General features: G+C 41.8%; 2 protein-coding genes and 1 pseudogene across 7 annotated transcripts; 2 read left to right on the top strand and 1 right to left on the bottom strand.

Annotated features, from left to right (window-relative positions):
• Positions 1-77672: 77672 nt before the first annotated feature.
• On the top strand, positions 77673-77875 carry LOC123393607 (annotated as a pseudogene).
• A 9200-nt stretch (positions 77876-87075) lies between these two features.
• GOLM1 (golgi membrane protein 1) lies at positions 87076-145397 on the top strand. 3 transcript variants are annotated; one of them, XM_004774110.3, is made up of 10 exons: positions 87076-87292; positions 98379-98526; positions 100351-100530; positions 119053-119107; positions 121812-121914; positions 129365-129494; positions 134398-134557; positions 135169-135441; positions 136979-137092; positions 143104-145397. In XM_004774110.3, the coding sequence occupies exons 2-10, from the start codon at positions 98398-98400 to the stop codon at positions 143178-143180; spliced, it is 1221 nt and encodes a 406-aa protein (XP_004774167.2). In that variant the 5' UTR covers positions 87076-87292; positions 98379-98397; the 3' UTR covers positions 143181-145397. The 3 variants fall into 3 exon arrangements, with proteins under 3 accessions (XP_004774167.2, XP_044942021.1, XP_012902077.1); XM_045086086.1 differs by lacking the exon at positions 87076-87292 and adding an exon at positions 87595-87751; XM_013046623.2 differs by lacking the exon at positions 87076-87292 and having other exon boundaries at positions 134398-134548.
• Positions 145398-146582: 1185 nt separating this feature from the next.
• NAA35 (N-alpha-acetyltransferase 35, NatC auxiliary subunit) lies at positions 146583-246307 on the bottom strand. Of its 4 annotated transcripts, none has more exons than XM_004774105.3 (23): positions 246178-246306; positions 245175-245303; positions 232297-232330; positions 228753-228867; positions 227717-227791; positions 226975-227142; positions 210643-210709; positions 210521-210564; positions 209293-209343; positions 208572-208655; positions 207531-207645; positions 182207-182385; positions 177555-177614; positions 172672-172778; positions 164770-164836; positions 163078-163176; positions 162320-162498; positions 152951-153087; positions 152020-152087; positions 150773-150913; positions 150256-150378; positions 147627-147707; positions 146583-146969 (listed from the first exon to the last, which is right to left on the bottom strand). In XM_004774105.3, exons 1-23 carry the CDS (start codon positions 246293-246295, stop codon positions 146910-146912), a joined length of 2301 nt encoding a protein of 766 aa, XP_004774162.1. In that variant the 5' UTR covers positions 246296-246306; the 3' UTR covers positions 146583-146909. The 4 variants fall into 4 exon arrangements, with proteins under 4 accessions (XP_004774162.1, XP_004774163.1, XP_004774164.1 ...); XM_004774106.3 differs by having other exon boundaries at positions 246174-246278; XM_004774107.3 differs by lacking the exon at positions 246178-246306 and adding an exon at positions 246042-246169.
• Between the last annotated feature and the right edge of the window lie 18614 nt (positions 246308-264921).

The raw sequence follows: 264921 nt of genomic DNA, 5'->3' as shown, positions 1-264921 counted from the left end.
CAGCGGCTTAACCCACTGAGCCACCCAGGCGCCCCTTTTAAAAAAATTTTTTAAAAGAGGGGTGCTTAGGTGCCACATTCAGTTAAGCATCTGCCTTTGGCTCAGGTCATGATCTCAGGGTCCTGGGATGGAGCCCTGTGTTGGGCTCCCTGCTCAGCGGGGAGTCTGCTTCCCTTCTCCTCTTGTTCATGCTCTCTGTGTCTCTCAAATAAATAAATAAAATCTTAAAATAAAATAAAATAATAAAAAAATTTCTAAAAAAAGAAAAGAAAAGAAAATTTGCTTACATTTAAGTCGTTAATCTATAGTTTCTTTCTTTGGCACTATTTTTTAAAGTCAGATTTTGCCTGTGTGCCTGGGTGGCTCAGTTGATGAAATGACTGCCTTCAACTCAGGTCATGATCCTGGAATCCTGGGACTGAGTCCCACATCAGGCTCCCTGCTCGGCAGGGAGGCTGTTTCTCCCTTTTACCCTCCCCCACTCATGCTCTCTCTCTGTCTGTCTCTTTCATTCTCTCTCTCAAATAAATAAAATCTTCAAAAAAAAAATCAAGTTTTGCCTTCAGCATAGCGGATATCTTCAGCAGGTGAAACTGTCTAGAAATGGGCATGAGGGGAGTTTCTAGGGTGCTCAGAGTATTCTGTTTTTTCTTTTTTTTCCTTTCTTTTCCCTTGTATTCTGTTTTTTCATGTGTGTGCCCAAGTGTGCTAAGCATGCAGAAACTCCCCCAGCTATGTTCTCACAACTATGAAGTTTTCTTCATGCATCTTATAGGTCTTTTTACTTTTTAAGTTTTAAAGTTGTGTGACCTTCATAAAATGAATAGGGATTTCATCTTATGTGGGAAACTATAGCTACTTAAATATTGGAAATATTTATTCTTTAAAATCTAGCTAGAACTCAGCTATAAAACCATTTAGTCCTGACCTCTTTCTTCCCATTTTTGCTGTGAAAATATTTAAACCATCATAATAAATAAAATTGTGTAATGAACCTACACATACTCATCACTTAATTCAATACTTACTAAGATTTTCCCAAGCTTAGTTCATCTATTCCTTTTGTTATTGGGTCTGCTGTGTCAGCTGCAGTATTTTATTTATTTATTTTAAGATTTTGTTTGTTTGTTTATTTCACAGACAGAGATCACAAGTAGGCAGAGAGGCAGGCAGAGAGAGAGAGAATAGGAAGCAGGCTCCCCGCTGAGCAGAGAGACCAATGCAGGGCTCGATTCCAAGACCCTGGGATCATGACCTGAGCTGAAGGCAGAGGCTTTAACCCACTGAGCCACCCAGGCACCCTGGCTGCAGTATTTAAAAAAAAAAAAATTTTTTTTAAGTCATCTCTACACCCAATGTGGGGCTTGGACTTACAGCCCTGAGATCAAGAGTCTCAACCTCTACCAACTGAGCCAGCCAGGCACCCCTGCTGAAGTATTTTATTTCTTAAAGAGATTTATTTATTTATGGGGGGTGGGGAGGGTAGAGAGGGCCAGAGGGAGAGAGAATCCTGAAGCAGACTCCCTGCTGAGTGCGGAGCCTGATGCAGGGCTGGATCGTGACCATGGGATCCTGACCTGAGCCGAAATCAATAGTCGGCTACTTTACTGACTGAACCACCCAGGCGCCCCCTTGCTGAAACATTTTTAAAGCAATTTCTTGGGCTTCCTATCTAAGATACCATCTTTATATGCTTTCGTGCACATCTCAGAAAAAATATGGACATTTTCTTTCATAACCATGAAGTCATCATTATATCAAGAAAAGTCAACAGCTATTCCTCAGTACCATTTGTTTTTCCATATTCAAAATCCCCTTATTGTCTCAAAACCTACCTTTGTCTAGCAGGATCCAAGCAAAGTCTAAAGACTGCATTTGGTTGTTCGGTCTCATAAGGTTCTTTTAAGCTAGGGCAATTCTTCCTTTGTTTCGTTTTGGTTTTTGGTTTTTCTGTTTTTTTCCATGCAGTTGACTCACCAAGGACCTAGGTCTACTGGCCTGTAGACTTTCACACAAACTAGATTGTATCCTCATGGTCATTTAACTTCTTCCACTATCCATATTTCTTGCAAATTGGATGTTTTCTAAAAGCTTGATTATCTTTCAGGGAATACTTTGTTAGGTGATGCTGTGTCCTTCAGATGGCATCACAACAGAAGGTGAATAGTAATCTGGTTGTTGCTTTTTTAGTGATTATGGGATTGAGTCATGGATTCAGGTGGTGACCCATCAACATCTCATTTAATGGCTTCCAGCACTGAGGATGATGGTCGGCATCCTCCTCGAGGCTCCTGGTGATCTCCACCTCCTGGTAGTCACACCCTGTCTACAGCCCTCCCTTGAGTCTAGGCAGGACTCATGACTTGCTTCTATGAATAGAATGTAGCAGAGATGCTGGGATGCCACTTCTAGATTAAGTTATAAAACAACTGGATTCTGTCTTGTAAGTCACAAAAATGTGGGTTGTATCTTGGATTCCCTCTCTTGCCCTCCCTTGCTAGCTCTTAGGGAAGCCAGCTACCATCTTCTGATCTTCCCTGTGGAGAGGTCCATGGGCAAGTCACCGCTGTATCTCTGGCCAACAGCCAGCTGAGCATAGGGGACCCGCCGCCCATAGCCACATGAGTGAGCCTGGGAACAGACCCTTCCCCTGTCAAGACTAGAGATGCCTGTGGCCCAGCTGACCACCTGCAACCTAATGGGTGACTCAGAGCCAGGGGCATCCGATTAAGCCTGACAGGGATCCCTGACCCCCAGAATTGTTTTAGGCTGCTACATGTTGGGCTGATCTGTTATACAGCCATAACTAACTAACACAGAGATCTTTGCTTGGATTAATTATTTTCGTTGTATTCATTGAGGATTTTCTAATTCTGTTGTTAATTTCACATTTATTAATCAGGAATCCTTTGTAAAGAAAGCCTTTTCTTCATCAAGTAGGGTTGTTGAACAACACTGAAATATACAAAAATTTTTGTATATTATGTATTATTTGTATATATACAAACATTTGTCTGTACAAACAAGGAGGTTTCCTTCTATAGTTTCCAATTTTCAGATTAAGGTGTCAATGTTCTAGTTACTTTCAAGGGTCACCAAAAAAGTGTTTCTCTCTCTCTTTTTAAATAACACTGTGAACTTACTGATGTTTGTTTTGTCTTTAATAAGCTTTTTATTTATTTCTTTTAATTTAAAAGATTTTATTTATTTACTTATTTATCTTACAGGGAGAGAGAGCATAAGCAGGAGGAGAAGCACGGAAAGGGAGAAGGAGACGCTCCGTAGATCAGGGAGCCCAACATGGGGCTTTGATCCCAGGAGTCAGAGATCATGACGACCAATCGGCAGGCGGCCGATTAACTGACTGAGCCACCCAGCTGCCCCTTTAATAAGCTTTTTAAAAAATTAGATCACACAGAAAATGCAAGTTTGGTAATTACAGCACACTGAACATACCCATGGAAGCAGCCCAGGTTATGAAACAGAACACACCTACAGCCTCTCTCCTAATCATAACTCCATCCCTGCCCTCCAGAGGTGACCAGCATGTATCTTGGGTTCATTTTATCTATTTTTGCACTGTTTTATACACATGTAAGCACACATTTGAACAGGTATAGATTGTGTGTGCACATGTATAGAATGTGCAGATTCTCTTGTATCTAGCTGCTTTCAACATTATGTTTGTAAGAGGCTTGTCTGATCTATGTGCAGTTCACAGTCCTTTTCATTGCTGCTCAGTATTCAATTGCATGAATATGGCCCGATTTATTTATCCAGCCTGTTATGCATGAACATTTGGGTTATTTGCAGCTTAAGGTTATCACAAACAAGGCCTTGCAATGCCATTGGCCATTAAGCAAGGTTTGTTTGCTAGAGAAGACCCCCAGGACCTAAGGTCTGGATGTACAAGTCTCCAATTTATTGCAGGAAAAGGATCTATTATGGCAAAGCATTAAAGTAAGGATGTGCATCACAGATGACAGCAAGAGGTCCAGAGAGACCAGACCCAGGCCCAAATTGTCCTTCCCTTGTAAGGACCATACTGAACACACTCATTTTCTCCATTCAGGAACATTCAGGAATGTGTGCATGGAAGTCTTTAGAATTAGGGAGTATGAATTGGAGTCTTTGTTTTTTATGTTTTGTTGGTCAAGTAGGCGTATTCCTGCTCCATAAACAGCAACTGATAGTCTCATGGAAACAGGTGAGAATTGTTAATATCACTCTTATCAATAGCCATGTTGAGAAGGTGGTACAAACCACCCCCAAACGACTTAGACCTCTGATTACAAAGCCACACTACAAATCAGTAGGTTTCATGCCTTGGCCGGAGGTCACTGTGATGTGGGACCTTTAGCAAAAGAGCTCGGGCTAATTGTAGGTCTGCTGGAGTTAACCTGCACAGCCCCGTTGCTATGAAGTCATGTTCCTGTCTTCTGATACACATGCGCACACTTCTCTCGGGTGGAATTGCTAGATTCCAGAGTCTGAAGATATTCAGCGTTAGCAAACAATGTAAAACATTTTTCCAGAATTGGTGCTACCAAGTTCCAACACTACCAGCGGAGTATATGGAGTCTCGCTGCTTTCTAAGACTGTACTGTTGACCCTTTAAATTTGAGTTGTTCTAGTAGGTTTAGTGATACTTTATTATATTTTTATTACACTATTCCTGCTTACTTGTGAGGTAAGACCTTTTTCATATGCTTACTGACCAGATTTTGTGACTATGTTGCCCTTTTTTTTCCCTGATTGTCAGAAATCTTCATTCTGATATGAATTCTTTTGTATTTGTATTTCAGATACCTTCTCCAATTCCCTGCATTGCCTTTTAATTTTCTTAATAGTGTCTTTAAAAAAAAAGATTTTATTTATTTATTTGATAGAGATCACAAATAGGCAGAGAGGCAGTCAGGGAGAGAGGAGGAAGCAGGCTCCCTGCCAAGCAGAGAGCCCAATGGGGGGCTCGATCCCAGGACCCTGGGATCATGACCTGAGCCAAAGGCAGAGGCTTTAACCCACTGAGCCACCCAGGCACCCCTTAGTAGTGTCTTCTGACAAATTCCTAATTCTAATGGAGTCTAGTTTATCAATCTCTTCCTTTGTGGCTAAAGCTTTGAGGGTTCTGTTTAGGAATTCTTTACTTATGCCAAGATTGTGAAGCTCTCTACTTATGCTGTCAGATCTTTATTGTTTATATTTCATATGTAGATCTACAATCCACCTGGACTGATTTTCTTACAAGGTAAGGAAAGAGGGCAAGATTCATTGTTTCTCCATTTGGGTATCTAAAACATTTCTGGGATGTAGCTCAAAGATGTGCTTATAGGGGAAATTATAGACCTCAATGCATATGTTAGAAAAGAAGAAAAGCCAAAACTCAATTATTTAGCATTCATCTTCAGAATTTAGAAAAAGAAAATGATTTCCAATTTCCAGTGTGATATCATCTTTGAATTCTTTGAGATTATTTGAAAGTACATTGTGTTTAAATAACTAGAAGTATATTTCTTAGTTGCTAAATATATGAATATTTTCCATTATCCTTTTACTATTGACTTCTAGCTTAATTCCACTGTAGTCAGAGAAAATATTTTGTGTGACTTCTGTGCTATGAAATGTGCCTTAGGGGCCAGCATATAGTTAATTTTGGTAAATGTTTTGTGCTTACTTGAAAAGAATTTTTATTCATTTTATATATTAATTTATATTTATATGCCCCAATAATTGGGCATAGATTTTTATTTATATCAGTTATGTCAAATTTGTTAGTCATGTCATTCAAGTGTTCAGTAGATCTACTGATTTTTGTTTGTCAGTCACTGAGAGAAAGCGTGTATTAACACCTGCCACTGTGATTCAAAGGGGCTTTGCCTTTATTTTCAGTTTGATTAATTTTTTGCTTCCTCTATAAGACTGTTATTCAAGGCGTGTAATTAAAAAATGTATCTTCTGGCTGAACAAAACTTTTATGATTAAGAGGGAGACATCTTCTTTCCTTATAATAATGATGCTTATTTTTTTTTAAGATTTTATTTATTTATTTGAAAGAGAGCGAGAGAGAGAGAGAGAGAGAACATAGCAGAAGGGAGGAGCAGAGGGAGAGGGAGAAGCAGGCTCCCCTCTGATCAGGGAGCCTGATGCCAGGACTCTGTGATCATGACCTGAATCAAAGGCAGATGCTTAACTGAGCCACCCAGCTGCCCCAATATACCAGCTTTCTATTAATGTCTAGATGATAGATCTTTTCCTACTTAACCTTTTTTATTCTCATACCTAGGTCTCCTATAAGCGACATACCACTGGAATGATTTTATCCAGACTGACAATCTTTGGCTTTCCATTGAAGTATTTATTCCATTCCATTAAATTCACATTGAATTTAATCATTTAGTGTACCAATATCTAGCATCTTACTATTTGCTCTCTATTTTTCCTACCGGGACTACATTACTCTTTCTTGATTTTTTTATCTACTTTTGGGTGATCGAGTACTTTTATTATTCCCCCCATTTGCTTTTTAATTATACATTATCTTCCTATACTTGTAGTGGATACCCTAAATATTATAGCAAAATCCTCAACTTTTTAAAAACCAATGTGTGTTAGTTGTTTCACTGCATTTCAATCATACTCATCCCCATTCCAATGTTTGTACTATCGTTTTCATGTATTTTAATTCTGTATAGAAAGACCCACCTCCTAACATTTTTATTATTCAGAGAAGGAGTACAAATGGAGGTTCATAACAGTATATCTGAGTAGGTTATAAATCAAGCTATCAAGGGCTATTTAGAGTCCTTCCATGCTGGAAAATCATGACCTGGGAGAGCCAGCCACTGGTTTTTGCTCCAGTCATCCTTCCGCTCATCCCACCCAATTTTGTAAGACAGGCAAAAGAGTCAAGCAGACTCTTTGCCAAAGATAACAAAAGAAAATACATCAGACATTATGAGAATTTGCTAAAATTTGGTTACTACTGCAGGCCTTGTGGTCAGATAACCTGGACTGAAATCCTGGCTCTTTGACCCAAAGCAAGCCACTTAAGTTCTCTGTATCTCAATATTTTCATCTGTGAAGTAATTCAAGGCTCTTCTGAGGCTTAAATGGTTAAATGTATATCAAATGCTTAGAGGGGCGCCTGGGTGGCTCAGTGGGTTAAGCCTCTACCTTCGGCTCAGGTCATGATCTCAGGGTCCTGGGATCGAGCCCCGCATTGGGCTCTCTGTTCAGCAGGGAGCCTGCTTCCCCTCTCTCTCTGCCTGCCTCTCTGCCTAATTGTGATCTCTCTCTCCTTGTCAAATAAATAAAATCTTAAAAAAATAATAAATGTATATCAAATGCTTAGAATCTGACTCATGGTGAACACAAGAAATATGAGCTTTGCTTTAGTGTATACCTTCACTCCATTACCATTACTAGTATTAACAATAGTACTAGTAGTAGTTGTACTGAGAGATTTCCTCTTGGTTTTGGCTTCTGTAATATTTGAGACCAAATTTCAGGATGACATATAGGCATTGTGCCAGATTAGTTTTCCTGGATTTACCATTATTGCTGGATTTATTTTCATCAATACTTTTCCTAGTTCCCTAGGCTATTGGGTTTTTTTCTATTCTGTGTCATATGATTTAGGATTGTGTTTGGTTACAAGTAAGAGAATGCCCAGATGCCAGGACCTGAAATTCACCAAGTTCGGTTCATTGCATCCACCAAGTTGTGCAGAGATCTGCAGAACTGGGAGGTCCTGTAGGTCCATGACACCATCTTCAGTCTTTCAGACTCCTGCCTTTCTCTTATCTCAATTCTTATGTGTGGTTTTCTCCAAACGGTTTCAAAACAGCTACTACACCCAGGGGCATTGCATTAATGTTTCAAGAAGGAAGAATGGGGAAGAATGAAAAGCCATCTTTGACAAGCCTCTGTTTTTATTCTGGAGGGGAAGCTCTTTCCATCAGAATTCTAGATACACACTATTAAGAGAACCATGTAACATGACCACCCCTCGATGAAAGGGACTCTGGGGAAGACTTTTCAGTGGATACAAAGCAACCCCAAACAAAATTGTAGTTAGGGAAGAAATGGGGATGGATGGTAACAGGGTAGGGACTGGGCAATGCCAACAATGGGGGTATAAGTGAACATCCACAGAATCCTCGTCCTCTGGCCCCTTCCCACTCGGTGACCCCGTCTTACGTGTAGCGCCCCTTCAACCCCATCATCCAGCCACACTGACTTCTTTGGGTTCTTTCAACTACTAAGTTTGTTCTTGCCTTGGGACATTGGCGTTGAGCTCTCTCCAAGGGTTGTGTCCCTTTGGATCTCACATGGCTGCCTCCTCCTCATCTGTCATAGCCCAGATTCTAACTCTTTGCCTCAGAGAGCACTCCCTGGCCAGCTAGTCCAAACAGGCCATCCCATCTGTCTCTCACACACAACCTTAGTTTAAGTCTTTTTTTTTTTTTTTTAAAGATGATTTTGTTTTTTATTTGAGAAAGAGAGCACAAGCAAGGTGAAGGGCAGAGGGAGATGCACACTCTCAGCTTAGCAGGAATTCTGATGCGGGGCTCGATCCCACAGCTCTGGGATCATGACCTGAGCCGAAAGTAGACGCTCAACTGACTGAGCCATGCAGGCATTTTAATTCCTTGCTTAGTATTTAGATGATTGTATAATCCTACAACTATATCATTATTTAAATTATATATGACTTTTTACTATCTCATTATTTAAATTAAATAGGATTTTTTTCCCTTATTCACTAATATTGGTCATTCTTTCCCACTAGGAACCCTGTCCTTCTGTTTGTTGTATTTCCAGTGCCTAGAACATTTCTTGACGTTTAATAAGTATTCATGGTTATTTGTAGAGTGAATGAATAAATGAATAAAATAATCCCAGTTATCTACTGACTGAATGAGAACATCTCTATGGAACTCGACCTCTTCTCTTCCCTATGCAACTCATTGTCTCACCTCATAATCATTTCCCCAGAAATTCGTCAGAGAAGATAGCATTTCTGCAGCTTTTGGAGTGCTCCAGGCAGCTCCAAATATGGCTGCCAACCCCATAGTGGCCGATACCATGACGCATATGCCACATTATTTTCCAAAGTAAAAATTTTAGAATCAATTTCTGAATAATCTGTAGGTTGCACTATTGAAAATAAAGCCCATGAACTCGATCCCATTCAGGCAGGGAATAGATGAGTTTTCTTGGCTCTAGATCTTAAAGATACAATCACCTCTCTCCCCAGGCTCTCAGTTATATCGTCCTTGCTGCCACTTGAACTTTTCCCACTTGTAATAAATTGCCTCCAAATTTAATGCATCATAAAATCGAGAGCCTGTTGTGCCAATTTGGTTTCTAATTTCCCTGTAATTTGTATCTGTTTCTAGAATGGTAATAAAATCAACGTAAATCATATTTTAAAAAATAAGATTAGGGCCTGCAGAGAAACACACAGTGTTTCATTAAAAGAGTAGGTAACATAATCAGGATTCTGAAATCAACAAAATATAATCATCTGCAAAATTTCTGTGGGAAAATTAATGTTTAAATGATACAATCATATGAGGAAAATAAGCACAATAATTCTGAATTAATATAGCTCTCTATTAAGAAATGATTATTAAGGGGGAAATGGGCCACTTAAAAAGGAGGTGCTGTGGTCTCTTACCAGGTCCAGAAACAAAACCAATAATCCAATTACTGTCAAGTCTGAAAATAGAAATAGACATGGTGATCTTGAGAAAGGGAATTATTTTTCACATCATTAGAGGCATAGAGAGATATAAACCAGATCTTTTGATGACATTGGGATATACACGAATAGAAGGAAGAAAAGAACACAAACAAAACCTAGTGCACTGAACTAAGCCTTGGACTTTTGAAACACAGAACTTACCTTGTACTTTGGGGTTTAGATTTAGGACATAATATTTATTTAGATGTCCCCTTCCCACTGCAAATAATACCTAAGCATGCACTTACTGATTGATTGTTTTATGGATTTTACTTTTAAGTAATCTCTCCACCCAACTTGGGGCTTGAACTCACAACCCCAAGTCCAAGAGTCACAGGCTCTGGGGTGCCTGGGTGGCTCAGTGGGTTAAGCCTCTGCCTTCGGCTCAAGTCATGATCTCAGGGTCCTGGGATCGAGCCCCGAGCCCTGAGTCTGGCTCTCTGCTCAGCAGGGAACCTGCTTCCCTTTCTCTCTCTGCCTGCTTCTCTGCCTATTTGTGATCTCTCTGTCGGATAAATAAATAAAATCTTAAAAAAAAAAAAAAAAGTCACAGGCTCCACTGACTGAGCCAGTCAGGTGCTCCCACCCCAACATAGGGCTTGAACTTACGACCCTGAAATCTTGACCTGAGCAAAAATCTAGAGTTGGATGCTTAACCAACTGAGGCATCCAGGTGCCCCATCATGCCCTTTTTGATGTGTTCTTGTGGTCTCTGAGCTGTAGAGATGATGATTATTTGTTCAGAGTTTTACCATTTATAAAGCACAATCTCAATTTCTTATCTCACTTAAGATGTGGTATTCAGACAGCTTTGTTATTTATTCAAACAAGTACATCAAGAGATGAACACATATTTTATTCACTTTTATTTCCCACTCGCTGTAACTAAGAGAACATCACCACTAAATTACTCTCCCCAGAGGGAAAAAAAATCTACACAGGTTCAATTTTTGACTTCGACAAGCCGAGAAGCAGCTGATGGTTTCACATTACAAAGGAATGTATAAGTTTACAATATCAAATATTCCATGAAAGTAAAAAAAGTCTCTTTTCATTAAAAAAAATATATTTATCCTGAGGTGCCTGGGTGGCTCAGTCATTGAACGTCTGCCTTCAGCTGGGGTCATGTGCTCTCTTTCTCTCTCTCTCAAATAAATGAGTAAACTCTTTAAAAAAATAAGAATATGGAAGATCTCCATGAACTGATACTCTGTGATTTCTCGGAGATACTGTCAATCGAAAGGAGCAAAGTGCAAAAGATCGCGTGTGGTATGTGCGCGACCTTCTGTTTGAGGAAGAAAATAAGGCAACAATGCGGATGGGCTTATCCTGAAAAAGGAAACGTAAGGAATTAACCCGGAAACTGTGAAGCAGATTGATTGCCTTCGAGAGGTAGGAGGTGCAGGATTGGAGGGGTAGGGAAGAGAGTGACCTTACTGTATAAAAGGGCATACAACTCTGACTTTGGGAAACAGGTAAGTAACCATGTGAGCACAAAGGACGAACTGCTCGGAGTCATTATCTGACCTCCCGCTGAGCACAGCCTCTGACTGTGATGTTTGATGGGCGACTAGAATTTGAACTTAGACCTGCCAAATCCAGCTTGTGGTCCTGACTCTTCAGGACTGGAAAGGAGCCTATGGAGGTGGCCCAGCCCCCCTCACTTAACAGGTGAGAAACCAAAGGCCAGCAGGGTGAGCGACGTGGAGGGTCAACACAGGCACTGCTGCCTTCGAGGTCTGGCACGTGAGTTTTTTTCCTTTTTTTTTTTTTTTTGGTGAGTTTTTTTTCCTGAAAGCATGTTGCCTCTAGCCTGAACCGAAACAAATGTGCTTCATGGAGCTTGATACATTTTAACTTGTTATAGTTTTTTTTTCTTTTTTAAAAGATTTTATTTATTTATTTGACAGAAAGAGACACAGCGAGAGAGGGAACACAAGCAGAGGGAGAGGGGGAGGGAGAAGCAGGCTTCCCGCTGAGCAGGGAGCCCGATGTGGTCTTGATTCCAGGACCCCGGGACCATGACCCAAGCTGAAGGCAGATGCTTAATGATTGAGCCACCCAGGTGCCCCAACTTATTACATTTTTCAATCTCTTATTCATCAATAACTGATGGAACATTTTTGTTCTGCTTTTTTACTTCCCCTCCTTCCTTTTTCTCTTTCATCCTCATGATCACTTTGACCCGAAAGGATTTTTGACTGATATTCTACTACTATAAGAGAGGCATTCTAGGGGTGCTTGAGTGGCTCAGTTGGTTAAGTGTCTGCCTTTGGCTCAGGTCATGACCCTGGAGTTCTGGAATCAAGTCCCACATTGGGCTCCCTGTTCAGCAGGGAGTCTCTTTCTCCCTCTGACCCTGCCCCCTCTCATGCTCTCTCTCTCTCTCTCCCTCTCTCACACTGTCTCTCTCTCAAATAAATAAAATCTTAAAAAAAAAAAAAAAAGGTGCACATGTGACAGGATCCCTGCCCTTAGTGCGGGATAGCTGGTCACAAACAGGTACAGCCCAGTGTAAATTCCATCACTGAAATTCTTTTGGTTTGGATAGATTGTGAGCAGCTTTCCAGAGGCAGAGGTTAAGCCTCATCTCAAAAAAGTAAATGGGAGCTTTTCAAGTTATTTGGGGCCCCAGGAAGGAAGCTGTCTCCAGCAGAGGCACAGCAGGTATGACAGAACAGAGATGATAAACTTTAGTCCTTGTGTTGATGTTCTCTATGCTCTTTAGACTTAAAAAAAAAAAAAAAAAACCTCTTAATCTTAATCAGTTCATCAGTTTCAATACCACATGTCATATTCTAGTAACTGCTCATGCTTTTTATTGTGGCCCTTTCAAAAAAGAGTCATTGATTTGGCTCCTCCTATGTTGAATCCCCTGCTACAGGGTTTTAAATACTCAGTTCACGCCGTGGTAACCCGCACTCCCCCTCACTCCACAAAGCAGCATCGATCAGCACATGCTGGGCCCCCAGCTAAGTGCTGCTGCAGAACCAGAGACGAGAACACGGGGGATACAAGGGGGCTGGGAATGAGAGAGATACCATCACTCCGCCACTAGGAAAGCCTCTAAGGAGACTAATTTCAGCCGTTACTGTATTGGTTTAACTATTGCCAATTCCTTGAAGGCAGGAATGAGATCTGACAGTCCCTGGAAGTCACTCTTGACTCTCCACCTCACACATGCCCCATATCTATCCATTTTACCCCATGCGTGCTTTTTAAATCCATCCATTTCTCTCCAACTTTATCAGCACCTGCATACTGTAAGCGTCCGCTATCTGCCCTGCGGAGGGGCCAACTGGTCTCCTTGCATCGTTGCTCATCCCTCTGTAATCCTCTCTGATCTGTTGTCCACATGGCAGCCAGAGTAATCTTTGCAAAATGGAAACCTAATCATGTTCAGCTCTCACATTTGCTAGAAATCCCTCAATGCCTTCCAGCTGTTCTTGGTATAAAGACGTGGTCTGTCTCGTCGCCTCCCCAGTGGGAGCAGAGACCCTGAGTCAAGCCTTTAGGACCCTGTGTCTCTGTTCTCAGCAGAAAGGTGGGGAAGGGCAACGATGTCACCTGATGCCTCAAATGCTTAGTCGGCCCCAAATTCATTCATTCAATTGGCATCAAGATCTTTCCATACTGGCATATAGCTATTTATTTTTCCTTAATGACCACATGATAATTCATTGCATTCATGTTTCATAATTTATTTAAGCAGTCCCAGTCCCTCTTAAGATGTGTTCAAGGGGCACCTGGGTGGTTCAGTGAGTTAAGCCTCTGCCTTCGGCTCAGGTCATGATCTCAAGGTCCTGGGATTGAGTCCTGCATTGGGCTCTCTGCTCAGTGGGGAGCCTGCCCCCCCACCCCCGCCTGCCACTCTGTCTACTTGTGATCTCTCTGTGTCAAATAAATAAATAAAATATTTTTTAAAAAAATGTGTCCAAGACTATACAGGTACACACTGTTTTATGTATATCTCTGGTTACTATTCTCTTTCAAAATTATTTTTAGCTCTTCCTACAATATTCTTCCTCTTCCTGTATCTTCCATATAAAATGTTGAATCAGTTTTTGAAGCTCCCTAAAAAATGCTCTTGGAATTTTGCTCAGAACTGAAAAAAAATTATATATATATATATATATATATATATATATATGATATGTAAAGAATGAATGATGAGGGTATGGAACATGATTACATGATTCTCCACAGTCTGGCACAAATGATTCTATGTGCGTAATAATTTTGTGCAAGAAGCCAAAAAAGAAATAGCAAATTAGAAGCATAATTCAAAAAGATAAGAAAAGGGAGCACCTGGGTGGCTCAGTTGGTTGAGCATCAGACTCTTGGTTTTAGCTCAGGTCATGACCTCAGGGTGGTGAGATTGAGTCCCACTTTGGGCTCCATGCTCAGCACAGAGTCTGTCTGAGAGTCTCTCTCTCTCTCTCTCTTTTTCCCTTTGCCCCTCCCCCTGCTCTCACTTTCTCTCTCTCCCTCAAAATAAATAACATCTTAAAAAAAAAAAGAAAATATAGTTTTATTGAAATGGGATCCCATTCAAATAGTTATTAAAAAGCTATTTACTGAGCAGCTCCTATGGGATGGGCACTGCCCCATAAGCAGAGACATAGACAACGTCTCTTTATTCTGATGTGTGGACATAGCAATGAATGTATAAACATGCGCAAAGATTGCGGATGGTGAGGGGCGCTAGTTAAGGGCATGAAGACAAGAGATGGGAACTGGGCAGTGCTTGTCGTTGGGTGACCAAGGAGGTTCGCCCTGGGAAGACACATTCAAACTGAGCTCTTAATGACAAGGACCCAGTTCTGCAAAAACTCAAGGGGAGAGCATTTCGGGTACAGCAAATGGCCGGTTCGAAAGGCCCAGGGCAGGCATGAGATGGCCGAGGGGGAGTACGGTGAAGGGGAAGTCAGTCAGGAAGCAGACAAGTACACTACCATCTCACTTATGTGTGGAACTGAGAAATGAACAAACAACAACAAAAACCAAGCTCAGACTGGAAGAACAGCGTGGTGGTTGCCAGAGGTGGTGGGGAGGGGGAGGGGAACAGGTGCAGGGAGTCAGAAGGCCCCAACTCCCAGCGATAAAATAAGGAAGTCTGGGGATGTAATGTTCCCCACGGTGACTAAGGTTAACAATACTGTATTCCGGGGCGCCTGGCTGGCTCAGTCGGTAGAGTATGTAACTCTCCATCTCAGGGTCATGAGTTCAAGCCCCATGCTGGCCATGGAGGCTACTTCAAGATAAATAAATAAATAATTATTTGTTGTTATAAGTCCTAGAGTTTGGGGGTGGGTTGTTATGCAACATTGTTGCCTCTGTGAACCCTTCTAGGCCTCCTGCCCATCCACACACATTAACACTCCCTCCTCTGAACCACTTTCTCATCTCCCACACAGATACGCGCACACACTTAGCCACCGGTTGTAGGTTTTGTTTTTGTTTTTGTTTTTTTTTACGATTTTATTTATTAGACTGACAGAGATCACAAGTAGGCAGAGAGGCAGGCAGAGAGAGGGGGGGAAGCAGGCTCCCTGCTGAGCAGAGAGTCCGATGTGGGGCTCGATCCCAGGACCCTCAGATCATGACCTGAACTGAAGGCAGAGACTTTAACCCACTGAGCCACCCAGGCGCCCCTGGTTGTAGATAGTTTTTAAATATTTTTACTGTTTTATTTGAGAGAGACAGACATCACCCACGTGAATGGGGAGAGGGGCAGGGAGAGGGAGAGAGAATCTCAAGAAGACGAAACTTTCCTTGAACTAAAACGAATCCAAAAATGCTCCTTGAATGTTGCACTACATGGAAGCATCCTCTTCTGAACTCTTGGCCCTCTCCCTTTCTGCCCAAGAACAGGACATATAATTTCCCCTTGCAACAGTATCCCCTGTTCTGTTCTTCTGTACCAGCAAGAGGAGATGACTCTTGTCACTGGAAACAGCACTGACTTGAGCCTGTGTAACAAATCTTACTAAACAGCTTTCTCTTCAATTAGTTTCTCCATATATTTAGCCTGGCACCATTGACCACTCTGAGAAGCCAAAATCTTCTTCATCTTGTCAGGTCAGCTCGATTTATTGACCTTTGTTAAAATGCTATAAAATCCCCCAGGCCTCACACCTTTGAGGGTTTTCACTTGTTTTCTCTCAGGCTCCCCCATGTGCGTCCGAAATAAATCTTTTCTCCTGTTGATCTAGCTTTGTCAGTTTAATCTGCAGGGCCCATAATTGAACTAAGAGTATAGAAGAAAAGAGGGTTTTTTTGGTTTTTTTTTCCCCCCCTTCCTTACAGAATCCAATACACCTTTAAGGAAAATCTTCCAAAACTCACTGCTGAATCTGTTACCATAACTGATACAATTTGGTGGTGATCATTAATTTCACACTGTTATCTTATAACTTCTCTAACCCATAATTCACAAGTGCCTGGAATAACTCAATCATACAAGGAGTCAGGAAATGTGTGAAAAAGCAAAACTCATGAGTTTATTAGCAGCAGGTCAATTCTGACTGAATAATAACTAAAAGGAAAAATTTGTGTTCATTGAGGTTTTGAATTTAGCCTTATATCTAGGTAGCAAGTGCTTTCCCCCACTATATTTGTGGGGGAAGGGGAGTCCACATAAAATAAGGACAGAGGAGAGAGGACCACCGCCCCACCCCATGCAAGGAAATGCTATTTTTATTCAAACCAGTGGTAAATGGAAAGCATCTGTTTTCAAACTTCAGCATCAGCATCACCTGGAGGGCTTGTTAAAACACAATTTGCTGGCCCACTGCCAGAGTTCCTGATCCAGTAGTTCTGGGGGGAGGGCCTGAGGCTCTGCACTTCTAACCAGGCTCTGAGGCCGTTCCTGCTGCGGGCGCCTTCCGGGGACCACACTTCGAGAATTGCTGGTATAGAAGAAAGGATTCTGTGAGGATAAAGTAGCCTTCCCACGGAGCTCCATGGCTAGGTCATGGACACCTCTCACAGGTTCCTTCTGGCTCTCCCCTACTAGAAGACTCTGGTCTTTTTGGTCCACCAATGGCTGCCATCCTGAGCAGGGTGCAGAAAGGAACACTACAAGCCAAATCCTCAAAAGCAAGGACCACCCCTTGCGATCGTTCAAGTTCTCCTGAAAGCAAAGCCTGAAGCGAAGACTTGGGAGCAGTGGCTTATCTGGAGGCGATCCCAGGCTGCAGGAGTGAGGGCACAGGGAAGGCGGGTACTTCAATGTCACAGTGTACTATTCCTGTCCTTCAAGTCTCCTGGAACCTCTAGGAAGCTGAACGCCTTCCAGAATTGCCTACCAGAGTGATGGGCATTATCCACCTGCTAGACCCATTGTTTGAGGGCTGGCTCAGGATCTTAACACTCTTGCACTGCCAAGCCAAGCCAGCTCGTGTGGCCCATGAGAGGTTCCTGGGGCAGAAGGCAGGTGATTGAGTGGTGACCCTGGTGAGCCTGAGCCTGAGCCAGAGCCGGGACAGGCACTCGGGAAGTCAGAAGTGGACCTACAGGGCACAAAGAAAACGCCAGCGATGTCTGCCACCTGGCTGCGGGCTCAGGTGTGCGAGTCGGCTGGGAAGACCCGGATGCAGTCAGGTCCGGCTCCTGGTAAGTCATTAAAAAAAGCTCTAGTTGCGCGCCTGTGTTGGTAACAGCCCCGGGCGTAAAAGCAAGCCCTCTGAAATGCAGAGAATAGTTGCCAGAGGGAAAATGGGTGACGGGATGGGTGACCTAGTTGAAGGGGATTAAGAGGTACAAATTTCGGCTTATAAAATAAGTCACGGAAATGAAAAGTACAAGACAGGAAGTGGTATTGTACTAACGTCGCATGGTGACGACAGTTAGTGGGATGAGCATTGCGAAATGTAAAGAATTAGCGAGTCCCTGTGTTGCACGCCTGAAACTAATATAATGTTGTATGTCAATTATACTTTCACTGAACACTGAAAATTATGAATTTAGAATATTACATAATTGCTTATTTGTTTTATTCTGTATTATTCACATGGGAAAGTCCCAGGATGGCCATGCCAACTATAATTTCTATAGTTTTAAAATATTTGTCGCAGTTTTCCCATAATTGCTTTAATCCGCTCTCCTTTGACTCTGCAAGATGTCTGCGTGATGTACAAGTGTGGGAGAAGAAAGCCCACAGGGAGAAGCTTTGAGCAGGGAGTGCGGGGGGGGGGGGGGGTGGTTCCGTGCTTCTCTCCTCTCTGGATGGGCTGTCCCCAGCAGCCTTCCTGTGTGTGTCCTGGGAGTTGGCCCTGTAAGAGGGAGCAAATAGGTTCAGTGAGCCCCCCAGATGGGTCTCCCTCCTGCCCTGTGTCCTCTGCTCCTCTCTGGTCTCCTGGGATAAGCCTGGGGTATGTAAACCTTTGCCTCGGGCTCTGCTTTTTGGGAAATCCAAGCTACAATTTTCATCAAAGAAGATGGGCATTCTAAAAAGCTCCATTTTACACTGCCATTTACCCAGGAGTCTAAGTATGGCCAAACCTTACACTGTCAATCAGATAACTATAAATAATCTCATTAACTTAACGGGTATTGCTTTTGTGATGAAAGAAATTGAGTACATTTTCATGTTTATTGGCTATGTTTATATCTTTTCTGCTTTTTCCTCCCAAATTTATTTAAATTCTAGTTAGTTAACATAGAGTGTAATAATGATTTGGGGAGTAGAATTGGTTCCATACATATTTTAGGATTGTTTGTTCCAGTTCTGTGAAGAATGCTGGTGGTGTTTTGGTAGGGATTGCATTAAATTGTAGACTGCGCTGGGTAGTATAGACGTTTTAACAATGTCTGTTTTTCCAATTCATGAACGGGGAGTTTTTTCCCATTTCCCGTGTCCTCTTCAATTTCATGAGAATTCTATAGTTTCGAGTGTAGATCTTTTAACTCTTTGGTTAGGTTTATTCCTAGGTATCTTACTGTTTGGGGTGCAATTGTAAATGGGATCAATTCCTTGATTTAATTTTCTGCTGCTTCATTACTGGTGGATAGCAATGGGACAGATTCTGCATATTGATTTTTATATCCTTCAGCTTTGCTGAATTCATGTATTCTAGCAATTTTTTTGTGGAGTCTTTTGGGTTTTCTACATAGAGTATCATGTGATCTGCAAATACAGAGTTTGACTTCCTTGCTGATATGAATGTATTTTCTTTCTTTTGCTTTGATTGTTGAGGCTAAGACTTCCAGTACTATGTTAAATAGCAATGGTGAGAGTGGACATCCCAGACAAAGCTCTGTTTTTCCCCATTGAGGATGATATTAACTGTGGGTCTTTTGCATATGGCTTAGACAGAGATCACAAGAAGGCAGAGAGACCGAGAGAAGAGGAAGCAGGCTCCCTGCTGAGCAGAGAGCCCGATGCGGGGCTCGATCCCAGAACCCTGAGATCATGACCTGAGCTGAAGGCAGAGGCTTAACCCACTGAGCCACCCAGGTGCCCCGTTGAGGGTTTTTTATCAAGAAAGTGTGCTATATTTTGTCAAATGCTTTTTTTTTTTTTTTTTGGCATCTATTGAGAGGATCCTATGTTTCTTATCCTTTCTTTTATTAATGTGGTGTATCACATTGATTGGTCTGAGGATATTGAACAACCCCTGCTTTTCTGGTCTTTTTGATGTGATGCGGGCCAGGAGCAAATGGTCAAGAAACAATTCTTGACATATTTTTGAGACCAAAAGATGTTCTTATTAAAGCATGGGAGCAGGACCTGTGCGCAGAAAATGGTACGCTGGGATTGTGAGAAGCAATTGATTATATACTTCCAAGTTGGGGGGGGAAAGAGATAAAAGAATTCCCCAAAAGGATTTTCCTGTGTTAAAGAAGACTACAGGAGGTCTGGCTATTAACTGTCAAGCTAAGGTGGCTTTTTGCCCCTCGAAAGCATTGACATTAAGGCAGTCATGAACTCCTTGTGGGTCCTCACGGTCTGCCTGTCTCAAGTGTTTGTCAACGGGCTGCAAGTTGTAAGAAGATTTAATTTATCTGCATTTCTTTTGCCTTTGTGCTCCTCATTTTGCCCAATTTCCTATGGGAGAATTCCCCCATTCTTAATGATTTACGAGCACTGCACTAAGCTTATTAGGCTACTGACTGTCATGTGTGTTGCAAATATATTTTCTCAGCTTGCATTTTGTCCTCAACTCTGTAGAGAATTTTAGTTGTCACTTGTTAAACTTTTTTTTTCTTTTAAAGATTTTATTTATTTGACAGAAAGAGATCACAAGTAGGCAGAGAGGCAGGCAGAGAGAGAAGGGAAAGCAGGCTCTCCGCAGAGCAGAGAGCCCAATGCTGGGCTCTATCCCAGGACCCTGAGATCAAGACCCGAGCCAAAGGCAGAGGCCCAACCCACCCAGGTGCCCCACTTGTTAAACTTCTTAATTGGCTTAATAGCATCTTCCTATTCAAGATTAGAACAGTATCTTTCTAGGGGCGCCTGGGTGGCTCAGTGGGTTAAGCCCACATCGGGCTCTCTGCTCAGCAGGGAGCCTGCTTCTTCCTCTCTCTCTGCCTGCCTCTCTGCCTACTTGTGATCTCTGCCTGTCAAATAAATAAATAAAATCTTTAAAAAAAAAAAAGAACAGTATCTTTCTGTATTTACTGTTATTCCTTTTTTGGTTTTAGTTTTTATTCTTGAGTCACTGCTATATCTCGGTATCATTTTGATATGAAGTATTCTATAATTTCATTTAATGAGAGACCTAAAGTCCAAAATCTGCCTCAAGGTAAAACATAGTTCTGGGTATAAATGAATTTCTGACCTATAATAGCAGCAAAATTTAAAAGATCAGGGATCCTTTACCCAGAAATTTATTCTAAAGTAACATCATTTTTTTTTTAAAGGATTTTGTTTATTTGACAGAGAGACAATGAGAAAAAGAATACAAGCAGGGGGAGCGGGAGTGGGAGAGGGAGAAGCAGGTTTCCCACAGGGGAGGGAGCCTGATGCGTGCCTTTGATCCCAGAACTCTAGGATCATGACCTGAGCTGAAGGCACACCCTTAAGGACTAAGTCACCCAGGCACCCCTAAAGAAACATTTTTTTTTTAAAGTGAGGGACGCCTGGGTGGCTCAGTTGGTTAAGCAGCTGCCTTCAGCTCAGGTCCTGATCCCAGCGTCCTGGGATCGAGTCCCACATCGGGCTCCTTGCTCCGCAGGGAGCCTGCTTCTCCCTCTGACTCTGCCTGCCACTCTGTCTGCCTGTGCTCGCTCTCGCTCTCTCTCTCTCTGACAAATAAATAAATAAAATCTTTATTAAAAAAAGAAAAGTAAAAATAAAAAGTGAAAAGTTACATACATGAAGATTTTTACATACATTTTGTTTATAAAATTAAAAATGAAAACAAACCATGTATAATAATAATAATTGTGTTAGGGGCACCTGGGTGGCTCAGTCAGTTAGGTGTCCAACTCTGGATTTCAACCTAAATTGTGGTCTCAAGGCCGTGAAGCTCTGTGCTAGGTATGGAGACTGCTTAAGATTCTCTTTCCCTCTCCACTCCCCTTACTTGGTACATGTGTGCTTGCTCTCTCTAAAAAAAAAAAAAAAGTAGTAATTGCATTATTTTAACTTGAAATATCTTTCGTCTAAAATTATAACTGTCAAAACTATATAAAAACATGAAAATAGGGGCGCCTGGGTGGGTCAGTGGGTTAAGGCTTCTGCCTTCGGCTCAGGTCGTGATCCCAGGGTCCTGGGATTGAGCCCCACATCGGGCTCTCTGCTTGGCAGGGGGCCTGCATCCCTTTCCACCTGACTGCCTACTTGTGATCTCTGTCAAATCAATAAATACAATCTTAAAAAAAACATGAAAATACACATAAATTATTATAAGGAAAATACAATATTGGATTTCTGCAATGATTACATTACATAAAAAAATGAAAATGGACAGTTTTTTCCCCTGAGAGTCTGAGTTTTTTCCTGGTTTTGCTCTGCATTACTGTTAGAGTATTTGATACTTTTTAAAAAGCCCCATGATGTGTATACTTACATGATCATAAATATCTGTAAACCATAATGGATAAACGGGGGAAATGGAGAAAAGGATACAAAGCAGCCACAGTGAGACCTTGGCTTAGGGAAACAAGCACAGGGGCGCCTGGATGGTTCAGTCTTAAACGTCTGCCTTCAGCTCAGGTCATGATCCCGGGGTCCTGGGACTGAGCGCTGCGTCAGGCTCCTTGTTCAGCCGGAAGCCTGCTTCTCCCTCTCCCACTCCCCCTGCTTGTATACCCTCTCTCGCTGTGTCTCTCTGTCAAATACATAAATAAAATCCTTAAAAAAAGAAAGAAAGAAAAGAAATAACAAATAAGATAGTAAGACTATTTCAAGGCAAATGAAGGCATATTGATTTTAAGAAAAGGGAAAAATACAAAATATTTTAAATCTCATAAATGTAGAATCCAATTAACAACCAATTAAGTTGTTGTCTTTCTTATCCAATTTGGGGAAAAAAAAGGACCATAGAGATGGAGGAAGAATATTACAGAGTTTATGTTGTCCTTAATGGGGAAACTTAGTAGCCAAGGCATCTACCGGTGTTAAAAGATCATTAACTCTAAGGGCACCCGGGTGGTTCAGTCAGTTAAGCATTGACTCTTGATTTCAGCTGAGGTTATGATCTCAGGGGCCTGGGATTGAGCCCCACGTGGGGCTCTGTGCCGGGTGTGGGGTCTGCTTGGGATTTTCTCTCTCTCTGCCCCTTTCCCCAAACTCCCCCAAGCACACTCTCTAAGAAAAAAGATCATAGCTCTCTCTTTGCCCAAGTCAAGCCAACACATTCCTTTATACTTTCCAAAAGAAACAAAATGAGTGTTTGGTGTGGTTTTTAATAGACTTTGTTTTTTAAAGCAGTTTTTTATGTTTATGGAAAAACTGAGCGGAACATACAGAGCATTCCCACCCTCCTCCCCTCTCCCCGTCCCCTATTATTAGCATCCTGTGTAGCGAGCGACATTTGTTACAGCTGATGAGCCGCTACAGCTACATTTGGGTTCACTTGGTGTTGTAGAGTCTGTGGGTTTTATGTAATGACCTCGATCCGCCATTAAAGTATCCTACAGAATATTTTCACTGCTCTAAAAATTCTCCCTCCCTCCCTCCCTCCCTCCAAGCCCCTAGCAACCACTGATCTCTCACGGTCTCCATAGTTTCATCTTCTCCAGAATGTCATGGAGTTAGACTCACGCAGTATGTAGCCCTGCCTGGCTTCTTTCACTTAGCAATGTGCATCTGCATTTCCTCCATGTTGCGTCCTGGCTTGGTAGCGCATTTCTTTTTATCTTTGAATAATATTCTATTCCGTAAATCTAGCTGTAACACAGCTGGTTTATCCGTCCCCGCCATGGAAGGAAGATTTGGGTTTTTAATCACAAGTTCAGCTTTAATTGGCCTTTTCTTTTTAAGATTTATTTATTTTAAAGAGGGAGAGCAGTGAAGAAGGGCGAGACAGAGAGAATGAGCGAGAATGTCAAACACACCCTCGACCTCTGCTGAGTAGGAAGCCCTACTTGGAGCTCTTCCTCACACCCCTGAGATCAAGACCTGAGCCAAAATCGAAAGTCGGTCGGTCGCACAACTGACTGAGCCATTTATTTTTAATTAGCTTTAAGTGGCTAATGAAAAACTTCCAGATATGCTCATTCAGTGAAAATGTGGATTGAGGGTAAAGCCAAGCAGCATCGGAATGGATGAAAGGTTGAAAGCAGCCTTCTAACCTTGAAATTCATATTTTGGCTTAAAAAAATAAACTTCTCATCCCCTTATTTTTTCTTGCTTTGTTATACTTTGAAAATGATCAGGGGTGGGAGCCTGGGTGGCTCAGTGGGTTAAGCCGCTGCCTTCGGCTCAGGTCATGATCTCAGGGTCCTGGGATCGAGTCCCACATCGGGCTCTCTGCTCAGCAGGGAGCCTGCTTCCCTCTCTCTCTCTCTCTCTGCCTGCCTCTCTGCCTACTTGTGATCTCTCTCTGTTACATAAATAAATAAAATCTTTAAAAAAATAAAAATAAAAATAAAAATGATCAGGGGCACCTAGGTGGCTCATTCATGAAGTGTCTGCCTTTGGCTCAGATCCTGATCCTGGGGTCCTGGGATCAAGCCCCACATCAGGTTCCTTGCTCAGCAGGAAGTCTGCTTCTCCCTCTACCCCTGCTTGTGTGCTTGTGTTATCTCACTCAAATAAATAAAATCTTAAAAGAAATGAAAAGAAAATGATCAAGTACCTGAATATGTTGAATATATTTTCTGTGTGAAGAAGCACCCAATCCATTCTAATATTTATAATTCAACGAATATATTATTAAAAAAAAAACTAGAAAACGCAGGTTGCCAAAAATAAAATGGCAATGACTGTACTTCTATTCATTATCCTGAGATAATCACCATTTGTATGTCTGCATGACCTTTCAGATTTTTCTATATACTTGTATACATCTGTGTATCATGTAAAATTTATTGAAATGGATATAAAGTTGGCTCTCATCATTCTCTGGAGTTAAGTTCTTTAAAGCCGCCCACAAACAGTGCATTAGAGAATATTTAACCATTGCTCCTAGAGGAAATACAGGCTTGGATTCCTATGAACCTCTGACTACAACATTTTCATCAACTGATGGGTACCTGATCTTGTTTTATATATGTTTGTGTGTAAAGACCACTTATTTAATTGGTTCACTAACCTTGAACTCCTGGCTGACAGCCTACAGCTCTGCCTGAACAAAACTTATCTAACACACATATTTTCTCCCTAAGACATACGAGACCATTCCTGTACTTAGGAGTGACACTACTTCAGCCATTTATACAGTGAAATCATCAACAAAGAACACGAAAATGAAAAACATGGTACCAAGTAGACTGCAAAAAGAACTTGTTTCCAGGATGAGTTGAAACAAGAAGGCAGAGTAACGGGGTGCCTGGGTGGCTCAGTGGGTTAAGCCTCTGTCTTTGGCTCGGGTCATGATCTCAGGGTCCTGGGATCAAGCCCCACATCAGGCTCCTTGCTCAGGGGGAGCCTGCTTCCTCCTCTCTCTCTGCCTACTTGTGATCTCTGTCTGTCAAATAAATAAATACAATCTTAAAAAAAAAAAAAAAAGGAGCAAGACAGAGTAATGCCTTGTCTGACCTCAGCTGGGGGCCTGCACACCAGGAAGGAACCTCCTGTTTTTGGCATGTCTGCAAATGGCTGTGAAATCACCATGAGGATTGATTTGGGGATTGAGAGTAAATTTGAGCAAGTAGGCAGATTCACAGATACAGAATCTGCAAGTCAGGAGGATTGACTGTACGTGTGCTGAGTTGATCATGCTGTTCTATAGCTGGCACTTTCTTCTTCTCTCTTCTTTTTTCTTCTCCTCCTCCTCTTCCTCCTCCTTCTTCTTCTTCTTCTTCTTCTTCTTCTTCTTCTTCTTCTCTCTCTCTCTCTCTTTTTTAAAGTTTTATTTATCTGAGAGAGAGTGCACACATGTGTGAGCCCAGGAGAGGGGCAGAGGGAAAGAATCTCAAGCAGACTCCCCACTGAGCACAGAGCCCAATGTGGGGCTCAGTCCCATGACCCTGAGATCATGACTTGAGGCAAAATCAAGAGTGGATGCTTAACCCACTGAGCCAACCAGGCGCCCCACAGCTGGCACTTTCTTCTTGATATGTGATCTTCCACGTCACCAAGCGGACTTCTACATGGTCGTTTGCAATGGGTTACTAAATATTTTACTGTGTGAATACAGAACACTGACTTCCACAATCTGATTCATTTCCTGTGGCTGCTGCAACGGATTCCTGTAAGCTCCGTAACTTGAAACCACAGAAATTTATTGTCTCGTAGTTCTGGGGGCCAGAAGTCCAAAATCCAGATCACTGGGCTAAACTCACAGTATTGGTGGGTCATGCTCCCTCCTGGGACTCTAGGGGAGAAGCCGCTCCTTGTGTCTTCCAGCTCCTGGGGGCTGCTGGCATTCCTCGGCTTGTGATCACATCATCCTTGTCTTCAAAGCTGGGATCTTCGGATCTCTCCCTGCTCCGTCTTGATGTACTCTCCTTCTCCGTGTGTCCGATCTCTCTTCCCTTTCTCTGAGAAGGATACCAGTGATTGTTTTTAGGGCCCACACTGATAATGCAGGACCCCAGTGGAACAGAGATAGTATGCAAATTGCATTTGCCTGCCAGCCTAGAGACGGCTTTTAGCAAGAAGGGAGCTGGGGCAAGGGTGGCTTCTGGGGCCTCCTCCTAGGAGGTCCGCTCAAGTTGGTGGTTGCGAGGGGCACCTGGGTGGCTCAGTGGGTTAAGCCTCTGCCTTCGGCTCGGGTCATGATCTCAGGGTGCTGGGATTGAGCCCCACATCAGGATCTCTGCTCAGCAGGGAACCTGCTTCCCCCCTCCCCTTGCCTGCCTGTGATCTCTGTCAAATAAATAAATAAAATCTTAAAAAAAAAAAAAAAAGATGGTGGTTGCAAGGGTCAAAAGGTCTGGGGCAAGCTCTCCTGCCTCAAAAGAAGCCCCAGGCCAGAGGTTTCAACCTCTTATATTTCCAGCAAAGCTTGGAAACTTAACACAATTAGTTTATATGCTTGTAAATATTAATGGAGCCATGTCGCCTTGTTGTAACACCCACTTCTGAGTTCACGTTCTTGCTGTGCCACCAGGGCCATATTTCAGTCTTAGTCATAGATCATATAATAAGATACTACTGCCACATAATGAGCTTATCATCATTTTGTGCAAGCATTTATTTCTGTATGCAAGGCCTAAGGTAGGGACCAGAGTGCAGGAAGCCTGGTCAAGACCAGCCGCTCTCCTGGCATTTCAGGGCAGGGGCTGGGGCTTCAGAGACAAGGTCCTGGGATGGTAGGAATGGGATATGGAAGAGTCGTCGCTGTGGGGCAGGATGGGAGATTATAGTCTATATTATGACACATCTTATAGCTATCAAATATATAATAAAATATAATAAATAGCATATCATTAATATTATAAAGATATAATTCATAGACTGACAGGGTTCAGGACACGCTGCACCAAAATCTGACACTTTGGCATATTAAGTATCTCAACGTGAAGGAATCTGAGAAACAGCAGGTTCAAGAAGGGTTTTGTGACCTTCCCCTGAGGCAGATCATAAGACCGTCATGTGAGAAGTGCCTTCTCTAGACCTGGAGGAAAGGAGCATCCTTCTCTCCAAGATGAAGGACAAGAATGAACAAGGATTTTTCCAAAGAAGACCTGTGCATAGCCAAGAGATACCTGAAAAAATGCTCAACATCAAGAGAAGAAATAACAAGTGTTGGTGAGGATGTGGAGAAAAGAGGACCCTTGTGAGCTGTTGGCGGGAGTGTAAATTGGTGTAATCAGTGGGGAAAACAGTAGGGTGCTTCCTCAAAAAACTAAAAATAGAAATGCCACTTGATCCAGTAATCCCATTACTGGGTCTTCCTCTGAAGAAAAGGAAAACTCGAATTCAAAAAGATGTATGCACCCCTATGTTTATGTGACGTGATTAAAATGATTTTGTAAGAGTTTATTTTTTACTTTTTTATCGAGAGAGAGAATGCAAGCGGGGAAAGGAAGAGGGACAAGAACACGGAGCACGGAACGTAACATGGCGTTTGAGCTGACAGCCTGAGCTGAACTCAAGAGTCAGACACTTAACTCTGACACTGACTGAGCCTCCCAGGCGCCCCTGCAGCATTATTTACAATAGCCAAGATATGGAAGCAGCTCAAGTGTCTGTCAGTAGATGAATGGATGAAGAAGCTAATATACCATGGTATATTAGTCAACCATAAAAAAGAATGAAGTCTTGCCCCCGTGACAACAGGAATAGACCTAGAGAGTATTACACTGAATGAAATAAGTCAGAGACAAATACCATATGACATCATGTACATGTGCAATCAAAAAAAAAAATCTGAAACAAACAGATTCATAAATACAGAGAACGAGCTAGTGGTTGTCAAAGGGTAGGTGAGTGGGAGGACCAGCAAGATAGTTGAAGGGGATTAAGAGGTAAAAACTCCCAGTTCTTAAATAAGTAAATCATGGGAATGAAAAGTGCAGCATAGGGGCGCCTGGGTGGCTCAGTGGGTTGAGCCTCTGCCTTTAGCTCGGGTCCTGATCTTGGGGTTCTGGGATCGAACCCCACATCAGGCTCTTTGCTCAGCGGGGAGCCTGCTTCTTCCTCTCTCTCTGCCTGCTGCTCTTCCTACTTGTGATCTCTCTATCAAATAAATAAAATCTTTAAAAAAAAAGTGCAGCATAGGGAATATATATACTCAATAATATTGTAGTAACATTGTATGGTGATCAATGGTAACTATGCATATAGAGGAGAACACAGCATAATGTATAGAATTGTTATGTTGTATGCTTGGAACTAACACAACAATATCTACTATCTTCAACAACAATTTTTTTTTTTAACTTACCTAGTCTCTTCTTTTTCCATAAGGCCCTGAGTTACCCCCCCGTAACTGGGACACTATTTAGGTTTCTAACTACATCTGTATACCCCGCATTGCTATTCTTTGATCCCAAACATTTTTGCCTTTGGGGCAGGTTTCTTGATTTTATTTTTATTTTTGAGACTTTATTTCTATTTTTTTAGGGAGGGAGTGTGCAAGAATGATGTGGAGGGGCAGAGCAAGAGATAGAATCTTAACCAGGCTCCAGGTTCAGTGTGGAGCCCAACGCAGGGCTCGATATCATGACTCTGAGAACGTGACATGAGCTGAAATCAAGAGTCGGACATTTAACCAACTGAGCCACCCAGGTGCTCCAAGATTTCATTTTTGTGTAATCTCTATATCCAATGTGTGGCTCCAACTTACAGCCCTGAGATCAAGAGTCCCACGTGCTGCTGACAGAGGCAGCCAGGCTCCCTACATTTCTTGTTCTTAGAGTGACGATATACGTCTCAGTATGAGATGAATATGTTGTGTATGTCCTCTACTGGTGTGTGTGTGTGTATATATATCTCACCCATAGCATGTGTATACATGTGTGTCTCACCTTCTAGTTCCTTCACTAGTTCATAAAAGAATAACCGTTTAATACCAAAAAAGTCAGAAGAATCATCTCCGGGGGGTAAAAAAAAAAAGTGTCAGGGTGCCTGGGTTAAAGCCTCTGCCTTCAGCTCAGGTCATGATCCCGGGGTCCTGGGATCAAGCCCCGCATTGGGCTCTCTGCTCGGCAGGGAGCCTGCTTCCCTCTCTCTCTTGGCCTGCCTCTTTGCTTATTGTGATCTCTCTCTCTCTCTGTCAAAGAAATAAGTAAATTCTTAAAAAAAAGAAAAAAGAAAGAAAGAAAGAGTGTCTGTTTAACTCCATGAAAACCCAACACTATTTGTCCCATTTTGCAGCTGACTGGTAACTGATCTATCATGGACAGGCTCTGAACCTGCATTGTTCTTTGAGGATCTCTGCTTTTCATTATGGAGGATATTGGATCTGATTTCACCATAGGCAGGGACCACATGACAAGTAACAGAAGGGTCTATAATAAAGATCTAAAATAAAACATTTTGGGGAATTTGTGGAGAGAAATTCTTTTTGAAGATAAGTCATTCATTCATCCATTTACTGAATAACGATGAACAGAAAACCTATCTAGGTCAACATCTATATTCCTTGGTGGGATCACCGAGAAGAAAAAGGGAGACTTTTTTACCCTTGAGGAGCTCACATTCTCACGATTAACAATACAGTCTGATAACATGGACACAGGTTTTAGTTTAGGATTTTAGGGGTGTCTGACTTAGCTTGTGGAAGAGGGAGCTCTAAGGGGACATAACATCTGAATTCTAAAGGTAGGTAGGCAACGTGGAAGAGAGGGTGAAAGGGAGACGAGCCATCCGTAGAGCACAGGCAGCCGGAAGGAAGAACATGTGCCTTAGAGGCAGGAATATTGATCCCTACTGGGAACTCACAAATACCTTCTAACACGTGTTCACACTGGTAAGATTTTGAACAATTTGTTCATCAATAAAAACGAAAGAGAGCTGTGGGTGTTTTCCTTGCTGCTCTACCTTCATATTTTTATTCAATTGCAAGTGTATATATAATTAGCTTTCAAAAACCAGGATTTGTCTCCCACAGTCCAGGCATAATGTGCAAAATGATTTGTCTTTGGTATCAAACCACTTTTCTCCCAAACACAAAACATGCTAAACTGAATGAGCTCACACAAAAGGGTCTTGAGGAAATGGGGAATTTTTTTTTTCAGTGTTTGTTTTACAAATGGTGAAGGTTACTTCTCCAAGCCAAACACTTTAAATTAGTTTTTCAGAATCTTCTCCCAAGGCACGTAGTACATCTTCAAATAAAGCTTTCTTCCAGAAAAAAACCACATGCAACAAAATTGCATATTCATATTCAAGTGAGTCTTGCAGCACAGCAGGAAGTCAGACAAATGTTCATCTAAATAATCATAGACCTCTTACCAAAGGCAGAGGACGTCATGGTTTCAAGGCAAACCTGATCAGGCATCTGTAGTACCAATTTGTCTTTACCCAGTAAATGCAAGGAAGTCCTCAAGTGAGCATTTGTGGTTGTTTTTTTGTTTTGTTTTGTTTTGTTTTTTGGAAAGCTATTGGGACGTCTGGGTGGCTCAGTCGGTTAAGCATCTGACTCTTGATTTCAGCTCAGGTCGTGATCTTAGGGTCCTGAGATTGAGCCCCAAGTTGGGCTCTGTGCTCAGTGGGGAGTCTGCTGGAGATTCTCTCTCCCCTTCCCTGTGCCCCTCCCCGCACTGTGTGCGCTTGCTCTCTCAATCTCTCTCTCTCTCTCTCAAATAAATAAATAAATCTTAAAAAAATTTTTTTTGAAAACTATTAATTTTCAGAAAAGTTTTGAGAATATCTGTTTGGACTCCGTCTCGTCTCTCCTGTGTGAATATGTTTACAGTATTCACAAGCCCACTCCAGGTCTGGGAAGATGCATGCACTTGGCTGCTTCTTTATCAAGCCAAAGCCTGGCCCATAGCCTTGACCTGGGTCCTAGGAGTGACACTTCCCACATGAGCCCAGGTGGTCTAGAATCAAGGCAGAATCAACGTGTTAATAGGGATCGTTTGGGAGTAAATGACAGAAACCCATCTGAACTATCTCAGACACTGAGAGGATTTATGGAAAGATTTCCTCACCAGTCCCTTGGACATCTGAGGGGAGGGACCTGACAGGACTGGCCACACACGAATACAGCCTGTTCAAAAGGACAATGTGACCATTTATTTTCTTTTTTAAAAAATTTTTTATTTTATATTTTTAAAGATTTTATTTATTTGACAGAGACATCGCTAGAGAGGGAACACAGGCAGAGGGAGTGGGAGAGGGAGAAGCAGGCTTCCGGCCGAGCAGGGAGCCTGATGCCGGACTTGATCCTAGGACCCTGGGATCAAGACATGAGCCAAAGCCAGACACTTAACGACTGAGCCACCCAGGCACCCCCAAAGCTGACTTTTTTAAATGACAGCTTTACTACATTTGATTCACATAGTATAGAATCATTTTAAAAGCGACAATACATTTGTTTTTAGTATGTTGACAGAATAATGAAGCCATGACTGCTGTCTGCTTTTAGAACATCTCATCACTCCAGATATAACCGATACCCATGATTAATGACTCCTCATCACTCCTCAACCTCTTAGCCCCTGGCAGTTGCGAATCTACTTTCTGAATGTCTCTCTAGATTTGCCTATTCTGGTTGCTTCATTTAAATGAAAGCCTACATGATGTGGTTTTTCTTATAACTGGGTTATTTCACTTAGCATGTTTTCTTTCTTTTTTTTTTTTTAATTTCATTTTTAAAAAAAGATTTTATTTATTTATTTGACAGAGATCACAAGTAGGCAGAGAGGCAGGGAGAGAGAGAGAAGAGGAAACAGGCTCCCTGCTGAGCAGAGAGCCTGATGCAGGGCTCGATCCCAGGACCCTGAGATGATGACCTGAACCGAAGGCAGAAGCTTTAACCCACTGAGCCACCCAGGTGCCCCAAACACTTCATTTTTTTTAAGTGCCCAACATAGGACTCAAACTCACAATGCTGAGATCAAGAGTCACATGTTCTAGCCACTGAGCCAGCCAGGTGTCCCTCAATTAGAATGTTTTCAAGGTTCATCCATGTTGTAGCATATTTCTTTTTGTGGCTGAAGAATATTGCCTTGTGTGGATATGCCATATTTTGTTGATCCATTCATCAGATGGGCATTTGACTTGTTTCCACTTTTTGGCTATGACGAATAAGGCTGCTATGAACATTTGTGTACAAGTTTCTGTGTGAATATGTCCCAATCTCTCTTGTATACATACCTAGAATGTGTTGCAGGATCATATGGTAACTCCATGTTTAATTTTTTGAGAGATTTCTAGACTTTTCCGAAGTGGCTGCACCATGTGACATTCTCACCAACAGTGTATGAGGGTGTTTCTTGGTCCATATCCTTGTTAATACTTATTGTCTATCCCTTTTATTTTAGCTATCCGTCCCATTGTAGCTTTGATTTGCATTTCCCTAGAAATTAGAGATTTTGGTCATCTTTTCTTGTGTTTGTTAGCTATGTGTACATGTTCCTTGGGGAAATATCTATTCATATCTTTTGTCCATTTTTTATTATGTTATTTGACCATTTTTGAGTTGTAAAATTTCTTTATGTATCCTAGAGACAAGTCCATTATCATATGTGTATGATTTGTAAATATCTTCTTCTGTTCCATAGTTTTTTTAATTTTCTTGGTGGTATGCTTTGAAACACAAGAAGATTTTTTCAAATTTTTAGGAAGTCCAGTCTATTTTTTCACTTACTGTTTTCTTTTGGTGTCATATCTAAGAAACCATTACCTATTCCAAGGCCATGAAGACTTATTCCTGTTTTCTTGTGTCTGACAGTTTTCGCTCTTTTATGTAATTCTGTGTGTATGGTGTAGGGTAGGGATCCAACTTCATTCTTTTCCATTGAAGGTGCAGTTGTCTCAGTACTATTTGTTGAAAAAACTATTCTTTCCCACTGAATTGTCTTGACACTCTTGTAGAAAATCAGCTAAAAGTTTCCACTTTTTTTTTCCCCCTTAAGATGAGCTCTCTCTGTCTCTCTGCCTCTTCATGATTTCACATGTCACATACCATGGGACCGCCTGGACCTGAATCTGCCTGACCCTTCAGTGGAAAGGTCCATTATTCTCTAATTCCCTGTTTCTCTCCAGTTGTAGAAAGCGAAAATCTTATTGGCTCAGCCCACTCTAGGGGCTGACTTCTTTTTGGTCAGATACCTGCTATTTTCCAACCAGCTGTAGCTAGAGTGGAGGTCTGGGGCAGGACAGGTAGCCCACATCTAGGGTGACCAACTCATCCTGGACTACCTGAAGCTTTTCTGGTTTTAACACCAAAAGTCTCATTTTCCCCAAACCTTCTCAGTTCTGGGCAAACCAAAATGGTTTTGGCTTTCTCCTCAGCAACACTGTGTGTATGTAGGGTTGCGTGAGTTATTCATTAGAAGGACAGTGTGCACACTCAGCACAATGTTTTGACTCTCAGAGTGAATCAGATTGGTTAAGTGCATTCATAAAATGCAGTCATCGGGGCGCCTGGGAGGAGTCAGCTAAATGGCTGCCTTCAGCTCAGGTCATGATCCCACAGTCCTGGGATGGAGTCCTGAGGGGAGCCTGCTTCTCCTTCTGTGTGCCACTCCCCTTGCTTTTGCTCTCTCCCTCTCTCTCCAACGAATAAATAAATAAAATCTTAAAAAAAAGAGGGGGTGCCTGGGTGGCTCAGTGGCCTTCCGCTCAGGTCATGATCCTCAGGGTCCTGGAATTGAGCCCTACATAGGGCTCTCTGCTCAGTGGGAAGCCTGCTTCTTCCTCTCTTTCTGCCTGCCTCTCTGCCTACTTGTGATCTCTCTCTGTCACAAAAAAAAAAAAAAAAAAAAAAAAAAAAAAAAAAAAAAGTGCAGTCCTAGAAGCATTCTCCATCCTTGTTGGGCACTGTGTTCTCAGGGCCACAATATGAGACAATTCTTCGACATGGCCCTTGGGGAGACAACAAACAGGAAGAAAAGCTGTGTACAAAAGCTCTAAATCTAGGGATGGAAATCTGGTGGCCCACAGGCCAAACTCTGTTATCTCACTTAGCCAACAGACTGTTCTCTAAAATTTGTGTCTGCATGCTGCTCAGGCTTCCAGAGCCCTCTTCCCTGTTACTGTCCACGTGTCCCTCTACATGCAAAGGTCAGCTGCCTGATCCTGGTGTTTGAGTTTATAACTCCCGGCCTAAAGAACACCATTTATACTATTCCCCGTCTTCTGGTGAGAGAAAGAAAATGGTTAAGTGTTCAGGAGTTGAGAAATACTATTTCCAGCTATAAAAATGATCACTTGGGTGTTGAAAACATTCGGTTAATTTAAGTGTATCACATGATTCATTGGTTAATAGTACTTCATGGACATCACCAAAACTCCAAGGGGAATCCTAAGGACAGGTTCAAATTGGCATAGGGGAAGCAACCAGAAAATTCATAAGTCTGTGAAGATTTGGGCATCTCTGGAAGCAATCCCTAAGGTAAGGATCTGAGTGGGAACAGTTCAATGGGAGAAGATTCCAGGCAACCCTATTGAGAGTGGGAACCTGACTGGGGCCAGAAAGCCAATAAAAGGCACATCAGTGAGAAATCTGTGAGAGAGAGGAGACCAGAGCCTTAGAGAGGATATTTTTTATATAAAACATATATAATTTTTATATAAAAATATTTGATATATATAAAATACCCCTCAGAGGGGTATTTTTTTCACCCATGTCTGTCAGTCATGACAGACAGGTTTGAGGGTTGCACCTTGGGGGCATGAAATCCCTGACTCTTCCAGCCTGCCCCAAAGAAAGGCCTGAAGGGAGCAGAACAGACAAGGCCCCTGGCAGTCGAAATTCAGGCTACATCTGCTGGCCTGGTACCTGCTGAGGTCATGGGAGCAGGTAGACTGTCACACACACACACACACACAGTCTGTCACCGTAGTACCCGTGTGTCACGGGAACATCATAGTCTGTCCTGAAAGGCAGGTGGTTTGGAATAGTAGATCTTGTCAGTCAGCATTCTTGGCTGTGAGCTGGAGCTGCGCCAGCTGAGAGAAGCAGAAAAGAAACCCATCACTGAGTATTGTGCAGCTCAGGGACTCCTGGGAGGGCCAGCATGGGATGTCCCGCTCAGGACTCCACTGGCCTGCACAGAGCTGCCCCAGGGCACTGCCCCTCACCTGCGTCCTGTTGCTGGGCAGACACACAACATGATTGGTGTCCCCCACGTAAATTAGGCTAGTGACCATAGAGTCACAAAGCTTTGGATGATGGATCCAGAATATTTTGTGAATCAACAGATACAAAGAGAAAGGATTTCTACGTACATGTTCCTCTGGAGGATGCAAGTTAAACCGGTTTTTCCAGAGGAATATGGAAAGTTAAAACACAAACAAACAAAACACACACACCAGGAAATCCTCCTTCTCTCTCCAAAAAAAAAAAAAAAAAATTTGACCACAATTAACATTTAGACATAGTGTGTTTCTTTGGTCCTTTAAAAAAAAAAAGTGTTGTGATCACACTGTATACACGATCTCATATTCCGCTTTTTTGGTATTGTAAACATTTCACCACTTCACTAGAACTTTGTAAACATCATTTTCTGACTTCATAGCATTCTGTTGTGTGTGTGGCCGTTTATGGATAACATGTGTAGTTATTCCCAGAATGGGCTATTCAGATGGTCTCTCGTTTTCATTGCTCTTATGAGCATAAGTCCTTGTCTTTGTTTCTAAGTGTGATGGAGTTTTAGAAGGCAAGTACTAATCACAGGGTGTGAATGCCTTCCCTTTTCTTGACCCCTAGTCTACAGGACCGTTTGCAAAGACAGGAGGGGAACCAGCTTTAACAATCTTTGTACTATCTGCCCTCTCTCTCTGTATGAATGACTCTCGCCAGCAGAGAGGGACAGCAGTGAGCACAGTATAGAGAAATCAACCTTCAGGAAGGAGAGGCTTTCTGCAAAACTGTCCTGAGGTGCTTCCTGGCCTGGATTTATGATGAAGTGGTTTGTCATCTGCGGAGGCACTCTGCAAGTGTACATGAGAGATTTTTGACGAGCTTGTAGTTTGGAAAGAGAGCAGAGACACTCATCCTGATTCTGAGTAAATGATGACACATTTCATGGTAAAAATGGTGGCAGGCAACACGTGATACTCTATTTCTTAATTGGGGTGAAGAAATGGATGGGTTACTATCTGTAAAAATGCACATCCTGGGGCACCTGGCTGGCTCAGTGGGGTAAGCCTCTGCCTTAAGTCCAGGTCATGATCCCAGGGTCCTGGGAATTGAGTCCCACATCAGACTCTCTGCTCAGCAAGGAGCCTGCTTCTTCTTCTCTCTCTCTCTCTCTCTCTGTCTACTGGTGATCTCTGTCTGTCAAATAAACAAATAAAAAATCTTAAAAAAGCACATCCTAAACATCAACACATAGGGCAGAGCGTCGCAAAAGTTAGTGTCTCCATCAGAGTCACAGGAAGGGCTGGTGGAACCATGGGACTTTGAGCTGCATTTCCAATTATTCACTGATGTAGTTGGTTCTGGGGACCACACTTTGGGGCTTTGTTAAATCTGGTGTAAAGAACAATGAAGAAAGGAATCGTACATACCTTCAAATAACATATCTTGAGGAAAGGAAATCTCTGGGCTCATTTCATGTTCGACCATGAATGATGGTTACTTGTGATGGAAGTGCTGTGGCAGACGCCCAGGGCTCCCCCGGGTCTCCTTCGACAAAATAAGGGGGAGAAGCAAGGGGGCTAAGGAGGAGCAAGCCTGTGTTTGGGAGCTCTGGGCTCTACAGGCTCCTTGTGTGAGAAAACTTTTTTATCTTTTCTTTTCCAATTATTTTTTATTATGGTAAAAAATGCATAATATAAAACTTACCATCTTAACTATGTCTCTTTTTTAAGATTCTATTTATTTATCTGAGAGAGAGCACAAGCAGGGGGAGAAGCAGGGGGAGAAGGAGAAGCAGGCACCCCACTGAGCTGAGAGCCTGAGATCATGACCTGAACTGAAGGCAGAGGCTTACCTGACTGAGCCACCCAGGATCCTCCCCGTCATAACCCTTTCTAAGTGTACAGTCCAGTAAGTGCTAAATAAGTTCACATTGTTCTTTTTTTTTTTTTTTAAAGATTTATTTATTTATTTGGCAGAGAGAGAGAGAGAGATCACAAGTAGGCAGAGAGGCAGGCAGAGAGAGAGGAAGGGAAGCAGTCTCCCTGCTGAGCAGAGAGCCCGATGTGGGACTCGATCCCAGGACGCTGAGATCATGACCTGAGCCGAAGGCAGCGGCTCAACCCACTGAGCCACCCAGACGCCCCAAGTTCACGTTGTTCTACAATCAATCTCTACAACATTTCCATCTTGCGAAATGGAAGATCTGTACCCATTGAACAACAGCACCCTCCCAGCCCCGACAACCACCATTCTACTGTCTGTCTCTATGAATTTGCTTACTCTAATACCTCATATAAGTAAAATCAGACACAATTTGTCCTCTGGTAGCTCATTTCACTTAGCATAGTGTCCGCAGGTTTCATCTGTATTGTATTGTAACATGTGACACAACTTCCTTCCTTTTTAGGCTGAAGAATATTCCATTGTCTGTGTGTGCTGTTTTGTTTATCCATCCATCAGCTGAGGGATACTTGGGTTGTTACCACTTTTTTTTATTATTATTAAAGAATAGTTGACATACAGTGTCGTATTGGTTTCAAATGTACAACACAGTGATTCAACAGTTCTATCCATTTCTCAGTGCTTACTGGGATAATTGCAGTCACCATCTGTCATCGTACAATGTTATAACAATATTATTGACTATATTCCCTATGCTGTACTTTTCATCCCTGAGGTTTATTTATATTATAACTGGAAGTTTGTACCTCTTAACCCCCTTTCCCTATTTTATCTACCGCTACCTCTTCCTCCCCTCTGACAACCACCAGTTTGCTCTCTGTATTTATGAGCCTGTTTCTCTTTTGTTTATTCATTTGTTGTGTATTTTAGATTCCACATATAAGTGAAATCATATGGTCATTTTCTTTTTCTGTCTGAATTATTTCACTTAGCCTAACAACCTCTAGGTCTATTTGTATTTCACAAATGGCAAGAGTTCATTCTTGTTTGTGGCTAAGTAATATTCCACTGTGTATTTGTACCACGTCTTCTTTCTCCATTGATCTACTGATGGACATTCAGGTTGCTTCCATATCTTGGCTGTTTTTTAAAAGATTCTGTTTATTTGAGTAGGGGGGATGAGCATAGGGGAGGGCAGAGGGAGAAGGGACTCAGACTCCCTGCTGAGTGAGGACCCCCCCCCGCCCACAATGTGGAACTTGATCCCAGCACCCTGGGATCATGACCTGAGCCACACAGGGGCCCAGATTTTGACTATTGTAAATAATGTTGCAATAAGCAGGAATGCATATGTCTTTTCAAATTAGTGTTTTTGTTTTCTTTGGGTAAATAGCCAATGGTGGAATTGCCGGACAATATGGTATTTCCTTTTTAATTTTTTGAGGAACCTCCATACTGTTTTCCACAGAGGTTGCACCAACTTATAGTCCTACCAAGGGTGCAGGAGAATTCCTTTTTCTCCACATCTTCACTGACATTGTTATTTCTTGTCTTTTTTATAATAACCATTCTGTGGTTATAACCAGATGTGAAGTTAGTTCTCATAACCATTTTGATTTGCTTTTCCCCGATGATTAATTATGTTGAGCATTTTTTCATGTGTCTCTTGGCCATTTGTATGTCTTCTTGGAAAAATTCTGTTCAGACACTCTGCCTGTTTTTAAGCAGTTTTTTTTTTTTTTTTTGGTGTTGAGTTGCATAAGTTCTTTATATATTTTAGATATTAACCCTTTATTAAATATATCATTTGCAAATATTTTCTCCCATTCAGTAAGTTGCCTTTTCATTTTGTTGATGGTATCCTACGGTGTGCAAAAGATTTTTATTTTGGTTTAGTGTTAATTGTTTGTTTTTGCTTTTGTTCTCCTTGACTGAGGGGACATATTTATAAAAATGTTGCAATGGCGAATATCTAGGAAATCACTGTGCATGTTTTGTTTTACAAGGTTTATACTTTCAGGTCTCACATTTAAGTCTTTAATCTATCTTCATTTTATTTTTGTGTATGGTGTAAGAACGTGGTCCAGTTTCATTCTTCGGCAGATGGCCGTCTAGTTTTCCCACATCATTTATTGAAAGGACTGTCTTTTCCCCATTGTACATTCTTGACTCCTTTGTTGGAGATTAATTAACCGTAGAAGTGTGGGTTTATTTCCAGCCTCTCTGTCCTGTTCGTGACATATTTGTCTATTGTTGTACCAGTACCACACTGTCTTCATAGTTCATCTTGAAATCTGGGATTCTGATTCCACCAGCTTTGCCCTTTCTCAAGATTACTTTGACTCTTGTAGGTCTTTTGTGGTTCCATGCAATTTTAGGGTTTTTTGTTTTAGTTCTATTGGTATTTTTTTCTTTAAAGATTTTATTTATTTTATTTGACAGACAGCGATCACAAGTAGGCAGGGAGGCAGGCAGAGAGAGAGAGAGGAGGAAGCAGGCTCCCTGCTGAGAAGAGAGCCCGATGCGGGACTCGATCCCAGGACCCTGAGATCATGACCCGAGCCGAAGGCAGCGGCCCAACCCACTGAGCCACCCAGGCGCCCCAGCTATTGGTATTTTGATAGGGATTGTATGGCATCTATAGACTGTTTTGAGTAGTGTGACATTTTAACGATACTAACCCTTGCAATCCTTGAGTACATCTTCTCATTTGTTTGTGTTGTCTTCAGTTGCTTTCATCAGTGTTTTACAGTTTTCAGAGTACATGTCTTTTACCTCCTTGACTAAATTTATAATAAATTTATTATTTATTTATATAAATATTTTATATAAATATCATTTATATAAATGTATTATTTATGATAAATATATTCTTTTTGGTGAAATTGAAGTGAGATTGGTTTCTTAGTTTCTTTTTCTGCTACTTTGTTATTAATATGGAAATAGAATAAGTTGCTGTATCTGGCAAATTTACTGAACTCATTTACTAGATCTAATAGCTTTTAAGCAGATTCCTTAGGTTTCTCTGTGTACAGTGTCCTGTCATCTACAAACATTGGTAGTTTTACTTCTCCTTTACCGGTTTGGATGTTTTACTTTTATTATTATTATTTTTTTGTCTGGTTGTTGCAGCTAGCATATCTGGTACTATGTTGAATAAAAATGGCGAGAGTGGACATTCTTGTCTTCTTCTTGATCTTAGAGGAAAAGTTCTCATTTTGTACTGATTGAGTATGCTGTTAACAGTGGGCTTTTCATATATGGCCTTTATTATGTAGAAGTATATTCCCTCTAAACCTACTTTGTTGAGAGTTTTTATCATGAACAGATGGTGCATTTTGTCAAATACTTTTTCTGTATCTATTGAGGTGATAATATTGTTTTTATCCTTCCTCTTGTTAATGTGATGATTGATTGATCATTGATTGATTTGTGAATTTTTTTTAAGATTTTATTTATTTATTTGTCAGACAGAGATTACAAGTAGGCAGAGACTCAGGCAGAGAGAGAGAGAGGAGGAAGCGGGCTCCCTGCTGAGCAGAGCGCTCAATGTGGGGCTCAATCCCAGGACCCTGAGATCACGACCTGAGCCCAAGGCAGAGGATTAAACCATTGAGTCACCCAGGCACCCTAATTTGTGAATATTGAGCTACCCTTACATCCTGGGGATAAATCCCACTTGGTCATGGTGAATGATCCCTTAATGTATTGCTAAATGTGGTTTGCTAGTATTTTGTTGGGGATTTCTGCATCTATATGCATCAGGGATGTTGGCCTGTAGTTTTCTGTTCATTGTGATATCTTTGTCTGGTTTTGGTATCACAGTAATACTAACCTTGTAGTATGTTGTACAATGAATTCAAAAGTTTTCCCTCCTCTTCTGTTGTTTGGAATAGTTTGATAAGAATAGGAATTAACTCTCTGATCTTCTCTTAGACTTTTGTTTGTTGGGAGTTTTTTTTTTTTTTAATTACTAATTACTAGTAATCAGTAACCATTACTAGTAATCGGTCTGTTCAAATTTTCTATTTCTCCCTGATTCTGTTTTGGAAGATTGTATGTTCCTAGGAAATTATCCATTTCTTCTAGATTGTCCAGTTTGTTGGTAGGTAGCTTTTCATGGCATTCTCCTCGAATTCTTTGTATTTCTGTGGCGTCCTTTGTTATTTCTCTATTGTCATTTCTGATTTTATTTATTTAGGTCTTCTCTCTTTTTTCTTGAGGAGTTTGGTTAAAAGTTTACCAATTTTGTTTATCTTAAACAGATCTTACTTTCTTTGGTCTTATGAGGGTTTTTTTTTTTTCTGTTTTCATTTCACTTATTTCTGCTCTAATCTTTATTATTTCCTTTGTTCTACTAACTTTGGGTTTTGTTTGTTCTTCTACTTACTTCAGATGTAAGGTTAGATTGTTCATTTAAGACTCTTTTTATTATTTCTTAGGTATTGCTATAAACTTCTCAGTTAGAACTGCTTTTGCTGCATCCCAAAGATTTAGGACTATTGTGTTTCATTTTCATTTGTTTCTGTGTATTTTTTAATTTCCTCCTTGATTTCTCCATTGATCCATTGGTTGCTAGGTAGCATGTTGTTTAGCCTCCACGAATTTGTGGGCTTTTTTTTCCAGGCATTTTTCTTGTAATTGGTTTAGTTTCATATTGTGGTGAAAATAGATACTTGATATGATTTCAACCTGATATGATTTCAACCTTTAAAAAATTCATTGAGACTTGTTGGGGCACCTGGGTGGTTCAGTTGTTGGGTGTTTGCCTTTGGCTCAGGTCATGATCCTGGGGTCCTGGGATCGAGCCCCACATCGGGCTCCCTGCTCAGTGGGGAGCCTGCTTCTCCTCCCATAATCCCCCTCTTTGTGTTCCCTCTCTCGCTGCCTCTCTCTGTCAAATAAATAAATAAAATCTTTAAAAAAATTCACTGATACCTGTTCTGTCCTGGAGAATGTTTCACGTGCACTTGAAAAGCGTGTGTAGTCTGCTGTTTGGGGATGGAATGTTTCTGTATCTCAGGTTCCTGTGCTCAAATGTGTTGTTGCTCAAAGGCACTGTTTCCTTATTGACTTTCTTTCTGGATAATCTGTTTCTGTAAGTGGAATATTAAAGTCCCTTTTATTATTGTATTGCTATCTGTTTCTCTTTTTATGTCTGTTAATATTTGTTTTACTTATTTAGATACTCCTGTGTTGGGTGCGTTGACATTCACAATAGCTATACAGTCTTGTTGGATTTATTCCTTTATCATTATGTACTGTAGGGTCCTTCTTTGTCTCTTGCTGTAGTCTATGTTTTAAAGCCTATTTTGTCTGATCTAAGTATTACTACCCTGGCTCTTTTTCTTCGTCTTCCTTTTGCATGAATATCTTTTGGCATCCCTTCGACTGTTTCAGTCTTATGTGTCTTTAGGTCTGAATTGAGTCTCTTGTAGGCAGCATATATACGGGTCTAGTCTTAGTCATCCTATGTCTTTTGATTGGAGCATTTAGATAATTTATATTTAAAATAATTATTTTGTTGAAGATTTTATTTATTTATTTGAGAGAGAGAGAGAGAGAGCATGAGAGGGGAGAAGATCAGAGGGAGAAGCAGACTCCCCAAGGAGCCGGGAGCCCGATGCAGGACTTGATCCCGGGTCTCTGGGATCATGACCTGAGCTGAAGGCAGTCGCTTAAGCAACTGAGCCACCCAGGCGCCCCTAAAATATTTATTGATAGGTATATGCTTATTGTCATTTGTTAATTATTTTCTGGTTGTTTTTGTAGTTCTTCTCTGTTCCTTTCTTCTTCTCTTGCTCTTGTCCCTTGTGGTTTGATGGCCTTCTTTAATGTTGTGCTTAAATGTCTCTTTATTTTCTGTGTATCTATTATAGGGTTTTGATCTGTGGTTACCTTTGAGTTAAATATAACATTCTATGTGTATAGCAGTTTCTATTAAGTTGATGGTCACTTAAATTTGAACACATTCTAAAAACACTACATTTTTACCTTCCCACTCCATATTTATATACATGATGCCATATTTCACATTTTTAAAATGTTGTGTATCCTCTAATTTTTATAGATATAATTGATTTTATTATTTTTGTGTCTTAACATCCACACTGACTTTATAAGTGAGTAATTTATTACCTTTATTACATGTTTGCTTTTACTTGTAAAATTTTTTTCCTGTCATCATTTTCTTACTTCTAGTTATGGTCTCTTCTTTCTATTTAAAGAGTCTCCTTTAACATTTCTTGTAAGGCCAGTTTAGTCATAACAGTTTAGTCATAACAAACTCTTTTAATTTATTTGACGAGAGAGAGAGCACAAGCAGGGGAAGCAGCAGGCAGAGGGAGAGGGAGAAGCAGGCTCCCTAAGGAGCAGGGAACCTGACGCTAGGCTCAATCCCAGGACCCTGGGATCACGACATAAGCTGAAGGCAGCTGCTCAACCAGCTGAGCCACCCAGGCGCTTCCACGGTGAACTTCTTAATTTTTGTTTGTCTTGGAAACTCTTTATCTCTCCTTCAATTCTGAATGATAGCATTGCTGAGTAGAGTATTCTTGCCTGTAGGTTTTTTCTTTTCAACAATTTGAATATATCATGCCACGTTTTTCTTGCCTGCAATGTTTCTGCTAAAAAATAAGCCGGAAGCCTTATTGGGTTTTCCCTGTATGTAACTGTTTTCTCTTCTCTTGCTGCTTTAATATTTTCTTTTTAGCATCAGTTTGCCATTTTAATTATTATGGATCTCCTTGGGTTGATCTTATTAGGGACTATCTGTGCTTCCTGGACCTGCATGTCTATTTCCTTCCCAAGATCAGGGAAGTTTTCTGCTATTATTTCTTCAAATAAGTTTTTTGCACCTTTCTTCTCCTTCTGGGATCCCTGTAATGTGATTATTATTATGCTTGATGATGTTGATGTTGTAGAATTCGATTAACCTATTCTCTCTCTCTGTCTTTTTAATTCTTTTTTCTTTTTGCTATTCAGCTTGGTTACGTTCCATTACCCTGCTTCCAGATGGCTGATCTGTTCTTCTGTATCCTTTAGACTGCTCCTGATTCCCTCTAGCTTATTCCTTATTTCACATATTATATTCTTTAGCTCTGATTGGTTCTTTTTAAAAATTTTCTCTTTGTTAAGTTGTCACTGAATTCATCTACTCTTTTCTTAAAACCTGTGAGTTTATCTATGACTATTACTTTGAACCCTTCTTTATTCATTCCTGTGTCTTTTGATTGGAAAATTTAGGCCACTTATAACTGAAGTAATTATTGATAGATATGTACTCATTGCCATTTGTTATTTATCTTCTGGATCTTTCTGTAGTTCTTCTATCCCTCTCTTCTTCTCTTGCTCTCTTTCTTTGTGATGGATGAGTTTCCACAGTGTTATGTTTGGCTTTCATTCTCTTTATTTTTTGTTTCTCTGTCATAGGTTGGGGATTTGTATTTACTATGAGGTACATATAAAACATCCTTAGTAAATAGCTGTTGATATTAATTTGATGATCATTTAAGTCCAAACACATTCTTTAAAAAAAGCCAAGAAAACAAGAAGAAAAAAACTTTCTCTTTTGCTTTCTATTTCTTTCTTTTATTCCCTTCTCCATGTTTCCCACGTATGTTCTCACATTTTACATCTTTTGTTAGTCTGGGAAACTCTTTATTTCTCCTCCAATTCTGAACACCTACAAATAGCTGTGGAAGGTCTGTTCTGTCAGTCTTTGGGTCATTTCCAAATTCGGGTGCATGGATATAGTTACTATCTCTGTGTGTCCATGAGACAAGGGGAGCTCAGGATCTTATACTCTGCCAAATGTCCTTGCTTATAGATTGCTTCTTCAGCATTATTAAGAACAGTGATTCTCAGGGTGGAAGGAAAGGGAACAGCTGTAAAATAGAAGAGGTTAAGTAAAGCTCTTTTGTCTTAAATTTGAATTGGAAATATCAGTTGAAAATGTGATATACTCTTTTTTTTTTTTTAATTTTATTTATTTGACAGAGAGAGAGAGCCAGAGAGCACAAGCAGAGTGAATGGCTGAGGGAGAGGGAGAGCAGGCTCACCACTGAGTAGGAAGGCCAATTTGGGGCTTGATCCTAGGACCCTGGGATCATGACCTGAGCTGAAGGCAGATGCTTAACTGACTGAGCCACCCAGGCATCCCAATATACTTTTTATAAAAGAAAGTAAACCACTTTTTTTCTATGTCTTTCCACTGGAAAAGCTTTGAAAAAACAACAACAACAACAACAACAACCCTGGCAATCCCAGTTTCAGTGAGCACCTCTAGCAGGTAAACTATTCTTCAAACCATTTAACCATTAAAAGGAACCAGAGCTCCTTGGGGAAATCACTTATTCCAGGTTTGAGACTGGAAATGTATAGGATAAGCCTGGATTCCTTATCATAGTAGAAATCAAGGAAGTTATCAAAGCTACTGGAGTCATAACAAAAGACCATTAGTCAACTTGACGGACTCCCATTGACAAAAGATGACTTAATTTGACCTCTAGGACAGGATCTCCTCTAGTCACAAACAGACCCTGAAAACTGAGTGGTCTCTCAATTCTACTTCAGTAAAAATCACCTATCACTCCTGCACCATGTTGAATATGGTATTATCTAGAATACCAAGTTTGGATCTTCTTTAGGCTCTAGCTGGGGAAGGAGTAGCCAAAAATGTTTCAGATTTCCACAAACCTATTTGATTTTTCTACTCCCCGCCTATTTAACCTCACCCAGTTTTCTCCCACTTATACCCCAACACACAGACACACAACCTACTGCCCCCTTCTCTCATCTAAAAGGCCTCCCCATTCTTGTGAGAACAGCTTTCCCATGAATCCTCTCTGTACCCTTTCAGTGTTTACAGTCAAACTCAGTGCTCTGAATCAAACAAATTTTGGCTCTTGCTATGTGTCAACGGATGGTTTTTGAACTTTAGAAAGATATTTTATGAGGTGTCTGGGTGGCTTAGTCAGTTAAGCATCTGACTCTTAATCTCAGCTCAGGTCTTGACCAGGATCATGAGTTGAAACCCTGCCTGGAGACTACTTTATTTTTTTTTTTAAGATTTTATTTCTTTATTTGTCAGAGAGAGAGAGAGAGCATGCACAGGCAGGCAGAGGCAGAGAGAGAAGCAGGCTCCCCACTGAGCAAGGAGCCCAATATGGGACTCAATCCCAGGACCCTAGGATCATGACCTGAGCCACTCAGGCGTCCCTGGAGACTACTTTAAAAGAAACAAACAAACAAACAAACAAACAGCATTTTCTCTCTCAGCCAAGACTTTCAACAACTGTTGAATGTATGGGAAACCAGAGGGTAACCTAAGACTTAAGAGTCTGAGGAGAACACAGGGTTTATGTCTTCAAACCTGATACCCAATCTCAGTATCACTAGAAGTGGACTAACTAGACATTGTGTGTCCCAGATAGAATTAATATAAAATGTGCAGCACAACCTAGGAAACAATTCTTACCGAAAATGTTGAGCCTGAATCTAATTGAGATTTTAAATATAAGTATCAGTTGAGAGAAAATAAAAGAGCGGAATAAAAGTTAAATAACACCATGAGAGAACAAGCAGATAAATTACAAGACATTCTATAAGACAAAGCATGCGTAAAATAAGGAGGTGTAGGTGCTGTAGATATAAAACCAAATAGAACACTTGGAACTTACTTGGATCTTGACTCAGGCAAACTTATTATAGAGATAGATTTTTATACATCCCTGATTTTTTTAATGCAATCAGAAAATTTTGACTATAGAATAGTTATTATCTGATTTTTAAAAAAATTTTTTAGAAATAGTTTATATATTCATTTGAGAGAGACTGTGTGAGACAGAGAGCACAAGCAAGGGTTGGGGGTAGAGGGAGAAGCAGACTCCCTTCCAAACAGGGAACCCAACACAGGACTCAATCCCAGGACCCTGGGATCATGACCTGAGCTGAAGGCAGAGTCTTAACCAAGTGAGCCACCCAGGTACCCTTTTAAAAGATTTTTTTTAAGTCATCTCTACATCCAACTTGGGGCTCAAACTCACAACCCCAAGATCGAGTCACATGTTCCACCAACTGAGCCAGCCAGGCACCCCTAGAATACATACTATCTGAAACCAAGGATTCATCATTTCTTTTGTTAGAAGTGATAATGACATTGTGCTTTTAATAGAAAAATGTTCTTATATTCTAGAACTACATATTGAAGTACGTAGGAGCAAAATGACATGCTATCATGGACTTGCTTTAAAATAGTTTTTCAGGGGCGCCTGGGTGGCTCAGTGGGTTAAAACCTTTGCCTTCGGCTCGGGTCATGATCCCAGAGTCCTGGGAACAAGCCCCACGTCGGCTCTCTGTTCAGCAGGGAGACTGCTTCCCTTCCCCTCTCTCTGCCTGCCTCTCTGTCTACTTGTAATCTCTGTCTGTCAAGTAAATAAATAAAATCTTTAAAAAAAAATAGTTTTTCAAATTCACTCTAGAATAACCAACCTGAGAAAATGCCCAGGATGGATTAAGTTGCAAAATGCAAGTTGCAAATCAAAATGCATAACATAATTATATTTTACCAATATAAATAATTATGATCAGATGATATTGAAATAGGTACAGAAAGGACAATGTAGGGGTGTCTGGCTCATTCATTCTGTAGGGCATGCAACTCTTGATCTTAGGGCTGTGAGTTTGAGTCCCACATTGGTTGTAAAAATTATATTTTTTAAAATTCTTTATTTTAAAAAAAGAAATGACATTGTACATGTGGGTAAAATTTAGGAATAAAATTAACAAAATGTAAATAATGGCTACCTTGGGGAAGATGTTACTTTGGAAAAATGGAACTATGAAGTATATCTTTTTTTTATGAGCTCAAAGACTGACTTTTTAAAAAAATTATTTTTATTAACATATAATATATTGGGGTGCCTGGGTGGCTCAGTAGATTAAGCTTCCGCCTTCAGCCCAGATCATGATCTCAGGGTCCTGAGATAGAGCCCCACATCGGGCTCTCTGCTCGGCAGGGAGCTTTCTTCCCCTCTCTCTCTGCCTGCCTCTCTGCCTACTTGTGATCTATCTGTGAAATAAATACATAAAATCTTTATATATATATATAATGTATTATTTGTTTCAGGGATACAGGTCTGTGGATCATCAGGCTTGCACACGTCACAGCACTCACCCTCCCCAATGTCCATCACGCAGCCACCCTACCCCTACCCTCCCACCCCCCAGCAACCCTCAGTTTGTTTTGTGATTGAGTCTCTTATGGTTTGTCTCCCTCCCAATCCCATCTTGTTTCATTTTTTCCTTCCCTACCCCCCACAAGCCCCTGCCCCTGCCTCTCAAATACCTGGTATAAGAGAGATCACATAATTGTCTTTCTCTGATTGACTTATTTCACTAAGCATGATACCCTCTGGTTCCATCCATGTCATTGCAAATGGCAAGATTTCATTTCTTTTGATGGCTGCATAGTATGAAGTATATCTTTTTATATTTGTTTTAAGTTTTGCTAGAATAGGTAATATTTACATTTTGTTGTTTTGGGGTTTTGTGAAATAAAAAATTAAAAAGCTCAAAATCACAAACTTCAAATTTAAACCTGTCATGCTAATTGAACACATAGAAAAATGCATAGAGAATATCTGGAAGGGTCCAAATCCAGAGATAGTGGTGATGACCTCTGAGAACTGGCATTTGGGGGAGTGGACAAGACAACTAGAATTTCAACCTGCAGACCACAGTACTGATTGAAACTTTTATTTATTTTTTATTTTTTAAGATCTTACTTATTTATTTAACAGAAAGAGAGAGGGAAAGCCCAAGCAGGGAAGCAGCAGGCAAGGGGAGAGCCAGGCTCCTGGCTGAGCAGGGAGCCCTAGGCGGCGGGGCTCGATCCAAGGACCCTGGGATCGTGACCTGAGCCAAAGGCAGACATTTAACCCACTGAACCACCCAGGCACCCCTGATTGAACCTTTTATAATAAGCATCAGGTGAATTCACCATTGAACTAAAAGGGACTAACGTGAGGGCACCTGGGTGTCTCAGTCTGTTATGCATCAGGTTATGATGCCACAGGGTCCTGCAATCAAGCCCCGCAATGGTCTCCCCCTTCATAAAGGAGTCTGTTTGTCCCTCTTCCTCTGCCCCTCTGCTCATTCTCTCTCTCTTCTAATAAATAAAGTCTTTAAAAAGAAAAAAGCAGATAAAGTTAATGCACAAACTCAGAGCCTGGAAAAAAACAACTAAACCAAAAATCTTTTTATATACAACCGATCAGCTTCTTAAGAAACCTTATTTTATCAAACATTTGTTTAAAAAAGAAGAAGAAGAAACACTAAAATGCCAGCAACTGAACAAAACAAACACAAATATGATCGTGATCAGCTTTGGGCTTAAAATCCTGAATTCGAACCCCAGCTTTGTCACTACAGATGGAGGTGTTCATTTATCTCCTGCTGTGTGCGGCCAGATGTGCTCTGCTGTGGTATTTAATAAAGCTAGAAGTTAAAGTGATAAGACCCTTGATTGTGGTTCATTACAGCACAGATGGCATGCACCTTTGAGACAAATGTCCCCAGGACCTCTGCTTGCCATTTCTGCCTTGGTCACAACGCTAGCCAGTGACGGTCTCCCTGCCTCTGAAGCCACGTGCGGGGACCACGTGGCCATCTGGACAGACGTCTTGCGGGGCACCGACAGTGAGAGCTTTTGAAAAGACGCCCTAGAGGCTTCCGCAGGAGCAGCACTGGTGCCTTTATCACAGCTGCTGGGTGTTGCCTTTTCCTCAACCCCCTCTTCTCCTCCACCCAGCTGAGGGAGAGAGGGAGAGAGGTTTTCTGCTCAAGCCCTCCCTGCTATGGGCGGGAAGCACTTGTCGCCATTGCAGTTTGTCCCTGTCTGAGATCGCAGTCCGTTTTGCCAGAGCACTCCTTCCTCAGTGCTCTTCTTGATTCTTGCTCATGAGCCTCCCCATCTTACTATGATGGGTTTCACCAGTTATTGGTCTTGGTCGCTTTCCTCTGCGTTCAAACACAAAAGTCTTCTTGTTGTCTCGTGACTTTATTTCTCTTGGGTTGTTGAGCTTTCTCCTTATCTTTGTTTGATTGTTTCTTTGTTTTTTCTTTGTTTTTGTTTTTTTTTTTTAAGATTTTCTTTGTTTATTAGAGAGAGAGAGAGAGAGCATGAGAGGGTGAAAGTTCAGAGAGAGAAGCAGACTCCCCGCAGAGCTGGAACCCGGATGCGGGATGCGATCCTGGGACTCCAGGATCATGACCTGAGCGGAAGGCAGTGATTTAATCAACTGAGCCACCCAGGTGCCCTGTCCCTGGTGGCTGTAGAAGCATGCTTACAGTGGACATCCATATATTTGAGGCTAGAAATTGTAACATACTACTATGTGTAGGCACAGATTGATAGAGGCTGGCATTTATTTTGAGGGGAAAATTTCCATCCATTCATGGACGGATCACATTCATGATCCTCCTTTTTTTTAATGCCAATGTAAATAATCAAAGTTCCTACCCAAAAGCAGATGCTTCAGATTGAGACATTAACCATTTAATGTAATTGATACTGCTTTTTTTGGAGAGAGACAGAAAGAGAACAAGTGATGAAGGGAGGGAGAGAACCCCAAGCAAGCCCATCCTGGGCTCCATCCCACGACCTTGCGCCAACTCAAGAGGCTGACATTTAAGCAACTGAGCCACCGAGGGACTGCCCCCTTTATTTAAGTAGGCTCCACCCCCAGTATGGAACCCTGCACAGGACTTAAACTAACAACCCTGAGATCCAGATCTGAGCTGAGATTGAATAGAGCACTTAGCTGACTGAGCCACCCAGGTGCCCTTGTATAGCTTTTTAAAGGCAGTCCTTGCTAGGGGCAGAGTATGGCTCTGCAGAAGTTCTCAGAACGTTAAGTTATTTGGAGGGTGGCCTTGGAGGTAGGAGAAAGAAGGGGGCTTCCTTGGAAGAAGAGAAGAAGCCTACCCAGCATGGCAGCAGCAGGAAGTGGGGAGAAGACTGACCCCTGTGATGGGACGTGTCCAGTGGCTTTCCGGAGCTGAGATACCGGCTATCAAGCATGGAGTTTTGTTTTTCTATTTTTAGTTTGTGACTGGACTTGGTATGACCGACAATCTTGTATACTTGGTGCCTTGTGGAAAAAAGAGGAACCAGGCCTATGCCCATACTTTGGGATGACGTGATCTCACAGGATAAATAAGGATTAAAGTCACTGGCAAGTGATAGAAATCTGAAGGTTCAAGCAAGATCGAAATAGTTTTCTCTCTCAAGTCAAACAAATCCAAAGATAGCTTGTTCAGGACAGAGAGGGGGTGCCAGGACCAGCAGGAACCTGCGGTTCTCTTACTCTGTTGCTCTACCAACTTGAAGTGACTGCCCAACTGCTGGCCACCACGGTCACATGCCAGCTCCCAGGTAGGGGGAAGGAGGGGAAGAAAGCCGCCCCTTGCCCCCAAGACACCTCATCAAGTTCCATGTGACGCTTCTCCTCATCTTACTGACCAGAGCACACTTACGTAGGGAGGCTGGGAAACGTAGCTTGTATTTTCGGTGCTCGTGGATTCAGAGAGAAACCAGAAGTTCTGTTAGTGCTGAAGGAGGGCAGAGGGACATCAGCATGGGGTTGGCACAACAGTGCCCCCCTCTCCCAAACATGGTCATGTCCTAATCTCCTCGAAACCTGGGAATGTCACCTGACATGGCGAGTAGGACTTCACAGATGTCCTGAAGGATCCTGAGACAATGAGATTATCCTGGCTTATCTGGCTGTGCCCCGTGTCACCCTTTGAATCCTTAAAAGCAGAGACTTTCCTGGCTATTGTCAGAGGGAGCTGTGACTGCAGGAGCCGGAACAGAGACACCAACACTGCTGGCTTTGAAGACAGAGGGGCCATGAGCCAAGGAATATGGGGAGGGGGGTGAACGCTAGAAGCTGGAAGAGGCAAAGGACCAGATTTCCTAAAGAGCTTCCCGAAGAGGTACGACCCTGCTGACACCTGAGGTGAAACTCACATCAGACTTCTGAAACCTACAGCCTGTAAGCAAATAAATGTATTTGGTTTTAAGCCACTAAATTCGTACTGCTTGGTTACAGCAGTAATAGGAAACAAAAGGCACACAACCCGAAGTCTACGCTGCCACCACGTAGACCTTAAAGTGGCCCAGACACGGCTAGAAGTGAGGGACATGGAGCAGCATGTGGCTGGCACCAACCGAGGGACTCACACGGACTCGCGCTCACCCAGGGTCCTTAGCGGCAGTCCCTGGGGACGGGGCTGGGACTCCTGCGGTCAGGCCAGGGGAGGCTGACGCTGCTATTAAATATTAAAGGAGTGGATGATTTCCCCTTCTTGGATGATCCGCTAATTACATTATCCGCTCTCAACCCTCACGAACTCTGCATTCCTGGGAAGAGAACCATGGAGGGGAACAGACTTCCCCTATCTGGACAGGGTGGTGTTGCAGGAAGTTAGGATCAAAAGGCCCAGACTTCGTCCCCCATCAGGTGGCATTCACCCACTGAGGGCCTTGAGGGTGTCGGTGACGTCTGGACACATGACTCATCATTCCTGCCTTACAAATTGAAGATGACCTGGGGAACATTGTGCGTGTTTGCCTGTATTGCCAGACTTTGAAACACCTGCCGTGTGCTCTAGAAAGCGGTGAAGCAGGCAGATGCAGACCTGACACCCCCCGAGCTCATGGTGGACCAGGACAGCAAAGCACTGCACGGGTGATGACTCTCAGGAGGGAGGGGCGCCAGGACAGGTCTGCGCTCACGAGTTCACATTGTGATCCAGTCACTTAGCAGTTGGGCAACTTCCCCTCCGACTGTCTGGTTGCAGAAAACAAGGTCAAGGGGCTTGCTAGGACTGAATGAGTTCACACATATACAAAGCCCTTAGAACAATGCCGAGCACATAGTAAGCACCTGTGCATATTAGCTACACTGGAATTGTGACTAGCCTTGTGACCTGGACCCCAGACCTCATTTCCCTATTTAATAATCTTATACTCCTCCCAGTGGCCATTGATTCAGACGAGAGAATAAATGCAAAAGACGCTCATAGTCTATTAAAGCACATTACAAAGTATACAATACTTTATGGGTTTAGTTATTTTTTTATGATTTTATTTATTTGAGAGAGAGAGAATGAGCTTGAGTGAGGGGGGCAGAGGGAGAAGCAGACTCCCCACTGAGTAGGGAGCCTGAGGCAGGGCTCGATCTGCCAACCCTGAGGTCATGACCTGAGCCAAAATCCAGAGTCAGACACTTAACAGAATGAGCCGGCCAGGTGCTCTGGCATTTTGCTAAACCTTATGTACATACTGATTACCGGTGTGCAAATATGTCCGTTTTGTGTGAAGGGCAAAGGCTGCGTGTAATTCCTAATTCTCAGAGCACTTCTCTCCAAAGCGGCCCTGTGCCTGGAGATATCAAATAAAACAAGACTCTGTACTAAGAAAGTGGTCCCTGTTCTTGTGACAGCTACTCAGTGGGTAACAAAACAAACATAAAAGCTAGACAACACATACATCTTACCACCGGAAAAGCGAGTCCCAGAGCAGACACAGCGCTCTGCTCCCAGCTAGATCTATAGACACGCACAGCATTGATTCAAAATGATTGCAGAAGAGACTTGGACAGTCACCCTGCCTCACTTAGAGGTTGAAGTAGCTTTAGGGTCCCGACTGCAGCGAGGGGCTGACCCAGGTCCTACTGAGGGGCCACGGGCATGGTGACAGCCAGACCAGGAGGCCAAGGGCCACTCCAGGATCCCTGCGCAATCAGGCCAGTCGTGGCCACATGAGGATAGCTAGCGTTCTTCGTGAATGAACAGCTGTCCCTTTGCTCTGCCCAGAGAAATACTGCCTGTGTCTGGGGACCCAGCTGGCTTCTTGCAAAGACGCTCAGGGCCAAAGAGGGGGCTCCGAGGAAGAAGGGCCCTCCCCTTCTTTGTAGATGTCGACTGAGCTCTACTCTAGAAAATGCTTGACACAAGCCTGTTTCTCCCTCCCCACCCCCAGCCCAAACATGGCTCCATTGTGAAAACGACCACGAATAAACCATGACTGGCTTCTTGCCCACGGGCGGCTGCACAAACCCTTTCTAAAGGGATTGGTGAGAAAATTCCAGAAGACAAACACTCTGCCAGTGAACCCGAATACTGAGGGGTGTTATCACCGACCTTAGAGCAGCCTTTCGAGCGTGGAGAGATTTACCCAAAGCTGCCACCTTCTCTCTTATTGCAGGTCTGCTTATTCCTGGGGAGCTGCTCCGGCTCATTCTGCAAAGTTGAAGCTGGCTCGATGCCAACGCTGTGCTGTGCTCCCTTTGTATCTGCTTTCTGCAGAGCGGAGCCCTACTTTGCGGTGGGAGGTGCAACCTTGGAGACGACAGTCCTTATCCTCAATAAACTCCATAAATCTCTTGGACTCACCAATGACAAATCAGATGAGGTGGAACAGAAGTGGATAAAACCAGCGGAGAGCAGGGCCGCAGGAGTGAGTCAGGGTGATCCCCAACTTCAGAGCTGAGTCAGTGCAGCACGAATCATTTAAATGCGTGGCTTTAAAGCAGGAGGACTTAAAGCAGGAGGAGCAAGGCTCCGTATGTGTGGAGAGGGAATGATCTCAGGACCCATGTACACTGACCAAAGTAAGGAATGGAACAGTGTGTACCTGTGATGCATTTCCCTGGATGGAGACGGGAAGGTGGGGGAAGAGGACGTGAATATGCAGAGAAGAAACCCAGAAGCATTCGCAAGAGACTGGCAACACAGATTTCCCTTTAAGGACAGAATCTCTGAGAAAGAGATGGGGGGGGGGGTGGGACTTACTTTTCACGACATGTTGAATTTGTTCTAGTATGAATACATTAGCTTTTGATAGCTTTTGAATTTAATTTAAAATAAATTCTGAGGCACCTGGGTGTCTCTTGATTTTGGCTCAGGTCATGATCTCAGGGTCATGGGATCTAGTTAGGCTCTGCGCTTCGCACAGCGACTGCTTCAGGATTCTCTCTCTTCCTCTTCCTCTGCCCCTCTGAACCCCCACGCACTTTCTAAAATAAATAAATAAAATATTTTAAAAAGTAAAATAACCTCTAAGATAACTATACGTAGCATTCTTTATCTGAGGTAAAGAGAAGCAACATGGTGTGGGTGTGGGTGTGAATTCAATGCAATCCCCATCCAGATCTTAGCATGCTTTTTTGTGGAAAAGCTGATTCTAAAATTCAAATGAAAATGCAAAGACTTAGAAGAGCCAAAACAAGTCTGGAAATGAACAAAGTTGCAGAGCTTACACTACTTGATTTCAAGAACCATAGTAAAGCTACGCCATTTAAAACACCATGGTATTGGCCTAATGGTAGACAAGAGCTCAATGAACAGAATAGAGGGCGTCTACATAGAAAACTGGAAGGATATGCAAGAAACTAATGACAGTGGGGTGCCTGGGTGGCTCAGTGGGTTAAAGAAATTAATGACAGGGACTATCCACTTTCAGGCTGGAAGCTGGTTGGAGGAAGAGGAGGGGGCACTTTTCATTGTATCCATATTCAACACGTGAATTGTGAATGTATTACCTATTTAAAAACGAAATTTAATAATATATATGCCACTTCTTAAAGTACAGTTTATGCTAATTTTCCAGTTGGGAGGAAAATTATTAGGAAGTATTTCATACCTTCCATTTGGTGGACAAAAAAGAAAGAGAAATCAAATTGTCCATCAGATCAATTAAAAAAAAAAAAGGGTTTGGGGCGCCTGGGTAGCTCAGTGGGTTAAGCCGCTGCCTTCAGCTCAGGTCATGATCTCAGGGTCCTGGGATCGAGTCCCGCATCGGGCTCTCTGCTCAGCAGGGAGCCTGCTTCCTCCTCTCTCTCTCTGCCTGCCTCTCTGCCTGCTTGTGATTTCTCTCTGTCAAATCAATAAATTAAAAAATCTTTAAAAAAAAAAAAAGGTTTGGATCCTGGGGCTCTTGGACTTTCCAAAGACAGTAGGTTATGTCTGAGACAATTAGGAAAGTTTGCCCTGAGAAAGGCATTCAATGTTTTTCTTGATCACATCCAGTCCCAAAGTCAAGAAACTTAATCAAGAGAAAGGCCGGATTTCTGGTTCCTTCCTCCATATGAGGTTGCAGTCAACAAGATCTTTTTTTTAATCTTCCTTTTTTTTTAAAGATTTTTTCTTTTTCTTTTTTTAAAGTAATCTCTATGCCCAACATGGGTCTTGAACTAATGACCCTGAGATCGAGTCATATGCTTTACAAACTGAGCGAGCCAGGGACCCATGTCTTCCTTCCTTTTCTTTTCAAAAGCAGCTTTATTGAGGATAAAACAGATTCATTGATAAATAATAAACTATATAAATTTAAAGTGTTTAAGCTGATCTTTGACATATGTATTGAGAACTGTGAAAGTCTCAGCACGAAATACTCCACGCAATCTGTGCTCCTCCTCTCCATGCTGAGACCCTAGCACAGAGCACAGCAGCCCAAGGCATGTCCCTGGAATGACTGAGCCCCTGTGGGGGGAAGCTCAGGCTGTCAAAAGAATTTACTGTTTGTTCCAGCCAAGACCTGATAAGCCCCTGACCTCCCTTTCCTTAGAGCATTTACTTTCGAAAACTTGCAATTGTAAATCCTTTCTCCTGTCCTTTTGAAATCTATATATGTTTTTTACAACTCAAGAATGTCTTTTTTACGAATGTGGGAGGGTTTCCTTTGAAATGTGACCACCAGAAAGGATGTGGCCCTCCATCTCCCAGTCTCTGTGGGAGGCAAGGAGCCTGACGTGGATAAGCACCAGTTAGCAGACAGGGGTGGTCTCCATCACACCCTGAACGTCCTTCAGTGCTCTCCTTTTGCTCACCCCACTGACTAAAAGGCCTCCTGCCTTTTGCTTCTGGGGAGCTGAGCTTAGGTGATACTGAGGTCCTTCCCCCATTGCAATCACACTAATAAACATCAGTCCTGTGGCCTTTAACTAGTGTCTGGCTTTGTTTCTCATTGACAGTATATATCAACGAAATGATCTCCTGATCAAGGTAGAGAATGTATCCAACCCCTTCAGAAGTATCCTTGGACTCCACGGAAAGCCCCTGTCCTGACCACCCCACCCACTTCCCATCCTAGGCAACCACTCCTGTGCTTTCTGCCTGTTTAGATTAGTTTGCCTTTTCCGGGGCACCTGAGTGGCTCAGTGGGTTAAAGCCTCTGCCTTCGGCTTGGGTCATGGTCCCAGGGTCCTGAGGTCGAGCCCCACATTGGGCTCAGCTCTCTGCTTCCTCTTCTCTCTCTGCCTGCCTCTCTGCCTACTTGTGATTTCTGTCAAATAAATAAAATCTTTTAAAAAAATAGATAAGTTTGCCTTTTCTAGAATTTTATATATATGAAATCATTCAATATTCTTTTTTTGTCTGGCTTCCCTGCTTAGAATTATTTTGAAATTCATCCATATTGTGTGTGTCAATCGTTCATTCCTTTTTATTGTTGAATAATATTCTGTATATATATCACATTTTTAACATTTTAAAAAAGATTTTATTTGACAAAGAGAGAGAAATCACAAGTAGGCAGAGAGGCAGGCAGAGAGAGAGAGAGAGAGGAGGAAGCAGGCTCCCTGCCGAGCAGAGAGCCCGATGTGGGACTTGATCTTGGGACCTCGAAATCATGACCCGAGCCGAGGGCAGAGGCTCAACCCACTGAGCCACCCAGATGCCCCTATATCACATTTTTAAAATCCATTTACCCGCTGATGGGAGGAGTTTTCCCATTTTGGATATTACAAATGAAGTTGTTATGAACATGTGTGTACAAGTCTTTGAATGGATGAGTATTTCCTTTTCTTTTGATTAAGTGTCTAAGAGTAGAGGGGCGCCTGGCTAGCTCAGTTGGAGAAGCATGTGACTCTTGGTCTCAGGGTCATGAGTTTGAGCCCTACAGTGTGTGTAGAGATTACTTAAATAAAGAAACATTAAAAAAATAAGTAAATAAGTATGTAGGAGTGGAATGACTGGATCACACGGTAGGTGTATGTTTAACCTTCGAAGAAATTGCCAAATTCTTGGTCCTGTCAGTTTTGTTGTTGTCTTATTCATTTGTTTTTTTTTTTTTTTTTTTTTGTGAGTCCCTCAGATTTTCTAGTAAAATGATCTGATAGATGCTCATAGGTGCAAAAAAATATAGTTTACTTGTTCTTTTCCAGTCTCTTATACCTTTTATTTATTTGGGGGGACCAGTTGTACCCCAGTACAGTCTTAAATAAAAGTGGTGAGAGAAAAACATTCCTGTCTTGTTCCCCATATGAGGGAGAAAGTATTTAGTCTTTCACCATGATGTCAGACACAGGGTTTTTTTGTAGCTGCCCTTTATCAAATTGATGATGTCCCTTTTTATTATTATTGGTTGCAGAAAGCTTTTAATCAGGAATAAATGTCAGATTGTGTCAAATACTTTTTCTCCATCTATGGAGATCAGCATATGATTGGTTTGTTTGCTTTTGGTCTTTGAGTTAATATAGCAAATTACAATAATTGATTTTCAAATGTTAAACCAACTCTGCATTCCTGGGCTAAACCCCTTCGGTCATGTTGTATTATCTCTTTCATATATTGTTGGATTCAGTTTGCTAAAATTATGTTAGAATTTTTGTATTCAGGGTCACCTGGGTGGTTCAGTCGGTTAAGCATCTGCCTTTGGCTCAGGTCACAATCTCCGGTTCCTGGGATGGAGCCCTGTGTTTCTTGGGCTCCCTGCTCAGTGGGGAGTCTGCTTCTCCCTCTCCCTCTGAAAACCCCCACCCACTGTCTCTCTCTCAGTCTGCTCTCTCACTCTGTCTCAAGTAAATAAAGTAAAATAAAATAAAATAAAATAATTCTTGCATCCACAATCATGATGGATATTGGTGTGTAGAGATTTTCTTGTGATAGTTTTGACTAATGTCAGTATGAGGATAACACATGCTTTTTAAAATGAGTTGGGGATGCCTCTTATTCAATATTTTGGGGAGAATTTGTGTAGAATTTTTTTTTTAAAGATTATATTCATTTGTTTGAGAGAAAGAGAAAACATGAGACAGGAGGTCAAAGGGAGAAGCAGACTCCCCGCAGAGCTGGGAGCCTGATGGGACTCCATCCCAGGACTCTGGGATCATGACCTAAGCTGAAGACAGTTGCTTAACCAACTGTACCACCCAGGTGCCCTTGTATAGAATTGTTATTTCTTCTTCCTTAAATGTTTTTTCTCCTTCCTTAAATGCTTTTTCAAATTCACCTGTAAAATCCCTGGGCCTTTTGTCTTAGTGCATTCAGGCTGCTGTAACAAAATAATATAGATTGGGGGTGGCTTGTTTACAACTTTATTTCCCACAGTTTTGGAGGCTGGAAGTCTGAGGTCAGGAAGCTTCCATGGCTGGGTTCTGGTTAGACTGCTCTTCCGGATTGCAGAAGTGGAAGGGAGAAAGGAACTTTCAAGGGCCATTTCTATAAAGACACAAATCCCATCCATGAGGACACTTAACTCCTGACATAATCACCTTCCAAAAGTCCCATGTCCTAATACCATCACTTGGGGGAGGGGTTACATTTCAAAATGAGTTTTGGAGTGATATATTCTGTAAGGGCCTATTCAGCCAGAGCGGCCCCACCCCGGTTGAACAGCCATTTTGTTGTTTATGCAGTAAAACCTAAATTGACCCTGCCCCCCCTCCAAGGGGAACTTACTTAAAAGCAGGTCCAGGAAACCAGTCCCAGGTAACAAAGCCCAAATACAAGGGTGGGTCAGGTCAGGTGGAGACATCCAATCAGTAAAGCATGCATACTGTCTCCCTAGCTACCAAGCAGTGTGGGCCCCACCTTTTGGGTGCCTTTTGGGCGCCAATTCTGACTAAGGTGATAGGCTAGTTCAAATAGCTACTATGGGGTGAATTATAATTAAATTGTCCACCCGTGTGGGGCCTAGCATGACTGTACAGCTTCCCTGTGTGTTACAATCTCATTGGCCACCTGTGTGTGGCCAGGCCCAACCACATGGCCTTTGCTCTATAATAGTTAGTCTGTGAGGCAGGGAGGGGTTGCCCTCTCTGTAAGAGGCGCAGCCCCGAACGGTCGGTTTGATTCTCGATGCTTGGTGTGAAATAAAGCTTTGCTTGACCTTTGCTTTGTATCAGTCTCGCTCCTTTAATCACGAACCCATTATTGGGGGACCCAACAATTCAGACCCTAGAAGCTTGGAGTTTTCTTTAAGGGATGGTTTAAAATTACTAATTCAATTTCTTTAATAAATACAGGGCTACTTATGGTTTCTCTTTAGTGTGCAAGGGTGGTTTATGTCGTTAAAAGATCTGTCCACGCCATCTAAATGGTTGAGTTTGTTGGAATTAAGTTGTTTATATAATATTCTCTTATTATTTTTTCAGTTTATATAACCATCACTACCCTCATTCTTTTTTTTAAAAGAAGATTTAATAATTTGTTTATTTTAGAGAGAGAAAGAGAAAGAGGGAGCATGCGTAAGTAGGGAGAGAAGCAGAAGGAGAGAGAGAGAGGGAGAATCTTCAAGCAGACTCCCTGCTGAGAATGGAGCCCAATGCAGGGCTCAGTGCCATGACCCTGAGGTCATGACCTGACCTGAAACCAAGAGTTAAACAAAAAAAATTTTAAAAAGGAAGAAAGAAAGAAGAAAAGAAGGAAGAGTTGGACACTTAACCAACTGAGTCACCCAGGTACCCCTCCCTCATTCTTGATATTAATAATTTGTATCTTCTCTTTTTCTCTTAATCAATCTGGCTAAAGGTTTATCAGTTTTGTTGGTCTTCTCAAAGATCAAGATTTTGTTTGCATTTTGTTTTTGTATCATTGATTTCCCCTTTGATATTTATTTCTTCTGCTTCCTTTAGGTTTAAATTGCTCTCTTTTTTCCAAGTTTCTAAAGGTGGAGCCTGAGAGCTTTCTTTGTTCTCTTTTTTAAAAAGATTTTATTTATTTTTTTGAGAGAGACAGAGATAGCGAGAACACAAGTGGGGAAGGGGCAGAAGGAGAGCGAGAAGCCGTCTCCCCGCCGAGCAGGGAGCCCAACAGAAGCGCAATTGGGGCTTGATCCTAGCACCCAGGGGATCATGACCTGAGGCAGACACTTAACTGACTGAACTACTCCGCCACCCTTGAGAGCTTTCTTCTTTTGAGACCCTCCTGTTTTTTTAATATAGGCCTTTAGTACTACAAATTTTCCCCTTTGGAGCCTCTCACAAATTCCGACACGTTTTCACTTTTATTTGTTTCAAAATACTTTCTAATTTTCTGTTTGATTTCTTGTTTAGCTGGATTATTTAAAAGTGTCTTAGGGGCACCTGGGTGGCTCAGTTGTTAAGCGTCTCATCTGCCTTTGGCTCAGGTCATAATCCCAGACTCCTGGGATCGAGCCCACCGGTGGGCTCCTTGCTCAGCGGAAGCCTGCTTCTCCTTCTGCTCTACTTCTTCCCCTCCTGGTGCTCTTTCTCTCTTTCTCTCCAATAAATAAATAAAATCTTGTGAAAAAAAGAAGTATACTAGCTAACAAATCTGTTACAGATTTCTAATGTGATTCCTTTGTGGTCTGAGAACATAGTGTGTATGACTTGAATCTTTTTAAGTTCATTGAGACTTGTTTCATGGTGCGGGATATGGTCTGTTTTGGTAAATGCTCTGGGTGCACTTGAGAAAGTGTGTCTGCTCTTTTTTGGGTGGTTGTTCTTTCAGGCCAGAGAGTAAATCCATTTCCTGTTTCCCTATCTTGGCTTAAAGCAGAATCTGGGGCGGAGCTACCCACTGGAGGCAAAGTCTTGGAAGAGCTGAACAGCTCAGTTTGGCGCTTGGTCAAAAGGTAACTTGGCCAGTGATAACACCAAGATCAGAAATTGATCCAAAATTGAACATGCACAGCTGACAGGCTCCTCCAGGCCCTGGGGCCAGGGCTCTGGTCAATGACACAGAGGAGTGTGGGGGAGGGGCAGTCCCCAGTCAACCACCTCAAATAAACAGCTTGAGAGGAAAACAGCAGGTTCCTTGTGCAAATACAGGTCAAGACAAATCCCCAGTTGGAGAAATCCGAAAGACAGTATAGATGATATTAGGGAAATTACTGTTAATTTGATTAGGTCTTTGAGTAATAACTACGTAAAACAATATGGATTTTTTTGTCCATATGCATACTAAAGTAGAGCGAATTAGGAACTGCAATATATTTTGGCTTTGTTTTAGTTTTTGTTTTTGTTTTTGTTTTTTTAATAGGCTATATACCCTACCTGGGTCTTGAACTCTAATCCCCAAGATCAAGAGAACATGTGACAGACCATCACTTATTTTTAAATACTTAAACAAAAGACAAAGGTGGGGCTGTTGTGGGGAAGGCAGAAGGTGGTTGGGTTATGGACATTGGGGAGGGTATGTGCTATGGTGAGTGCTGGGAAGTGTGTAAACCTGGTGATTCACAGACCTGTACCCCTGGGGATAGTAATACATTGTATGTTAAAAAAAATTAAAAAATTAAAAAAAAAAAACCAACTCTGAAATCAAAAAAAAAGAGACAAAGCTTCTATTTCCTTTTTTTTTAATTGAGACTAAGTTAGTGTGCATCCACTGAGCACAGGAAGACTCAGCACCCCAGGGGGCTTTGGTGCTGGATGGAGGAAAGAAAGCTCACACTCCTCCTTGTAGGGACATGCCCCAGGAAAACCACTTAAAAAGAAAATTGAACAAAAATCAAAATAGCTGTATTAATGTTTCAGTGAAGCTCAATTTTATTTTTTTCTTAAGATTTTATTTATTTATTTGAGAGAGAAAAAAGGAAAAAAAAAACACCAGAGCACAAGCAGGGGGAGAGGCAGAGGGAGTGGGAGAAGTAGACTCCACTCAGCAGGGAGCCAGATGCAGAACTCCATCCCAGGACCCTGGAATCATAACCTGAGCAGAAAGCAGATGCTTAACTGACTGAGCCAGGCGGACACCCCAGAAAGATCCCTTTTTAAAGTAACTGTTTTCCTCTCTTCCTCAAAGTTCCCCTTTTCCCTTCTTAGCCTTTTGTTTCCGGAACCCAGCACCAACCTAAGGACAGGAAAATGAGGCTAGCGGCAAGTACAGAGGTCCTGTGGGAACCAGCTAGATCCTGAATTTCTCTATAACTACCTCCTCCACCCACGGCCCCCCAGCCTCCTCGTCCAGGAGGGTTTGCAGATTTTTGAATCCTAGAGCCTGCTGCAGCCTCCACTGGGCAAAGCAATAAAGCTATTGTTTTTCATCCCAAAGGGTCTATTTTAGCTCCGAAGCATCCAGGTTGGTTTTCGGAGTTCCCATGCAGCACTTCCCCTTCCGTCCCAGAGGCCAGAGCTTAGCCTCAACAGGTGGACTGTCCTACCGGGGCGGGTGGGGAAACGGAGAATGGATTCAGGGTGGTCTCATGCCCCACGGAAACTCAAAGTTCCTGCTACTGCAAAGAAGGGACCAGATAGCAGGAGACAATAACCAGTCCCTGGTGACATAGGAAAGACATGAGGGTTCGAAGCCAGCGGCCAAGGAAGAATTCTTGAGACCTCTTCAGTGCAAAAAGGTGGTTTTATGAAAGCATGGGGACAAAACCAGTGGGCAGAAGGAACCCCACCGGGGTCATGAAGAGTGGCCCGTTATATACTACCAAGTTGGGAGGGGGTTAGGGATAGTGTAAGCTTTCCACGGGTTTTGGAAGCAAAGTTCCTAGGATCCTGAGGGGACCAGCTATTTTGAGGAAAGATCTTTTATTACTGTGAAGTGGAAACTCAGTCATGAGACCCTTCAGATGTATATCAGTGGGTCAGATGCTTGGGGAGTGATTGCCAACACCTATCTTGTATCTTGGCGAGGGTGGCGGGGGGGGGGTATTAGAGTTAAAGGAAATTTCCAAAGGAATTTTTACATGTTAAAGTAGGCTTACAGGATCCTGGGGTAGAGTGGGGTTTGGACTAGGATTGCCTTTTGGGCTTAACAAAGTGTCAACATCAAGGCAGTTGAGTCCCTAGAGGGATGTCACTCTGCCTGTTTCAAGAACTTGCCAGTGGGCTATAGGCAGTAAGGAAATTTAATAATTTTTCTTATGCCTTTGTTTCCCACATCACCTGGCACCTGTGAAACCAACTACCGGCACAAATCCTTGAAAGAATGTATTGCTGTGGGATTGAAGACTTGACTCCAACAGGATACTGGAATTCAGCTGGGAATTCCACGGAAATTAAACCCTTATTTCCCAGGGTTACTGTGAAAAGAACATGTGCCCTTTTGGATTCAGAACTATTCAGACCTGTAACACAGTGTGCGAATGAACGAATCACCAGGGGGTCTTGTCGAAATGCAGATTGCAATTCCTAATCCGTTCATACCCCAGGGTTTCTGCCAAGCTCCTAAGTGAGACCAAGGCTGCTGGTCTGCAGCTCATACTTTGCATAGTAAGGTACAGTACTCTGTAAGAGGTTGAATAGTGTTCACCAAAAAGATGCGTTCAAGTCCCAACCCTCAGCACTTGTATATGCAACCTTATTGGGAAATAGGGTCTCTGCAGAGATAATTAAGACATCAGTGAGGTCTATGCCAGATTAGTGTGGGCCCTGAATCTAACCGCTGGTGTCCTTATAGAAGAGAGGACACAGGGATCTACACAGGGAAGGAGGCCATGCAGATATGGAGGCAGATACTGGGGTGGTGCCAAGCTTGCCAGTATGAACCGGAAGCTGCAAGGGGCAAGGAAAAATCCTCCCTGGAGCCTTCCGAGGGGAGCATGGCCCTGCCTGTACCTTGAATTCAGACTTCTAGCCTCCAGAACTGCGAGAAAATACATTTCTGTTTTAAGCTGTGCATTTCATGGCAATTTGTAATGGCAGTCCTAGGAAGCCAACGTGCACCCTTGATCTGGTCTGAGCTGGAAGACTCAGGCAGATCAGGCAGAAGCCTGATCAGTATTGGGTCACCTTTCATTTCCCTCATTCTCAAGGCAGCATCTCAAAGTATAGAGCAATGACTTAGGATCGTCATTGAAAACCCAGACTCTGGGCGCCGCTCTACTCCCGGAATCAATATTCTTCAACACTGGGCCGGACACTAGCTTGATCAGGGTGACAGAGTCTGTATTTGGTGTTCTGCTGGGGGGTAGGCTCACCAGATTCAGGTGCTGTGGAGTGGATTCAAGGCCAAGACGCTGGGGCTGCCTGTCCACTTAAGGTCTGCCCTAAAATCCCACGGTCAAGACCTCAATCCTTTAGCTAAAGGGATAAGGGACTAAGAAGCAGATGCCTTGGGGGCACCTGGCTGTCTCGCTTGGTAGAGCATGTGACTCTTGATCTCAGAATAGTGAGTTTGAGCCCCATGTTGGGTGTAGAAATTACTTTAAAAAAAAAAAAGGAAAAGAAGAAGAAAAAAGAAGCAGCAGCAGCAGCTACCATTGAAATTAAGCCAGATGCTTTTAATCTCTTTCCAGAGAAATGCTTTCTTGCATCTATCCAAATTCCTCCATCTCTTGAACCACTTCATGCAAATACAACTCAACAGGTCTCCTCCTAAGAGATAAGCAGCCATACTTCGCTTGGACACCAGTCGATGTTGGAACCTCATTGGTGAGAATGTCCAGTGGAATCCAGGAACAGTCATTTAGACTTGAGTCTGCAAAGGGCAGCGGTGGGTAGGTCAAAAGACGGCCATGCGGCTCACTGGCTGTATGTCTTTAAGCCGCCCGAACCTGTTTCCTCTTCTGTGCAATGCGGACAGTGAGACCTGCCCCTCCTAGCGGACAGGGGCTTTTGTGTCCCCACAGAGCTGTAGGGAGTAGAATTTGGTCCTTGAGAGGGAAGCAGGCAGGAAGACAGGACGCAGGGCTGGGCTGAGAGAAACAGCCTACTTCTCTGTGGGCTCATAGCCTGCTCTGTGGTGGTATGTTGGAAACTATGATTAATTAACTGAGACTGACTTGGTTGGCACTTTTTAATTTTTTTTTAAGATTTTATTTATTTATTTGACAGACAGAGATCACAAGTATGCAGAGAGGCAGACAGAGAGGCAGGCGGGGGTGGGGGTGGGGAAGCAGGCTCCCTGCTGAGCAGAGAACCTGATGGGGAACTCGATCCCAGGACCCTGAGATCATGACCTGAGCCGAAGGCAGAGGCTTTAACCCACTGAGCCACCCAGGCGCCCCTATTTACTTATTTAAGTAAACTCTGCACCCATCATGGGGTTCGAACTCACAACCCTGAGATCAAGAGTCATAAGTTCTTCTGACTAAGCCAGGCACCCTGGTTGCCTATTCTTTTTAATCATTTGCTTGGGGGTGACTCTCTGGTTCTGTATAAAATTACTTTAAGATTTCAGAATAATCAGCCTCTCTATTTAAATGTTTTTTGAAAGACCTAGAGAGGGTCTTTCGAAAAATATTTAAAAACGCAATTTTCCTCTCCTGGCCTTCTCCTTTAACCCCCATCATCTACTGAATTTTGAGGGACTTTGAAAACAATGTAGCAGATGCCTTACGGGCCCTGGGGAAACATAAGTTCAAATAAGTCTTTAAAAAGGCTGGGTTCTGTGTCTGCAAAGGCCCATGGAGAGGCAGGCATGTGGGTGAGCTTTTCTCCACTCACAGCTGTGAACCCGTCGGACCAGCCAGAGCCACCTCCGACAGCCGCCTTCCCAGGTTTGGAGGACCCAGGTGCAGGGACAGGAGCCAGAGCACCCCCGGAGCACCCCACTCCTGCCTCCACAGCTCTGGAGAGCGACTCCCACAGGAGACCCCAAGCCAGCAGGTGACTTGTACAGGGAAAGCTGCCACCAGGGCAGGCAGAGCATGACCCTCTGCAGGGAGAGCCTGAGCCTATACCGAGAACCCTGGGGGCAAGGTAAGGAGGTGGTGGAGATCCTCTGCAGGTCCCCTGGAGAGAAGGGTGACGGGCACCCATGTCTGGACAAACAGTGAGCAGCACCCCCCCAGCCCGCAGGTGCACATGTCACCAAGCAGGGCTCGTCCTCAGACTCACCCGGGGAAATGCTGGCCTGGGCTTTCACAGACGTGTTTTTTTTTTTTTTTAAAGATTTTATTTATTTATTTGACAGAGAGAGAGATCACAGCAGGTAGAGAGGCAGGCAGAGAGAGAGAGAGGGAAGCAGGCTCCCTGCTGAGCAGAGACCCCGATGCGGGACTCGATCCCAGGACCCTGAGATCATGACCTGAGCCGAAGGCAGTGGCTTAACCCACTGAGCCACCCAGGCGCCCCTCACAGACGTGTTTTGAGGAGTGTTCAGCACAGCAGTGGTGGAGAGAGCCGGGAATGGAACAAGGCTAATGCCGGGGGAGATGGGTGATCCACGGGGCTAGTCCTCGTGCTAGAATGCCCCGTAGCTACTGTGGCCCGGGGCACAGGATCTGGGAAGCCCCCCCCCCCCAGACCCCCTCCTGTCACCCTGCTCCTGGGCACATTCAGAATTGTTTGAAGAGGAAGTGGAGAGGATCCTGGATGACAGCAGCTTCAAGGAGAAGGAAGGTCAGCACCAGGAGGACGGTCGGACGTGCCCCGAGCCACCAGCCACAGCCTGGATGTGATGCCCTCAGACCTCATCCCAAGTGATGGCTTCTGATGTACAGACCCGGCTTCTGATGTACAGACCCGGCTTCTGTGGTTTCACGCCCTCTCTCCCTACCTCCTTTATCCACTTCCTCATTCATCCCTGCCTTCCCCCTTCCCCCACACCCCTCCCTCCCTCGTTCCCTTCCGCCACCTCCCCCCAACCCCCTGCTGTGTAGTGAGCACTGGGGCTTCATCCTAGAGCGCGCCCCAGCCCACATGGTCCCTGCCCACATGACACTCACGTCACTGTGGGAGGTGACGGGGGCAGTCCTCAGGGCTCCCCGTGGTGATGAGCCCCAGGAATCTGCTCCTGAAACCAGAGGCCAGTTGCACAACGAGAAAAATGGAGAGACCCGTGCTTAGCACATCCTCTAGAAAATCTAGTCCTGAAAAGTGATGACGAAAAGTAAGCATATCCTCGACCTCATGCGGCGGGAGTTCTGGGGGCGTGTACGCCCTGATTCCTGGAACCAACCAAGGGTAAATCAGCCAGTGTCGACTGGGGGCTTGTGACGCAACTTTCCTGACCAAATGACAGCATTTCAGCCAGCAACTGCAGGGCCCCCGAGTTTTCCCAAGGGCTTCTGTGATCCTCTGACTCTTCCATCAGCCTCCTTGGGAAGCTCTGGCCTGTCGTCTTCCTTGTCTCCTGACTCTTCTGGGACTCTTCAGGGGCCTCCCCCGATCAGGGCCACCCTCGCCAGGACCCCCCACCCAACCCCATACCCCCGTACCCCGTGGCTGGCACCCACATCCCGCACTGGGCCCTGCGAGCCCCATGCTGTGTGCAAGGCCTGTGTGCTCCCTCTGGGGTCACTTTGCCTCTCCCCTTGCAGTGGCCTCCCTCTTCCTGCCCTGGCTGTCCTCTGATGAGTGTGTGAGGCTGGCCTCTGCTGGTGTCATAGGCACAGAAGCAAGAGTCTAAAAGGTCCAGATGACCTGCTCCCAGTTTCAGAGTGTGGGGCCTTAGCTGAGGATGGTTCCCAAGCAAGGACTCCTGCCCAGGGCGCCTGAGGGAGGACATGGCACAGTGAGCCCACAGGAGGAGAGACATTTGATTGTCTGGCCCACGCAGTCACATTGTTGACATTTTAAAGATCTCAGGGCTTTGATTCAAAAATGATAGGATGCTGAGGACCCCAGACAGCTTTCTGGAAACATGTCTCTGCTTTGCAGCCCTCCCTCCCACCGGCTCTGCTCAGAATCTCTCCACAGACCCACCACCTTGGGTCCTCAGAGGGCCCAGATGACAGGCCTTCGAAAGGCGATTCAGGCGTGGCAGCAGGACACACTGAGGATGACAACCAGTCCCCCTCCCAGAAAGTGAGGGTACCACAGGACAAGCGGTGGGAAAGCAGTCAGATCAGGGTTCTGGTAAGACACCAGAGGCACAGGATCTACTGAGGTCAGGTAGAGACAGTGAGAATCTCTAGAGATTTTACCTGGGGGCACCTCCTGTCCCCCTAAGCCCTCAGTGTGATGGCTCTCCTGGGGAGCAGGGGGTGGGGGACACGCCTGGGAGACCACTGACAGAGGGCGTCAACTTGATCTGTGCACAGGTCAGGAAACCTCAGCCACATCCTCAAGGATTTCGGGAAACAGTAGCCATTCAGGGGCAGCTGGAGCCACAGACCAGCACACTCACCAGAAATGGAAGAAGGAGAACCAGTCCTTCATTTCAGTCATTTCTAAGTTACTGGTTTGTTCCTATGGTTCGTATACTTTGCATTCTGGGAAATTGGTGCCCGTCTAAGGTCTTGAAAATGTTCTCCTCATGTTCTGTGCTGGAGAGGTTCTTGAAAAATTTCTCATTTATATGTAAAAATTTAAGTGATACAGCCACTCTGGGAAATGTATGAGCTTCCCCAAAACACTAAAAATAGATCTCCTGTATGATCCCACCACTGGGCAGACATTTGCAGGAAATGAAGTCTGCATTCTCTCACGCATCCTTCATGAGGAGGGACCCAGCACTTAGCTGCAGGGCACCTGCATGGGAAGTGTAGGCAGCCCTCCCCTTAAAGCAGGTGCCTCCCTGGACAAGGGGCTGCCCCAGGGCGGGGAGGTCTCCACAGCAGTGCATTCAATGTCCTGGATACTAGGAGGAGACGGAGTACAGCACCAGGCCAGTGAATGTCAGGACATGCTACCCCAAATACGACACCTTGGCGAATTAAATATAGAAGCTGAAAGAACTTTCTTATAGAGCAGAAGCAGGAAGGTCCCTCTGACCCCCAGCCGTCAGCCCTTCTTCTCTGAAGTAGGTCAGAATACTCCTGTGTAGAATTTTCTCTCCCTGGACCATGGAGAGGACATTCGCATCATGAGAGTCAAAGAATTTAGGGCCACCAAGGCCGTATGAACAAACCTGGTTAAATTAACCCTTATCTTCCTAGTTCTTTAAGGTTTACCAGCCCTAGCCCAAAGCTCTGTGTCTGTCAATTCACGTTTATTGCTCCTTTGTCTAAAAGGTAGGAGAGCTGTCTGCTCTTGTTGCTTCTGCTGGTCTCCATGGTCTTGTGAGGCTCCCACAGCAAAAATCAATACACTTTGCCTGCTTTCCCCCTGTTCTTCTGTCTGTTAATTTCCAGACCCAGACAAGGACCTTAAGAGGTTGAGGAAAACTTTTTCCTCTCCTGCAGCACTGGGTGAGGGGAGTAGGGGGAGTCAGGAAAACCCACCCCATCTTCCTGGCCTTGGTTAAACCTCTGCTGGGAAGCAGTACAAGGATGTGCACGGCTTGGGAAGCCAACAAGAGGGAGGTAGAACATGTAGGAGCTACTTGACCCCAGCCAGGAGACATGGCTCCAGTGACAAGTCCAGGCTGTGATGATGAACATTATAATGGAAGCATCCTGAATATCAGACTTTCCCCAAGCCAGGCCTCATGATTGCTGCTCATGGCAGTTGCAACTGTTGGCTTAGTGCCTTTTCTGAACTAACTTTGTAAATTCTGTGTTCTTTGCTGTGTGTGGTCACTAGATTCCTGTGCTATTAACTCGGTGGTCAGCCAGTGGCTGGGCAGAGAGGTCACCTGTGTGTCCGAGTTATAGGCTACAGATTGGAGATCCCCACCCCCTCCTCCTCAGGTTCAAATAATCTGCTGCAGAAAACAGAACTCAGAGAAACTTGTTACTAGATCACCAGTTCGTTGAAAGGACAGAACGCAGGCCCAGGCAGATGGAACTGATGAGCAGGGCAAGGTGTGTAGGAGTGGCTCAGAGCTTCCTCGCTCTCTGAGCGTGCTTAACAATGTAAGCTGTGTGTCTGTTACACCACTGTTGTGTAAGTGAGTCGGGGGGACCCTAGAGCGGGGATCTGGTATCTTAGTTCTTACTCTGATGCTCTGCCCCTTGTTTGATGACTGAGCTCACAGTAGGCACTCGGTGAATGCTTGCTGAGACACAGTGCAGGCTGATGAGGGCACAAGTACAAACCTGCCTGTGGGCACCAAGGGATCCCAACGGGATGTGCATCCAGACAGAGCCAGTGCCCACATCTCACAAATACCAGCCCAGAAATAGCCATTCAGGGGCGCCTGGGTGGCTCAGTGGGCTAAGCCTCTGCCTTTGGCTCAGGTCATGATCTCAGGGTCCTGGGATCGAGTTCCGCATCAGGCTCTCTGCTCAGCAGGGAGCCTGCCTCCTCCTTCTCTCTCTCTCTGCCTGCCTCTCTGCTTACTTGTGATCTCTTTCTCTGTCAAAAAAATGAATAAAACATTAAAAAAAGAAGAAGAAGAAAGAAAGAAAAAAGAAAAGAAATAGCCATTTAAAACCAAGGCAGGAACTGGAAATAACCCAGAGGGCTCTGTGACTCTTAAGACCTTGCTAGCGGCCACGGCCAAGGCCTCTGGCAGTCAGGGCACTGGGAGTCTGAGAGGTGGCTCAGTGCCCCTGAGACCCTGAAGCCCCAGGGCCACAGCGCGGCACAAGGACCAGGAGCGAAAACCCGGCCAGGCCCATTCTGGCTCCATGGCTGCTCCAGGACCATCCTCAGCCCCACCAGGCAGTGTCTGTTTAGAAACAGGGAGAAAACCTCTTCCTTCAGTTGTTCTTTTTAAAAATGGTTGTTCAGCATTGACAGAGAAAAACACCTGACAGAAAACTGCTTTTGGCAGATCATTCTCTCTCCTTCTGGAAGACCCCACCTTTTGGCATATTTTGAAAAGAACACCAGGCTACCAAGTGGGTCCAGCCTTGTGTTAGAAAGCAGAGCCTCACTTGAATCAGGTCTTCGGACCACCAGGAAGCCTTGGTCAGAAAGGCTCCCATGGGGGTCCCTGAACTTGGAGCACCTTCAGAACAGGAACTGCGTCCAGTAGAGCAAAATGGCTCCCGCTTGGGCTTCTGTAGCCTGACCCACCAGCAGGTTTCCAGCTCCCACCGCCTCTACCCGCACTTGCTCTGACTGGAGCAAGTCACTTAACTTCCAAGCCTCAAGACTCACCTGTGAAATGAGAACAGAAGTTGTGTTTATTTCATATATTTCAGGGAGTCCTTTCAGAGAGTGAGAATTCGACACGGTGTATGATAGATGGTGACCTCTGGTGATGGCTGGCTTTTGTCATGGATGTCTGTGTTAGTATTTAATCAGGCTTCGAGGTCTGCGTTCTTTTTGAACTTAGCTGTTTTGCTGGTTTTGTTTTGTTTTTTAATTTTTGTTTTTAAGATTTTAATTTTTTTTAAGATTTTGTTTATTTATTTGACAGAGATCACAAGTAGGCAGAGAGGCAGGCAGGTGGGGTGGGAAGGTGGGGTAGCAGGCTCCCTGCTGAGCAGAAGGCCCGATGTGGGGCTCGATCCCAGGACCCTGGGATCATGACCAGGGCTGAAGGCAGAGGCTTAACCCACTGAGACACCCAGGTGCCCCTAATTTTTTAAGTAATTTCTACAGCCAGCGTGGGGCTTGACCTCACACCCACGATCAAGCGTCACATGCTGCACAGACTGAGCCGGCCAGGTGGGCTCCGTGTTTCAGGGTACCGTGAAGGAGTGTGTCTATTTCATTCTGCATGGCCACAACCATTTTTGGAAAGGTGCTTACAAGTAACGAAACAGGCTTTACGTTACAAATATGTTATGAGCCACTATTATTGTTTTTTCAGAACAGCAAAATTGAAAAGAAGGTACAGAGATTTCCCATACACTTCCTCCACCCCCCATCCTTGCACATGCAAAGCCTCCCCCACCCCTTTAGTATCCCTCATCAGTGTGACACGTTTCCTAAAACTGACAAGCATACACTGATACACCACCAAAAGCCCACAGTGTACCCTAAGGTTCGCTCTAGCTGTTGCGTATTGTACAGCTTTGGTAGAAATGTGTAATGAACTCGATCGTTTGTTACAGAGTACTTCTACTGCCCTAGAAGTCCTCTGTGATCCACCATTCATCCGGCTCCCACCCTAACGCCGGGCAACCACTGGTATTTTTAAACCACCTTACCCATAGCCTGGCCTTTTCCAGAATGTCATATAGTTGGAATCAGACAGTACGCAGCCTTTTCAGACTGGCATCTTTCAGTTACTAAGCAAGTATGCATTTAAAGTTCCCCCGTGTCTTTTCATGGCTCGGTAGCTCATTGCTTTTTAGTCCTGAATAAAATCCCATTGTCTGGGGGGGGAACCAAGGTTTATTTACCCGTTCACCCACTGAAGGACATCTTGGTTGCAAGTTCCGAGTTTGGGCAGTTATGAACATAGTTTCTAGAAACATCCATGTGCAAGTTTTTGCGTGAAGCTGGGTTTCCAGTGTCTGAGCAAATACCAAGGAGCACAACGGCTGGATCGTATGGGAAGGGTGTATTTCGTTTTGTCAGAAACTGCTCAGCTATCTTCCAGAGCGAGCGGAGGAGGCTGCATTCCCAGAAGCAATGAATGGGAGTTCTCACGGCTCCCCGTCGTCAGCAGCGTTTGGTGTTGTCCACGCTCTGAATGATTTTTCTTTAACTCTAGTCCTGGGAATCTTAGGCAATTCCAAAGCCCCCCTGCGGCAAACCCCTCCATCTTTCTCTCCTTTCCCTTCTTTGCTGTATGTGCTTCCTTCTGTCCCCTTTCCAGCTGATCCCTCCATGTGTGAAGGGTGCTCTATTCTGGTACATGAAAAGAAAAAAAATATGTATTTTAAATGATCAAGTGTTTTAGTGCCTTGATACATATATTTCTGTCTCCGGAGGGTTTGCTTAAGAATGCACATCTGTGTGAGGGAGAAGAACTTGTAAGCACAAAGTGCTGCTGGTAAGCGTCAGGCATCTGGGACAGTTAGCTTGTTGCCTGGAGGCCATTGGGGGCAGGACAAGTTACACCCAAGCCTCCAGATGACCTCTGCCCCTCTGCCACCGCCCCACCCCGGTCCTTCCCCCATGGGTTTAAGCGGGCTTCGCTGCTGTATCTCCTCCATCATTAATTCAAATTCTCACTCCTCTCTGATTCTTTCCAGATTTCACACTGTGGCCCTGATTTACCCTTTCTTTTATGAAGTTTCCTCTTTTCCTGGCCAGCTCGGAAAGCTTCCCTGGCTCATTACCATAGCAATAGGAGCTTGGTGCTGAAATCAGCCCCAGAGAATGGGGGAGGGGAGCGTGGGTGCCCACACACGGGTTCTGGGGCCACATCCACTCCGAGCCCGCAGAGGGAACAACTCTGTGTTTCCCAGCTCAGAGACATTAAAATAAGGAAATATTACTTCCTGGGCAAAGGACTGCATTACCTCCAGACCTCCTCCCCTGCCCTGTGTGTGATAGGAGTGAGTTTTTCTCTAACCTGATCCACAGAAAAATCTCCAGATGGTTCTGTCTGATCCCACCAGACACAGGAGTGATCCAATATCGAGGCGGGGGCCTCTTTTTCCACAACGCACCACCCCTCTAGGGGCCTAGGTCCTCTTTATATCTCATGAGGCCCACAATGGGCTATGGAAAGAGGCAGAAGTGGGTTGTTTGGGACTGAGCTTAGCTGGGTTCCTGACGAAAGCACAGTCCCTCTGGGCAATGCATGGGGGCTTCTGGCTGCAGAGGAATGTGACCCTCACCCATCTGTCCGAGAAGAAAACTGGGTCAAGACAGGTCTGTGACCCAGTACAGCACTCACTCAGATGGAGAGCAGGTAGCTGGAGGCCTGGAAAATACCCCCAGAGGCCTCCTGGGTGTCAGGAAGAGGCTAATGACCTCTGAGTTAAATCTACTCTCCATTTCTCCCTCACACTGGGGCTTTGGAAATTCAAAGAGCAACTGAAACTTTTTTGTTTGTTTGTTTTTCTGGTTTTCCTGTGCCTTAGGCCATGAACACAGAGTGCCTAGATCAAGAGCCTAGGGACTTTTCAGAATAAAACTTTTACATGAAGAAAAATAAAGAAACCAATCATACTGAAATACAGTTGTCAATATTTTAAAAAACAAATGTGTAATATATGTGTAATATGTGTAGTTGGTTAATACATTAATCAGATCAAGCACCTTGATTTCAAAGTGTGGATGTATACACATGTTATTTGATGCAAATATGTGTTATGAAAATATTTGCATGTTCTATTGGTTACAAAATCATGGGCACTGTGAGTACTGTAATGTTTTTAAGATTTCTCAATTTTAGGGCATCTGGGTGGCTCAGTGGGTTAAGGCTCTGCCTTTGGCTCAGGTCGTGATCTCAGGATCCTGGGATCAAATCCCGAGTAGGGCTCTCTGCTCAGCGGGAGGCCTGCTTCCCTCTCTCTCTCTCTCTCTCTCTCTCTGCCTGCCTCTCTGCCTACTTTTGATCGCTCTCTGTCAAATAAATAAATAAAATCTTAAAAAAAAAAAAAGATTTCTCAATTTTAATCTCTAAAATATTGATTGTGAAACCCACATGATCAAAAACTCTTTGGGGTCATCAGTCACTTTTAAGTATGTTTACTTAAAAACTTGCAGTCCGAGAACCAAAAATTTGACAATCAAAGATCAGGGATGGCAGGGTAGACAGGAGATAAATAAATAAATAAATAAATAAATGCTGGAAACAGGAAAAAAAAATACGTTAAGACAAACCATAAGAGACTCTTAATCTCACAATACAATTTGAGGGTTGCTAGGGAGAGGGGGTTAGGGATAGGGTGGCTGGGTGATGGACATTGGGGAGGGTATGTGCTATGGTAAGTGCTGTGAATTGTGTAAGCCTGATGATTCACAGACCTGTACCCCTGGGGCAAATAATACATTTTATAATAATAAAAATTTTTTAAAAAAGAAAAAACCTATGTTAGCTAAGAATATGTTAGCTAAGAATCAAAAACATTTAAAAAGAAGATGTTGGACTTGATGATCCCTAAAGTCCCAACGTTAGGATTCTCTGACATGGGGGCTAAAACTCTCTGCAGGCCTCGGTCAGTGCTTCCTCTTCCCCTACTGAATCAGGCTTGGACCACTGAAACCCAGCTTGAGCAAAATACTAGGGCTTCACTTGTCATTGATGTTGGTAATCTGTCCTCCCAGGAAGGGCAAGGACTGCTAGCTGTCACTAAAGAGTTCTCTTCCTGTCTTTTTTAGGAACAGGACTCACAGTTTTAAGCTGGACACATGGCAAACCAGAGTATGAGCCTCTGCTTCCCGGCTACCTGACAGCTGGGGGTAGACAGGCGCCTAAGTTCTGGCCAAGGAATGTAATCGGGAATGTCATATGCAACTTCTAAGAGAGGCGTCCTTAAAGCGAGGGAGTAAGCTTTCTTTTCCTCTGGTCATCTGGGTGGAGTGTGGAAGGGACAGCTGCAGCAGAAACACCCATCTTGGGCCCTATGAACTGGGGTCACATCTGGGACCAGTGGAGGCTGAGTCTCTGCTGACTCTGCTGACATGCCCCTTCCGCCCGACTGTCTACTCGAAGGCTTACTTTGTGAGAGATCAGAACTTTGTGAGGCTAAGTCACTATCATTTAGGGGTTTTTGTTTGTTTGTTTGTTTTTGTTTAATCAATGGCAGCTGACCCTCATCTTAAAATTATATGCAAAGCAAAGCTCCCTCTCGGGTTTGAAGTTCATGTCCCATAGAGTGGGAGCAGCCTACAAGGAAAAAGATCTTTCCAGGCCTTCTGCCTGGTGAATATCCTTGTACTTCCCCCTGGATCTTTAGATTTCTTTGTTGAGACCAGTGCTTGTCAATTGCAGAGTGGCCTGGGCACCACTAGTGGAATTGGGGGTGCAAGCATGTTTTGTTTTGCGGGATACTTAAAATTTTTTTAAAGGTTTTATTTATTTGACAGAGAGACAGCCAGAGAAGGAACCAAGCAGGCAAGTGGGAAAGGGAGAAGCAGGCTCCCCACTGAGCAGGGAGTCCAACTCGGGAACTCCATCCCAGGACCCTGGGATCAGGACCTGAGCCAAAGGCAGACTCCCAATGACTGAGCCACCCAGGTGCCCCTGTTTTGCAGGATACTTAAATAAAGGTCAAGAGTAGACCGCTCCCCCACCCCTGTGAGTCATTCTTCAAGAGAGGAAGTCTCTTCTAGACAGCAATCTTGCATTATATTTCTCAAATTTACCAAGAGACTAGAACTGAATTATTTCAACCACTAAAAAGTGATAATCACATAACCTGGTAAAGGTGCTGATTATTACTACAATGGCTATCATGTTACAATATGTGAAAGAATTAATGTGTTGTACACCTTTAACTATACCATGCTACATGTCAAATAATTTCAATTTACATTTCCAAGTGCTCCCTGGGATCACCATAGCCTCAGCTGAGAATCGCTGCTCCAGACTCAGGAGCCTGACCCTCTTGCCGGCTCGCTTCAATTCTCTCTCCAGCCACCTGGCGGGCTGAGCCGGTAGAGCACACAACTCCTGATCTCAGGTTTGTGAGTTCAAGCCCCACACTGGGTGTAGATATTATTAAAAAAAAAAAAAAATCTTGTGGGGTGCTGGGTGGTTCAGTTGATTGAGTGGTGTCCAACTCTTGATTTTGGCTCAGGTTATGATCTGAGGGTTGTGAGATCGAGCCCCCATGGGGCTGTGCACTCTCAGGGGGGAAGTCTGGTTGAGATTCTCTCCCTCTGCACTCCCCTCCCCCGGCACATGAGACCATGCATATTTTCTCTCTCTCAAATAAATAAATCTTTAAAAATAAAAAATGAAATCTTTTTTTTTTTTCTAAAGTCCATAGCTTTGCGCAGAGGCAGTATCGTGGCCAATGAGGTTTATCCGAGGCGCAATTAATTGTTAATTGAAAACTTTTCCTAAAGTCTATTCTCAGGACTAACACCAGGTATGACCCATCCACTACCCATAGGAGTGTGACGTCACTGTGTCACTCTAGGTGGACACAGAGGTTTGTCCCTGGGGTTGTTGGAAGATCTTGTTGGGTGTGGGGAACTTGCCAGACTTTGCAAGATAATAAGTCAGTGGGAACATAAACTAGGAGAGGGAGCCAGATGCGTGTGCCCTAACCCACAGCACTTAATACACCCTTGTATGAAAAAAGAGAATACACATCAAAACAAAGGACCGAAGTTACTGAACAGCAATTGACATTTCAAACTGTGTTTTCAAGAAAGAGCCTCTTTTTTCCAACATCATTGGAAAATCAGCTCTAGTGGAAAAGTCATGAGCCAGGGAACTGAAGTTTCTAAGTATTCAAGTATTCTTAATATTGCTGCCAAGTTAAACTGTGAATCAGTCATTCTACAGTCCTGAGTGTTGAGGTCAAAGCACTAACCTCTTTTAGAAGCCTTTTCTGAGGAGGCTGAGGGGACATATTTTGAGAACAAAAGAGATGCAAATGTCTGTAAAGCAGATAGACTACCTCTTCTAGAACAACTTCCTCTTAGCACAAAACAGAGACACATGACCTGGGCTGGGTATGACGGTGTATATACAGAACCTCATGTCGTCAGCTCGGCCCCCAGATTCAGGAGACCCTCAGCTTGGCCCTTTCCCTCCCTCTGCTCAAGGAAGCTGACAGGCATCTCACAGCCCTCTCCCCTGCCTCTCCAACTGGTTCCTTCCCAATCCTTTGTTGCTGGACTGTTCCCTAATGAGTATGTTCCACAACCAGAGACAACTGTGAATGAAGTTCAGTAAGGGCATCAGTGTTAAAGGCAGTTGTGGGTCTCATAACACACAAAGGCACCTTTCTTTTTTTACTGCTTCGCTCACTGGTGGGAGGCCTTGAATTATTTCCTTCTCAACCTCAGAACACATTAATGTTCACAACACCAGGAGGACATAACCACACACTTTTAAAACCCCAGTTAATATAGGACATTGAAGATTGTTATCGGAATGTCTAAAATTAGAAACATCTACTTTAGAAGGATTATTCTTACCATGCTTTGTACTATAACCTGGCTTTTCAAAGGTTTCAAGTGATCAATAAAAAACTTTTTCCGACATAAGATTGTCTTAGCAAAAGACAGAACCCAAAATACCAGGATTCCTAGTTAAATTTGAATTTCAGATAAATAACAATTTTTAAAAATTATCTGACCCATGCAATATTTGAAACATACTTACACTGAAAAACTTCTTTATTGTTTACCTGAAGCTCACATGTGACTGACAACCCTATACCAATAACAAAAGTACTGAGTCCGAATCTGCTGGGCTGCTTGTGACAGAAATCCAGTGCCCGCTGGCTTGAGTAAAATGGTCAAGTCATTGGCCAATATCACTGAAAATCCGGGATAAAGCTGGTTTCAGATACAGCTGGATCCAGAAGATCAAATGACACCATCAACATTGGTGTTTGCCCGTCAGATACAGCTGGATCCAGAAGATCAAATGACACCATCAACATTGGTGTTTGCCCGTCTTTCTCAGCCTATCAGGCCAGTGTATCCACTTTGTGATCTTAAGCAGCTCTAGGGTTATATTGTCCCAGGACGGGCTGTCTTAGTGGGAAAAAAAGAGCTTCTATTTCCCAGTGGCTGAAGAGAATATGTCCTCGGGAGTCTCACTGCATGCAGTGGGTCACGTGACTATCTGTGACCCAGTCACTGTAGACTCCAGGATTGTATTAGTCTCCTGCGGCTACCAGGACAGATCGCCAAAGCTGGGCAGTTACAGCAGCTGCAGTTCTATTCTCCTGTGGGAGTGGGACTAGGGCTGGGCTCACTCCAAAGGCTCTAGGAGACAAACTATTTCCTACCCCTTCCAGCTTCTGGTGACTCCCGGCCTTCCTCTAGGCCTTCCTTGACTTGTGACCCTGTCACTCCAGGCTCTGCTTCTGTGATCACAGGGCTTCTTTCCCTCTCTGTCTACAACCCTCTCTGTTTTTCCCTCACAAGGACACCCACCTGGGTCATCCAGGACAAGTGCCTCAAGATCTTTAGTTTAATCACATTTTTGCCCTATGAGGGCAGGTTCAGGGATTAGGACCTGGAAATACCTTTTTGGGGTCACTCTTCAGCTCACTTCAGACATTGAGGATCGGAAAGTCAGTGAGGGGTGACTTGAAAACACAGTGGTGCCGGTAACTGAATAAGGGAAAAAGGCATTCTGAAAAGCGAGTGTAGCAAGATGTCTGTGATGAGGACCATCTATTCTGTTCCCTTCCATTGATTACAACTATTTAGTATTTGGAAAGCGTCTCCACTGTGCCCCCCACAGGAGCTCCAGTCCAGTCTGAGTTATGTATCCGTGCAAGTGTTGGGGAGGATACTGAGCTTCCCATTCCTTTGGGAACTTTACAGTCTTTACTTTGTGGGGCAGAATGTGGTGGGTGCTAGGGTTGGCTTTGATGACTGGGGCTTTTGAGCTGAATTGCAAGAAAGGGGAGGGAAAGGGGAGATTTCAGGCAGAATAGCAGAGCAAAGCCAGACTCTGGGAAGCACAGAGTAGTGGCCTGACATGATTTGAGGAAACCTGGACAGAGAGACAGCTATGATTCTGAATTGGCAAGAAAAAACCACTAACAGTTTTTGGAGAGAGGGGTGATGTGACCTGACTGGTATTTGGGGAAGAATATGATGCTGTATGGAATTTTGTTTAGTCTGAGGTTTCCTCCTGAACCCTGGGCAACAGGGCTGCGCTTCTATCTTACCCTCCCACCTACAGTGGTTCCCCAGTCCCGACTAATCCCCTTGTTCTGTGTCATGTTTTTTCCTGTCATCATGCTGAAGTAGTTCTCCTTCATGTTTCTGTCTTTATAAAAATATCCATGCTTATGGTTCCCACAGCACACATGGCTTCCTTGGTGTCGAGGTTCTGCAGTGAAGGGCAGCCAGGGGCAACCAAGAGCAGAAGGTGATTTCTGGAAAGTTCTGGAGGACAGATTTTCACCAACTTCTACTGGAACCACAGCCAGTAGAAATTTCTCAGCCATTTAAGAACCATAGCTATGCTCTCTCCAGTGAGATCTTGGTCTCCTTCTTCTTGGGTAGGTGGGTAGATGGAGAGCTCTTACTTGGATACTTGGATGATCTATCTCAGCCCTAAGGGTGTATTGGCTGCCTCATATATCCACCATTCCTACATTGTTTAGAGTTCTCTTTGCATCTTACCAGCCAAACCCTCGTTAGTCCAATACCCTGCTTCAATTATGATTTTTTAAAAAAATATTAAACATCCCCTCTTCAAATTACTGTGTTTTCTCTCTCCTGATTGGACCCACACTGATACACCATCCTTCTAGATCTGGGCTCTCCAATATGGTAGCCATTAACCACGTGTGGCTTTTGAGCACCTGAAATGTGGCTGGTGCCAAGGAAGAACTGAAATTTTTTTAAAGATTTTATTTTAAAGAGAGACACAGACAGAGCAAGCATGAATGGGGGAAGGGACAGAGGGAGAGAATCTCAAGGAGACTCCATGCTGAGCATAAGCTCTGTGTAAACCTCGATCTCATGACCCTGAGATCATGACCTGAGTGGAAACCAAGAGTCAGCTACTTAACTGGCTGAGCCACCAGGCGCCCCAAGAAATGGATTTTTAATTTAATTTAAATAAAAAAAAAAAAAAACTGGAGCAGTGTAAATTTTTCCATTAAATACTTAACTATCTGTAAAATGTCTCATCAACGTTTTATGAATTACATGTCTATGTAATTGATAATACATGTAAATGATAATACATTGTAATAATTGATAATACATGTAAATTGATAATTGATAATACATGTAATTGATAATACATGTAAATGATAATACATTGGATATAGTGGGTTATATAAGGTGTTGTTAAATTATTTTCACTTGTTTTTTTTTCTTATTTTTTTAATGCAGCTACTAGAAAATTTAAAATTATAAATGTTACGGGGTGCCTGATTAGTTCAGTTAGAAGGGCATGCAACTCTTGATCTTGGGATCATGAGTTCGAACCCCACATTTGGTATAGACATTACATAAGTTAAAAAAAATAAAAATAATAAAATTATATATGTGCCTTATTCCATTTCTATAGGATAGCCCCTGTTCTATATCCACTTTCTATATAGTCTCTCCTGATTTTCCTAAATAGATATGATTTCCCCTCCTCCTTGCCCTTTGAATTTTGGATATTTGTGGGGGACATTTGCTAGTTTTTTTTGCCTGCCAGCATTCTATCTCTTTTTATAGACATCTCAGTCTCCTTCCTTGGGGAGATTGGCGTGTAGCCTTGGTGTAGCCTTGATGAGAATTAGTAGCCCCAGCCCGCAGCAGAAACCAGATGAGTTGTCCCTGTTAGCCTGGGCGGATAGGCTCAGAATCAATTCCTCCAACTAGAAGCCCCCTCTGGGCTCTATGTATCTTGAGCAAGTGTTACAAGGACATGAGGTCAGTTGGGAGTCCTATTTCTTAAAGATAGAGGAATGCGACATGCAGACTACACACGCTTTCTGCTGTGTCACTTTTGCAGTGACTTCTGCTCCCTAGCTTTCTGCAGCATCCGCGTTTTCCAAGTTGATTGAAAAACAATCAATATGATTTCACTGATTCTCACCATTGATTCTGTGACACCCTGGCCTTTATCCAGTTAATTCCCCTTTTCCTTACGATTGATGGAGGCTGTTCCTGTTGTTTGCAACCAAGAGCTCTAATTGATATTGCACTGATGTTCTACTGTTACGTTTAGTTCCAGCAAATTCTAGGCTACTGGCAAAGCCTAAGAATTAAGGGGTAGATAAAAGAGTTGGGCTTTGGGAATGCACAGAATCCACCCTACAGAATTATATGCTGAGAAAGATGGGTGCTATCATTGAGATAAGTGCATTTTGATATATTTTTTAAGATTTTATTTATTTATTTGACAGACAGAGATCACAAGTAGGCAGAGAGGCAGGCAGAGAGAGGAAGGGAAGCAGGCTCCCTGTGGAGCAGAGAGCCCTATGCGGGGCTCGATCCCTCCCTGGGATCATGACCGGAGCTGAAGGCAGAGGCTTTAACCCACTGAGCCACCCAGGCACCCCATTTCAATATTTTTCAGTCCTCAAATCATCACTTTGTTCATTCCAGGAACAGAGTGCAATGGACTGGCTAAGTTTAGGCGTCTCTGGTAGGCAGAATAATGCCCGACCCCAACAAAGATGTCCATGTGTTCATCCTAGGAGTCTGTTAATGTGACCTTACAAAAGGGATCTTTACAGATGTGATTAAGTTAAGGGCCTTGAGGTGGAAAGATTACCTTGCATTATTTGGGTGAGACCAGTATAATCAACCACAAGGATTCTAAGAAGTGAGGAAAACTTTCTAACTGGATCTGACAGATGTGACTGTGGAAGCAGGATTAGAAAGACGTTACTAACTATAAAATTGCTAGTTTTGAAGGTGGAGGGAGGGGGTCACAAACCCAGGAAAGCAGGGAGAATTTAGCAGCTGGAAAAGGCAAGAAAGGGATTTCTCTAGAGTCTCCAGAGAGGAATGCAGCCCTGCTGACGCCTTGGTGAAAGTTTTGACCTACAGAGCTTTAAGATACTAAATTTGTGTTGGTTTAAGTTGAATAATTTGTTAGAGCAGCAAACAGGAAACTTCTATAAGGCCCATCCCTTGAGCTGGAGAGAACATTGCTTTGACAATCTACCAAGGCTGTATCCCTTGGAGATGGGAGGAGATTCCTGTATGAAAACAGTGTGTTACTAGCAAGTGAGGGAAAGGATGCTACACTTGACCTTAGACAAAAGGCCGAGAAGTGATGGGAAAGGATGTTGAACAGACAAAACACAGATGCCCACTCCAACCGGCCACCACAGCCCCTCGCATGTCAGTGAATCAGAATCTGCCCAGCCGAATTTTTAGGGCTGGCGATTGATTAAATATTTTGGGTGAGAGGCCTTGAAGAAATCAAAGAGAACTTTATAGAATGCAAATCCTATATGTATACCCACTTCTTTTCAATGCCAAATTTCAGGGTGCCTGGGTGGCTCAGTCAGTTGAGTCACTGACTATTGGTGTCAGCTCAGGTCATGATCTCAGAGTCTTAGGATGGAGCCCCGCATTGGGCTCTGTGCTCAGCAGGGTGTCTGCTTGAGATTCTCTCTCTCTCTCTCTCTGCTTCTCCCCCCAGCCCAAGCACTCTTTTTCTAAAATAAATAAATAAGTCTTTTTTTTTAAATGCCAAATTTCATCTAAGGAGTCTCATGAAACTTGAAAAGGACTCCTTCCCCCTCAGCAAAGATGTATTGATTCAAACAACTGCCCTAACATCTAGACATGTGGGCTTGTTCCATAAATGTTTAAGAATCATGGGATGGGAAATTGCACTGCTAGGTATATTTACTCCAAAGATACAAATGTAGTGATCCAAAGGGGCACCTGCACCCCAATGTTCATAGCAGCAATGTCCACAATAGCCAAACTGTGGAAAGAGCCAAGGTGTCCTCCAACAGATGAATGGATAAAGAAGATATGGTTCATATATATAATGGAATATTACTCAGCCATCAGAAAAGGATGAATACTTGACATTTACATCAACGTGGATGGAACGAGGGGGGCTGTTATGCTGAGTGAAATAAGTCAATCAGAGAAAGACAATTATCATATGGCTTCACTCATATGCGGAAAATAAGAAACAGCGCAGAGGATCATAGGGGAAGGGAGGAAAAACTGAATGGGAAGTCATCAGAGAGGGAGAAAAACTATGAGAGACTCTCATCTGAGGGATGATGGAGGGGAAGGGGGTGGGGGACGGGGTCACTGGGTGATGGGCATTAGGAGGGAAAGTGATGTGATGAGCACTGGGTGTTATATGCAATGGATAAATTATTGAACACTACATTTGAAACTATGTACTTTATGTTTGTTAAATGAATTTAAATTAAAAAAAAAAAAAAAGAATTAAGGGCTAGGGGCTCCTGGGTGGTTCAGTCGGTTAAGCATCCAACTCTTGATACTCAGGTCAAGACTCGGGTCTTGACCTCAGGGTCATGAGTTCAAGCCCCACTGCAGTCTTTACACTGGGTGTGGAGCCTACTTGAAAAGGAAAAAAAAAGAATCACAGGTTCAACTATGGTAAACAGTATGGAAGAGCCTCAAAAATTAAAAAATTTTTTTTTAATTTTTTAATTCCACTCCTGGGTATTTATTCAAAAGAAACAAAAACATTAACTCGAAAAGATATATACACCCCCAAATACACAGCAACATTATAATAGCCAAGACATGGAAACAACTTTAAGTGTCCATCAATGGATGTATGAATAGTCATGTGGTATGTGTGCATATTTACGCATACACACACACAGTGGAATATTATTCAGCCATAAAAAGAAAATCCTACCATTTATGACAACACAGATAGGCCTTGAGGGCATTATGCTAAGTGAAATAAATCAGACAAAGACAAGTACTGTATGATTTCACTTATATATGGAGTCTTAAAAAAAAGAAATCTTAGGGAAAGAAGATCAGATTTGTGGTCACCAGAGATGGTTGGATGAGGAGGAGGGAATCGGAGAAGTGTCAAAAGGTACAAATTTGCAGTTATAAGATAAATAGGTACCAAGGGTTGTGACGTACAACGTGATGCCTAGTGCTACCACGGCTGTATGATTTATAGAAAGTGGTTAGCAGAGTAAATCATAAGAGTTCTCATCACAAGAAATTTTTTCTTCCTTTTTTTCTTCTTTTTAAACAATTGTACTATAGTCCATATATACAATGGAGTATTGTGCCTCCATCAGAAAGGATGAATACCCAACTTCTGTATCAACATGGATGGGACTGGAGGGGATTATGTTGACTGACATAAGTCAAGCAGAGAGAGTCAATTATCATATGGTTTCACTTACTTGTGGAGCATAAGGAATAACACAGAGGACATTGGGAGATGGGGAGGACATTGGGAGGGGGAGATGAACCAAGAGAGGCTGTGGACTCTGAGAAAAAAACTGAAGGTTTTGGAAGGGAGGGGCTGGGGGGTTGGGTGAGCCTGGTGGCGGGTATTAAGGAAGGCACGGATTGCATGGAGCACTGCATGTGATGCATAAACAATTAGTTTTGGAACACTGAAAAGAAAATGGAAAACAAAAACAACACAATTGTCCTATAGTTAGCTGAACCTACTGTGGTAATCATTTTATGATATCTATAAATCAAACCATCATGCTGGACACTTTAAACTTACACAGAGAGGTAGGTCAATTATTTTTAATAAAACTAGGGAAAAAGTCACTAGCTTAGTCACACGATGGAATCTTGCTTAGAGGCAAATGTGGTGCAAGTTATGGCCCACCAGCCTAAGAAGGCAGACCAAAACTAGGGAAGCCAGAAGGAGCAATTTACTGTACCTATCCAAAAATCCTGATTGTAGTCACTTACAGTTAGTAGAAGATTAGAAAGGAGTGATACAACTCATCCGAAAAGACAAGGCGGATGTCCAATGCACCCCCTGGCTTTTGCAGTCTCGGTCCAGCAGGACAATTGTCTAACATCAGATCACAAAAATATCATTTTGGGCTATAGACTATTACTCTATTACTTAAATTCAGTTAGGAGGTTTTTGGTTCATAAAGGATCCTTTTTCTGAATTTGAGACTATGCTCAAGTGGTAGTAAGGAATCTTGTTGGTCTTTTCAAGGTGAGTCTTTGTTCTGGTTGAAAACCATTTTGGCTGCGAGCATTCCCTTAAGAGTTTGTGTATTTACTTGTGTTGTTTGTTGCTGCAGTTGTTTTGTGTGTTCTCTGTGTGTGTGTGTGTGAGAGAGAGAGAGAGAGAGAGATCTGGGAATGGTGACAGGAAGAGGTTCCTTCTCCAGAAGTCAGAGCTAGGTGGGCTCGAAAAGCTATAAACCTGGAATTTATTCTTAGTGCTGACCATATAATTATCTGGCAAGCTTTATAGCAAACAAAACTACCCATGTTTGTACTCAGTACTCTGGAGGTGGGACCCTGGCATCCAAATACTCTAAAAGCATATATATATATATATAATTTTTTAACATCTGGCCAGTTCTGTCAGGGTTAAGAACCAGTGTTTTAGAATTTTCTAGAATGGGTATCCAGCAGATCATTTGTTTCCTGGCATCCTCTCAGGGAGGCGTGGCCTAGCGGGGCTTCAGGAGCAAACGTGCGCTCTGAGCGCTGTTTAAAATTCAGACTCCTGGGCTTCGTCCTCAGAGAGTACTAGATCACACTCGCGCCGCGTCCGAGAATCTTCATCTTACCCACAAGGAGTCCGGAGGGCCACAGGCCGAAAAATTAAAGCTTGAGGGATAACAGTCTTGGGGAGACCAGGAACTGGGACAGATTGGTGGAAGATAAAAGACAAATCTGTGGGGCTAGACCTCCTAAACTCCTGCTATTCCTTGGCCCCTTTTCCTCTGGGTGGTTTGGGCCGGGACCACTGAAGGAGACGCGAGTGTGGCGAGGTGGGTGGCGCTGGATAGAGTCGGCCCTACATTCCAGAAAATTCCCTCGGCCGGGTTGGGGGTGAGGTGAGAGGTCGGTCCTCCAGGTCCCTTCGCTCCGCGCCGCCGCTTCCCATCCTTGCACGTCCTTAGGCTTCGGAGCCGCGTGGGGCGGGGGTGGGGACGCCGGTCGCGGAGGGGGCGCGACACCGGCGTCCGGGCTGGGGCGCGCGCACCGTGGGGCCGGCGTCCGGGCGCGCCCCCGGCCTCGCCGCCCCGCGCTCGCGGCACCGCCTCCTCCCCACGCCGCCGGCGCGGTCCGGGGGCGGGGACTCGCCGCTGCGGAGGCCGGAGACGCGGCGGCGCGGGGCGCACGGCGCGGAGCGGGCGAGGGCGCGAGTCCGGCGGCGGCGGGAGAGCAGCGGGCGTTCCTGGAGCCGGGCGGGCAGCGCTGAGGGGCCGCCGGAGCCGCGGCAGGAGGTGAGTGCGCGGCTCCCGGGCCGCCCTGGCCGCCTTCCCTCTCCCCGTCCTTCCCGGCCCGGAGCCCGCGCCCTGGCCGCAGCCGGGTCACCGGAACCCGCGCCGGGCCGGAGCTTTCGCGCCGGGGCTGCCGCCGCCGCCCCCAGGCCCCCGGCCGCCGCGAGGGGCTGTGCGAGGGCTCTCTGCCCCGGCGGAGGCCGGCCTGGGGCGTGCGGGGCCTTTCTTTTTTGTTCTCCGCTGTGTCACGCGCGTCGGCATCCGAAGTCGGAAGCGTGCAGCCCGAAGTCGCACTAGTGCTGGTCCCGCGGGCGTGACGGGCGCCGGGGGAGAGCGCGTGGCCGCCGCGCGCCCTCACCTCCGCGTCCTGGCGCTCGGGCGCCCACGTTGGCAGCGGTCGCGTCCCGGCAGGTGACCGCGAGCTGGGCGCCGGGTCCCTGGGTCACGAGCCGCCGCAGCATCCGGAGCCGGTCGCGGGGATGCTCCAGGTTCCGTCCTTCGTGTGTTTCCCACCCATGACTGTGTGGGGGCATCCATAGAACTTCTGCTCTGCTGTAAAAAGTCTGACTTTATATACCGTTTCTGGTTCACACCGTGTTTGATGTTTAAAATGATTTTTTCTTTTTTAGGTAAAGTAAGAAAATACCTACTTTGATGGATGTTCTTTTTAGCGGAATTTAAGTACCGTTGTATTTGGAATGCGGTGATGTTGCTGGTCATTTTCAAATCTCCGTTTTCCAAATTTGCCTAACCAAACTTGTGTGGCTTTTGTGGGTCTGAGATTTTCTTTGTCTGGTTTGGGGTCTCCAAGGCCCCAAGCTCGAAATTCCGTAAATGTTGAGGGACATTCCTAGGGACATTCCTAGGGACAGGATTATTAAGATGTCCCACAGTCTGATGAAATATTTAACAGCTTTCGAGTGACTCTGTTTGGCTTACAGCCATCAGATTGACTCAAATTTAGGCAGTTTTAGTATTTCTGAAATTTTTGGAGCGTGAGACCGGGGAGCAGTGGAGTCTCTAGGCTGACTGGTTTTTGTGGGTCTCCTAGGGCATTCTGGCCTCTCCTGCTTGTGTTATAGAAGATTAAGGTAAGCTCATGCACGGGAAGAATAATTTTATTTGTGAATAGAAAGCAGGAATTTAGTAAGATTTCTGTCCCTGGACCAGAACTCAATTTTTAAGGTATCGGTGGTCAAAAATACATTGAATTCTGAAGATGTTTAAAGAAAACTATCAGCTCTTCCAAATGTATTTTGTTCTCCTGTGGAGAGGTTATCACATTTTCTCCCCCATCAGTTTTGTTCAAAAATGAAGGACCGAGAATGAGAGGAAGGAGTAGTTGGAAGTGTGGGGGCGGGGGTGGTGGTGGTGGTGGTGGTAATGGTAATAGATATGGATGACATTGCTGCTGGAGCAAAGGATGCCGTCTCCTTTCTAATTGCTGGCCATGGGCCCAGTTATTGATGGGGGATGAAAATATTTTGTATTTATGTTATTTTTTGAGGGGTGGGGCGGAAACAGAAGGGGGGATGGTTGACGGTGCCTGGCCTAGGGGTTTGTGTGGCCACCTTCCCCCCAGCAGGGAGGAAACTGCTGACCTTATTGAAAATCCTGTGAGTGTGCAGACAGGCTTTCTGCGTCTGAAGCGCAAAGGGTAGAAAGGGCAGAGCCTGGGGAAGCACAGCCCCTGGCTGGTACCTTAGTGAAGGGGAGCTTGAAGGTGGCCTGGCCTCCAGAGAAGGCCAGCCCCAGGAAAGGGAGGGCAGGAGGCCCAGATTAGGGATGGGAGGCCCCATTCCCTGGCTTTAATGTGGTTGTATTGTTTCATTACCTTTTTAACGACCTAAGGTGAGAAGTAACATCCCTCACTGGGATAATGAAAAAAGAAACACTTCTTTTTTGGTTGTTGTTTAAAAAAAAAAAGCTAAAACTTAGTTTTTTGTTTCGGTTTGGTTTTGTGTGTGTATGTGCGTGTGCGTGCGTGTGTGTGCGTGCCCACAAAAGTAGGAAGAATGGTCTTGATATGTTTTGTCTCACCTTTGAAAAGTGTGAGTGGTATTTTCATTTGCCTGCTTCCCGCTTCCTCTAGCAAAACACATTCTTAGATTGTGGTCATTTTCTTTTCTAGACTTTTCCAGTTACTGATGACATTACATGAGAAAACTTGGCTTGAAGTTTCAGAAATGCTTACCAGGTTCCCAGGGAGTCTACTTTGTTTCACACAGTAATTTCCTACACTTCCAGAAAAAAAAAAAAAAAAAAAAAGATCATGCCTTCTCTGATTGTGATAATATTTTGCTCTTATTTTTATAAGAACTTTAATAGAACTTCTCCTAGCTAATATTTTAAAGATTAATTAATGCCTGACAGGAGGAAAAGATATGTAAGAGTACTATATAATCTGATCATGTTGATACAGACGGTAGTTTGCTGTGGTTTCCAAAGTTTTTTGATCTTTATCATTACTTGAAAAAAGAAAAACTTGGGGTGCCTGGGTGGCTCAGTCATTAAGCATCTGCCTTAGGCTCAAGTCACGATCCTGATCCTGGGGTCCTGGGATCAGCCCCTTATCAGGCTTTCTGCTCAGCAGGGAGCCTGCTTCTCCTCACACTCCTGCTTGTGTTTCCTCTCTCACCATCTCTCTGTCAGATGGCTCAGTGGGTTAAGCCGCTGCCTTTGGCTCAGGTCATGATCTCAGGGTCCTGGGATCAAGTCCCGCATCGGGCTCTCTGCTCAGCAGGGAGCCTGCTTCCTCCTCTCTCTCTCTCTGCCTGCCTCTCTGCCTACTTGTGATGTCTCTCTGTCAAATAAATAAATAATCTTAAAAATAAATAATAAGAAATAAAAAGCAAAAACTTAAAATTAATTCAGTGTTACATATCAATCATCTCAATTAAACAAATGGTTAGCCCTGGCCTGTATGTTGCAAATTTATCAATTAGGTGCATGTCCTGTTGTTACGGTCTCCTATCTCAAGGCCCAGGATACCCTCAGGGCTGGATTAGTGACAGTGGGGGTAGACCCCTCTTTCATATACTCCTTGAATTTTAAGTGTTTTTGGCCTGTTTCTTGTCAGATTTGATTGTATCACCATAGGTTTTACTTTGTGACGTGGCTAACGTGGAACTGCGTGAGAAACCTGTGCCTTTCCAGCGGGGGGTTTGTGTTTGCCCATGCTTACATTTATCAGAGGAAATTCAGTTCATGCCTTTTATAAGAATGGTAAAGCTTCGTAGTCTCTGTAAGGTTTAGTGTAGTTAGAATTTTTCCGCCCACCGCACTGTGCTCAGTGCCGAACCGAGTCAGAGGAGTTCCTCAGGCCCCTCAGAGGGTGGTGACTTGTTGACCTTCAACAGAGAGACTTAAAATGCAGAGTCAGTTTCTACTCTCATGACCACTGTTAGTATTTATTTTATGGTAGTATAATAGAATTAGCAAAATGTAATGTAGCATAAAATAATTAATATAATTAGTATATGTATGTACTTGCAAGTTATTTTTATCTGATAGTTAAATTACGGAAATGTAGTTGCTCTCACACTTTTGGATACAAATTAATGTTAACTCTAGGATTTTCTTCCCTCACCTTATGGAGCATCTTTGCCCTCCGGGAGGCTGTGCCCTGCTGGCGGACTCAGTTCTTACAGTCTGACAGCCGCAGACAAGGTGTAAATGAAGAGTCGTCCTGTCCTAATAAAACTTAATTTATGGACGTCCAAATTTTAACTTCATGTGCTGCTCACATATGAACTATTCTTTCGATTTTTTTTTTCAACCCTTAAAAACTGAAAACTTGGGGTGCCCGGGTGGCTCAGTTGTTAAATGTCTGCCTTTGACTCAGGTCATGATCCCAGGGTGTTGGGATGGAGCCCCTTATCGGGCTCCCTGCTCTCAGCGGGAAGCCTGCTTCTCCCTCTCCCACTCTCCCAGCTTCTGTTCCCTCTCTTGCTGTATCTCTCTCTGTCAAATAAATAAATAAAATCTTTAAAAACAAAACAAACTGAGAACTAGGCTTATGGGCAGTGTACAGAAACAGGTGGCTGGCAGGATTCCGCCTTTGGGCTGCAGTTGGGCAACTCTTGAACTGGAGAAAAATTCGGGAGTTCCTGCCAAGATGTAGTCTTGGCATCCACATGGGAGGTGGCCTTTCTTCAGAAAATTTCAAGTGTTGGAAAAAACAGGATAAAATTTGGTTACTCTTGGGGCGCCTGGGTGGCTCGGTCGGTTAAGTGGCTGCCTTCGGCTCAGGTCATGATTCCGGGGTCCTGGGATCGAGCCCCATGTTAGGCTCCCTGCTCAGTGGAGAGCCTGTTTGTCTCTCTCCCTCTGCCTGACGCTCTGCCTACTTGTGCGCGCTTTCTCTGTCAGATAAATAAAATCTTTAAAAACAAAAAAAGAATTTGGTTCCTCTCATTCATTTTCACTTGTCCATCTCGCACTTTGGTATTTCCACTGCATAATACTAAACGTGCACATGAATTTTTAAAAACTATTTATTTGAAAGGTCGGGGAAGGGGAGAGTGGGTTAGGGAGAGAGCAGGCCTGAGTAGGGGTGGAGGGGTGGGGGAGGGGCAGAGGGAGAAGGACAAGCAGACTCCCTGCTGAGCACGAATCCCAGTCTGGGACTCAATCCTGGGACCCCGGGATCATGACCTGATCCGAAGGCAGAGGCCAAACTGACTGAGCCACTCAGGGACCCTGTCATGCACATGAACTTTAAAAGTTTTTTCTTCAAAAAACGGACATATGCTAGTCTTAGGTTACAACGTAACGATTCAGGATTGGCGTGTGTTGCAAAATGTTGAGAACAATAAATCTAGTTAACCTCTGTCACCACAGTTACAACATTTTTTCCTTACTGTGAGAACTTGTAAGATGTACTCTTTTTCGCAACTTTGAGATACACAGTACAGTGTTATTAACAGCGATCACCATGTTGTTGAAGTTTTTTCATTTATAAACTATCAGACTCCAGAGTTGGGGAAACATGATATTTATAATTGGGGATTAGGGTAGTGAGAGATTTTCTGCACTTCCTTGTAAGCTTTTAGAGCAATTGAAGGAGAATGCTGTGGACCTGGTCATTCAACCCTCATGGTTTAGAGCAGGAGTTGATAAACTTCTCTAAGGGACCAGATAATTAGTATTTTGACCCGCAGAGTCCGAATAATAACCCCACGAGTAGCTTTGGATCAGCTCTTCTGCGTAGCCAGAAAACAGCTGTGGCTGTGTTTACAGAACAGGCCTCTGAGGGCCTGTGGGCCTGGTATGCTGACCCCTGGCGTGGGGACATTCTTGGGGCATGGCAGAGTATTTTTAAACCCTCAGAAAAATGTTGGTGACCGAATCCTTCACCTGTGCGGAACAGGGCGTTCTCAGGCCTGTTTGCTCGCTGCTGAGGGGCTTGTGGACTTCCTGCTCAGACTCTCCAAGGTCCAGGTGAGGCCGTTTCCTCAGAGAAGGAAGGAAGGTGCGACTCTTCGGCTAGAGCAGCTGTATTGTTTCTGCAGGGGTCACGTTGTTATAACACGCTGCTCTGATTCGATTGCTCTCATGTACAGTATTTGCTTGTGTGACTAAAGACCTACCAGGCCGTAGAGCATGTGACTCTTGATCTTAGGGTTGTAAGTTCGAGCCCCACGCTGTGTGTAGAAATTACTTAAAAATAAATTATTGGGGCCCCCGGTTGGCTCCATTGGTTGTGCTCTTGATTTCAGCTCAGGTCATGGTCTCAGGGTCACGAGATTGAGCCCCACATCAGGTTCTGCACTGAGTGTAGAATCTGGTTAAAATTCTGTCTCTCCAGGGCGCCTTGGTGGCTCGGTCCATGAAGCCGCTGCCTTCTGCTCGGGTCATGATCCCAGGTGTCAGTGCTCCCTGCTTAGTGGGGAGTCTGCTTCTCCCTCTTCCCTACCTCCTACTTATGCTGTCTCTCAAATAAATAAATGAAATCTTTAAAAAAAAAAAAAAAGATTTTCTCTTTCCCTCTGCCTATCCTGCCCCAGTTTGAGTGCTCTCTTCTGGCTCTCTTAAAACAAACAAACAAACAAAACCTACATAGAAATAAGGAAATGAGAAAAAATAAAAGTATTTAACCAGAAGGTTCAAGGGGCCAGTATATTTGACAGGTTGCTCATTTTCAGGTGCTTTTTCTTTTCTTTTCTTTTTTTTAAAGTAATTAGAGGTTTCGTTTCTTTTCCAAAAAAATTTTTGTCTAACATGCAAATAATAATTTTAACCAGTAGATTGAATTATTTTATTTTTTTTGACCCAGAGAGAGAGATCACAAGCAGGCAGAGAGGCAAGCAGAGAGAGAGAGAGAGAGGAGGAAGCATGCTCCCTGCTGAGCAGAGAGCCTGATATGGGACTCGATCCCAGGACCCTGAGATCTCGACCTGAGCCGAAGGCAGAGGCTTAACCCACTGAGCCACCCAGGCTCCCCAGGTTGGATTTTTTTGAATTAAGCCAGTAGGAAGGACTGAGCAGTTTCTTCACATTTCCAGTTTACCAAGACACTTTTAATGCAGAAACATCCACTTCCTTTTTCTCCAGGGAAACCTGGGCTTTCACAGAGTTTAGCTGATTAGAGTTAATCATTTTTCGGTATGTCAGATACTGACAATCAAATATGAGACAAAACACATTCTGGAGCCTCAGTTATAATGATTATTAGTACACCCGATGCAGTATGTCTCCTGCCTTCTTGCCTAGGTCCACAGAACTAAGGTGGGGGCAGGAGAGCCTTCATGTATCTGAACCTGTAAGCTCTGGCTCTGAGTTACTGCCCTAGTCTTCATTTCCTACCTGTGTCTGGCCTTTTGTTTTCAGTTGCAGGAGTTTCTACAGTCCTGGAAGTCAGTGCTGCAGCACCTTGCCACCCAGAGGTTCGGTGCTGGTCTCTCTTCCTCCTGCTCGCCTTAGCTGGCCAGCCCTGTGTCCATTGGGAGTCTCGAGCTCCCCTAACTGTTCCCTCCGGGCGGCTGCATACCTTCCTGGCCAGCCAAGGGCTGGGCCATAGTGAGGGGCTTTGGAGACCAGAATCGTGTTTGGCTTCCTGGAACCCCTTTTTGTCATACTGTGGTCCTATCTGGGATGTCCCATTGCCATGGCAGGGAGACAGCCCCAGAGGGTGGGAGTTACCGCTGCTGCACAGAGAGTGGCATCCATAGGACTAAGCACAAGCCTGGTTCCCATAAAGTAGAAAGGCTGGTAGAAGAGTGACATTCATCACCTTTTCTTCATAAAATGGGGAAAACACTAGATCTAGAAATGATTTCTTATTCATCTTTCCATCTCTAATAATAATAAGAAGAAGAATAAGTTGAAATTTATTGAGCAATTACTACTTGCCAGTTGTAGTTCTAAGCACTTTTTATATCTTAACTCATTTAATTCTCAGGTATCCTTAGGAGGAGGACAGTGATGCTCAGATAGGTCTTGTGGTCCCTAAGAGGTGGAACTAGGGTCCGACACTGGCCAGTAGGTCCCAGAGTTTGTTCTCTTAACACTTCCCTGAGCTGCTCGGTGTCAGCATGGCGCCTGTCTTATCATAACTGTCCACTACATTTTCATTGGCTGGCTCAAGAAAGGAGCATTTTGAATGATCATCTGAATACTTCTCTGAAGTGAGAATTGAGTTTTTACTCTTTTCAGATTTGTAGTATACCGATCCATTGACTTATATCTGCTGGAATAAAATAAAAGGTCATAAAAGGACCCCTCCTCTAGAAGTATATTGCTAGGGAATTAAGTATAGACAAAGATAGGCTTTCAAAGGTAAAAATAGATTTTTCCATAAGGAGTGCTGACAGAACTGGCTAGCCATTACACACATGCACACACATAAAACCAAAACTTCATGATTTTTTTGGTATTTTTTATTCTTAACATTAAAAGGGAATTCTAAGTGGATGAAAGATTTAAATATATGAGACCATAGGTGTGTTGAGAGGAGAGATGGGCAAATTTGTATTTCTAAAGTTAGAGTGGAAATGTCTTCCTGAGTACAAACAAAATCCAGAAACAGTAAAATAAAGATTGGCAAGATTAGAGTGTCTTAAAAACACCACTGATAACCAAAAACCATGGGCAAAAAATTTCAAAGATCAAACGAAAAATTGAGAATAAAAGCTATTGCCATGAAAGACCATTGCCATGAAAGACCAAAGATTTATTTATCTTTAACATACAAAGAGCTCTTACAAATCAACAAGATGAACACCCAACATTAAAAATAGGCAGAGAATATAAAAAGGCATTTCACCAAATGAACAAATGGCCAGTAAATGAAAAGGTGCTCATTTATGTTCATAACTAAAGAATTTTTTTTTTTTTTTTAAAGTAGGCTCTATGCCCCACATGGGGCTCAAACTCACCATCCCAGGATCAAGAGTTAGATGCTATATGGACTGAGCCAGCTGTGTCCCCCAAGAGATTTATTTTAAAATATCATTACTGATGGGATTGCCAAACATTAAAAAGTTTTATTTTGGTTTTACTGTGTGAGAAAACAGTTCTCATACTAGTAGTGAGAGGGTAAATTATTGGAAGTGCTTTGAAAGCCAATTGAGTAAGATCTATCAATTTTTTAGTTTAGATTTGGATTTAGTTTAGGTTTGGATTTATGAACAAGTTGCAAACATAGTGCAGAAGGTTCCTATATGTCCTTCACTCACCGTTCCCTTGTTTAGTTGTCCAAAATGCTTCTAGAGCATTGGGGTTTCAGAGTTGTGTGTAAGGGCTCGCACACCTGGATAGAAGTTTGCAAACACAGGTGTGGATGTCAAGGGTGTTCGTGGCAGTGTGGTTGGAAATAAGCCGAATTGCCCTCTGTAGGAGACTGGTTAAATAAATGCTGGCACACAGTGGAGCCCCCTCCAGGACTTTCGAGAGAAAAGAGCAAGCTATAATTTGCCACGAGGAAAAGTGTGATAAGAAGTATGATTAAGTGACTCCTGACATTTACAAGACAGCGTGAATGCTCTTGTTTCGATTTAAAAACATGTATGTTGATGCTTGTATAAGCATCAAGAAACATCTAGAAGACTCGCTGCATATTAGAAGGGCCAACACCTGGCCTTTTTCTACAGCCCTTGAATTGGAAGTGGAGGAGTAGGGCCCACGCCCCCGTCGCAGGTGATGCTGGGGTCCTGGGAGGGTCAAGAGCCACTGGAATAGGAGGATGCCGCCGTTAGGGAGACTTCAAATTTCACACTTTACTGTGCAGCTTTTCTCCCCAGTTGTGTTTGTAGTTTTATATATATTTTTTGAAGTATGAAAAGAGTGAAAAAGACTTTTGTGATCAGAATCAGATATAAGGCAGTGGAGACAGGACATGTATCCGCAGATATACAGAATTTTCTAGAAGTTTAGTATTTCTGAGCATTACTCTCCTTTCATATGTATGGGGCTTGCTGATTTCCACTGATAATGGATTTTTAGTTTTTTCTCCTCTCTCACCCTGAAAGACCAGCGGCTGGCGAGGGAAGCTGAGGTAGTTCTGTGCTTCGGAATTCTGATGGTCCTTTATTTCAGGTGATTCCAGGCAGCGCTCATTTACCCCATTTAGACATCCACACTACTACCTGATTATTATGGAAGCGGTCTCCCAGGGACTCGCCTAACCAGGAACACCTGAGGGGGAAAACTGGTCCTGTGGACTCTGCTCTGTTTCCGCTCGAATGAACTTTAACCTGGAGGTTGAGTCCCTGGGAGGTCTTTCCTGCACTGTGGGCCACACCTGGCATAAAAGAGGCCCTATTCACAGAGATGCCCTTTGTGGTGCCTGCCAACGTTCCTCTGATAAGGCCTGTTTTACCCGCCTCGTGGGAAGGTCGGCTTTCCTTGTGCTTGGTTCTGGGGCTGGTATCCAGGCAGACCTGGTCTTGGGTTGAAGTCCATGAACAAACTTGGTCCCCTCCCTTTTGTAAGCCGTGTCTGGCTTTCTCTGCAGAGGTAATGCTCTCTGCAGCTCTCTAGCTAACACGGATGGCTTGTACTGGGAGAGCAGCAAGCGTTCAGAGGAAACCTGGGCTGGCACCGCCCGCCTGCCGGCAGCACCCTGCATGTGTGTGTGAGTGGGGGGTCCACGCTGACTGTGACTTCCTCAGTGAGCATCCACACTCCTCCGGGGTGCTTTCTGGCTTTGCACAACAAACCTTTATTTGGGTGTCCTTAGTAATTCTCTACAAGGTGAAAAGCCCTCCCTTGTTAGGACTTAAATCAAAAAGGCCTCTTTGGGGAGCAGTGAGAAATGGGTTTTTTTTCCCCCTAAAGTGATGTGGAAGCATTTAACATTTGCTGTTGCTGTTCACAGAGTTGATTCCTTCTTAACCTGTCCTGGAGGCAGCAGGGAGAAAGGGGTGGGGAGGGTGGGGAAAGCACTTAACACCATTTTACGGAAGAGGAAACTGATGTGCAGGAGACATTCCCTGCAGGCAGTGATTCCCAGGGCCGTGCTCCCTCCTAGCAGCCTGTCCTAGGGGGCCGGCCTGCTGGTGGTCTTCTCTTTCCCGCAGGTTCACATTTGGAGGCACAGACGCCTCCTGCTGGCGATGGGGATGGACACGATCTGCTCCCAGGGCGGCACTGCGAGCACAAAGGCTTCTTTGCTTGTTTTGTTTGTCAGATTCGCCCCAGCCTTTGAGATGATGGGACTGGGAAACGGGCGCCGGAGCATGAAGTCGCCGCCCCTCGTGCTGGCTGCCCTGGTGGCCTGCATCATTGTCCTGGGCTTCAACTACTGGATCGCCAGCTCCCGAAGCGTCGATCTCCAGGTGCCTGGCTCATCTGGGAGCACGAGTGTCTCCCCATGTTTAAGGTGGCTCGGTGGTGGAGTCCCAGGGCCCTGGTGTCCACCGCTCCCTAAGGCATCCCGCTCAGCGACTTGTGCACTATGTGTCTCGAGGTTGGGGCTCCCCACATCCCCCACCCCGCCCAGGCCAGACTCTCCACATCCACTCTGCACTTGGGTAGGAGAGAACCTCTCTGTGACTTAGGATGGCTCCCAGAACGTCCCCCTCTCTGCTTGGCCTGGGAGTGAAGGGTTTTTCATGGATCCCCTTGGGCTGGTTCTGGGAAGGCCGCTTGCTTCGTCACCCCGACGGCCGTTGGGTCCTCCAGTCCACACCAGATCTCAGAGTGGTGTTGGAAGTATATTTGGGTAACCGGTATGGGAAGTGTGTTTCTACAGGTGCCAGTAGTTCAAGTCCTCACTCAAGGACGGTAATTTTAGCTTTCCCATTTATGGTTGTGTATTGTGGGTCAGACAGGGCTGAGCTGGGACAGGCACTCTCCTTGACCAGACTTCAGTCCGGCATCTCTGACCCCTCTTCTCTAGGCCTCCGTCTTGGCTTCCCCCGCCATCCTGCCATCTCGCCTTTAGCCTGCCCAGCCCACTTAGCAAAGAATTCTTTCTGGCTGAGTCCTCTCTACCCCCCAGTATCTGATCAGGCACCTCCTCCCTCTTGCTGATGTCTGAGCCCTTTGCCTGCCTCGAGCAAGAAATCTCCCTGCCCTTGAGATCCCCTCTTAACACTTTCCCCCCAAATGGCTCCTCACTCTGCTGTTGGCTGCAAACCCTTAGCTGCCTCAGAATGGAACCGGTTCTCTTCCTTCCTGAACAGACCCCTGTTGCAGGAGCCTTGAAGGAAGTTTTCCTTCCCGTGTTCACAAGTGTCTGAGTGATTTTTCTTTAACCGGGCGTTATATACACGCTCTGCTCTAGGACACAAAACAAACTCTGTGAGCTTGGGACTTCATCTCCCCCCTTCCCAGGCACGCAGATCCTGACACAGACGGGGGGCAGTACCCCAGGAGCAGGGATTCCAGCCCAGCCTTTCCTCTCCCCCAGAGCTGGGGCTCTCAGCCCTGAAACCCTGCCCTGTCCCAGCAGGCCCCAGGCAGCCACGTTTTCCTGGGAGCTTCCGCAGGAGCTGGTCTCCGGGCAGGCGCGGGCTTGGGGTCCTGAGTTAGAGAACTGAATCTGTTCTGGGAGGTTTTGTCTGCCAAGGGTTGAGTGCTCTGTCAGCGGGAGGGCAACGGAACGAAATATTTGAGCACCTGGGGAAGTGCGAGGCACTTCATGGATTTCCCTCCTTCAGGCCTCAGAGTCTCCGGGAGGGACGTTTTGGGATTTCCTGGGAGATAAGCTGGGGTGCCCAAGAAGCCCAGAGAAGTGACTTCCTCTATTTGTAATATGGTTTCTCTGGGAAAAATTATAGCTTCTGTACAGTTGATTTCCAAGATTGCTCTTAATAGAACCCCTTCAGGCACATTTTTGTGGGGAAGAATTTATTCTCCAGGAGCAGAGTTGGCAGAAATTCCATCTGGGCTTTGCAGGACATGCAGTGAACGTGTCTGGCCCCAGGCTGCTGCCTGGTGAGGAAGGAGTGGAATGGGAGCTGGGGAGTGGGGGGCTGGGGAGGGGACCCAGGAGGGCCCGGCAGCACTGCCCACGGGGCCCCGGAGCACACCTCCAGCAAAGGGCTTACTGCTGGCTCTGGGCCCCAGAGCCGGCTTCTCAGAGGGAGCTCCTTCCAGTGGCCAGGTCTCCAGGGACAGCTTGGGGTTTCCCCTCGTGTTCTGTGCTGTCCTTCTAGACCCGGATCCTGGAGCTGGAGGGCCGGGTCCGCAGGGCCGCTGCGGAGAGAGGCGCGGTGGAGCTGAAGAAGAACGAGTTCCAGGGGGAGCTGGAAAAGCAGCGGGAGCAGCTCGACCGGATCCAGTCCAGCCACGACTCGCAGCTGGAGAGCGTCAACAAGATCTACCAGGACGAAAAGGCAAGACCCCCCTTAGATCCCCCTTAGTTCTGTTCCAGATGCCAGTTGGGACACCGCTGAGTTCTTCGGCTGGGAGGGGGAGCGGTGGGGATGGTGTTCATGTGATGAGGGGGAGCGGGTCACGTGTCAGCGGTTCCCTGCGTTGTTCTGTGCATCCCTGTCTCCCTGTCTTTAGGCCTGCACGTTGGGCCCTCTTCATCCCCTTCCCCTGCGTTACCTGACCCCCAGCCCTTCCCCTCCGGCCATCCCTGGATTGTTCTCCATCCGTGAGCCTTTCCACATGTATGTGAAATCCTACAGCGTGTTTGCCCTTCTCAGATTTATTTCACTTAGTGTAATGTCCTCCAAGTCCATCTGTGTTGTCACAAATGGCAAGACTTCCTGCTTTTTTGTGACTGCGTAGTATTCTCGTGTGTTTGTGTGTGTGTGTGTATGTACTTTATCCGTTCATCTGTCGATGGACACTTGGGCTGCCCCCCTCCCTTGGCTGTTGTGAATAATGCTGCAGGGCACATGGGGTACATGTATCCATTCAGAGTAGTGTTTCTGTTCAGGTAGATGCCCAGAAGTGGGATTGCTGGATCATACGGTCGTTCCACTTTTACTTGTTTGAGGAAGCTGCATCCCACTTTCCATCGCGGCTGCACCCGCACGCCTTCCCACCTGCTGCGCACGAGGCTCCCGTCTGTCCACATCCTCAGCAGCACCTTTAGTTCTCGTCTCTTTGATCTTAGCCATTCTGACGCGTGGAAGGTGATCGCTCGCATGGTTTTGATTTAGAGAAATGCTCTCTTCATTGGCGGGCTACTGTACCGTGTTCACACATGTGTTCTTCTCTGAAGATGGTTCCCATTTTATAGTGAAGTGCTTCTTAATGTCCCCTAGTTGCGGATGACACTATTTATACTCCTTCAGTCCCCCGGAACCGACTGCAGTAGGACGTAGACGTGGCTCCCAGTGTGTGCACAGACAGATCCCTTTCAAGCTTGTTTCTGGGAGAAAGTAGAGTTTATTCTCCAGGAGCAAAGTTGGCAGGATTTTAGTCTGGGCTGTAGGACATGCAGAGACCGTGTCTGGCCGCTGCCTGCTGCCTGGTTACTGGGCAGTGTGGGAGGGAGGGCCTGGGCTGAGATGGGCTCCCCTGCTGGGCCCGGGGTGGCTGGGAGGGGCTGGTGTGGGCTGGTTGAGTGCTTCCTCCCGGCCCAGCTGTGGGCTAGAAGCTGTCCCGTCCTCCGGGAGGGAGGAACGTGAGGAGCGCGTTTCCTGAACTGTCTGCCGCCACCACACCCCGTACATCCATGTGTCCGTGCCTGGAAGTTCTACTCTCTTTCTGAGGAAGCATTGTCTTTTATCTGAGCTTCTGGCTTTTTTTTGGTTTTTACTTAAAAATTTTTCCTTTTTGAAATGGTAGCAATAGAAGATAGTATGGCTGTGTGGCTGTGTGAGGTGTTGGCTTATCGCTCGCATCTGTTTTCGTAACTCCCGTCAGTCTACCAGATGCTTCCGAAATTCCACTGCCCTGCGAAATCCCAAACTTGGGGAGTCATAATCTCTCATTCGTTCTCCTCCAAGCTTCTGGGATTTCAGTGTGTTGCATGAAAGTGCGGGCGCATATTTTGGGTGGGGAGAAGGAAAAGCAGCTGCAGGTGAATTTCAGCTCATGGGCATTTGGCTTTGGTGGCATTTGCACTACTTTGGCTCCAGACCCCTGTGAAATGGGCTGCAAACAACCGGGCTTCCGTATTGGGTGGGCAGAGCCTGCAGAGCGCGCTGGGCACAGAAGCATTTGTCCAAGAGAATTCCTGGTAATGCAGCCGGTGGAGCATCATCCCACCGGCGGGTCCTCAAGATAGAGATGCTGGTCCATTTGAGTACAATCTGACGTGGAGATAACAGCACAAACTTGGAATTCTTTGAAATATGATAGAGGAGCTATTTTCTGAACATCTTTCTCTGTAGATAAAGAGACGAGTGGGAACATCTTCCAGCCAGAAATGAGGTGACTGTTTCACCTTGGTTCTTAATGCTTCAGCTTTATGGCTTCTTTCTGAAAGGGGGCTTAGCTCTCCCACCCCCTCCACTCCAAACTGCTTGGGAATGGGGTGGGAAAGGCTGTTGTATTTGCAGTAAGCAGCTTACATATTGAAAATTCGGAAGTCCCAGTCAAGAGGGTGAAATATGTATTTGAAAGCGGGACAGAGAGCCACTGGGGAAGAACGTTTTTAACTTTTAAAATATGTGATAGAAAGTTCTTCTAATTTGAGGGTGGGGGCTAGTCCCTTAGCTCCAGGAGGAGTTTAGCTGTAGCTTGATGTGGTGGTAAAATGCATAGGCTGTCCATTCAGGCAGACCTGGGTTCAAATCCTGTTTTCCTCAGCTCTATGATTTTAGGCAAGTCACTTAAATTCTCTGGGTCTGTTTTCTTAGCTCTCCAGTGAGGAGAGCAACAGAATTCCCCTCACAGCCACACTGTGAGGATTTGGTGAGATAATATTTACACAGGGCTTGACACAATGCTTGACGTGGACCAGCAGCTCAAAAACTGGGAGCTGGTGTTATTACAACTAGTCCCAGTAATTGTAGTAACAGCAGTGGATCAAGATAGAGATGGTCGTAAACCACAACATCAGAAGTGATAACACTATTTTTGGGGTGGGGGAAAGGTGGACTTTTTTTTTTAAAACTTCCAAATTGATATCATGGAACAAAATTGCCCTACTTTTAGGAAAGGATGAAAAGATGCTGGGGTGGCCATTAGAACCAGTGTTGCTGATTCTAACCAGACCCCGGACTAAGCTTTCCCCAGGGATGGTGTCCTGGATTTGTCTCGGCAGCCTCATGAGACTGGTGCTTCAGCTCAGAGTTTGTAAGCCTTCCCCCAGGTGGAGGCCTAGACCCCTGAGAGCCCACACAGGGGGGCCTCCCTCTGCTCTGTGCAGATATAGGGCCATGGTGGGGGGAGGGTGGTCCTCCAGAATTCTCCATCCCTAAATAACACAGGGCCACAGGGTACCAGGCTGGCCTGAGTCCATAGTTGTTGAAGTTAGGTGATGGGATCCTATATTTATCTCCATGCTTCAAAAGAACACAGTAGTCCAGCTCCTTCTCTTTTGGCCCCATTTCTAAATTCTCAGGCATTAAAATACCAGATTCTCTATAGCCAGGCAGTTCCGGAGAAGTAGGGCTGGTCCGCCATACCAGTACCTTCTCTCTCTCTCTCTCTCTTTTTTTTTTTTCTTTTTTTCCCCCACTTAGGAGGTCAGCACGTGTGTGAATTGGAATGAGGCTCTTTTTCAGAATGTTGAAGAATCATCTGGTGGTGGAATAGAGCTTCTCAGCCATGGGAGGATTGGGTGGGGGTCAGCATCTCTGGGTGGGGGCGATTTGCAAAACGTCACATGTCACATGCCTAGATATTTCTGACCTCCTGGAACCTTACCCCACCTTGGGTGGGCACTGTTGCCCTGGTGGGTGTTGTAGCCATCACATGGGGGTGTGGACAGAAGCCCGAAGGCCAAACCCACCACGGATGATGGGGTCGTGAATGGAATGCTTCGGGCCAGCACTGTGTGGTAGAATTCCCCAGGAGGAGGGAAGTGTCCCGTTTGTGCTCTGCTGTGCGGTGTCCCGGCTACGTATGGCTATTGAACACCCACAATGTAGCTGGTGGGTCCGAGGAACTGAATTGTGAATTTTACTCAGTTTTAAATACATATAAGTGGCCAAATCTTGAACAGCACGGGTTTGAATGATAGAGGTTGAACTCTGGTGGAAAGGCTGAGTGTCCTGTTCTGTGGGAGAGCCACGGGCCAAGTCCGGGTTTCCTTTGCTTCTAGGCTGTCTTTCCCTTTTCGCTCTTTGATTCTGAATTGGGCCATGGATGACGAGGTCACCGTGTAGTGGGGTAGCTGTGCTCCCTGTGAAAGCCTCTGTTGCTAGGCAGTGATCAGTGGTGCGGAGTTCTCCGTTCAGCTTATCCTGTTGGCGCTTAAGAACTTGGTTGTTTATTTCAGAGAAAACCGGCCTTGCCAGGCAGCACATCACGGTCACCCGGGAGCTTGTGCAAACACACACAGATTTTAAAAATACGCTGGGTCTGACTCTACAGGTGTTGGGCCTGGGAGAATACTGAATTTTTCTGAAAGATGGTACACACACGTGTGGGTGCACGGTTTTCTCCAAATGCTCAGATCCCAGAGAAGCGGGGGTGTGGGGGGGTTCATCTGGAGACCCATGGGGGAGCTACTGGGTGTTTTGCAGTATTGCACTCTTAAAAATAAAATTGCCATATCAGGGTTTTCATTTTTGTTGTTGTTTTTTTTTTTTTACTCTTTCTCAATGAAATGACTTTAAAATGGAGGGCATTATGATGAAGTTAGAGAATTCTTTAAAAATAATCTGGCAGTGTGGTTACAAAGTAACGGATGTGGATACTGATTTTTCTAAGGTATTTCTGATATCTTTACCTGCATTACTAGAATCCTTGACAGTTTTTAGAAGATGGGCCAAGTTGCAAACTTCCTGCTCACTTTTTTTCCCCAAGATTGCCAGCTCCCTCAGCCTTGGGATGTGGGTGTGTCTTTGGGTCCTCCATCCTGAGACCAGCCTCTCAGGCGCCCCTTCGAGTTCACCTGGAACGGGTGGGCAAGTGTGAGACACCAGGTGAGCTCCAGCAGCCTTGCTGTGGTGCTGGAATGAGCCCGGGAGCAGAGTTTGTAGGAAGGAACAGGGCATGAAGAGAAGTCAGAGGGATAATAAGCTGATACCTGTGTGTCCCTCCCCCAGAAATTATGTAAAACAAAACCATTATCAAGTTGAGGTCCTCTGTGTTCTCCTCTACCCCTTCCTTTCCTTCCTGCCCAAACATCGCCACCATGATAAATTTCTTTTTAAATTGTAATTCCAGTGTAGTTAACATAGTGTTATGTTAGTTTCCGGTGTACAATATAGTGTTTCAACACTTCCACAAAACACCTCATGCTCTTCATGACAAGTGCCCTCCTTAACCACCGTCACCGGTTTCACCCCCTACTATTTTGAATTCTAGTGGTTATAGTTTATATTTCTTAACTTCTGCAGATGTCCAGTGGCCAGAGCATTGACCATCAGATTCTGTCTCGATAATAAGAATCAAATCTACTGCTTTTTTTTTTTTATCTTAACCAAAGCCTCTGATTTTCTTCTTTTAAAGATTTTATTTATTTATTTAACAGAGAGAGACACAGTGAGCGGGGGAAACACTCACAGTGAGTGGGGTAGTAGGAGAGGGAGAAAGCAGGCTCCCACTGAGCAGGAAACCCAACACGGGACTTGATCCCAGGATCCTGGGACCATGACCTGAGCCAAAGGCAGATGCTTGACAACTGAACCACACAGGTGCCCCCAAAGCCTCTGCATTTTTTATCATAAACACTTCAGAAGAGACTTCAGCTGATTCTTGAAGATGGACATTTTTGTTTTCATCCCCCCCCCTTTTTTTTTTAAGATTTTATTTGAGAGAGAGTGAGCGAGCACACGAGCAGGGGGAGGGAGAAGCAGGCTCCCTGGTGAGGATGCTGGGATCCTGACCTGACCCAAAGGCAGATACTTAATGGACTGAGGCTCCCAGATGCCCCTTCGGTCTCCCTTCTTCCCTGCCTCCCGGTGTGCTGCAGAAGGAGATATGGTGAAGATTTGCATGAATGTCGGCAGACAGGTTCATGCATACTTCTAGAACTTGTAGAACTCGGTGGGAGCACAGGTGTGGTCGCTTCCTGAGCTGTAGATGACGGGGGGTTTCAGTTTTTTGAAAGCAGCAGAAGTGACTGTGTAAGGTAGCCTTAAGTAACTTTCAAAAAAGTTGTCTTATAAATTATCGAAATACTGTTACTGTTCTAAAAATACAAAGAAGTTAAAATCCCATGTAATTTCATCACTCTGAGATTAGCCACTGAGAACCCCTCATGCCCTTTTTAAAACGTGCAGATTACATCTTTTTATAAATGATTGTTATACTCAAGCTTCTATAAACGTAGGTGTGCTATGAAGATGGTGGAACATAAAGGAGGTTCTTGAAATGAGAAATACGTTCGAACACATCTGGTATTTGCACATCATTAAAAAGCCCAGAAACTCTCAATTTATGGGCATGGAGGTGACCGTTTCCAGCAAGAATATTTTTTTAAGATTTTATTTATTTGACAGAGAGATCACAAGTAGGCAGAGAGGTAGGCAGAGAAGGGGAAGCAGACTCCCTGCTGCGCAGAGCCTGATGCGGGACTCGATCCGGGACCCTGAGATCATGACCTGAGTCGAAGGCAGAGGCTTAACCCACTGAGCCACCCAGGTGCCCCAGCAAGAACATTCTTCATGAGTGTTTGCTTTTGTAGCATTTCATAGCATTTGCATTCGTAGTCTACCTTGATCCCTAATTGGCACAGGTGACTGTTTTGAGTCTGAAGAGACACATGTCATTCAGGAGAACAGTGTGTGTGGTGTTCTGCTTATCTATTTTTGTATCACAAATGACCCCGGAACATAGGGGTTTAAAGCCATGTTGGCATTTATTTTGTTAATATACATCTGCAGTTGGGAGGGCTCAGGGGAAACTTGTCTCTGTTCCACGGTTCACTCTCTGGGTGACCAAAAGGCTCAGAATCGCCTGAAACTTCCCTCACTTATGTGTCTGTTGTTGGTGACCTGAGACCATGGTGGGGTCAAGGCCACAACACTTCTGTGTGGCTTTTGAGTGGCTGCTAGGCCTCCTTGAAGCTTGGAGGCCAGGCTCCTAGGGCGCTGTCCTGATGGGGAGGGAAGGAGAGAGCCTGCGGGAAGCTGTCCCCTTGTATATTCATTTTCCAGAGCGGCCATGTAACAAGGTCCCATAAACCAGGTGGCTTAAAACAACAGAAGTGTATTCTTTCTAGGTTCTGGAGGATAGAAGTTCAAAACCAAGGTGTCAGCAGGGCTGTGCTCCCTTGAAGGCTTTAGGGGAGGATCCTTCCTTCACCGGTTCTGGTCCGCGGTGTCTGCCTCCAGCCTTTGGTCATAGATGTGTCCCTCCAGCCCCTGCCTCCGTCCTCCCCTGGCCGTCCGCCGCCCTGTCTCTGTACTTTCACCTCTTCCCTTTAGTCCTGCTGAGTCTGACCCTGCTCTCATGACTCCATTTTACCTTCTTTCTATCCGCCTAGACTCTGTCTCTAAATAAGGGGATTCTTCGGTTCTGCGTTGACATGAATTTTGGGGGTACATGGTCCAACCCATGAGGCTTTTTACTGACTGCTTCAGAAGTCAGCAGGGTCACTTCTTCAGCATTCATAGGCCACTAAGGCCAGCCCAGTTTGGAAAGGGTGGGAACCGGGCTCTGGCGCCTGAGCGCTTGGAATCATGTGGGGTTTTTGTTTGTTTGTTTGTTTGTTTTTGTTTTTAAAGATTTTATTTATGTATTTGACAGAGATCACAAGTATGCAGAGAGGCAGGCAGAGAGAGAAGAGGAAACAGACTCCCTGCTGAGCCGGGAGCCCGATGTGGGACTCTATCCCAGGACCCTGAGATCATGACCCAAGCCTAAGGAAGAGGCTCAACCCACTGAGCCACCCAGGCGCCCCTGGAGTCATGTTTTTAAGCCACCACATTTCCCGTGAAATACTTTTTTTTTTTTTTGAGAGAGAGCACGAGGAGCAGCAGGCAGAGGCAGAAGCAGGCTCCCTAGCAGAGAGCCCAGTGTGGGACTTGATCCCAAGACCATGAGATCATGACCCGAGCCAAAGGCAGACCCTTAACCGACTGAACCACCCAGGGGTCCCTCACTTTTTTTTTTTTTTTTTAACACTAAATATGTGTTTACGTATCAAATAAGATTTTAAAGGGCATAAATAAAAACAGATTCTCAGATTTTAGTTTTTGCCAAAAGCTAGTGGAGATCCACTTGTAAAGTTCTCTCCTAAAGCTGGCACTGGGTGTGTTAATCCAGTCTTTTATTTTGTTGTCAGAAGGCTGATGATGATTTCGGGTCTGAAGACTTCCCAAGATCTCCAGTGCCCCTCAGACCCCCACTAGGTGCTGCCAACAGCCAGGAGGTGGTCCTAAAGGCCTGTCAGGGGCAGATTCCCCTTCATCTCTGAAATGCCCAGTGGAGGAGCCTGAGTGACCCCAAGGACTCCGCGGCCCCTCCCCCAGGGAATGCCCAGCTTCCTGCTACTGTGCTCGCTTTTTTGGTCTCCAGAGTTAGTGTCTGAAATTGTGTCCTTTTCCTTAGCTGTGTTTGTTACCTTCTCCCTGGCTCGTTTCTTGCAGTTTTTCCACCTAGACCTTTGAACTTTTCACTTAGGTGTTAAATCTGTAAATTAATGCTGCAGTAGTGTGAAGGAACAAGTTTGAGAAACATTTCGTTTATAGTGGGGGGTGGGGGAAGCGGGAGGGCCAGCCTGCAAAGCGGGAGGGCATGGCGGTGACACATTAAGGGTTTCCTGTCCAGAAAGAGAAAAGCTTATCGAGGGGGGAGGCGGAGGGAGGAGCAGCCTGTGTCCCCTTTGTCACCGCCAGTGTGCCTGTGCAGCAGTGAGCTTCCTGCCTCCCTGGCAAGTGGGCCCGAGGGGCGTGTGTGGTCTGAAAGCACCTTGCCTTGCCTGGGCTTCGGTGCTGTCAGGGGTGGGTGAGCAGGTCGTGTGGGCCCATCTGGGTTGGCTCTTGGGTTCCCATGCGGGATTTGAACTCAGGGCTGGGCTGCTCCCCACGACTCTAGCTGCATTTGGTTCCAAGACTGACTTTCTAAAGAGGAAGTGACTAACGTTAAGGACTGTGGTCGTTTCTCCTACCTGAGAGTTTCCAGAGAGCTCTCCCCAGCTCCTGGACCATCCTGGCTGGCAGGCCAGTGTGGTTAGCTCTGTGCCAAGGTGCAGACCCGCTGGGGTGACTGGCCGGGAGGGGCCCGCGGGGCTGGGTGCAGGCTGCGAGCATGTGTGTCTTGTAGGACTTCTACAGCATTCGAAGGGTCCTGGCTGCTTCTCTCTGTGGCGGCTTCTCCTGTGCACCTGAGAAGGTGGTGACTTATTTCTGAGGAGGTAGTTTTCTCAGGGTGACCAGAGCAGACTTATGCAGATACAAAGTTTCTTTTATTTTTACTACCTTTTATCACTGTGTTTTACTGAAGACCAAAGGGTTCTAGAAGTGTTTTTCTGTTTTTCATCTGCACTGATTTTCCATCTCTTACTTCTGTCCATTCAGTATTTATTCTGCAGGGTGCTGGGCAGGGCCAGGGATGCAGCGGGCTTTGTGGGTGTCCTGGCTTTGCCGGTTGTCCAAGATGTGCCAGTGTCCAGGCTGGGTGGCTGTCTGGGCTGTGCCCGTGTCCAAGCTTTGAGCTGTGCGGATGTCCGGGCTGTGCAGGAGTCTGGGCTGTGTGGGTGTCTGAGCTATGAGCTGTGCGGGTGTCCGGGCTGTGTGGGTGTCCGGGCTGTGTGGGAGCCTGGGCTATGAGGTCCCAGCTATGAGCTGTGTGGGTGTCCAAGCTATGCAGGTGTCCAGACTGTGCTGGGTGTCTGTGATGTGCTGATGTCCGGGATGTGCTGGGTGTCTGGGCTGTGCAGGAGTCTGGGCTGTGCAGGTGTCTGAGCTATGAGCTGTGTGGGAGTCCGGGCTGGGTGGGTGTCTGGGCTGTGCGGGTGTTGGGGCTGTACCCCATGTCTGAGCTGCTCAGGTGTTCGGGCTATGCCCATTGCATGGCAGGGGAGAAACAGGTTGGTGGGTCTGTCAGGGCCACTTGTGGACAGACATCATTCCAGGGTGCTGAGTGCAGGGAAGTAGGTACAGGAAGAGGTGGGAAGGGTTTGGAAGAGCACCCCATCTGGGGCAGCTCTGGGATGGCGGTTCAGGAGGCCGCTGCAGCCTTAGCCCAGAGCACAGCACCTTACCTCTGGCCCTGACTTGTAACTCGACGTCCTAACTGCTCCGCCTTTCAGTGTTGCGAGACTGCATCTAATCGGAATTTAAGCCCCACAGGGACAGAGTCTGGAAAATGGTCTGAGGAGCCGGAGGAGGCGTCCCCAGGCCAAGGGCAGGTGGGCTGTGGAGAGAGCTGCGCAGGGGCAGATGCGAGCACGTGGGAGGGGAGTCCCTTTGAAATCTGTGCCCTGGAAATGAAGGGGTCTGTTCGATTGTAAATTCTCCAGTTTGCTGGTTAGACGTGGCCTTCAGACAGGTTTGTGATTGAGTCATTCACCTCCCATGTGAGGACTCTTAAGGAGAACCTCAGACTCCCTTTTCCGCACTGTCTCTTCACTGAGCTTCGAGCCTCCATCCCCTCTGTCCCCCACCTCTACGGGAAAGGGACTGGGGTTAATTCCTCACAGAAGGGGTGCCCCGAAGATGCGGTCTTGCTGCATGGGATTGCTGAAGTTGCCCAGAGGATTGGGGGTTGAGCAGATGCGTTTGCTGTCCTGTGTCCATGGGGGGAGAGGCCATCCCCGTGGACATGCCTGCTCTCAGCTCTTGGATCTCGGATGGGGGACTCCCCCCCAGAAGGAACAGGTCAGTGCCTCCTTCTGTAGGAGCTGTGGGAGGTGGTCCTGTGGCCAGCTTTTGTCTCATCTGGGGACTCAGAACCCCTTGACCCTCTCTGTTCATCTCTGAACAATTTTTTTTTTTTAAGATTTTATTTATTTATTTGACGGAGAGAGAGACACAGCAAGAGTGGGAACACATGCAAGGGGAGTAGGAGAGGGAGAAGCAGGCTTTTGCTGAGCAGGGAGCCGCATGCAGGACTCGCTCGCAGGACCCTGGGATCATGATCTGAGCCAAAGGCAGACGCTTAACTGAGCCACTCAGGCGTCCTGTCTCTGAACTTCTTAACCCCTTGTTGCAGGATGAGTGTTTGATGTGAAATAAATGAGGAACGTTTAACCTACCTTTCTTTTTTTTAAAGATTTATTTATTTATTTGACAGAGAGAGTGAGCACAAGTAGGCCGAGAGGCGGGCAGCGAGCGGGGCGGGGGAGGGGGGGAAGCGGAATCCCTGCTGAGCCCGATGTGGGGCTCGATCCCAGGACCCTGAGACCATGACCTGAGCTGAAGGCAGAGGCTTAACCCATAGACCCAGGCACCCCTGGACCTACCTTTTCATTTATTTCCTCTGTGGCTCCACCAGTGGGATTCTGGGATTATTTGCATTCAAGAACAATGAGTGGGCCCCTGTAACCCCATAGGCGTAACCTGTGTATCCCCCTCCCCCTGCCACAACCGTCTGCAGAGAGTCAGACTTTGCAGAGTTGAGGCCTTTCCCACAGGTGCAGGTGGGGACATCGTTCAGATCCCCAATTAGAAACAGAAGAACTAATGCTCACAGACAAGGTTCAGCCTAGGGCTCCTGCCCCCACCCCCCAAGTGAAGTCAGCCTCCACAGCCCCTCGCACTAGCCCCGCAGGGAGGGGGGCAGTTCCTCCGTTGGTTCCAGAGTGTTCCGAGTCGCTGCCGCTGTCTCTGCTGCTGTGAGGGACTTTCTCCCTTTGAACACAGAGATGTCCAGACCCCTCCCCAAGCCTGTGCGGTGTGCTCTTCTACCTGAGCAACACTTCACAGCGGTGCTGTCCTCCCTGGGAACCTGGGCCGTGTCCGGAGGGGAGACTGGGAAGAGCTGAGGGTGCGGTGCTGTGAGGAGTGTGACCTGAAGTTGAGCTGCTCCGGGGTGGGGCACCCAAGGTCTCTGGCAGCCGGCAGTGTGTGATAGAAAGATCTAGGGTGTGTGGATGGAGAAGGAGGCCCCACGTTCCGCCTTAGTCAACTGCTGGAGAGCCAGCAAGGAACCTTCTGGGGTTCCCCTGCATGTCCTGTTCAGGGCCTCCTGGGACTTCTCTCTGACCCAGATTACTGAAGGCCCGTGGGAGGCCCTGACTGAAGGAAGCTGTGGAGTTGGGGGCAGTCTCCTCAGTTGGTTCCCCTCCCGCCCCCCATCTCCCTCCCTCTTTCCTTCTGTCCCCTGTCCCGCTTCCTCATTCCCTTTCTCCAGTAGTGTGCCCCTTCCCTGCAGAGCTGTGGGCACCGTGACCTGCCCAGGGAGTCCCAGGGAGTCCCAGGGTTAGCCCTGGGCCCCTCAGCCCCTTGCGCATGCAGGTTTCCCAGCCGGCCACGGGCACGTTGTTCCTTCCTCCTGACGGCCTCCCGGCAGGAGCCACTCTGGGCACGAAGAGCAGGTGGGCCCCATGCCGAACTGGGTGCTTTTGGGATGGGGTTCTTTTCCCTCAGCTTCACATAGAGCTTTGCTTAATCCTCCATGAGCTTCTCTTACTGCTTTGTGGCTTGAGTCCATTGTGTTGTGGCCACAGCCCACACCCGCCCTCCTGCCCGCCGGAGAGCCCCTGTCTGTGGGCCTGCGGCCCCCTCTGACCCGTCCTGCTCCCCCTGCTGACTCTGAGCCCAGAGCTCGCAGCCCACTCCTGCCCCCTGGCATCCATATCCTCACACACTCCTTCACTGACCCACCCAGCTCCTGCTCTTTGTGGGGCTTTTGTTTTATGGTGGTAAAATCTGCACAATGTAAAAATGACCATTTTAACCATGTTGAAATGCACAGTGCGGTGGCATGAATTACACCCCGTTGCTGTGCACCTGTCACTCCGTCCGCCTCCAGAACTTTCCCATCTTCTCCCCTGAGGCTCTGGGCCCATTAAACACAAACACCCCATTCCCTCACCCCCCAAGTCCTGGCAACTTCAGTTTTTCCTCCTGTCTCCGAATCAGACTACCCTACATTTCTCATGTAAGTGGGATCGTGTGGTGTTTGTCCTTTAGTGTTGGTTTTATCTCGTGCAGCAGAACGTATTCCACATGCTAACATTCTTTTTTTTTTTTTTTAATTTTATTTTTTTATTTGACAGAGAAAGACACAGAGAGGGAGCACAAGCAGAGGGAGAGGGAGAAGCAGGCTTCCCGCAGAGCAGGGAACCTGATTCGGGGCTCGATCCCAGGGCACTGGGACCTGAGCTGAAAGCAGACACTTAATGACTGAGCCACCCAGGCACCCCTCTTTTTTTCTTTTTGTTTTTTAAAATATTTTAGTTATATTTGAGAGAGCGTGAAAGCATGTATGTGCACAAGCACGGGGAGGGTCAGTGGGAGAGGGAGAAGCAGACTAGGGGCTCGATTCTAGGACCCTGAGATCTTGACCTGAGCTGAAGGTGGACATTTAACCCACTGAGCCTCCCAGGCGCCCCACACACTGACATTCTTTTTTTTTTAATTTTTTTAAAAAAGTTTTTATTTATTTATTTGACAGAAATCACAAGTAGATGGAGAGGCAGGCAGAGAGAGAGAGAGAGAGAGGGAAGCAGGCTCCCTGCTGAGCAGAGAGCCCGATGCGGGACTCGATCCCAGGACCCTGAGATCATGACCTGAGCCGAAGGCAGCGGCTCAACCCACTGAGCCACCCAGGCGCCCCCACACTGGCATTCTTGCATGGATATTCTGTCTCTATCTGTCCCTCTTCTCCTCATGCATGAACACACACTCATTCCTGTGCCCGGCCATTTGCTGACTTTGAATCACCCAAGCTGCAAGTTCCTATACTTTCTGGTGTCCTGGGTCTCTGGGTCCCCAGAGTCGGTCTATAACTCAGCACATAGGCCTAGCCTCTCTGAGGACCACCTCTGAGGGCTGGGACTCAGCCCCTCTCTGCTGTCGTGGGAACTGGGTGTCTTCTTTCCCCGCACACCGCTCCCTCTGCCTTCTGTAGAGGGCTTGTCTGGCGAGGGAGGGGCAGCTGCGGGGATGGCCCACCTTTGTGCCTTCAGGCTGAGGCTCATGCTGGACACCTGATGCCCACGCCAGGCAGGTTTGCTGAGTTCTGGAATTCTTCCTGTGGCCCCTTGGCTGGAGGACAGCCTTGTTTCCCGGCAGCCTGCCTCCCCCAGTCTTTGGCCCCCAGGGGCTGTCGGATAAGGGTTTGGGGTGGCAGGGCTTATTGTGGTGGTGTGAGTGTGTGCAATCTTAGCAGGACAACATAAAGAAAGAACTAATGGGCACCCCTTTGCCACTGGACTCTCCCGCTGCTCTCCCTTCTCTTTTCTCAAGGTCTGTGCTGTCCCTCCGTGAGCCCTGAAAATATCCCATTTGAGATGCGCTGTCAAAATGCAAAAATAGGGGCGCCTGGGCTGCCTTCGGCTCAGGTCATGATCTCAGGGTCCTGGGATCGAGTCCCGCATCGGGCTCTCTGCTCGGCGGGGAGCCTGCTTCCCTCTCTCTCTCTGCCTGCCTCTCCGTCTACTTATGATTTCTCTCTGTCAAATAAATAAATAAAATCTTTAAAAAAAATGCAGAAATAGGCTAGATTTCAAAGGCTTCGTGTGGGCAAACAATCTCATTAATACTATTTGATGTTGATTACATTCTGAAATGATAACTCGGTTATGCCAGATTAAATACAGCATTGAATTTCACCTGTTTCTTTTTGTTACTCGGGACAGAATTCACGTAACCCAGACATGACCGTGTGTTGTTCTGTGGCTATGGGGTGCCATGAGGCAGTGCAGCCGTCCGTGCCGTCTCATTCCAGAACATTTTCATCTGCACCACGAGAAATCCTGTGCCATTAAGCAGGTGCTCCCCACCTCCCCTTTCTCCCCACCCTTGCCCCCCACTAATTTACATTTTGTCTCCAGATTTGCCAGCTCTGGGCATTTCCTCTCTGCAGAATTGTACCTTTTGTGGCTTTTGTATCTGGCTTCTTGCCCTCAGCATAGTGTTTTCAGGGCTCACAGCACATGTCAGGCCTTGGTTCCTTTTTATGGCTGCATAATATTCCACTCTGGCTGCCCCATGTTTATCCAGTCTTCACTTGATGGATGTTTGGGTTGTTTCCACCTTTTGGCAGTTCTGAATAATTCTTTGAATGTCTGGGGACAGGTGTTGGATGGATGTATATTTGTGATTCTCTTGGGAATAAACCTGGGAAGAGGAGTAAGCGTCATGTCACAGCTGTTTAATTTGGGGGGAAACTGCTGAGGCTCTTTCCGCAGAAGCCGTGCCATTTCCCATTCTCCTCAGCTGCATCTGAGGGTTCAGTTTCTCTGCACTTTCTCCACATCCTTGCCCACCCTTACTTTCCTTTTTGCCTTTTGTTTATTTTTAACTTGCAGCCACATCAGTGTGTGTGACGTGGTGTCTTCTCATTTGGATTCCTGTTTCTGGGGATGGTGGGCATCTCTCTGGTGCTTTTTGGCCATTTGTTTATCATCTTTGGGGAAATGTCTGTTCCAATCCTTCACCCAATCTGTTTCTTTCCACTTTAATGTGACTACTAGAAATCGTCAGGCTTCCGTACGGGACTGACCTTCCCTTTCTCTTGGATAGCGCTGCTCTGGGAGATTCCGAAATTGGTGAGGGGGATGGGGAAGACGAAGGAATGTTGCATATTCTTCCTTCATTCTCCGTGTCATTCACCTGTCACCACTTTGAGATCTTCTCCTTGAGGCACTAACAGCAGTGTCGTTACATAGACCTTCTCCAGGCACAGGGGACAAGGCTTAGGTAGTCTGAGGGGTATGTGAGTCCGGCTTCTGGGAAGGGGGCCTCTGGCCTTCAAAGCAGATTATTTCAATGAGTGAAACAGAGCCATGGTGGGGATCTTTTCTCCTCTATCACGTGATCTGTGTCACCCTTGCAGCAAGCTTTCCAAAAGTTAGGATTTTAAAAAGTTAGTCATTTACATTTTATGGAGCTTTTAGAGAGGTAGAATTTATTGTTGAACTACTGCTTTGAAAAATCTTGAGCTGCTTTTTCTAGCAATCGAATGCAGAAATAGTTTGATCAAATGCACTCAGACAGTTATCACACATTTGTACGTGGATGATGGATCCTGAGGTCCTCTGAGTTCAGTTTCCAGTTATGTTCTGGTGTCGTTAGTGCTGCTGAGTGTCCCCGGGGACGCTCCACACACGCCGGGAAGTGCAGCTTCTCCCAGAGTCACTCTCACCAAAATGTGAGAAATAGGGGGTTGTTTAGAGGAGAATATATATTTCATTTAAAAATAATATTGTTTAGTGCAGATTGTTTTTTTACTGAATCTCCAAAAAGCTAGAAACATTTCCATTGTTTCCTGAACATGATTTAACAAGATTTTAAGTCAATATAAAACTGCATATAAAACATGCTGATGGCATTTTATCATCCTTTTCTCATTTACTTCAGTGCAGACTGTACTTTTCCATGCATAAGTAAGTAGGTGCGGGAAGACAACGAAAATATCTTTTCTTTGGAAGATAAGAGTCGTTGGGGCACCTGGGTGGCTCAGTGGGTTGAGCCGCTGCCTTCGGCTCAGGTCATGATCTCAGGGTCCTGGGATCGAGTCCCGCATCGGGCTCTCTGCTCAGCGGGGAGCCTGCTTCCTCCTCTCTCTTTCTTTGCCTGCCTCTGCCTACTTGTGATCTCTCTCTGTCAAATAAATAAATAAAATCTTTAAAAAAAAAAAAAAAAAAAAAAGAGTCGCATGGGAGACAGGCATTTCCTCAGATGCTTCCTCGACCCTCAGGTACAGACTCCAGTGTGGGTTTTTTGGAGTTGGGCCAAGGGGAGTGAGTGGAGAAGGAACAATTGAGAGTTTCCTGGGGGCAACTGGGTAGCTCAGTTGGCTAAGCATCCAGCTCCTGGTTATGACTCGGGTCATGAGATCGAGCCCTGTGTCGGGCTCCATCCTGGACGTGGAGCTTGAGTTTCTCTCCATCTGCTCCTCCCCCTCACCCTGCTGCCCCTGCTTGTGTGTGCTCTAAAAAAAAAAGTATGCACACACACACACACACACGTATTTATATAGATTTATGTGGAATATATATATTTATGTGGAATATGTATACTTATATGAATATACACAGGAGTGGAATCAGAGCGTATCCATCCTCCCATGACTGGCTTACTTGGCTCTGCAGAGTGTGCTTGAGGTTCACGTGTGGACCAGCACATGGCAGACGTTTTCCTGAAAGGCTGCATGATACCCACTGACTGTAGCTGCTGTGTTTCCTTCCTCCGGTCACTGGCCGAGAGGATGGTGGCTCCTCACTTGGGGCTGTCCTGAGTAGTGCTGCTGTGAACATTCCAGCGCACACATCTCTTCAAGATTCTGCTCTGAGTTCTTGCGGCTCAGCGGGAGCTGCTGGATCCTGTGGTCTTTTGTGTGTGTGCTGAACTTGGGCACGCCTCCCAGAGTGCAGCAAGCTCCCCGGAGTGCAGCAAGCCTCCCTGCGGGGGCTGTCGGACTCGCTGCTGCGTGCGTCCCCGTCCCAGGGTTCTCCTCTCTCCCCCGCCCACAAGGGTATCTGCAGACGCCCCTCTTGATAATCTCTCCCAGCGATAGGATACCATCGCTGTGACTTCCTTCCTGGTGTGCCAGGAAATGTTCCGAGTCCTCTGATCTCCCCAAATAAACACAGTTTGTTTGGCCACGTTGCGTTGGGCCTTCCCTCTGTCCGGGCCAAGGGAAGGGTCAGGGCTGGACAGAGGTCCGGGAGGAAGCCGGAGGCACAGACGTGGGAGGTGGCACGGTTGACATTGTCCTCCGTTGCACAGGAAACGTGTCCCCAAGCTGTGGGCCGCGTGGCCTGGGTGTGTGTTTTGCAGGCTTTGTTGCTCATGACATTTCCCTGTGTGTACAGAGCCGCACCCGTGTGTGCGCTCTCATACGGAAGATTCCGGTCACCTCTCTTTCAGGCTTCTGTTGGCTTTGGCACAGGGTGCAGCCTGCTAGCCTGGTGTCCTAATTCGGCACGTAACAAGCACCAGCTTGCTTTCTGGATCGGGCCTGCCGGTGCTTGGCTTTGCCTGTTGGCTGTGAAGAAAGTCTCTTAAGCAGTCTGTGCCTCAGTTTCCTGCCCTCTAAAATGGGCTAATATGCTGCTCGCCTCAGAGCCTGGGGAGAGCAGTGAGTGAGCAGACTGCAGAGCTCAGAAGGGCACCTGGTGACCGTGGCCACGGGCTCAGAGGCTGCTCCTGACGCACACGCCACACGCCCTTTCCTCACCTTCCCCTCTGTTTTCTCAGTTCCCTGAGTCCTGTGTTGTCCTTCCTCCTCTGTTTTTGGCCTCCCCAGCTTGCTGTCACTTCGTGTGAGCCCGTGTCCCCACTCTCTGTCCCCCACCCCAGCTGTAAGAAGCTCTTCCTCTTCTCTGTTCCCTCCTCAGGGTGTAGTCACACCTGTGGCTCAGGACGGGATTGCCCCCCAGCAACCTCCACCCCCACCCCCCAAGAGGTCCCGAGTTGCTGCTGCAGCTTCCATGGAGGAAATGCATCTCAGGGCCAAACAGCCAGAGGCTCCGTTTAGCCCTCTAGGGTTACAGGTTCTTGTTGGGACGGCAGACCTCTCACCAGGGAAGCTCCTTTTCCAGCGCCCGTGTGGGTGCAGCAGCATCCCATCGGGGGAGCTCAGCAGGAGAGCTCTGCCCGTCCCTCCCAACATCTGGTGGGGGACGAGCATCGCTGCTCCCTTTTCCCAATGAGAACATCTTATCCAGGCTCTTCTAAGCTGTTAGGTTGGGGCGCATTTCATTCTGTGTTTCTCTTTTGCAGGCGGTTTTAGTGCATAATATCACCACAGGAGAGAAGCTCATCAGAACCCTGCAAGGTGAGTTCCATTCCCCTCCTTTATACCAGATGTTGGGCCTTTTAGGAAAAGCCCGCCTTTCCTCTCATCCTTTTCTAGTGGCTTTTATTCTAATCTAATGATGGGTGGGATCATGAGTAAATGACTAGTTTTTATTGGATTCTTTTTGCCAAACAGTTTCTTAAACAGCTTTTTCCTTTTAAAAATGTTGATGAACACATTATAAGGTATTAGGTACAGAATTCAGATGCTCACTTTTTGGTAGGTTAGGAAGTATACCAGAACAGATCACATATGTATATGAATGATAGGTGATCTGTATGTGTATCTATCTATATATAGATATATACATCTGTACACACACACACAAATATAGTATGTGTGGTGTATATAGGATTTTAGGATTTCTTTTAAATGGGTAACCCTGAATTCAGATTTCTTTTATGAAAACTAACAGTTATCCAGACCAATTTAATTCCATTTCTTTGCTGCCCTGATTGAGTTTGGTAGCCGGGTCTGGTTTCCGTTGGGCCCTAGGAAGCAGCGGTAGCAAGGGCAGTCCTGGGGTGAACCCCTCTCTGGTTGGCTCCCCCACTGGCTGTGACTGGGCAGCTCGGCAGGCCCTGGGTGGTCCTGGGGCCTGGGGAAAGGAGAGCTGGGTCCCATGGGGCCGACCTTTACCGTGGGTAAGAAGCTCCTATGCCCACCCCTGCCCCAAGCCTCACTTCAGCCTCTGGGCAGGTAGGTCTCTTTAGAGCTGCACTGTCCAGAGTGGTGGCCATGAGCCCTGTGGCCAGTGAACCCTGAAGTGTGGCTAGTGGGATGGAACTGGATTTTCAATTTTTGTGTGATTTTCAGTGATTTAAGTTAAAGACTGGAACTCTGAGTCGACTCTGTTATTGGGAGAACTAAGTATTTACAGCTTAATATGTTAGTATACTTTTTAACTGTGCATTTGGTAAAACCTAAATTCAGATGAAGCATTCCCAGTGCAGATTTAATGTCTGGATTGAGATGTGCTCTAACTGGTACACACCAGATTTCAGAAACGTAGTATGAAAGAGAGAACATAAAATATCTCATTCGTAGTTTTTTTGTATTCACTACTTGTTGGCAAGATAATGTTGCATAGCTGTCGAGTTCAGTCAAATATGTTATTAAAAGTGATAATACATCTGGTTTGGTTCTTAAAAATGTGGTTGCTATGGGGCGCCTGGGTGGCTCAGAGGGTTAAAAGCCTCTGCCTTCGGCTCAGGTCATGCCCCGGGTCCTGGGATCGAGCCCCGCATCAGGCTCTCTGCTCTACGGGGAGCCTGCTTCCTCCTCTCTCTCTGCCTGTCTCTCTGCCTACCTGTGATCTCTGTCAAATAAATAAATAAAATCTTAAAAAAATATATGGTTGCTAGAAAGATTACCCACGTGGCTTGCCTTGTAGTTCTGTTGGACCATGCTGGTCTAGGGTTCTCGTCCCACAGTGGGTTCTAAGAATATGAGTAGGGGACATTCAGGGTTTTACAAAGTTATGTGGGTCCCTGGACTGCTGGGGGCTTTGCAGTGCTCCCCTTTCTCGTCTGGCCTTTTGAGAATGATCCACGTCATGGATGTCAGTAGGTTATTCCTTCTGTTGCTGAGCAGTAGTCCCTTGCCCCATACTTGATTTGATTATGGGAATTTTTTTTTTAAATACGCAGTTTATTGAGGTGTAATTTACACCCAGTAAAGTGTACCCTTTCTAGTGCAGAGCTCTGTGTTTGGACAAATGCCCCATCCCCTAGATCTCCGCAGCCATGACCAGACCCTGTCCTGCAGGAAGTGCCTGCCAACCCGTTGAGGTCAGTCCCCTGCCTCAGCCTCCAGCCTCTCTGAGCAATTTTACAGCCCTCCAGTTTTAAGTCTTGGAGCATCTCCTAGAACTGCTCATGAGATGGAGGCTTGTTACTGTGTCTTTGGCATTTCACTGAATCCTTCACTTTCGTTTCATTTTCCCCCAGGAAGCCCTGTAGGTTTAGAGTCATGGGGACAGACCCCGGGGATGTGGGTGTGTGTCTAGGGCTGTGTCCCAGGCCCTGGTTGCAGCCTTCTGGCCACTTTGCTGTCCCCTCTGTGGCAGCTCTTCTTTCTCCCCTGGCCCTTGGTCAGCGGCTGCTGTTTTCTGCAAGACTTTTAGGAGCCAAGAGGTCAGGGCAGCAGGGCTGATGAGTCTCCTCAAGGAAAGCATGCTGCTTCCCAGCTGGGGGGTGGGGATTAAATGAGCACAGGCCTGGGGAATGGCTGGTGGTGGTGAGTGACAGGAGGTAAGCAGGGGGGCAGCCGGCCGGCAGCCTGGGCCCAAGGATGGGGTTCTGCCCTGAGCGGCTGCTTACCTGAGCAGATGTTGAAATCCACGTTTCACAGGCTGAAGAGGAAGTCTTCTGGGGACCAGGGGACACAGTGGCATGGGTCACCTTATGGGACAGCTCAGGGTTTAGGATGTCTAGGAAATAGCTGAACAGAACCTCCTAATGCATTTTAAAGGTCAAAGGTCAAAAGCGATTAGAGAGAGGGTAAGATTCCGGTTGGGTTGTGGATTTCCAAGGCTCCTCCACGGTTCTGGAACGTTCTCTTCCCTCTCTCCTCCCTTCTGTACTCTCCTGCGCGTCCTTGTCCACTGTGTTGTGACACATCTGCTGTTGTGTGACGGCCACGCTGGTGACCTACCGGCTCCTGGGTGGTCCTCTGGCCTCAGACCAGTTAAAGGCCCTGCAGAAGAACTATGGCCGGCTGCAGCAGGACGTGCTCCAGTTCCAGAGGAACCAGACCAACCTGGAGCGGAAGTTCTCCTACGACCTGTAAGTGTGGCCCCCAGGGGGTGGGGGAGCTTCGTGGGTGTGAGGGGGTGGGTGTGCACTGCACGTCCGAGTTCTGCAGGAGGCCCCGCGCCCTTCCTCATGTAAGTGTGAGCTGAGCTTCAGAAAGCTCTGGAAGAGGACCAGCAGGCGGCTCCTGATTCAGAATACGCTGGAGGGCAGCGTCCAGAGCAGGAAATGGCCTGTCGACATACTTGTAAAGTTCCCAGAAGTTTTACAGGGCAGGTGTGCTGTCAGTAACGGAAAGCCTTTAAAAATGTCTTCGGGAAGTGCTCGGATGCGCCCTTCGTCCACTCCTAGACTGAAAAGTGTCTTTGGCATCAGATCCGGGATTTATCTCTGGGCGTTGGCATGTGGACATTCTGTTTCTGTGAGACTCCTAGTGTCTCTTTAAATTTCTGCAGCCAGAAGGGAGCACTTTTATTTTTCAGCTTTATTGAAGTATGATTGACAGATAATCATTGTCTGTATTTAAGGTATAAAGCATGGAGTTTTGATATGCCTTGACGTTGTGAAATGTCCCAGATCAAGCTCATTAAACATGATCGTTGTGCCTGTGTGGTGAGAACATTTAGGATCTGGCCTTCAGCGCATTCAGGTGTACGTGACTCGCGACCGTGCTCCTCTCGCGGCCGCCCCACCCCAGCCGACCGTCAGGCCCGTCTGTTTTAAGCGGATGAGAACTTCAGTTGTGTACAAAAACCCTACACGTTTACCTTTGGGAGGATTTTTATGACCAAAACAAAACAATAAATTTCCAAAAGGTTAGCTAAACCCTATAGTAAGATAGTAAAAACCAGTTGTAGGGAGTGGAGAGTAAGCCCTAGTCTCTGTATTGTTTTCCCCAATAAGAGCAGCGTAACTCAGGCACAGGGGGGTCTGGGATTCGGAGGCAAACAGCCACCTATGAGCCCCGTCCTCTTTCCTGTTGGCTGACTTCTCCCTAGTTTGTGTCCAAGGTCATATAGATTTTTCATATAATTGCAGTCACTGGTAACAGTTTTAAATCATTGTTTTCCACTTGCTTGTGTTATTTATAAATAGAAGTCCTTACTTGCTCCAAAATGTGGCATCACTAAAAATGGCTGGTTAGTATTATGGAGGCACAGAATTTACCTCATGATGTCCGTGTTTGGGTATTTTGGTTAATTCTAAGTTTTTGATTATTCTGACTAGCCTGATAGCAATGTGTATACCTTTTAAAAAAGATAATTATTTTGAATTATTTCCTTCTAAAAAGGACTCATCTGTAGGTTCAGTGTCATAAATTGCCAAGTTGCCCTCTGAATAAGTTTCCTCACCGCACTGCCCTCACTGGGATTCTCAGGTCCTTCCAAAAGATTGTCCACTCACTGTGGTAGCATCCTGATCACTTTAAAACAAAATACTACTAAAGCCAGGAAGCCCTAAATATATAAGCATGCAGAGGACATGCACTAACGTCAGTAGAAGGGTAACGTAATTAGAAAATATGCATATGGAACCTTCTTCAGCCAGGCCAGAGGTTCTCAATTTTGGTCAGCGATTTTGCTCCCAGGAGACCTTTGGCAGTGTCCGGAGGCCTGCGGTCACCATTCTGCAGTGCACAGGGCAGACCTCATAACGGGGTTTTCCCTGGCTTTGAACACGGTGGTCTTCAGTTGAGGACCCCTGAGCTGGGCCAGTCATCAACGATCACTAGCACTCAGACAGAAGTGAAGACGGCCCAGTCTTTGTATTATTCATCCTTAGAAGAAACATTCAAACGCACTTCCCTTCCATTCTTTGAAATAGGATAAGCCGTTAATGCCCTCACTTGATGTATGTTGACTCAGAAGGAGCCGACCTCACTGGAAATCAGCAGCAGCCAGGCCCAGCGACGGGAGGGTGGCTCTGCTCCCCATGTCGGAGCAGACAGGGAAGGTGGCCAGGCCTGCTGGACTCACCCTTTTTCTCTTAGGAGGTTGATGGCTAATTTGAAACGCTTTTTGGCTGACGTCCGTATTGCAGTGGTCGTGCCCAAAATGTTATCCCAGATACGGTGTGTTTCCTGGGGATGATGTTCATGGAGTGTTGGAAGCTGTCTTTGGGTTAGAGACCTTTTTTGACCTGATGAAGGGTGCAGATCTCTTGTTAGCAATATCTGCGAAGTTGTGCATTCTGTTGGTGGGACAGCGGAAGGTCACCTGCACAGCCGCTCTGGAAACACCCTTTCGGGCCTGAACCTTTTCTACCGGCAATGCTGGGACTGGAAGAGCGGACAGGACAGTGAGGCCGCCTTCCTGATGCACAAGTTAGTGTTCATTCTTCCGAATCGGCGTCCCCACTCCTCGCTCCCTGTGGCAGATGTCACTAAGCGGTCACGTTCTTGTCGGTCTTGGTCACACACTGCCTTGCAGGCTTCCTCCCCAGAGCACGTAGGGTTGGCTTCTCATGTGAACTGCTTGTCTTCTCATTTCCATGCCACGAGGAAATAGTTTGCCAGAGCCATTACTGGACGAGACCCAGCACTGCCCTGAGATTGCGTCCTAGACGATCAGGCCCCCCGCCTGCGTAGACTCCTGTGTGGCGTACGACCCGCGCATCCATCGCACCAGCCATGATCACCCTGGCGGCAGGTCCCGCGTGTCTGCATTTTCGCTCTAGTTGGTGGCTGAACGGTTGGCACGTGCATGGAAGCGGAAACTCACCTGAGGCCTTCGGGACGTCACACTGTCACCATCCCCACGGCCTGCGTCCCGGTGTTTGAGCTTCATTCTGAGGCTGTTCCCTTACCGCTGTGGAGCTGGAATGGGGGAAGCTGGCCTCCACCCGCAAGGCTGGGAGAGCAAGGATCTTTGTCCTTGGTTTTGGCAGGGCTGAGAGCAGGTGAAAACAGTACGTATTTCCCATTTGTAGGTTTCTGAAGGTTCAGGAATGGCTGTGCCCCTGTTCGTTGGCTGGTCCCGAGTGTCTGGGATGCTGTCAGCTAACAGTGAACTGGCATGTTTAGTATGTTCGGGATTTAGACGGTCTCTGTTCTTGTTCTGTGCGTTTGAACTACTGCGTACTAGTCTATCACCTGCGAGTTGCCTGTTTGTGACAGTTTTATTTAAGTGAATTTTTCAGCAAGTCTTCTCTTGATCTGTAAGCTGTCCAAAGTCTGGAAGTCTGTCTTCTGCTCTGTCTGCAACCCCTGATGCCCTTCTCTGCATGTGGTTCTTGGGGACCCACGGACTCCTTTGCACCGTAGGTCACATTATAAGAGCTGTGGGCTGAGTGTGCGTACAGCTGGCTCTGAAGGGCCCGTGACCCAGAAGAGGCAGCTTGGGCCCTAGAAAGAGCATGGCATAGAGCCAGGAAACCTCAGGTCTAGCTTCTGCTTTCAGCCTTATCTCTCTCTCTCTGACCCTGGTCAGCGGCCCACATTCAGGTCACTTCCCAACTTCCTTATTTCTACAAATGGGTAATTCTCTCAATTACTCTACAACCCTGACACACAGGATGCTCTTAAACTCTAGGCTGAAAGCTCCAGTGATGCCTCAGAATATCTTAGCTAAAAGGGGGCTCAGCCTGAGCCAGGTGATGGGCTCCAGTAACAATTTTCTGATACTGCCTGGGCATCCTTCAGTTCTGTTCTTTTTTTTATTTTTATTTTTTTAAAATGAAGCTTAAATTTTGGAGCAGTTTCAGGTTTGCAGAAGTATTACAAGAGCTCCTGTGTACTGCAGACCCGGTTTCCGTGTTGTTAACGCTTTCCACTGATGGGGTTTATTTGGCTCAGTTAATGGACCAGTGTGGATCCATCCTTAACTAAAGTTCATACTTTGTCTGTGTTTCCTCGGTTTCCCCCTAATGTACTTTTTCTCTTCCCGGACAGTCCGTCCGTTCCCACGGTCCGTCCGTTCCCACAGTCCGTGTGTTCACGTTTTCTTAGAGTCCTCTTGGCTGTGAGCGTTTCTCAGACTTACTTTTTTATGATCTTGTTAGTTTTAAGGAGTGCTGGTCAGTATGTTTTCTTATAGTTTGTTGCAGTTGGGATTTATCTGGTGTTTTTTTCATGGTTAAACTGGGGCAACACATTTCTAGGAGGAAGGCCACAGAGGTCAAGTACCACTTTCATTACTTGGTATCAAGGGTCCATACTATCCATACGGCTTGTCCCTGTTGATGATAATCTTGATTCCCTTACTGAGGTAGTGTTTATCTGGTTTCTTCATCATAAAGTTACTCTGTTATCTCTCCCTCTGTACTGGGAGGGACCCAGTTGGATGCCCCCTCAATCAGCCATTTCTCTCTCTCTCTCTCTAAATTGGAGAGTGGTATTAAGAAGCCAAGTTCTGGGCACCTGGGTGGCTCAGTTGGTTGGGCGACTGCCTTTGGCTCAGGTCATGATCCTGGAGTCCCAGGATCAAGTCCCGCATCAGGGTCCTTGTTCAGCAGGGAGTCTGCTGCTCCTTCTGACTCTCCCTGATCTCATGCTCTCTCTCTCTCTCTCTCTCTCTTTAAAATAAATAAATAAATAAAACCTTAAGAAAAAAAAAGAAGCCAAGATCTGGATACTAGGTGTGTTTGTTGCTGCTGAGGTGTGGTTGTTTCTAGGCCCCATCGGCTGCAGGGTAAAGAGCTCTGCGTGTACTAACCTGTGTTGTATACAGACATTGATGACTATTTCTATAGGTTCCCAGCTGTAGGCATACTAAACCAAGCCTAAATTCTGTCTTGTAAGATTGGTGTCTTCCATTCTAATCTAAGCTAACAGAACAGTCTATTTTGGATATCTTCTCAACTTGGGAGAGTTTGCAATTACTAATATTTTGTGGCTCAAAATATTTTTAAAACTGCCTGTGGCAAAGACTGGCCATGGCTTCTCCGGATCCATGATTTTCTCCCACGATGTAATTCCTGCATTTCCAAACCCTCCTTGCAGTGAAGTATGGCCTGGTGACCAAGTTCTGGCCAGTGCGGGAAGGAAGTGGAAGCACAGGACTGTAGGAAGTCTTCTGAAATTGAGGATGGTCCACCAGATCCCATCTTGTTTACCTCTCCCCTCATTCCTTCCTGTTGCTTGGGACTCGTGCAAGATGGCTGGGCCACTGTAGCCATCTTGGATCATGAGGCTGGAAACCCGTGCTAGGATCATGAACCCGTGCTAGGATCGTGCTGTATCCCTGATGATTCAGAACGGCCATCCTGGTGCTGGGCTACCTACATGAGACTTCAGTTTATGGAAGGAGCAGATTGGTATCATTTGCCCTTCCTGTTTCTCCCAGCCAAACCTGATCAGCCAACTTACCGACTTTCTGAAAGTGCCTTCAGATACTGTTCTTACACGGTTATTTTCGTGAATTCTTCTCTATTACCCAAAAACAGACTTCTTAGGGAAGGTCACTTAGAATGGAATCCTACCTAGTGGGGAGTAGAGAAGGGTAGCTACGACTTGTTCTAGAAGAGAAAGAGGACATGAGGAGCTCAGAGTGGTCTGGGTGAGGCAGAGGTATCCTGTGGTCCTGGAGATGAGCTAAGAGGAGTAGTATTTTGGGCATGGTTGTACAAGTGACTAGTTAAGTGGGCCCCACTGGGAAAGTCTCCTCCTTTCTGGAACGCAGGACAGGGATGTTATATCTCTGTCATAGTTGTGCAGATCTCCCAGTGGGATTGTTTTCTTTTTCTTTTTCTCCCCAGTCTGTTTTCTGTTACTATGATTGGGTCATGTCTGTTGTTCTCTCTCACAGTTCATGGATTCTTGCCTCCATTCTGCTACTTGCATTCATTCCTTAAGTTCTTTAATTTTGGTTATTGCATTTTTCAGTTTGGAAATTTCCATGTGGTTCTTCCTTACATCTTCTGTTTCTTTGCTGAGACATTTAGTCTTTCATTTGTTTCAAGCATCTTCGAATTGCTCACCGAAACATTTCTCTGGTGCCTGTTTGGAAATGTTTGTCAGATCATTGTAACTTCTCTGTCATGTCAGCGTTGGAATCTGTTGGTGGTCTCTCTTCACTCATTTGAGATCTTCTTGGTGCTTGGGGTGATGGTGGTTTTCAGTTGAAACCTCTGGTTGTTGGGAGAAGCCCTGACTCATCGCTGACTTGCTTGGCTACCACCCCAAGGGGAGAGGACACATTCCCATCAGTGGGGGCCGAAACACAGGCTTCTTCCCACGCGCTCTCCGGTGTCACCACTGGGGTGTTCTGTAGACCCAAAGCCCTGGCCAGTCTGCCTTCTCTCCTACCAATTCAATCCTCTTCTGTTTGTTTTAAATACATCTTCCCGGAAGTGGAAGTCCAGCTGGATTTTGACACTGTCTAGTGTTAGCACAAACCACACAGGCTTTAGTCCCACAAGACTCTTCCCTCTTCACATGACACCCACAAGGTCTGCGTGTCCCCGAGGCACCTATACTCTGTCTCCTAGCTACAAGTTCAGTGCTTCCCGAACCCCTCAGGGCTGGTTTTTCTCTAGGATGGCTGACAGAACTCTGCCCAGGGCTGTGCTCACGACGAGAGGCTCATTAGAAGGGCTGTATCTCAGGAACACATGGTGGAGTCTTGGTTTTAAGGCCATTGTAGGAGAAATAGCTCTTTTCCTGGTGGCGTTGGGGTGCCACCTTTCTAGTACGTGGTGTTCACCGACTGAGAAGCTTGTCAAGCCTTTCACCCAGAGATTTTTCCTGAGGTTTTACTACATAGGCACGATTGATTAAATCGTCGGCCACATAATTGAACTCCAGCTCTACTTTCCCTGTTCCCTGGAGGGAGGTGGTATGGCTGAAAGTTCCAGGCCTATTAATCATGGGGGTGATCCCCCTGGCCGACCGCCCCCATTGTCAGGCTCTGTGAGCTGGCACATTATCACAAACTCGGGTGTGATCCAGGGGGCTCATTTGACTGACAGAAGACCCTCCTATAAGTCAGGAAATTCCAAGGGCTTTAGGAGCTTTGTGCTAATAGCTCAGAGACCTAGCTCAGAGGGGAAAAGACCATATAGCTATCTCTGATTATACCACAGTTTGTATTTTAAAAACTTCTTAAAATATTTTATTTGAGAGGGAGGGAGAGAGAGAGAGAGCGTGCATGCGAGCACAGAGGGAGAAGGAGAAGCAGACTTCACGCTGAGCAGGGAGCCTGACATGGGGCTCGATCCCAGGACTCTGGGATCATGACCTGAGCCGAAGGCAGACGCTTAACCGACTGAGCCACCCAGGTGTCCGTAAGAATTATTTTTTCCTAACCAATGAAGTTCACCTGTTTTAGAACAGTGTGACAAATTTGTAGTTTCAGCCAACTCCAGTTTTCTTGCCATTTAGTACTGAAACCACATGCCTTATGTGCCCTCTCGAGGTGGAGAGCGGGACCCAGGAGGAAGAGGAGCTGTGTCTGATGCGGTGGATTGCACGTGCATGGCAGGGGAGACTTGCGGTGTAGACCCATCCCTAAATCTTTGTCTTTCCCTTTGCTTTCTCCCCCCGGAGGAGCCAGTGCATCAGTCAGATGAAGGAGGCGAAGGAGCAGTGTGAGGAGCGGATAGAAGAAGTCACGAGGAAGGGGAAGGAGGCCGCTGCTTCCAGAGACCCGAGTGAGAAAAAGGACCAAAACCAGCAGGTAATTCGGGTAGTTTTTCTGCCCAGGATTCCAGAAGGCGTTCCTCACCTCTCCTCAGGCATCCTGTTCCCTTGTCTGCAGACGGATTGGCACTTATCTCTGCTCTCCACTGTGGGTTTGGTTCCCTGAGACACGCCAGCTATTCCCAGGACGTGACACTCTGAAGGGCATCCGGGCTCTGTCCTTTGGCTCAGAGCGTCACCGGGGTTGCTTCAGCGGAAGTCTGCAGCCCCCCTGGGAGAGGCTTCAGTACTGTGGTCCCTGCACCAGCGGGGCAGGGTTGTGGCTGCTGAGCGCCCCTGGTGGCCGGGCACGTGCCTCTCGGCCCATGACGTGGCTGCTCGAGGCCTTTGGGAAACCTGCATGTTTGTTGGCTGTAGATACAGCAGCGTTATTGAGAGACACTTCACAGACCATTCCATTCACCCACATATAGTTACAATTCGTTGGTTTTTCGTTTATTCACAAAATTGTGCAGCCATCATCACAGTCCATTTTAGAACATTCTTGTTCCCCCAAATAAACCCCATAACCGTTTGCTCTCCTCACTCAGTCCTAGAGAACCAATTAATCTGCTTTCTTTCTCCATCGATTTGTGTAGCTGGACATCTCCTGTCGGTAGAATCATAGCCGTGTGACTGTGTGTGTCTGGATCATTTCACTTAGTGTACAGCTTTCCAGGTTCGCCCGTGGGTTCACATGTGTGACTGCTTCACTCCTGTTTGTGCTGGACAGTATTGTGTGCAGAGGCCACGTTTTGTTGATTCATTTGTCAGTTGATAGGAATTCAGGTTATTTCTAGTTTTAGGCAGATTATGAATAATGCTGCTATGAACATGTGTGTAGACATTTTTGTATGGAGGTAAGTTTTCATTTCCCTTAGGTGTATACCTAGGAGTGGAGTTGCCGAGTCATATGGTAACTCGATGTTTCATGACAAACTGCCAGACCGTTTTCAAAAACCAATCACACTCTTTTATATTTTGACCAGCAGTTTGAGGGGTCTCGTTTCTCCACATCCTGGCCAGCTCTTACCTGTCTTTATCATTGTAGCCATGCTCGTGGGTGTGGGGCCCTGGGTCAGTGTGGTTTGGGTTTGCATTTCCACGATAACTAACATTGAGCATCTTTTCTTCTGCTTTATTGGCCATTTGTATCTTTTTGGAGAAATGTCTGTACACTTTGCCCATTTTTAGATTGAGTTATTTTAAATTTGAGTTGGAATTCTTTATATATTCATATATATGAAAATATTAGCTATGATTTGCAAGTATTTTTTCCGATTCTGTGAGGTTTTCTTTTTTTACTTTCTTCATGGTGTTCATTGGAATATGAAAGTTTTAAATTTTGATGAAGTCCAGTTTATTTATTCTGTTGTGTGTTCCTTTGGTGTTGTAATTTAAACCGCTTTGCCTAATCCAACGTCTTGAAAATATTAAGAGTTTTATAATTTTTACCTCTTAGATTTAGTCCTAAGGCCCATTTTGAGTTAATTTTTTGTATCTGGTGTGAAGTAGGGGTCCAACTTCACTGTTTTGCTTATGGATATCCAGTTGTCTCTTGGCACTTTTTGGGGGGAAAAAACCCACAAAACTTATTTTTTCCATGGAACTGTCATGAGATCCTTGTCAAAAATCAGTTTACTGTAACTATGAGGGTTTATTGCAGATTCTCAGTTCTATTCCATTGGTCTGTTTGTCACTTATTTTGGTACCATATGTGCAGCCTTGATTACTGTGGCTTTGTAGTAAGCTTTGAATTCAGGGGGTATGACTCCTCCAATGTTTAAAGATTTTATGAACAAAAATGGGGGAGCAGCGGAGGGAGAGGGAAGAGCAGGCTCTCCACTGAGCTGAGAGCTGGGCTTGTTCCTAGGACCCTGAGATAGTGATCTGACCCGAAGGCAGACACTTAACTGACTGAGCCACCCAGGTGCCTCCTTTTTTAAATTTTAATTTCTTAAAAATATTTATTTCTCTTAGGGAAGGGACAGTGGGAAGAGTAGAGAGAGAGAATCTCCATCAGACACCCCACCGAGCACGGAGCCAACTCTGTGCCACCCATGCACCCCTCCAACATTGTATTTAATTTAATTTAATTAATTTATCGATTTATTTAATTTGAGTGAGAGAGAGCACAAGTGGGAGTAGGAGCAGAGGGAGAGGGAGACGCAGGCTCTGCACTGAGCAGGGAGCCTGATGTGGGGCTCGATCCAGGGACTCCAAGATCACTGCCTGAGCAGAAGGCAGGTGCTTCGCTGACTGAGCCTCCCAGGTACCCCCAATGTTGTTCTTTTAAAGGACTATTTTGGTTATTCTGTGCCAGCTGAATTTCCATATGAGTTTTAGGATCTGCTTGTCAGTTTCTTCAACAAAACCAGGTGAGATTTTGACTGAAATTATATTGAGTCTGTTGATCAGTTTGGAAAGTATTGCCATCTTAGCAACATTAAGTCTACTGTTCTATGAATGTGGGACGTCCTTCCACTCATTTAAGTCCTTTAAAAATCTCTCAAACAATGTGTTATAGTTTACAGAAGTCTTGTACTTCTTTGTTCAATTTATTTTTTATGCTATTACAAATGGAATTGTTTTATTTTCATATTCATTGCTAGTTCTGTAGAAATAGAATTCATTTGTTTATTTTGATCTGGTATATTGCAACCTTACTGAACTTTATTCTAATAGTATTTTTTGGTATCTGATTTCTTTGAATTTTCTATATACAGTATTATGTCATCAAAGCAGAGGCAGTTTTACATTTTTCCTTCCCACTCTGGATGCCTTTGTTTCCTAATTGCACTGGCTGGAACCTCCATTCAGTGTTAACAGAAGTGGAAAAACAGATATCCTTGTTCTTGATCATGGAGGGAAAACATTCCGTTTTTACCGTTATGCTTGATGTTAGCTGTGTGTTTTCATGGATAGACTTTATCAAGTGGAGGAAGTCCCCTTCTGTTTCTTGTTTTAAAGATTTATTTTAGAGCGCACAGGAGAGAGGTAGGAGGGAGAGGGAGAGACAGAATCCCTAGCAGACTCCCCTCTGAGCTCAGAGCCTGAAGCGGAATTCCCACCTCCTGACCCTGGGATCATGACCGGAGCCTGGAGCCCAAACCGAAAGTTGGACACTTAATCCACTGAACCACCCAGGCACCCCTTCCCTTTTCATCTTAATTGTTGAGTGTTTTTATCGGGAGGCCTTGGATTTTGTCAAATTCTTTTTCTCAGTTTATTGAGATGATCATGTGGGTTTTTTTGTCTGTTATGCTACTGATACACTGTTACACAGATTTTTAAATGTTTCATCTTGTGTTCATGGTTGTTTATCCCTCCTGGTCATGGTATATAATCTTTTTATATGTTGCTGGATTTGGTTTGCTAGTATTTTGATAAGGATTTTAGTGTTTATATTCCTAAGAGATACTGGTTTTCTTGTAGTGTTTTTGGTTTTGGTATCTATTAATATTGGACTCATAGAATGAGTTGGGGCATATTCCTTTCAGGGTTTGGGTGGTTTTTTGTTTTGTTTTGTTTTGTTTTTGGTGGTTTTTGTTTGTTTGTTTTTGGTTTTTTTGGGGGAAGAGTTTTTGAAGATCTGGTATTGACTGGTCTGTAAATGCTTGGTGAGGTTCACTTGTGAAGTCATCTGGGCTTGGGCTTTTCTTTGGGGGAAGTTTTAAAATTACTAATTCATTCTCTTATTATGTAACAAGTCTTTACACATTTTCTATTTTTAAAGAAATTTGAGAGAAAGGGACGGGGTGGAGGGTCAGTGGGAGAGAATGTGGGGCTCGATCTCACGGCCCATGAGATCATGACCTGAGCTGAAACCAAGAGTCAGACGCAACCGACTGAGCCACTCAGGCGCCCTCACATTTTCTGTTTCTTGAGTCAGTTTTGGTAGTTTGTATTGTTCTTGGAACTTGGTTACTGTCCTCTAAGTCTTCAAAGCTGACATAGTTATTCGTGGTGTTCCTTTTTAATATTTTTATTTGCGTAAGGTTAGTAGTGTTGTCCCATTTTATTTTTTATTTTAGTAATTTGAGTTTTCTCTCTTTTTTTGGTTAATCCAGCTAAAAGTTTGTCAATTTTGTTCAACTTTTTGAAGAACTAACTTTGATTTCATTCATGTTCTCTGTTTTTCTGTTCTGTTTTTCATGAATTCCTGCTCCAACCTTTATTATTTCCTTCTTTGCGTTAGGTTCTGTTTGCTCTTCTTTTTCCAGTGTCTTATGGTGGAAGATTAGGTTACTGATTTACCATCTGCTTGATATAGACCTGCACATTTCCCCCTAAGCACTGCTTTAACAGCCTCCCATAAGTTTGGTATGTCATGTATTTGTTTTAATTTTTTTCAAGATACTCTTTTTATGCCTAGTGATTCCTTTGACCCATTGGTTTAATTTAGGAACATGTTGCCTAATTCCCACATGTTTGTGAGTTTCTCAAATTTTATTGTCATTGATAATTTCAGTCCATCGTGATTATCATCATACAGAGTATGTTCTCCAGTCATTTCAGATTTGTTGAGGCTTGTTTCATGGCCTAGCCTCTGGCCTGGGGAATGTTCCATGTGCCCTTGAAGAATGTGTTTTGCTCTTGTCAGGCCAGTGTTCTGCGGAAGTCAGCCTGGTCTGGTTTGTTTATAGCGTTCAGGTCATCCTTGTCCTTGTTGCTCAGACTGCTAGAAACCTGCTTGTTAATCTGTTCCTGAAAGTACTTTCTGGGAGATCTTAACCTTTGACCTTTTGCATTTATGCCAGGTAGTATGTGGCACAACTAGGGTAGATCAGGCCTTTCTTGGGGTTTGAGTGTTTTGTCAGAAGGATGTCCATTGCCTTGCATGGGGTTGTTGTGAGGTTTAAAGTCACGGAGCCCCCGGTTGTCGTGCGCTCCTGTTTTAGCTCCGAGCCCCCAGCGAGCTTCAGCCCAGGCCGCAGGACGCAGACCTGCCCCAGGCAGAGGTGCTGCCTGTGAAAGGAATCGTGCCCAGCAACGGCGAGCCCCAGACACCAGCCCCCAGTTCTGAGGTGGCTTTGGATTTGAAGAGACAAGGTGAGAGAGGTAAGTGAAGCCTGGTAATTGCACATTTAAGCCCTAAGATAGACATAGTGGCAGTCCAGCATCTTTGCAGATGGCCTCACGGCAAAGTGTCCCTGTGGGAGGCAGCCGGTGAGCTGGGTTTGGGCTGCTGGAGGCAGGTGAAGGTCTCTCCGGTTGTTTGGAATTGGGGCCGCCAGGCTTTTCCTTGTCTTACTGTCATCCCTGTAGACCGAGTGCCTTGTTCTTGGTGACGGTCCAGGCTGTGCTTCCCCGAGGACATCATTGGGACTGCGGGATTACGGGGAGATGCCTGAGGCTTGGGCAGCCGCGTGGGAACAGGGGGCCTTGTCTCAGATACATATGATGGTCCGATAACTTTGGCTCGCAGGTTGTCACTGAAATCAAATAACTTGTCCAGATTTTCTTCCTAAACCGCTTCTCTCCTCAGTTCTGAAGTTGAGCTTCAGGTGTGGAGAAGCCGCAGTCTTTGCGCGCCACAGAACCAGTCACCCAGTTGCTCCCGGCCCACAGCCCTTGGGAAGGCCCTGGGAATTGAGTGGTGGGAGGGTTTCTGTTTTCATTTTAATTCAACTAAATGCTGGTGAGGTCACAGCTAACTGTTCCCTGCACAGAGGAAACCAACGAGATCCAGGTGGCCAGTGAGGAGGAGCTTCCGAGGGACAGCCTGGGGCTGCCGCCGGAGCCGGGCCGCGAGCAGGCTGTGGAGGCGGACGCAGCCGCGGCTGGCAGAGGCCCGGGGGGAGCTGGCGCGGTGGGCCAGACCGCACGGGCGCCGGCGGCCAGGCTGGCCGGCCAGGAGAATCGGGACGCGGAGGACCTCGAGCGGGAGCAGCTGGTCATCCCTGATGGGCAGGAGGAGGAGGAGCAGGACGCGGCCGAGGAAGGTGGGTGCGCCGCTCTGTGGGTCGTCAGCGGACTCCGCTCCTCTGCTCTCGGTCGGACGCGGGCAGGGCCCCTGCGAAGGGCCCCGCCGGCGATTTGGTGGTTCTTGTTCGCTGGCGAGCAGGCGGGAGGCGGGAGGAAGAGCGCCGGCTCGCGGCAGGTGGAGGTGTCCCGAGTAACCCGGCGGCTCGGCGGGGGCTGCGGGCGGTCTCCGGAGGGAGGCGGTGAGGCGGGCGCTCGGCGCCAGTGAACGCGGCCCCCGCTCTGGAACACGGGCCCGCCTGGGTCCGCATCCGCACGTGTTGTCACCACCAGTGCCTGGAATTGGGGGGGGGGGCGTGACGGGGGGGGGGCGGTGGGGGCGGTGACTGGGTAGATGGGGTTTCGGGCATATTTGAGCCTGGCAGCAAAGTGACCCATGAATCCCATCTGGTTTGGTGCACTTCTTTTTTTTCAAAGATACAGTGTGTATCTTTTAAAGATAAAGTGTGGGAAAACTGAGATCAACACAATATTCTGGGATGTATTTATGTCCCTAAAAGCTGTTCCAGCCGAGCCAGGAACACTTATGGACAATGCCTGTACCCTGGGACAGGTCACTAACAAGAACGGGAGAATGTGCTTATTTGTGGAAATTACCGATTCCAGATCTCATTTGTGCTCGAGTTTCTCTTTCTGAAGACTGTTTTCACAAGGTTTCAGTTAAAGAATTAAAAAGAAGAGGAAGCTCGAGTGGCTGACTCAGTGGCACTCAGGTTTCAGACTGGCCACAGAGGGTAGCATGAGGAGACTGGTTTGAGAGCCTGCGGGAGACGCATCATCCTGGGGCCGCAGTTGCCATCACATCTGTACAGTAAAGCCGCAGGGCCCAAAGGCGTGGCCTTTGCTTCCACTTCAGGCTGTGAGTGCAGGAGATGTAACTAGAACCAGGTCTCCCAGACACGCGTTTCAAAGATTGTGCTTACTTACCTATACGTGTATGTAAATATATGAATATGCCTCTTGAACGCCTTTGGTCCTGATCAACTAGCCTGGTGGAGGTCCTCTGCAGGGCTGACTGCGGTGATGAAAGGTCTAATTCTGTAGGGATGATGGAAAAGCCTTCGGCACCCAGCAGCCACTCCCATTTCCTTCCTTGGAGCCAGGGGCCCTTCTCAGGAGGTGCCATCACTAACTAGAAACCTGCTTCCAGCAACAGCGGGGCACCTTCCTTTAACCTTGAGTTGATGGCCGCTTAAAAAAGCAAAAACAAAAACAACCCTGGGATTTGGGGTTAATTAGCTAGTTTTCCGAGTTCCAGCCCAGAATACAGCCCTGTGTTGAGGGTCTGGGTGTATAGGGACTCAGAGTTGAAGTGGTGGGGGCGTACGGAAGCGGAGGACTCGCACCAGCTCTTCATACTGGCAGCGGGCACACAAGCGCCACCATTCTCTGAGAGGTCGCCGAGAGACCTGATAAGCTGTGACTGGGCTCTGGAGTTCCTGCGGCATCGAGAGAGTCATGTGGGTTGTGTTGGCTGTGCCTGTGCTCATTTTTCAGGAAGACACGAGCAAAAGCTGGGGGGAGAGGACGACTACAACATGGATGAAAATGAGGCAGAATCAGAAACCGATAAGCAGGCAGCCCTAGCAGGGAACAACAGAAACCTGAACGGTAAGAGGCCTGCGGAGGTGGTGGGCTTGCCTCGCGTTTCACATTGTGGTCCTTCGTTCTCTTTGGCGGTGACTAAACACTGAATCCCAGCACTTACGTTATAAGTAATGCATCCAGGGGCGCCTGGGTGGCTCAGTGGGTTAAAGCCTCTGCCTTCGCCTCAGGTCATGATCCCAGGGTCCTGGGATCGAGCCCTGCATCAGGCTTTCTGCTTGGCAGGGGAGTCTGCTTCCCTTCTTCTCTCTTTGCCTGCTTCTCTGCCTACTTATGATCTCTGTCTGTCAAATAAATAAATAAAATCTTAAAAAAAAAAATTAGTAATGCATCCAGTTCAGAAGCCTTTGAACATGGGGCAGTGGAAGGAAGGGGAGGATTGAGAAATCCAAGATGAAGACCTTCCAGAAGGTCTGTGTGTGGGGGGGGATCAAGCCCTCAGGTTTTGGCTGGAGGATTTGTCTTCATGACACCTAAGGATTTTCCAACAGGTGGCTCGGTCACCTCTCCTCACACTGTATCAGTAATCCAAAAGCCCTTACATCTGCACAGTACTTCCAAGCAGCTTTGTAGTGTGGCATTTTGCATTATTATTTGGAATTTTGAAGAGCCCTGGCCAGTGGGATGTATCAGCTTCTGGATTTGTCCATATACTTGTTATTGGATTCCGGTTGGACAGTTTTGCAGCTGCAGGGTGCTCTAGCTCCCCACCAGGAGGCAGGTCATGGCAGGTTGACGGCTTGGTCAAGGTATTGCCCGCCAGTCTCGTCCATTGCAAAGGGCCATTTTCCCTTAGTAATTGAGAAGTCATCTAGAGGGGGATGCTTTGAAACGGTGTGGCTTTAGCATCCATTGAAAATCCCTGTCTGATGGTGGCTTCTCTAATGCCATCACCCTGCCACATACCCTCTTGTAGTATCATGTGGTTTCATGGTTCCTTTTTATAAAATTCATTTTACCAAATTCTTAGTGTTTCCTTTCCTGGTTAAGAGTTCTTTATATTCGAGGGAGATTGCCCTTTATCTGTGGTGCAAGTTGCAAATACTTCTTCCCAGTCTGTTTTGGTTTTATGTATGGTGTTTTCACCATGTGAATGTTTCAAAATGTTTCTTTTCTTTTATTGCCTCCGAATATTGAGTCATAGTAAGTTTTTCCATCTAGTGTTAGAAGAATTCATTGTGTGTTTAAGTATGCTTTCAAATTTTTCTTTTAGTTCTATTAAAAAGTAAAACACAAATTCAGAAAACCACACAAATGTCTTTTTTTAAAAAAATATATTTATTTGACAGAGCACACACACAGTGGGAGTGGCAGGCAGAGGGAGAAGCAGGTTCCTAGCTGAGCAGGAGGGAGCCCGAAGTGGGGCTCGATCCCCGGGTGTTGGGAGCATGACCCAAACTGAAGGCAGATGCTTAATGATTGAGCCACCCAGTACCCCTAAAAACAATGTTTTTAGGATTCCATCCCCACCCTCCTCAAAGACTAGAACTTGACCAGCCCTCCAGAAGCCCCATTTCTCCCCATAATAGCCCCCTATCCTGACCTTTCTAGTAGGTATTTTCTTGCATTTCTGTGGGCTGAACACTCAAGTGGGCATCCCTGGACACCGGAGTTTAATTTTGCCCATCTTCTTAAAATTGCTAGCTCTTAAAATCATAGTCTACAGGTTCCCCCTCCATGCCTTTCCTCCATTTGCCCTGGAGTTTTCCATAGTCTGTATAGTGCTGATAGTACCTTCACAGTGCTGTTTAGTATGTTCTTTCCTGTTTCCCGCATATTGGCAGCTGGTATCCACAGGCTTGGTTCAGATTGGGCACAAGCCCTTGGTAAAGTGGGAGGCGATGGCATGTTCTTTCATCAGAAGGCAAGGAGCACCTTTCTTTTCCTGACAGAACTAGCAGTTGGTATTCAGTGCTTTCATTAATTCATTCATGGTATTCTAATTCAGCTTTTTCTATTCCAGTAGTTAATTGGAATATTTTTATGAACAGGCAAGTCAGTGGTTTTAGTCATATAACATAGGATGAAAGTGCTTGTTTTTATTTACCCATTTTCAAAATAATGAATTATTTCCCTGTCATCCTTTGAAGGTGAAAATACAAATTCATTGAATTTAAAGCTGTTTGATGGGTTTTGTTCAATTGTATTTATAATCCTTTTTGAAATTCAAGTTGTCTTATCTTCTTTGGCCACTAGTACCTTCCCCCACTTTAATCTGAACCTTCAGGTCCTCTGTCTCTTCTCCCTGTCCTGCTCAGCCATAGCTGTCTTCCACACCCAGCCGTTCCCCCTCCCCCCATGGGGCTCTACCTGGGGAGCCCCAGAAAGGAGACCTGGCAAATGAGTGTCAGAAGTTCATGGGGCTCAGCCTCCCCTGGCCGTTCAGTCCTTACCACAGCGACTTTGTGGTCATCTGCTGCGTGAGTAGCAAAAAGTCTCCTGCTTTCTCCCAGGTGCTTTCTGGTGTCTTTCGGCTGCTTGGGGTTCTCCTCTTCTATTCTCAGGCCTATCGGGTGCTCCAGGGCTCCTGTTTTCTTTCTAGACTCTGCTAGCCTACAAGCACTGTCCATTGTTTTTTTTTGTTTTGTTTTTTGTTTTTTTTAAAAAGATTTATTTATTTATTTGACAGACAGAGATCACAAGTAGGCAGAGAGAGAGGAGGAAGCAGGCTCCCTGCTGAGCAGAGAGCCCGATGTGGGACTCGATCCCAGGACCCTGAGATCATGACCTGAGCCGAAGGCAGAGGCTTTAACCCACTGAGCCAGCCAGGTACCCCGTCCATTGTTTTCGTCTCCACTTGTATTTTGGGGTCTATAGGCTTCCTTGTCATCTACTCTTGAAAATATCTGACTTTTTGAGTTTTTCAGTGTAGTCGCTTTATGTAGGGACCCTGAAATACAAAAACTATGGCACAGTTGCCACCATTTTTCCAGGACCATCATCTGTTTTTATATTTTACATTTAGATCTCAAATTCATGATTAATTCCAAATGTATTCAGGTAATGTGGCACAAGGTTGGCTCCATTTTTCTTTTTCCTAAGGGCAACACCAGCTCAAGGCTACTTACTTGAGGTGCCACCTTTACCAAATAAATTTCTGTATGCACATTTCAGACTTTCTGTTCCATTGGTTTCCCTGCTGACTCACACTATACCACACTGTTCTAAGGAGAACAGCCCCCCCCCCCACCCCCCACCCTTTTTAAAAGTATCTGACAAGTCTACTTCTGGAAGAGTTTGGTCAAAATCTCTTTGAATAATGCTTCTTCCCATTTTGATTCCTGCTTGAACTCAGATCAGAAATGTTAGGTCTTACCATTCTACACGTCTCTTACCCTGTTTTTTTCATAATACCCATTTCTGCTTCTGATCTACTACATTCAAAATTTCCTCAGACATAGCTTTGAGATCACCAGTTTTTGCCTTCAGCTATGCCTTATCTGTTAATTCATGCTTTGTTTCTAATTTTCTCATATCTAAACTTTCTTATTCTTTGCCCATGTTTATAAATGTTTTTATCTTCCAGTTGCAGTATCTGAAAAACCTTGTGGGTATTTATCAGATTGTCCTTAGGAAACCTTCTTTTCTGGGGTTTTGTGCTTTTTAACCGTGAGCTACTGGTTTCCTGGGAACAGTTATCAGTAGGAAGCCTCTGGGGTTACACTGGCACTGCACTAGAGGTCATTTGCCTCTAGCAGTCTCAAGAAGGGCACGACAAAATCACCACTTCTTTAATAACGTAGATTCTCAAGGTATTTTTTTGAATCACAGAGGAAATGTGAGTTCAAACTGTACACTTGCATGGTCATCTCATAATTAAGAAGTCCTCCTCCTCAGTCTAACCACTGGAGTTTCTGGCCGTCTTTCTGGCTGTGCCATCTTCATGGCAGACTTATGCTCCATTACCTTTATCTTAATCCAAGGACGTGAGCCTTTGGGAGTTGAGATTCAGCTTTATTTAGAAGTACCCTTCTGGACTTACCATCCAGACTGGAACCTTCGTCTTTAGTTTTTGTCCCTCTGCATCTTTGCACGCTGTGAAGAGAGGAGCTTCAGGCTTTAGAAGTCCTCAGGGTAGAGCTAGCTTTAATGTTTATTACCTTTCAGGGGTTGGAACTTGCACTTCACATTTGGCCTCACAGAATCCTTCTTCAATTGCCATTATAGATGGTGTAGTTTAATGTCTTTGAAATTTTTAACTTTGCAGTTTGAAAATAATTGATTTAATTTAAAACAGAATTTCCATATACCTCTCTTTTATTTTTTAAACTATTTGTTTTTTAAAGATTTTATTTATTTATTTATTTGACAGACAGAAATCACAAGTAGAGAGGCAGACAGAGAGATGAGGAAGCAGGCTTCCTGCTGAGCAGAGAGCCCAATGTGGGGCTCAATCCCAGGACCCTGAGATCATGATCTGAGCTGAAGGCAGAGGCTTAACCCACTGAGCCACCCAGGCGCCCCTTCCATATACCTTTCGCCCAGGTTCCTCAAATATTAACATTTCACATAACCACAGTCCCATTATTGAAATGAAGACATGAATATCGATACAATGCTATTATGCAAATTCAGTGAATTGTCCAACTTAATATTCCTTTTCTGGTCCAAGATATAATAATCCAGAATTATATACCATAGTGTCACCTCCCTAGGGTCCTTTAACTCAAAACCATCTGTCTTTATCTTAGGACGTTGATAGTTTTTGAAGTGTTCTGGCCAGTTATTTGGTAGAGTCTCTCAACCTGGATTTGATTCAACAGTGTGTTCTCGGGGCGCATGGGTGGCTCAGTTAAGTGTCTGCCTTCCGCTCAGGTTGTGATCCCAGGGTCCTGGGATCTAGCCCCACGTCATACTCCCTGCTCAGCAGGAGACTGCTTCTCCCTCTCCCTCCTGCTCTTGCTCTCTCTTTTAAAAAAAAAAAAGTATCTTTTCATATTTCATCCAGCATTTATTACAGTTGGCAGAGTTATTTGAGGTTTTTAGAAATAGGTTCTAACTTGATTTTTCTTAGACTGTTTAGGTGATTTTTTTTAACACAAAACAAACATATTAGCAAGTCAGAATTTTAAACAAATACAAAGTCTTTTTCTGTTCCTGTCATCGATTCCACTCATTTGTGTACCTCAGTCCTTGACTACCTGGTGTGGTTACGGTACTAACCTGTTTTATTATCCTTTCAAATCAGTCTAGTGTCCCTAAATATTTGGCTTTGCAGTAGAGCTCTGGGATTTTCACCCCCTACATACAGGGGTCCCAGGATCATATTTCACCTGGTATGAGGCTTCAAACGAAGGATGTGGGCAAAGAAAAATTCTCTGTAAGCTTTAAGTTTCAAGGATTGTCGTCACCATCATTTTAAGATTCTATCATTGAAACAGTTTGCGATCCTGCTTGCTCCAGGAAGTGAGAAAAAGGCATTCGTTCCAACTTTATTAGAGAACTTTAAAAGACAGTATTAAGGCATTTAACGAAATCATTAACCATTTAATGTGTTTTAGTTGTAAATCAGCATGGTGGTTTTAGGTTTTGTGAGGTCTTTGTATGTCCTGTGTGTGTCAAAGGATAGAGTAAGGATGATGGGAGCCACATAAAGACTTCAGCTCTGGAAAGCAGAAGCTTCAGAGACGCAAGTGCTGACTGAAGCTGCAGGGAGCTCTGAGGGCCTTGTGCTTCCTGTTGGAGGGACACCAACAGGGATGCATGGAGCACGGAAGAGTTGTGGTTGTGTCACAAATTTTATGAGTACATGAGGACATGGGGCATTATTTTATTATTTTAAATAGGACGTTTTTAGGTGTTACAGCTTTATTTCATGACACCATGTTGGCTATACATGTAGTCTCTTCACTATCTTGTCCTTGATTAGCAATGCAGTTCCCCATTATGTTGCTGTGGGAGATACTGTCCTCCTGATGAAGCAGTTCCTATATACTCAGGTCAAACAGAAACTGCCTGGCTGGTTTCCCTAAATATTTAATGTTAGGTTATGGTTTTTATTTATTTTTCTTTTTTAGTTCTTAATGCTGAAAATCAGAAAGGAGACATGATAAATTTACTTGATCAGCGTGAAAAGAAGAACCAAACACTCTGAATCAACTGGAATCCTATACCTCGGGATTGAAGAGAGATCACTACAAAATATTTATGAGGGGATGAATACTGTGAAATGTCCTAAGTAAAATATACATCTAAAGATGATTATTGTGGAGTTTTAATATGTACTTTATGTAGGAAAATGATTGTGTTAGAGATGGTTTTGGGGGGTATTTTCAAGGTGTTTATACTAAGGTGTCAAAATTTGTCAGCTAATAGGTATGAGAAAATCAACATCAAAAACAGAACCCAAGTTCTCCAAGTATGGGGACAGTGGTGCTTCAGAAATTCTGGAATGTAACTTAAAAAAAAAATCAAAGCCTGTAGGAGGAGACTGTCTTCTGACACCAAGAGACCCGCCACACCTGAGAATTCTTCTCTGGTCCCTCTGGTGTCCTTCTTCACATGCTGTGCCGAGTGGCCCGTACCAGCCTGGTACTTCTGTTCTCCCACGTCAGTGCCGAATGATTACTGGCTTATGCTCTCATGTGCTCACTTCTGGTTCAGACAGTCAGGGGCCCGGAGCACAAAACTGTTAAACAAACATCACTAGCAACAGTTTTAAACAAGTCTATATACAAAGGCATTTTATGTGAGAATTTAAAAAAAACCCTATTTGTATAACCTGTCATTAACATACAAAAATGCTTGACTTGTCATTTGAACATTTGTGATCTATTTTTACTTTGCTTAATAATGTGTGGACAAAGCAAAATCTTCTGTATTAAGTCTGTATTACCAAGAGCCATGAGTGGATCAGACTTCAGACAGAACAGGGCCAAAGCAGAGATGACCCTGGGGCCTGTGGCAGAGCAAGGTGGGGGGGGGGCAGCACAGCACTACGGGGGCATGTTTGCTGTGGACAGACTGCCTACTGCACCATCGTAGGGAAAAGAGGAAGCTGATGTTAAGAGCATATACAGTGTTACACAGGGGGAGAATTTAGAAAGGCAAGAGAAATGTAACAGTTGTTTTTGCCACAGTTCATAAATTTGGCTTGTGGCAAATGACTTATCAAAAGTGATTTAAAAATCAAAAGTTAATGTTAATTTGAAAAGGACTAATCGTAATTCAGATTGAGTTGCTTCTCAGTATTTCCAGTAAATAGGCTCTTGCCACTTAAAAATGACTGGCAGAGTCATACACAGGATGCTGAGGTCTTGAGGGTAAGAAGGTGGTGATGTTTATTAAATACACGTCACCGGACTTGAGATGCAGGAGCCTCAGACCACCTGGGATAACCAGTTAACTTTGGAGAGGAAACGAGGGTCCAGATAAGTTACAGGGCTGTGCCGCAGGCTGGACAGCTGATGAGCCACATGCCAGGCCCCTCACCTGGTCTGGACTCCGGTGCCCCTGGCTGGCACTGAAGGCAGGACCTGGTTTGCATTCAGGTTAAGATCTCCAATGTGAATGCTACTCTATAGGTATCTGTTTACTTAATTACTAAGATTAAACTTTTCTACCCAGAAAAGGCAACTAAAGAAGGGTGTTAAAAATAGCTTTGTAAGATTCCCTTTGTGTCTTAGCCTTACGCTTAATAGTCTCTCTTGCTTTTTCAATAAAGCGTCTATTCATTTCATTTTAATTAGTGTGCAGAGTTCTAAGAAACAAGACTGTTCAGCTGCTTTGTTTTCTTTACTGCCCTACTGGATCCCTGAAGAATCAGCTTGCCAATCATGGATCAAGAGTGGTGGTCTGCCTTAAACCTTGTGGACTAAGATGGGTCATCAATATAAGTAAAAAATAACCATGCTGTTTCCATCTTCATGTATAGAGGCATCACAGGCCCTTCGTTCAGGAGGTGTGTACTGTGAGCGATCTCTCCAGTCATGCTTTCTTACCACTGGCTTACCTTCACATCACACAGGCACTTGTTTTGAGGCAACAATTTAGAGGTGACGTGGCTGTTTTGTTTTTGTTTTTTTAAAAAGCAAAACAAAAACCTGTGTAATATAAATACGTAAAAACCCCTACTTTGGTCTTTTTAATCAGCACCTATTCCAATTTTTAATAGGTGTGAGCTCTGTAATTTACACTTTCTCTATATTCTCAAATGGTATGTAGACAGGAATGGGAGGACTCATCTTTTCTTCTGCAGATGGGACTGCAGATTCCCTGCACAATACTCAGACTTCTTGAGTAATGACAGCGCTGCAAATACTTAATGTACTTTCGTGTGATGGAATTTGAGAAATAAACCAATATGTGTTAAGTCAGTGTGCGGTCATGAAATAATTAGATCAGTAACTGGCATGATTGTTTTAATGGGTAGTGGCTGGTTATCTATTCTCAGCAGAACCTGGAGTGGTACAAGACAAGTGTGAATTCAGGAGCCTTTAAGGCCCAAGGGCGTGGTCTACTCCCACTAAGAGATTATTATAAATAACTATAGTTTATAGAATTCTCAACAACTTCTAATACTTGACTCTGAATTTTACAAAAAATTTAAAAAGATTCCATGAATTGTAGGCTGTTTTTTTCTTTTTTACATTGTTAGATTCTGAAAATGTTCATTAGTATCAAAGTTGGGGAAATAGCTTTATTGTGTATTTAAATGTTTATGTACTATTTCTCAGCACAGAGCAATACTTAAAGTGTACTGAGCCAGTGTCCCTAAAAACTGGCTTATAAAATTCCAATAATGTATAGATTGAAGGATTACTCAAAGTTGGTATCATCCCATGCACTTCTGAACAAGCTCAAGTAAAATGCTTCCATCCTTACTGGTGTGCCTGTGAAACATACCTCTGGGGAAGTTAAAGGACTTGAAATACCTCCTTTAAATTTATGCATAAACTTCATATAACAAGTCTTACAAACCAAGGCTTTAGCCATCTAATACAGAATAAAAATCCCTGGCAGCATGAGCCAGGAAGAGGACTGAGCAGGAAAGGAGGTAGGGCCTCTAGCACTGGGCACTTAAAAGGTACAGGTGGAAGCCAGCAGATAATGGAAAGATCCCCACTTGAAAACCTTGCATGGGTTACACTGAAAATTAGTGAACAAGAAGTATGCCACACTGAAACCCAACCCTAAAAATTAACAATCTACACATTCCCACCTCTCGAATAATGTCACCAGCAAACATTAAGCAGAATGTTTTCAAAGTGCCAATATGAACAATTAAAGGATGTTTTTAAAAAAACTTCTATATTCTTATAGATATAGAGTTTAAGACATCACACACAAAATCACAATCCCCATGTAATTTAGTCTCCCTAGACAGTTTAGAGGTTCCCCCCGCCCATTCCCTTTTAAGTGTATTTTGCCAAAACCCCGTTCAAGTGTTTGATCAATCCCTTGTTTTGAAACTTTTGAATAATCTGTTTGAACTACTCAAGAGTAAAAACCTTCAGTTCTTAACATGCATCAAAGTGCTGTTTTTCATTTCCAGTAGTGCATTTTTTGTCAAGAAATTTATTAACCTTTACAAACACTATTTTCACTCATTCATAAAAAATGATTTATGATTAAATCTGTAATAAAACCATATAACGTTCATCACTGCATTCGGTAAGACCAGTTTCATCCATGGAACATAACCACTTTAAAACAGCAGTTTTCATTCACGTCGTATAAGGCTGTCAAATTAAAAGTATCTCTTATAATAGGCTGTTATCCAAGAAATCCATTTCACTTCACGTTATGTGCTGAGACTGACGGATGGATCAATCCCCTTAGAATCTTCAGATTCTGCCCCTTGATGTCCCCTTTTCAATGTCTCTCAAACAAGTTTTACAACAGGAAAGTATTTGTGAGCAGAGAAATCAAATTCAGGAGGAACCTGTAAAGAAAGGCAGAAAAGAAAGAAATGTATTTACAAATCTGGAGGGAAAAAAATGAGCTTATCTCTGGGTTTATCAAAGTCGACTAGCTAACAAAGGCAAACGGACTTAAATCACAGGAAAGGGGGGGTGAGTGAGCACACCGTTCAGTTCCTGGGTCATGGACAATACAGTACAGCAACGAAACCGCCTCTAGTAAAGCAAGGCCGAGGCTGAGGAAGGCCGATAGCAAGACGCAATGGGAGTCGTCAGACACAAGGTACATGCGGTTCGCCAATGCTCGGCAGCACACACGTTGACCGCATCAGCATCAGCAAGTAAAGTTGACAGAATTTGCCATCTCTTGAGCCACTGAACAAAGCCTTTGATTACTGAAGCATTAACTTTTCCACAGGCAGAGGACTTTTTAAATACCTCTCCCATAATAAGTTTGTTTTCTCACATTTTCTGTTTTACTCATAGTAATTTATGCAACGGAGGGGAATGGAAGGGCAGACTTTAGAAATTTTAAATCAATAAAATCTGTAAGTTTCAAAATAAAAGGGGAAGCTCTAGTTATTTTTCTGCCACGGAACCTCTTTTAAAGGGATGATTTTTTTTTTTTTTAAGTTCTACAATAATTTAATGCCCATTTACTTTCCCCACAGTGCACTTACCTTAGATTCCTTTTTGTGTCCTCCTGCCAATAACTTCATGACCACAAAGTTGGGTTTGGCAACCTTTAAAATTCTATTGACCTAAACAATGAGCAACATTAAGCTATCAAAACCTAAAATTCAGAGTCAAAATGTCTTTATAATATAGGTACTTTGCACAAAGTAAATGTTGATATTTTACTAAGGCAACTTAAAACGAACAGACACACTTTCCCATGACCACAGAGCACTCCGCGTGGGCCAGCCGTGGGACCCCGGGTCTGCTCTCAGCAAGCCTGAAGAGCATCCGGCCGCAAAGGCAGCAGCGGAGCCCATGTGGCCCAGACTCCACAGCTGGAGTGCTCGGACATCAGGTACTAGCTAGCAAACCCCTGGCAAGTTCTCTAGCCTCTCTGTTTCCCAGTTTCTGCATCTATAAGCATGGGGACAGACTCGCCACCACCGCACAGACCTGCTGGGAGGATTACTAAGTGACCCAATACACACTCCGAGCTCAGAACCACGCCAGTGAGTAGGAGGTGTCCTGTGTTTCCTGTCACTCCTGACTACACTTGCCTGGAAGGTTTCACCTGAACAGACGAACAGCAGAGGACTGACTGGAAGGCTGCATTCCTCCGGAGAGGGAGTGATGTGCAACCTGAAGAAAGAAGCTCCCCCTGCTCCTGGTTGCTGACGGACCTCTCTCCAGAAACACATCTCACCACAAGTCTGGAACAGCTTCTCCTCAGCCCCGACTAACACATCCGCCCGTCCACATGACAGCTGCATCCGGGCCTCCAACAGGCACATCCCAACCTGAGCTCCTAACTCCTCAGCCCACCAGCTCCGCATCCACTTGCAGCCTCTTCCACTGGTTCCCCCCAGCCAGAGGCTGAGGCCCAAATCCCGAAGTCCTCCCTAACTCCTCTCTCCCTCACCCGCCATCAGTCCAACTTGCTTCGGATCCCTCCACCGACCACGTCCTCTCTCACAGGCGACTGCTGTGGCCCCCACTGGCTCTTTGCCCCTACCACCGGCTACTTTCAGCACAGGGGCCAGAGTGAACCTTCAGAACAAAAATCCAATCTGGTCTAAAACCTCCAAAGTGAGCACGCCTCGTTCATCCCACTCCGGCCACACCAGTCCGTACCCTCCGGGCCTTCCTTTACATGTGCAGATCCCTCTGCCCATTCGGCTCCATCCGCAGTGGCCATGGGACCTGCTTTTTCACCTTCTTCAGAGATTTGCTCACCAGCTGCCTTAAAAAAGCCTAATCCGCCACCGCCGCCTCCTTACAGTATTCACGATCTCCATTCCCAGCTTGATTTTTCTTCATAGTCTTATGATCTTCTAGTACACAATATAACTGTCTACAACCTCTACCCTTAAGAGGGCAGAGATTTGTCTAGTTTTCACCACAGGGCTGCGGACACAGTAGACCGTCAACAAGTATTTGCTGAGTAAACGAATTAAGTTCACTGAAGGACTTATGCCGTCTATTATAGGTACCTTCCTCTAATTTTTACATTCCCCCTTGTATTTTATTACATGATTACACAGAACATAAAAGTCATCTCTCTCCTATCCCTGTTTCCCAAGGTTCCCCTCCCAAGAAACCAACATTGTTATCAACTCTCACATAATTCTCACATCTCCTTCTGGAGATACATGTGCACACACACACAATCCCTGGGCCCCTTTCGATTGAAACGGCAACATACTATACACCGTTCAGTGCTTCGCTCTTTCAAGAACATTCCATTACGGTATGTAACCACCTTCTGTGTCCTTTTCAAGACTCCGCAGTCTGGTATGATGTATCATCACTCATTTGACAGTCTCTGTTGAGGAGGCAGTGAAGTTTCCTCACTTCTTCGCTCTGAGAATCCTGCTGCAATGAGGACTCTTGTGTATTAGCTACTTGCTTCCCTCACTGCCCACACAGGCACGTGTGTTAGATAAACCCCAAGCAGCAGAACTGCTTGGCCTAACCATCTGTGCTTTTTTTAACAGGTAACTGCTATGAACTTCCCTTTCATGGAGGTTGTACCAAGATATACTCCCCTAGCAGTCTGAGTGTTATACGCAAGGCATTCTCGTGTGCGGAATGCATGCATGTCAGTATTATCAGGCACAGCAAACTGTGAAAGCAACCAGTGGCTGCAACTTCAGATTCTGCAAGTTCCAAGGTCTGTGGGATAGTATGTCAAAACAAAGTCTTTGAACAGTAGGCTCTATTTTAAATGGTCAAGTGGAATAGGTTTTTACTTCCTGTGATAACTGACCAGAGCATTTTTCATATTTTTTAAGATTTATATAATTAGATTTTAGTATCATAAACTATACATTAAAATAAAAAAATTTAAATGTCATCATTTCTAAACTGTGGATCACTCTGAATCCCATTTCTTGTCCTCCTACATACTCTGTCTTAATTTCTGTGCACTGATCTCTAAATTTACACAAAGGAGCTACTTGCTTTCATGAGCTAATTTTAAGTCTTACAAGGTTAGGCTAGCAAAGCCACTTAAAATCCATGCCAGAAACATGAAAGGCTTCACTATTCACATGGTAAGGTTCATTTATCATCCAGTAGTAAGATACGTATTTCCTGCCAAGCTTTTCCTCCAGAATTACTGTGACCGCTTACCTCATGGTCTGGGTTTGGGATATTTTCCAGGATCATTTTTGCCTGCTGAAAGTGCTTACTAGCTGCCACATACAGTTCTGGAGACTGAGGAGGAGGGCTGTATTTATTGAGGTCAGACATTTCCTAAAAAGGGGAGGTGGAATACTGTATTATTCAAAACATGTTTAATATGAAAAACTCTAAAACAGCTTTTATAATTAAAAATTCTACCCTGACTCATGTTTCATATATTGACACTAAACCAAACACTAGACACATGTCCCTATTTTTCCCTACATAATATTTAATTCCCAATTACCTCATCTGATCCCCATACTTAAAATAACTCTTAATGGAATGAGTGCATCCAGAAAGAGCCAAATAATTTTCACAGGAATTAAAATTCTTTTATCACCTTGTCACTGGTCCAGTAATAGTCTGATTTGATTATTTTAAAGAAACGGCTAGGTACAAACAGCGTATCTCTAAGCCGGTCTAAGACTACTTCCTTTACAATTGCTTTAGTGAGCAGAGTCACCTTGAACTGCAGATAGTGCACTGGTGGTGGCGTCATTACGCTGTTGAATGGAGCAAATCTGTGCTCGTATCGAACTTGTTCACTATCAAGCTCAAACTTGGGTTTTCGTACTTTGCCATCCATATCAAATGCTACCATGGTCTAAAGGAAAAAGAAAATAAAAGTGTCTATCAATTTGAAAAAGTGAATTCCTCATTAATGCAGAGTAGAAAACAAGAAACAGCTATTTACACAGAGTTAAAACAATTTTAAGGTTCAGATATCAGGAATAGGAAGAGAAAAACTGGCTTCAGTATTCATTTTTATGTTATATGCCATATTTACATAAAAATTTTTCAAGTTCCAGTGTTTAACCCATTACGAATTTTCCCAGTGAAAAATTCATATGTACATTATTCTGCTATGACACATGCTTTTATAGTTGCTTTGAAACCTTCAAGTAAAAGTTTCTTAGGAAAAAAAGTCCTATTATAATAAGAAAAGCATAGGTCCTATTTCTCAAACAGAAGCCCATGTTCTGTTTGATATATTTGAATATAAGCTGCCTCAATTTCCTGAATTGCCAAGTACAACTTAAGAGTTAGCTCCTGTGGAGAGCCTGGGTGGCTAAGTGGGTTATAAAGCCTCTGCCTTCGGCTCGAGTCATGATCCCAGAGTCCTGGGATCGAGCCCTGCATCTGGCTGTCTGCTCAGCAGGGAGTCTGCTTCACCCCCCTTCCCACCCGCCTCTCTGCCTACTTGTGATCTGTCAAATAAATAATCTTAAAAAAAAAAGAGTACTTGCTAACTCCTGAAAATGTTTGCTTAAGCCATTCATTGTGGAGCCTACTCTCTTCCTAATATGCTCCTAAAGAAATACAAACCCCATCTCTTCCAAGAAACCTTTTCTGATCATGAATCAGAAACTCTGCCTTCTCTTATTACTTATGTCACACATATTACCTGACCTGTCATTACCTAGACACCTGAGACAAGGATCACATCTGATTACAGTTGGTGTTCTTAAATGTATTCAGTAGAAGATATGTGACACATGGCAAGTGTGTTAAATTAGTACTTGTCTACAAATACTTGTTAAGCAAATTAATGAAAACTAGACTTGGAAAAAAGGTAAACTTTAAGCAGATAGTAAACACAAAGGTGAAATTAGAATCTGGAAAGAATCAGAGAAAAGAGTCCATTTTAATTAAACTATGTAACAGCAATGTTGTTAAAAAGCAAAGACAACTTCATTTGTGACAACTTACTTTAAACATCCCAGCACACATGTTCTGATATGCCTGGCTCATTGTAATTTCTCGGCTCAAGGGGCGAACTATAATTAAAAAGAAAATTATCCACAGTTTTCCCCCTCCTCTTGCATTACCGCAGGAGAAAATCTAATTTAAAAAAAAATCTTCCACCTTGTATACTAAAATTAAAAATTCAAAGTTTGTTCCTATAGGTTAAGTTTTAGTTTATGGCCCAAATCTATAAAAATTAAAATATAACTGAAAGGCTTTTTAAAAAGCTATGTTCCCTAAATAATACCATAAAATTCTAATATGAAATTATTTTAACTTTTGAATTCACCATGCGGACTTAATTTCTGAAACAGAAAACCCACTCATTACAGTTATTGAAAAACCCATCCAAACTGTTGAAATCCTAATGAAATACACAGTAATATTTTGTAGCATTTGTAGCACTATCTGTACCCTTCTACTAGTGATCAAGAGAGCAGTGTCTCTGAAACATTTCTTCCTTCTCCTGGGCTTTGGGTGTTGCACCAAGGCCCTCTGTGATTATCTTTCTGTGCCACTATAACAGCACAGCTCCAGATCGACTGCCCTCCAACTGGTCAGCCTTCTGTCAAAAGATCAAGGGTCTCCTGCTGCCTTGTTCCTTGACTCATCCAGCTTACACATTCCATGTGGCTACTTCTTGTCCTAAGGTCTTCTAACACATAAAATAGCAAAGAAGTAAAAGAAAAGCAAGGGAAAGCACCAAAGAGGCTTGGGTCACTAACACTGGGATTCACTCTCTACCTTATACTTTCTGAAGAGAAGATGGGCAAGAACAGAGATATAAGGACTAATTCACTTATAGCAAGGCATAGGCAGTTCTCCAACTGTTTGTAGAAATTAAAGTGTACTCCAATGTTAGTTACTTCTTAAATTTAAAAATAATCCATGGTACCTTTCTTCTTTTTTTTTGTTTTTTTACTGCTCCGGCCTTTCTGCTGCTCTTCCATGATCCTTTCCTCTGCCATCTGAGAGCCATCAGCACGACTTAATGTCGACATCAACCATGCATAAAGGAATTCTGAGAGATACCTTCAAGGGTATCAAATGTTAGTTAATGGAGGAGTCTAAATGAGATAGCTTTATCACTACAAGTACTAGTATTAATAAAGAGATTTTTAATACTGCTTTAAAAGTAAAAAAGAAAAACCCAATTATCCAACTAGATAATTGCCAGATTAGATTTTATAAGAAATTAGCATTACAAATGATTAACTTTTCCTTTCTTGTAGCCTTATATTGCTGGACAATGCTGAAAATATGCTTAATTTCCTACAATGATACACACTTTACAACCTTTCAAAAGACTTCCTGATAATTATATTTATATATGTTAAACATATATATAAGTATATATATGACATATATAAAAAAATATACATTTATATATAAATTCATCAAATGAATGCTCATTATACAATTTTTTTTATTATATCAGGACACACTTCACCTCAGCCTATTAACAAAATATTTATTTTCACATTAACTGCAAGAGAAAGCAAATACAGAGGAAAAAAATGTAAAATTATAGGCACTATACCAAAGCATTCTAAAAACTAAGAACATTCAGACTTATAATTTACCTGAGTTTATTCAATAAATTAAACATGAAACAGATTATTCCACCGATACTAACTTTTCAAAAGCTTAACCAACATTAGGTTCTCTAATGCCCAGAAAAATAAGTTCAAATCTAGAATATGAATATATACAGTTTATACTATAATCTATATGAAATTAAGAAACACTACTACATTAAGCTAAAAATCAAAGATTTATTAGGAAGTTTATTATTATCAAGGATGAGCATATAATGCCTATCTCTAAAATTCTCCAGAAAGTTGTAAGGCAGTTTAAAATATTAAAACATGCACCCTACCACCAAAAAAAAAAAAAAAAAAAAAAAAAACCACGAAAAGAAAAAAAGAAAGAAAGAAAATTGAAAGTAAAACAATAACTAGTTAAAAGATACATCTGAGGAGGGAGAGGAGTCAAGATGGCGGAGAAGTAGCAGGCTGAGGCTACATCCGGTAGCAGGAGATCAGCTAGATAGCTTATCTAAACATTGCAAACACCTGCAAATCCAATGGGAGATTGAAGAGAAGAACCACCGCAATTCTAGAAACAGAAAATCAACCACTTTCTGAAAGGTAGGACCGGCGGAGACATGAATCCAAAGCGACGGGAAGATAGACCCCGGGGGGAAGGGGCAGGCTCCTGGCAAGCGGCGGAGCAACGGAGCATAAAATCGGGACTTTTAAAAGTCTGTTCCGCTGAGGGACATCGCTCCAGAGGCTAAACCGGGGTGAAGCTCACGCCGGGTCAGCGTGGCCTCAGGTACCCCAGGGTCACAGAAGGATCGGGGGTGTCTGAGTGTCACAGAGCTTGCAGGTATTAGAACGGGGAAGCCGGCTACAGAGACAGAGCCGAGGAGTGAGCTCTCAGCTCAGGGTTGCCTTGAACCAGTAGCAGGCTCAGAGAGCTCTGAGCGCGGCCGGAGGCCAGGGAGAAGGGAGTTATTGGGCACTATTCTCTGAGGGCGAACCGAGGCGTGGGGCCCCAGGCTCTCGCTCCTCCAGGCCGGAGACCAGAAGGCCGCCATTTGTATTCCCGTCCTCCGCTCAGGGAACAAAAGCTCCTGAAAGCAAAGCTGAGGGGATTACTCAGCCCGGCCCCTGGTAAGGGCGGTGCTGGTAAGGGTGGTGCAATTCCGCCTGGGGCAAAGGCACTTGAGAATCACTACACCAGGCCCCTCCCCCAGAAGATCAACAAGAAATCCAGCCAGGACCAAGTTCACCTACAAAGGAGTGTAGGTTCAATACCAAGGAGAGCAGCAGAATTCCAGAGGAGGAGAAAGCAAAGCACGGAACTCATGGCTTTCTCCCCATGATTTATTAGTCTTGCAGTTAATTTAATTTTTTTCAATTTTTTTTTCTTCTTCTGTTAATTTTTTTTAAACTTTTACCCTTTTCTCTTTTAACGTTTTTAAACTAGTTTATCTAATCATATATATTTTCTTTTTTATATTTTTTCTTTATTCGTTTTCTTTTTTTAATTGTTTCTTTTTCTGAACATCTTTTTATCCGCTTTCTCCCCCCCATGATTTGGGGTCTCTTCTGATTTGGTTAAAGTGTATTTTCATGGGGTCTTTGCCACCCTTTTAGTATTTTACTTGCTCCTTCATATAGTCTTATCTGGAAAAAATGACAAGGCGGAAAAATTCACCACAAAAAAAAGAACAAGAGGCAGTACCGAAGGCTAGGGATCTAATCAATACAGACATTGGTAAGATGTCAGATCAAGAGTTCAGAATGATGATTCTCAAGGTTCTAGCCAGGCTCGAAAAAGGCATGGAAGATATTAGAGAAACCCTCTCGAGATATATAAAAGCCCTTTCTGGAGAAATAAAAGAACTAAAATCTAACCAAGTTGAAATCAAAAAAGCTATTAATGAGGTGCAATCAAAAATGGAGGCTCTCACTGCTAGGATAAATGAGGCAGAAGAAAGAATTAGTGATATAGAAGACCAAATGACAGAGAATAAAGAAGCTGAGCAAAAGAGGGATAAACAAACAGCTACTGAACCACGAGGGGAGAATTCAAAGGATAAGTGACACCGTAAGACGAAACAACATTAGAATAATTGGGATTCCAAAAGAAGAAGAAAGAGGGGAGCAGAAGGTATATTGGAGAGAATTATTGGAGATAATTTCCCTAATCTGGAAAAGGGAACAAGCATCAAAATCCAGGATGCACAAAGAACCCCCCTCAAAATCAACAAGAATAGGTCCACACCCGTCACCTAGTAGTAAAATTTACAAGTCTTAGTGACAAAGAGAAAATCCTGAAAGCAGTCCCGGAAAAGAAGTCTGTAACATACAATGGTAAAAATATTAGATTGGCAGCAGACTTATCCACAGAGACCTGGCAGGTCAGAAAGAACTGGCATGATATATTCAGAGCACTAAACAAGAAAAACATGCAGCCAAGAATACTATATCCAGCTAGGCTATCACTGAAAATAGAAGGAGAGATAAAAAGCTTCCAGAACAAACAAAAACTGAAAGAATTTGCAAACACTAAACCAGCTCTACAGGAAATATTGAAAGGGGTCCTCTAAAAGCAAAGAGAGAGCCTAAAAGTAGTAGATCAGAAAGGAGCAAAGACAATATACAGTAACAGTCACCTTACAGGCAATACAATGGCGCTAAATTCATATCTCTCAATAGTTACCCTGAATGTTAATGGGCTAAATGCCCCAATCAAAAGACACAGGGTATCAGAATGGATAAAAAAACAAGACCCATCTATATATTGCCTACAAGAAACTCATTTCAGACACGAAGACACCTCCAGATTTAAAGTGAGGGGGCAGAAAACAATTTACCATGCTAATGGACATCAGAAGAAAGCAGGGGTGGCAATCCTTATATCAGATCAATTAGATTTTAAGCCAAAGACTATAATAGATGAGGAAGGACACTATATCATACTCAAAGGATCTGTCTAACAAGAAGATCTAACAATTTTAAATATCTGTGCCCCAACGTGGGAGCAGCCAGCTATATAAAACAATTAATAACAAAATCAAAGAAACACATCAACAATAATACAATTATGGTAGGGGACTTTAACACTCCCCTCATTGAAATGGACAAATCATCCAAGCAAAAGATCAATAAGGAAATAAAGGCCTTAAATGACACACTGGACCAGATGGACATCACAGATATATTCAGAACATTTCATCCCAAAGCAACAGAATACACATTCTTCTCTAGTGCACATGGAACATTCTCCAGAATAGATCACATCCTCGGTCCTAAATCAGGACTCAACCGGTATCAAAAGATTGGGATCATTCCCTGCATATTTTCAGACCACAATGCTCTAAAGCTAGAACTCAACCACAAAAGAAAGTTTGAAAAGAACCCAAATACATGGAGACTAAACAGCATCTTTCTAAAGAATGAATGGGTCAACCAGGAAATTAAAGAAGAATTGAAAAGATTCATGGAAACAAATGATAATGAAAACACAACGGTTCAAAATCTGTGGGACACAGCAAAGGCAGTCCTGGGAGAAAAATATATAGTGGTACAAGCCTTTCTCAAGAAACAAGAAAGGTCTCAGGTACACAACCTAACCCTACACCTAAAGGAGTTGGAGAAAGAACAAGAAAGAAACCCTAAACCCAGCAGGAGAAGAGAAATAATAAAGATCAGAGCAGAAATCAATGAAATAAAAACAAAAAACCCCCCAATAGAACAAATCAAGAAACTAGGAGCTGGTTCTTTGAAAGAATTAATAAGATTGATAAACCCCTGGCCAGACTTCTCAAAAAGAAAAGAGAAAGGACTCAAATAAATAAAATCATGAATGAAAGAGAAGAGATCACAACTAACACCAAAGAAATACAGATAATTGTAAGCAACTCTATGCAAACAATTGGACAATCCGGAAGAAATGGATGAATTTCTAGAGACATATAAACTACCACAACTGAACCAGGAAGAAATAGAAAACCGGAACAGACCCATAACCAGTAAGGAGACTGGAACAGTCATCAAAAATCTCCAAACAAAAGCCCAGGGCCAGATGGCTTCCCAGGGGAATTCTACCAAATGTTTAAAGAAGAACTAATTCCTATTCTTCTGAAGCTGTTCCAAAAAAGAGAAATGGAAGGAAAACTTCCAAACTCATTTTATGAGGCCCACATCACCTTGATCCCAAAACCAGACAAGGATCCCATCAAAAAAGAGAACTACAGACCAATATCCTTGATGAACACAGATGCGAAAATTCTCACTAAAATACTAACCAAAAGGATTCAACAGTACATTAAAAGGATTATTCACCACGACCAAGTGGGATTTATTCCAGGGTGCAAGGTTGGTTCAACATCTGCATATCAATCAATGTGATACAATACATTAATAAAAGAAACAACAAGAACCATATGATACTCTCAATAGACGCTGAAAAAGCATTTGACAAAGTACAGCATCCCTTCCTCATCAAAACTCATCAAAGTGTAGGGATAGAGGGCACATACCTCAATATTATCCAAGCCATCTATGAAAAACCCACCGCAAATTATCATTCTCAATGGAGAAAAACTGAAAGCTTTTCCGCTAAGGTCAGGAACACGGCAGGGATGTCCATTATCACCACTGCTATTCAACACAGTACTAGAAGTCCTAGCCTCAGCAATCAGACAACAAAAGGAAATTAAAGGCATCCAAATCGGCAAAGAAGTCGTCAAACTATCACTCTTTGCAGATGGTATGATACTATATGTGGAAAACCCAAAAGACTCCACTCCAAAACTGCTAGAACTTGTACAGGAATTCATTAAAGTGTCGGGATAGAAAATCAATGCACAGAAATCAGCTGCATTTCTCTACACCAACAACAAGACAGAAGAAAGAGAAATTAAAGAGTCAATCCCATTTACAATTGCACCCCAAACCGTAAGATACCTAGGAATAAACCTAACTCAAGAGGCAAAGAATCTATACTCAGAAAACTATAAAGTATTCATGAAAGAAATTGAGGAAGACATAAAGAAATGGAAAAATGTTCCATGCTTCTGGATTGGAAGAACAAATATTGTGAAAATGTCTATGCTACCTAAGCAATCTACATATTTAATGCAATTCCTATCAAAATACCATCCATTTTTTTCAAAGAAATGGAACAAATAACCCTAAAATTTATATGGAACCAGAAAGGACCTCGAATAGCCAAAGCGATATTGAAAAAGAAAGCCAAACTTGGTGGCATCACAATTCCGGACTTTAAGCTCTATTACAAAGCTGTCATCATCAAGACAGCATGGTCCTGGCACAAAAACAGACAAATAGATCAATGGAACAGAATAGAGAGCCCAGAAATAGACCTTCAACTCTATGGTCAACTAATCTTTGACAAAGCAGGAAAGACTATCCAATGGAAAAAAGACAGCCTCTTCAATAAATGGTGTTGGGAAAATTAGCCACATGCAGAAAAATGAAATTGGACCATTTCCTTACACCACACAAGAAAATAGACTCAAAATGGATAAAGGACCTCAATGTGAGAAAGGAATCCATCAAAATCCTTGAGGAGAACACAGGCAGCAACCTCTTTGACCTCAGCCACAGCAACATCTTCCTAGAAACATCGCCAAAGGTAAGGGAAGCAAGGGCAAAAATGAAGTATTGGGATTTCATCAAGATCAAAAGCTTTTGCACAGCAAAGGAAACAGTTAACAAAACCAAAAGACAAATGACAGAATGGGAGAAGATATTTGCAAATGACATATTAGATAAAGAGCTAGTGTGCAAAATCTATAAAGAACTTAGCAAACTCAACACCCAAAGCACATCCAATCAAGAATGGGCAGAAGACATGAACAGACATTTCTGCAAAGAAGACATCCAGACGGCCAACAGACACATGAAAAAGTGCTCCATATCACTCGGCATCAGGGAAATACAAATCAAAACCACAATGAGATATCACCACACACCAGTCAGAATGGCTAAAATTAACAAGTCAGGAAATGACAGATGCTGGCGAGGATGCGGAGAAAGGGGAACCCTCCTACACTGTTGATGGGAATGCAAGCTGGTGCACCCATTCTGGAAAACAACATGGAGGTTCCTCAAAATGTTGAAAATAGAATTACCCTATGACCCAGCAATTGTACTACTGGGTATTTACCCTAAAGATACAAACATAGTGATCTGAAGGGGCACGTGCATCCGAGTGCTTAGAGCAGCAATGTCTACAATAGCCAAACTATGGAAAGAACCTAGATATCCATCAACAGATGAATGGATCAAGAAGATGTGGTATATATACACAATGGAATACTATGCAGCCATCAAAAGAAATGAAATCTTGCCATTTGCGACGACGTGGATGGAGCTAGAGGGTATCATGCTTAGTGAAATAAGTCAGTCGGAGAAAGACAGCTGTCATATGATCTCCCTGATATAAGGAAGCGGAGATGCAACATGGAGGTTAAGGGGGTAGGAGAAGAACGAATGAAACAAGATGGGATTGGGAGGGAGACAAACCATAAGTAACTCTTAATCTCACAAAACAAACTGAGGGTTGCTGGGGGGAGAGGGTTTGGGAGAGGGGGGTAGGGTTATGGACATTGGGCAGGGTATGTGCTCTGGTGAGTGCTGTGAAGTGTGTAAACCTGGCGATTCACAGACCTATACCCCTGGGGATAAAAATACATTATATGTTTATAAAAAATTAAAAAATTAAAAAATAATTAAAAAAAAAAAGATACACCTAAGGATAAACATAGTTCCTTTTTGTTGTAACCAAACAAAGGCCCCACAGTCTATAAATCAAAACCGTACTGGTAAAAAACAAAAACCAAAAAACCCCTGCAAAATGCCTGGAATGGATTAGGTGCTGTGTTTTAAAGCCAAACTGAGCACTGTGCTTCCTGGCAATGAGGGTAAACTTGGAATTACAGTTTTATTTCATAAAACAAAACAAAACAAAAACAAATAGTTCACATGAAGAGAAAATAATTTCTGACAATGAATTTAAGAAAAGCATTTAGAGTATCCTTTTATAGGGTACAAATGATCCTCCCCCCACAACACTATAAAATCTGAGGGTCTATATCTTAACTCAGTGAGAGGACTTCTATGGGGAATTAATGCTGTCATCTACCTTCCAAATACGAATACAAGGACTGATGAGTGAAGGATAGAGTTGACACCAGTCAGGCTTTTCTTATCAAATATCAGATATCTCAGTGAGCTTTTAGTAAAGGCATTATCAAAATTAATACAGTTATATCTAAAGAGAGTCAGAGTACAGTTATATCTAAAGAGAGTACAGAGTACAGATATTTTAGACCAGTGGTTCTCAATTGTGATCTCTGGATCAGCAGCAATATCACCAGAACTAGTTAGAAATGCAAACGACTGGTTCCGATCCCAGATCTACTGAACGAGGATCTCAAAGGACCAAGCCTAACAAGTCCCCATATGCACTGTAAAGTTTAAGAATCAGAGTTTTCTACTATTCATTTTTAAGCACCCACATGCCTTAGGAATGCTTATATTCATGAACAATAACAACAAGCTTATCTTGTGAAAATGCTGGAGCCCAATCTATAATTTTGAAATTGAAAAGCAGTTAAAACTAACATGAAAATAGACCACAAGTGTATTTATAGGCAAAAACTAAAATTTCTTTCATTAAAAAAAGAAATGAATTGCTCAAATATGCAGATACATTTCTAATGGAGTGTTTATGTGGTTATCATTCATTTGCTGAATTAAGAGCCCAATTCTTTGTGCCAAAAAGCATCTAAAAATTTTATTTTGAGGAATTAAGGGCAAAAAAGCTTCCCATTAGCTGCCGCAAACCTGGGATTGAGTCCCGCTTCGGGCTCTCTGCTCAGCGGGGAGCCTGCTTCCTCCTCTCTCTCTCTCTGCCTGCCTCTCTGCCTGCTTGTGGTCCCTGTCTGTCACATAAATAAATAAAATCTTAAAAAAAAAAAAAGATGAACCATGTTAAGGTCTTATACACTAAACTTAGCTGTTTGTCATGAGCAACACTGGTTATTATTTAATAAGTTACCACCATCCTTGGCCAGACTAAGCAAAAGATCCATTGGCTCTTATTATTTTTTTCCCGTGGCAGCTTTCCCACGCCTACAGTACTTCCAAGCATCCTCTTACTAGGTTTCTCATCCACAAATGAAAGTGAAGAACTCCTGGCTGAGGAGGGTGATCCCTTAGCAGCTCCTTCCAAGCTCCTGAGATAAATCCCCAGGACAGCAGTTTGCAACAGTTATGCTCCCAATGATAATCTTAGCCACAGTTTCTTCTCAGAGGAAAGATCTGGTTCAGATTTTGAACTTTAATTCAGTTAAGTACATTCTAGAGCTAGCACCCAGCATCACTAAAGTCAGGACTAAATATATGTTCATTTTTCTCTCTACAAACAGATGAAAGCTCTTCAATTAATCCATTTACTTTGGAGCCACTTTTACTAGCTTTTAAATAAATACTCAATAGCTGAAAAAAAAATGTATTTGTATGCTGTTACAGCACTTAAAGATAGATGTTCAGCATGATCTGGCTCTAATTTTTAGTAAACATTTTCCAATTATCCCACAACTAAAGTTAAAATACATTAAATGAAAAAGTACCCTGAAATCTTCTTCTGTTCTACAGATGCTCTCTCAGATCTTATCTACTCTACCCACTGCCAATTTTAACTCATGCTGATCTCTTACCAATATATGTAGTAGTACTCGTGCATGCTGTAGAGCTCCAATTCAAAGCCACTCAGAAGATACTGGATCATAATTCGAAGGTTATGATAAAGGACCCAGGTACCTAAACAGGCCAAATGTTGCCTTTGGGGTTCCTGTTTCAACAGCATAGTGTGAAGGGCTGCATCAACCTTCTCTGCCTATCAGAATAAAAGGTTGTAACATTGACTTTCTTTTCAAGGTAATGAGAGAATTAAAAAAACAAACCAGCTAAAATAGCATTTAGGCAGAAAATGTAAAACTTGTCACATAAAGAACTTGCACTTTCAAAACATTTTTGGTTAGATTTAAATTTCTCATTTCACAGTGGATAATGTTTGTTTAAATACTCCTTAAACTAAAAAGACACTTTATAAGGACAAACATACAAAATACTGACTTCAGGTCTTAAGTTATGTTACCAATTAATATTGCTGCTTATAAGTTAAACATTTTATTAGAATGTGAACCTGTTGTAAAACCATAGTTCTACATATATTTTATAATTTATTCTGATTATCCAAGAAATAATTTAAGGTGTTTCTCAGTTTGGATTATTTTCTCTTTTTGTAAACTCTTTCTTTGATACATGAAACTGTTACACTGAAGTTAAAAATAAAATCATCACATTGAAAAATTAAACAGTCAAAATATCATCCCAAAGAATTATTTTTTAAAAATCTGATCAAGGTACTTGAATATCTTAATTCTGGAAGGGAGGACAACTTGTGGGCTCTTACCTCATCTTGCAAGGTAGCAAATTCCTCAAGAATATGACCAAGCTTATCTCTCTGTCGAGCCCTATTATGTCCATGGATCTGAATAAGACTACAGAAGGGCTGTAAGACACATACAGTTTGTTAACTGGCAACGTAAAACTACTTGGCACTAAAGAAAATTAACATTCCAAATTTTCAAAATGGAGTTTAAGGGGGGAAAAATACTGTGGATTTAAGAATCAGGACTGTGCATTATTTCTTACACAGGCATATTTCTTACAGGCATTTCTTTTTAAGGAAACTCAACATGAGAATTTATCAACAGCCAGAAGAAAGTAGCTGTTAATGAAACTTGTTTTCATATGGCAAAAATATCTTACTTTGATCTTTAGATTTTAAGAGAATAATTTCTTTTCTGTTTATTTCCCGCTATAAGCCAACATTCAAGGGTGACAGTTCTGTGCTGCTTTAAACACACCAGAACAATTATAAGGCTTGAATAAGGGCTAATACAGTTGAACCCTGAATAACACAGATGTTAGGGGCACTTATACCCCATACAGTCAAAAATCCATGTAAAACCTTTGACTCTCCAAAAACTTAACTACGAATAGCCTGCTGTTGACTGGAAGCCTTACTGAGAACATATACACAGTCAGTTAACTCCTATTTTGTGTATGTATTATATATTGTATTCTTTCAATAAAGTAAGCTAGGAAAAAAGAAAATGTTATTAAGAAGATCCTAAGAAGAACAAAATGCATTTATAGTACTGTTACTATATCGAAGAAAATCTGTGTATGAGTGTACCTGTACAGTTCAAATCTATGTTTTCAAGGGTCAATTGTTCTCTAGAAACTTCTATTCCTATTCTACATAATAAAATATAATATTTCATTAATCAGACAATACACATGAATGGTAGGATGCTCTGATTTAAGAAACATGAATTAGAAGGTATAATTTTAAATTTGTACAGTTTGACAGATATTATCTCATTTGACCAATAACTAGCCTCTAAGAAGTATAGGGGCAGTATTAACACCTCACTTTTTAAAGACTGGGAAGTGTATAGAAAAGTAAAGTGACCTGTATGATAATGGTAAAATATTAATAAAAATGAAATCTGGCCTTTTAGTTCTTTTACCATCTCATGCTGCCTTGTTATATGTATGTATATATGTATTTTAATAACTGGAATTAGGTACCCAAAACTGACTGCAATTAAATAAAAATGATTTATGATTAATTTCATCCACTACAAGATTTGTATTTTTTTCTAATTCCCTGAGATGTGAAATAAACTTGTGATCTGATCTGTATCAATAATTTTAATTTTACTGTAATTCTATTCATTAAAGTACTACAAAGAGAAGGTATCTGGGACTTCTACAAACATTCCTTGTTTAAAAGGTCAAAAATAAGTAGTTTTTGTACCCATTTACAAAAAAATGTGTACAACTTATCCTGTGGTCCCTGGGGGTTATAGTGAAGACATCAAAAGTGCCTCAGTATCTAACAACCTGCCAGGAAGACTTCAGGTTAGAGAGCTATCTACTTGAGTATAAGAGGAGAAAGAAATTATTTATTTATTCAGTGAAAACAAGTAAGAAATGTCAGATAAAAAAATAACAAAAATTAATGCTACTGAAGGAATTACACCCCACAGTTTTTAAAGTATCCATCATAATGGTCCAAAATTGTAGCTCTTACCCGAACACAGTGAGTAACAAAGGAGTCAATACAGTCCTTAGCCTGGTGATTATTATACAGGCAGCACCTGTAAGATAATACTCATTAAAATCAAACTGTTTGGCCTATAAAAAGCAGCAGTGACTACTATAGGTGCTGCCAACGAAGAAGGTGGGAAAAAGAGAAAATTGAATCAAATACATTACTAAATTAAAAACTAGCATTAGAAAAAAAATAAAAACTAGCATTAGATTAGGAAATATTTCACTATCATTATGTTATTCACATAAATGTACACTGTTTCCAATTCTTTCAGCTCTATCTTCGGACAGAGTTGAATCCAACAAGATAAAATTAACAAGAGAAGAAAAATTCCAAAGTGCCACTTTTTTATAACCCTACTGCAATGCTATTTATTTTTCTACAACTGACATTCTCCTGGGACTGTGCTCATAATAGTAATTACAAAGAAAATACCATACAGAATCCTAATTATTTCAAGATGTATCCACATTTCCAACCACTGGCCAAAATCATCACCTATAAATTTCTGGTACCTCAACTTCTCTCCTCATGCAGTGGTTTCCTTGTGGTGTTCCTTATCTCAGTTAATAGCATCACTTCTTGACTAAAGCCCGCCTGAGTAGAGTCTGGGAGGATCTGCTACCTGCCTACCCCTAGAGGAAATACAGGGGCTGAATAGATGGGAAGATTGTTTTTTTTGTTTTGACCTCCCTGAAGTGGGAGGTCAGTAGTCCTTTGCACCTAAGAAGATGGGGAAAAGCAAAGACTCCCCTGGTGCATGGACAGGAGCAGACAACATACTACTCCTCAGTGTTTGCCATAACTGTATAATCTGACCAGAGCATCAGAGATAAACAGAGTCATAATCATGCAATGGAAAATGATAGTACATGCAGCAGCCAAGTGAAAAGAAAAAGCAGAATACCTGGAAGAGGTGGTGGCAAGAGAAAAGGTGATTAAGATAAAGCTCTTAAAAAAAGATTTTCTGGGGGCGCCTGGGTGGCTCAGTGGGTTAAAGCCTCTGCCTTAGGCTCAGGTGATGATCTCAGGGTCCTGGGATTGAGGCCCGCCTGCATCGGGCTCTCTGCTCAGCAGGGAACCTGCTTCCCCTTCTCTCTCTGCCTGCCTCTCTGCCTACTTGTGATCTCTGTCAAATAAATAAATAAAATCTTAAAAAAAGATTTTCTGGATCCAAAAATTAGGATTTTCAAATTTAAAAATTCAATAGAAGAAAGACACTCACCAAAACCTTGAAGGTCAAGAGGAAGAGCTTTCTCACATCATGGCAAAAATAACAAAAGAGAGAAATATACATAAATATAAATAAAAGAGATAAATATGGAGAATGTGGAGAAGAGATCTAGAGGACTTAATATATGAGGAGCTCTAAGAAAAAAACAGATGAAGGTGAAGCAATAATTACATAAAAAATAATAAAGGATAATTACTGATTGGAAGACCTGAGGCTTTAATGACTGAGTTTCTGACAGGATTAGCTGAAAATAACAGATGTACATTCCAGTAAATCCCTTAAACTCAAAAAATAAAAAGAAAAAAAGAAAAGAAACTTTACAATCTTCCAAAAGAAAGTGTCAAATCATTTGTGAAGGGGAAAAAAAAAGAATCCGATAAGGATCACGTTTATTTTTTTTTCAGGATCACCTTTCTTATCTGTAACAGTGGAATTTTAAGACAGTGGAATAACAGGGGTTATTCCAGTCAGCTAAGGGTCCCACTCTTGGTTTTGGCTCAGGTCATGATCTCAGGGTTGTGGGATCAAGCCCCACATCAGGCTCCATGCTCAGTCAGATGTCTGCTTGAAATTCTTTCCCTCTTCTTTGCCCATCCCCACATTCTCCTTCTCTCCCTCTCTTAAATAAAATAAATAAAATCTTTTTAAAAATGAGTGGAATAACATTTACAGATCATGCAATGAACTTTGTTATATTTACAGTCAATTCTTGGTACTCATGATAGTTCTGTTCTTTACAGTTGCGGTGGACACTGAATTAGACAACACAGAACCACTGCGGCTAGGGTAAAATTCAGGGTTAGGTTCCTGCCAGCCTCTGGTGACACTATTTTCATCAACTGATCACTAAAGAACTTTAAAGATGCCTTATGTAATGTCCATTGCTGAATCATTAGCAAAGTCAGGCCTGAGTTAAGCTTATCTTTAACACACATACTCTCTCTGGAAGGCAAGCTATAGCCTTCTTGTGCTAAGAATACTAGACAACACATAATTACACATGGAGGCCATCTGAAACTATGAAATCACCAAAAAAGGGACAGAAATGTGGAGAACATGGCATCTAATGGAGCTATTTACAGAGTTGCCTTGTTCAACACTGGATGACTCGGATTTTTTTGCTCTTCTGCACATATCGGCAAATTCAGCAAGAATGGAACAAATACCCACTGAGGGTTACAAATATATTTTAGCGAGTAAGCAAGATTTGCAAATATGGAATCCTCAGACAATGTAGGTTGAACTAAAATTAAACCTAAATGGCTAATAGCAAAAGTGCTAAAGGAAGATTATTAAACAGAAAAGGAAAAAAGGCAAATTAGACATAGACAATATTTCACATACATCAAATTGTCAAAAATTCTTAAGTCTGATAATGACGACGTCCAAACAAATTATGGGAAAACTAGAATTCATAAATACTGTCTTCTGGCATACAAACTGGTTTAATTATTTCAGAAAGCAATTCAGCAAAACTAGCAAAGTTGAAGATGTACATATTCTATGATCAGCAATTAATTTCAGTTTTTGTTTTCTGAAAGATTTTATTTATTTTAGAGAGAGAGAGTGAGAGCGCACAGAGAGAGCGAGCGAGAGTGCACAAGCAGAGGGAGAAGCAGGCCCTCCGCTGAGCAGGGAGTCAGATATGGGGCTCAATCCCAGGACCGTGAGATCACAACCTGAGCCAAAATCAAGAGTTAGGTACACAATCAACTGAGCCATCCAGGTGCCCCCAGCTCTGTTTTCAACATCAATAAATTAGAAACAACTTAAATGTCCAATTGTAGAGAAACAACAAAACAAACCCAATGTGTTCAAAAGGTGGATTTTAATGAGTAAAGTAAGTCTGCATGGATCAAACTGTATGATTTCAAAACCCTAATGTTGAAGGAAAAAAATCATGTTGCAAAAGGATGTATACAGTGTGATATTTATGTGAAGTCTTAAAATATATAAAATAAATGGATGTATCATTTCCAGATACAAGCATTTCCAGGTATCACTTCTAGATACAAGTATCTGGATACAAGTATCTTGTATCATTTCCAGACACAAGCATTCATAATGTATGTATATATGTAATGTACTTACGAATGTACAAGCATTCATAAGAGTGAGACACAAACTGTAGTGCAGTAGTCACCTCTATCACCAGAGTGCGAGGAAGGGATGGGATGAGGGAGGAAGTGAAATTGCACGGAGTAGTTTGCAAAATGTGGCCCAGGTTCCTCTGCTGGGGATGGTGACCTGGGAATGCTTTCCAGGGGAATACAAGGTCAAAACTATTCTCACAGTATTAAGATGGTATTTTCTTTTTGTACTCATTCTATCGTAAGTGTATAGCGGTAGTTTCCAGAATACGTGGCATGCAATATTACAACAGACTGAAAGCATAAGGTCAAAATAATCCAGCTATCTTCTATTAAGAGAGACAGAAAAGAGGTTTGCAAAGATGTAAAACTGTCACTTTCATCAAAAATTTTTCTTAAAATTATTTTCCATAAAGATGTTGTTCATATTAATGTAATGTGTCTCTTATTTTTAAAAAACAAGTACTTTTCTTAATTTCTAAAGTATTCTTTTAATTTCTAAAACAGTAGGTAGCAATATATATGATCTACATAAACAAAAGCTATTTTGGCCTTTACTATTACTTTTAAGAATGTAGAGGTGTTTCAAGACAAAAATACTTGAGAATTGCTCATTTAGAGGTTATCTCTAATAACTTAATTCATTAAATTAGCTGCTCCTTGATACTCAAACTCAGCCCTACTCTGGGACCTTACAGATGTTGCTGACTGTCAGGAAGCCCCACCCCTGATTCTGCATGGCTCACTCCCTTCCAGTTCACTCTCATGTATCACCAGCAATAGGTCTTCCACAACTATCATGCCTAAGACATCCATCAATCCCTTTATCTTTCTACAAAGCACTTACATTACCTCACATTATGTATTTGTCTACTGTTCGGTCTTTCCCACTAGACTATAAGCTTCCTGTTGGGAGATATGTTTTTCTTTCCCCTAGAACCCAACAAGGTTCCTGGCAATACCAGGTACCAACTTACTGTATTTATTACAAAAGGGAACTGATAAAATATATTAATTCACATAAATATACATTTAAGTATTTGTCAAGTTTTATCAATCCTCCAAAAGGGAAATTTATAAAAACCAAGTAAAAATGTTGCTTAAAATGGATGGCAGTATAGGTAGTTGTCAGTTTATACATCTGAATCTTTAATATATTTAATTATAAATTTCAAAATAACTTTTGTCTCCATTTGCAGATGACATATTATATGTAGAAAGACCTAAAGATTAAAAAAAAATTTTTTTAATTGAAAAAAAAATAAATAAAGACCTAAAGATTTCCATCAAAAAACTGTTAGAACTCATAAATTTAGTAAAGTTGCAAAAAACAATATATGAAAATCAATATACAAAATCAATATATGAAAATCTGTTGTATTTCTATACATAATAATAAACTGTCAGAGAAATTAAGAAAACAACACCATTTATAATAGCACCAAAAAGAATAAAATACTTAGGAGTAAATTTAACCAAGGAGGTGAAAGATATACACATTAAAAACTGTAAGATATTGATTAATGAAACTGAAGACAGAAATAAATGGAAAGCTATTCTGTGCTTCTTGGTTGGAAGAATATTGTCAAAATGTCCATATTACCCAAAGTGATCTCTAGAGTCAATGCAATCATCATTGAAATTCAAATAGCATGTTTCACAGATACAGAGAAAACAATCCTAAAATTTATATAGAACTACAAAACACCCTGAATACCCAAAGAATAAAAAACTAGAGGTATCAAAATCCCTGATTTCAAACTATACTAAAAAAGCTACAGCTATCAAAACAGAATGATACTGGCATAAAAACAGACACACAGATCAATAAAACAGAACAGAAAGCCAAGGGGGAAAAAGCAATTGTATATGGTCATTTAATTTTTGACAAACAAGTCAAGAATACACAATGGGGAAAAGACAGTCTCTTCAATAAAAAATAAAAAATATTGGGAATTCTGGACAGCCATACATAAAAGAAAAACACTGGATACTTATCTTACACCATGCACAAAAATCGACTCAAATGGATTAAAGAGCATAAAAATACTTTTCTATGTAAGACCTGAAACTGTGTATTAGAAGAAAGCACAAGGGATAAGCTCCTTCACATTGATGCTGGTAGTGATTTTTTGGTTTTGCACCAAAAGCAAAGACAACAAAAGCAAAAATAAACAGTGGGATTACATCAGAGGGAAAATCTCCTGTTCAGCAAACAATCAACAAAACAAAAAGGTAACCTACAGGAGATAATATTTACAAACCACACATCCAATAAAGGGTTAACCAGGGAAGAGCCAAGATAATTCTGAAAAAGAATGCCACTAGACATGTCTTTTTTTTTTAAATTTTTTATTTTTAAAGCAACTTCATTACCTTCTTATTCCTTTTCTTCCCCTGTGAGTCAGTTGTCACATCCTATTAATTCTACCTCTGAAATGTTCTTCCAATCTGTCCTCTCCTTTATATTCTCAGAGTTTAATCCTTCATCATTTCTTGCTTGTAGTACTGAATTAGCCTACCTCACCACTTTGCCCCATTATCGGTTTGTTTCCCATGAAAAAATACATACTATACTATGCCAATTCCCTCCTAAAAACCTGAGCACTTCCTCGCTGACCCTAAAATAAAGACCACACTTTACCAACCCATTCACAACTCTCAAGTCTAACCCCAAACTGTCTTAATCATCCAACTCCCATTTGCTTATTTATTCACTCATTCAACAAAGATTTATCATGTGCTGACTATTCATACTGTAGACACTGTTCTAGCGCCTGTGATACATTAATGAACAAAGAGCCAAAACCACCTGCCCTGACCTTGTGGAGTTTATATTCTAATGGGAGTGGGAGGGAGGAGACAGGGAAATAAGAAATAAACATAGTGGGGAAAAAAAACAAGAAATAAAGAAATAAACATAGTGAAGAACTGTAAGGTACATATAGACTTCTTCACATAGCGAGTAAGTAAATTATACAGTATGTAAGGAAAGTTGTTATAGGAGAGAGAAAGGCAGTGATGGGTGAGGCAGCATGGAGGATTTTTTTTTTTTTTAAAGATTTTGTTTATTTATTTGACAGACATCACAGGTAGGCAGAGAGGCAGGCAGAGAGAGAAGGGGAAGCAGGCTCCCTGCTGAGAAGAGAGCTTGATGCAGGGCTTGATCCCAGGACCCTGGGTTTATGACCTGAGCCGAAGGCAGAGGCTCCAAGCCACTGAGCCACCCAGGCGCCCCGAGGATGCACTTTTTAAATAGTCTAATCAAAGCAGTCTTTACTGAGGTGAATTTAAACAGACTTGAAGATGGTGAGGAGTCAGTCCTGGGCAATCCTGTAAAATGCCCTCTACCCCAGACTCTGTGTAAAGGCTGCAGGGTGAGAGCCAACCTATAAGTTTCCAGAAAAACAAGGAGGGCAAAGTGGCTGAAGCAAAGGAGATGAGGAGAGAAGGGTAAGAGTTGAAGAAGCCGGAGAGGCATCAGAACAGGAGTCTAGACCAGAGTATATGGGACCTCCCAGGCTCAATCATAAGGACTTTGGCTTTTATTGTGACTGAAACAGGGAATATAACCGCTTGATTAAAAAAAAATTTACTGAATGCCTGGGAATTTACCTCCTCCCAGAGACGGTCCTTAACTGATTCCTGTGTGGGGAAGTTCTCAGGCTCCCTTTGTTTTGCCCCAGGCAAGGACAACTGTGAGCTGCAACCCACACTGTCTCCACAGTTCCCCAACAGACTCAACCAGAGTTACTTTCCATGAAGTATACCTCTGTGTGGTTTTCTTCCTTTTTATGTCCCACTTGCCCACACCCCTGCTGGTTTTTCCTTGGAATACTTTCTAAGGTTATATGCACTGTCTCAGGATTTGCTTTTGGGAAACCCAAGTTAAGAGTGGAAAAAGTTTTTTGTGAGACGTGGCATGATTTACTCAACAAATTGAATGCTGAACCACTAACTGTTCTTAAAATGTATAATTCATATGCCCATGACTTCAGGCAAGCTGCTTTTTTTGCTGAGAAATAATAGCACATTTCTTCCATCTCCTTTGGAAAAGCTCTATTCATTTTCCAAAATGCCAACACAAGTAATGATTTCTTGTTGGATGAAATCTTTTCCAGCTTCTTATGGCAACATGTTTCTGGTAGAGCCACTGCTCTAATGTTAATTTATGGATCAATTATTTGTATTTTCTATGTTTATCTAGACTCAGATCACTGAGAAGAGACCTTACCTTGTTTTTTTAATGATTATTCCCAAAGTGCTTCCCTGACACAGTGCTTTGCACACAGTAAGAATCAATGCAACTTACTGAATTTGATAATTCTTTGTAAGGTTTTCTTCTCATATGGGGCCTAATGTCAACCTCACAAAAACCTCAGTTTAAATCTAAATAATATGCAGCAGAAATCAAGTAATTTTAATATGATCGAGTTTTGGGGTTTTTTTTACATGAAGATTTGATTACAATAGTTTTTATGCCTTGGCTATAAAGAAGCACAGAGAATTGGGGCTTTTAAGAAATACATTCACTATAAAAAGTCTTAGGGTACTTACTTTGGGGAGAGCACCGGAGGACTGACAAAAGACCGGAGTGCATCCTTCACCATGTCTTGCATGAGATGGGTTCCAAAGACCTTTTTGTTATCCACCAAGAAAGTGGTCTTAAAACAAATGTTATATATTAGCAATGCTATCAAATTTTAATACATTGTACATATAATCATCATTACTATGACATGAACACATTTCTTATAAATACTGCAGATTAAAAAAGAGATTAAAGTATAAAAACCTTGTGGAAATCAATCAATCAATAAATCACTATTTCAACAATGGGTATTACTTATTAATCCCTATTAAGATGTATTCTGATGAAGGAAAATAAAAAAATGTGCAGGAACATGTATTTCCCATGTCTAGGGTAGTGACAGTAAACGAGTCAAAGTGAACTGACTAGTCTGAGTATGCCAAATAAGCTAGTATGTAAAAAAGAGGGCTTCATATAATATGAAAGAGCAAATGATTATCAATATTAGTTGATAATCTGTCTCTAATGAAAGTTTTGGAATACATACACACTTTCTGAAACTGGAAAAATAGATTTCATGATTAAAGAATACATTATTTAATAATAATTTGCATTTAAGTTTCTCCCCTTAATGACTACAGTGTATTTTATAACTTGCTATACTATCCCTTCCTTGATTTCCTAACACATGTGGGTTGTTTCCAGTTTTGGGTGATCGTGAACAAAACAGCTATAAACATTTGCAGACAAGATTTCAGGAGAACACAGTACTTCACTTTTCGTAGGCAAATATTAAGCAGGAGTAGGATTTGTATATTTAATTTTATAAGAATCTGACAAACTGTTTTATAAGTTGCCACAGCACTTCACATTCCTATCAGTAAATGCATCCTCACCTGGACTTGCTATTGTAGGTTTTTTTTCTTTTTTTTTTTTTTTGAAGAAGATATTATAAAAGGTGGAGAATGGTATTTCACTGTGGTTTTAATTTGCATATCCCTAACACCAGTTATGTTCAGTATGTTTTCATACTTTAGTATTTAAATTTGTTGCTCATTTTAAAAACTAAGCGGTAGTCTGTTCTTACTATTGTGTTTATAAAGTTCTTTGTATGATACAAGTCCTCTGCCACACATGGATTTGCACATATTTTCTCCATTCTGCAGAATCTCTTTTCATTTCTGTAACAATGTCTTCACAGAAATAAAGTTCTAAATTGGTCATTTTTTACAAATTGTTTCTGATGCCATACCTAAGAACTCCATCTTTTAAAGTTACAAAGATTTTCTCCTATCCTTTCTTATAAGTTTTATAGTTTTACCTTTTAGATTTATGAAGCATTCTGAGTCAATTTTTTTGCATATGTCTGTCCCATTCTTCCTGTACCACTGTTGAAAAGACTACCATTTCTCCACTGATTTGCTTTTGTATTTTGTCAAAAATAACTGACCATATTAATAACTGATCAGCTGACCATGTATATGACCATGTACTATATAGTACTATATACTATATAAAAAGGACTATAAAATACTATGTAACAGTATATAGTACTATATAATAAAGGCCTAATTAAAGAATAGGACTTTTCTAGATTCTCTCTGGTTCTACTGATCCACTTTGCCAATACCATACCTGTCCTGCAGTCAGACAGCTCCCTACGTCTGCTTTTCTGCACAACTGTTCTGGCTATTCTAATTCTTTTGTCTTTCCATATAAATTTTAGAATCAACTTGTTGACAATGCTCTGAATCTGTAGGTAAATTCTGGGGAGAATTAACATCTTAGAAATATTAATTCTTCCAATCCACAAACAAGGTATATTTCTCCATTCATTTAGGTCTTTGATTTCTTTCACCAGTACTTTGTAGTTTTTTAGCATATAGGTCCTATAAACAGGCGTTAGATTTATACCTAAGTGTTTCATTTTTTGCGTTATTACAAATAGTACTGTTTTTAAATTTTTTACTTCCCATTGCTCACTGCAAATACATATAAATACAATTGCTTTTGGATATTGACCTCATACCCTTTGTTCTTCTTCTTTTTTTTTTTTTTTTTTAAAGATTTTATTTATTTATTTGAGAGAGAGACAGTGAGAGAAAGCATGAGCAAGGAGAAGGTCAGAGGGAGAAGCAGACTCCCCGTGGAGCTGGGAGCCTGATGCGGGACTCGATCCCGGGACTCTGGGATCATGACCTGAGCCGAAGGCAGTCGTCCAACCAACTGAGCCACCCAGGCGTCCCTGTTCTTCTTAAACTCATCCATCTGGCCTAGGAACTTCTTTGTAGATTCCCTGACATTCTATATAGAAAGTAATGTTGTCTGTAAAAGCTTATCTTTTCCCTTTTCAACTATGCCTTTTATCTCTTTTTCCTGCCTTTTTTCACTGGCTAAAGTTTCCAGTACAGCTCTCCCTCAACTTATGATGATTGGCTTATGTCCCAATACGCCCACTGTAAGTTGAAAATACTCTTACATTGCAATGCATTTCATGCATCTAGCAGACTGAACATCACAGCTTAGCCTAGCCTACTTAAACATGTTAAGAACATTAGCCTACTGTGGGGCAAAATCACTAACACAAAGCTTATTTGATAATAAAGTGCTTAATATCTCTTGTAATTTATTGAATGCTATACTAAAAGTGAAAAACAGAACAGTTAAATCAGTTGTTTGCCCTTATGATCCTGTGGCTGAGTGGGAGCTATGACTCACTGGTCATGCCTAGCATCACAAGAGAGTATTACACTGCAACTGAAAAGATCAAAAAGCAAAATAATAAAGTATGGTTTCTACTGAATGCACATCCCTTTCACACCATCATAAAGTTTATAAATCTTAAGTCAAGCCCACTTAAATTGTGGACCTATGTTGAAACAGTGGAGTGAGAAAGCAGATATCCTCGTTTTACTCCCAATCTTAAGAAAGGATTTAATCTTCCATCATGAAGTATGATGTTAGCTGCAGATATTTTTGTACATTCCCTTTATCAGGTGAAGGAAGTTCTTTTCTATTCCTAGTTTTGCTGAGAATTTTTATCATGACTGGAGGTTGAATTATGTCAAATGCTTTTCCTGAATCTACTGAGACTTTAGATTGTATGGTGGATTACACTGACTGATTTTTGAATGCTGAACCAGGATTTCATTTTTTTTTAAAAGATTTTATTTATTTATTTATTTGACAGACACAGATTACAAGTAGGCAGAGAGGCAGGCAGAGAGAGAGGGAGAAGCAGGCTCCCTGTTGAGCAGAGAGCCCGATGCAGGGCTCGATCCCAGGACCCTGGGATCATGACCTGAGCCGAAGGCAGAGGCTTTAACCCACTGAGCCACCCAGGCGCCCCCAGGATTTCTTTTTTGGAAAAAAAACAACTTGGTCATGATGTATTATCTTTTTATAATGTCGAATTTGATATGATAATACTTTAAGGTTGTTCTGTCTATGCTCATAATATGTCTATAATTTTCCATGCTTTTAATGTCTTTGGTTTTGCTACTGAGATATTGCTGGCTTTATACGATGAGTACTGTTGGTTCTTCTATTTTCTGGAACAGACTGTACAGAATTAACCTGGAATTTTCTTTTTGGAAGGTTTTTAAATTATGAATTCAATTGCTTTAACAGATACAGGATCATTCGTTATCTCTTTTGTTGTGAGTTTTGGCAATGTCCTTCAAGAAACTGATGCATTTCATCTCTGTTTCTGAATTTATGGACATGAGTTCTTTATAATATTTCCCATATAACCTTTTATAGACCCTTTTGGGATCTGTAGTAATACTTTTTCATTCCTGATACTATTCATCTGTATCTTCTTTTCTTCTTTTGTCTGGTTAGAGGTTCTTCAATGTTACCGATCTCTTCTTTTTTTATAAGGCGCGGTTAATTTTTTTAAAGTATTGTTTATTTAAGTAATCTCTACACCCAACGTGGGGTTCAAACTCACAACTCTGAGATCAAGAGTCACACAGTCTTCCAACTGAGCCAGTCAGGCACCCCTTCATTGATCTTTTCAAAAGAACGAAGTTTTTGGTTACATCAATTTTCTTCACTGTTACTGTTTCCTACTTTACTGATTTCTGCTTTTATCTTCAGTATTTCCTTTCTTCTGCTTGCTTTGAGTTTCATCTGCTTTTTTTTTTTAAGTAGAACCTTAAATTATTCAGACCTTTCTTTTAAAAAAAATTTAACTGAAGTATAGTTAACATACAGTCTTATATTAGTTTCAGATGTACAACAAAATGATTCAACAATTCCATACGCTGTGAAATGCTCACCATGGTAAGTGTAGTTACCATCTGTCACCAAACTTACTACAATATTATTGACTATATTCCACATGCTGTAATTTTCACTCCTGTGACTTATTTATTTTATAACTGAAAGTTTAATTTAAGCCCCTTCACCTATTTCACTCTCCACCCCCACCTTCAATCCCTCTGGCAACCACTTTCTTCTTTGAATCTCATAAATTTTCCCTCTAAGCACTGCTTGGATTATATCCCACAGGTTCTGTAGGTTTTATTTTCAATTTCATTCAGTTCAAAATATTTTCTAATTATCCTCAAGACCTCCTCTTGGATCCTGAGTTTTGTTTAGAAGTGTGTTAATTTCTGAAAATTTCCAAATATCTTTGTTACTGATTACTAGTTTAATTCCAAAATATTTAGAGAGCATACTTTGTATGATTTCAATTGTTTTTACATTATTAAGGTTTGTTTTACAGCCCAGAATATGATCTTAATGAATGTCTAATATTCCAATACTTCTAACACAAAAATATAACACTAACTGCTGATATCCTTTAAGAGCATCTACTTTTGTTCTAGCAATCAATAAAGCAATGTCAACACATATAAAATTTGATGTTTAAAGAAGTACTGCAATACAAAATAGAACTTACTTGCAATAGAGATCTTGAAAGAACACAAGGTGATTGTTCACTAAATTCACAGAAAAAATCCTGATACACAGAGAAAAAATAATGTCATTAATAGATTAAATAAAAGCTGGAAATGTTTGTATATAGCACGTAATTTTTACCAGTACCTTCTGCAAATTATATACTACCAGAGTTACACTTGCTCTCAGCCAAAAGGCTGAGAAGCGATATCTATACCACCAGAGTAAAAAAATGACAGAGAGCTAAGGATCATGTCTATTGGAACTGTCTTAATTGTATCAGTGGGACAATGAGTGATTTTGGAGACTTTTTTTTTTCTTTACTGACCAGTAGAATTGTGTGTATCCAAATGAATTTGCACACCATGAAAATTAACAGCATTAATAATAATCTACTAACTAACGGCAGAGGTTTACTTCCTACTTCACAAAAATAAATACCAAGTAACCAGGCCAACTGGATTTATATAACTGACTTCTTGATTCTTTTGACATCCAAAAGATATGCTTAGAAAAAGTACATATGGGTTTATACATAGATAAAAAAAAAGATAAGAAAATACACTACAATGTTAGCTTCTGTATATTATAGGACAGTAGTTATTTATAATTTTCCTATTTTTTGTGTGTTTTCCATACTCATGATCCTCAATTTAAATGAGTGTTCTGCCAAAACCTACCAAGTTTCTCTAGTTAATTCACTTTTTTCACAATTAACTTTTATACCTTCCTCACACTTCTCAAAGTAAATATTCTCTACTATAGATGTCCTCCCATTTAACATTACAAAGAAAACTAAGTCATTTATCAACAGGAAATCCCTCCACTTCGGCCTCTAAACGTTATCAAACTGAACTCACATTTGTACTCAGATCCTTTCCTTGCCCACTTTAACAATGAAAGCCCTCCATTTGTACTACGGACTCCATTCCCCCCTGTCTTTTCAGGAACATTACACAATGTCAAGAATCCATCCTTGTCTGTCCTAGATATTTAACTTCTCCCTCTCTTCCAGATTCTCCCCATTTATATTTAAGCAGTCAATTTCCCCCCATCTCTAAAAAGAAATTGTCACATGCTCCATAGTTCTCTCTCAACTGCTGCCTTCTCAGCTAAACTTTCTTAAAGAGCTGACTTAACCATCTCTACTTACTCAATGGCCCCTCCTCATCAACACACACTAGCCCCGTTTTTCACTCTAGTCACTACTGTCCTCTGACACCAAATCCAGTTGACATTTGTCGTGGACCTAATTCACTTCTTTCATCTGACCTCTCAGCATCTGACAGGACTTCTGTCTGATAAAATAAAACCTTTTAAATGACTTTCACAAGTTTCTTCCTTTGTTGCCACTTCTCGGTCTGTGCAGGAGGTTCAAAGTATAGTTCCAGACTATTTTCTTTTCTCAAGCCATAAACTTTTTCCCTCACAATCTTCATCATACCAGTGCTTTAATTACTACCTATAATAGTTCCAAAATTATATATCTAGCATTGACTTCTAAACTCTACCCACAGAGTTAATATCTATTCAATATCTCTGCATAAGTATCTTAAAGGCACTTAAATTCAGCTTCATTAAGAGCGTAAGCTGACTGAAGGTCTTTGGGAATTTCTGCATTTTGGTGAACAGCAGAGTGTGTATCAAAACACAAAACTGAAGTTACCATCCTTTCTCCCTTGGACTGTAATGACGGTTTGATAATTTATCTCCCTGTGTTTACTCTGGCCCCTTCCTCCATGTTTTCTCTACAGTGCAGCACACATGGCTGCAAACTGTTAATTCAGATACTTAACTACCCCACCCATATTGATCTTGCATAAAACTTGAATGTGAAAATGCAGAAATATGGAGAGCATAAATTATAAAGAATCATAACTGACATTTTGGTATTTCTTATTCCAATCTTTGTTAAACTGATTTTACCTGTCTCTGATGATCACTTCTGTGTATGACAATGTATAAAATGGATTATCTATTTTGAAAGATAACATTTCCCTATGTCAGTATTTTCCTATAACATGCTTTCTTTTTATTGTCAGTTAGCCACTGTGTATTGCATCATTAGTTTTTGATGCAGTGTGCAATGACTCATTAGTTGTGTACAACACCCAGTGCTCACCACAACATGTGCCCTCCTTAATACCCATTATCCAGTTATACACGCCCACCCCCTTCTGAAACCCTCAGTTTGTTTCCCGGGGTCCATAGTCTCTCATGGTTCATCTCCCTCTATGATTTCTCCCGCTTCAGATTTCCCTCCCTTCCCCTACGGCCATGCTATTTAATGTCAGTATGGCATATATTCTACACATACTATAGGATGGGTAAAATCACTAGTGAGTATTTAAACTGTTCCTAGTTTTTCAAGATTACAAATGATGACGAGCCAAATACCTCTTTAGTTCATCTTTGCATATATCTTAGATGATTTTCTTAGGCTAAATCTCTAGAAGGGAAGTTGCTAGGTCACGATGTACACATTTTTAAGACTTTTGAGAGCAATAGCCACACAACCATAAGAGAGCAACTACTGCCGTCCACCAACATTAAATATAATTTTTTTGTATTCTTCCAATCAAGTTGCTATAAAGCACATTTCCTCAATTACTAGTAAAGGTATGCATTTTTCACATTACTTCTTTTTCAGCACGTGTGCTCATGTCCATTCCCAATTTTCCAAAGATGATTTGTCTTGTATGTAGTAAGCACATCTTATAATCTGGTACTTTACCCTAATAGGTACGGGTTTCTTATGCAGATCCACCAGACTCTTTTCTCTAACTTTAATCTTCTCAATTCTTGGCCTTAGCCACATTCCCCTACTACCACCACTGACTCTTGTCCCAAGTGTTCCACGTATCCAGACTCTTCTCTTTCTATGCCCTCTTCACATCCAGTGCTGGCGGTCCAGGCCTGGCTCCCCCAGCTCCTCACTACTATGGTATGTCATTCAGCATTCATCTTCCTGACAAGGCAATCCACAACCCTCTGCCAGAATATTAAATTCCAACTGTTGCACTATTTTTTCTTTTTCCAATTCACACTGATCACCTTCTAAAATCTTACATTTAATCTCAACACAAATATTCATGTAACAATTAAGAATCAGAAAAGCAGATGCAGCAGAAGAAAAAAAGTCTCTATTCTAATTCTAGATATGCCACTCATCAATCATTTAATTTGGTTACAAGTCCTCTATACTTTACTTTGTTTAGCTATACAATGAACTGCAAATTGCAAAATTATGTCTATGATCTTTTCTACCTTTAAGATTCTATGATTCTTGAGACAGAATATGGACAAAACTACTAAAAAGAAAGCAAATAGAAAAGAGGTAACAGGGCGCCTGGGTGGCTCAGTGGTTTAAGCCGCTGCCTTCGGCTCAGGTCATGATCTCAGGGTGCTGGGATCGAGTCCCGCATCAGGCTCTCTGCTCAGCATGGAGCCTGCTTCCCTCTGTCTCTCTCTGTCTGCCTCTCCATCTACTTGTGATTTCTCTCTGTCAAATAAATAAATAAATAAAATCTTTAAAAAAAAAAAAAAAAAAAAGAAAGAAAAGAGGTAACAAACACACAATCAGTGAAAGTTTCACTAAGGAATGAAGACTTAAGCTGGGCATTAATGACAAAGAATTAGAAGGGAAAATAAAGTTATTACAAGAAAGAGCATAAACAAAGGCCAAATCTTTGTTGACCATCAACTATACCCCGGAGACTGCTGCTCAAATTCTAGGAATGTAAGCAAGGTAATTCATCACTTCAAGGAATCCAGGTACAGAAGCAGCCTGGAACCAACAAGGAAGACCTCACAGAGAAAATGACATGGGCTGGGAATTATGTAGTCTACACAGAGTTACGTATAATAGTGTACTTACGTCTAAATAATGACTGTTATTTTGCATATTTTCTACCTTCCAAACCGTATGTAAACATTGCTTTTCTACATTTTAACCCATACAGAAGATTAATCCAAAATATGTAAAAATGTACATACTCTTTGACCCAGCAACTTCATCAAGGTTTAGGAATTTATCTTAAGGAAGAAGGAAGCAGATGATTTGAAGGTTCCTACAGAAATGCTCATTTTAGTAAAACACTGAAAATGACCTAAATACAATTCAATACGAATGGACTGGAAAAAACTGTGATATATGCTTACAATGGAATACTATGTAGCTATTTAAATAATGTAGAAAAATGTGTATTTGTTACATGAAAAGAAAGATGTTCATGATAAAGAGATTAGTGACAAAAGCAGGCTACAAATACCATGATCTAATTTTTTGTATAAAAATATACATGTATGTATTTATGCATACTCATATCTATGTGTATATGCACACACACATTTACATATAAGAAGTTTTGAAGACAGAATCCAGGGTTTAAATCCTCATTCTTAAAACTTGGAGGAATTATCTAAACTTTAGTTTCTTAATCTCCAAAATGGATAGTATATAATCCTTATAAACAGAAACAAATACACATACAACATACAGACACACACACACACACACACACCCCTTAATTCTCCAGCTATCAAGGAAAACAAGTAAGCAATTTTATTTACCCTTGGGACAGCCTCTAAAAAGTGATAAACTATTCTGTTGTTCAATCAAAACCATATTCCAGAACAGACATTTGTACTTACCAGGATACAATGTAAATTTGTTAAATTGACCACCTCACAAACAGTTTTTATTCTATCTATTAATCTTGCAAAATAGTTGACCATTTCTTCCCTTTTAATTATTTTTGCATATCGAGGGAAGGTAGGTGGAAGTAGCCTCTGGTTAACAAGGGGCTCAAAACCCATCATAATTGGATGATCTAAAAAGGAAAAAAAGTTAAGATTTTCAATGTTTTGCTGAATCTTAAACCTCAAATACTAGTAAATATAAAAAGAGAAAGGCCAATTTCAAAAAGCATCTCCAAATTCGTCACAATATTCTCTAAACAAATTTTATAATTTACAAACATCTCTATATATTTTTGAAGGAGATAAGCAGATTTAATAACCCAAAAAATAGTACTTCCTACTACATGGAACTGGAAGTAGTGACAGAAAGGGGTTGCTACCTCCCAATTACCCATTAGCCAAGAATGGGATAAAACAGGGTTAATAGAGTCCCTTAAAAAAAAAAAAAAGGAAAGCAATGCTGTATTAACCATAAGATTGTGGGGGTGTAAAATGGGAACACAAATTGAAGCTGTCTTCCCTTCAATTACTGAACAGTAGCATCAACTCAAATTCAGTTACCTAATAATGCAAAACAGAACAGTGCCCGCCCAACACCCTACCCCCTCCGAGTCTAGAATACATTTCATACTGACATTAATTATAGAAATTCAGAGTGCTTTAAAATATAAATAACCTTTTACAAGAGACCTAAGGGTGACTTCCTCTTTTCCATTCTCTGCCCACTGTGACCTCACTTTTCACACTAGTGCAAGGCCCCACCTAAGTTTCTCTCAACCTGAAATCTAAAATGAGGAAGTATAAGAAATGAGAAGTGATTAAGAATTTGGGAATCAGATTCTCTTGCTGTACTACAAACAGGCTATAAATCAAGAATAAATAGAACAGCTTCAGATGTTAATGAAAGATAAAATCAAGCTAAGTATGGGAGGCTAGGACCCTCTGCAGCTTAATCTGTTAAGTGTTCGATTCTTGATTTCAGCTCAGGTCATGGTCTTAGGGTCGTGAGACTGAGCCCTGCCTCGGGCTCCACACTAGGCAAGGGCCTGCTTAAGATCCTCTCCCTGTCCACCTCCCGAGCCCCCCCAAATTAAGCAGGTGTCATTATTAAGAATTAAAAGACTGATATTTAATAAAATTATAACAATACTCCTATGATATAAGTAATTATTCCTAAAGAACAAGCAAATAAAGATGTCCCCTAAGGTTCCTGGCTTTCTTCCTCTTCTCCATACTTAAGTGCTCCCTGGATGAAGTTATTTATTCATATAAAAACTCCAATTTAACTAATGTTTTCCAGGCTAAAATCATTAGCCCACCACCTTTCTTCTGAGCTCCAAACCAGATTTCTAACTGCATAATGGACATTTCTACCTTGGTACCCCATATCATCTCATAAGGAACATATCCAAAAACTACCATTATGTTGCCCCAAACACTGCTTCTTTTGATATTCCCTTTCTCAATAAAATGATCCACTGCTTTTATAATTGCTCACACCAGAAACCTTCTTGTCCACTGTAATCAATGCTAAGTATTCCTATATCCTAACATCCACTGACTGTCCCCCTCCCCCTTCACTCTTACTGCCACTGCAAAAGCCTAACTCATTTCCCTACACTGAATACTCCTTCATTAATTAATCCTGTACACTGCCACCTCAACTGTTTTATCTAAATGACAACCTCGATTTCCTTCCTTAATCGAAAAATTCCATCGGCTCTCTATTACATAAAATACAAAGTCTTTGGTAGGGCACCAGAAGGTACTGTGAATTTCCTGCCACTCTTTTAGGAAAAAAAAAAAAAAATCTGTATTCCAATGGAAAACTATATAATATACTCTCAGATTGATTCAAGGTGGCTATTTGAAAAAACCTACAATAGTAGGTAACTGATAGAAGACATGCAAATTCTGTCCTGGCAGAGATTCACCTGACTTCCACCCAACTCTACAGAAGAGTTTTGCCTCCATTTATTTCAACATTCCAATGCTCCATATACATTTAAAATTTTTTCAAGATTTTACTTATTTGAGGGGTACCTGGGTGGCTCAGTGGGTTAAAGTCTCTGCCTTCAGCTTGGGTCATGATCTCAGGATCAAGCCCGGCATCAGGCTCTCTGCTCAGCCAGGAGCCTGCTTCCCCGCCCCCTCTCTGCCTGCCTCTCTGCCTACCTGTGACCTCTGTCTGTCAAATAAATAAAATCTTGGGGAAAAAAAAAAGATTTTATTTATTTGAAAGAGAATGCACAAGTGAGGGGGGGGCAGAGCAAGAAGCAGGCTCCCCAGTGACCAGAGAGCCCAATGCAGAGCTCAATCCCAGGACCATGGATTATGACCTGAGCCAAAGGCAGATACTTAACTGACTGAGCCACCCAGGTACCCCTAAATCTGAATGTTTTAAAACTTCTTATGTCTAGTTATTTCACTAAATGAGTTTAACAAAATCCTTAACACATGCTCATTTTTACATCCATATGAGGAGTCAGTTTTTACTTTTTTCTGAAAGTCATCTTATTCTCTAAGCACCATAAGCTATAAGCAAGCACAAACTTAAAAAAATATCATGTTCTCTTATGCCTCTTTATACTTATACACTGACTATTCTTTCTCCCATCCAAGTACTAACCAGGCCCGACCCTGCTTAGCTTCCGAGATCAGACGAGATCGGGCGCGTTCAGGGTGGTATGGCCGTAGACTACACTGACAATTCTTTCTGCCTATAAAGTCTACACCTTATTCTTAGCCTGAGACCTGCTACAGCTTGGGTTCCCTCTCATGCTTGGCCCTCCCCCAGGTATTGTGTATATTCACGGCTACACTGTCCATGTGGGATTACGTCATTCTTCCCTCAGGTGTCCCAAACACCTAAATGCCCGGCTCATTACAAGCACTGGATACATGTTTTGTGAATGATATATTCAAAATAAAATGAAAGACTGTTACCAGTATAATAAAAGTTTTAATTTCTGATTTATAACACTGCATTTAAGGTAAATGTAGTAGAGAGGACACTGTACCATACCAACATAAATACATTTTGGCCTTTAATGATAAATGCACAGAACCTAAGTACTTACATAGTACATTATCCTTATTTTCCCTGAAAGCATTCTAATTTTCATTTAAAAGTATTACCCAGAAATATTCTCTTATTCTTAATACACATATTTTAAGGCTTCAAACCACAAGTAGGAGATATGGCCACCCATGAAAATCTGTATTACCATGAAAAGAAGTATATATTAATGGGAAGTGAATATAAAATACAATATATTCTACATTACATTTTAAAAAAGATTTTATTTATTCATTTGAGAGAGAGAAAGCTCATGAGTGCACAAGCACTGGAAGAGGCAGAGGAAGAGGGAGAAGCAGACTCCCCGCTGAGCTGGGGACTCAATCCCAGGACCAGAAGATCACAAACTGAGCCTAAGGCAGATGCTTAACCATCTGAGTCACCCATGTGCCCCATCTACATTATATTTTTATACAAATTTAAAAATGCAACACAAAAGGTTAAGCTCCGACTGGATTTCGACTCTGGTCATGAACTCAGCATGGAATCCACTGAGATTCTCTCTCCTTCTGCCTCCACCCCTCCCCCCCACTCTCACAGACTCTCTGTGAAATAAAAGAATAAATCTTTTTAAAAGGTGCAACATAAAACAGTATTACCTTCTGCAACTAATTCAGCTGTCCTGCAGACCACAGGGGTTTATAGCAGCATCCCTGACCTCTACCCACTAGATGCCAGCAGCATCCCCTTAATTGTGAAAACCAAAAATGAGTCTAGACATTGCCAAATGTCCCTGGGAGTCCCCAGCTGAGAAACACCAGTCTAGACAAATACAATAAGCAACTTTAATTCAGTGTGGATAACCTCAGGATGTAACAAGAACATCTAAACTATGGAAAAATTAGGTGAAAGACAAGTGAAATGTAAGTAAAGACTCAAATGATAAGAAGTTTGTAATATATTGGGTCAGGAAAAAGTATTCCAGGCATTATCAATGGCCTAGAGGATAGAGAATATGATTCCTTTTCTTTCATAAAGAGCTCCAATTTTCCAAATCATAATTTCTCCAAACTCAGGAAGTAAAAATATATGCATATAAATAGAATGGGGACAAAGTCCCTATGCATAAAGTTAGAAGGTATCTGTATGCTTCTCTCCATTCCCCAGATATACTTAAATTGCAACCCCCTCCCAGCATTTCTCTGAACCTAATCCTCGTTAATGGTTAAAGTTATTCCTAGTAACTATTTTTAAGTCTCAGCTGTTGCTGAATCTCATACATAAGAACTCTGTAACTGTTCTGAACAAGACATCATAACCCTTCTGAGCAGAGATGAGGGAAGAGCTGAGATAAGAGAGATTGAAGAAGTTGCTCAGAATACAGAGTAATTGAGCAGGAAAGGGGCTAAAAGCAAGGCAGGAGTTTGCATGGTTTCATGGCAACATAAAGTATGAAACCTTATAAGAAGTTTTATCACACCCAGATCCCTCTGGGAATAAACTGCTCTAATGGTTTTTTCCCCTATACTTCATGTTATCTTCTCTACCACACAATTTACTACACACTGTCTGCTGTTAAAATAACCTTAAGAGCCCTTATGAAATGAGTCTGAAAAAGTTGAGAATTCCCATTATTTTCTACCCAGTGTGGGCTGTGCTTAATTGAGTTTTCCTGAATTGGACACACAGCTCAAACAAGATTAACTTCTAGACTTTCTTCCCATGTTCCAAGTCTGTAGAGGTATTATCTTGGTTTTCGAGTTAAAATACTTCAAATATACTTCTTAGTACAAGAATGTCAAATAAGAGGATATCCCCCTCCCACTAGCATTCTTTTAAAAATAAAACAATTGGGGTGCCTGGGTGGCTCAGTTGATTAATATTCTGCCCTCAGCTCAGGTCATGATCCCAGAGTCCTGGGATGAAGTACCACATTGGGCTCTGTGCTCAGTGGGGAGTCTGCTTCTCCTTCTGCTCTTCACCCTGCTTGTGCTCTCTCTCAAATAAAATCTTTTAAAAAAACACATAAAAATAAATATAAATGATAATTATTATTCTCTAAAACATTTTATACAGCAAACAGGTTTAGAGTGTTTTGGTTACTAAAATTCTTGTTAGACAACTGGTTTATTTTTAACATTATTTATATTTAACATTATTAACAACAGGAAAGTCCTACAAAATAGTACAAGGCTCTTGGATATAAAATTTACAGTAACAATGTACTTTGATTTAACTTAGCAAACTAAGTTATTAAAATTGATTAGATGCCAAAATTAAAGATCCAAAAATCTATCAAGAGATAAAGAGGACATATTATTTTCATACAACATCTCTCCCCAAGGTTACATAGGCAATTTACAGTTATATTTATTGAAATAACAAGTTTTGGATGCTCTGAAGTTAGAAGGAATTCTGGAAACCAATGCAGAAGCTGCTAAGGATTTGTTAGTGATTCCACACTTCTTGGCTACATTATTTCCTTTTATAAAATGTTTAACAGGGGCGCCTGGGTGTCTGTCTGTTAAGTGGCTGCCTTCGGCTCGGGACATGATCCCAGGGTCCTGGGATGGAGCCCTGAGTTGGGCTCTCTGCTCAGCAGGGAGTCTGTTTCCCCTCTCCCTCTGCCTGCTGCTCCCCCTACTTGAGCTCTCTATCAAATAAATAAATGAAATATTTAAAAAAGTAAAATAAAATAAAAATGTTTAAATTATGGTATGTGAAATAAGACAGAGAAAAAAGGCATAGCCCAATTCAGAAGCAAAAAGTACGTCATTGGTTACTGGGGATTAAGGGGAAATCGGGAAGGAGTTACTGTTTAATCAGTATGGAGTTTCAATTTGGGAAAATGAAAGGTTCTGGAGATGAATAATACTGACAGTTACAGGATAATGTGATAGTTACAGGATTCCTGTGATAATTACAGGAAAATTAAAGGTTCTATGAATAATATTGATAGTTACAGGACAGTGTACTTGATGCCACTGAACTACACACTTAAAAATGGTTAAAACAGCAAATTTTATGTCATGTATATTTCACAATAAAAATACCTACAAAAAGGCATTAAACCAAAAGTGTTCAATTCAAAAGGCATGGCCTCAATGAATATTCTATCATAATCACTGATCAGAATAACTTACTGTGCAATATTATGTGCATGTCTACATATTTTGAATTTTTTGGTGTGTATTTCTGAATAGGTATACATGCAAATGATAAAAAAAAGTTTCAAATGAAACAAAAGGGTATACAATGAAAAGCAAGTCTCCTGTCCACGTGTGTTAATCTCTTGAGAACTAACCATAAGTTTCTTTAATGTGTGGGTATTCATATACATATCGATTAAAAAAAAAACTTTACTGAGATATAATGTACATACAATTGAATTTAACTATTTACCTACAATTCACTATTTTGAAAAATATATATAACCATGAATTCACTACCAATCCATGTGTATACAACATTTCCATCTCCCCAAAATATTCCCAGTGCCTACTCCCAGGCAATTACTCCCTCCCATGCCCCGAAATTATGGAACTCCTTCTCTCAATAAAGATTAGTCTTTCCTACTTTTTTAAACAATTCATAGCACTCCTCATAGCACATAGTCTCCCCAATGTCCATCACCCAGCCACCTCATCCCTCCCCTACTCCCCTCCAGCAACCCTCAGTTTGTTTCCTGAGATTAAGAATCTTATGGCTTGTCTCCCTGTCTGGTTTCATCTTGTTTCATTTTTCCCCTCCCTTCCCCTATGATCCTCTCTCGTTTCTCAAATTCTACGTATCAGTGAGATCATATGATAACTGTCTTTCGCTGATTGACTTATTTCGCTTAGTGTAATACCCTCTATTTCCATCCATGTCATTGCAAATGGCAAGATTTCTTTTTTTTTTTTTTTGATGGCTGCTTAGTATTCTATAAGAAACCTAGGAATAAATCTAACCAAAGAGGCAAAGAATATGTACTCAGAAAACTATAAAGTTCATGAAAGAAATTGAAAAAGACACAAAGAAATGGAAAAACATTCCATGCTCATGAATTGGAAGAACAAATATTGTGAAAATGTTCATGCTACCTAAAGCAATCTACATATTTAATGCAATCCCCATCAAAATACCATCAATTTTTTCCAAAGAAATGGAACAACTAATCCTAAAATTTATATGGAACCAGAAAAGACCCTGAATAGCCAGAGGAATAGTGAAAAAGAAAACCAAAGTTGGCAGCATCACAATTCCAGACTTCAAGCTCTATTCAAAGCTGTAATTATCAAGACTGTATGGTACTGGCACAAAAATAGATACACAGATCAATGGAACAGAATAGAGAGCCCAGAAATGGACCCTCAACTCTATGGTTAACTAGTCTTTCCTACTTTCGTACAAAGAGAATCATGTGATTTGAGCACTTTTATATCTGGCTTCTTTTAGCATGTTTCCAAGATTTATCCACTATGTTGAGTATATCAGTACTTCATTCCTATTATTAAGAAGTATTTCATTATATGGATATACCATTATCTGTCCATTCACATATATTCCTTTCTTTAACAAAAACACCAAAATATTATACATGCTGATCTTTTTTCAACTGTTTTTTTTTTAAAAGATTTTATTTACTTATTTGACAGAGAGAAATCACAAGTAGGCAGAGAGACAGGCAGAGAAAGAGAAGGGGAAGCAGGCTTCCTGCTGAGCAGAGGGCCTGATGCCAGGCTCAGTCCCAGGACCCTGAGGTCATGAACTACGCCAAAGGCAGAGGCTTTAACCCACTGAGCCATCCAAGCTCTGAGTGTTTTCTTTGAAACACTCTCAAAGTTGCGAGTACAGTCAATACTGAATAACCCTCGAATATGCTGTGTTATTCTTACAAATATATACTCTTATATATTCACAATACACTAACCAGAATTAGTAAAATAGCATGGACGAGTTATCATCATGTAATCCTTAGAATTCATTCAAGTTTCGCAAACTGTTCCAAAATGTTCTTCACATCTATGTCAGAACCAAAAGATGCATTTAATTTTGATTTTTAGTCTCCTTCCAAGCTGGAAAGACCAGGAACCTGGCCCTCCTGTGCCTCTTTCCTAAGGTCAAATATTCAAACTCAAAGATAAAATTTAAGCCAAAATACAAAGTAGGAAAGAAGCAATTACAATTCTTCTAAACTCAGGAAAAGTTCTGTAAGTTGAGAAGTGGCCTTCTGTAGGTTCTAGGGCTTGCAGTAGCTGAGGGGCGCACACACATGAGCCCTCACAGCCTGGAACTGAGGCCAGGCAGTGGCTATTGGATAAGATCAGGGACGATAAGATGGTAGTAATTTTGTGTACTGTCCTTCAACTTAACTGACATGTCCCTATCACTCTTTCAACACTTTATGCACTTTTAGCAGGTAAAATACTCCAGGCTCATCATCTTCTTTCCCTACCCTAACCGTGGAACCACCAATCCTCCAAGATATGCTAATTTCTTTTATTATTTTGTTTTGTTTCCTGCTTTACTGAGATAATACAATGTGACAGTTTGATTTATGTATAAGCTGTGAAAGGATACACCCCCTATCAAGTTAATTAATACATTTATCACCCCACATATTTACTATTCATTTCCTCTGATGAGAACATTTAAGTTCTATTTTCTTAGCAAATTTCAAATACACAATGCAGTTGGATTTGGGTTTTTTTTTCTTTTTGTTTTAAAAGATTTTATTTATTTGAGAGAGAGCACAAGCACAAGGAGGAAAGAGGGAAAGGAAGAAGCCTCCCCATTGAGCAGAGAGCCCAGTGTGGGGCTGGATCACAGGACCCTGAGATCATGATGCAAGTTGAAGGCAGACATTAACCACCTGAGCCACAATGCACTGTTATATATAACCTATAGTCACCCTGTTCATACACTGTAAGGTTCAAACCTTACAAATGAAAGTTTAGACCCTTTTACCAACCTCTTCATATTTCCCCAGGCCTCCCACAACCATCTTTTTACTGTTCCTATGAATTCAAGTTTGTTTTTGCTTGGATTGCACATATAAGTTATACCACACAGCACTTGTCTTTGGCTTATTTGACTTTGTATAATGCCCTCCAGATTTATTCACTTTGAACAAATTATAATATCTCCCCCTTTTTTGGGCTGAATTCTACTGTGTGTGTGTATAAATATGTACACCATATTTTCTATACCTATTCATCTATGAACAGACACTTAGATTGTTCCTATACACTGACTATTGTAAGCAATGCTGAAGAAAGGTTTAATGGAAACCAAGAGAAAGCAGGGCTAGCTATACTTATTTTAACATAAAATAGACTTTAAGCGAAAGACTATAATAAAAAACAAAGATTGTCAATATATAATAACGGGATTAATTCATCAAGAAAATAATTACAATTATGCACCTGACAGAAGAACACCTAAATATATAAAACAAATATTAACAGATCTGAACAGAAAAACAGATAACAGATTAAGAGCAGGGGACTTCAATATCTACCTTCAACAATGGATAGATCATCCAGACCAAAAAAAAAAAAAAGAAGAAAAATCAATAAAGAAACTGAGTACTTGAGCTGTACTTCAGTCCAAATAGACCTTAACAAGAAATATATAGAACATTCCAACCAACAGTAGCAGAATACACATTCTTCTTAAGTGAACATGGAACATTCTCCATGACAGATCAAATAATAGGTCACAAAACAAATCATTTAGCAAATTAGAAAAAACAAAATCATGCCAAGTAACTTTTCTAACCACAACAGTATGAACTAAAAATCAACAGGAGGAAGGCTGGAAAATTTACAAATATGTGGAAACTAAACCACCAATGAGTCAAAGAAATCAAAGGGAAATCAAAAAATAACTGGAAACAAATGAAAATGGAAACTCAACATACCAAAACCTACAGGATACTGCTAAAGCATTTCTGAGATGCATATATTAAGTAATTAAAAAGATCTCAGATACAGAACCTAACTTTACACCTCAAGGAATTAGAGAACAAACTAAGTCCAAAATCAGCAGAGGAAGGAAATAAAGATCAGAGCAGAAATGGAGACTCTGCTCCCACCCATATAGGAAAGATGAATGAAATTAAGAATTGGGTTTTAGAAAAGATAAATAAAATGGACAAATCTTTAATGGATTGTAACCCATTTTTTATTGGAGATTTTAATCCATTTGCATTTAAAGAATAACTGATAGGTATGGGTTTACCATTTATTTTGGTTTTTCTTTGTCTTGTTTTGTTTTTTTAAGAGAAGAGGGAGGGGCAGTGGGAGAGGGAGAGTTTCTTGAGCCCCATGCAGGGCTTGAGTTCATGACCCTGAGATTATGAACTGAGCCAAAATCATAATGGACTAAGCCACCCAGGCACCCCTTCCCATTTGTTATTTTGTTAACTGTGTTCTGGTTGTTTTCTAATTCTGTGTTCCTTTTTTCCTTCTCTTGCTCTCCTTCATTGGTATTTGGCGATTTTCTGTAGCAGTATGCTTTGAATTCCTTTCTCTTTACATTTTGCATTTCTACTACAGGTTTTTGTTTTGTGGTTATCCTAAGGCTTGCACGAGAACACATTTATAAGTCTATTTTAAGCAGGTAATAACATCAAACACATACAAAAGCTTCCTCTCCCCTTATTTTGCTCTGGTTATCACAATCTGCATCTTTTAACATTGTGTATCCATTAAATTGCTGTAGTTACAGATATTTTTTAATACATTTGTCTTTTTTTTTTTTTTTGAGAGACAGTGAGGGAGACTATGAGCGAGAAGAAGGTCAGAGGGAGAAGCAGACTCCCTGTGGAGCTGGGAGCCTGATGCGAGACTCGATCCCGGGACTCCAGGATCATGACCTGAGCTGAAGGCAGTTGCTTAACCAACTGAGCCACCCAAGCACCCAATACATTTGTCTTTTAACCTTCATACGAGAGTTATAAGTGATTTACTCACCACCACTACAACATTAGAGTATCCTGAATGTAATTGTATTTACTTTTACCAGTATTAAACTTTCATACATTTTCCTGATACTAATTAGTAACCTTTTATTTCATCTTCAAGAACTCCTTTTAACATTTCTTTTAAGGGTGGGTCTGGGGATGATGAACTCCCCCAGGTTTTGCTTATCTGGAAAACTCTCTCATTCAATTCTGAATGATAACTTTGATGGGTAAAGTACACTCGGTCAGAAGGTTTTTTGCTCATCACTCTAAATATACAATCTTTATCTCTTTTGGTAAGGAAGATTTCTGCTCAACAATCTACTGACAGTCTTATGGGGGTTCCCTAACATAACAAGTTGCTTTTTTTGTTGTTGCTTTCAAGATTTGTTACTCATATTTAACTTTTGACAATTTAACCATTATGTGTCTTGGTATGGGTCTCCTTGGATTTCTTCTTAGTACTACCTAGACTTCCTGGATCTGGAAGTTACTTTCCCAGGTTTAGGAGTTTTCGGCTGCTTTTTCTGTGAATAAGCTTTCTGCTCTCTTCTCCTTCTGGAATCCCTATAATGTATAAACTGGTCTGCTTTTATTATGGTGTCCCATAATCCCATAAGCTATCTTTACTTCTTGAATTTTTTCTTTCTGCTCTTTGGATGAATTCCACTGACCTACCAAGTTTGCTGATCTTTTCTTCCACTTAATTTAGTTTGTTTGGAATGCCTCTACTCAATTTTTCATTTCAGTAATTGTATTCTTCAGATCTGTGATTTCTCTTTGGTACTTTATATATTTTCTTTGTCCTTGCTGTAATTCTTATTTTAGTCATGCACTGCTTCCCAACTTTGGTGAGAGTCTTTATGACTGTTATTTTGAACTCTCAATTAGGCAAATCACTAATTTCTGTTTAAAATCTGTTTCTGGATATTTATCTTGGTCTTTTGTTTAGAACATATTCCTCTATTTTCTTCATTTTCCTTGACTATTTGGTTTCAGAGCATTAGATAAAATGTCACCTTTCCCAGTCTTGACAGTGGTATCATGAAGAAGATGAACTTTGTGGATCACACTTCCACTAGCCATTATTTTTTCATTTGAGACAGTTTTAGAAGTTTTTTTAGGTGCCAACTTTTAAGAGTACAAATAAATTTCACACACCTATCAAGAACTGCTTCTCTGTTCATTATAGCCTTGTGCGTCTCATGGACATAAGACCTGCTAGCTTTCAAAGCTAGGTATTTTAGGTGGTTGTACCTACAGAGGAAGTCTTAGAAATTGGGGTGCTAGATGTGAGGGCCAAATCTTTTATTCCTCAGGTAGAGGCTGAGAGTTGGGAATGCTCTCCCAACTATATTATGGTGTTTTAGGAATGGGATTTATGGTGAGGCTGTGTCTCAGTATTTACTACCTTTTTTTTCCCTTCCCAGATTTATTTACTTACTTGAGAAAGAAAGAGTGCACATGTATGTGCTTAGGGGAGAGGGACAGAAGGAGGGAATCTTCAAGCAGACTCCCCACCAAGCACAGAGCACCACACAGAGCTTGATCTCACCACCCATGAGATCATGACCCATGCCAAGACCAAGAGTCAGCACTCAACTGACTGAGCCACTGAGGTATCCCCCTTCCTACCCATTTTAATGTATTTTTTCATCTGTCTGATGTGTAGTACTTGCTCAGCTGTTTTCAGATCTTGTTCAGAAAGATGTTCCATGTGTAGCTGCACATTTATTTAGTAGTGTGTCCATGGGAAGGGAGCCCTCCTATATCATCATCTTGGTCAACTCCCACCCCCCAGTTCATTTTAGTGGACAATGGTCTTAGGAAGCAAGATCTGGGTGTTGGGTGTTTTCACTGCTATTAGGGTCACTGCTCCCAGGTTCTCTAGATGATAGAGCCAGAAAATGTATGTATGTATAAGGATATATATGTACGTGTGTTTCCCTACACACACACACATATTCATGGATATCCACACTTAGATCTACATTTCTGTATCAATCTATATATATTAAAAATTATGAATTTATTCCCACACCTTTAATGTCAAAGTCAATACTACAGAGCTCAAGATAGTTTTCTACCTTTCTAGAAATTAGCATAAGTCCCTAACTCTGAGAAATGGGGCAGAGCACAATTCTCAACACATTTTTAAATATGATCAATTCCATTCTATGTAATCAATCTTTGTGTTAGTTTCTAAAGCTGTTGTAACAAATTATCACACAACATTTATTATCTCACAGTTTTGAAAGTCGTAAGTTCAGTATCACTTTCATGGGCTAAAAACAAGGTGTTTGCAGGGCAGCACTCCATCCAAAGGCTCTAAGGGAAAGTCTGTTCATTGCTTCTTCCAGTTTCTGTGGCCACTAGAATTCCTTGGCCTGCTCATGCCAATCTCTACCTTGGTCTTCACATCGTCTTCTCCCCTTGTGTGTATCACTCCATCTCCCTCCGCCTCTCTTTTAAGAAGGACACTTAATAGCACTTAGGGCCCAACCAGATAATCCAAGATTATCTCATCAACAGATCCCTACCTGCTCACATATAAGGTTCTGAGAATTAGGACTCTGATGCTTCCGGCTATCACTCAGCCCACTACTACCTCCTTACAGTGACATCCACCTCCTCTCATACATGGGCTCTTGTATTATTTAGGCTCTGATATGCCAAGCCATCACAATGCCTACCCTGTTTGGGCTCCTATACATTATGCCAGGCCACTCCTCCAGAGATGCCTCCTTATCTCTTTTGAGCTTTGAAACTCCATGCCGGGCCACCTTCATGTACATACAGATAACCTTCCTCGACCGGCTTCAGCTGCAACACTTCACAGAGCCCTCTTTCCATTCTGACACCCTCATCTTGCTGCTTAGGCTGATATTCAATGCTCGGCTATCCTCCTAGGCAGATGGCTCACTACACCCCACTTCTAATCTGACATCCTGCCCTTGGGCACCTTTCCACAGAAACAGCTTCTTCAATATGCAGAGGCTCTGAAACCCCACAGCAAGCCACCTCCACACAAGATGCCCTTCTCCCCCTGCACAGTCTCCAACAGCTAGGCACACAGCTACTACTACAGGGACGTACCTCTACCTGCCTCAGGTTCTAGCACCACAGGCCAGGTGACACTCACATGCCCTCCTTGCCCTGTCTGGGCTCCCACATGCCTTAGGCTATAAAACCCTGCCCTAGGCTGCTTTCCCATAGACACACTCTCCTCATCCTATTTGGCCTTTTTTTTTTTTTTAAATATTTTATTTATTTATTTGACAGAGATCACAAGTAGGCAGAGAGGCAGACAGAGAGGAGGGGAAGCAGGCTCCCTGCTGAGCAGAAAGCCTGATGTAGGGCTCGATCCCAGGATCCTGGGACCATGACCTGAGCCAAAGGCAGAGGCTTTAACCCACTGAGCCACCCAGGCGCCCCTCCTATTTGGGCTTTTGATACATAGCACCAAGTTGCTCCCAGATGGTTGCCCTCCTGATATTGCTTAGGCTCAGGGAACCAAGGTCAGTTGTCCTCCTGTGCAGATACACTTCTCACCTCACCTGAGAAGCAGTGAATCTAGCCAGGAAGTCCCTTATGATGATGCCCTCCTCAAGCCACTTTACGTGCAGAATCTTGTTCCAGGCCCACCTCTTTGCAGATCCTCTCCCCACTCAACTACCATTCTAACACAGACATATGCTCACCCCACACAGGCTTTGATGGCCCTGAGAAATATCCTGCTACGATGACATCCTTCCTACCCACCTGGCTGCAACATACTGTGTTAAGCCACCCCTACTCCTTTTGTGGACACCATTCTAAAACTGGGTCATGTTCTAACATGCTGCTCTAGTACTGAGGCCCAGCTCGCTCAGACCAAGTCCTCATGGCTTCAGGAGTGAATTTTTTAAGAGCAGAAAGAAAGAAGTGCAAGAAGCAGATCTTATTTCTGTTCCTACTGCACAGGAAATAGATGCTTTCTTCTGAAATGCTTTTGACATTTTCTTTCACTACAGTTTACTTTGGTACATTTTCCTTCTGATAACTGAGAAGTTTTCTTAATTTTATAGCTGTTAAGTTTCTGAATATCTCTAAGGTTCTATTATCTTCGGGCAGGTATCTATTAATCTCACCTATAAAAATTAATGATTTTCCACTGCCTTTATCCACCAGATTTAAATTACCTCCATCATTATCAATTACCTTTGTATATTGAAATATATATTTAAATAATAGATTTGTTGACTCTCAAACTATCTTGGGACAAAAGATATGAAAAGTCTTCTTTCTCCCCTTTACCTCCTGATTTGTAAATGATTACTTCTATATTGTCAAGGTTCATGACACTTAAGTTATATTTAGTAAAATCAATTTCCATAGCTGTTTTTACTGCAGTTCTACAATGAAATGGATTTAATGCTTACTGCCTACCCTTTGTACCATAGCTTTTCCATTGATGATTCGGTAAGCTGAATTTCATTCATTATTACAATCTTTTTCCTCCAGGAAAGTCACAGAAAAAAATGTGTCCAGAGTCCTTATAAGTTTAAAAACCTGCCAACTTACTTAAGATACCACTTAAGTATCACTTAAGAGAGAAAATTCTTAGATCACAGTTCCTTACCCAAAAACTTTAAGGTACTGTTCTAGTTTCTGTGTTCAATGCTCATGCGAAGGACTCCGAAGTCAGGCTGCACACATAACTGTGGCTTTTTACCTAATGTAATTTTACTAGGACATACTTCTTTATCAATTTTTGCCTAGGACACATTCTCACCTTCCAATTAAACCTGTAGACTTAATTCTATCTGCTTCTTTCTAGAAATGTTTATCATTTTCTTTCTTGTTCTGTTATTTGGTTATCCTCATAAGGGACACCAATTTTAAGTATGCTGAGTCCTCTCTGGCTACTATTTTCTAATACTTCAAATATTTTTATTCACTTCCACTTTGCTTAATTTTTTTTTTTAAGATTTTATTTATTTATTTGACAGACACAACTTGAATACCCCACTTTTACTTATTATTCCAAAAGAATCCTTGGTTTTGTCCTTCAGATTATACCAACTACTTTGAAAAACGTGCTTTGCTGGTCCATTTATGTTTATGCCAAGAAATCTTAGAATCCATTCTTAATGTCTCCGTCATCTGGGAAACTCCTACTGTGTTTAGCAGCTCTTCTGTTTTTTGGCCATTCTACTTTCGTTTGTATATAGGGTTTTCTATTTCTTTTTAAAAGTTGGGAGGATTCTGTTTCTCATGTTCTTTATAGTTTTCAGTTGGTTATATAGAGGAAAAGCAGTGAAGACATCTTTACCATCTAAAGACATCTTTACTACCTAAAGAAGACCACAAACCTTCTGGATTTTTTTAAGGAAAAAAAAACCCCTCACACATGGATTTAAGGGGAAAAAAAAAAACCTTTAAATAAAAGAGTAATATAAATTTTGGAATCATGATGATATACCACTAGAACTAATGTTATAGAACAACTGCATCTCAATTTAAAAAAGAGTAAACAACTCAAGTTTCTGGCACAGGTACCTCACAGGATAGGCCTCTCTAATGGGTTGTGATTTTAAAATAAAGTCAGCTCCTACTTCTCTTGTATACTGCCCACTGACAAAGAAAATCAACCGGACTGAAGAAGCAAAATTTCTGTTTCAGCAGCAAGCTCAGTCCTCAGGAGGTTAAAGCTACCATATTACCAAATGAGGTACCTCTTCCATTTCCTCTTAACTACTTCTTTTGGAATTTGCCACCCTGTCAACAAATAACAAGCTTACAGTGCTACTTCATACTTTTTCAGTTTTACACATTATCTCTGATTTACTCCTTTAAGAGTAAATCTGATTTACGTCTTCAAGACGCCAGAGATATGTATGTATACTACAAGTATGTATAAATCATATGCATATATACACTTCTGTCCCCTAGTCTCTAATACAGCTAAATCACAATTTTATTATGATCAATATTCAGGCATGTGCACCATTACATAAATGATATTCATATCTGGACCATGGAAAAGTTTGCAAACATGGAAATAATTTCTTGATTTATTCTGAAATTAATCACTGTCTTACAATTCAACCCCAAATCCACTGCCAATCCTCTAAACCTCTTACTACATAAAACACAATAGCTACCGTATTAATCCGTATTAATTTTATTGGTGACAACAGGTCTTATATCTACTTCAAGACTTTTCCCTAAAGCCTGTGACCTTCTCCAAGCTGGGCTTGCCCTTCAAGTACAGTGCTGAGTTACTACCTGGTAACCTCAGTGCATAATTACCTTGGGAATTTTCTTCATTATTCTTTCATGCCGGATTCCCATATTCCCCAAATTCCTTGCTTTCCTTTTTCTTGATTAAGCTTTTTTTTTTTTATTCCAGTAAAATTAACATGCAGTGCTGTATTAGTTTCAGATGTACAATAGGGATTCAACAATTTGATACATTACTCAGTGCTAATGACAAATGTATTCTTAAACCCGTTCCTCTATTTCACCCATTTCCCCCCACCACAGGTGGTAACCTGGTAACCACAGGTTTGTTCTCTATACTTAAAAAAAGTCTGATTTTCGTTTGCCTCTTTTTTCCTTTATTTCTTTTTAAACTCCACATTAGAGAGGTATCTGCGTGGTTCAGTTGGTTAAGTGTCCAACTCCTGATTTCAACTTAGGTCATGATCTCAGAGTGGTGAGATCAAGTCCCATGTCATCTCTGCTCAGCACAGAGTCTGCTTGTCCCTCTCTCTCTGCTCTTCCTGTTACTCACTCTCTCGCTCTCCCTAATAAATAAAATCTTTAAAAAGCAATTCCACACTTGAGTGAAATCATATGGTATTTGTCTATCCCAACCAACTGACTTCACTTAGCATTATACCCTTGATCCATCCATGTCACTGCAAATAGCAAGGGCCCATTCCTTTCTATTGCTAAGTAACATTCCAGTGTGTATCTGTGTGTGTGTATAAAACTGCATCTTCTTTAGCCACTCCATCAATCAATAGGCACGGGCTGCTTCCCTACTTTGGCTACTGTAAATAATGTCGCAATAAACACAGGGGTGCATATCTTTTTGAATTAGTGTTCCTCTTCTTTAGATAAATACCCAGTAGTGGAATTACTACATCATAAGATAACTCTTATTCTTTTATTTTTTTGAAGAACTGCCACACTGCTTTCCACAGTGCCTGTAGCAGTCTGCATTCCAACAAGTAGCGCGTAAGAGTTCCTTTTTCTCCACATCCTCACCAACACTTGCTGTCTCATGTGTTTTTGATGTTAGCCATTCTGACAGGTGTGAGGTGACATCTCACTGGGGTTTTGATTTGCATTTCCCTGATGATGAGTGACACTGAGCATCTTTCCAAGTGTGTGCTGGCCATACGGATGTCTTCTTTGGAGAAATGTCTGTTCGTGTTTCCTGCCCATTTTTAATTGGATTATTATTTTAGATGAACTAGGTATGTTCTTCATATATTTTGGATACTAACTCCTTATCAGATACATCATTTGCAAATACCTTCTCCCATTAAGTTGTCTTTTTTATTTTGATAATTGTTTCCCTTCCTGTACAGAAACTTTTAATTTTGATATAGTCTTCAATAGTTTATTTTTGCTTTTGTTTCCCTTGCCTCAGGGGACCTAATCACAAAAATGTTGCTACAGTTGATGTCAAAGAGATTACTACCTGAATTCTCTTCTAGGATTTTTATGGTTTCAGGTCTCATAGCTAATTCATTAATCCATTCTGAATTTATTTTTGTTTATGATGTGACAAAGTGGTCTAGAATCATTCTTTTATAATGTAACTATCCACTTTTCCCAACACCATCTATTGAAGAGACTTTTCCCACTGCATATTATTGCTTCCTTGCTCAAGGATTAATTTGCCACATAATTGTGAGTTTATTTCTGGGCTCTCCATTTTGTCCCACTAATCTATGTGTCTATTTTTGTGTCAGTATCATACTGCTTTGATCGCTATAGCTTTGTAGGATACCTTGAAATCTAGCATTTTGATACCTCCAATTTTTTTCTTTTTTAAGACTGCTTTGGTTATTCAGGGACTTCTGTGGTTCCAACCAAATTTTAGGATTTTTAAAGAAGAGTTAATACCGAATTAATTAATTTTATGATTTCTTTTCTTGCTCTGTGAAAAATGCTGTTAGTATTTTGATAGGGATTGTGTTAAATCAACAGATTGATATGGGTATTATGGCTCCATTTTAATATTTGTTCTCCTAACCCTTGAGCATGGAATATCTTTTCACTTTGTGTCATCTTCAATTTCTTTTATCAATGTTTTATATAGTTTTCAGGATATATGTCTGTCCCCTCCTTGGTTAAGTTTATCCCTAGGTATTATTTTTGGTGCAACTGTAAATGGAATAGTTTTAATTTCTTTTACTGCTATTCATTATTAGTGTATGGAAATGCAACAGATTTCTGTATATTGATTTTGTACCCTTCACCTTACTGAATTCATATATCAGTTCTAGCAGTTTTTTGATGGAGTCTTCAGGGTTTTCTACATATACTATCATGTCATCTACAAGTAGTTAAAGATTTATTTCTTCCTTGATAAGGAAGGATAAGGATACTTTCCTTATCAAGGAAGAAATAAATCTTTTTTTTCCCTGTCTGATTGCTTGTGCCTATGACTTCAAGTACTATGTTGAAGTGATGAGAGTGGACATCATTGTTTTGCTCTTGATCTTAAGGGAAAACTCTTAATTTTTCACCGTTGAGTATGTTGGCTGCGCATTTTTCAGACCTGGCCTTCATTATATTGAGATACGTTCCCTTTATACCTACTTTTTTGAGGGTTTCTATAATGAAATGGATGTTGTACTTTGTCAAATGCTTTTTCTGCATCTACTAAAATGATCCTATAGTTTTTTTCCATTCTCTTATTGATATAATACAGCAGACTGACTGATTTGGGAATCCTGAATCATTCTTTCAGCACAGGAATAAATTCCATTCAATCATGGTGAATTTTTTCTTTTTTTTGGATGTATTGTTGAATGCAGTTTGCTAATACTTTGTTGAGGATTTCTCCATCTATGCTGCATCAGGGATGTTGGCCTATAATTCTCTTTTTTTGTAGTATGTTTATCTGGTTTTGGTATCAGGGTAATGCTGACCTCATAGAATGAGTTCAGAAGTTTTCCTTCCTCTTTTGTTTTTTAGAATAATTTGAAAAGACAGGTATTAATTCTTATTTAAATATTTGATAGAATTCACCAGTGAAGCCGTCTGGTCCTGGACTTTTCTTTGTTGGGAACTTTTTTTTTTTTTAAGATTTTATTTATTTATTTGACAGAGAGAAATCACAAGTAGATGGAGAGGCAGGCAGAGAGAGAGCGAGAGGGAAGCAGGCTCCCTGCTGAGCAGAGAGCCCGATGCGGGACTCTATCCCAGGACCCTGAGATCATGACCTGAGCCGAAGGCAGCGGCTTAACCCACTGAGCCATCCAGGCGCCCCTGTTGGGAACTTTTTGATTACTGATTCAGTTTCACTGCTGGTAACTGATCTGTTCAAATACTCTATTTCTTCCTGCTTCAGTTTTGGTAGCTTGTATGTTTCTAGAATGTATCCAGTTCTTCTAGACTGTCCCAATATTTTGGCATATAATTTTATATAATTCTCTTATAATCCTTTCTATTTCTGTGATGTTATTTCTCCTCTTTCATTTCTGATTTCTAGAGTCCATTCTCTTTTTTGATGAGTCTGGCTAATGGTATATCAATTTTGTTGACCTTTTCTAAGATCCAGCTCCTGCATTCTTTAATCTATCATTTTTTTAAAGTTTCTATTTCATGTATTTCTGTTTTAATCTTTATTATTTCCTTTCTTCTACTATTTTGGGGTTTTGTTTGTTCCAACTCCTGTAGGGGTAAGGTTGGGTTGAGATTTTTCTTGCTTCTTGATGTAGTGCTATATTGCTATAAACTTCTCTCTTAAAAAACCACTTCTGTAGCATCCAAAAGATTCTGGACTATTTTTTTTCACTTTCACTTTTCTACACGTGCTTTTTAATTTCTCTTTGATTTCTTGGTTGATCTAGTCATTGTTTAGTAGGCTGTTATTTAACTTTTTGTATTTGTGTTCTTTCCAGATTTTTTTTCTTGTGGTTGATTTCTAGCTTCATAGCATTGTGGTTGGAAAAGATGCATGGTATGTGACTTTGATCTTTCTGAATTTGCTGAATTTTTTTCATGGCCTAACGTGATCTATTCTGGAGAATGTTCCATTGCACTTGAAGAGAATGTGCATTCTGGGGCGCCTCAGTGGCTCAGTACGCTAAGCATCTACCTTTGGCTCAGGTCATGATCTCAGGGTCCTGGGATCCAGTCCCATGTCAGATTCCCTGCTCATCCAGTAGCCTGCTTCTCCCTCTCCCCATCCATCTCCTCCCTGCTTACTCATTCTCTCTCTCTCTCAAATAAATAAAATCTTTTAAAAAAGAAAAAAAAGGGGGGAAAGGATGTACATTCTGCTTATTTAGGAATGTTCCAAATATATCTGTTAGATCCATGTGATCCAAAGTGTCATTCAAAACTACTGTTTTCTTGTTGATTTTCTGTTTGGATGATCTATCATTGATATAGGTGAGGTATTAAAGTCCCCTATTATTACAGTACTATCGATCGCTTCCTGTGTGTTTGTTAATAGCTGCTTTATGTTTTCGGGTGCTCCCACTGGGTGCATAAATATTTACAATCGTCGTCTCTTCTTGTAGGATTGTTCCTTACATGATTATGTAGTATCCCTCTTTGGCTCTTGTTGCAACATTTTTTTTAAAAAGTTGCTTTTGTTTCATTTAAGTACCGCTATACACTGGCTTTCTTTTCACTTCCATTTGCATGGTAAGTATTTTTCTATCTCTTCACTTTCAGTCTTCATGTGTTCAGCCCCTTTAGGTCTGAAACGAGTCTCTTGTAGACAGCATATAGCTGGATCTTGTTTTTTTTTTTAATCCATTCCACCATCCTATGTCTTCTGATCAGTCCATTTAGTCAACTTACATTCAAAGTAATTATTGATAGGTATGTACTTACTCCCATTTTGTTACTTGCTTTATGGTTCGTTTTGTAATTCTATTATCTTGCTTTCATCTCTGACGGTTGTTGGCTTTCTTTGGCGAAGCTTTCTTTCCTCTATTATTTCTTAGAACAGTTTGATATATTTGGATTCCTTTCTCTTTATTTTTTGCATATCTATTACTGGTTTTTGATTTGTGGCTACCATTAGGTTTACATATAACAACTTCTATATGTAGCAGTCCATGTTAATTTGATGGTTGCTTAAGTTTGAAGCCATTCTAAAAGCACTAAACTTTTAACTCCTCTCCCCATTTTAGGTATGTAGTGTCCTACTTTACATCCTTTTATTTGTTGAAATCCTTGACTAATATCTAAAAATATACTGATTTTACAGCTTCTGTGCCTTATAAGAGATGCCTGAGGGGCACAGTCAGTTGGGTATCCAACTCTCAGTTTCATCTCAAGCTGTAATCTCAGAGACGTGAGAATGAGCCCTAAGTGGGCTCCACCTCAGTGCAGAGTCTGTAAAGGCTCTCTCTCCCCAGTCCATCCCCCAAAATAAATAATAAATCTTTAAAAAAAGTAGTGGCCTCATTAAGAAGAGGCTCTGTGGTGACCCATAGTACAATGTCTCCCATTCAACAGAACCTGGTGCTTTAGGGTATCTCCTATGTGTGTTATGTGCACCCTACCTGTTGTGATTGAGCCATGTTTGTCTTTAGTGCAGTCATCTGCAATGGCTCTCTTTGCCTTCTGTGGACAAAGTTTGGTCCTTTGTTATTTGTGGGACAGTCTGGTGCCGCCCTGGGCTTGAGCTGGGTCAGACTAGGCATTTTCCAGAGCCATGGTCACACAATACTGCAGGCTACTTTCCCTGTGTCATCCCTTGAGCATTTTTTTTGGTGGGCAGCACCTGTAATCAGACCCTATGTGTGCTCCCAACCCATTATGGAGCTGCAGTTGGATCAGGGTTGTGGTTTCTTGCCCTCTCCCCAGGATAAGAGTCACTTTGAGGGGCCCTGATCCTTGTGGGGGATGACTGCACACTGCCATGCTTGCAGTGCCACTTTGGATGGATTCCAGTTGAGGATGTGTTAGCAGGGGTGGGTCTGCAAGTGAATACAAGGAGGGGCACACAGAGTTAGCATGGTTTGTGACACTCTGCTGTGGTATGGTAATAGAGAGGCTTTGGGAAAACTCCTGCAGTGATTGTGTTGGAGGGGGCAGGTCTGAAGAGCATGGGGTTGGGATATGCTGTTAGTAAGCTAGATGAAGAGGTGTGCAGCACTGGTTCTCACAGGTGTCTGTTTCCAGCTGGGTAGGCCGGGAAAATGGCACCTAGTAGCTCTTTTGTTTTTAGAAAAGTCTCCTACAGATCCCTGCCCTTGCAGCACACTTCTGAGTCCAGCAAATAAATTTTGTTCTGCTTCTAATTCAAGATTAGAAATCATTCCCCCGCCCCCAGCAAATAAATTTTACAACTGCTGCTTCTATGCTATATCCGAGCAGGGCTGTTATATTGCCTCTTGAAGGAGAGGGACTCAGTTTCCTATTGCCCTCTAGCTCAGCGCTAAACCTAATGACTTTTAAAGTTCTGGGTGTTAAGACCCACTGATTTTAAGAATGCAATAAGCTAAACCCCTCTGGTTTTTAAAGCCAAATGTTATGGGGATTCATCTTTCTTGCCTAGGTCCCTCAGGTCTCCATGTGGGGTCTGCTTCTCTCCCCTCTCTGTATCCTTGGTGTTCCTCAACCCTGCAGATAGCTCCAAGAGTCTGTTTAGCTTCTGACCATGTCTCTGACCTTCCTACCCTCTTCCATGTGGTCTCTTCTCTATATTTAGCTGTGGAGAGTCTGTTCTGCCAGTCTTCAGGTAATTTTCTTGGTTATTTACACTGATGTGGGTGTTATAAAGTTATCTGTGAAATGAGGTGAGCCTAGGATCCTCCTACTCTGCCATCTTCCCCCAGAATCCCCTTAGTACCTTGTTTTAACGGAGCATATATACCAGTAATATCTTCAAAAGCTTTGGGAGATTAATTTTGAGACTTTACCTACAATTATCTTTCTTTACAATTAAATGACAGTTTGAAACTAGGATTCAAGATTGCAAACCATCCCCCGACCCAAATTCTGAAAACACTGTTCCATCTTCTTTTAATCACAACTCTGAGATATAATTAATATAAAATTCATCTATTAAAAGTGTACAATTTAGAGAATATAAATACCTCATTATAATGGGTTTTAAGAATCACAATTGTTACATATGAGTTAAAATGTTAACTCAGGGGATGCCTGGGTGGCTTAGTCAGTTAAATGTCTGCCTTTGGCTCAGGTCATGATCCCAGAGCCCTGCGTCAGGTGCCCTGATCAGTGGAAAGCCTGCTTCTCCCTCTCTCTCTGCCCCTCCCCCAATTTGTGCTCTATCTCAAATAAAATCTTTAAAAAGAAAAATAAAATAGTATGTTAACTCAACAACTTATACAACAAACATAAATTATTCCTTTCGTTTTAAGAAATATTTCATGAGGGGCACCTGGGTGGCTCAGTGGGTTAAGCCTCTGCCTTCAGCTCAGGTCATGATCTCAGGGTCCTGGGATCAAGCCCCACATCAGGCTCTCTGCTCAGCAGGGAGCCTGCTTCCTCCTCTCTCTCTGCCAGCCTCTATGCCTACTTGTGATCACTCTTTCTCTCTCTCTGTCAAATAAATAAAATCTTAAAAAAAAAAATATTTCATGAATAAAATCTACCATCAGCAATGTGCTAAGCACCATAGAGATACACAAATAAGGCAGTTTCTGGCCTAAAATATTGTCACGGAAAAACAAACAGGTAAACAACTACAATATGATGTACTAAAAAATTCTGTAATAAGAGGTATGAGTGCAAGGAGACCACAGAGGGTATAGCCCCAGTATTCAGGGAATACTGTGTAATTGAGGTGATGATCTCTCAAAGGAGTAAAGGAGAGAGGTGATTAAAAAAGAATGTACTGATGACATCACAGAATGATCACCTGACAGTAAATATTCAGAGCCTAAACAGTAAGACACATACAGGAAATGGTCAAGTTTTATAGTACAATTTTTGGTCTATAATATCTTTAAAAGAAAGCATAAACACTATATAAGTTTATGGAGTAAAACATTCCAAGGTCCAAACAGATGGATCGACACATGAATTTAGAACAAAGGAGACTCTATATAATCTGGATGGGGAAGGAAAAAGAGTAGGAGTAAAACAATTACCTCCTTTTGTCGTATCATTCTGAGCCTGGATGCCATGATGCAATGAATTATGAATGGCAGAAAGAAGATCTGCTGCTTGAACCATCAATTTTTGAGCTTCTGCAACAGCACTGGTCTAGCAAACAAATCACCAAAAACATTCTTACATATTCTTTCACTGAAAGATATACATTAAATAGGAAAATCCTATAAACAATAATGAAATTAAATATCATAATGACATCGGTTTTCACAACCTATTCACTTAATATAAGATGCTCAGATCCTGTTAGGATAGAAAAATTTTTTTAATCCATTTCTATTCTTGTAAGAGCCATTAAAAAATAATAGGAAACATTTCTAGCTTGTTCTGTTCATCTTACAGATTAAAAAAAGAAAAAAGAAAAAAAGCTGAGTTTCAGTCAATGGAAAATTTCAACATTTGTACGGTGCCATTCATAAATGTGAAAATAAAAATAAAAACAGGAAAAAAGAGACTTAGAAGTTAGATCAATGGTAAAGGTTGGATTTCTACTCACCACTTTCTAATTATCCACAAATTAGTCTATAATTGACTTAAATTAATGCAAATACACATGAAGAGAAAATATTTACCATCTAGGACTTTTTGGTTCTACACAAATCCAACAGTTAATTATTGAACTGAATGAAAGAAGAGGTCTACCTAAAATTCCCATTTTTGCTTTCTCCTTTTTAATCCACAAAACAGGACTACATACAAGCAAATTCAGTTTCTATTATTATACCACTAGTAAGTAATATAAAATATTTTTCTATATCAACAACAGACACAGATATGTTATGGAGCAGAATGTAAATTCATGTGACTTTTTGAGAAATTATCTAGTATTTCTAATATACGTAAATATCTCTAATAACTCTAAATATCTCTAATATAATACACATAAAATATACCAAATGCTAAATGCTGTATATGTGTGATCAGAGGCATTTCAATGGAAAAGTCTCAGAACTAGTTCAATAACACACTATATCCTGCCCCCCACCAAAAGCCCACTGAAATAGATTAAATGCTCTTACCTCTTTCTTAGTAAAGGCTATAAGCACTGTCAGTAACACTCGAGTGAATTTCACTCTGCTGAATACGGCTAAACACTGTTGGTGCTAAAAAAATAAGAAAGGACTAAAAGTTAAAAGATGCAAAGTCTGTCAAAGGAATTTCATTTTAAAATATAGTATTTTAAGTCCTATATTTTAATGTTAATAACTTACTATACTACAAACACCTTCACTTACAGTCTTTTAAATGCCTGAAAATGGGCTGCAGAAAATAAAACAAAGCTTGTTCTACCAAAATAGAAATATAAAGTAAAGCTCCTATATCAATGGGATGGATTTTCTTTTAAGTAAGAAGTTAGACTATCATCTCAAAAACTAATTTAATTAGCATTTTAAACAGAATTGATGAAAAGATGCTTTAAGCAGAGTCAGAGAATTAAGGCTCTCGACAAAGGATTAGTACTTTTCATACTGTCCAAGCTCTTGAGTTTTGCCATGTTTTGATGCACCATCTGTAAAAAATAATTTTTCTTCCTACCTCACAGGAATATTGAAGAGCTTTGAAATCAAGTATTATTATTCTATCAAAACAAATACAAGGGAAATAAAATCCCTTGCAATGTCCAACTTTTAAAGAAATACCTTAAAAAGGGCTTCCATAAATTATAACGCAGTTCATAAAACTACAACATTAAGAGGTAGACTTCTCTGTTATTATCTACCAGAAAATAAGTTCAATTACTTCTAGTTCAACTTCTGGATCTCTTTCTTCTCCTTGTCGACTTCGAGTACTCTAAAATTTTAAAAAACGTGAATTAAAATAAACACAAACTTGTAGAAATATTAGCTTATAAATATACAAAGTGCTAAATCAATTTTTTGAGTACATAGGAATCCATTTTTAAGAAAAATATTTGGAAGAAGAAAGTTGTATCTAGTTTTATTTTCCTATTAATACTATATATAAAAAGTCCATTTTGATAGAAATTATTAGGATCAAACAGAAGAATAAGGGATTAAAAACAGCAAAAGCAAAACAATGTAATAAGATAAGTACATGGCACATGGTACTGCTTTCTTTTTTAAAAAGGATGTATTAATTGAAAGTCTCGAAGCTCTCAAAACTAACCCTGTTAGAAAAAAATAGTAACCTTTATACAAATCACATCATAAAGTCACACTGTAAATACTGATTGTTCTGTACTAATATGCAAAACTTCTTATATGAGTAACAATATGACTGACTATTCTGACAACTGTAGGGCAGTTACAACAACAAGATACAGCAGAAGACCTGGGTTCTAGCCCTGCGCTGCCATTCCTAGTGGCATGCCCTTCAGTACACTCAGTTTATTTAACTCTTTTAAGCTGTATTTTCCTCACCTAAAACTAGGGCACTGAGTGCATTTTATTGCCTAATTCACTGCTTAATTATAAATATCAGCTAAGGCAATAATATAAAACTGCTGTGACAACCATGTTGTGTTATCCAAGCACAGAAGAACGGGCAGAAATAGAACTTTTCCCCTTTTTAAAAAATCTCTGTGAGAACCAAACTGTTAGCGCCATCTGGCTGAAGGACATCATTCATAGAAGTCTTTGACCAGATCTGGGATACTGAGGTGCTCTACTGTGTTGCAGACTTTGTAACAGCTGTTGAAGAAGATCATCCTTACCTTTGAGGAACTTAAAATTCTAGATTATTGCTTTTCTTAAAGGAGCATACTATAATTCTAAAACACTGGCAAAAATATTGAAAAATCTTCAAGGTTAAATTTTCAGTAAAGGGACATTAATTCACCAGAAATAACTACTATAGCTGTTTTCAAGTTAATTGCAAAAAAGGCAGAGCACATATATAAAGGAAGCTGGTGGCCGTCCCTACACTAGCTGTTTGTAATTAGCTAAAGTTAATGACATTTAGAGGAATGCGAAAATCCTATACCAAAGCAAAGAGAAAAGAAATCTACCTTTACTCTTCTTTGCATGTCATCCTCCACATCTTTTAGCATGCCTAGAAAGAGAGACAATGAGTTTAAACAAGAAACAGATACAAATACAAAACTTGTATATCATCTTATAAATGTTTTACCTGTAACTCGAAGGTCTGTCACACTGTTAGCCATTTTAAATCCATAAGTCATTGATTGAAAATCTTCCTGTATGGGAAAGGAATAATTAGGCCCTTGAGTAGAAGCAAAACCTTTCATTACATTCCTCTTGCAAAATCACTATTTGCTAGTCTGAACACAGTAATGAAATGTCATCCTGCTTGTCTAAATATTGCTATCATACAGCCATACTTTCCCTACTGTGTATCTTTAAAACACCATATTCTAATGCTACCTCCACCTTTAATTGTTTGCCCTTAGACTATTTAAATACACTTGCATTTAGTATGTTCATATGCAAAATAAGGTAATGTTAATATCGGAAAGTAGTAATTCACACTTACAAAGTATTCTAGTATTCACAAGTGAACAGTAAATACACAGTAATTACCACATGATGATAAGTTTGCAAGATTTATAGAAGACTTTTACTTCAAAAATTATCAAAAGCTTGTTTATACACTGTTAGGCCACAAAACTGAAGCCTTCTCCAACAGAATTACTCAAAGGGATAGCAAAAGCATATTTCCACTTCAGCCTCAATGTAAAGAAAAAATTATTCATAAATATAAGGATTCCCACCCTCAAAGTCATTAACAAATTAAGTAGTTCACTAGATTCATTTTAAAAACTGAATTTAATATCATTTGGCTGATTCAATTAAGTTACCAGCTCTACTAAAAGAATGTTTCTGATGAATTATAATTCTTATAAAAATGTGCACAGAAGGGGCTCAGTGGGTTAAGCCTCTGCCTTCACCTCAGGTAATGATTTCAGGGTCCTGGCATCAAGCTCTGCATCGGGCTCTATGCTCAGCAGGGAGCCTGCTTCCCCCTCTCTCTCTGCCTACCTCTCTGCCCACTTGTGATCTCTACCTGTCAAATAAACAAATAAAATCTTTTTAAAAATGTACATAGAAGCCTAATATACTGGAATAATAGGCATTTGCAGCAGTAGCCAGAGCTATGGCAACATTTCTGTGGATTCTTAACAAAAACATAACTGAGTACACAATCCATATCATGAACTATATGTTATGAAAAGAGGGAAAAAAAAAGTCTCTGGGTTCAAAGAACTGTTGTTAGTGGTATAGGACTAACAGGATTGGGTCTTTTAAAAATCTCAGATTGTATTACAGAGCTATAAGCTTATCTCTAGGTAGAGTTTATACTCTATCCCTACTCGGATGCCAAACAGGATTCTCAGGTTTTACATGTCTAAAAAGGAACTCTCCCAGTGTTTACAGTGTTGCTAAATGGTACCTCCATTCATCCACAGTAACTCTGGCTGATAACCTACACTTCAATTCCTCTAGTTTTTCTTTCTTCTTCTTCTTCTTTTTTTTTTTTTAAGAGAGCAAGCAAGTGAGCAGGGGAGAAGGGAAAGAGAATTTCAAGCAGACTCCATGCCTAGTGTGGATTAAGCCCGATGCAGGGCTTAATCTTAAAACCCTGAGATCATGACCTCACCCCAAATCGAGTTGGACACTTAACCAAGTGACCCACCCTCCTCTCATTTTCTCCCGCCTTGTATCAAATCATCAGAAAACCCATTAAGTCCCACCTTTCACAGTTATCTCTATCCAGTGAAGTCACCACCCCCCTTCACTTCCACAGCTGCTTCCACACAGGTCACCCCACCTTCCACACTTGTCCCTGCTACAATTTTTCACTGCCAGAAGCCAAAGAGGTTGTTTTACAGTAACTCATTTCACATCACTTCCCACTTAAAACCTTGAGTTCCCTGCTCACAGGAAAATCCAAAACCCCACATGAACTGAGAGCCCCACCACCCGTTACCATGCAGATCTGGCCTCCCTCTTCCACCTCAGTTCCTTGCACCTGCCATTCTTCTCCACATTCACTGCACTGCTGTTACGCAAGGATTCTTGTCATCCTTCGGACACATCAAAACATTCTCCTCTCAGGACCTCTGTACTTGCTGACCCCTCCCCACAAAGTTTCGTCCTAAAATTTCCAGAGTCTCATCCCTCCCTATATTCTAACCACTGTTCCGATGTCAATTTCTCATATGGAGGTTTCCCCTGTACATTCTAAAACAGCACCCTTCACCAACCTATATGCCCTCTCCCTGCTTCATTCTTCTTCACACAACACCTGACATTATGTGTTTACTGACACACTGACCCTCTCTCCCAAGGATGCAAAATCAATGACATCAAGGTTCTGTTGTATTCACTGCTTTATCTCCAGGGTTTAGAATTATACTCGGCATAAAGTACTGTTAAAAAAATATTTGTCGGGGTTTGGTATGTTGGGTGACCAACCCTTGCTCTCCAGCTCCTGAATTTAAGCCCCATGTTAAAAAATAAAAAGTAAAATGATTTAAAAAATAAAAATAAAAATATGTCAAGTGAATGATGACCTACTGTATGGCACAGCCATGCCTCGTCATCTTCCTAAGTAGATCAGTTGACTACAAGATACCTGGGGGAATGGTGGAGGAGACAGACTATGGCAAGCTGAAAAACACACACTTCATGTAAAGGAAGCCAGCCACTACTTATCCTGTTGAGTAATGAACGCAAGGCTAGTGTTATTCAGTACAAAAAAAAATCTAATGTAAAATCCTCCAATTTTTAAATGTTACTAATTTTTTAAAAATTAAGACAATACTGTGAAGACAAAACACTTCAGTTAAGTCCTATCTATAAGTTGCTTTTCATAAGGCATCTAAGGAAATACATTTATGCGATAGAATATCACAGATCTGTGTTATAAATAGTCACCTCAGTAACAAGAACTTAATCTCAATCATTGGAGGACTGAAGCAGAGAAGTTATATAAACAGATGCTACCATTAAAAGATCATTCTTAAAACCCTGTAGATTTAACAAGGACAAAAGTCAAAGTCAAACCAAGGGAGACCAGCTACTGGACACCATCCAATAATGCAAGCAACTGGATTGAGATTATAACTGGAAATGATGAGAAGTTGTTGAAATCAAGATATATTGAAAAAGCAACATGGGCGCCTGGGTGGCTGAGTTGGTTGGACGACTGCCTTCGGCTCAGGTCATGATCCTGGAGTCCCGGGATCGAGTCCCACATCGGGCTCCCAGCTCCATGGGGAGTCTGCTTCTCCCTCTGACCTTCTCCCCTCTCATGTGCTCTCTCTCACTGTCTCTCTCTCAAATAAATAAATAAAATCTTTAAAAAAAAAAAAAAAAAGGCAACACCAACATGATGTGCCAATGAAGTGAATGTGGGGTATAAGGCAAGTTGTGCAATCAAGGATCATTTTTAGATGTCTGGTCTGAGGAACTGGTATATAATGGTACAATTTATTGAGATAGGGCAGAAATGGAGTACAATTTTAGTTAAGTTTATGATTTCTTTAGTTATCCAAGTGAAGATTTCAGGAAGGCACTTCTGTGACTCTGAAAGTTCCTTCCAGGGTAGAAATCAGGACTAGAGATATAAATTTGGGCTTCATAAGCACAGAGTTGGTATTAAAAGGTGCAAAACTAGAGGACATCCACTGAAGCAGAAGGTACAGAAGACCCCAGGGTAGTCCCAGCTATCTAGAGAAGCAAGCCCAAGAAATGGGCTAACCAGTGAGGAAGAAAACCAGGAGACAGCTGTACCAGGAAAATGAGGAAAAGGAACTCTTTCAAAGAGAGGTCACTTGGGTCTAATGACACAAGTAGTTAGAGAGCAAGAGGTAAGAACAAAGGATTTAGCAAGATGGGTATTATTAAGGACCTTGTTAAGACCAGCGTCTGTGCAGCTGTACAGAAGAATGTCTAATAAGAGAGTGAGAAGAGATAAGAAAAATAAATATTAATTCAAGGCGTTTTTTGCATAGGATAGCAGAGAAATGACACTAGTGTAAGGAGCCAAAAGAATAATGTAGTAGGGAAGGAGACACTAATAATGCAATACAAAGAAGGGTTAATGATTGCAGCAAGCAAGAGGGGAGAGAATTTAGAACACAAGAGGCTGATCTTAGATTGTCAGGGTACTTGCATTGTCATAAGACAGAAGGCAGATGATGTGAGTACCAACACGGTTTAAAACATGTGATTATGAGAAGATAGGGTACTTCGGCCCACATCTGATTCCATATAAAATTTCATTAAAGTACAATGTAAGCTGATAGAGAGGAGCATTGGCAATGGAGGTTTTGAGAAGTAAAAGATGTGGAGAAGTCACTGAGAGGCTGTTAAAGAAAGCTTACCACAGAAGGATAGGGCTGTCTCTAGTGCTAAATGCCCATCTGAGATTTGCAGTCCTAAAATTAAAGTGAGAATAGACAAACAGATGTGGGTTTTCTCTAACAGCCGTCTGCTGTTTGGGTGCAAGCAGCAAGTAGACAGATGGTTGGGGTTTTGCCATATAAGTGACACATTATGATGAGATGAGAGGGGCAAGGGAATTAAGCGTGTTTGAGAAAGAATGATTTCACCAGTGGACCATGGAAATGAGGACACAACAGAAGTAACAGAGAAAACTAAAGGAAAAGCATCTGGGAACTGGAAGGCCCTATGGAACTGAGGAGCGCTGGAGTTGGTAAATCAGAGTAAGGAAGCCAAAAAGTACGTGGTAGCCATCAAAGGGTTTTTGGTTTTGTTTTTTTTTTTTTTTTTGAAATCAAGAATTCGGAGGTATAGACTAGTAAGGAAAATTTTCTCCTCACTTATTCATTTCTGAAACATTTTCTTTCAGACCACACAATGTGGGCTGGTATAGGCTAGATACCCAGGGCTACAATGGCAAAATACAATCACAGCCATTAGGGTGATGAAGACATCCTGAGAGAAAAAGCCCCATGTTCTTTATTATATTTTATAATGTCTTTACACTACTGCCAAGATATAACTGCAGAAAGTTATCAGGGGTATTTTATAAAACACAACATTTAAAACATGTAGCCCACAAAGAAATCTGGAATAATAAAACATTTACAATCATAACTGTAGTAGAATACCCAATACCAGTACTAAATGTGATTCCAACCAAACCACGGATCTTAACTGTACTAATAATGTAATATTCTAATAAAGTAAAATTTTTTGAACCCCTTCTAAAACAACAATTACCAATGTATATTGGCTACAACTTATTACTGCTTTAAAAACTAATTTCACAGATAAAGTACTTTGCATAAAGATTTCCGGTGCTCCTGAAATGACCAGATTTTCAATCAAACCTGAGTACCTTCTGTAGACTAGATACTGAGTAACACAGTAAAGCTACAAGTAAGAGTAAAACATGCCCACAATGATTCAGATTAAGACTTCAAGCAAATTAAATGTCCACTAATTTACTGTAAATATACAATGGAATACAAATGATAATAACAGCTAACATTATTAAGTACTATGTGCCAGGCACTGTTCTAAACATTTTACTTGAATAACTTCATTAACTCTCAAAATAATGCTCTGAGGTGGGAACTATTACAAACTATATTTTATAAATGAGGACACTGAGGCACAGAAACTTAAATTCCCAAACACTACAAAGCATATAAGTGACAGAGAAAGAACACACACTTAGGTGTTATCAATCCCCAGAGGCTGTTTTTAAAATTTTTATTTTGAAGAAATTTCAGAATACAAAAATAGTACAGAGAAGTTCCATATTCTTCCCAATATTCTTCAAATGATAATATTTTACCACATTTGCATTATCATTCTGTATACTTTTTCTTAAACATTTGAGACTAAGTTATAGACTTAGTCTATAACTTAAACATTTGAGACTAAGTTATAGACTGTGATGCCACCTTACCTCTAAATACTTCAGTGTGATTTCCCAAAACCATAAATCACTCTCTTACGTAACCATAGTTCAGTGATCAAATCTGGGAATTTGTGTCTCTTTAATGTGGAGCACTTCCTTGGTCCTTATCTTCCATGTCCTGACATTTTGGAATAGTACAGGCCGAAATTATTTTTTAACAACTACATCCCTCAATATGGGATTGCCTTATGTTTCTCTAAGATTAAATCCACTTTCTGTTGTATTTAACAGGAATACCACAGAAGTGATGTTTTGTTCTTTCATGGAGCACTGTGTCTGGAAGCACAACATGAACCGTCCCGTTATTGGTGATAGTAAGTCTGACCGTTTAGCTAAGGTGGTATCTGTCATGTTTCTTCACTGTAAATGGATCATTTTCCTTAATTAATATTTTGTGGGAAGATACTTGGAGGCTAGGTACAAATCCTGTGCTTGTTATACTTCTGTTTAATAGTTTTAGCATCCTTTAATAATTCTTGCCAGAAATACTCAAAACCTGTACTCTTAACATGATGCTATGCAGCCAATAAAAAACAATGAGGTAGTTCTCTACCCACAACATATTGGTATATAAAGAAATCTATTTCCTATTGTCTGTGGAAAAAAGTTGCAAATAGTTTACATAATTCCATGTTAAGTAAAATACATGTGTGTATATATATTACAGAAAATATTTGGTGAAATACACACCAAATGTATAAACATGTTTACTCTTCACCAGGCAAACCAGACTTTTATAATTTACTTATTTTTGTATTAAAACTATGTTTGGTTGCAAATACGAGGAAAATCCAACTACAGTGACTTAAGTGATGCATACTTACTTCTATCATGCCAAGTAACACAATATCAGAAGTAATCTTTCTGCTTCAACATCCTAAGCTCTGAGGCTGTTCTTAGATTTACATGTTTACAAAATGAAGCAGGATCTACCTTCAAACATCACATCCACGTTCAAAAAACGACAGAAGGGGTGGACCATACCATTATAACTCAAACTGGCATACCACTGCGAGTAAAAGGGGATGCTATTAATAACTATTCCAGGATAAATGGTGCCAAGAAGTACTGTTTCACACAAACCAGTGTGTAGGCACCAGTTACAACAGAAGAATATGTTAAGAAAGGCAAAGAAGAAAACTGAAGTCTGTATGGACAAGTAAGGAGACTGGGATCCAAGTCTAAAGATAAGTAGGACTTTTCCCTAAAAAGGAGAGATGGCATAAGAGCCAGGAAGCACACCCTCAGTGTCCCTCCACCCTCACCCTGCACAGCAAAGCTATATATCCTGTCATTACAGGTGCAGAATCCACCCAGTAGCACTTGGGCCAATGCCTGGTACTAATTAAAGAAATAAATTAATTAAACAAATAAACAGAGATTATCAGTCAAGGATATATATATTTTACATTTTGCAAGCCAAGAGGTAAAATAGAGATATTATGTAGGTACTTATATATTAAATGTAACTATTTATAACACAAAAAACAGGGGTTTCTGGGTGGCTCAGGCAGTTAAGTGTCTACCTTTAGCTCAGGTCATGATCCCGGGGTCAGGCTCCCTGCTCAGTGGGGAGTGTGCTTCTCCCTCTCCCTCTGCCCCCATTCCCCCGCCTTGTGCTCGTGCTCTCTCTGAAATGAATAAATAATCTTAAATAAAAAACTTGAAAAAAAATTTAAAAACACAAAAAAACATTCTTAGCACCAGGGCTATAAAAAACATAGACAACAGGCTGGGTAGGCCAGCAAGTTGTTGACTGCCAAACTTTGGTCCACAGGACTTCCTGAGGGTTTAGATGTGAGGTATGAGACAAAGAGAAGAATCAAGGATGACTCCAAAGTTTCTGTTCTGCCCAACAAGAAGAACAGAGCTCCATTTGCTGAGATTTGAGAAGACTACAGAAGGAGGAAGTTGGGAGGGAAGGGGAAAACCAGCATGTGAAGTCTGAGATGGGCAGGTGGAAATGTAGAATAGGCAGTAGCTCATGTGAGTCTGAGATTTAGGGAAGTCTATAAAGTTTAAGCTGAAGATACTAACTTGGGATTCACTAGCAGAGACAGAATTTAAGTCTACGGAACTGCATGAGCTCATCAGGGGAATGAAACAGAGAAGAGGTGTAAAGATGGGGCCTGAGCCACACCAGTGCTTAGAACTATGCTGACCCATTTGGCCATCGCACAGCCAATTAAATAGTGAGCACCTGAAATGTGGATAGTTCAAACTGAGATGTGCTATAACATATATAACATGCTTAGAATACTTGCTACAAAAAGACCCCCATAGTTTTACATCTCATTAATTTTTATTTAAATTCAAGTTACTTAACATATAGTGTATTATTAGTTTCAGGGTAGAGTTCAGTGATTCATCAGTTGCATATAACACCCAGTGCTCATGACATTAAGTGCCCTACTTAAGGCACCCAAATACCCCAGGCCCCCACCCACTTTCTCTCCAGCAACCCTTTGTTGCCTATAGTTAAGAATCTCTTGGGGCACCTAGTGGCTCAGTGAATTAAGCATCTGACTCTTGATTTCAGCTCAGGTCACGATCTTGGGATCCTGAGATCACACCCCACATTGGGTTCTGTGCTCAGTGTGGCATCTGCTTCTTGCCCTCTCTCTTCCCCTCCCCCCTGCTTGCATGCACTCTCTAAATGAATAAATCTTTTAAAAAAAAAAAAAGAGTCTCTTATGGTTTGCCTGTTTTTATCTTATTTTATTTTTCCTTTCCTCTTCCTTTGTTCATCTATTTTGTTTAAGTTCAACATATGAGTGAAATATGCTATTTGTCTTTCTCTGTCTTTCTCTCAGCATAATATACTCCAGTTGCATTCACATGGTTGCAAACGGCAAGATTTCCTTCTTTTAGATGGCTGAGTAATATTCCACATGTATATGTGTGTGTGTGTGTGTGTGTGTGTGTGTCTATCACGTCCTCTTTTTTTTTTAGTTAATTTTTAATCTTTTTTTTTTTAAAGATTTTATTTATTTATTTGACACAGAGAGAGAGATCACAAGTAGGCAGAGATTCAGGCAGAGAGAGAAGGAGAAGCAAGCTCCCCGCTGAGCAGAGAGCCCAATGTGGGGCTCGATCCCAGGACCCTGAGATCATGACCTGAGCCGAAGGCAGCAGCTTAATCCACTGAGCCACCCAGGTGCCCCTATCACATCTTCTTTATCCATTCATCCATCAGTGGACATCTGAGCTCTTTGCATTTTTTGGCAATTCTCATTAATATTTTATAAAAGATTATATATTGAAATATTATTTATATTTATTATATATAAATATTCAGTCATAGGCTACTAGAACATTTTAAATGATGTATATGGCTTGCATTCTATATCCATTGGATAGTGTTGGCTATCCAACTGATTAAGAATAGAGATTGAGATGACAATAGAGATAAAATAGAGAATGAAATACAATAGTGAATGGGATGACAAACAAGAACCACCAGTGGGGCAGGAAAACAGGGAAAAAGAACACCTTAAAAGTCAAGAAAATAATCTGTTTCAAGTATGGACTCCATGTCAAAAATCTGATGACCAATAAAGTTTAAGACCAAATATTAACCAATGGGTTTAGCAACACTAAGGTCTAAGATGACCATGACAATAAAGTTTTGGCGGAACACCATTCAAAGCCTGACTGGAGTGGATTTAGGAGAGAATGGAAACCTTTTAAAGATTATTGCTGAAAAGAACTGCATAATATGGGGGCAGAAGCTAAAGTTCTGTTATGCCAGGAAACAGTATTTTTAAGATTGAGGAAGAAAAGCCATGTTAACATGCTGATGGGAATGATCCAGTAGAGGGACATATTCATGATGCAAGGGACAGAGCAGAGGATTGCTAGAGGAATATTTTTTAATAAGACAGGGTACGGAATCCAATGCACAAGCAGAAGAGATCACCCTTGGATGAAAGATTCATCTAGACAGATAAAAGGGCCAAAGAACATAGGGCACCTGTGCAGGTAGGTGAGATTACTTCCACTTATTTAGTGCAGTAGGAAGGTAGGTTTGCTTCCAGTGAGGATGGTACAAGTGTTAGAAGTCTAAGAGGGAGAATGACCTAGGAAGAAGCATTCATGGCCAATCTGAAGTTAGTGGTGATGAACTGAAAGTAGGACCAATCAGTGTAAATGTATTTTTCTCTAGTTACACTGAGATGTGTAAGTATAAAGATATGGTAGATAGAGGGCTAGACTCAACTAGAATTGATGTACAATAAGGCATGAGAGTAAGACAGTTGCAAGTACAGGAAAGGAAGTAACTGTCATGAAGGAAGATGGATTTTAGGTCAAAGATAGTCAAAAGGATACTGACAGTAAAAAAGTGATATAATAAACTGGAGTTCCAAGTAGGGGTGAACTGCAGAAATCAGAACATAGGCAATATATAAACAGATGGTGGTCTGAGAATAGGATACTTCAAACTGAGATCAGAAAAGGGTTGTAATGACCAAATCTAAAGTGTAATCATTAGAAAGAAAAATCCTAAAAGTTTCCAAAGAGAAAATATGGGTCACATATAAAGGATCAGGATGGCAACACTAAAAATAAGAGTCAGTGGAGTAATGCCTATGTAATTCTGAGAAAAATGATTTTCCAACCTAAGAATCTATTACAACGAAACTTTTAATCAAGTGTGAGGGTAGGAAAGACATTTTCAGACATCTAAGTTCTCAAAAAAACAATTGCAATTCCAACCCTGTCGCTCCCCATGGAACTGGAAATACTATACCACACAATATAATAAACTAAGAAAATAGGCATGAAATCCAGATAACTAGACAACAAAAAAATTTTTTGAAAGGGAAATGGAATTCCCAGGAGAATAGAACCAGGGATCACAGCTGTACAGTGTAACACCTAGAAGAGAACTGATCCAGCCTGACACTAGAGAACAAAGGAGCTAAGAAGAATTTAAAAAAATACATAGGGGCGCCTGGGTGGCTCAGTGGGTTGAACTGCTGCCTTCGGCTCAGGTCATGATCTAGGGTCCTGGGATCGAGTCCCGCATCGGGCTCTCTGCTCAGCGGGGAGCCTGCTTCCCTCTCTTTCTCTCTCTCTGCCTGCCTTTCTGTCTACTTGTGATCTCTCTCAGTCAAATAAATAAAATAAATAAATCTTTAAAAAAATACATAAACTGATAGACTATCTGATGGTGTTTTATAATAATGGGAAGGGAAGAATCAAGGAGAAGTACACAGAAAACTAAGCAAACCAAAAAGAAGCAGTTATCACCTCCAAGAAAAATAAAAATCTGTACGAGAAAAGAAATGTATGCTTATACCACTCGGGCTCATTTGTCATTAGTATTTATACAATCACTATAACATCAACACTGATTACTATTGGTAAGTAAGAGGGGTTAATATGTGAATGTCAGTTATATGCTAAAAATGTGCTGATATATCCCAGTTAAAATTGTTAAAACTGTATAATATTGTATAAAATTAACTGTATAGAATTGCTTACATCTAGAAATTAGAATAGAAGTCTATTATCCAGAAATATGGAGCGGTGCCTGGGTGGCTCAGTCATTAAGTGTCTTCGGCTCAGGTCATGATCCCGGGTTCCTGGGATGGAGCTAAGCAGGGAGCCTGCTTCTCCCTCTCCCATTACCCCTGCTTCTGTTCCCTTTCTTGCTGTTAGGTGATAGGAAGGAAGGAAGGGGCGCCTGGGTGGCTCAGTGGGTTAAAGCCTCTGCCTTCAGCTCAGGTCATGATCCCAGGGTCCTGGGATCGAGGCCCGCATCGGGCTGTCTGCTTGGCTGGGAGCCTGCTTCCCTTCTTCTCTCTCTGCCTGTCTCTCTGCCTACCTGTGATCTCCATCTGTCAAATAAATAAATAAAAATCTTTAGATAACCCTGTAGATACCATTGCAAGATGTAGAATGCAAGACGACCAGTGGTTTGATGGGGGAACAGTGGTTCCCATTTTGTACAGGTCTACAGGATATTATATTAAGACAGACACATGTCTCCAGTTCAGGAGTAAAATCGAGCAAAGACACATTTGAGGGCAAAATAAACCAGCACCTAGGAACTTCGGTTACTTCCAGAAGCAGCCATTTCAAAGAAATGATCTGTTTATTACACTTCATTCTTACTTATTCATCACCAGGTCTCTTAAGGACTATTCAATAGGCAACCAATTCTTTTTCTAATTATAAGACCAAGACAAACTCACCAGGAAAACCTGAAAAAGTTTACAGAAACAAGAAAGCACAATTTTTCCAGCCCAAGAACTTTATATTTCTTTCCAGTCTTCTTTATTATCACATAGTTGGTTATACTGTGTGCTGCTTTCCTAACCCTTCGAAGTATACAGTCTCTCATGATTTTTTTTTTAGAAGATTTTACTTGAGAGACGTGCACAGAAGCATGGAGGAGTGACAGAGAGAGAGGGAGAAACAGGCTCCCCAATAAGCAAGGAGACCTTCTTGGGGCTCGATCCCAGGACCCTACCTAAGATCATTAGTGAGCCAAAGGCAGACACTTAATTAAGCCACCCAGGTGCCTCCACTCTCCCATGATTTTAGGCATGTTTTCACTATCATTCTATATAATAAATTATGTGTAATAAATTATCCATAATTTAATTCAAGCAAACCCTAATGGTGGCATTTTGGTTGATGCCAACTTTCACTATTAAAAACTGATTAAAGTGTTTTTGCATAAAGTATCCACATTTAAGGCTGAATTCTAAAGATGAATTAATTAGTTCCAGCTGTGCTAATGCATACTGCCACTAATAAAAACCAAATGATAACTTACTGCATTCTTACCAATACTGAATATTCTCACTTAAAAATATATTTGGTAGATGAGAAGTGATTTTAACTGTATTTCTTGGATGACACAGAGACTAAAGTTTTAAATGCTACTGTTATTTATTACCCTCCTCCAAGAGTAAGCTGCTTATTTTACTGCCCAGTTACTCACTTGGACTTCAGTGTTATGCTTTATTTGAATGAGATCTTAAGAAATACATATAATTTTTGTTATCTAGATTTCTCCAAAAATTTTTCTATCAGCTTTTTCCTATTGGTCTTTTCCTTTATGAGCTCTCCCATTTGTTATGTCCTTCATCCAGAGAATATGCAGAATTTCAATTGTAATTATTTACATTACAAAAAGTTTATTTTCATTCCCTTTTAAAACAAACTCATCAAGGCACATAATAAAAACTCTAACAGCACACACAAATCTATCCCAAGTTTCAAGATTCCAGTTATCTTATGTATGAAGATTTAGCTACTCCCCATTTTTAAAAAGAAACCTATACATTTCTTTTATTTATTTATCTGACAGAGAGAGATCACAAGTGGGCAGAGAGGCAAGCAGAGAGAGAGAGGAGGAAGCAGGCTCCCTGCTGAGCAGAGAGCCCAATGCGGGACTCGATCCCAGGACCCTGAGATCATGACCCGAGCCGAAGGCAGCAGCTTAACCCACTGAGCCACCCAGGCGCCCCGAAACCTATACATTTCTATACCTAACTTATTTTACTTTATTTTGGAGGTCTAATCTTACTTGTACACATAAGACTACCTCCTTCTTTGTAAAGGGTGCGTAATACTCCACTGTATGAAGGTAGCTTCATTTAACAAGTCTATGTTGGACGTTAAGGTAGTTTCTAGACTTTCATTACTACAAACAAAACTACAATTAATGTCCTTGTACATAAGTCTTTGTACACAGCACAGATCTATTTGTAGAATAAATCCCTAAAAGTGAATCTGCTAAGTCATATACACTTTAACTTACGTTATTACCAACTGCTCTTTGAAACAGTTAAGTGAGTTTGTAATACCATAAAAATGTCTGAGTCTTGCTTACAGTGGAAACCTGAGCCCTAATAAACATGGAGGGCATGCTAATGTGAGAAAATCATCATTTTGCAGCCATCACAGTGAAGATTAGTCCAACCAAGAATCCATGGATGCTAAATATAGGGAAAGATTTTAATGAGCAGGATATTTGTATGATCTTAAAGAGTTTCCCTATGGCAGGCTTACTACACACCAGGGGAGAAAACAATAACCATAGAGTAATCAGAAAACATCTTGGAACAATATAATATCACCACTGAGTGGGTGTATGCCTTACCTGTGACACCAGAAGGAGGACACAATATCACTTATATCATACTCCTAGCAGGACCGCATAATCTAATTTAGCCACGAGGAAAAACACACAAGCTTCAGTGAGGAATACTCTTAAAAAGACAAACTAGGAAAGGCCTACATTCTCCAAAAACATCCATGACCTGGAGACAAAGAAAGGCTGAGGAACTGTTATAGATTAAAGGATACTAAAGAGACAGGCAACTAAATGCAGGACATGATCCTAGACTGGATCCCAAACCGTAGGGGGAAAAAAACACTAAAAAGGATATTGGTAGGTCACCTAACAGGAACAGAATATGGAGAGTGGACTGTTACTACAGATTCACTGAGGTTGAGAACTGTACTGCAGTTGTGTATTTTAAGTACCCTTTTTCTTAGGAGATGCACACTGAGAAGTGTTTGTGGGGAGAAGGTAATAATGTACAACTTACCCTCTGCTGGTTCAAGAAAAAAACATACATGAGAGAGAAATTGAGAAAGTAAATGGGACAATGGATTAATAGAGCTGAATCAAGGTAAGGAATATATGCTGTTCTTTGTGCTCACTATAACTTGTTAATTTGAAATTAAAGATTAAAAAGAGCGAGGCAACTATTCATCTCTCACACACATAGCCCATGTGAATGCCCGTTTCTCACCTTCATCAATATGTACATTATACAAAATTGCTCATCTTTGCCAATAATGGGTAAAAAATGGTATCTCTGTTTTAATCTGCATGTCTCTTAAGTTATGCACCTTTTCTCGTGTTTAAAGGTCATTTCATTTTCTACAATCTTCTTAACTTTTTTACACTTAAAATACTTCAACTATATTCAATTTATTTTGATGTTGTCATAGACTGAGTGTTTGTGTCCCTCCACAATTCATATGTTAAGTCCTAACACCCAATGTGATAGTATCTGGAGGTCCGCCTTTGGAAGGTGATTAGGTCTGCCCCCATGAATGGGATCAGTGATCTTATAAAAGAGACCAAGGGAGTTCCCTTGCACTTTCTCCCAAGTGAGGACATGGTGCAAAGATGACCATCCTTAATTAGAAGGCAAGCCCTCACCAGACACTGAAGCTGCTGGTGCCTTGATCTTGGGACTTCTTGGTCTCTGGAACTATAAGAAATAAACTTCTGTTGTTTACAAGCCACTCCATCTATGGTATTCTGCTACAATAACTCAACAGATTAAGGCAGATGTAAAATGATGATAAGTTAATTTTTAAGGGTGCTAACCAACTACTGTAGCACTGTTTGCTATATGAAACCTTTCTCTGCCTAAGATCAGGATTTTTAATGTCCTTTTGGGTGTACTGTGAGAATGCAAGTATTCATATGTATATCTCTTCTCACTGGTTAATGCAAACTAATTTTTTTAAAATTTTCAAGCAAGTGGAAAAGATTTTCCATGATACCGATAGCAATTAAAATAAGTAGCTAAATAACCAATGAGTGTGTAAAAAGTAGACAGTATTTCATACACAACTCACAAGCCATATATTCAAATGTGAAGTCATATTAGCTCATAATATTCTCATATTATTAATATAAATTTAGAAAAACTATACATACTATAGACTGAACCACTGAAGGAGACTAAGATATTTATTTTGGATTAGTAACAGTGTTAAAAAGAAGCATGTTTCAACACAAGGAAGAATTAAAAATACTTATCAATAATTTTTTTAAAAAGATTTTATTTATTTATTTGACAGACAGAGATCACAAGTAGGCAGGGAAGCAGGCAAATAAAGAGGAGGAAGCAGGCTCCCCACTGAGCAGAGAGCCTGATGCAGGGCTCGATCCCAGGACCCTGGAATCATGACCCGAGCCAAAGGCAGAACCCACTGAGCCACCCAGGCGCCCCCTTATCAATAATTTTAAATGTTATTACATTTCCCCTTAAAATTATCAGAACCTAAAACCTTATTTTTCTCATAAGGAGAAAAACATCTTTCCAAGTTTAAAACTCAAAATACTTCCTCAAGGCAAGGTACTTCGTACAAACTGGAAGTATGTTTATGCCCTAAAATATTCCTCAAAACTTTGTTTTCCTTAGCTCCCTCTTATCCAAAGACTGAAAGTACAGCACTTCTGTGTAATATCTTACAAGAGACTTGAGGAAAGAAGCTATGTCTGTTATTTTCTTTGTGAATTCCCACAACACCCAGAATAATCTGCACATAATGGATACTCAATGCATGGTAGCAATGGCAAGAATATAGAGTGAAATTAATGTTCTTTCTTCAAACTGGATTACTTCAGCCAATATATTTGTAAACAACATACCATCACTTTTAAAAACAGTTTTTACCTATATTTGTTGATAAAAATAAGTATCACATATCATTTAAATACATCACAATAAATAAGGTGGTCAAAGGAGCTTCAGGAATTCTCATATTACAAAATCTTACCTCTTCAAAAACAGCAGCTTTATTTACTTTTTCCCGTGCAATGTCACAGATTTTCAGGATTCCCAGAGCAAAAGCTTTCATGGCAGGATCTTCTATAAAGTCTGGATTGTGAATGTAAAGGCACGTAAATACTGTCTGTGCCAAGGAATGGCCTTCTAACCATGTTATCTATAAAGAGATAAAAAGTATGTGTATGTTTAAGACAACACACAGTCTGCAAAGTCTAAACTGACCCAGGCTTGACTGCCACAGACCCAAATAAATATAGTATTAATCATGGCATTTCAAAGATAATTAAAAGGAAGGTCAGAGGAAACAAAAGAATTATAATTCACTTTCACTGATTTTAGTTTTTCAAGAATCATATACCATAAATATGATTAGCTATCTAATGAAAGTATTCTTATATAGAACAGTCTGCAATATATTTGAAGACTAATGAAATTACAATGCTGCCTTACAGACCATTCAAAAGCAATTAATTCCACAATGAAGTCAATAGAAATCCATAAAGTAAGGAATTCACAATTTTAGAACTAAGCAGTCTTTAGCCACTCATTTAACTTTTCTTTTTCATATTCACTACTACTAACTAGTTGAGAGCTTCACATCCCACCTAGATTACTGCAAGAATCTGCACAAGTTTTCGGGCCTTCCATCTCCAATTTAATAACCCCCAACCAGAGGAACTTTCTGGGAAGTCACAGTTTTTAGATTAACCAAGTGTTATTTTAACTCTTACCAAACAGCAAAAACAAGTATCCATTATCCCTATCAATTCAGGCAAGGTGAGGTCTTTAATTTTAATGGTGCCATCCTAAAAAGGAAGAGAAATAGGACATATGAGCAGAAGTTTTTTTATAAATTTATGGTTTCTATGTCCAATAATATTTTGCCTTCCAAAAATTGAAGATTTTAAAAATAAAAATTCTAGAACTGTATCATCGGATAAAAAACTGAGACACAGGGTGTGCACAGGGTATAGGGTAGAAGCAGAGAGAACCTCAAGCAGACTCCCCACTGAGCATGGAGACGAAGGTGGGGTTCAATCTCATAACCCTGAGATCATAACCTGAATGGAAATCAAGAAGCAGATGCTTAACCAACTGAGCCAGCCAGATGCCCCAAGAAAAGTAAACGTTTTTATATTACTTGTAAATTTTGTTTAGCAACTCTTTTCTCATAAAATATGCAAAACTAACTCTCTGTCAACGATGAATTAATTTATAAGTCAATCCTCACAGAGTTAATTTCAAATTCACAACCATAAGCACTTTGCTTAATATATTAATATCCAATTTTAATCCCTTAACCAACTACCCTGGTATTTAAATATATACTGAAATGCTTTCAAAAATTAAAGAACAGGGCACCTGGGTGGCTCAGTGGGTTAAGCATCTGCCTTCGGCTCAGGTCACGACCCTGGGGTCCTGGGACTGAGCCCCCTGTCAGGTTCCTTGCTCAGTGAGGAATCTGCTTCTCCCTCTCCCCCTGCCCCTTTCCCTACTTGTGCTCTCTCTCTGAAACAAATAAATAAAATCTTTTAAAAAAAATTAATAAACACATACAAATTTAGAGCAAGCTTGTAATGAACACCCTAAACAATTTTTAGATTTAACAGATTTCAAAGGAGATCAATAAATAAAGGTTATAACTAATTTTTATTTTTATACCTGAAATGCCTTTAAAAATTATACTTTAATATGCCAAGTTTGATTTTCATTGTTTTAACATATGAAATAACAAATGATAAAACACAAAAGCACAATGGTAATTACCTTGATAGCTTGTTCAAAATTGAGAACTTTTCGATTAACTTGGTTTCCAATCATGCCAGCATCCATCTTGGGATCCATCATTTCAATGGCAGACATGGCTTCAAAAAGACCAAATCTGCAAATAAAAAACATGACCACACAAATTGTTCTTGAACCAGTTAAGTTTACCCAGATTCTCACAATGATATAAAAATTATTATAGTGCTTTAAATTAACTATAGTATATAGTTATAGTTATAGTATATAGTATAGTATTCTATGTATTTAATCTTCCCAATTTGCTACCACTTCTATTTCAACTAAATAGAAACATAACATAAAAATTATTCCATGTATTTGTCATTCAAATTATTTTATAAGCACTGTGGGAGAGAAAAGAAAACAAAAGATTTTTTTGTATTTCTTTCAAAAAGGTCGCACATCAGAAATTTTGGAAAAAAGATCAACTGATCTATAATGGATTTCACTTTGCCTTTAAATAATATTTCTCCATTTAATGTTTAGAAAGCTGTGTTTGGAATAATCATCAAACATTTTCTTTACATATTAAATGATAGTAATAATCTGGCACATTACTGTCTGTAATGACCCAAGTTCTGGCAATAACATAATGAAAAATAATCCAGGAATCCTCTTATTTGTGTCTGGTATTTATGAGTTATTAGCCATAAGAGCAGACAGCTGTGATGCACTGTGGACTGGTTAGGAAGTGTATCATTAACTGAGATATGCCTCAAAAAAATGGGACAGGAACAAAAGAAGCTTAAAAGAAAGTCTGACAGGTGATGAAGCTACTGACTTCATATTTTGCTTAGTCTAAGCTATTAGATTACCAGGAAAATAAAGACATCTACCTTGTTACACTAAATCATTTCTCTCAGAAAGGCAGCAGCAACGAGAAAGCAGCAGCTTTTAGGAAACAGACTCTTTCCTGCAATCCCTCAAATCTCTTAATGCTTCAAGATAATCTGACAATATGAACATGGTATTATTGAAGGCAACTCTAGTATATGCTAATCAAAACCCAAATGGTATTTTTCAAAGAGGTTGTCAAGCCAGAACAGAAAATATGCAAAAATGGAAGAGAATTTTTTTAGCAAAAACAACAGAGATTCATCAAGTATCAAAGACACTATAAGATATAATAATTGAAAGCATCCTAGAACACACAGGTCAATAAAAAAACAGCCTAAACACCATTGCTGAAAAAATTATATGTGATAAAAGTAGTGAAAAACAATGGGTTAATCAATAAATACTGTTGAGACAAGTGGCTAACCATCTGGAAAAAAGTGAAATCTTTGATTTACACAATTTCAAAAAGTAAACTTCACGCAGATTTAAGTTCTAAACCTAAAACATGCAAACAAAAGACTTTCTAATAATTTATAAAACGAGTTGATATATACAACTGTGTAAATATTTTAAAATTTATATGCGCCAATAATAAGCCATAGCTGGAACTCCATAATTATCTAGGATGGATATTTTTAATATAATTTTCAAAAAGTTATTATATAGAGTACAACCACCTGGTATAAATAAATAAGGCAAGTACTCAAAAAAAAAAAAAAAGAGGCAAACATGAAAAAGAAAAAATGCATATTAATAATAATAAAGTGCAAAGCTGCTCAAATTTAAATGTAATCAGGTAATACAAAAAAAAAAAGATAAATTTCTTTGGCCATTCAGAAAGCTTTAAAAACATATTTATTTTTTTTTTCATTGGTGGGAGTGTAAACTGATACAGACTTTTCTTTAGAAAAGCCTGACTCAACCCATTAAAATCCAGTCATTTGATTTCTAGGCTTCCATCCTAAAAATCTTTTGTACATGTATACCAAAAGGCTTGCAGAAATTAAGTGTCTTGAATTTTCCCATGTTACCAAAAATATCGCAATCTAAATGTCCATCAATAGGGATACCACAGAATAAATTACAGTATAGCCATTTTATAAAATACAAACCAACGTTAAAATGAACAAGGTAGAGCTTATATACTAACATGGAAAGATCTCCAAGATAGATCTCCAAGATATACTGAATTGGGAAGGAATTTTCAAAATAATACATACTGCAGATTCGCATTTACAATTAACTAATATTTTATAGATTTTTACTCATGTAAATATATTCCTTTGTAAGTCTAGAAAAACATGCAACAATCTGATAACAGTGATTATCTCCAGGCAAGGAACAGACATGTGGGGGAGTGGTGGCAGTGTCATGGGAAGTTTTTGTTTCATCCCTGAGGTCTGAATTAGCTTAAAAGTATCCATTTATTACTTATAAGAGAACAACTAAACTAAGTTTTTAATGGCACAATTAAAACCCTAGTGAGGTATCTGCTTAATTAGCAAACCTCTACAGAAACTGTAGTAGCATTAGGTTAGCTATTTCATTCACCCAACAAATACCACAAGCACCTAATATGTGCTAAGCATGGTTCCAGGTACTTAGAATACATAAGTGAGTGAACAAATTTGCCTGCCTTAAGGAAGCTCACATTCAGTGGAAGGAAACGGACAACAAACAATAAAGATAAAAAGTTACACAGCATGTTAGAAGACTGTATGCTAGGCAGAAAATACAAGACAGCTAAGAAAGATACGAATCACAAGAGTGTAACTTTAATAGATAGATGGTCAGGAGAGGCTGCTGGTAATCATGTTTTCTGGGCTAAGCCTAATACCTTGTGGGAAATGAAGACAGCCTGGTCCCTCTAGCTATCTTCTTACACATCTTGTTCCATGTCAGGAGCCACACTCTTCTGCATTAGCTTGGGATAAGGTTTCATTTTATCTTTCCTAGAATTGCCTGCAGCACCAAAATGATGCCCTAGAATGGTTCTTAGTGTGGTTAGTCCCTGGATCAACAGCATCAACCTCATCAGGGAACTTGGTAGAAATGCAACTACTGCGGTCCCACGCCAGACCTAAAGAAGGATCTCTGGGGGTGGGGCCCAGCAACATGTGTTTTCAATGTGTGGGATGTTTGATTCACACTAGAGTCTGAGAAGAACTAAATTTCAGGGTCTACCCTTGCTTCCTAAATATCCAATCTGGGCCACTAATTAAACATTTTATATTTCTAACCTTGAAATTGAGCCTGGCCAGATCAGTATGGGAACTGAGGATATATCTATGGTAGTATAAATAGAATCAAGCACCTCTCCTTTTTCACCTTTCCAGGGATTCTGGATCTACTTTCATCCAGCCATTATCTCACTTATCTCTCTGGTTATCAGCCAGCCTATTACAGATAACATACAGCCTGTAAGCTTTCTTCAAGAAATTTCACATCCTATATATCTAACTCTCAAGGAAAGAACCATGAGGCAGTTTCCACTAACTATAACCATTTTTATCACAACCAGGGCCAGATACCCCAAAATAACTCACCAATGTTAAAAATATATTCATAAATCATTTTCTTTTTACAGCTTTGAAATGTAATATTACCCAGGTCCCAAGGAACACCACTGCACACAAGGAAAAACATGGAAATATTACATTACACTATTTCAAATGACATAAATACTTACAGCTTATCATGAAGCAGTTCTCCCAATTTTAATTCTAAAAGAAAAAAAAAAAGAAAAATCCTTTGAATAATACAATCTTAGTATTTAAATTTTAATTCTAAGAAAAAAAGTTTTGTTTGAAAATGAGCTTGCATTAAACTTAATTTTCTTTTTTTTGAAAGACTTTATTTATTTGACAGAGAGAGATCACAAGTAGGCAGAGAGGCAGGCAAACAGAGGGAAGCAGGCTCCCCGCTGAGGAGAGAGCCTGATGCGGGGCTCAATCTCAGGACACTGAGACCATGACCTGAGCCCTAAGGCAGAGGCTCAACCCCCTGAGCCACTCAGGTGCCCCTAAACTTCATTTTCGAAGAAATGATTATTTGTACTCAATTACTAATATAATGCCTTCCACAGAATGAATAAACTCTTTAAGTTGAACTTTTTAGAATTAGCAAACAACCCACCATGGGCCAAAACAATCTAATCAGAATTACCAACCTCATTTTAAAGTATTACTAGTATATTTCCCCCTAAGTATACTTTTTCACAGAACTGATTGCTATTTCACAAGTTGTTTTTAAACTACTTGGTATCAAAATCTAACCTCTATTTGTCCCAGGAACAGTACCAAAGTTGTTTAAAATTACATTTTATTTTAATGTAGAAAACATGAGTAAACAGCTAATCAAAACAGTATTCAAACCCTATAAAACAAGTCCCAACCTTAGGTGCATACTGGTATCAACTCTAGAACTCGGGAAAATCCTAGCATCCAAGCAGCACCCTAAACCAATTAAATTCTAGGGGTGGGGCCTCTGCAGTCGTTTTAAAGCCCTACAGGTGATTTCAATGTGCAGGGAAGGTGAGAACCACTACCACAACATTTTAAGTAGCTTAAGTATTGATGGTCAAATCTTGTCGAAGGTGCAAAGCACTAGTTTTCAGCAGTTCTCAAAGATGGTCTGGGAACCCAGGTGGTGTCTGTAATATTAAAATTACTTTCATAGAAATATCAGGGCACAGGGGTGGCTCAGTCAGTTAAGCATCCAACCCTGGATTTCGGCTTAGGTCATGATCTCAGGGTTGTAAGACTGAGCTCCGTGTTGGGCACCACGGTGAGCACGCTTATGATTCTTTCTCTCCTTCCTCTGCCCCTCCATCCCTGCTCTGTATCAGTATATTGTGCACATACTGGTGTGCTCCCACTCACTCGCTCTATCTCTCTCTCTCTTGAATAAATAAAAATTACTTTTATAGTAATACTAAAACGTTGTCTTTTTCATTGTGTTGACGTTTGCACTGAGGATGCAAAAGCAATGCATAAAGAGGAAAAATTTTTAAATGGGGGGTGGGGCTACACTACTTTAGTTTCAGCACAAATTCACAGTGGCCCCAAGCTCAACAGTGTATTCTTTACCTCCATGCACTTGTAGTTAAAAAAGACAATTTTTTTTTTTTTAATTTCACTTAAGAGGTCCTTGATGAAGCAGTAAAATTATTAACCTCAGGACTGGGACCAGGGTACAGCAAGTGAAGCACCTCCCATGAGAAATTTTAAAGAGTGACTCATTTTCAGGTAGCAAATTCTTAAATTTTACACCCTAGGTGCCTCAATCACTTCCTTCTCGTGTGGCCCTGACTTATCTGATTAAATCCCTATCTCTGAGTACATCTTTTAAATATTCTATTTGACAAAATGGAAAGTTACAATCAAACACTTTTGCTACATACCAATGTAAGACGTTGTCTTAAGGAGAAGCACTTGCACAATTATGGAACACCATTTTTACTTGAATGGCCAAAATGTACTTATTCAGATATTAGAATATGTCATTTTCTTGAAAATAAATGAGTTTGTTGCTTTAAGAAAAACAATTGACATTTGTGTTACCAATAATAAAATTTGAGCTTTTAGGCAAAAATTAGAATTTGGAGAGACATATCTGACACTGTGAAACTGATAGATTCCCAATACTTAAAAAAGACTTTTCTGATGATACTGGTGGTGATATTAACAAATGTGCTTTTCAGTATTGTGTAATTTCATCAGCATTTGGAAGATCTGCTTAACTCGGTGAACCATTATTTTCCAAATGGCAACAAATGTTCCAAAATCAGACATGGATAAAAGATCCATTCAAAGTTCAAGGCAGACCAGTGGATTTTAATGTAACAAAGAAAGTCCACTCATATGTCTTCAGATTCCACATCACAACTAATCTTTAAGAAACTACTACCTGTCAAGTTTTGTTGCACTGCCATATCAAAGAAGAGGATCCACAATTATCTTTAATGGTTCCTCCATTTTTCAACTACATATTGGGTGAGGCCAAATTTACCTCATATACTTCAAGCACACACACAGATAGCGAATTCAGGCACCCTCTGTTATGCTGACATTAAAGAGATTTTCAAAAATATAAAACTCCACTCTTGTAAGTCATTCTGCTTTGAAAAATATTGATTTTCATTAAAAAACAACATGCAATGGATTTATATTTGTTTTTAAATGAATTCCTATTTTTAAATTTTGCTTTAAATTTTAATACAGTAAACTATATATATGTTAACACAAACAATTTTTAAGAGTTTAAAAGTGTAATTTTTAAGAGTATAATGGGATCCTAGGGGCTTCTGGGTGACACTGGCTCAGGTCATGATCCCATGGTCCTGGGATCAAGCCCCAAGTACTGCTCTCTGCTTGGCAGGAGGCCTGCTTCCCCCCTCTCTGTCTCTGCCTGTCTCTCTGCCTACTTGTGACCTCTGCCAAATAAATAAATAAAATCTTTAAAAAAAAAAAAAGTATAATGGGATCCTGAGGCCAAAAACTTGGAGAATTGCTGTAATAATTTATCAAATACTTAAGGTAGATTTGGGTACCAAATAGCTTCATTAAACATAAAACACTCCACAGACTTAAAAACAAGCCAATCACTCTGGGCCTTGGTCTCCTATCTGTAAAATGAAGGGCTGAACTAGCTGACTCTCATTAGGTCCCTCAAAATACCAGTAATCAGAGAGGTCTGGATGCTCAGTTAATTAAGCAACCAATTCTTGATTTTGGCTCAGATCATGATCTCAGATTCCTGGGACTGAGCCCCACCTTGGCTTCACACTCAGTGCAGTCCATTTATCCCTCTCCCTCTGCTCCTCCTCACACATGCATGTGCGTGTGCTCTCTCCCACTCTCTCAAATAAATAAATAACTAAATCTTAAAAGGAAAAAAAGAAAAGAACAGCAATCAGATCACAGTAAACTGTAGGCAGGAAACTTTAAAATTTACTCAACTAAGCAGAGTGCAAGCCCTCTCACTGCATGATCAACAAATGAACACAGAATCATGATATTCTACAGCACTACAGACCTGAGTAGTTTGGGTCTTATCCAACTAGGCTGCAAGTCTCAAAAAATTTAATGAGAAGAATGTTTTACATTTATCATTAACAGTTAGAGCAATGAAATCATCACACATCTTACAGTCCTTGGAAAATTCCACAGTACTAATAAAGAGAATATGAGTCAAAAAAGCAAGTTAACATCTCAGTATTATATGGAAATAGTTTTACCATGGAAATTATTTTGACCTTCCATAACCTTTAAAATGGTCTCGAGGATCCCAGGGATCACAGATATACCTAACTGTTGAACTAAATTAACACAGTGATAAAAAAAATAGTTACTTCTGGAGCGCCTGGGTGGCTCAGTGGGTTAAAGCCTCTGCCTTCGGCTCAGGTCATGATCTCAGGGTCCTGGGATCGAGCCCCGCATTGGGCGTTCTGCCAACAGGGAGCCTGATTCCTCCTCTCTCTCTCTCTCTCTCTCTGCCTGCCTCTCTGCCTGCTTGTGATCTCTGTCTGTCAAATAAATAAATAAAAATCTTTAAAAATAAATAAAATTTAAAAAAATACATTAAAAATAGTTACTTCTACTTTTATGTAAAGCCTTAAGTAGGTGCAGCAGTACATAATTTAAAACACTCACAGCAAAGGAAAAAATTAAATATAAGGAAAAGCTGATGATTCAAGGGTTTTTTTTGACTACCTTGACAATAAACTGCCTTTTTCTTTTATCCTCACTCTCATTCATATCCTCACTCTCATTCATATTCTCACTCATGAACAGATTTGTTGTGAGAGAAAATTTTTTTTTTTAAAGATTTTATTTATTTGACAGAAAGAGATGACAAGCAGGCAGAGAGGCAGGCACAGAGAGAGGAGGAAGCAGGCTCCCTGCTGAGCAGAGAGCCCGATGTGGGGTTCGATCCCAGGACCCTGAGATCATGACCTGAGCTGAAGGCAGTGGCTTAACCCACTGAGCCACCCAGGCGCCCCTATATGACAAGGCAAATAAATTTTATCATCTTATAAGTGAACAGATCATGTGTAAACTGAAGTTATAGATCATTGAACAGATTTCCACCCATAACATTATAAAGGATGGTTAAGTTCCCAGCTAGGTACCCTATGAACCCCTACTGAATCAATAGGTTGAATGATACAGTTGAAATCAGTATCATTGTAATTGTGATATTTAAACCAACCAATTGAGGTTTACCAGGCAGTAAAGGTGGCAAACTGCAACTACTTTTAATTCCCTCCTGAAATCTCATTAAAACAACCAGAGGAAAAGTGTGTGTGTGTGTGTGTGTGTGTGTGTATTTAAGAAAGGTATACACTCCAAAGAAGAAAAACAGGTACAATAAAATTGGGGAAAGTTGCAAATAAAAAGACAAATTAAGTAGTTATTTAGCAAAGTTGAGAAAGCACAATCCTAAAACCAGGAGTGAAGAAAGCAAAAACCAACCCGACTTACCGCTTACAACTAAAAGTGCAGCTAAAGGAAGGCTAAAACATGAAGGACTAAACTGTCAGACAACACAGAACCCTGTCCTATTTACAGAGGATAACTGGCCCTCCCTAACCCCACATACTGAAGACTTTTTTTGAAGAGGGCAAAACCATCTCCGAGACATAAGGTTATTGGAAGGCCAGGTACAGTATGGGAAGAGGGAGCATTAAGCGAATATGTAAGAACCCCAGATCTCTTCCCCACTTAACTGTTAAATGGTAGGCAATCAAGTCAGAGCTTCAACTTCAAGGCAAGAGATTAGATAAATTTGCCAAATACAATTTCTAAGTACAATCTTTAGAAATATTTTTATAGAAATTTCATTTATTTATATTTATGCATTTATTTATTTTTCATATATGAAAAATATTCATTTATCTATTTCTATAATAGCAACAAAATTTATAAATACAATCTTTCCAAGTAGAAAGAGCTAAATAACTTATATCAGATTTTTTTAAATTTAATTTTATTCATATTTATTTTTTAATTTTTAAAAAATTTTTATTAACATATAATGAATTATTAGCCCTAGGGGTACAGGTCTGTGAATTGGCAGGTTTACACACTTCACAGCACTCACCATAGCACATACCCTCCCCAATGTCCATAACCAAACCACCCTCTCCCTCCCTCTTCCTCTGGCAACCCTCAATTTGTTTTGTGAGAGTCTCTTATGGGGGGCGCCTGGGTGGTTCAGTGGGTTAAGCCTCTGCCTTCGGCTCAGGTCATGGTCCTGGGGTCCTGGGCTCAAGCCCCACATCGGGCTCTCTGCTGAGCAGGGAGCCTGCTTCCCCCTCTCTCTCTGCCTGCCTCTCTGCCTACTTGTGATCTCTGTCTGTTAAATAAATTTTTTAAAAAAAAAGAGTCTCTTATGGTTTGTCTCCCTCTATATCAGATGTACTTTACCACAAAGCCAAGCCAGAAAAAAAAGAAAAACAAAAAACAAAAAACAAAGCCAAGTCAGATCACTTGATAGCGATGGTCTGTCAATAAGTCCCACTCAATAATTCAGAACTTCCAATTGGCTTTTTGGTCTCCCACCTTTAGACATGCAACAAAGAATTCTTAGATATCTGAAGTAATGCCCAAAAGATACAAACTAAAGGAAACAAACTAAAAAAAGAAAACACTAGTTGGAGGAAAGTATGTAGAAGAACAAACATTTAAAAGAACTATTATCCTTAGAGAGATAAAAAAGTGCAACCCTGAGACAAAAACAGGACTTTTGACTTTTTTAAAAAAGGGAGAAAGAATATTAAGAAAAAAGAAATCTTAAAAATAAAGAACATTACAGCAGAAAAGAAAAATACAGTAAGTTTGGAAGAGTCTTATTCCATTCAGGTTGCTACAACAACAACAAAATACCATAACCTGGGCAGCCTATAAACAATAAACGTTTATTTCTCACAGTTCTAGAATCTGGGAAGTCCAAGATCAAGGCACCAGCAGATATTTGGTGAGGGCCCACTTGCTAGATGGCCATCTTTCTGCAGTAACCTCAAACAGCAAAAGGGACTAATCCCATTCATGTGGGCTCCACTCTCATGATCTAAGCACCTCCCAAAGGTTCAAAATCCAAAAAATAGACACTCCCTAAAGAGAATACAAAAACAAAAACAAAAATAACAAAAAAACCCAATGAGGAAATAGAATAATTAAAGTTTCCTAGAAATGAAGGATAAGATGAGAGGACCTCAGAGCTGTCAACCAGGCAAACCTCAATGAAAGGTGTGTATATAGGATCAAACAGAAATCTTAAAAGGTTATATATGAAAGTTATCAGAATATCATCAAACTTCCTAACAGCAACATCAGTGCAAAAGCATCAATGGGTCATGCCCTCAAAATTATCAAAGGTATCCAGAAATATTATATTATCAATAAAGTGGGAGGACAGAATAAAGACATTTTCAGACATTCAGAGCCTCAAAAAACTATCTCCCATGCTCTCTACTCAGGAGGAGAATAAAAATGTCTAATCTTTTTTTTTTTTTTGACAGAGAGACACAGCAAAAGAGGGAACACCAGCCCTGGGAGTGGGTGAGGGAGGAGGAGGCTCTCCACAAAGCAGGGAGCCTGACCGGGGAGGGGGGTGAGGCTCAATCCCAGGACCCTGAGATCATGACCCGAGCCTAAGGCAAATGCTTAATGACTGAGCCATCCATGGCCCCAAAAATGTCTAATCTTGATAAAGTAAGAAACCCAGGCTGATGACCCTGATGACCTCAGGATTACACGATGTACAAAGGCAAGAAGTCCACACTGGAGCAATAAGTAAGAGGCTTGAGGAGAAATTTCTTCAAAGAGATGAAAATGACAGTTTGTCTGAGGTATGTGAATGTCTCAAGGAGATTTAGAAAAGGGGTAAGGAGACTAAAGTAGAATTAATGATAACTACATAGGTTTGGGGTAAAAAAAAGTTTTGTGTAACACAGAACTGTGCAGGAAGGAAAAAGTAATAAAAACTTTACTCTTTGGCTCAGCCATGGATAATATCTGCATATTCATAATGTAGCTCCAACTACATGGATAGATGTTGGCACCATATGGATAGAAGTCCATAGATGATGCCAAACTGTGAATGCAAGGAATTAAGAACTAGCAGTAAAAGCATACTATCTAGAATTATGGATAGTGAAATAACCAGCCAAAATAGGGAAAGTGATGACTTCTGAAGACACCTTTTCTGTTTACCAAAAATGACCAACATAAAGGAGAATTCACAATACCTGCCTAAAGAGAAAATCTGATAAGACGCATTCAACAATGCAGAAGAGAACTCAAAGTGCATCAAAGGTATCATTCTCTTTCCATAGCCTGCTGTATGTCAAAGCTAGTTGTTAGAGGTGTTAAGACATCCATCCATATGTTCCTTTCCTGAAAAATCCAGAGTCAGAAAGGTTAAATGGTAGTTGAATATTACTGAAAATAATCTAAACAGAGTGAACTACATAGCACTACTGACATTTTAAAATAATTTAAAATAATTTAAATTTAATTTTAAAATAATTACTTCTTTGTGGGGGCTATCCTGTGCAGCATCCTTGGTGTGTACCACCAGACATCAGTAGCAGCCCGCCTCCTACTGTGACAACCAAAAATGTCAAAAAAGACACTGGGAAATGTTCCTTGCAGGGCAAAATCAATCCTGGCAGATAATCGCTGATCTACAGTGACCCATAATTACCAGTGCTGCCCAGCCCACCTACACTCTTCCATTGAAAACATTCTTGATAAGATGTAACAAGAAAAACATAATTTTCATCACCAAAATCAAAATCACTGGAAAAAAAAAAGTATTTTACAGGTTGCCCAGATCTTTCACCAAGGCAATTTCTACTCATCTTTTTCTTCTTGGAATAAAGTGCTAACAGCAAATTCCTAGAACAATGATTCTCAAACTGGTGTTTATGAATTCAGAGGAAGAGGAGTCCATGAAAGTTTTATTAAGAATCTACATTTTTTCTAAGGTAACTATTAAATGTTATGCAATCAGTTCGATAATTTTTTTTAAAAGATTATAGATTACCAAATGGGTAATAACATTATAACCAAGTACTGCTATAATTTCAGCGCCCAGTCTCGTGTTCATAATTATGTTGGTTTCAGGCAATCACCCAAAATGACAGCATTTAATGTAATGCAGTGGTTCTCAAAACTCTGAAGTACAAGATCCAGATACTCCCTAATTTGAAGAAATAGGGCCTTAAAATATTAATTCATTCTTTAAACAAGTATATATTAGGCACCTACAAATGTTCTAAATGAGAGAAGACAATACAGAAAGGAAAAGAAACAAGAAGCTTAAAAATCCTGGATTTTAAAAGAGGCAAGAGAAATTAATAAAAGGGGTTTCCTAAAAGTACTGGGCAAGAGTTGAAGAAACCGGTAGGTGAGGAGGCTTTAAACCAGAGGGCCTGTGAGAAAGACAGACTAAGAATGAATGAGTGAAGCCATCAAAGACAGAAGGACATGGGCTAACAGGACAGACACATGTCGTTCTAGACTAAAGCTCAAAAAGAATGGAAATAATGATAGCCAAACTTGGATTACCTCTGGGTTCTAGACACTTAATGATGTTATCATCCTAAGAGAGATTGTTGGTTATCCACAGAGTGTGTGGAAGAAGGGAATCTGGTAGGTAGAAGAAAGAGCAATGTGTATTTTATGATCATTTGTGTTTAAGTAAAATTTCTAAGTTGTGGGTTTATAGTTCAGAAAGCACCTAACTTTAGACAACGAAATATGTTGTTTCAATACGAAGATAAAAGGCTTTTTACAGGAGTCACTGAGATGGTTTGAATTAGGCAAAGTTTCCTAAAGAAGCAAAGTTCAGAGGTGTTGTTTAGAAAAATGACATGTCATATATCAGGCACATATAGTACATACGGTAATGACACCATATATTCAAAATAATTTCAGGGGGAAAAAAACAGAAACCAAGTGTCTTAATGTCAGATATAGGAAACATGAAGGGACTGTGTGCCATATGCCTAACAGGAAATAAAAGAAGTGATGAAATTAGAATTTGGTCCAGAAGACTCTGAAGAGTCACTAAAAGAACAAGCAGAAATGTACATTAAAAACACTGTCGTCGCTACACCTGCTTGTGTGCTTGTTTGTTTATTTATTCATTCATTCATTCTGGTACCAAAAAAACAATCACCAAAGTCTAGCCAAATGCCATCACACTATTACTAAAGAGGAAAGACCACTGTAATAGTTAAAGGGTATAACAATATTTGTTTTAAATTTAGTTCTCGGAAAGTTGCTAGAAGTCTAAACTAAATTGATGCTATGAATTTGATTATTTCAAGAAGAGAAAACAAATATCACAGCTCAAGAGCTGCCAATAGCCTTTAGACCTGTATCTATATGTAAAGGAAAATCACTTCTATATTAACTTTTTAGTTTCAAGTATACCTCATATCCATGCCACTTTAGACAATGCAAGAGATAATTATGGGAGAATTAATAGGATGGTTTGAGGTTGGCAACAAAATGACATGCTAGTCCCCTCTTCCTCCCCCACTCCTCCCCCACTGAAGCAGGTATTAAACCATAATGCCAATTCAAGGTTCCCTCCATGAAGAAGCAAAATTATTCACTCTTCCTCAAACATCAAACTCTCACTGAACTCTGGCTGTAATAGTTCATCTCAGTCTAGAACAATTCTCTCACATTCACATAAAAATTCGACCACTCCCTTAAGGCCCAACTGAAGTCATTTGAACTTCATAAAACCTTTTCCATTTAGGTTTAGAATGAGAGCTCTCTAATACAGATCACTTAAACATCAGTGCAAGATGATGGGTATAATCCACGAACAGTTTAAGATCTCTGGGAACAGGGGCGCCTGGGTTGCTCAGTTGTTAAGCAGCTACCTTCAGCTCAGGTCATGATCCTGGGGTCCTGGAATCGAGCCCCGCATCGGGCTCTCTGCTTCTCCCTCTCCCACTCCCCCTGGTTCTGTTCCCTCTCTCACTGTGTTTCTGTCAAAAAAATAAATAAAATCTTAAAAAAAAAAAATCTCTGGGAACAAAAATTACACTGTAACTTACACTTCTTTCTCTCTTCCTTGGATAGACAGATATGGGCAGTCCCCCAATTTCCAGTCTAATGTTCTTTCCACAATTTCACGTAGGCATACTTTAACTGGACATGTATTTCAAAACAATAAAAGGACAGGCACATGATTTAACATTTTGCTTATACTCAGCTGGCTCCCTTTCCACCTGCAGCTGCTCCAAGTCTCTACTTCTCCTCTCAAGAGCACTATTCTAAATACTCTGTCTCACCAGCACCAAAGACTTAACCTGATTCAGTGGAGAAAAAAAAAAAAAAAAAAAAAAAGAACTCATCGAGGCATGCATTCCTCCCAATCTGCTGAGAAATATACCTGTTTCAGGCACCTGGGTGGCTCAGTCCATTAGGCATCTGCCTACTGCTCAGATCAAGATCTCAGGACCTGGGATCTAATCTCACATCAGGCTCCCTACTCTACAGGAAGTCTGCTTCTCCCTCTGCCTCTGCCCTCACTCATCCTCATTCTCTCTCAAATAAAATCTTAAAAACATGCGTGTGTGTGTGTGTGTGTGTGTGTGTGTATGTTTCTTCACCAATCCTAACCTCAGTTCCTCCTGTCTCAGTAATTCCTCATTCTTTTCCCCTAAATTAATTTTTTTAAGATTGTATTTATTCGAGATTAGCGAGAGTGAGAGAGAAAGAGCGCACATGCACACAAGCAGGGTTAGCAGCAGGCAGTGGGAAAAGGAGGCTCTCCACTGAGCAGGAAGCCCAATGTGGGGCTCAATCCCAGGACTCTGAGATCATGACCTGGGCTGAAGGAAGACGTTCAACCGACTGAGCCACCCAGGTGTCCCTGCCCCCCCAACAAGTTAATTTCTCTAGCATGTTCTTGATCCCACCCTCTCTTCAAATTCAAGCTCTCATTCTACCATTTTTTTTTAAAGATTTTATTTATTTGAGGGAAAGGCAGAATCCCTGTGCAACATGCAAGAAAACACAAGTGGGGGGAGGGGGAGCGCACAGAATGAGCAGAAAAAGCAGGCGTTCTGCTCAGCATAGAAGTGGGGCTAAATCCTGGGACCCCAGGATCATGACCTGAGTGGAAGGCAGATGCTTAACCAACTAAGCCACCCAGGCACCCCTCTCACTCCATCATTTGTTCCTTTCTCTTTCCAGTCTCTCCCTAAGGCTCATTCCCCTGCAACAACAAACACGCTCATTTCTCTAATCACTTACGCCTATGCATTTATTAAACTATTACTATGTACCAGGCAACATTCTGTGTAGTAGGGTTACAGACAAGATATCTGCACTCACAGAGCTTATGTTCCATTGGGTAAGGCCGACAATAAATAAGAAATAACTGAAAGTGACAGTTTCTGACAGTAGATAAGTATTATGATAAAAATAAAACAGAGGTGGAGCTGGAAAGAACAGAGTTAAATCTAATTAGATTAGTTGTTTTGAGATATCCTTGCAACCTGCCAGGAAGGAGCCAGCTATGTGAAGACCTAAAGGCAAAGCAGTTTAAGACACAGAAAGAGAAATATGCAGAGGCCCGAGGGGAAACTGCCCTGGTGTGCTTAATGACATAAAAAGGTCGGTGTGACTAACATAATGAACCTAGTGGCACAGTGGTACAAAAATGAAATCAGTGGTAGGCAGGTACCAGACCATACAGGCTATGGGGATGGAAGAAAGATTTTATTCTACCTGCAACAGGAAGTCACTGGACCCTCTTGAGCAGTGAATAATGTGACTTTATTATTTAAAAACCTCAACTATACAATACTACTACCATCTGTAGGTCAATACAACTTATATTTCCACAATTTGTAATTATAGCCATGCACTTTCTGTTACTTAAAGCTAGAAAAATTGAAGCAACTGCTTCAACACTAGTATTTCATGCACTATCAAATACTGACTGGCTTTTTTTTTTTTTAAGATTTTATATATTTATTTGACAGAGAGAGAGAGAGAGATCACAAGTAGGCAGAGGAACAGGCAGAGAGAAAGGGGAAGCAAGCTCCCTGCTGAGCAAAGGCTTGACCCCAGGACCCTGAGACCATGATCCAAGCAGAAGGCAGAGGCTCAAGCCACTGAGCCGCCCAGGCGCCCAGAATACCGACTGGCTTTAAATGAAAGTTAAAATTAGGGGCGCCTGGGTGGCTCAGTGGGTTAAGCCGCTGCCTTCGGCTCAGGTCATGATCTCAGCGTCCTGGGATCGAGTCCCGCATCGGGCTCTCTGCTCAGCAGGGAGCCTGCTTCCCTTCCTCTCTCTCTACCTGCCTCTCTGTCTACTTGTGATTTCTCTCTGTCAAATAAATAAATAAAATCTTTAAAAAAAAAAAAAAGTTAAAATTAGAGGGTAGAGAATGAGTAAGTGTGGTGAACAAACTTGATACGCCACACTTACCTGTTGATTTCATTTACTGAGTTAGTCTACAAATAGCAAGATTTTATTTTACCTTTTTCCAGATTCTGAATTTCTAGTCTAAAAATTCAAACTTACCTCGACAAGCTTCTTCAAAATCTTGGGTTATGTCCACCCAGCTTGTATTGCTTTTTTCCATCTTTTCTGGTATACTGAGCTCCCATCCCGAATCATCATCTTCTACAGAAGCTTTCATGACCATAATGCCTATAAAATTAACACTGGTGTAAAAAGTGACTGTGGCTTTCAGGGCAAGAGTATTTGCAAGCCATGAGTTCAAGTACTGGACAGAAGACTTACTAAACTGCCAGACCTCATCTGAGTTTGAGGATGACACGGGGGGGGGGGGGGATCTTAATGCAATTAAATCTTAATATATTAACACTACTGTTGCTTATTTACTAACAGCCCAGCACCTACCAAGGCTTTAAGAGTTTGCCTTCCCACCATCCAAGGAAAAAAATCAGAAGCCACCCCACCACTGATCTAAACAAAATCAACTCGAGCTTCCAACTTTCCCCACTGGCCACAAATGACCAAGGCACTCTTCAGAGTCCCCTCTCGCAGCCCGGGGGCCCACGAGGCAACTATATTCAAGTCGAGGTGGTCCCTCACCTTGCCCCAGCTCTCTGGGCCGACCTCTTCCCCCGCCCGGCAGGACCCCCGCACAGCCTCGCACAGTGGGGACGGAGTGCGGGAGCACCGGGCAGGGGACCTAGCCGCCCGGCCAGGGGTGGCAGCGCACCTGAGGCGGGGACCCGCCCCACGTCCGCCCTACGCGGGTCAGCCTGGCCCGGCCCTGGCCCCACACCGTGCGGAAGCAAGGACAGAGCTGTCGTCGCGCGGGAGGGCGGGCACGCCCGGTACCGGGTGGTCGCCCGGGCAACACCGGGCAAGGCCGGGGCCTCCGCGGGCAGCGGACACGGGGGAGCCTGCAGCTCCTACCTGAAGCGCGGCGGGAGGGCCGGGGCCGCAGGGTGACCTGGCGTCCCCAGGGTCCGCCACACGCGCGGGGGGCTGCGGCTCTAGGACACGGGAGGGAGGGAGTTTCAATGCCTCTGCACCGGCGGTCCCTACCTACTTCTCCCGTAGCCACCCGCGCCGCCACGAACCGTCCAGACCGCGGAAATAACGACGCCGCCCCAGCCGCCGCCGCCCCCTCCCCTCTCAGCCCAGCCCGACTGGCCGCGTGCGCGCATGCGTACGCCGGGTGCGCGGGACCCCGCCCCCCTCTCCCTCACTCCTGGGGACTTCGCGCGCCCCGGCCACACCCCCTCCCTCACCACCGCCACCGACGGCAGCCGTCTTCTCTTCTCGCGGGATTAGAGCCAATCGCGAGACCGGAAGCTACCTTCCTCCTCCGGTCTCAAGCCTACTCCCGGGTAGGGGGCGGGTCCCAGTAAAGGGTGGAGCCAGCGGAGGGAGTCTCAGAGCCTGCCCCGCCCCGCGCGCCTCCCAGGGAAATTCTTCAAAAGGTGATGCTGAGGCGAAAAATAAAAAGAGGAAAGTAATTATAAAACTTAGCAGTTGTGACCGTGCAAGGAGAGCCTAGCTGCGAGCTTCATGGAGCTAGTGCTGCGTGACACAGGATTTGTGTTTTTCTAGAGAGCCTGGAGGGTTCTTGAGGGAAAATAGAAACAAAATATCTGCAGAATCAAGCAAGCCATTTTCTTTCAGACTTGTAAATGTTTTTTAAGTTTTTCTTAAAATTTATTTAGAAAATGATCGATTTTAAATTGGGATTATGTAAGTAGACTGACAGGAGTAAAAAGCCACCTTTACCACTATATTCCCATTAAAATGGCCAAAATTTAAAAGACGACACCAAACGTTGACAAGGACTTGGAGCAACTGGACCTCTCATAGGATTCTGATGAGAATGCAAAACGGTACAATCACTTTAACAGTTTGTCTTTTACCAGAAAATTAATCATGCATTTACCACTTGAAAGTCCACTCCCAGGTATTTTCTTAGGAATATGAAAATGTGTCCAATAGTACATTACTTTTCATAGCTGCATTTTTAATAATCCAAAACTGGAGGGACACGTGGCTGGCTCAGTTGGTTAAGCATTTGCCTTATGCTTAGGTCATGATTGCAGGGTCTGGGATCAGGCACAAAGCCCCACTAACTGCTTCTCTTAAGCACCTGCCTCAATGCTCATGCTCTGTCTCTCTCTCAAATAAAGAAATTTTTTAAAATTTCAATAACCCAAAGCTGGAAACAACCTAAATGTTCATCAACTGGTGAATGGTTAAACATTTTGTAGCATATCTGTACAATGTAATAATAATTACCAACAAAAGGGGGTAAACCGCTTGACTCACAGAAACATGAATCTCCAAAAACATTATATTGAGCAAAGGAAATTAAGAGTATACACAAAAGAATAGGATTCCATTTATATGAAACTCTAAAAAAGAAAAATGTAATCTATAGTGACAAAACACATGTCAAGGAAGGACTAACTAGAATAGGGATAAATGATCTGAGATGATAGAAATATTCTGTATCTTGATTATGGTAGCAATTATATGGGTGCATACATTTGTAAAACTTCATTGAAATATACACTTATATGCATTTTATTACCTGCAAATCAAACCTCAATCTAGTTGCTTATTTAGTTAGTTATTAGAAAGAGTGCCCAAGAAAAAGAGCATGAGCTGAAGGGGGGTTGCAGAGGGTGAGGGACAAGCAGACTGCCTGCTGAGGGGTGGAGGGGGAGGGTTGGTCCCAGGACTCTGGGATCATGACCTGAGCAAAAGGGAAACACTTAACCTATCCAGCCAACTATAGGGATAATTGCTTTTTAAAAAATAAAATACGCATCTTTATGCTTCTTACAGAATAATAGGTTTTATAAGGGCAGGAACTTTGCCAATTTTGGTCAAAGCTGTATCTACCTCACTTAGGGTGGTTGTTGGCATATGATACGTTCTCACTAAATGCAATGAGGATGAAAGTGTAGGGAAGAATTAAAATAAAACAAATCTTTATTGTTTCTCCAAAACTGAATTTGATGAGCTTTGCAGAAGTCATAAGAAACTTAGAAAAGAATGAACTGATTGCGTCTGAATTATTCAGTATAGTGTGTAGATTGTGACAAAAACTTAGATATAGCAAGAAAACAAAAACAAAACAATACAAATAAAAAACACTAGAACAAGGCAACCAAGTGAAACAGGATTTGCTTAATTTCTTTACTAAAATTTTAACTTATCTGATATCCAGTTTTATTTTTTACAAATTCTAATGACCTCTCCACATTAAAACCCATTTTCTTTGAAAGAGATTTAATTTATGATGACATCCAGTATGCTCCATAGTGTTAAAAAATGATGGGTATTTTAGATATCAGATAGGCTAAATGATGAATAAATGAATGCAAAGGAATTCATTGACAAATAGTTGGTCTACCTAAACATGCCTACATATACAGAGGAGATGGGCATTTGGCACCTGGAAAAGAATTCCTATAAGACTGAGTCTTGACTCATAAAATCCTAAGTATTCCATGCCTAAACACTAATGTTGAGAGGAAATTCAGCTTGCTGTCATCATTTTGTACTAATACCAGGAACCAGTGTAGCATGGGTTTGACAAAAGCAAAGCAACCAAAGTGAACTTTATGTCTGATTGTGTTGTTTCAGTGCTACATAAAAGAAATTGAAAACCTGCAGACAGTTCAGAGAAATGCTTTCAAAAAAGCAAATAGAGTAAAGGTATCCCACTGTACCATATGACAGAAAGAAAATGGCATTTTTTTAAAAGATTTTATTTATTTATTTGAGAGAAAGACAGAGAGAGCTGCGTGAGGAGAAGATCAGAGAGAGAAGCAGACTCCCTGTGGAGCTGGGAGTCCCATGCGGGACTCGATCCCGAGACTTCGGGATCATGACCGGAGCCAAAGGCAGTCGTCCAACCAACTGAGCCACCCAGGCGTCCCAAGAAAATGGCATTTTTTAAATTAAGTATTGGCAATATCAGTTAGGCAGTTCTATTGTATTTAATTATCGTTTTTCAAAAGTCTTACATTTATGCATCTTAATACACAGAAAACCAAGATATGAAAGCAACTCAAGTATCCATCCACAGATGAATGGATAAAGAAGATGGGATACACACACATGTGTGTATATGCATATACACAATGGAATATTACTAAGGCATAAACAAGAATGAGAGCTTATCATTTGCAACAACATGGACGGATCTAGAGAGTATTATGCTAAGAGAAATAAGTCAGAAAGACAAATGCCGTTTTTCACTTACATGTGGCACCTAAAAAACAAACCAATAAACCAACAAAACCAGAAACAGACCCCATAAATACAGAGAACAAACTGACGATTACCAGAGAGGAAAAGGTGGGGGGATGGGCAAAATAGGTGAAGGGCAGTGGGAGATACAGGCTTCCAGTTATGGAATGAATAAGTCATGGCAATAAAATGTATAGCATAGGGAATACAATCAATGGTACTGTAATAACATTGTAGGGTGACAGATGGTAGCTACACTTGCGGTGAACAGAGTATAATATATAGACTTGTCAAATCACTCTGCTATACACCTGAAATTAACATTGTGTGTCAATTATACCTCAATAAAAAGAAAAAAAAAGAGTACATAGTAATCCAATAAAAAGCTATAAAAAAGTTAAACTTCTGCATTAGGGGATAATGTATAATTATCCTCCATATGTTTATAATGTGTGAGTATTATAAATATATTTTTCTCACACATTTTTCATCAGTTGTTCCTATCAATCACCAATAATTACCACTGTTAGCGAGTCCTATAGTTTCATTTAAATAACAGCATTTAAGTAACAAAATTAGGGGCACCTGGGTGGCTTAGTCGATTAGGCACCCAACTTTTGGTTTCAGCTGAGGTCATGATCGCAGGGTCCTGGAACTGAATCCTGCATCCGCTCCCTGCTCAGTGGGGAGTCTGCTTTCTCCCTCTCCCTGTGTGTGTGCGTGTGTGTGTGCAAACACACACACTCTCCCCCCCCTCACGTAAGTAAATAAAATCTTTTTTAAAAAGTAACAGAAAATTAAATATAGAACAGTTTCAAATAAACATCCATTTTTCATAACTTCATGTTAAAGTAACAACACATGTGTATATATTGAATATCACTTTTTTCCTGATATGGCTGTGTCCTAGACTGATAGTTCAAAAAGATAGTCTTACTTCACTGAGTAAATGTACCATAATTTATTCAACCAGTTCTCTACTGATGGACATTTAAGTTGTTTCCATGGTTTGACATTATAAATAGTGCCACTGGGAATGGCTCTGTGTCTATGCCTTTTCAGTTTTGCAAGTGTATATTAGGGCTAAATTCCTATAAACAGGTTTTGGGGGCTAGGTATACATACATATATAATCCTGACACTGCCAAATTCCCCTCTACTGAGTGTTTTTTTGTGTTTGTTTTTTTCCTTTTTTAATGTCCACCAGCGAGTGCTAGAGTTCTCATGTTCCCGTTGCCTCATCAATACAGTATGTGGTCAAACTTTTAGAATTTTGCTGGACTGCTACATAATAAAAATGGTATCTTGGTATAGTTTTAATCTGTGTTCTCTTATCATGAGTGTGGTAGAGTTTTTTTTTATCTTTTTAAGTGAATTTTACATCTTTTTCTGTGATCTGTCTGCTCTCATCTCTAACTTATTTTTCTGTAGGATTACTGGTTATTTTCTTTTCTGCTTCTAAGAAGCTCTCTATATTAACTGTTTATGATTTAAATTGCAATTGTTTAGCCAATGCAGCATTTGTCTTTTTACTTTGTTTTTGGTTGCTTTTTATACTTGTTACATGAAGGTATTTTCCAATCAAATTTACCAACAAAGATGTCATTTAGTACCATGGGTATTACTGAGATCCCATAAGAAGATGGCATCAAGAAGGAAGCAGGCTCAAATTTAAGTCCCGAGGAAGTCGAACATACAGAGATCAGGTAGAGGAAGGGGACCTAGCGAAGAGCTCTGAGAATAAAGACCAAAGCTAGAAAAAAAACCAGGAGAGAGTGTTTCACTGAATCTAAGAGAGATGTCAACTATCAATTATCCCTTTAAAAACGCATATATAGGGACGCCTGGGTGGCTCAGTTGGTTAAGCAGCTGCCTTCGGCTCAGGTCATGATCCCAGGGTCCTGGGATTGAGTCCCACATCGGGCTCCTTGCTCCGCAGGGAGCCTGCTTCTCCCTCTGACTCTGCCTTCCACTCTGTCTGCCTGTGCTTGCTCTCACTCTCTCTCTCTCTTACAAATAAATAAATAAAATCTTTTAAAAAAAAAAACGCATATATAACAAATTATAGTATTGTTTTCTTTGTAAAAAATCTTTTCACAATTCCCTTTTATGAATGATTTTCATGCAGTTCCTTCACACTTTTTTTTTTTAAGATTTTATTTATTTACTTGACAAAGATCACAAGTAGGCAGAGAGGCAGAGAAAGCGAGAGATAGAGAGAGAGAGGGAAGCAGGCTCACTGCTGAGCAGAGAGTCCGATGCGGGGCTTGATCCCAGGACCCTGAGATCATGACCTGAGCCGAAGGCAGAGGCTTAACCCACTGAGCCACCCAGGCGCCCCTCCTTCACACTTTTTCAAGTGAATTTTCTTGAAAAAATTAACCAAAAAAATTAACTACATATGTAATTCCCTTTGAGTTGTCCAATCCAGAGAAATTAAAACTCTTAAACTCCTATCAGAAGGGAAGTGAGCACAGCAGACATCAATCAATTACAGTCAAAATATGAAATTAATTGGAAGAGAAATTCAAAGAATCAAATACTGAAAAAAACCCTTAAGAATTAGATAAACTTTAGATCCTAATGAAATACACTGTAAAGAATTTGAAACTATTAAGCAAACTTGAACACTGCCTGGATTTTTGATATCCAGAAATAAATATTTTTAAGTAGTATAATGACATTGTAGTAATCTTTTGAAAAAACCAATCTATTTTTTAAGAGATCCTAACTGAAACGTTTATAAGCAAAAAGATATGGTACCTAGTGTTTGTTTCAAAATCATCAACAGGTTGGGGGTAAATAGAGAGAATAAGATGCATTGATAATTGTGGCAGATGGTGATGGATGTGAGAGTTCATTGTATTATCTATTTTTGGATGGTTCATTTCTTAATAATAAAAATTTCCTTTAATAAAGAAATTAAGAGCCAAATGTTTGTCCCTAATGGCTTTCCTTAGCTCATCCAAGAAGAAAATGATCTTTACTCTGCTGTACTACCATAGTCCCAGCGTGTGAGTGCTGACCATCCTGACTCCATCTGTGACACTCCATCTTATTCATGTTCATTGTCCCTTCTCTCAGGATTACGTCCCAGGCCCCTTGGAGATTAATACACATTCCTTAGAAATGCCCACTAAAGCGAGGAATGTGGGGAGGCTTGCTTTGGCTTCCTAGGACTCTGTTTGACAGAACAGTCTTTCCCCTTCTTGATCCACAGGTGCTGCCAAATGATTAAAGGTTTGCTGTCAGTTAAGTACTCGTGAACACTTTGATCTCACTATAATGCCCTTCTGTGGGTCCCCTCCCTCTATAAAATCTGTGGACTAAAGTCTGGACTTCTTGGAGAATAACTGTGCCTTTACCAAGCATCATCCATCTCCCCAAGAAGCCCCTTAGTAAGTTACCCTGAATAGAACTCCTGTAAACTGAATGGAGTCACCTGCTTCGTTTTCCGATCTCAAAGGTCCTCCTCAGTTTGGGGGATACTTCACTGTCCCTCCCCCACCTTCTAACACCCAGCCATTTAAATAACATGACACACCACAACAAGTAAGTTGCTACAAAATAACACACGTGGGCATAGAACCAGCAAAGTCAAATTGGGAAATTTAAAATTGTTTTCCCTTAAATGTTATACTAAACAGTTACTGTCCAAGACATTTCTGCAAAGAAGACATCCAGATGGCCAACAGACACATGAAAAAGTGCTCAACATCACTCGGCATCAGGGAAATACAAATCAAAACCACAGTGAGATGCCACCTCACACCAGTCAGAATGGCTAAAATTAACAAGTCAGGAAACCGCAGGTGTTGGCAAGGATGCGAAGAAAGGGAAACCCTCCTACACTGTTGGTGGGAATGCAAACTAGTGCAGCCACTCTGGAAAACAGGATGGAGGTTTCTCAAAAAATGGAAAATAGAGCTACCCTATGACCCAGCAATCACACTATTAGGTAATTACCTTAAAGATGCAAATGTAACAATCTGAAGGGGCATGTGCACCGGCATGTTTATAGCAGCAATGTCCACAATAGCTAAACTATGGAAAGAGCCTAGATGCCCATCAACAGAAGAATGGAAGAAGATGTCATATATATATATATATATATATACACACACACATACACACATATATGTATATACACACATATCTACACATACAAATATACAGAATATATATATATGTATAGAATATATATGACATCTGTGTATATATATATTCTGTATGTGTATACACACACACAAACACAATGGGATGTTATGCAGCCATCAGAAAATGAAATCTTGCCATTTGCAATGACATGGATGGAACTAGAGGGTATTATGCTAAGCAAAACTAGTCAATCAGAGAAAGACAATTGTCATATGATTTCACTGATATGAGGAATTTGAGAAAAAGAGAGAGGATCACAGGGGAAAGGAGGGAAAAATGAAACAAGATGAAACCAGAGAGGGAGACAAACCATAGAGATTCTTAATCTCAAGAAGCAAACTGAGGGTTGCTGGAGAGGGGGGAGGTGGGAGGGATAGGATGGCTGGGTGATGGACATTGGGGAGGGTATGTGCTATGAAGTGCGTAAGACTGATGATTCACAGACCTGTACCCCTGAAACAAATACATTATATGTTAATTAAAAAAAAAAAAAACAGTTACTGTCAGTAACCTAAATTTTAAAAAATGTTTATTAAAATTTTTGCCCAATAACCACCAAGTATATTTCTTATAAAACAAAAAATTCCAGATGCCATGTAAGCCAAAACATAAAAATCACTCATAATCCTAGGCTGAATGAGACATGGCCTTTGTTCATACTGTTTATTCATTTTGTCCATGCATATATATGGTTTTATTTTGTCTATTAAAAGTGAGTTCTCACTGTACATATTGTTTTGTATTCTACTGCTTTTAACTTTGACTGTGAATATCTTTCACTTTAATAGAAATTGTAGTAGAACACTCAGACACCTAAGTATTTTTCCACTCAGCAGTCTTTTAACTCTCACTCATATCTGTGATTACTTCTCCTTTGTGATTTCTGATCTTGGTGATTTTTTTTCCTCATCATGCTTGGAAAAAATAGTAGGAGTCAAACTTCTTACACTTCGCCCCCCCAAAAACCAGTTTTTAATTTTATCTTTTTTGTGTTCTTTCTAATTAATGTCTTATTTTATTCTTAGTAATGCTTTCTCAGGCTATTTTGGTAGTCCTTTCTTAATTTCATGAGCATTTGATTCCTTCGCTTTCCATTGTTTGTATTTAATACTAAGGATATTTGAGATAATACCATTTCCTCCTGTAGGTTTTATTACATATTCCTATTTCCATTGATTCCTCAATTCTATCTCTTTTAAATTCCTCCTTGATCCAAGGTTATTCCAGAGTGTTTAAATATATAACGTATTATGTATTTAACTCTATTGGCTAACAATCAGATAGGATCCTAAAGCACTGAAATTTCATGATGATGTACTAAGGCATAAGTTTATTTCACTTTCATTTCTTTTCCAGGCATTAAGTGGGCCCTTTGAATGTAAAAACACATATCTTTCAGTTCTAGGGAGTTTCCTTAAATTGTGTTTTATTATATCCTGCCCTTTTCCTTCTGACCTCAACTTCTAGAAATATTCTTCAGGTGTCAGATTTCTGGAACTGGTTAATTTTTTAAAAATTCTATTTAAATGGATATGGAAAAATTGTACTTAAAATTTGTTTGTACTTTATTTACTGAATTACCTGAATAAATATTCAGTTTTATCTCAAACTTTCTATCAAGTTTTCATTTTTGTTATCATTTTTTTAAAGATTTATTTGGGGAGTAGGGGAGAGGAAGAATGACTCTCAGTATACTCCCCAGGGAGGAGCCCAATAGGAAACTCCATCTCCTGACCCCAAGATCATGACCTGAGCCAAAACCAAGAGTCAGATGCTTAACTGACCAAGGCACTCAAGCACCCTTCTGCTAGCACATTTCTTAATTTCCAAGAGGTCATTTTGCTCCCTGAATGTTTCTTACCATGATAGAACACTGTTTTCCATATATGTATTATTTTCTCATATCTGATGCAATTGATGGTAATTCTCTTCTTCCTGCATGCATTATTTTTTCTAAGATTTCTTCCTAAGTATTTCAGTCTCTGCTTTCCATATTAGAGACTTCCACAATCTGGTGATTCTTGGCTAGAGGTTCATATTGAAGCATGGGATCTTCAAGAGCAGATCTAAGGTTCTGTTCTCCCAGTAGGGGCTTGAAAAGGGTTGCCTTCACTATTAGGAGACCTGGCTGGGCCTTCTGTTGGTGAATTTCTGACATCATTATCTTTTGGTTCTTGTGTCTTGGACTGGTCCGATTTCTCTGCAAAGGTGCTTTGGATCCAGGGTCTTCATGTATATCTCCATGGGTATCATTCACATAAATGGTGCAGGAAAGGCTTCCCCAGAGCTGTGCAATCTAGTAATTTTTCTTCAAAGATCTGCTGACTGAACAGCCCCTTGGAGTGGAGGAAGGAGGTAAAGGAAGGAGAATCTCAACAACCATTATGATATTTTCATTTAATCTTTTTCCTAAGTTACCCACCCTGCCCCATCTTTTCCAGGATCCTTTCTCTACCCCATGCCCTTACTTCCTTATCCTTTTAATTGTCTGCAGGGATTGAAGGGAAGCAGAGCCATATTGAATTGAAGAGATGTTAGGTCCTGGTGCTTCTGAAACACAATCCCCTGTCTTTAGCTTCACCCTAGCCTCTATCTCTGGAAGCATCTGGGTCTTCTGGGTGTTTCTGTGGTACAAAATGGGTGACTTCTTGCCTTCCCTTACCAGTAGCTCAATTTCTGGGTCTTCTTGGAGTTTCTGTGTAACAAAGTGGATTCTTGGCTTTCCCTCCTACTAGCTCATGATCTGACTTTCTTGGGTCAGCCAAGTCAGTGCCCCCATCCATGTGCTTCGTATCTTCAAAGACATGGCTTTTTCTTTAACCATCCCTTTTGTGCTTGTGACTGTGTTTGTGCCTTTTCACTTTTACGAAGTTAATACCTTTGTCCAGTCCTCCATATTTAACAGGAAGTATGGCGAAGGGATCTCAAGCAAATCTTCCAAACACGTAAATTCCAGACTTACACATGAGATAATGATTTTACATCACTTACAAGGTTGAGAGAATCCATTCTAGTGAACTGTAAAGTGACATAATGTAAATTTTCCTCCCTTCTCTGGTATTTTGGCTATTTGGTACCAGTTGACTAGATTTTTCTAGAAGACTATCTTACACTGAAAGTTAAGTTTCAATACTTCACTTTGTCACACTCAGATGCATGGTTGCTTATCTCATTTTTGAACATCTTTGAGGAAAAGAACCTTTATTGTATACTCCATCTCTTCAAAAATCCATTTCAGCGACTTGAGTTTATAAAACTATTGAGGCGCTCATGCTTCAGCTTTTGTACTTTACAAGTACTCAGTGTAGCTGAAAAAAAAATCATTTCAGTTGCCTAAAGAACAGCTTTCAGGTGCTCAAAGATTATAGTAAGCCTCTTATGATGGTCAGTCCAAAATAAAATATAAAACGATTTTTATTCTAAGCTAAACTGAACCGAAATATATATGCTTGTGTGAGACATGATCTTGTAAATTTCTCTTTATCCTTCGGACATGACTTTTAGAAAGCTATAAATGTTCATGTTTACCTTTCCAAAAATATGAAATGCTACTTTAATCTGCACAGTCCCTAAGTATTTGAAGTCCTCAGAGAACTCTGCCAAAGTTTAAAAAGTCTGGGCAACTCAAATATACAAAATCACGAGAAAACGGTTATTTATAGAATGGTATATTTCCATCTTTCTGTGCCAGTTATTCTTAAAATATGCTTGAGATAAAGGAATATAACATGTGTTGTATTAAGTGAAAATATATAACGTGAAGTTAAAACTAAGAATAAGATTTATTCAAAACTGAATGCAATAAGAATGCAAAATGAAATCTACTCTAACAATCTTTCTTACCAAATGATTACCAAAATAATTTTTAAATAATGCAGATAAAATATACTGGCAAGTGTATGGGGGAAGAAAATGTTCACCTGGTATAAGCTAGGATTAGTAAGTTTTCTAATATCACTCTAGCCTTTTTCTCTTTAGTGACATTCAAGAAATAGGGTTTCTGTAGATATACCAACATATGAAATGTAGAATTCACATTATTATGTAATGGCAGCACATGAGTATTAAAAAAAAATCTAGAGTTCTACTAAAGAATCTGATGCAGCATAACTTCAAGATTCTAGAAGAGTCTAAGCTAGAAGATCAATCCTTCCACATACACATAGATCAATGAAATTGACCATGATATCTGGAAGGTCTTTGGAACACTATTCTTTCCTTATTTGCTCTTTGGGAAATTAAGGTAGGTGGGGCAAGACACAAAATGCCCTATTTCATAGGTTTTTGTATAGAACTTTCATTTCTGCACACCCTTTTTGTTCTGCTAATCACAGCGTACATTCACATCATGGGATCTTTCCACACAACACAGACCCGTGAAAAGTGTAGGATTCCTTGAGTCTTCATGTGGTGATGGCCTCTCTATTCCACATGAGAATAATATGAAGAGAAATTATCTTGTTACCAAGTTCTTCATTTCCAACACTACTTTTCAGCTCTGAAACTTTTACTGATTACTTCTATAACTCAACAAATATTTATTACGTGCCCCTTTTTGCCATGTGCTATGCAGTGGCAACATCTCAGAATAAAGCCAACAAGATTCTTGTTCTCCAGAAATTACAACTTGGGAAGATTAATTATGCTGGTTTTATTATAAAAATAAATCAAATCCAAGGTTATTCAGAAGAAAGAAAGGCAGGAAAAATGAATTCTACCCCAACACAATTATTATTAGCATTTCAGTTTCTTTGCTTCTAGTTTTTTTTACCCCCCTGTCAGAATTTGTTGTTGATTTCCTTTGTTGGGGGGCTGTGTACGACAGAGTGTTAACATACCATATCCTACATTTTGCTCCTTTTAAACATGTGCCCATGTAACTGCATAATTTTCAAAAGGATCATATTTTAAATAAAGATTTTATTTACTTATTTGACACACACACAGAGATCATAGGTAGGCAGAAAAGCAGGCTCCCCGCTGAGCAGAGAGCCCAATGTGGGATTCAATCCCAGGACTCTAAGATCATGACCTGAGCCAAAGGCAGAGGCTTAATCCACTGAGCCACCCAGGCGCCCAAGATCTTTTTTTTAAAAAAAGATTTTATTTTTTTGACAGAAAGTGAGCATGCACAAGCAAGGGGGCAGTGGCAGGCAGAGGGACAAGGAGAAACAGATTCCCAGCTGAACAGGGAGGCAGATATGGGGCTCAATCCCAGGACCCTGGGATCATGACCTGAGCCGAAGGCAGACGCTTAACCAACTGAGCCACTCAGGCACGCCAAGAGATAGTCATTTTTATAGTTAATACTTTTCAAATATTCACAGTTTCTTGAGACTGGTATTTGGATGGAATCCTGAACTCCAGCTCTTATTCCATCCTTAGGAAAAACTAATCTCTACTGGGGTTTGTGAGAAATGTTCTTTATAATCCAAATCCTTTAACTTCAGTCTTGCTGATCAGGGATCTCTGGGTCTATAATGGGTTTACACAGACAGGGTCCTGTTGATGCTGCTGCCCAATGATATGACATATGCTTTCTCATAGAAATAACATGATGAATAGCACTTCAATTCCCAGGCCAGGCCAGATAGTGAAGGGCTTTGTTGGCCTATGATATACTTAGTGTAGCCTTACCATTAAGCTTCTTCAAAAATTCAAATGGCTTTCAATCCCAGAATTGTGAACAACTACTATCGTGTTGGTGCCAGAATATGTTTGGCATTATGAAGGGCTACCATACCAATGAATTTTTAGAATACAACTTATTTATAAACTTTTGTCTGTTGTAGCAATGCTACTTTTCCTTGTTAAAGAAAATAATTGTCAGTAGATAGAATGAGCTGTGCTCACCCATTTATTTTATCAAGATATAAAATGAGTGGGTTGCCTCTATTTGGAAAAGAAAATCTCTGGCTTTAGTGATGTTATTTGAAATTCTTCAGATAATAAAACCTATAATTTACACCTCAATTCCCAAAGATACTTTGTGTATGTATGTACAGAGAACAATCTAGGTTTCTGGTATGCTAAAAGATATGACTATCAACTGGCTTCTAATGTCAAGGAAGAGAGTTATAGGCTGACAACCACAGCAGGAGCAGTGAAGTAAAGTGCCACGGTAGTGGTAGTAGCTTTGAAGAAAATAAAAAGACAACCCAAAGAACAGAAGAAGAGGGCACTTGGGTGGCTCAGTGGGTTAAAGCCTCTGCCTTCAGCTCAGGTCATGACCCCAGGGTCTTGGGATCGATCCCTGTGTCGGGCTCTCTGCTCAGTGGAAAGTGTGTTTCCCCTCTCTCTGCCTGCCTCTCTGCCTACTTGTGATCTCTCTGTGTGTCAAATAAATAAATAAAATATTTTTTAAAAAAAGATTTTTTTAAGTCCTTTATCTGACACAGAATTTGTATATAGAGTATATAAGGAACTATAACAACTCAAAAATTTAAAAATGGACAAAAGATTCAAGTAAGATACAGAAATGGCCAATTAGCACACCAAAAGATACTCAACATCTTTAGTCATCAGGAAAATGCAAGTCAAATGAGATTCAAATGAGGTACCACTTCACACTAATAAAAGAGACCAATAATAACAAATGTTGGCAAGGATGTGGAGAAACTGGAACCCTCCTATATTGCTGATAGGAATGTAAAATGGTACAGCAGCTTTGGAAACAGTCTGGAAATTCCTCAAAGGCTAAACTTACGGACACTCTTCTACTCCTAGAATGGCCCCTATCCAAAGAAATGAAAACTTCGGGGCGCCTGGGTGGCTCAGTGGGTTAAGCCGCTGCCTTCGGCTCAGGTCATGATCCCAGAGTCCTGGGATCGAGTCCCGCATCGGGCTCTCTGCTCAGCAGGGAGCCTGCTTCCTCCTCTCTCTCTGCCTGCCTCTCTGTCTACTTGTGATCTCTGTCTGTCAAATAAACAAAAAATCTTAATAAAAAAAAAAAAGAAATGAAAGAAATGAAAACTTCTTTCTACACAAAAACATAGACATGAATGCTCAAAGCAGCATTACTCATAATAGCCAAAGAGTAAAAAATCACCCACATGCCCTCCAACTGAAGAATGGATAAAATGTAGTATATCCATACAATGGAGTATTAGAACACAAAATGAGGTACTAACATGCGCTACAAGATGGATGGACCTTGAAAAGATTAGGCCAAGTGAAAAGAGCCCAGAGGATTCCATCCACTCAGAATACCCAGAGTAGACAAACCGGAAAGAGCTAGAAAGTAGATTAGTGGTTGCCTGAAGCTGGGCAAGATGGAGGGTTGCCGGTGATTGCTAAGAGGTACAGGGTTTCTCTGAGGTAATTAAAATGTTTTAAAATTGATTATGGTGTTCATTGCACAACTGCAATTATACTAAAAGCCAGGGATGTATATACTTTAAGTGGATGAATTATATGATTTGTGGTTTATTGCTCTATAAAGCTGCTTTAAAAAAAATTGGGGTCACAGGATGGGAATGAAGACTGAGTGCAGGTGGTCATGAGGATTCTTTCATGGCTGGTGAAAATGTTTGATTCTGGCAATGGTTTCACAACTCAAAATTTATTAACAATCATCGAAGTATACCTTCAAAATGAATACGGTTTATGGTAAATAAAAATCCGACATAATTTAAGTAAGCTCTCAGAGGATCTAAGATTCCAGTTAAGAGACTAGAAACATTCTTGGTCAGAACCCAGAGTTCCCTGAAGCAGATATTCTGTAGGGCAGCATAATTTGTGGCCAGCCACAAGGCCCAGAGGTGTTGCTGTTAGCAACTGTATTTCACAAATTCCAGGTAACCAGTCATATGTTGATTTTCAACTGGTTAGGTGGTAAAGAAAGGTAACTTGCACAGCTAAGCACTTCTTCGTGCCCCCAGGTGAACCTCCAGAACACATGACTATAGTAGGCTTCCCAGTACAGCATTGTCATCCAGAGGATCTTCTTACACTGGAGTCCTTCTTGGGACAACAGTTATCGGAGCTTTCTGGAGAGGATGGTTTCCTGGAAGATGAAATGTCCTAATACCTCCAGAGAATGCCAAGGATCAGAGAGTTGGGGGACAGAGGGAGGTGTTCATCTATACAATGCCAGAAGTCAGAGTTGAGTTTTCATACAAGGGGGAAAATGAAGCAGAATTGTAGCTAGCTGGTACCCCTTCTCTCTCCTATGCCTGGCATAGATAGGCCCATATGACTAGCCATCGATGCAGGCAGAACTGGATCTATGATCCAGAGACTGGCAAGTCTGACCTTGAACAGCAGTGAAGGAACTATCTGATTACCTGTTTTCTCTGCCAGTCAGGCCTGTTAGGATTCCACTGAGACCACAGAGCAAGACCATGGAATGGGTAAAAACAGGTACCTTAGTGTCTGGTCAAGTATGTAACACTGGTCACTCACTAGAGCGTAGCTATCTACTGTGATAATGACAACAACTCCAGAAGGGTCCCATGAAACCCTTCAGGTAGTACCTGGATAAAATGCTATAGTGTGTATCAGCCTTGGTCTTAGGCTAACAGCTACCAACCCCTGGGAACCAAGCTAATGTGGCCCACCACCTGGTATCTTATCCAAGATTAGTATCACAGCTGGCAATAGGGGGAAACAAAACAAAATATTGACAGAGAAATTAAGTCAAGGGATTACATATTAGTACAGCCTGTCTAATATGTGTGGGTTGAAGTCCTCAGGCTGAATTAGGGCAAGTTCTTAAGAAAGTAGGATCTCCACAGAAAAGTCAGGAGAGTTGAAAAGGTAGGTCTGGGAGTCATCTCGAAGGGTAGGAGGTAGTGATGGCACGATCCTTAGGACTGACTACATGAACCTGGACTTGAGTTCTTACTCAGCCACTTGCTAGCTAAATACCTAAGTAGAAAAGTTTCTTTTCATTCTCTGTAAAACTATCTGCTTGTTAGGTAGGTCAAATATGAAGTAGGAAAATTTTTTTCTGTGTCTCTGAAGCCACAGTATGGAGTGAGACACCCTCTCCCCCTCCCAGCAAAGGCTCAGAATAAGAGGGAAAGAGCAGAAAAGACTAATGATAACAAAAATGGCAAATATGTGGGGACAGGTTTCCTATCTGCTGATAATCAAGAATGAAGCAGGATGAAAATATAGGTTACCAAGATAGGGAAAACAATTTCTGTTTAAATATAAAATGTGACAGGGTGCCTGGGTGACTCAGTTAAGCATCTGCCTTCAGCTCAGGTCAGGCTCCCAGGATCCTGGGATCCAGTCCTGGTCACATTCCCTGCTCAATGGAGAGGCTGCTTCTCCCTCTTCCTCTCCACAACCCCCGCCCGCCACCCCACGCTTGTACATGCACATGCGCACTCCCACTGTAAAATGAATAAAACCCGTATATATATATATACACGTGTATATATATATACACGTGTATATATATGACAAACTCTTAAGAAAAAGTCAACAGCAATTGAATGTATTACGCATGTAGTATTTCAGTGAGTATTTTGAACATGCCTATTTTAAGAATTTTAAGTTACTTTAAATTGAGCTTTAGGTTACTAACTTGCCAATAACCCATTAATTCTGAGAATTGTCATAAATTATGTTATCTATTATGTGACTTCCGGTAGGCATCCAGAGCTCACTGCAAAGTGAAAACAGATTTCTCAGGCAGGTCACAGAGGAACAGATCATTTTTCTACATTGATAGGTGGGTCAGTGGGTAGACAGGACTCTGAATTGTATCCACCAACACCTGAGTTCTAATTCTGGCTTCAGCATTTACTAGCTCCATGAACTTCAAGTTACAATACCTCCAATCTTTGGTGTTACCATCTTAGAAGTGGTCGTAATACTACCCATCTTTTAGGTTCAGATTAATGAGGTATCATCAAGGGGTTTGTAAACTTTATTCTACAAAAGGACATAGCACTCTGTCGTGAAGAACAATCAGTTGTTAAATAGGTGTTGTTTTTCTGAACCCAATTTGTCCGGTAGGTATATATACTATGATCAAAAGAACACTGGGGCTCATAACCATAATTTAGATAATATTGGTTTCTAGCAAAGTGTAGGATGTTCTAGACTCAGAGGTTCAAACTTAGCTGCACATTAGAATCACCCAGAGGGCTTTAAATATGAAAACCCAAGCCTCCCCATCAGAGATGGTTTTACTTACTCTACAGTATCTTTAGAGTAATAAGACTTCTACAAACTCTCCAGGTGATTCTGTGTGCAGCCAAGCTTGAGACCCACTGCCCTGGAGAAAATTGTCAAATACAAGTTGGGGGAACCAACCCAAGAATTCTACTTTAAATTTAGCTAATCTAACCTGGGTCTAACCTAAAGCAGAGATTAGATTAGCCTGGATGAGCATGAATACAGTGAAGGCTCAGCTTTTTGTTTCAAGACCAGTTCAGTAGCAGAAATCACGGAGCTCAAAACACCTTCTTGCAGTCTTCCTCACTAGGTGCCCCAAGAAATGTTGCTTATGGCCAGGCTTGGTTGTGGTTGGGACCATCTATGGTTGTATAAGTCAGGGTTCTCTAGAAAACAGAACCAATAGGATGTATGGTGTGTGTGTGGGTGTGTGTGTGTGTGTGTGTGTGTGTGCGCGCACACCAATATTTTAGTTAGTATCTCAAGGCAGTGAAACAAACATATTCCAGCTAGAAGAGAATCAGGCAGGAAGAGTTTTCCCTTGTAGGCAGGAAGAGTTTTCCCTTGTGTGCAGGAGGGTCAGCCTTTTTTGTTCTGTTCTTTCAAGTGATAGAATGAGGTCCACCCACATTTGGGAAGGGAGTCTTCTTTATTCCGTCTAGGGATTCAAAGGTTAATCTTATCCAGAAATAAGACAGGATACACAAGCATAATATTTAACCTAATGTCTGGGCACCCTGTGGCCAACTTGACACATAAAATTAACCATCCTAGTGGCATTTGGTCCTTAAGCCTGTCTGTTGCTCTTGAAGGAAGCACAAAAAGGCACCCAGGAGCAGGAGTAAGGAGACTTGGAGACAGCTGTCTGGTTTGTCTACAGCATAGTTTCTTGGCAATTGAGGGGAAAGAATGAGAAATTCACAAATTGCTGTATTATGGACTTCCAGATCTATGTGTTTCTGGATTATTTAATAGTAGTGTCTTCAGGAACTGCTACAACCAATTCTGCTTCTGTCACAAGCATTTGGGTCATTGAAAGCAGAAAATGTCATAGGCAGGACACGAAGGAGTTCTCTCCCTTGCCCTAGAGAAGTTCACTCAGCATTCTTACTTTAATATTACTGAGATACGGCAGTCTCAAATATTCTATTTTACCAAAAGCATTATGGCCACTTAAGAATCTTCACCACTAGATAATTCTATATATAGACACACACACACACACACACACACACACACTTCACTTGGGTTCTTTAAGTTTTGCATTAGTTTT

This window comes from Mustela putorius, unplaced genomic scaffold, assembly GCF_011764305.1.
Source record: "Mustela putorius furo isolate JIRA1106 unplaced genomic scaffold, ASM1176430v1.1 tig00000876_pilon_pilon_pilon, whole genome shotgun sequence".
Lineage (NCBI taxonomy): Eukaryota > Metazoa > Chordata > Mammalia > Carnivora > Mustelidae > Mustela > Mustela putorius.
This window is presented reverse-complemented; position numbering and strand designations above follow the sequence as displayed.

Bases quoted from the DNA above. Each gene is read 5' to 3' on its own strand.
- GOLM1 (XM_004774110.3), top strand. From the start codon at position 98,398: ATGATGGGACTGGGAAACGGGCGCCGGAGCATGAAGTCGCCGCCCCTC. The intron at 98,527-100,350 runs GTGCCTGGCTCA...CTGTCCTTCTAG, and splicing joins CCCGAAGCGTCGATCTCCAG to ACCCGGATCCTGGAGCTGGA. The intron at 135,442-136,978 runs GTGGGTGCGCCG...CTCATTTTTCAG, and splicing joins GCAGGACGCGGCCGAGGAAG to GAAGACACGAGCAAAAGCTG.
- NAA35 (XM_004774105.3), bottom strand. From the start codon at position 246,295: ATGCGCGCACGCGGCCAGTCGGGCTGGGCTGAGAGGGGAGGGGGCGGC. The intron at 245,304-246,177 runs GTAGGTAGGGAC...TTAATTTTATAG, and splicing joins CGCGGGTGGCTACGGGAGAA to GCATTATGGTCATGAAAGCT. The intron at 163,177-164,769 runs GTAAGAGCTACA...TGTGTCTTACAG, and splicing joins TTGTTACTCACTGTGTTCGG to CCCTTCTGTAGTCTTATTCA.